At 40.5% G+C, this 288,358-nt stretch overlaps 1 protein-coding gene across 1 annotated transcript; it reads right to left on the minus strand.

The window, feature by feature from the left end:
• Positions 1–4,456: 4,456 nt before the first annotated feature.
• Positions 4,457–162,496, minus strand: pcdh15b (protocadherin-related 15b). The gene is made up of 38 exons (XM_061231247.1): positions 162,408–162,496; positions 143,371–143,492; positions 132,529–132,543; positions 131,738–131,803; positions 115,112–115,272; positions 114,146–114,301; positions 108,728–108,847; positions 108,313–108,423; positions 104,248–104,418; positions 90,919–91,027; positions 90,221–90,333; positions 87,666–87,872; positions 83,048–83,182; positions 77,105–77,254; positions 76,019–76,212; positions 73,990–74,122; positions 73,442–73,521; positions 68,814–68,907; positions 64,051–64,179; positions 59,391–59,696; positions 57,587–57,811; positions 53,404–53,520; positions 44,860–45,000; positions 44,472–44,584; positions 31,837–31,946; positions 30,769–30,909; positions 29,037–29,164; positions 24,401–24,619; positions 23,508–23,596; positions 21,151–21,327; positions 19,326–19,544; positions 17,650–17,658; positions 17,144–17,254; positions 10,105–10,126; positions 9,598–9,636; positions 9,378–9,451; positions 7,149–7,272; positions 4,457–6,692 (listed from the first exon to the last, which is right to left on the minus strand). Exons 2-38 carry the CDS (start codon positions 143,462–143,464, stop codon positions 4,791–4,793), a joined length of 6,504 nt encoding a protein of 2,167 aa, XP_061087231.1. The 5' UTR covers positions 143,465–143,492; positions 162,408–162,496; the 3' UTR covers positions 4,457–4,790.
• Between the last annotated feature and the right edge of the window lie 125,862 nt (positions 162,497–288,358).

The raw sequence follows: 288,358 nt of genomic DNA on the forward strand, positions 1-288,358 counted from the left end.
CAGAGAAATGAAGAACTGAAATTAAATTGGTGTTGACTGTCTTTACAAAAGGGAATATGAACGAAGTTCAGAATTTTTTAAGATTCAATTAAGATTCTATAATTTATTTAATAAGATTCAATTAACAAATGTGCATTAAGCATATGGTATGTGAATAGAATAGTCCAGGGTAAGCATGACAAAGCAAAGATTTCACAGGTGAAAATACCTGTGATTGAGGCAGCCTTGTTGCAATCCCATCATGCTCGTCTCACTTTCACTTCCCTTTTGGAGGTTCAATTGGCACAACACGTTTTTTTAAATGGGCTGGGCCATTCAAGACCAAAAGCTCTGTGTGTTTTGAGGAAGCTTGATTCACAAGTGAACAGAGAACACCTGAGAACAGAGAGGATATGGAATCAGCTTGGAGGAGTTTCAACAGGAGTATATGAGGTTATTCACCAAGTGCCAACCAAGTGCCTAAGTGCATGACTGGGACCCATAAGGTTGGTGGCTCAAGCCCCGGTGTAGCCACAATAAGATCAGCACAGCGGCCTTTGAGCAAGGACCTCAACCCCACATTGCTCCATGGGGGATTGTCCCCTGCTTAGTCTAATCAATTGTAGGTCGCTTTTGACAAAAGCGTCAGCTAAATAACATATTAAGTTATAAGCTGTTAGTCTATGATCAAGCTACAGGATGTAAGAGCAATAGTCTGGCAGTCAGAGGGTTGCTGGTTCAATCTCGCTCTGGGAGGGTTGAAGTGTCCCTGAGCAAGACAAATTGCTCCTGATGAGCTGGTTGGTGCCTTGCATGGTGTGTGTGAATGGGTGAATGAGAAGCATCAATTGAACAGCACTTTGGATAGAGGTGCTATATAAATGCAGACATTTACCATCTACTGTTTTACTCGCTCAAATCCTGCATGCACAGCAGCAGAATTGAATGATTTTATGCCATGATGGAATACAGAGAGAAGGACAATAAAAGGCACAGGATATTCACCCTCTTATCGCGCAGCACCGACTCCTCTTGTTGACTCTTCTTATTGCCTGCAGTCTGTCTGCACCAGCTGTGTAAGCGACGGAACCTTCCGGCACACTGGCTGCGCAGCTCAGCTCAACTCGTGGACTGCGAAGTACACGTTTCAGAAGGCACCGAACCTGCCTCATGATCACAAATTGGTCAATAAACAAGACCGTAAATATGATAACAAGTGACATCAATACCTTTGCAAAAATATAAATGGATCAAGGTTTCTGCCAGCGAAAGCACAAAGAATTAATATAGGAAAACACTGCACCGTCAAGTCTTTGTTTAAACAAGCTGATGTCTGTTGGAACAAGGTGATCCAATTCATTCAGCACACACATATATCATCGCAGAATGCAAAGATAGAAGCATTCATATTCATATTGGGAAGGCACAGAGATATGGCGGGGATAATGTGACATACTGTAAGATGTTAAAATAAACAGCTGTCATTGGCAGGGGTTTCTCAGCCGTGAACGAAGAATAAAGAGCGCTGTTTTGAGACACATTAATCATAGGTGTGCCTAACAACAGAATTAATAGCAGTTACAAAATCACTGAGTACATTTACACCAAAAATGCTTAAACCTACAGGTGATGATGTCAATACAGAGCACCCGAAGAACATTAATAGGAGAATCCTAATGCACTTTCCAGGGGCAAATAATTCTATATAGTTTTAAACACATTTTTAAAAAGCAACCTGCATTCTCTGAAAAAGCACATGAAGGAAAATGAAAGAGATAAACAAAAACTAAACCTACACCATTCTTGCATAAAATTGTTGAAACAGTTTCTGATTACAACCTAGCTTTTTAGACAAAGCTTCCCTCAGTGCACAACACTTGAGCACTCTCTGATCTGAGAGAGAGTAATGAGGCTGACAGTATCCTCTAGATGGCACGGCTAATAAAGCTTTGCGAATCAATTTGAGCATTGGAATTGCAATAATTCGCTGATTTAGTTGAATCAGCAGGGCTTCTGTCTGATAAATTCATCTTCAAGAAACAAATTAATGACATTCAAAACAACTGCAGTCTGTAGCTTAGACAGGCCAGACTTGAAGGCAGGGACACACTATATGAGATAAAAACAATAGACACAGATTCAATAAGAAATATTTGATGATGCACAAATACATGCAAGGTATAATAACATAGAAGAATAACATATAATACCCTTATAAATTATACTCTAATTTCTTTTATGGGCTTTGCACTTCATCCAACGTGCACAAAATCACTTCAAGTAGGACAGCACCTGGGCATCACTTGAATACATAGATAAGAGACAAAAGCATGACACATAGGCCATTTCAGAGACTGGTTCTTTCATAGAGCCTTTCATCACACACACCTGTAGGATAACACTCATCCTTAAAACCCGACCAACAGCACCACAGCTGTACATATAGGAAAGCTCCCAAAGTGATGCTCACAATAGCACTTCATGACTTCTCCACTTACCGGCAACCTGTGGGTCAGCCTTTGAAATCAGGAGGGCACGGCAGTGAGTTCTCTGCGAGTACTCTTACTCCTACAAAAAGGAGCAAAAAACTAAAAGCTCAGCAGGTAGACATCCTTTTCCTCCACACAGACTTCCGCAAAAAATGTAATGCTGTTTCACACAGATTCTCATAATGAAACCCCTTATGCACATGTTATATAGCTAGTTATTTTAGCTAGAGGGTGAGCAGTCCCTTAGGCACTTTTATATTCATAAGGCCCAAACTTTGATCACCCCTGTGGCTCTTTTGCTATAGTGCAGCTTCCAGTATAATTAATAATATTCCAGCTCAATCCATGTCAAAGAATGAACACGCTTTAGAGACATATAGTTGCAGCCCTTCATAGGAATTGTTTTAACCTAAATCAATGTGAAAGGGGGGAGGGAGGGTCGGTACCACAGAGATGCTTGACATATGAGTTTATTTCGGTGCCAAATATTTGGTTTTCTTTTCTGGTTGAAATGGAGGTGTATGATCAATCAAACATTATTGTTATAATAACAGAGGATATACAATGCATTTTTATATGCTTAAAATATCACACTGTAATTACAAATATCAATTAAAAACAGACCATAGCCAAAATATTGACAAACATGGCAACGATGTATGCAGCAAATGTGACAGCATTTGAAAACCTTCTGAGTTTTGGTGATTCATATAAAAAATATGGTGATCTTCAACATTGTGTTTCAATTTCTGTAGTGTAAATTAGATAAATAAGTGGCCCTAATAGACAAGCATAATTCTGTCAGGAGTTGCCTGCATCCATGTCACACAATGAAGAGGGCTTCAAAAAGGATTTGTGAAGAGGTTGTTTAACTTTACTTTTTGCATTAGACCAGTCTCTCAGGCTTTTACACTCTCAACTGTAAATATCAGCTAAAAAGCTCTTAAATCCTTTGTCAAATTCAGTATTTAGAAGTTGGAGAATACCAAAAGGTATTCTAGTTCATAGTTATGATGCTGTAGATCAAATGGTTTAACAATCACAACATTTTAAGATACCTCATCTCATTAATGCAATCTCATCAAACAACGGTAATTGACAAATAATAATACTGAATGTAAGTGCAATTTCATAAGTTTTCTTACACAGTGAATTGTGTAATTCCCATGTACAACATAGGTGCACAATAATAACATTATACTCTTCAATAAAGACAATAAAAAGTACATTGTAAAACAGAGAAGAGGCTGGAAAAGTCACAGTTTTGTCATTGGTATGTGCAGGTTGTTCCATGGTCCCATCCATAGCTCTTCCTCATCAGACTGCGCGTGGTCGCTGGGAGACTCTAAAGGCTCCTTGACGTCCTCGTTGTCGACCGTGGACTCCTGTTCGTCCCCGCCGCACGTCCCGCCGTCCCTCGTCATGGCAATGTTGGATTTGGACGTGAGGCTGCCCTGGCCTGTGGCGCTGGATGCCAGGGACCCGCTGGAGGGCCTGGTGTTGAGGTTCTCGTCGGCGGCGGAGGAGACGCCCGCGGCGACGGGGCTGTTGAGGGGGAGCCTCTCCTCGTGAGTCACCGCCAGTTTGTCCAGCTTTTTGAAGTGTTTCCCCAGGCGGGCCGGGGAGTTCACTTTAATGTTGTTGGGGTGCCCCGCTCGCCTGGTCCGGATGATGGACCCGTTCTGGGCCAGGTAGACGCTCCCGTTGATGTTGCTGTGGCTGTTGATATGAGACAGGCGGTTCCTCTGAGACTCCGGGGCACTGTCCTCCCCCGTCGAGCTGGTCTCGTACTCCCGATCCACCACCAGCTTGATCCGTTTCTTTCTTCCAAACTGTAAAACACAAAAAAAGGAAGAGGACTGGCTAGTGAAGAGTACCACAGTAAGTTCAGAAAAAGACCGACCGATACCTTCTAAAAGCATCACATGCAGTACAACAGGATGCTGCAACACAGATAATCTTTATATCAGATCTGATAAAAGCACCATTTCAATTCCACTGCATCAACTGATTGCCTGTTGAGAATTTCAGATTATCACACATAGAGAAGGACACAGCACTCGAAAGGGTATCAGTTCCACTCTTCAAATAACAAAACAGCACTACAGGTCCACACAGGGCAGCCAGAAAAAGGGCAAGGCAAGGTTGTGGATGTTTGCACAATTCCGAGCAGGTCTGAAGGGAGAGATGGAGATAAAGAAATTAGACTGAGGAGAAGGTGCGCACAGTCCACGTGAGGTACTCATATTCTGCAAGAATATGACAAAGGAAAGGGAAAGGGATGCGCTAAGCTTACTCAGTGACTCAGTGACTCTGCCAATTTCATTTAAATGTCCCAGCTCCTGTGGCCTCTGAATCCGTGGTCTCGTTTTCGGACTCCTCCTCCTCGGTGGTCCCGTCCAATGACGACTGGCTGCCAGGATCCAAGGATGCCCTGGCAGCTGACGAGCGGCGGCTACGAGAAACAACGTTGGCAGAGGACAGAGAACGGGATCCGGAGATAGCGGAACGACCCGACCGGGAAGTTCGCGGCCTGGAAGAAGCGCTGTGGCCGGTAGTACCAGACATGGATTTTCTTGAATTGGCCCGTCCACTGACCGTGCTCCCTGATTTACGGGCCAGGGACGCTACCTTGGATGCACCGGGGTCTTCATCCTCTTCTGATATTGGTGACAGTTCATTGCCCTCCTCTGAGTTCTCGTTCACATTGCTTCTGGTCTTCGTCCTGACCGTTGTCTCACTGTGGGACCCCACACTTGTGTTGTTATCGGACTGACTGCTCTGTTTCAAACTGGACCTCTTGGATGTGGGCCCTTCACTCATGCCTTCTTCTGAGTCCTCTGACTGTGGGCTCTCTGTTCTTTGCTCTTCTTCTCCAGAAACGGACTGTTCTTCCTCACTTTCCTCTTCAATCGTGTCTTCTGGTCCTCCATGGAAATATGACTTCCTTGATCTGGAGCTCCCTCTTGTGGATCTTGGGCTCCTGGAGCTTCTGTCAGTGACCTCCTTGTTAACCTCGGATTCAGAGGAGAGTTTACCACTGCCCTGGCTGTACGCCAAAGCTCCTCTGCTCTTTGCGCCACTGGTTCTCCCACTTCCTGACCTGCTTGAAGACCTTGTGCTACTCCCTCTCTTGGAGGCATGGGCAGAGGATATCTGTGATGTCCGTGACTTCTCATCCCCTGATGATACACTATTTTCGGCATTATTATCATTATCGTCAGACTCCTGGCCCGTTTCAGATTCCTTTTCTGTTTCAGACTCTTTCTCGGCCTCTGACTCCTTTTCTGTGACTGATTCTTTCTCGGTCACAGATTCCCTTCCTGAGTCTGATTCTTTCTCTGTCTCTGACTCTTTTTCTGTGACTGATTCTCTTTCTGTCTCTGATTCTCTCTCAGTCTCTGACTCTTTTTCTGTGGCTGAATACTCTTTGTCTGTGTCAGACTTTGACTTGCTCTCATCTGAATCTACCGGGCCTTCGTTATCTGAATCCACAGTGCTCTCGTTGGGGTAATTTGGGTGCATGTCCAGTTTAACATAGCTTTTGCCTTCAGTGTAAGGGGCGATGCTGCTTTTTGACAATGAGTCCTCCTCCCCCATAGAGGGCCCTGTGCTGCCGGCCTCAGATTCACTCTCGCCCATGTCACTGATAGAGACTTTGGGTCTTCTCACATCCCTGTCAGAGTCACCAGCAGCCTGGGAAGAGGCCTCTTCTGTCTCACTCTTGCTGCTGCTGCTCTGGGACACTCTCCGTGAGTGCAGCTTCTGAGAGATGTTAATGCGGTTCAACGCCTTCCCAAGTCGCTTCTTTGCCGACGACTTGGCGTCAGACTTGAAATAACTGCCGCTGATGACCATCCCTCCATCCAGGCTGTCCAGGCGCCGTGTGGAAGCCAGCTTGTTGTAGTCCCTGCCATCGTTTTTCTCCTTGGAGAACATCATGGGGAATATTCTGGACTTTTTCCACGGAACGAGACGTGAGGCGGGGATGGGGGTGGAGGCATCATCCTGCTCAGCGGTGCCCCTGCTGGCCACTAAGAACTTGCTGAGTTTCATGATCAGCTTCGTCCTCTTAGCCGCCTTTGAGCCCCCGGACTCTGGGCCCTTGTCCGTGGGCTCGGCCTGATCGACTGGATCGGCTGGAGGCGGGACCCCAAAAGCCTCTTTCTGAGGTCTCCCAGGCAGACCTTGGCCACGCTTTGGCTGCCTGCCTCGCGTGGAAACCTGTTCCCCAACACGACAGCTCTCTGTCAAAGCATGTCAGCTACTAGTGGAATTACAACCATTTAAACAATTCATGATTGAATTTAGCCTTTAAGAGAAAACTGAAAACCAAAACTTTCTGATGAATGTACACTAAGGACATACCTTACTATAAGCATGAAAATGAAAAGCTATGTGGACAAAGATGGCCACTCTTCAGGATGAAAAATGCCTATCATCAATAAAAATGCATCTATGTATTTGATATCCCAGACAAGAATGAAATATTGTATATATTATAAACTTTCTTAGTTCCTAGTATTTTCTTTCTGAGATAGGAAAATAAAACATTCAGCCCATAAACTGTTCCACATACACAGTAAATTATAGTAATAATAAATAAAATGAATGGGTATAATCATAATGAATAATGGGCAGTGTTGTAAAATGGAGCACTTGAGTGAAACCTACCTCTGCCTCTGACCCATGTGGGCTGTAGTAGAAGCTTCCATCATCATCCACAATGACCTCTCCATACTCGTCATACAGACCTGACGGAGAGATCAGCTTCCTGCGACTGCCATACTGTGGAAGCTCATAGCTGGGGAAAAAAGACATGTAATGCAGTCATTAAAAGACAGGTAGACCCTGGTGTAAAATCCAGCTATGCTACATCCGCTTGAAATGACCAGCTACCAGCTGTTTCAAAACATAACAGCAGCTTGAGCTGGACAAAAAATGTTGAGTATGGATCTGGTCTGAACCAGTCAGCCAGCTACCAGCTGTTTCAAGACATGGCTTGAGCTGTTTCTTTCAGCAGAGAACACACAAACAGACACGCACAAGCACAAAAACACACAGGCACACACATACATATAAGCTTCAAGATGGTGTCCTTTTATCAGATTCTATGCGGTAGTTAGTCAATCACTGTAAGCATCTGATGGGACTTGGAACACTTGTGGCTACTAAAATTGCCTATTATTGGTGAAGTCTGTAAAGCACCTGATTCACTACAGTGGAACTCCTCTTTGTATGATTTTGCATTCAGTATTAGCCAGGGTGATGTCACACATCGCTACAGTGAATCCTGATCGGCAGGTGCAGGATGTGATAGACATTACACTAAGTCTGTCGAAGGACTATGACACCTACTTGGGACGTCACTCCCTGTAGCACACAATGGAGCCTGGATTAAGAGATTTAACTGCTAATAAACAGTGAGCGGCTGTTTAAATAGGAACAGACAGTAGTAAAGCAGGGTCAATCTGACACCATTCAGTATAGTGATTTCTACCCTCTGGCCTCCAGTGCATTACTCAGCAAGAGACTGGCTGTCCTGATATTGTGTGGTGCTCAACACAAACAGTCATTTATTGACTGTTTTTGTGGTGTGGGAGAAAATCTATACTTTTCCACCCAATTAAATGATGTTTGCAATGTCAGCTTGATTAAGCAAGTCTAATTCAGCACGTAGTGTGCGTGCTTGTAATACATTTTTTTTGTATATACACTCACAAGCACTTTATTTTTTATACTACAACTGCTGTAGCCCATCCACGTAGAGCTATGATGCTTTGTGTGTTCAGAGATGCTCTTCTGCATTCCACTGTTGTAATGTGTGGTTAGTTGAGTTACTGCCACCTTCCTGTAAGCTTTGACCAGTCTGGCCCTTCTCCTCTGATGTCTCTCATTAAGGCGTTTCTGTCTGCAGAACTGCTGCTCACTGGATTTTCTTTAGTTTTTTGCACGATTCTTTGAAAACTCTAGAGACTAGTGTGCATGAAAATCCCAGGAGATCAGCAGTTTCTGAGATACTCAAACCACCCTGTCTGCCGCCAACAATCATTCCACAGTCAAAGTCACTTAGTATCTACATGATTGTATGCATTGCACTGTTGCCACACAATCAGCTGATTAGATAATCACATGAATAAGTAGGTGTAATAAAGTAAAAATGTTCCTAATAAAGTGTTTGGTGTGTATATCTGTAATAGCTGTAATGTAACTTGTATATACAGCACAGGAGTTTATTGACAAGTATTCTGAGACACACCAGTGAGGATGTGTTTGGAGATCCTCATTAAAAAGCTGAAAAGATGTCAGGTAGAGTGATGTATGGCGAAGAATACTCTGTACATCTGCTTCTGGACAGCCACCGGAGTGAGAGCAGTCTTTCAATCTATCGGCCTGTCTCCCAGCCCCAGAATTAAGCCCTCAGAGCTGGATTGAGCGCTCAGCATTCCATTAGCATCTGTACATTGGTGTTTCATCAGGGCCATATGGGCAATTCTCATCGTGTTCTGCCTGGTGAGTCATCAGCCTTGCCATAACTGCCCGAACGAACTAGCCCGACTCAGTTCCCCTCTCTGGTGTCCTAATCAAAGATGAATAATTTATCCCATCCAAAAAAAACAAAAAAAGACTACAAACTTCCAGTTCTAGTGTGTGTGTGTGTGGGTGTGTGTATGTGCATACACACAAGTCTGGGCTCATGTATAAACTAATAACCACCCATCAATGGTTAATATTGGGCCAATTTATGAATACCGCATGTGATTAAATATGGAAAATATAGCTCAGAAGTCTTGTTTTACAGGAGTTTTTTTGGGCGTTTGGGGAGGGACATGGGATGGATGCTCTCCACTTGTGAGGTGAAGCTTGTCAGGCCAATGTGAGGATCTGATCTGAAGAGCGTAGGCTCACCCGTGGTCATAATTATAGTAATCTTGAGTGTAGTACTCCTGCCCTGGGTCGATGCCAGACTCCATGGAGAGCTCCTGTGGTTACAGCACAGTCATTACTCAAAGACAACACAGCGAGAGAAACAGAAAAACAAGCCGCTAAAGTCTCCCTCCCACCCCCCACAGAGCCTCAAGCTGCATTACAGAGAAATATCTCCACCCTATCAGAAACATGATGGTACCTCTGGTCTTAGAAGAGATGGCCTTAGCAATTGCTGTTGCTGGAAGACAAGATGAAAGAGGAAGAGAAGCATAAAGAAGACAGGGGAGAAAAAGGAAACTGTAGAGATATCAGACAAGCCCAGATGGGGGGGGGGAGCTGCCGAGGGCTAAAAGGTCAAAGTTCAAAGGTCAGGCTGGAGGAAGAATTCAATAGAGGACCAGTACAGAGATTGACAGCACCCGCCAGCACCAGCACCAACACATTAAATTATAGGGCTAGACCCGCTCAGACAAGGACGGAAAACTTTCTACTTTCAACTTTTTAAATCAAGTTTTAAATGTCTGTACAAGGTGTCTGTACTTTTGGATGTTCAAAATGATTCTCCAGAAATCAGTATTTTCTGTGCATCTATGAGGTGATATATACAGATACAAAAACAACCTACTGAAGCCATATAAAGCAGGCTATTGTCTGAAGTAGGGACCCATCCAAAAGTAATGTTTTTCAAATGAATAAAAGTGCATACCTCTTGATGTCCATATCCTCGCCTGTGAGGAAATAAAATAGCAGAAATCAAGGGTAAGATTGCAGCAAGATAAATGTGAGTGCTTCAAAATGAAACATTGTTTTTCCAGCAGAATCTCAGATTATGTGCTTATATCAAACATAGACATTGCCTTTTTTTCAATTGTAAATGTATGACCTGATTTACATTGTTGCTCCTCGAGAGCCAATATGCGAACCGTATTATTTAGAGAGCTTTTCAATTATCGCTGCTTATTCAGCGAGATATCACAGAAAGGCAGAGAGAAGCAACAGGAAAAAGGCTAGGGAATCGCAAAAGGCTTCATAACCTGTGTGAAAAAACTGATATTGTGACATATTGGCTTTCTACTTACCATATGGGCCAAGTGTTTTTGCAACTGAAAAGATTGGAAATTGGATGTGCTCAGAAAATGAATTTATAGCTCGTAGACCCCTGACGATGGAGAATGTGGGCTAATGCTTCTGATGCAACCGCAGGTCGAAATTTCTCACCGATAATGTGTGAAATTCGGATTCCTGACAGTCTAAACTAGCACGCTTAGTGGCATTCCCAGGAGAACTGAGCTAGACCTGGCTTACTTTACCGCTCCTGCTAATTCGCGAGATGGTTCATTTTTATTCTGAATGGAGGCGGGTGGGGGTGGGAATAGTCCGTTAACAGTGCCAAGCTGTGACCCCCTTTGGAATGCAGTCTTAGCTTGCTGGCATTTGAAAGCGGTGGACAAGTAGTTTTGAGATTCAAATTACATTAAAAAACAATAGGCAGAGATGAGCATCTCGTTCAGTGTCTGATTACAAAAACTGCATTAGCATCATGAAATTAGAATTCATCCCTGGCTGATGATTATCGGGAGAAAATGACTGCAATTGTTCAGTGACGCGGAAGTAATAATGAATTCAAATGAAGATTTATGGCTAAACAACGGTTTGTGGTTTTCAGAGACCGTCTTTTTTGGGAGTTTGGGTTTCATTGCCTCCTTCCTGGTGTGTGGCAGTTAATCTTTTGACGGGGGGGGGGGGGGGTTTGACGTGACGCGGGTACCTGTTCTCTGGAGATGAAGCGTGATAGATATCGTGTTGAATTAGGTCAGACTACGCAATCTAGGAAGCGAAAGACAGATGGGCTTCCACAGTGCTGTGCTAAGGAAGTCAACTGTTACTAATAATGTGTGCGCTACCAAGCTGCGCCAATGCTGCGGAGCACACGTGACAGAGAGGGGCGCCGCGGCTAATCGCGGTTTTAATCACACCGTCGTATCGTTTGTTGTGCCGGGGGTTAGCGGCCCAGGAGGGGGAGAGTTATGTTCTCTGTCTGAGGCACTGGTGAGCGGTGAAGCTGTAACCACACAATGGCCTGCTAGTATCGCTTGTGTCTGAGCTGGAGGAAAGCCAGCCAACGCAGGACCTTCTCTAGTGAGAGGTCCAGCCGTGAGATCATTTCGACAAGCAAGAAAACATAAAATATGAAGAGGAATAATAAAAAAAAAAACACATTAATATCCTCTGCGCACCATAACCCATCTGGCAGTTAAAAACAGTGTAACGCAGCAGAGATCACTGCAGTCGGCTCCCTAATACACTTGATAAGCAACACTCCAAGGTCCTTGATTTTGTTTGCTCGCTCCTTTGTTTACACTACAAGGTTTCTTTACATTTCAAGATAAATTGGGGCCGCTTCGTTTGTTTTATCGCCCTCGTGCTGGCACAGAATTACAGGCGTTTTTCTTTTCTGAATTAGTGGGAGGGCAAGGGAAGGGAAAATATGCGTTTCCCCTCTGAAAAAACGTGGAGATGAAATTGGCTTCATGGTCTCCCTGCAGGGCGAATGAACAGAATGTCTGACTGGTGCCAGCCCTGCTCACGGTGAACATGGGCTACAGTGCCTCAGAAGTGAGACGAGGGAACTGAAACAGAACGATGGTGAAAGGGAGATGAGTGGATAGTGTCGAGAGGGAACGTTGCTTCCTCTACAGACACCATATGACTGGATGCCTGGAGAGAAAAAACACTGAGGGTCGACAACAGAAATTTGCGGATTTTTGGAACCAATTTGGAATCACAGCCTGATCCATCTGCTATTCCTTTGAAGAGGCTCGAAATGACAATCGCAAAAAAAAAACAATGATGGAGTGGGCACATCTTAATGGAAATTGGTGATTATCACATGCAGTGATGGTATATTCTCAGCCATCAATTTTCCGCAGTATGATTAAAGTTGGGATTACCGAGGGATGCTCGCTGAATTAAACACACCGGAGAGAGAGGAGAAGCAGGAGTCAAAACGGCTACAAGATTGATCTTTTAACTAATCCAAAGTTCCCTGTCTGACAACTCACTTTCCATATCCTGTTATGGAACATGTTCATTTTGCTTGTACTGGAAACAATGTCAAGTGGAGGCATTCACATTCTATATGACACCACGGCAGAGACAATAGCCACGATTCAATCACTTCAAGTCACCTACAGTCTGCTAAAGTTACACATATTTTTTATTCACAGACACAGCCCATGTTTTGTAAGACAATGCTAATGTCAATTTTTGATTTAATATAGGCCAAACATCTCCCTTTCTGGAGCAGTGCACTCAGGATTGTAACTATAGAGTCAATATTGGGGGTGTCAAAGTGCGCAGACCCCAAGAATTGCAAGGCTCTAGGGGTGTATGGGGGCATGCCCTACTGTTAGAAATGTTTTAAAAGAACAGGTGTGAAATGATCATTTCTGGTGAATTCTAAGGGGAATATGGGCCTGCTGCAGTTTAGGCTGGGTATATGTGATTGGTAGAAGCTGTGCCATTCCTATCCCCTAAATTATGCCCTTGACTACCACATATAAACATTATTGCTTAATATGCATTCATCTTCAGACCTATATCAAGCATGGAGCTGTATATATAATGAAGGCATGGGCTGCAAGAGAGAAAGAAAAACAGAGAAACAGGCATGCAGTGTGCTGGTGAGATCTTTATATAACATGTCTATTCAGTGAGTGCAACAACGTTGTATAACCACAGAACACCTTTATAAGATAATTTTGAAGTGCCACTTCAGCTGAACAATATCTTGTTGGATGACTTTTACTTTCACAGTTGAAACTACTTCCAAGCAACAAATGTTTCACTTTTTATCTTCAAATTGCTTGTGAATAGCGTGACCTTATCAGTCCTTTTCCACATTGTGTCCACATTACCTAAAATAGTTATAACCTAAAATATGCAGTGCGTAAATCCAAATCACTGACTTAAAAAACATACAAAAACATTTGTGTATCTTAAAAACAAAACATTTTCTTTTGTTTTTCATAATGATATAAAACCTAGAAATCTTAAAAACACAATAGGTAGTTTTGAAAGACTTATATAACCGGTAGGAAATGAATGAAATAGGAGAAATGCGAAAAACAGAAAGTAAAAGGTGATAAAAGTACAAATGAACAGATACGGGGAGTTACAGGGCAGTGGACTGGGAAGGAAAGCGCTTTTCCAGTTCTTCCACGATGGGGTTCAAGTTGAGCTTGGGCACAGCTGCCTGCTCCTCCGGGGGGCCTGCCACCTCGGGGGGTCCAGGGGGTTCGGGGGGGTCGGGGGGCTCGGTTTGACTCGACGACGGCTCTGACTCCACAGACACTTGTGGCTTTGGCGCCTTCCGCTTTTTGTCTATTTGACTGTACATGTTGGCCACGGACTTCTCTATCTCCGCTATGTTCTGGATGTTCTTCAGGATTCCCTTCAGCTCCCGCTTCGGGGCCTCGGGTTGGGCGGGGAGGGGCGGGGGAGGGGCGCGTAAGGACACTGGGCGGAGGGACGACGCCGGGGGCAGGGAGGGCAGGACGAAGGTGGAGGCGGGGGACACGCGGGAGGGCGACACGGAGGCAGACGGTGAGCAGGGGGGCGGGAGCGGAGGCGGGGGAGGTGGGGCCGGGCGGCGGAGAGGCGGGGAGGAGTGAGCGATCGGGGGAGAGGTTGGAGGAGGTACAGAGAGAGTGCTTGGGGGAGGGGGTGTGGGAGAGGTCGGGGGCGGAGGGGCGGGAGAGGTCGGGGGAGGGGGTGGTGGAGGAGACCCAGGAGGGGCTGGAGGAGGGGGCAGGGGAGGGGGGACGTCAGGAGGGTCAGGGATGACTTCCAGTTGGACCTTGATGGTGTCGGCGGGCAGGTAGGAGAACTTGCGCAGGACGGGCGGGGTGGGCTTGCGGCTGGGCGGCGGGGTGCCATCACTCTCCGTGATGATGATGCAGGGCGGCGCATCTCTGCCCGCCGCCGACCCAGAATAAAATGGCGGCTGGAGGCTTTCCAGGGTGGAGAGCAAGAAGTCGGCGGGCAGCGAGCATCTGGACTCGCAGCTCGGGTGTGGCTTGGTCTCCAGCAGGGCCTGCTGCTCGAACTGCCGAGCCTGCTCCCTCACCGTAAGCTTGGTCTCCGGCCCTCGGGGGCCCGGGAGCTGGAAGGCCTCCAGGTGCCCCTCCGTCTTCTCCTTCACCTCCGTCTTCACCAGCTCCATCTCCCACTGCACCGGGTCCATGACTACCTGCCGCCGCAGCGAGTCGTACATCTGGGCCTTGTGCAGCCTGGAAGGCAGCGTCCACGCGTTGCCCTGGGGAAACCAATCCCTCACGTCCTTCCCCCCGGAGGACTGCAGCCCCAGTAGCTCCCTCCTCCGCTCCGATGCGCCCTCGGGCTCCGGGCTGCTGATGGTGCCGTCTTCGTACAGCGGGTTTTTGGTGGTCAGCGGGTTCTCGTCGGACAGGAAGGTGACGTTGCTGGCCGACTTGGGCAGGTTGTTGAGCAGCGTGCCGTTGGCCGAGGACTGCTTGTGAGCCGCGATGGCGCGTGAGGCGAACGTGCTGATGAGACGTTGGCGATCGCCTTCCTCTAGCACGCACCGTTTAGCCCTGCTCGTTCGAGAATGGTGAGAGAAGAAAAAGAAACTTGAAAGAAAAGAAGGTAATGAAGAAGATGTTGATGAGAACCAAACTAATGAAAGGGATATAGGGATATAGCCTCAAAGCAAAAATAAATAAATAAACAAAGTCGCTGTTTCATTACCCTCCACACTCATACTATTGCACGGCAGATCCAATATGCATGAGGAAATACTGTTGGATAAACGTAACCTAACTCTGTGCTCTGTTATTATTCAGAATTAAAGCTAGACTTCATTATCATAAATTAACTTTATTATTATCAATGTTCCAAGAGTAGTCGCGTTTAATATTTAACTACAGAACACAATCAATGTGCTTGAAAGTTCTGCATAAGTGATGCCCTTTGAAAAGGATAAATTATAAACAGCTTGTACATGCTCTAATGGAATCCTTTCACTATTGGAGTTTTTACTGGAAATAAAAGCGTAATTTTCACTTTTGTGGGCCAATGCCTCTTTGCATTGTTATGAGAGTGGACAGCATGCTAAAGAGACAGAGGGCACTCTAACAGCTTAATATACTAAGGGATTCCAAGGGAGGGAGACTTCTACGTTCTGTTTAAGTTACGGCTAACATTCACCCTATTGTCTCTGAGCAATTTAATCAGTATAGCAAAAAAGGGGTACAGATGAACTACTAGCCAGGAGCTCTGTGGCAAAAGAGAAATAACTACAGCCCGTTGTCCATGGATTAGGGAATGCCAGGGCACTCAACAAGTCATTGAAAAACAATATGACATCACCTGATTTTCAGGAAATATTTTGAATCACCATTACTGTATGTCACTGCAAGATGATGTGTGTTGGCTAAACACTTTTCCCCTTTTTTCGGATACACTATAGAGTGCAACTTTTCTTACCAATTGTTTGAACTACATGAATTAGCTACTCAACATTTACTAGATACTACAGTGTACTGGCTTAAGCTAGAAAAAAAAACATTTAAAAAAACAGACACAGAAGAACAGTATTACAAAGCCACTACTCCATACAGTATCTACAAGCCTTGGGTCCAGCCAATGAAAGAGCTACAGTACTTACTTAAGTCTGAATCCACAGAAGAGATATGAGCGGACAAAGATAAGAGACAGGATGAATACTAAAATGATACCATTGACAGTAAGAGTAACTGAGGATGAGGAATCCAAAGCTTTATCTGAAGAAAATGTTTTTACTAAAAACAAATGAAACTGTTCCTCTTTGTTTGACTCTTAACTTCTGAAAGGAATATTAAGACAATGACACCTGTCACCTCAGACAAACCCAAGGTAAAGGGTAACCTTTGAAGACTGTGCTGTCTTATGTCATAAGATACACTGTGCTGATGACTGCCTACAATATTCAGCTTAGACCATGGAGTGTGAAAACAGGGGGGTGTTATTATTTGGATAGGATTTGCACCTAAAATATGGAAACGGTGTTCACGACATATGATTGAAATTAGGCTAAACATTTGGCAAAATAATGACTGGGGCTTGGCTTTCATTTGATAAGATGGACCATATTCCATGGGGTAAGAATATTTAAACAAGAGGATGAGGGCTGTTTTGGAATAAACTTCTAAATAATGTACTGTACCAACCTTGAGAAACACACCCTTCACACAGCACAGTGAAACAAATCCAAATAGCTTTGTACAATTGCTCTTGACGTCCTGTTGCAGGTCCACTTAACTGCTTATCAATACATTTAATTATGTTTCATCACAGTCACCTTAAATTAGCCACTGCATTCATTTCAATTACTTAAACCCACATTAATTTCCCCTATTGTTTTACAAATGGCGGCTGGCCTTTTCATTTCATATTTAGGATCGATTTTACTTCAAAATAAAATGCTTTAACATAAATAGCACTAAATCTTGGCAATGCAAAACTACTGAAGTGTGCAGAACCGATAAAGGATGAACTCAACTTTCTCCACAAGACATTAGACTGAAGAGGGACACGTCTTGTTAACCTTTACGATCAACTTAAAATGTCTTCCTTTATTACCTTCTTGAATAAAGGTTCACTGACCTTTAGGTGGAGCGCGGTAATGAACTGTGTATGCAGTAAGTTTACAAAAAAACACAAAATGAAATTAAAAAAGTACTTACATGGAGCTGTCTCCAAGTTCTTCGTAGAGGTTGTTGGCACCACCCCCGGCGGTTTTGCCAGCTGGCAATGCCATTTGGATCCTGGCGGTTTTGGCGCATTCGGCCTGTCGCCTTGAGCCAAGTTGAAAAAGAAGTCAAGAGGTCGTCTAAAGTTACAGCACCAGTCAGCCTAAAGAACACACTGCCACATTATCCACGCAAACACCAATATATGACTCACACACTGTGTACACACTGATCACAGGAACACCAGTTTACCACCACATATTTGCTTGTCACTTTTAACATTAAAGTTCAAAGACAGATTACGTCCATCTTTATAAAAATGATGTATTGTCATGATATGGGCAGGGGGATAATAAGGTTATTTATGCAATTTAAGGTTTTTACACATAACTGAACTTACTCTGTTTTAACTGAACAAAATCACTGAGACTAAACATCATGCAGGATGAATACACAAACATGATAATAATCCCATGAAATATGTAAATAACAGCACTTACTCTTTGAACCTGGAGAGGATAAAAGCGAGAAATTAGAAAAAAGCAAAACAAGAAAAAGTCAGTAAAAGTCAGAAATATTAGAATGGTCCATACAATATTAATATGACATGCTGAAAGTTCTTGGCTCAAGGGAAATATTCTCCCACTGACAAAATATTGCTTTTTAATGATTTGCTGTCTTTAAAGTTATTTTTCTAAAACACACTGCTCCAGGTGAGACATCCTCCATTATTCATACAATTCCTTTTAACTTTCTCTGATAACAAGGGAAATGTTCAAATAAAACTTCCGCTCAAATACGTGCAGAATACACTTGAGAGAATATGTCAGGTCTCAATTGAAAATTCACTTAAAATAGTGATTGAAAAAAGTTTGCAATCCAGGATGTTTTTGAGTTGTTTGCATGCTATCAGACATGCCTCCGACAGGCTTTTTAAAAATGTTGCATCATTTACACCAATACACTGTACACTTTAGATAATTGCCACTGATAAGTGTGTTTGTAAAGTCTAGTAATTCTGACAGTGAAATAGCTCCAGAGCAGAAACCGTATTTTTTGATTCGGTTTAATACATATATTTGAGAGGGGGTCGTGGAGTCTTCTCCCACAATTCAAATTGCCTAATTATTAAGAGAAGCCTATTCCATTACTGCAAAGCCCTCTGTAAACTCAGGCCGGCTGCACACTAGCAGACACATCCTATGAAGGGTGTGCAGTCATCCCGCACTCAACCAGCCGAGTGGAAGGGATGGAGACCTGCACAATTAATGCAACTAGGGCAGGCGGATTGACCGAAGGACTCGCTACTAAGCCGCGAGGTAGCAGACACCGAGCCAACTTAAATCCTCCGTCTCTGATGCTGTGACCAGTTACACGGCACTCTGTGTTGCCTCTAGACACACACTGCACTGGCGGGGAGCTGCACTGAAAACAAATGACTCAACAGGATACGACACCTGGGAGAGCTGTTATTAATTTAATTCATTCTTCATTTGCTGATACCATGACTTAAAAGTCCAATGCAGGGTGTATCCCAGTGCACAAGAGCAAGTAGAAGAAGACCTTCAATGGGATGCACAACGTCAGCGAATTTATAGAATTAATTTTCTTATGGGGCTCCCCTTTTACTTAAACCATAATTTACTTTTTCCTTGTTTTGAGACTTTATTCTGGATAAAAACAGTGAAGTAAACGCTGAGAAAATGCATTGAAAATTAATGCTATAAATTCTTGTTTTAAGAGAAATATTTGTTTAAATGAGCAGTAAGTTGTTTTTGCAGTACTGGGCTGATCCTGCTCTGGGACTCATAGTCGCCGGTTACTCGCTCCAGCATCCCCCGGCACCATTTTAGCATTTATCGCTGGCATCTTTGCAGCCGTTCCCCAAAAGCAAACACTCAACCCTGCCATATTCTGCTTTGTTAGACATTTCAGCGCCTGAAAATCTCCCCCAACTGCTACTATCAGGACCGAATGTTTGTCACAAACGGTAATTAATCTGCTTTCACGGAGCCCGGATAGAAGATTAACCTGGATGAGAAAGCACTTTCCACAGCAAATTAGGTAGAGGCCCATCTCAAAATGGCTGCCGTTCCGCGATTCTCTGATGCCTTTGGGATTCGGGTAACAGACTGCGCCTGTGACCCCGCGACCCACGCGAAAGCTGTTTACTCACTGTTTGTACGTCACCATGACGATGAGGATGGCGGGAATGCAGCAGACGATGATGATGATGGCCAGGGCCAGCAGCGCCCCCTCTGTGTAGCCCATGGCCTGCGCAGCCTTCTTCACGCTGGCCAGGATGTCCGGCGTGCGGATCTCCAGGATGCGTCCGCCGGGGCCCAGGTGGGGCTGGAACTCCTTGTTTATGTCCAGGAGCTTCCCGTCCAGAAACCTGTACGAAGAGCGACCGCAGACAGCCTCACGCACAGCGATACTCATCGCGGCCATAAATCCTAAATCCTCTGACATATACATAAACACCTACACACTAAAATACCTATGGCAGCGCTCTCCAACCTGATCCCACTGGGCCCCAGTGTCTGCTGCTCTTTGTTTACACCGGTAACAAGTTCACACCCAAGACACATTCATTGTGTATTAAGCTGATTTAATAGTTCAATAAAAGTACCAAGTAACAATAAAAGCCAAGAGACCCTGTGGCTCTTCAGGACCAAGGTTGAGATCTCCTGGCTCCTGTGGCGATACCATGCCAGAAAATACATGTTGGAAATAAGTTTCTGTTTAACAAGGACATAATAAACAACCGACAAAGGCCTCCAGTGTACTTGGGCTGGAGATAGGTTTCTTAATAATATCAAAGCATTTCTTCAGAAAAGCATATTTGTTTTCCAACTGTTATTTGGGTGTTCTACCACCTTTAATATGTGCTGGCAGAATTTTTTTCCATTTTCAAAACATTTTTATGTTAGCTATATTTACTATCGCTCAGTTTTTTCTCAAAATGTGGGCTTGAGGGCTTTTTTCACTGCCTTACACATTAACTGAATACAATGAATGAGAAGAATGCCATTCATCCTTACTATTTTGACATAGCTCACAAACTATCTGTGGGTTGTATTTCACCCTGTTCATTGTAAGGCTCTTCATTAAAATTCTAAAAGGCTTATTGTTTTTTGTTTCAGTTTCATAAATTGCAGGTTCTGAAACCAGGGACACGGTGCCCTTTGCTGAGGAAAAACCATGTCAAAAATGGACTTGGTGACAGGCAGTCAGGCAGGCATTCAACTGACTTTCAGTCAGAAGTGCAGGAACAATCATGCAGGACTATCATGAGTGGTGTGAATGAGTCAGTACGTTTCTCCTTTAGAACTGTAGGATCGAGGATGTAGGATTTATTTGTTCTTTATTAAAGATGAGATCTGTGAACTTGCTCTTATAATTACACTCCTTTCTTCAAAAGCTGTCACGTGTGATAAGACTAACGTACACCGCTCTCTAGTAAAATCCCTCCTTCTTTAAAACACGACATCTTGCGCTACACGCTACTCACAGCCAAGGACAGAACAATATTGTCGGAAGATTAACATTTTGCCCTCAAAGCATTTCCCCCTTCTCATTTGTTAAGAGGGAATTCAAATGGTCGCCTGCACGGAGCAACGGCGATGTGTTGTGAGGGAGAATGAAAGCGACAATATTGTTTCTGTGATAAAGGAGCCTGGTATCTGGTGGGGACACCGCAGTCCCCAGAAGGGCTGAGGCTGTTTTCACGGCGACAGCGCCGGTGGTGTGATGTAGCGCTATGCTGATGGATTCTGGGGCCTCGGCTGAACAGCAGACCACAGGTACCTGCTGAGGGAGTGTGGGGAAACTGTATTTAAGGAGAGCCAGAACAGGGAGTGGTGAAGAGAGAATGTGCTCTTTATAAAAGAGCTCCCACTAAGGTGTAGGGTCCCTGCAGAAAGGGATTGATCGATGGCTTTTTGGATAGATTGATGTGGATAGGTTTTTGGAAAGCGGGAGATCTGTGTTTCACTCACTTGAAGAGCTCCTGTCGCGATATAGCCCGGTTGGTCATGGGGTCGATGGCGTATACCATGAGGTCGGACTTGGAGTAGTCCTCCTGCTCGTACCCTTCCCCATACCTCCGCGGGCCGATGGACTCAACCACAATTTTGGCCCCGGCGATCTGGTCCTGAACGTATCGCTCCAGAATCCTGTATTTTTAAAGGACAAGGCAATTAAAAGGGAGATCAGAATACGTTAAACTTTAAATGTTTGGCATTTATATAGCACCTTTATCCAAAGTGCTGTACAATTGATGCTTCTCATTCAGCCATTCATACACACACTCACACACCGACAGCGATTGGCTGCCATGCAAGGCGCCGACCAGCTCATCAGGAGCATTTGGGGGTTAGGTGTCTTGCTCAGGGACACTTTGACACAGCCCGGGCGGGGATCGAACCAGCAACCCTCCGATTGCCAGACGACTGTTCTTACTGCCTGAGCCATGTCACCCCTTTACTTGTCGAGAGCTGAAAATTATATGGTTCTAATTGATCAAAATGAGTTAGTGGCATGCATATATTGTTTATAGGGCACTATACAAAAATACTGTTTGAAAAAATATAAATATAAAAGGTTGTATTGCTTGCAACCCATTCACTTGGAATCACTGAAGCTCAATATCTTAAAACTACTCAGAACACAGATAGAACATTCTAATTCTCAGCTCACGTTGGGTAACTGCTGAAATATATTGCCTCAGATATTTGATCTTTCAATCAGAAAACTTCACATTAAAAACTTTGTGCAAGGAAACCCGGCCTTGTGTTTCACACTCAATAACATAACTCTCTATGACTGCAGAGCGGACACAATAAACAACTAATGCATCAAGTGATTCCAGACAGGAAGCAGAGGGCAAGGTTTAGGAGCACTGCTCATCCTGTTGCACAGAGCAGATGAATCAACCGTCTGTATCCTTGTACGTTCTCTGAGGATTGTGATCAGGCACTTTGGAAACGCCACACAGCGCAAATTGAGAGGGTAATAGCATACCATACCCTTGTACCCTTGAACAAATGTCTTTTATCTCTTGCTCGCTCTGAAAATATTTATTTCATAATGCCCAGTCCAAAGTACTGTTATGATAAGCAGTCCTCTTTGCAACTGCAGCCAGAGTTTATTTCACAGAGCTGTAAATTATGACCAGGGCTTGTTCATTGTAGCCAGATGCGGCCTTCTCATGCCCTAAGAAGGTCTTTTAGATGAAAAAGATGTATAATACTGTTCTGGCCATTCTCAGTACACAAGAGGATTGCTCTTGACCTTTTACAGTAACCGCCAATAGTATCACAAGGGATGGCAAAAAAATATCAAAAGGAAGCACCTAATTTCTCGACAGTATTGCTTTGTGTGACTAAATGAGGATGGAAAAATGATGCTGCGACACAAAATGTTAGAACGAAGTGTCTACAGCCGTGTCATTTGGAAAGCAAATGTCTTTGCCTCTGAGCTGACGGCGGCCGCACCCCGAGTTTTCATCTGTGAGCGGGTGGCCATTTCTGAGCCAATTACCCACAGGCCCGCTGGAGAATTCTCCCTGTCTGGGCTGGGCAGGGGGGGGAGATGTGGAGAGCAGATTGATTTGTCCCCCCTCGGGGGGCTGAAAGGCCCAGATGGGCCCGGCTCCTTGCAGCTGAGGCGCCCGAACGCTACGGGCGCTAATCTGCGAGTCGCCAGAAACCACCGCTTTGGCGCGTGCCTCGTGTCCGATGTCAGGCCTCGTCCGGGCCAACGAGGCCGATGACTGACAGGTTATTATGACCGCCGAACGGTCATCCGCCGTGTGGCCTGAGGACTGGAGTCGCCAACTCCTGGGTGACCTCACGGCTGTGTCAGCGCCGCTAACTGACAGGAAACAACTAAGTCCTGCTAAGACCAGCTCCGCCTGTGTGTGTGTATACGTGGAATAGGAAGCGGTTATTTTTACTGCACAACAAAGGGAAAACAGTACAAGGCTGTCACGACGTGACATCTATGACAGTGTTTATAAGGTCAACCATGCATCAACTTCACAGAAATTGAACACGGGGAGGGGCAGCGTTTCCTTGGCCCGTTTGTCAGGAGAAGCAATCAAACAGGGAGACGCCGTTTTATCTTCGAGAGACGCTGATGAAACCAAACAGTATGCTAATTCGTCCGCTGCCATCCAATCCGTCTCCGCGCGGTTTACGGGGCGGAGGTTAAGTGCGCCCGCTTGTTTTCTGACATGAAAGCATTTCGCGAGAGAAAAGACGAACCGGCGTTTAGAAACGAAGACGCAAAACAAAATAAAACAAAACAACAACCAATTCCCATGCACGCTGGCCCATTTCTGGAGGCGTCTTACCCGATGAGTCGGTCCTTGTTCTGCTCCACGTCCGTGGGCGGCACGTTGGACACCACCACCTGCATGTCGAGCTGATTGACCACGGAGACCTGGGCCAAAAACGGGGGAACAGTGAGTTTTACGGCTCGCGGGCACCGGCGGGTAATTGCGAGTGCCGCGTTTTTTTGTATGCAAGCCATGCGTTCGTTTGATTGCTTCTGATTTCAGCGGTGCTAAGCCACTTGGGAAATCTCGCCGTGTTTAGCACTCCTTTGTGCCGCCCTAATGAAACGAAGCTTCCTCTTAGGTGTTAACTGACAAATGAACCACAGCGTGGATTCACTTTTACAGATTCAATCTCGGGTCTCGTATGTCATTAAAAACGTTATTAAAACAGGCCGCACGGTGCAAAATCAATTCCCAACATCTGTCTTCAGCAAGATGACCAGAGACAACCAGTAACACACTGCAAGATAAACCAGCAACAGGCTGCTAAGTATGTAAAACACACATGTCTAAGGAAATTACACCGTAACACAGAAACATGGGGAAAAGCCATGTTAATGTAGGGGAAAATTGCATATTTCATCTCTCCAATGTACCCCCTGGATACAGAATCAAGTATCTTAAATTGAACCAATTTCTCAATGGCCCACCACTTCCTAACCCACCCACTGTGACTTTGAATTGATCGTACATTGCTGGACTGTGAACAGATTAGGTTCTGGCACTTGACTGCAATAGAGACTCAGAAATTGGGCTGCAGTGAGTTAAAAACTGAAAATTGAAACCAGCAGGAGTGCTGGGTAACCGTTGCCCTGGGCAGTGAGCATTCAACCATAAACCAGAAGGCAGAAACATACAAAAAGAGCACAATTAAATACACTTGAATCTCCTTTTAAAGTGATACTCACCACTACCTGTGCTTTGCTGCTCAAACCCTTCCCATAGTTATCCGTCGCAACCACGTCGAATTTGAAGTAGGACCGGCGCATGTTTCTGTACATGATGGCGGTTTTAATGACGCCCGTGTACGGCTCCACCACGAAGCCGTCTTTTTTATTTCGGGCCGTAGGTGGAATGTTCAGCCTGTACTGCATTGAACTGTAATTCCCTGTGTCCTTGTCCAAAGCCTGTGAGAAAGAGAAAATGTAATTAAACATCAGACACACACAGATATTCATCAGCTGGCCCAATGAAGCCCCCGCCGTCACCCACTGGAGGCGCAGTTCCTCAGCTGCCCAAGAGGGGGAGACTTTGAGCTTTGGAGTGCGGCGAGGACACGCTTTAACATCGCTCAGTTCAGCTGGCTTCAACATTCACCGCGTTCCTCCGCAGTGACATTGATTTATAATACCTTTTAGGTCTGAGAGAATGTAAAGGCAGGGAGACAGCACTGGGCCCTACCCTGGCACTGTCATTAACACAAATGAGATATTTCCAATATGCTAAGGAACTGCTCCGCTCAATATTACACCACATATATTAAGATCGAGTAAAGGTCTCAGCCTTGGTATTTGTAATCTTTATCGGACTTCAAATAAATGGAGACAGTGAGTGTGTGTGAGAGACTGTGGATGCAAACTTGAAAGGGAACATTACTATGAAACGCATACGTTCTGACATCTTGGAGCATTATAGGTGGGGTGGGCAGACCGACAACTGGGCTCCCTGTCTGAAAATATGACATGCCTTAGATTTCTATTGCAGTGCAGGTTTAGGATTTACACTCAGTGATCACTTTATTAGGAACCTGTACAGCAGCTTGTCAATGCCAATATTTAATCAGCCAATCATGTGGCAGCAACTATATGCATAAAAGCATGCAGATGTGGTCAAGAAGTTCAGGTGTTTTTTAAACCAAATGTCAGAATGGCGAAGAAATGTGATCAAAGTGACTTTGACCATGGAATGATTGTTGGTGCCAGACAGGGTGCTTTGAGTATCTCAGAAACTACGGATCTCCTGGGATTTTCATGCACCAAAGTTTGCAGAGAGAGGTGTGAAAAACCAAAAAACAACCAGTGAGCAAAAATGTGTTGTTAATGAGAGGGGTCAGAGGAGAAGGGCCAAACTGGTCAAAACTGACACTGATAACTACAAATAACCACCTATTACAACAGTGGTATGCAGAAGAACATCTCTGAACACAAAACCTTTAAGTGGAAGACTTAATAACTCAAACAAAACATCCATGAAATTCCTTTTTTTTTTTTTATGCTGCAAGTGCCTGTTCATTTAAATGTGCAACCGATAACACAATTAATCATGCGATCAGTGAGACTCAATGTCTCATGTGATACAACTCAAATTATTCTTATGATGCTTTTTTTTATTCTACAGGAAGGACTGAAGACACAAGATCTATACATCCAGCTCAATACTGTAGAAGTTCAATTCTCTTATTTCTCTTCAAAACTATTTAAAGAGGGATTTAAAAGTAGATTAGTCTAATCTTCGACCTGCTGAGAGGCTTTTCTTAAACCCATATTAAGATCTGCGATGCATATCCATTAATTCAGCGGCTAGGAAGCCCAGGGAATGCGCAGAAAACCAAACGGCACACTAGCACGAACAAAACCTGAAAAGATTAGGCGGAAACAGTGGGGACAGAGATGTTCGACATCTTACTGCAGCTGGGTTCGGATCCCACCTGGCGATTCCGTCTTCTCACAGATTGGGGGATTACCTCTTTATCAGCCCTGGCTAAATAAAAAGGCCAAACAAGCCTGGAGTGGTTTCCATAAGACTGACCAAATAAAACAGTGGAGCATCCACACTGTGTGTGAATCTCAATGTGTCAGCTGAGTACCCAGTGAGCCAAACAAGGGAACTCTTAACATGCAACAGCTAGGCTAACCACTGCGTGCTTTGCCCTGGTGTGGGTGTGCAACTCACAGGACAGATGAAAAAGATTGGAAAAGTGATTGGAAAAGTACTGGTACCTCTGCGCTTCTGCTGCAGCTCTGGCCCAGTTTTTAGGTCAGTGCTAAACTATCTGTATTTTTTATTGTTTTGTTTAAATGTTTACTGTATTTTGTACTTGTGTACGTTTCTTTTATGTCTTTTTAGGGTTTAGCCAAAGGCAAACCTCCACTGTGTGGACAATAAAGTTTAGTGTTCGTATTCGTATTCATAAAAGTGATTGTAATCAAAGGAGCAAACGTGGAGTAAATATGTATTAGATCTTTTGTGTCCTGCTTTCCTAGTCAGCATTGTGGCTTTGGCATCAGAAGAGCATTTGTTTCTCAGTGGGACATGCTAGTCTCCACAGCAAGACACCCAGCAGGCAGCTCAGAGGCAAGCCTGGTCACAGGTCCCCTACCCAGGGCCTCTCTGAGGGGCTCTGGGAACAGTACCAGCTCCGCGGAGTCTGAGAGACTCCTGCCGCATGTGGGTGCGTGCCTTCACTCTGAATCTGAAGGGATTACGATGCGAGGGGTGACAACACAACACGCTCGCCTGCGTGCACAGCGCAGTGTAAAGCACTGCCTCTCCCTCAACACTGGAGCAGACTGAACGGCTTGTCACACCGCTGCTGGAGAGTCCTCGTGCCCAAGACGCACTGCACTACCAGCATCACATTTCTGGATGCAAGAAAATGCAGATCCGTGGGTCTCGGACAGACAGAATTACCGTGCCCAGGTGCGGGGATGCGTGAGGAGGTGGCTAGAAGGCTGCTCCAGGTTGGCTGAGCCCAGCTCCTTGGACTGAGATTAAGCGGGATGGGCCCGATATCGTCGCATGGTGCCCATTAAAGGCTCTAGTGTACTGGGTGTTCAGTGTCCTACAGTCCAACACTTACTGACTTCACTACTGACAACCTTGCCCGACAACTCAGTGGCTTTGCTGACAACCTTGAAGCAACTGGGTCATTTTATTTCAATCACAATCAATGCAAGCCTTCACAGAGTTTCACAAGCTCAGAAGAAATGTAAGCACTGCCGCAATCACGTGTCCAACGATGTGTGTGGTGAGCTTCAAAAAGGTACCCACACAGAAATAAGTGTGATTCAGTGATCATGACGAAATGAAGCGAATCAAATTAGTTTTACTGATAATTTGTGATACATTAGCCCGACTGCCCTTTTACAATGATAACACAGGTTCAGCTTACACTTTCCATATCTGAAGTGGAAACTATTTCCCAATACGGAAATGAGAGCTGACTTATTCAATTATTTTATAGCTTTAAAAGATTAAACATAAAACAAATTTCGACATCATCACCACAAACATATTCAGTGAGATCATACAGAATGGGTTACAGGTAGCCGAGATGTTGCTATTATAACCAAATTTTGGCCTTTAGGATGTGCCCTGGTTAAACGGATGTCTTTTTGGTTTGATATACATATATATATATATATATATATATATATATATATATATATATATATATATATATATATATATATATATATTCTTTAGATTTGACTTTTCAACAAATGTGGAATACACATTCACACTGCATCATCCTCTGCCAATGGAGAATAGTGCAGACTAGCGTCCACTATAATTCATGCCTGCTAGCTGCCTGCTGTCTTCTTTCCTCTGCTATCTCAGCAGCACAGCCATTGGACATCACTTTGTGAGCAGCTGCTACAGGCCCTCCCTTATTGGCCAAAGCCGTAGCCCAATTGCGCGTTTTCCAAAGGAGCTACCGGCCGCAGAGCTGGCAAGGCCAAGATTCTATTCAGGACAATGGCGCTCGCTGCGACATCCGGGGCTAGCACGTTAGCTGGACAGCATCGAAGAGCCCCGTATATTGTCGTTTCCATGAAAACACCTCAGTAATCGTCCGCACGCCAACCGGGGCCGTGCGATGGCGCCGTTTCACCGACAGAACGATGACCAAATGCAATTGTTCGATTCTTGTGAAGCGAAAGGCGCCCAACCTAGTTGGCACCATGGTCGGTCGTTCGATATAATTGCTCAGCTGCCACTAAGTGGAGGGCTGTATTCAGCGTGCAGCTCTTATTATAATTGGCCTCACTGTTTCCATGTTGATGATCAGGGCTGAAACATTTCACTGGCCACTGACACATACAGCTGTTTCATAAGCCCGGAGCAGAAATACAATGCCCCCCATAATCTTTGGGACAAATCATTTATGTACTTGCCACTGTACTCCACAATTAAAAAATATCACATGTGGTTACAGATTATAGATGATATATTGTGGTTATAAAATTTAAATACAGAGTCCCTCCATTTCAGGGCACCATAATGTTTGGGACACAGCAATGTTGTGTAGCTGAAAGTAGTCATGTTATTATTTTGTTGCATTTGTTTTGTTGTTTGCATGCCATGACTTCCTGTCTGTGACCTATCAACATTATCAGGGACTGGATATCTTATTTTCAGGTTGTTCTACAAGTCTCAAATTGTGGAGTACAGAGGCAAATAAATAAATGATGGGTCTTTGTCCCAAACATTCAGCCCAGCCCAAACCTTCAGCCTAAACCACATACGAAGAGACAGCAGACATGTTAAGACTACCATTTGGAAATGTTATGTAACTTAAGTTCATGCGAGCTGTTCTCTTACTTGGACCTGGAGCACAGAGGTGAACGTCTTGGAGTCTTCCGTCACCCCTCCCAGGTAGAGCTTTTTGGTGAAAACAGGCGGGTGATCATTTTCATCCTGAACATCAATAAACACTTTGGCTGTGTTGGCTGTGAAAAAAAGAAACGAACAAAGGCCAGTGATCTCTCCCCTGCATTCCAAATCAACTGCGCATCAAGCATTGGCAGTACATTTTCATCAATCAATAACCGCGTCCGATTTCACCGCAACACGCTAGCGTGCGGATACACGTTACGCAGCAGCAAAGTAAATCAACTAGTTTCCACTGCGAGGGGCACATGATGTCATTTACATAATGCGGCACTGCACTGCAGTTCATGGAAAGGACTACTTGTTCACTTGTTCAACCTACACTTTGTTTCTCAGTTACCCAACGTAAAATCTAAAATGGACAGGGCTAAAACGGTCCTGAGTAACAGGAAACAGGCCTAATGGTATACATAGATATTCAGTATATCATTCATCCTGCCCCAGGGGAGACCAGAGTCACATCACCCCTCCTTGGACTCCATGTCTTCCCCCGTCTCTGCAGCCCTTATAGGATGCAGTTTGCCAGATGGAATAATAACCCCCATCAGGGATACCTGCTGTATTTTAACATTGCTCCATATCGCTGATGGTGGGCTAATCAGTTCTGCAAAGCGTTCACGTTGTTCTAACGACGAGCACTTTAGACACCCACACAATGCAGCGGATAGCCCCTGATCCACTTGACGGCAGAACAGCCACAATTACCGCCCCACCTCTCCCAGTCAAACGGATTACGCAACACACCAAGCTATGGTGCACTCCCACCAATAAGAATCACTCAATTTCCCAACCAATCCCATTTGGGTGTAATGAGCTCTAATTGATTGCATTTGACAGTGGTCTGCAGAGCTGTTAAATGCCTCTGTAGTCCCCCTGATATTTTCTAGAATAATCTGTCAAAATGAGATGGCACAACAACAGCCATCTCTCTAGTCATTTGCAGGCAAGATTCTACATGGAAGCCAACTGCTTATAATATGCAGGCCACCTATTGTTCGTTATTAAATAATAAAGATGCAGAGAGAGAAAATCTATTAACACGTGGGCTTTAATTTTCCAATTAATGTGCGTAATATGCAGTCGTGCTGGGGGGAAAAAAGTTGCTTTAAATTGATTCACCCCATTAATAATTCATATTCAAGTAAAGATAAGCTGAATACGGCTAATTGACCAATGCCTACTGCAATAGAGGCATAATCTACAACACAGGACTTGGCATTTCCCAACTTCAAAAACATTTAATGCCGCTCAGTATGGTGCCCACGACCAATGTCTGCTAATCAGCCAAAGAAATAAAATAAAAGGATTAGAATTTTAAAAGCTGATGATGGAAAGCAATTTACTTTGCTGGTTAGTCCTTGATATGCATTATATCATCAGGGCGACAGAAAAAGGTAATTGCACACAAGTAAATAAATATAGAAATGCAAATGAAAGCAAAATTAAAAGAGCATCAAAAGCCTGCATGAAAGTACGCACCTCTTGGCCACATCAATACCCTGCATAAAAATAAACACCTCTCGGCCAGTAATTATTCCATGTCAAAACAAATAATAAATAAATAAATAAAAATAAACAAAACAACCTGGAGCCAATTATGTCTTGAATTATAACAATCATCGTGGCAGTTGAGGCGCACGTAACGGCCTGGCTGCTGTCTTACTTTTGGCGGTCACGCGTAGGTTGGATGCGACCACGCTCATGGAGTCTGCTTGCACACGGAGGACGTAGCCGCTGACGGACTCGTAGTCTAACAAGCTGGCCGTGGAGATGACCCCGGTGATGTTGTTCATGGAAAATACTCCTGAGAAGGAAGACAAGAGACAAGCCAACAGAAGATAAAGCGTCTTCGCGGCTCTGTTTTTTCGACTCAGTTGCTGTATGGATGAAATAAAACCTCATCATTTTGTGAAAGGGGGAAATCAACAGAATTCACACGCTGCTGGCACCAGGTCAAGCGGACATTTGTTAATTTCAAGACTCCCAAGAAAAAGGAGTTCCAACTTTCATGGACTAGCAGAATGTCAATGAACAGTACGCTCTAGATTGCTGGAGCCAAACTTTGGAGGACACTTTTATTATCTTGCAAAGTCCCTTCATTGAATTTAAAAAGGGAATTAAACAAACTCCACTCCACTCCTTCCGGGCGAGTAAGTGTTCCAAGCGTCCTTTAATTTAGATTTTAATATCGAGTTGAGGCAAACTTCGAGGCAATTTAATCTGTTCACACCCCAGGAGGCAGGGGAACAGGTCGCCGCGACTGTATGAAATGAGTCGTCATCTTATTATCCGTTACCGCTTTTAATGTGCTGATGACAAAGGCAATGAAATGCGAAGCCGCCGTAGACCGAGGCTGTTCAAAAGCAACTGAAGGTTACTGCGAACAGCACGCCGCAGTACTGTACACCCCAGAATGTAGTCTCAAACCACTTTATTTAAAAAAGTATTTAAAAAAGCTCTATTGACATCGATGTCCCAGCCAACAACACAGGAAATTCATTTCTGGACATGAACCACATGCTGATTCAAACTGTGGTTAAGTCTCAAATGAAAACCAATGAATAAATAAAAACCAATAAAGTGAAATGGACTGATGCACTTTACAGCGCTGGAGACTGGCAAATGTGATAACGCTGGAGACAAACAGCGCAAAAAAAAATCATAATACTTCTGAGGTAAATTTGCTTGATGATTTGGTACAGTATAAGCAGTGAGGGCTCTACCTACTTACCATTTCCGTTTCCTTCCACAATGGAGTACACTATAGTCTGGTTGACAGCAGCGGCCATTACGGCTCCAATGACCTTTCCCACTTTAGCATTCTCACTCACAGGGGCAAACCTGCAAACACGCAAGGACACTCAATTAGAATGCTATTAGAACATTCAGTATACAGTACAGCGTGGATGCTACCAAATGACAGTCCTACAATTACAATCTACTCACAGGCTAAAGCTCATGGACCACATCCCATATTTATGGCTAAATTATTTATTTTGTCAGCAATGGAGAGTTTAGTCAATGCACAATTCTGTCAATATGCATCAAAGAAGCCAGGGCGCAACAATGTGGAAAAACCTGACGAAAATGTATTGTTGTTGTGAAAATTCTTTACATGGCATATTTCTGTCATTGGCAGGCAGGCATTGTCTATGTCTATAAACCATTGTCATATACACATAAACCCATTTTTTGCTCTGAATGTCACTAAATGAATTTACATGTGGGGAATTCACCCATTCATTTAAGTCGTCCTTGTCAAATAAGGAATTCAATATAAAACCAACTGTCCTTGTTGTTATCTGAACTATGTACTCACCTCGATCTTTTATTAATTTGTTACATAAAAATGACTGGCTTTGTATATTTAATAATAATAAAAAAATGACTAATCTTTGGCCCTGGCAACTTAATGTGCTTTGAGTCTGCACAGTATAACTATAAAAACACTACAAAAGTCACACTACTTTTGAGTCCTTGCACTTATGAGCTCTCTACTCTTCCTTGCCTGGTATTTGTCATCTCCTCCCATGGTGTCCATACCATTTCTACACCGACCACACTCAGCTTTTCTCCTCTGTCCCTCCATCTTACACACAGGTCTCACTTTGTGTCTCAGCTAGTCAGAAGGACACCTTGCCGGATGGAGGACCATCACTGCTGGACCTGGCTTGCAATAGTCACTAAGTGACTATATTAAGTGACTCAGCTGGTAAGCATTCGGGCGCAAAATAAGTAAGTAAAAAAAAAAGGGTCTAAAAATACCTAATAAAGTGCTCAGTGACTATACATTCCCTCAAGATTATTAGCACCGCTAGCCTCTCCTTTAATCTCGGTGCTCCATCACTGTTGGACCTGGCTTGCAATATTCACTAAGTAACTATATTAAGTGACTCAGCTGGTCAGCATTCGGGCGCAAAATAAGTAAGTAAAAAAAAAAAAAAGGGTCTAAAATACCTAATAAAGTGCTCAGCGACTATACATTCCCTCAAAATGATTAGCACTGCTAGCCTCTCCTTTAATCTTGGTGCTCCAGGAGAGCTCACTCAGAGCTCTACTACAACAATTCCCTTCTTGCAGGTCTCCCTGGTTGTACACCTTTGCAAATAATATCAAATAATACAGAACACAGCCACCTTTGTCCTCCTCCTAACCACAATTCACTGGCTACCTGCATCAAGTTTTAAGTCCTTGGTATTAACCTATAGGGCAGAGAATGGAGTTCTCAATACCTAAACCAAACCCCAGCCAGATCTCCCCTGCCTACATGCTCACTTCTCCCAGTCTGTCTCCACACATCTCAAAGTGGCCAGGACAGTAGAATCACCATTTCTCTTCTAAAAGTAACACAGACTGAAGGCCCAATCTCTTCAGACTGCATCACTACCCCATAGCACTCCCCCCTGCTGTGCTGATTTACTGTAGGCTATGGTGTTATTACAATTTTAGATTTGCGCGAGGTCTCATATTCCGCTTCTCAGGGATTGTTATGGATGTAGTCTGCATGTATTTATTACTTGTTCTTGGTCAGCAGAGCACTATTGCTTTAAGTAATGTTGCATCTTCGCTGGTCTGCGAATGTTGTTAACCAAGTCTGGCACTATGGCTGATTTTAATGGGGTGAATGCACTCCTGTTTCCCCAGTACTGTAAGTCTCTCCATATAAGGGTGTCTGGTAAATGAATGTAATGTAATTTAATGTAGGAATTACCCATGGTGTCAGCATTCCGCCAAGCCTCAGCCTTCCACACGACGCCCTTCTCCGAATGCTCAAATTTGTTTCAAGCAGTTAAGTACACTTTGAAGCGTTCAGCCTTGTGCTTGTATCCTGCTGTTCAGCACACTCAGTCTGTATGTCTAGTCTCTGATAATTCAGCTGCTAACATGGATATGAGCACAACCTCCAACTGGGTAGGACTAAAACATCAGCACATTGGCACCTTCCCTCATGCGCAGAGAAAGGCTGACTCAGCAAAACTCCGTCATGCCTTTTTATTACGGTGGAAGACTCATAAATAATCAATGAGGGGTGAAAACGCATGCTATTTCATGTGATATAGAAAATCAACACAATCCAATGGCACTTTTGGCAGAGCAAATAAAGGATAAATGCCAAATGGCTTGATTACACCAACTGATATTTGGCACTCAAATATTTTGTGTCAATTAAATTCTGTGGAACTATTAATTTAGCAACTAATTGCTCTGTGTTCCCTTTTAACACATTACAAATTAACAGGATGAGATAACTGACACCAATTCACGAATGGCACCTTGATATGATAGAAATGCACATAAGGGACTGAAACATGAGCAATCATACACCAAACATTGTCAAAGCCCAAACAGATCAACAACAGTGATGTTTAGAAGTTGGACTGTAGAATCACAAAAATAGGGAAAGAGTTGACGCTATTCCTAATTCGGCATTTATATTTTGTGCTTTTAAAGGTTATTAAACAATACAGGTACAACAAGCATAAAAGCATTAATGCACACACACAAACCTACACATGCACAAACCTGAGTGCACACTGCACACACACCACACAGACCAGTAGATGTTCTTCAGTAAGAGTTGGAGTACTGCAGGGCACGGATGTTGTAAAATCAATTCATTAAACCAGTCTCTAATAAATTTCCCCATACCTAAAGATGAAAGATTCAACAGCCTCGACAACCTTTCCAACCATAAGACTGATCTACAGCCTGTAAAACTTTCTCCTGACCCTGCTTGCTATCAGCCTTGACTGAAATTACTCTACCTGTACCTTCCAAGGCAAATACTACACACAGAAAAAGAACAGAATGGCAAAAGGTGCATTTTTCTTGTTCACTCTTTTCACACAGCCCCAACAAACAAAAACACATTTGGCTGTTAAAACCTCCATAAGTAAAATATAGGTTTGGACAGTGTACACAGTGCTAATTGGAAAGGCTTAACTGCAACACCAAGGGGCTAATTCACATGTTAATTTTCAGATGCAGACATTGCATCAAGGAGAGGGGCTCATTATTATTCCATAGCAAACCAAAACAACGCAACACACCCACCCTCTCCCTACACTCTCTCAATCCAAAAAAGGTGGAAATACCAACAGGAGGCGGTAACCGCATGAATAAACTGCTGAGCTAGAGGGAGGCTTGTAAATGTATAAACACTGGAACAATCAGGGCTCAATGAGGAGCTAAATCTGGCCCCTTAATCGAAATAGAAAAAATGACTTAATTAAATACGTCATTTTATGCCCCAACTGAATACCACTGCTTGAATGTGCCTGAGGACATGTTTCAGGGGAACTTCACACTAAGATCAATTTCTGATGATAAATTGGTCTCTCCACCCATAGTATGGTAAAAACACCCACAACAGTTACAACATACTAATTTTCGTGATATCCATCTTTCATCCTAGAAATCTGCCTGGAGGATATGTTTAGCATCCATGGGGCGGTCACACTCTGTGCAAGTGCCAGTAACTTTCCACGAGGCGATGTGCATTTCTTAAAGCATGCAATGAGAGGGGAATTAAAACTGTAGTCTTCAAACAAACAAAGTCCCTCTGAAAGGGAGCGATAACACAGCAAGCCTGCTTCAGCTAACATTACCGCAACACCCCGGACAGCAGCTACTGTGGAGTCAGAAGACGCACTCATGTGCCTGCTGATCTGAAGAAACAGCCATTCCCAAATACATAATTCATAAACAAACAAATACAATTAACTCTTCCCACCGCAGAGCATTTGCATATTATTCTGAGCAATGTACAGATTGTCATAGAGTGACAGAGAAACGTGTATATTGCTATCCCTGTGTGTACATAAGATTCATGTTGGTGCATGCGTGTGTCCCTGTGTGAGTGTGAGTGTGTGTGTGTGTGTGTGTGTGTGTGTGTGTGAGAAAGAGAGAGAGAGCCACACAAGTCAGAGTATTGCCTGGGGAAGCCAAACCTGATGACAGGAGACATGATGACCAGGGAAAGCACATCTGGACATGCTCATTAGGATGGGGATCACAGAGTGCTGGTGAAGTGAGTACTCTCAGGTTTCGGGCGAAAGCTGCTGTCCCATTTCCCAAAAAGCACACACACTCAGCACCTCACTTCACCTCGACACTTTCACTAGAGCTTTCACTAGATACATTTACTGTTTCATAAATTAATTTCATAAATTAATCAAGTTTCATTTGAATGAATTTTGTTGAATTTTATGATAAGTGCTTTTTTTCCCAGACAATCTCATCCTTTGTAAGAAAGTAATTCTATATATTCAGAATACAGTGTTCAGGTACACGTACACGGCTATTCCATATCAAAACCAGTATGCTTAAATTATTTGTTATAGTAGGCATGGTATAGTTATCTAAACAAGTCTTTCTGCATCAGTTTTCATATTCCCAAGCGGAATAAGTTAATTCTGACAGCTTGGCTGCCGCTCACTGGGAGAGAATCTCATTAAGACTTACGGAACTTCATGTGAGGGAATGTCTTCCTAACCACGGGCATCCCATTGCATCATGGGAACGAGAGTCTCACGAGAATACACAGAGAGAGTTATATTGGGAAGGTGCTGCACAACAATAGTCTTATCAAATCTCTTCCTGCTGTACATCATCATTTTTCAATACAAACAAAACGCCTTTTAAAACAAGGTTCCACCACAACCAAATTCCAACCCTAAACGTACTGTAGTGGCACGTGGCAGTCAGTTGCTGAGCATTTCCTGTATGCAGCATAGTCTGCATAGGATATGGCCTTTCACCCCATTTTATGACAGGTTTTCACATTTCATTTGTGTATTTCTTACACAGGTGGCTCCCGCGGAATACTAACAGCTTGTGAACCGAACATCAAGGACATGTCTTCAGCCACCTGCTTTCATTATATTTTCACAAGACCTGTTCAGTCTGCTGAGAAATGTCTACTCAAATATTTGTTCATGCAAATCAAAATACTTTTCAGCTAGTACTGGGCTGTTTAGGGGCTACATTATTCATTTTTTGCTTTGCATACACCAAGTATAACACAGCACAGTAATATTATGAAGATTATAGCTGTCAGGGCTACTGCTTGGGAGACAAAATAAGACAAAATCTAACAAGAAAACCAAATAAGCCCCATTTAACAGTGTAAGCCCACTTCATTCTCATTTGTTTTTGCAATGAGCTCAATAGCTTCTCCAAAATGTAGGGTTTAAAAAAAAAAAGGGCTTCCCAATACACTTGAAAACAATAATATGGAACTGTTCAACTGTTTTAAAGAATGTTTTATTGATCTTGGCTTTTCAATTTGACGCTTTGTCAGATTTACTGATTTACAAAACTGGCTAGAACATAAAGGTAGTTTCCAGGGATGGTAGTTTCCAAGAAAAAAGATAAAAAACTAAAACATAAACAACAATGAAAACAAAAGGCACCAAATTGTGTGAGTTGTTGAACAACTTGTATACTGTGTGTGGAATCATGTTGACTAAGAAAGCATATTTAATTAGATTTTTGGATTTCACTGTGAGCTGAATGAGACAGTACACTTTCCCTCATTAACCGGACTGTCACGCTAACTCCTGGTCTGGACCACAGGAGAGTCGTAGCACCTGTGCGAGCAAAGCTGTTTGGAGGACAAACTCGGCATAGACATCGAATGATCCAAGCCCTGCGTACGGACGCACGCTGGCGAGTCTACCTTGCTCAGCGTCTTGGCGATGACACACGGCTCTCCGGTGAAGCTCCGTCACAATCAAGACGCCGTGTTTTCATGAAACCGGCGACATGTCACGGAAGAACCTTAACTACTGCCAGCCTCGCACGGCACAGCATTGGTTTATACTTCCCTGCTACTAAATAAAGCCAAGCATGCAAATAAAGCATGCAGAGCCCATTTAAAGGATATCAGCTTCTTTTCAGTTCGTTTCTTTTCTGCCTAATGGTTGTACAGACATGATTGGTTCCTTTGGATGGCATTATATGAAATTTGCTCACAGTGTTGGTATGCAAGATCTGCTGCAACGGAAGCCCTCAGTAGCTCATTCACCCCCATAATCCCCCCCTGACATTTCCCAATCAGAGCCTCCTGCCAAAGAAAGGGTGAGCTGTGTTTGTACAGATAACACACTGAATACTCATTCCTTCCTGTCCTCTCACCACACTTTAATAGCCGCTCCAGACAAGCAGACGGTTAAGTGTGAGACTAATGAGGTCCGCAGAGTAATGCCGCTATCGCGGCTATACCACAATTTAAATTCCATTATTTCCACTGTGGTCACATGAATCTGCCGTGCCAGGTATGCCATGTTCTAATAGCGCTCGTGAAATTAATACTCTCTGAAGGCTAGCTTAACAATACTAGCACCGTAATAATGTTAACCACTGATTTTCTGGTTTGTTTGAATCATGTGTTTCATATGTGCACGCATGCGCTCATGCATACACACACACACACATACACACAAACACACACTCAGTGTGCATACATATTGTGTGTATATACGTAGGTGAGTAGATGTACATACAATTACCAAAGTGCAAGAGTAAATGCTAATCATGGATGTGCAAATCCAAAAAACTAGATTTTCAGACCTACACTTTCCAACCACACTTATTTACAATGACTGAAGTAGGCTACAGTTGCACTGAATGATTCTTTTAACAGCTACAAATCTTTATTTAATGGATTGCTAGTTAAAATAATAGACAAAGTTAAACAGTTAGCATTTTTTTTCTGTGACTTTATATGTCATTTATATGTATTTTTGTTGAGCAAAAAGACAGGAAACTGTATTGGAGTTGGATCCATATCGTGTATACATTGGCAGGAGTATTCACGATGCTCCCAGAAGACTGCTGTGCATCACCCTGCATAAATAGGCTGTCACAAAGAATAAAATAAAAAATACATTTAAATAAAATAAAACATGTAAAATAAATAAACAAAAAAGATCAACTTATATATTAAGAAAGATATACAATCACAGGTGGATATTTTTATTTTTATTAATTTTGCTGGACGATTAGACACTGACCTTTTCATTTCTATTTGGGATTAGTATTGTTGGCAGCTAGCTGTCACTCCCAAACATAAGGTAAGGGTCAAACTGCAGTCTAAACTCTAGTAGAATATATCAATACCAAACACATGATGCATCATTTATGATGTTTATGGTTAAGGCAAACACTGCTCTAACTATGACAGGCTATGAATGAGCAATTGTACTGTACTTCTGACAAATTATTTTGGCCACCTCCGCTCCCTCAAGCTTAGGGAATGTCAGTGCCATTGGAAAAATGGAAATGTGACGGCAAGTTCAAAAACAACCGCACATTCCCAAAAGTTCAAACCGCGGGACCGATATAGCCTTGTGTCAGCTACGTTGAGGCGGGTGGCACTGCTTCATAACAGGAAACGCACAGGCACACAATCTATGATGGCTGGAATCATTAGCAAGGACCGAATAAGCTGATTCACATGAAACAAATAATGAAATAAATCATATCTTCTGATCTTAATTGTTTACTCGCCGCCGTTAATGTCATTCATTAACAAGACAGTTGGCTGTGTGTCTGGGTGTCAGCGCACTCCTTCCTGAAATACATGGCCTGTTCATCACTCCACAATGTTATGCTAATGGTGTGCTTGTTTGCCTGACCCTGCGCTGGTAACACGGCACACAGGCTGTCAATGGCTGCATACTAATGCCGCAGGTGTTCTCCGCTGGTAAGGCTAGCCCAGTCCCCTAATTACACCACAGAACGGAGGTGGGGCACGGTCTACGCTAACAGTTCCATCGTTCAGGTAACGAATCACCTCTCTTAAAACGCACAGAACCATGAAGGCTGACACTTAGAATTATCCTCCTCTGTCTCTTCACACACACACACACTGACAGTGCGATAATGTAGGGAGGAGCTGAACAGCAACAAAACAGTCTAAATAAAGTCACACGCTCAAGTCACCCGAGATCTTTCCTGAATGCGTTTCTGTGTGACGTCTTTTTTTTCCAGCACCCCGCCTTATAATTTCAGCACAATGCCTTTATAACCGCTGCAGAGGAAAAGGGCTAACGGCATTCTGCTTCTGAAAAGCAGCCCCGTCGAACAGCGCTGGAAATAGTACAGAGCGTTATTTGCGCCTGCTAATGATAATGGCATCCCAGAACGATGTTTGCACCCTGGCAAAGAGATGAATTATGGTGCAGAGAATTGACCTGCGGTGCCACCCGAGGTGGCTTCAGTCTTATTCATTTATTGTGGAATACTAACAAGCTGAGAGCAGCACTTTCCCCCTCTCAGACACAATGCATCAAGTATTAGCAAAGGAAACAACCGCAGCTGAGCCCACTGGTGTATTTAAGTGACATCCTTCCTGATATTTCACCACCGCCGCTATTGATGATATGAATAAGATGGCAATGGTGATGGCGATGATGATGATGATGATGATGATTATTACAGTCATCAGGATCATTAGAAAGGTTCTCTACGTGCGGCATGGTTTGTGGTAAATGCGCTCAGCGTGAGCGGTTTGCAAAACCAAAATGCTTTGGTGTGTGAAGCCCGTTTCAAATCACGGGCACTGTGGAGTTTCAATGTGCAGCCCAAAACATCCCAGACCCAAAGCCAAAGTGGACATGTTCCCTACAGACTACCCCATCTCCTTTCAACGGATAGGATCCTCTCACATGTACTGCTGTACCAGGAAGAATAACAAAAATGCAGATGAACCCTGCTACAAACATCTAGAGGCGAGCAGAAAAATAAATAAATAAAATGGCGGTTGCGAATGCTGTGATTGTAAAAAATGACAATCTCAGACGCAGCGAGGAGCAATGATGGCAGTGATCTGGGGAAACTCGCTGTAGCTTCATTAAGTGTTTTTATGAGATAAGCAGCAGGAGAAATGCACCGGATGCATGTTTGGGAGACGTGACTGGCAGGAGTCTTTGAAAGCATTCTGATATATTTATGATATATGATATATTTACATGTCACACATAGTACTGTCCTAAATCTTAGACACCATACATTTCTTAAATATAAATGTGGTCATTATTTTAGTCTATAAGTTTGAAAACCTCTTTTTTTGGTTTTCTGCTTTGTGTGTAGAAAAGAGTGAATCTAAGATTTCCAAACATTGATTTTCCAAAAAAAACAAACAGATAAATGTTTGTATTTTGTGAAATAAAGCAACATATTCAGTAATGGACCACTTTTCAGACAAAATTACCTGGAGAACCAGAAGCAAGCGAGACAGCTTAAGTCACAGAAGAAGAACTGTAGTCCAATATGTTTGGAATAAGACAATTTTCTTATAAAACTGCAGAACAGCGTACCTAAGAGAATTGATCCAGTTTTAAAGTGGACGAGTGGTCACAAGGAATGTTGATTTGTTTTGTTTTTAACAGTTTAACAGTTTTTTGTTATATTTAAACTTTTAATTTCATAATTTTTAAAGCAAACTTTAAGTTTTTCTTACATGAGCTGATTACTTTTGCACAGTACTGTATATAAGTAGCATCTCATATAAAACTTGCCCTCCTCAAACAGACGGAGCAAAACAACCCGTTTCATTCCTCTAACCACAGATGGCAAGTGAACACCTGGCTAATGCTTCCTTTGGAAATATCCCAGGATCAGGCCATCACCTGATATGCCGCAGAATTCTATTGGCATTGCTATTCCTGCCCTGTCAGAGTGAAGCTGTCAGCTGTGACCTTCTAGGACCTGTGCTCCCGGTATTAATTCAAACCCTAATCCCAGACCTTTCATCTACCATGCTTCTGTGTGTACTGCATTGATCAAACAACACATTAAGCCTGCTGAGTTTGTACCTCACATAACGCTCCTACTTCTGTATCTGGATCATGATACACACACTCCGGTCGCTATTTTTTCCTCTGTTCCTAGAGATGCCTGGCACAGCTGACAAATATCAAGCAATGGCCATCACAGTTCTTTAAAAATGTACTTTCAGAGTTCACACTGAGGATGTATACTCTTTCCTGTCACTAGGAAAACAATTTTAGTGGTAAAAGCAAGGTTTGCGACAAATAAAATGATTTCATGTTAGTTTACACAGTTAATTACAATAACTTATAGCCGGAAAGCTCATTACATATTTGCTTGATACATCATATTTCACCAAAAAAAGAACAAACCAAAAAAACCGTTATGGCGCATGTTGTCTTTTTAAACTTTTTAAACTACTATGACTGTGACTTCTTTTTTTGGACAAACCCCTACAGCTAAAAAACTTGGGGAAAAAAAGCTAGTGATCTGGGGTGAGAGAAGTGAAAAATGCTTCAGTAGCACAACCCCTCTATCTGATAGAGGGCTGGATGAGAAATCCTTTATATTCCGGAAGATAAAACACTGTTTTCCTTGATCTGGGGGTTTGGGATATCAATTGTTTATGCTGCTTTTAAGAAGCAGCATGCATATTGAAAATATCTAATAGTGTTCGTGCACTGAATTTTTCATTGTGGTGTCAATTAGAAACACAATAGGAAACTTATGAAAGTCACCACCAATGTTCCCATCACATCCTTCTGCATAATTTAGCAAAACATTAAAACTTAGGACATACCTGGGGTTTATTAGGCTACTATGACCACATGTACCCCCAACAATACTACCCATTTGTCTGTGGTCCAGGATATTAACCCTTGTGTTGTCTTAAGGGTCAAAAATGACACGCCACTATGTTTAACAGCAGACAGCTTGTTTCTTCATGCAAAATAGATTTGAAAAATAGAAATTCTTTCAGCTGCTTTATTCCAGGGGTTTAGTAAAGGCGGGTCATTTTTTTACTCTTAGGACAAGGGGAGTATACAGAACGTTAAGACTACAAAAGGGTTAAAATGAAGGCTTGTTCAGCTTTAAATAAATTTTGTTGACAGAGCATGGTGGCATACTTCACTGCACACTCAAATATAAATTTGCAATTATGCCACTATGGACCACAGATATGAAAACAGTTTGGATGAATTTCTGACCACGTTCTCTCTGATACTGATGCTCATTCAGTTGTAATTGTGACGGTTAATTAGAAAAGCAGATGGCAGCCCCAGTATTTTTGTGCAGTACAACAGTTGAATTTATATATAAGACCTCACTTGTCATTGTGCTATTCATATGACCATGACAAAAAAGTCAATGCTTTGGTGGTACGGTTGCAGAAATCATTCAGAAACTACCTTTGTAATAAATAAATAAATGTTTCAGACTCTTGAGGATTTAGTGAGAACAACATGTATTAAAGATCCCACCAGCATCTTTAATAAATCATTGGTTTTGTTTATACAATCATTGCTGATTATCATGAATTGCTACTAAATGATAAAGAATTTTTGGGTAAAGGTGATAAATTATTAAATCGTATTACATTATTAACCATAATCAACATCAGCTGAACATGCCACAGACACCATACAAGTTAATTTAATTTAATGCATCCAACTTAGACTCATAAAAACACATTTTGTTAAGAACCCAAAAATGAATTCAGAGAAAGCAAACCCTGCTGTTAGAGAAACCAATGTTGTGGTGTACTGCACATTTGCATCACATAGCTTTGGGCTATGATCCATATTTACAGTTTTCTACAATAGATGAAAGCAAAATAACTTTAATATTGACTCTACTGTATATCTTCCCAAATTAATATTTATTCACATTTTCCTCTTCGTTTTAGCGAACAGTTACAGAAGTGTTGAGAGATGAGATGAACAAAAGTCAGGAAAGAAATGCGACAGCCCATGCAAAGAGCAAAACAGTTGTATCGAACTCTTTCACCCCAGACTAACTGTTAAACAGCATATTTATTCCTTTTAGATTAAAACCTTCTTTCTAAACCACAAATCCACCGACGCTAGCTGAACAGACACAGCACATACCCGATACAATAATCCGCCTGAGTATCTGTGCAACTACAATGTGTTTGTAACAGCCACAATGTTTATTCATGGCCATACTAATAAACATTCAATATGCAATGCATAAAAATGAGCTCTTTCTGGATACTATAATAATACATATATTTCACATGGAAAAATTTATATTTAAATGCATACATTGCAATGTCTGAAGAGGCAATAATTTGTATATTTGCCTATAATACTGTTGCAATATCAATTTGTTTGGCGTGAAACATTCACAGCATAATAATAGTATGCGTGTTAAACTTTGAGACACTCTCCTTTTCTGTAAGTGAAAGAACATTTTATAAACAAAAATATAAATCAAATAATCAGTTGAAGCAAATATTTGTAGTTGCGTCTGGACCTCAAATACATCTGCTAGTATAAGCATGTCTGTTTTTACACTGCTCTCTGCTTGATTGATTTCACCGGATATAAAATATGAAAAAAGCTCTACCTGTATTCTTCTTGGATGAAGACGGGGATTACTGAAGGCTGAAGAACAGTTATCTCCACCAGGGTCCTGTTGAGCTTCACTGGGTCGCCGTCGTCATACGCGACGACAACAAGCTACAGCAGGAGAGAAGCATAGTACATAGTACATGCATCATGCATGGCTGAAGCCTGACACTCGACACGAGACTCGCTCACACACCAGAGGACAGGAGCAGAAGGGAAACGCATCCCCTTGTTTCACGCTCGCCTCAGTAAACATCTGATTGTCACATTTGTGCGCGCATCCTCGATTCATCCTTGTCTAAAGCTGCCAGGTCTCATCTACACACAGCATTCACCTGTATTTCTCTGTGACTGTGGCAGTCGGATTGTATAAATGTCACGCTCACCCTGAACGTTGTGCTGGGCTCCTCGTTGAGATTGACCCTGGCGATGATATTTCCGGAGTCTTCTTCCACCTCGAAAATGCTGTTGCTGTAGGGAAACTGGTCCGGGTCCACCCTGTACCGAACGCGACTGGCTGCAGTATCCTGAGAAGCAGAGCAAAGACTCAACCATTGTGCACATACTGTAGCATCTGAAAGCATACCTTAACTTCACATTACATCTGAAATATGCTGCGCGGACTACAGCATGTGGTCATGTCAGAGTACAGAAGCACAGAACTAATGAAAAAAATAAATAACCTTTTCACCAACTAAAAATACAAATGCCTAAATGCCCTTTTTGTCCACAAAGGCTCAAGGTTTGAGTAGGAGGTAATTAGCACTTGGCACAGCAGGGCAATGGGCTTGAAAGACTTGTTTAGTTGGTTTACTTTCCCGGTGGGTTCCAGTGAATAGACATGTCGGTAGATTTTCTTTTTCAAAAATCAAGTGCGTTTCAGCAGCTGTACACATCAAAGAAAAAAAGACAACCTTGAGGTTGTGGCCCTACTGGGTTTGCACTAATGCACTTGGGCAAACTGGAATGACAAATGGGACCTAGGGGCTGGGGGGTCCCTGGGGGCCTGAGCTCAAACAAATCCATCTTCCAACAGTATAAACGCTACCGCGAAAGGCCCAGTCCCCAGGGGGGCTTAGAAAACCCAATCGATTAACTGTATTTCGATCAATAAACCCTGTACATTCACCGCCATTGCTGAAGCGGTGAAGTGCTTTCCTGACCACTCCAAACGCAATTCGTCTCCCAAAAGATATTAGGGGAGAGAATTCAAAGGAAACACGGCTGTGTTATACGTGCACTCCATAAACATGCTTGTTGATCGTGTTTTATGTCTCTCTATTTTTCCCCCTCCTGTGAAACCGGCACATTCTCAGAAGGCACCTTTTTTGCTTCAGCAGTTTTGAACAATGCACTATGCTGGTATGCTCAGTTTATAGCTTGGCAGGCTGGCCGACTGAAATAAACTGAAATATACATAATACACTTTATAGTGCTCTATGGGAAGATAAGTGAGTATTTGATTAGTAAAAAAAAATAGTAATTTAACATGTACTGACAGTTTTCACATCTTCAAAAAAGCCATAAAGTGTTAGAATCTAGAACTGTTTGGAGATCACATGCAAAATAACCTAGTTGTCAAACCCCTTAAGTATCTCCCCAGTTTCTTAACACAAGCTTGAAAATAAAATAGTTACTATTCCTGAACCCTTTTGACTACAGGCGTAACACAGGTCTCTTCTGAAAGGTAACCCTTGGGGTTTTTTTTGTTGTAAAGCAGGGGTCACCAACCCTGTTCCTGGAGATCTATCATCCTATAGTTTTCACTCCAACCCTAATATGGCTCACCTGATTCTATTAATTAGCAGCTTGATGAGTTCTGTAGCTGTTGAATGAAGTGTGCCATGTAATAGTTGGAGTGAAAACCTTCAGGATGGTAGATCTCCAGGAACAGGGCTGGTAATCCATATTGTCTCAAGATGTCTTATTTTTGCCACTGCGTAGCATTCTAAGTGGGCTACCTGAAAAGAATATGGTTTGTTTACCTAGGTGAAAAATGCATGCTGTTTTATGCAAGCCTATCAAACTATACACTGATGAAACGCAATTTCATTAGCTAAAATGCTACTCAGTTGCCTCTGTAATACCATACCATACAGAGACACGGAGAGGGTCTTTGTCTATATGGAGGGACCGCTTTACCAGTTCTGGTCAGAGAACCTTGTAGTGGGTTATTGGGTTCAAGAGAGCCTATACAATGTAGATAATAGTCCTATGTACAAGAATTTTGTACAAGTACGCAACAGCAAAATGGTCAAAAATGATAATCCCTATGGATTTTATTAGAAATTCTAATAAAACAGAAACAACATTCTTTCAACGTTTCTTCTAGTTGGCACGTTCTTGGAATTAGAGAGCGAGAATGAGAATGAGAAAAAGAAAGAGAATTAAATAAACCCATTCCGGCCCATATATGGGGTTAAATTAACCAAAATCCAAGGTTTCTCGGTTAAATTTTCCCAGAGCCATCCTTGGTGACTTCAAAAGCAGGTGACATGAATATTTAACTGTAACACTTAATTGAACCCATAATTATTTTATCTGGGGACCTCACGTTTTTTTAAAACCTGTCTTTAATATTACTTTTATTCAGGATGAAGATAAATAGGTAATGAATAAAACTGAAGTTGACAGGCTTCGGGAGATATTGGATGCTGCCACAGGCAGCGGACAGATGCTATGAGTACATTAGGGTTATACAGGATCCTTGGAAAAACATGAACAGACTATGAAACAACCAGGTCAATGCACCACTGAAAAACTGATGATACACTCACAAAATACTGTTAAATAAATTAAAGATACTGCATTACAAATAAACCTCTGAGCATATCCTTGATCCCCCTATGTATTTAAATGGCTATTTTACAATTTCACATTTCATAAAGGATTACAGGCGTAATATGTAATAATAGAATATGATACCAGTGTTGCATTGACTGCACTTGTGAGTATTTTTTATTTATCAAAACTGCTGACACAGCACATAAGTGTGGATGAAGCAGCAAAAAACCTGCCTAATCTTATACAGTAACAACAGCTCCCTATGACATCAGTTGTAAGTGCTATTCTAATGAGAATGAGCATTCTTGTTCTGCCATCAAACAAAAGTGAACAGACTGAATGCACTGCTTAATAAACCACAACTGACAACACTGTCTGAGATGTATTTTGCACTGCAGTTCTTTTTATCTGTGCCATTGTACTGCAGAGGTTTGGTTTACAGCATCAAAGCTGAAAATAAATCTAAAATTCAATGACAAATTTATATTCAAGCACAACATGCCTTAATGTGTAGACTGCTAGGAGGGATAATTATTAAACAATAAGGTAATTCATGTTCAAGAAGACATCAACATGCAACCCTGAAGATAAGTACAGGAAACCATAAAAGTGTTCTCCAAGATATGCCGCTTTTCAACTTGCGTAGGCACCATATTTGACCTGCTCTATCAAAACTCAGTCGTATTGAAAATGAAAACAGCCAAAAATGAACAATTTTACATAAACGATTTATGCAAAATTCGCCTTGTTATGATAGAGCGGGTCACATATGTTTGTATGCGCATAGAAAGGAAAATTACAGAACATTTTCTATTGACATTTTAGTTCATTATCACATTGTGATTAGTCTGCTATATCAATGGCAGTCATCGATAGCCAGGGAGTGCTAATGTGGGAATCTTTATTTTATCTAGGAGCGGGATACTAATCTCTTCACTGCGGGTCCTGCACAGACCCACGTGCTGTGTAGTAGTGGTGGAGCCTCTTCTTTATGTCACGCCCAGGTCCTGAGAGGGGAGCCTCGGATTGGACAAAGAGCAGACAGCTCCGAGAAACACAGACTGCTACGACCCACTGCTTCACCATCTGGTGTAGAAAGGGTGACGGACGCCCACTGAGGTTATTAAAATGCTCTGTGACAAAGCGTCTCGCCCAGTTGAGATCAGACCCATTACAGAAACAAGGGAGTGTACTCACAGTCACGTCAAAAATGCGACTTTGTCCTGCTTACTGTACATTCGCTTAGAAAAATGTATCAATTAATTGACGAATAAATCCAAATTGTAAATTAATTATTTCAAATACTCATCCATCCATTATCTCAACCCGCTTATCCTGAACAGGGTTGCAGGGGGGCTGGAACCTATCCCAGCATACATTGGGTGAAAGGCAGGAATACACCCGGGGCGACATGGCTCAGGCCCCTGCCCGGGCTGTGTCGAAGTGTCCCTGAGCAAGACACCTAACCCCCAAATGCTCCTGACGAGCTGGTCGGGGCCTTGCATGGCAGCCAATCGCCGTGGGTGTTTGAGTGTGTGTATGAATGGGTGAATGGAGAAGCATCAATTGTACAGCGCTTTGGATAAAGGTGCTATATAAATGCCTGCCATTTACCATTTACACCCTGGACAGGTCACCAGTCCATCGCAGGGCACACACACCATTCACTCACACATTCATACCCACGGGCAATTTAGACTCTCCAATCAGTCTTACCTGCATGTCGTTGGACTGTGGGAGGCAACCGGAGTACCTGGAGGAAACCCATGCGAACACAGGGAGAACATGCAAACTCCACACAGAGAGGCCCCGGCCGACCGGGATTCAAACCCCGGACCTCATTGCTGTGAGGCGGCAGTGCTACCCACTGCACCATCCTATATACAAAAATAATATAACGTTTACCATTAACAACTATACATAACAACTGTAAGTACATCTGAATGCTGAGAGGGGGAGTATGAAACAAAAAACATAGAATAAAAGTAATGTGTTATTTGAGGACACCATACATAAAAATAACTAGAGGATAAAATATATTTCATTTCTACTGAATTATCATATTTCCTGGCAACATGGGAATTTAGTTTTCTCTAAATGCTAAATTTGATGAAGGTTGATCACCTCAGGATAAAAGCTGTTTGAATGATCTCAAAACATTGTCAACTGCTGCTCAATGGTATTTTGTTTCATTATAGCTTAATCATAGTTGTTTTTTTAAAGCGAGTACAGTCTGATATACCAAAGAACTTTTGAGCACAGACCGGACCAAGGGCTATGATATGCTCTTTAGGCTCAACATGATAAACTGAAAGAAACAACACATATCCAAGCCTAAAATGAGCAACAAAGCAAAATAAACAATCAACACCCTCTGTACAGCTAGCTTCAGCACACACTAGCAATATGATTGGCAAATTGAAAGAAGTATCTAATATTCCGGGTTCATTTTCTCTTGTACATTGCAACCATTCAAGCAATCATTCTTCCGATATCTAGCACTGTGTTAAGCCTTGTCCTGAACACCTCTAAGGGGCCCTGCTTCTGCTGAGTCATGGTTAGTTGGTCCAAGTTTTAATAGCTCTGAGCAAAAATACTTCAAAAGCTCCATCAAGTGTATGACATCCGGTACTGCATCAGAACTCAACCTGAAAGAGCCCCTGTAATTCATCATATTACTCCCTTTAAAAATGCAGACGCCTCAATGAAAACCAACGGTGCTAACTTATGCTGAGATTGAATACCTGTTTTTTTTTTAAATACAACATTTGCATTCCACTTACATGCACACTCAGTGAGAGCTTTATTAGGTATTTATTAGACTTACTTTCAGACTTCTGCTCCTGTAGCCTATCCAATTAGAGGTTTGACATGTTATGTGTTCAGCGATGCTCTTCTGCATACCACTGCTGTAATGCGTGGTTATTTGCGTTACTGTCACCTTCCTGTCAGCTTCAACTGTTGCTCAATGGATGTTGTTTTTCGCACAATTCTCTGCAAACTCTAGAGACTGTTTTGAGTGAAAATCACAGGAGATCAGCAGTTTCTGAGATACTCAAACCACCCTGTCTGGCACCAAAAATCTCACGGTCAAACTCACTTAGATCAAATTTCTTCCCCATTCTAACACTTAGTCTGAACAACAGTTGAACCTCTTGACCACATCTGCATGCTTTAATGCATTTAGTTGCTGCCACATGATTGGCCGATTAAATATTTGCATTAACAAGCTGGTGTACAGGTCTACCTAATAAATTGCTCACTGACTGTATATGCCCCTTTTAAAAACTGACTAAATCCTATTAACATTTTAATGTTAATGCATCCTCCCCCACAAGTTGTCCTGCACAGCCAGTATGGCAGCCAGTGCAGAGCATTCTGCTATTTGAAACCCAGCAACTGAGATCTATAGATGTGTGCCAGAGACCCTCTGCTGGGACCAAAGACCCACTATGCACTTATTGAATGCAAGTAAAACAGGGTTGAAAAGTGCAATCTCTGCACAAATGTCATTTTTATGCATATGCCTCAAAACCTCCAGATACTGGTCTTACCAGCTGTGTCCATTCTATGACCTCAAAAAGTTTGACATCCGGGACCAATCCTGCCCTTCTCTCGAATTTTAAAAGAGTTTCTGGGTCTTTCTTGTTACATTAATACGTGTATAATCGTTTTTTTACTATACCATATAACCCAGCTTAAACTCTTGCTATAAATTGTAACTGCCCACATATAAAATTATTTGGTGATAAAATGTTTCACTTGTTAAGGTATCTGCACAATCTGTTAATTCTTTTAAGAGATTTCCAAACTTTTTAAAAAATATTGCTGTTTTTTTACATTCAATTTTGTACATGACCCCTTAAGTATTTTTGTATATAACCCCATAATGTATTCAAATTCACACTCATGCCTGTGGCCCTATAGGGGCTTGAAGTAAATCTGGCTGGCTGTACAGGAAACACAAGCTGACGTAAAGCAAACCCCAATACCAAACTGGTGCGAGACAAATGTAGCCACTGGACCACTGCCACAGCAAGGGGTCAGTGGATCAGGCAGCATTAATCGATCAGGCAGGAACAACAGAGCACAGCACCAGCTGAGGCAGAGATACATTGAATGGAAGTGCCCATAGGTGATGGGCATTCCAGCAGAAACAAAATGACAGGTCTCCAACAAGAGTGGAAAAAGTGGCACTTGATCTGTGAGCAAATACATACCTGTGCTCCAGCTACAGGTCTTCTAGTGGCCCATTATTTACGTTCTTTCTACAGTATGTTCAAATACAGAAAGTGTTTTAAACTTTAAAATAGCTGCCTGTACACTGTACAATAACTAACACAGTGCACGCAAGTGCAGTGTTAAATGTGACAGGTGTTAATATCAATCGACCGCATTATACACACTAAAATCGTTTCTTCACGCATGACTAATGACCCACTTAGACCCGGCCCGTGACCTACAATTCGGGAATGAGTGGGAGTCAGGCTGCCTGTGTCAGTGGGGAGGGAGAGCTGCTACCAGGAGCCTGGATGTGGGAGCGCGAATCTGGCACGGGACCCAGGGGGGAAGGTGCTTTAGTGCTCGAGACGGGCCTCACGCCAAGTGGCTGTGACTGACTGACTCATCTGGCTGCTCAGCTTGAGGAGTTGCCACTCTTGTCATCTCAGAAGTGCTTTACATATACAATCCGAAGCAGGGGAGGGATGCATCGCCACGGCTCGCTAAGTCTCTCTCGTGTGAAGAGGGACATCTGAGTTTCTCAGCTGGCCTGACAAACGGGTGAGTCAATGTGACCCCCCAGAGAACTGACCTCGTCTTGTTTTCTTGCTCCTGTATCCCTCTGCGCACTGTAAACTTGGTAGGTGCAAAACAAAAACAAGACTATAGCAATAACAATAAAAACATACTGTAACTATACAGTATAGGGATAGCAGCCGCGAATGGGTCTACTGAGCTGTTCAAATGACCTTGGCAGGTTGAATAACCATGCAACAAAAAAAGGAAAAAGAACACATAGGCAACAAAAGATACGAGAATTCTGTCTCAAGGACCCCTCAAAATGCTTAAAGTGCGTATAAAAACTGCTATTGATTTCAGTGGTGGGTTTATGACGGAAAGAAAACTAACGCCTTGGAACGTAACAAGCTTGTTCTCAATCCTTATTTATGTGTTATTCCATTGCGGTGATAGGCTTATTTTGTGCCATCACCCATTGGCAAAGGGCAAATGTTAAACTCCTTATATCTATATAGTAACGCCTCATAAATCTAACAATGTATTTTCATGCTCCGTGATTTCTAACTGGTAATAGTGAAATTATTTCAGCAGGCCAGAGGGTAGCCAATACCCTGTATCCTGTGAGTGTGCCTGAGTATGCAGTTAGCAGATTGCTTTTACAGCTGCAGAACTGCCCAGCCATGTCAATCAAAGTAATGTTATATTACATAGAGGAATCAGACAACCACAGGGAGAAACCCCTGATACAAACCGCTTTAATTACACACTGCATCCTGCCAATGGGAGAACATATTTTCTGGGACCGGGCCAAGTGTTTTCAGCTGCAGCAGTCATAGTAACAAAATATGAATAATTTTTCGCAAGTTTCTTTGCAAAATTAGCCTTTTGCGTGGCAATCTGTCATCACTGTTCCATATCTGTTCCAAAGCAGAATTAAACAGGCACTTCAAATAAACTAGATTTATACAGGTTCTGGGGGGATTTATTTTTCTGTCAAATTTCAGAATTATGTCAGAAATTAGATTCAAACTCTGAGTAGATAAAAAAGAGTCCGCCAATAAAAAAGGCACATAAAATACAAGACTTTGAAGCGAGCTCATCACTCAATTAAAATGAGTGTAAATTCGTCCCGATAATTTCAGTCACGGTGACTTTAAACGGCAGAGGTAAAGGCAAACAACTAAACTATGGGAAAATTTCATCTGAAAGCTCAAAGTGTGCTGCAGCATTGGAGAGGTTAACGTGACACAAACTGTCAGAGCTTCAAAAGGCCTGTTGAAGAAAGGCCGGTAAGGGCTTGATTTTGCTCCCCGCTCATGCGAAACGCACAGCAGTCCCGTGACGCGGACTAAAGGCCCGGCCCGGCTCCCGCTTCGACCGACGGCGGGACGCTCATTCATGCTCACCGCGGGGTCCTGGTCCTCGGCGAACACCGTGGCGATGACCGTTCCCTTGACCGCATCGGGCGCCACCATTCCCCGGTACATGGCCTGACTGAACGCCGGGGAGTAATCGTTCATATCCTGAAAACAATCAACACAGAAACGCACAAATATCATCAGCAGAAACCAGAACTGGATTAGTGACACATTCAACAGAGCAGCTTAGCAACGGTCCCCGCTACTCCTGTTCTATTACGCGATGCATTTACAAGTGTCAGCCTGTAGTCCTGAAGATCCCATTAACACAGAGGGAAAGCACTAAACTAAAATGGCATATATTCAATAACGCATTATTGCGGAGCATTAATAATGTAACGCGGGGGTATGTGTTTTGGGACCGTGGGAAGTTCTGTAATGTAAGAGGCATCGCGTCGGCTGATTTTACCTACAGTGTGTGCCAAAATCATAAGTGCCCATGGGGAATTATTAAGAGCCTTTTTTATGCTTGGGAAATTCATTTAATTTCTTTCTTTCTTTCTTTCTTAGAGATTCACTTTACTCGGGAGGAGTCCAAGAAGACTAAAGCCTGGGATGGCAATGCAGCCATTCATCTCCAGGACAGAACTCCATTTGCATGCGTTCAATAGATCCTCTCTCCCAGAGTCCAAGGAGAGGGCAGCACAGCTCAGGTGTCCAAATCATCTAACCAGCCTCTCTGCCACCGCTCCAAGTTTCCCCCAACATGTCCTTGGACGGGCCCAAGCAAATAAAGGTTTTCACTGCTCCGAGACACATAGAAAACAGCAGCGTTTAAGAATGCCCTTCACACAGTGTCAGGGTGTAATGTTCAAGGGAATCATTACCAGCTGGAAATGAGAAAGTAATACATACACTCACACAGGCACACACAGGCGCACACACACACGCAGACACACACACACACACACAGGCACACCCACACACACACACGGGCACACACACACACGCAGACACACAGGCACACATATACACACACATACACACACACACACACACACACACATACACACGTGACTCTCCAAGCTGCAGTTCCACATCACTTGAATAAGGCCCATGGGGCAGATATAACCTCACCCCTCTGATAACACATTCTCCCCATCTGCCGCCTCGGACAATCCTCTTTCCGCCCAGGACAGTGCGGCCCGCTTTCTCCCGCTGCTAATTAATAATTAGGGGCGTCACAAATGGACCCAGTTCTTTGTGGCCATTAAGTCCCTGTCAGATGCTCGATACACCTCATTTGAAAATTTTCTCTCTTTAAGCTGAAATTACCATGCAGGCACTGATTACCCGGAGGCACTGGTCCCTAATGAGATTCCCTTCAAGACCTCGCTGCCACAAGGAAGCTTAGGCAATCCACTTCGCTGGAGCAGGAAGATGGTATTGAGCAGCTGGTATTGGCTCTTGTCTCCGAGCGTTTCGGTTCAAGGTTGAATTGCACAGCCACAGCCCTGAGGAGATGCAGCATGTCACAGAGCCATACGTCACCGGCAATTATGGGATGCAATCAGCCGGCAGTGCCTCCTTACACTGGAAACAGTTGCGGTTTAAAAAGATTAAAAGCTCCAGGAACTGGACATCTTGTTGCCCTTTTACCATGATAAAGAGATTGGCTTTGCAAATCTATAGTTACAATATAGAACGGTAGAGGTTTTTTTTTTAAGCGTGGACCCAATTCCAATTTGCTTGGAGTGCCAGAAAGAGACTAGAATCTTTTGGTCCATTCACTCTTGGCACTGAAAGATACCACGGCTTCCATTCAACCAAAACACAATGGACTCGGTTCTGAAAGGAATAGGTCAATTTAATTGTTACATGCCATTTTTCATTAATGTCAACAGCCACCTCTCATTTCAAACCACACAATGCAGTGTAATAGGTGTTCCAAAGTTTGACTACAATGGAACCTTTATGACTGCTGTGACTGCCATTGTATTTCCTTATGTGACCACCAGTGCATGGCAGAAATCGCAGAGGGAATTGGGCAGTTTTGTGCAAATGGGAGAAAAAATTGTGTGGAAACTGTGAAGGTGGTGAAAAAACGCTAACTGACCACTGAAAGTAAGATTGACATAGTTCGACTGACTATGGAATGTGTGGAAGAATTAAACATAATGTAATGCACTTCAGTTGGCTAATGCTATTTAATGAGAACATCAGTTGATGCAGTCATTTCGCAATTACGTTAATCAAGCTGTACCCTGTTACCTCACTATCTGAATTTTTTCCCACTGGGTAACATTTTATAGGGATCATATTTAAGTACATCTTCTTTTGCGTACATCCTCACCTGTCTACACACCAACAATAATGCAATACCTTTGTTTTAATAATGAGTCTTTGCTTTAATGATAAACTCCTGGTGGACACAAGTGTAACTTTTTGAAACGTCTTAACAGGAAAGGGAAAGAATGTGTTTGAATTTAATTTAAGCTCTGTGGATACGTGTAAACAAGATTTAATACCAAAAACCTCTGCAAAACAAATAAATAAATAAATATAAACTGAAACTGTCAAGGTTATTGAGTGACTCTTAAGAAAGAGCAATAAAGGAAAAAGAAATTGAACCGGCAACATTAGCATGAGTTCCTGTTGGGTTTATCAAGCGATAACATGAATAAATTGCTAGTCTCCTATCAAAACAAGTCTCTGAACACCTAAAAAATTACAACAAAGGATGTCCTTATCTGAGGAAAATACAAATGTAATTTTCTTGACTGACAGTGAACAAGCTCAATGTCACTGGAAAACATACCTTTTTAACAATGCAAAAAGTTTGCTTATGACTGGCGGATAGAAACGGACTGAAGCTATTGTGGAGAATTTCAGCTCGGCTTTAAGGCCAAACTAACCACTGAAGTACGCATGGACTCAAACCTAAGCTCAATAGCAGCAGGTGCAGTCCTCAGCTATATTATTAGCAATGACCAGGATGAGTCACTAGGACATAAAGGGCCGTATCCTGCAAGGGTCACAGTGGGTATACGCTAGGCAGGTTTATATGAGTTGCCACCTGTTCAAGGTATAGGCAACTATAGCAGTGACTGTTTACAGCTGCAGTGCCTGGTTACTGCTACCAAGAGTTCATTAGAATGAAACAGACAGATGCCCAAAGGCTGTCACCAGTGAGAAATATGTCACTCCTCCTATCTGTGCTAGCTCTCTTCTGTAGTACCAGGTGCCCTGGTTGTAAAGGGCCACTGGTCAGCAGGTTCAGTGTATCGCCGAATGACACAATGGCACGCACACCAAAGGGAAAATCCATCCATCCATCCATCCATTATCTTAACCCGCTTATCCTGAACGGGGTCGCAGGGGGGCTGGAGCCTATCCCAGCATACATTGGGCGAAAGGCAGGAATACACCCTGGACAGGTCGCCAGTCCATCGCAGGGCACACACACCATTCACTCACACATTCATACCTACGGGCAATTTAGACTCTCCAATCAGCCTAACCTGCATGTCTTTGGACTGTGGGAGGAAACCGGAGTACCTGGAGGAAACCCACGCAAACACGGGGAGAACATGCAAACTCCGCACAGAGAGGCCCCGGCCGATGGGGATTCGAACCCAGGACCTCCTTGCTGTGAGGCGGCAGTGCTACCCACTGCACCATCCGTGCCGCCCCAAAGGGAAAATGTGGAGGATAAAAGGAATAAAACTATTAAAAATGAAAAATTTTATTTAATCTGTTGGCACTGACTATTGTGTAAAATTACTGTACATAATTGGTAATGCTTTGCTCTATGCTTTGAGGCCGTTTTCATTAACCGCAGCTGATTCTCTGCTTCCTGCTGCAGGCAAATTTTCATTCAGCTGACGCCCGACGGTTATTCTCCTGAAACGCTATAAATCACACATCCGCAATCCTGACAAAATAGAGTCCTCACAGACCTAATGATCATTCACACGTAAAATATCCCTGCCTTACTGTAGTACTGTACTGTATCAATCAGCCGGCGTGTCCGCCTTTTGTGCGCGCTGATGAATGTGGAAATAGTGGAGGGCCAATTTATCTTGGACGGTGTCATCGCGTGAAAGCGGCTCTGTGGCTTTCAGCAAAGTGGCCTTCTGAGGGGCTACTTTTCAGCAGGTATAAGTAGAAGTGTGCGAACATCAGGGGAAGAGGGGGGAGAGGGGGAGCAGAGGAGAGGATGTGTTCTTACTGTGACTTTTACGGTGACAGTAGCCATCCCCGGTGGCATGCTCCCTCCACTGTCTAAGGCCTCCACTACAAAGGTGTAAGTGGCCTCTGAAGTGGAGAGGCTTTCGAAATCCAGGGTCTGTAACACCGACAGCTGCCCGGTAACCGGATTAACGGAGAACAGCTTGCTGGCCTCCTCTGTCCTTATCCGGTAGGTGATGTTGGAGTTGAGGTCCGCATCTTTGGCCTGGGGCAATAAAAGTCCGTTGCAGAAACTCAATGGGCCAGTTTGGCAGACACAGAATAAGCCTAGTCCTAAACTTCTGATTTGAATGGAGACCCTGCTGTAAAATCCAGCTATGCCAGCTTGACCAGCTTGAAAATTGAGCTGGTCAAGCTGGTCATAAGCTGGTCTAGCTGGGTATGGGCTGGCCAACCAGATAGTGCTCGAAGCTTGTTTGTTTCAAAACAAAGCTTGAGTTGTTCAAACCATGTCAAGCTGGGAGTTGGTCTGAACTGGTCAACCAGCAATCTTGAGCTGGTCTTCTTAGCAGGCATTCTTCATACACAATTTAAACCAGGGATAAGCTTAATCTGTGTCTGTGAAACCGGCCGAACACATTAACATTTGTACAAGTGCATAAACTCAGGGCAGTAAATTAAGAAAGCTCCGGAAAATAATTAACACGTGAGGCAGATCTGTTAGCGTAAAGAAGATAAAACAATGTTCATAAAACACTGGGCATGCTAGCAGTTACTTCTCCATTTATCTCAAATGGACTTAATCTAAAAGCTCAATCTATTCTATTACACTTCTCATGTCCTGATATTCAACAGTAGGAATAATATGCACAGTCACTTACAACACGCTGCACTGTTACCCTCTGGAATCAGTGATGTCTTATTGACAATGGAAAGAAAAGTGAACCGTGCCAGGTTATCTAGGCGTTTGAAAGCCTGGGAAGTAGCAGCCATTCATGTGGAGTGCTCAGGGGAACTGCTTTACACACTGATAAAAAAAAAAAAACCTTTAGTGCCTTCATTTTGCCAGAATCACAGGCCATCGCAGGGGCTTTTCCCGCCAGTGCCGGGAGGGACTGGGGAACAGCGCGATGATGGGTCTGTCACTGAAGACAGATCAGCCATCAGGCTGTCAGAGGCTGGTGTCACTCAATCACTCACTCTGGATATGATGTTAATAATAGCCTTTCTGTGCTTCAGCTGCATAATCGTGCGTGTCGTCTCATTTGCTTCGCTTAAAGCAAGCGTTTGCTTCACTTGAAATAATATTGAACGTCTCAAAAAATGTACAGCGCCAAATGTATGAGCTAAGTCAACTGTCCCTGAAAGATGTACAGTACCTGGATGCACTGACACACACACACACACGTGGACTCAACAGAAAATGACCACACATGCAATGACATATACTGTACTTCACATGTCAAAAATGTAATAAACAATATAAAAAATAACCTGTTCTGAAACAGAAAAATACATTTCTCTCCAGATACCTGAAATATTTCGACTACCTCCATTGTACAGTAAGTGTCATGCTGTACAGGTATATGGTTTTCCTGTGAAAGATGCTAGTGTTGCATCTGTGGCACACACAGACTGCTCATGCTGGCAGGGCTGGCCATCTGTCATCTTTGCTTGTATCCCACATCGTCCGTCTCCCTCACACTACCCCACCTCCGGGGCGGTAATGGCCTAACGCCCTGGTGCGCTCTGAGGCTAGGCTAATGCTAACGCTAGCGTCTGGAGGCTGCAGACGCGCCGCTCGGTGTGGGTGTGCGGTGGGAGGGGGGGTCCGGGAGGCTCACGCTCAGCTGAAGGACCACCGTGCCCGGGGGGCTGTTCTCCGGCAGGCTGGCGGCGTAGGAGGCCTGGGAGAAGACGGGGCTGTTGTCGTCGACGTCCAGCACCTGGACGGAGAGCGTGACGGTGGTGCGGCGGGGGTCTACCGCTCCGTCCGAGGCCTCTACGATCACGCGGTACTCGCTGCGGGCCTCGCGGTCCAGCGGCACGGCCGTGAAGACGCTGCCGTTAGCGTTTATCCGGAACAGACCCGCGTGGCTCACCAGCCTGTACCGGACCTGCCCGTTCACCCCAGCATCCGGATCGGAGGCCTGGAGGTCACAAGGATAACACACAAACCCCAAAGCCTCTTACACAAGAGAAAATCCCACACAGCCTGTATACCGGGGTACTAAAATCTGCCTCTCAAGGCCAGGAGTACTGTACTGCCCTTTTTATTTCTACCCAGTGGTTAATTGATCGATTAATGCCACTAATTGGCTACTGACTGGCCAGAGGCCAGGGGCTCATTCCAATGGCTTATTTTTTCTTTTCTTTGCTATTTTTTCAACTACATTGGGAGAGGCTTGGAAAAGTGTCAAGAAAAGAAATGAAGACGGGGAAATCGTGACATGAATTAGGCTAATGGAACATCCTTGTTCCTTCAAACGTCAGTTTGAAGCCATGTCAGTTAAAGACTTCGCAGAAGGAGAGAGGTGCATCCACAGGTTGATCATTTACACATCAGGCTTTCAAAAAAAATATCCGTCTGGATATTGAAAATAACGTTTTCTTGCTCAAAGGAAAGATTGGGAGTACCTAACTTCTATTTCTAACTCCTAGAAGGAACATTTAACAGGTTGGAATGTCCTTAAAGACGGCAGACCTCGATATATTTCCGGGTCATGAGCAAGAAAAAGAAAAAAAAGAGGAGAAAATAAGCGATTGAAATGAGGCACTGGGGTCTCAGGTTTAAATCAGTCCTGATTAGAGGGGGAGAATGAAAACCAGCTGCACTGCTGGCCTCAAGGGCCAGCCTTGAGCATCCCCGATGTATACCCTTCATCAGACAGGCATGCAATATAATCATTTAACATTCTATTAGCCAATTAATGAAATCTGTCCAAAATGTACGTTCTGCAATAAAGCAAATTCTGAGTTACTGCCATATCATATTTAAGCATGTCATTTTGTGCTAATTCCCCTCTTGTGCTAGAACAGCATTTTCATCTAAACATACCCTGGATCAAATGCTCTGAAACGTGATTGTATTTCAACCTTACAGCAACAAAATACAGGAATACCATACTCCATACACCATACTACTATTACAGTATGTACAGTAGAAATGATTTCCCAGGACTCTTAACCCTTTCAGTCCCTAGCCCAATATGAAGTGGCTCCACCAGAATCGCAAGGGGTTTTGGCTTTGGTTGAAAAAAGTTTTCACAGGGTTTTAATAGGGGCTTAAAACAATAGTATAGCAGTCATTTTGATTGTTTAGGGTATGATACAGTATGGCACTCTTGGGATTTCATGGTAGTTACACTAGAGTGGTATGCTTGGGACTGAAAGGGTTAAGTAAACCGTCTAACGTAGTAATTTGCTTAGCAAAAACATACAGTAAAAATATCAAAACCAGTAAGCAGTATGGACATTTGAAACCCAGCCGATAAGAAAACATGGATTTTAAGGGTTTTATGAACCCTTGAGGGCCGGGTAGAGTTGCTTAATAAATTTTAATTCCCTGCTGAATATGACAGCTCATTATAATTTGGCCGAGAGCTTGCAAGTAGTCCTAATAGTTTCTGAAAAGCAGTCATATCTTCCCTTTTCCTTTTAATTACTGACAAGGAAGGAGGGAGTGAGCCCCCACGCTCTGAGTCTGGGGTGGGTTTCAGCTGGCATGGGGCCGCGTCACACCACAGTCCTCCTCTCCCTGGGGTTACGGCACGGTGCAGAGAGCGTTTGATTGGGGTGAACCGACCCTGCGGCACTCCAGGTAAAGCCAGTCCAGCTTTCACGGGCTTAAATGCTAGCATTCATTGTTTGATGGAGGAATTAAATCTGCTGACCGGACCAAAGATGACCGGCTAATGAGCTTGCTGACTCTCGCTTTGATTAAAATCAATTCCAAAACCAGCAGCTGACCACGTTCGGAGCAATTACAAATCGGAGCAAGCAACTCTTACACAAACGGACGTTTAAGGCGGAATACAAATGCGAGCGTGGGGGAGGATGAACTTTTTTTGAACATGCTAATAAAAATGATGAAACTTTGGGTAAAGGGTAGGACATAGGATTTATACTGAAAGAATACATTATGTCTATCAAAAATCTGTATCTTGGGCACAGTACAGTGTATTGTAGTGTACAATTAGTCATAAAATGAATGCCAGTAGTCTAGAGACACAATGTTAATGGCTTTCATTTTCCTTTTATGTTTGTTATCTTCCTTTAATATCTTTCTTCACCTTTATTAGCACCTTGGAGTGGTGCAGCAAATTAGCACCAAAGTCACATCATTTTTCTTCTTTTACGTCTGTGAACATGTTTATGAATTCTCTGTGTCTGTACTTGATATCTACTTAAATTTTATTTCAGGTTATTACAAAAACAACAACTAGACCTGTACTAATAGAAAGAAATACTATAAAATCGAACATAGCAGAAGATGAACAGTCATACTATTGCCTGTGAATACACACACGGTCAAATGTATTTAGGTAAGCTTCATTTTTTAACAAATGTGGACAAAACTTGTTGTTGGCATTTCTTTTACTTTGCCCACACTAAGAACAGACAGCAAAAAGTGAACATGGTAATTTAGCTTGCCTTGCAGGCATTCCTTTTATCAAGCACTTAAAAAGGTCATTGTAATGAAAGCATTTATCTACTTGGAGATCAATTTAAAGTTAATTAAAAAGGTTTATAAGAAAACAGCACAAGCAGCTGTGTAACACAATAGTGTCAGTAAACACTTGAAATCGGTGAGGCATAATTACTCTTCTCTGGAAGGTTCTGTAAGGGCAGTCTGAAAGCTGCGATTTCTCCCGCCTTCTCGCCTGGGCCATCTTGTAAATATAGTAATGTGCTTTTCTGAGTTGATAAACAAAAAGGAGCACCTGTCCCTGCACAAAGTGCCAGGCGGAGACGGGGCTGCCGATTCCGCTATCAAGGAGATAATGAAAGCAAACAGAGCGGCCTTCGCCATCTTTCCCAATTAGCGGGAATATCTCGCACAACTTTTACGGCTTTAACTGAAGTGAACTGAAACGCATCCGCCGTTGAGCCACAACTTTGCATCACCGCGATTGCAGCTGTGTTGACAGAGAGCAGACAGGTACGATATTTCATTTGAGGGGAAAAAAACTAAGCAAACACAAACAACAACAAACAGAGGATGCGCTTAGCATCTCTTCAGAAAAAGCAGAACAAACAACTCGCCTGACAAAAAGGTCTCAACTTTTCACAGCAGATGGTCTGCTGCTGCGATTAGTCATTGACATCATTTGGGACGTACAGTATGTCGTGTACCTGCAAATGACACGCGCGTTTCGGGGCATCGGGCCAAATTCCCGAGTAAACAAACGAGGGCTGACGAGCCGGTCCGTTTACTGCTGGCAGCGAGGCGATATGTCAGGAGCTCCTGCGCCACGCAGACGCTCTGCGGCCGTCCCGCACGGACGGGGCTCCCGTTCGCGACGCGCCGCCGTTCAGCGGCTGTTGGACTTGGCCCGCGTTCAGTATTCACGAGCGGAGGACGTGTGACAGGCCTGAGTGAGCGTCGGATTGGAGGAGAGACAGGAAGGCGAGCGCGATGCCGTGTGAGGACCATCATCAATCAGCGTGCGCCCCCGTCAATGCCATCCGCCGTTTTTCATGAGGACGCGGCGCAGGTTAACGTCGACTGAGCGATGCAAGTCAAATCAGGAAAAAAAACAAACGGGGCCCGCAGAATGTACAAACAGACGCTCTCCGAAGATGTCTTATCACATTAGTCTCTGATTATTTTTCAAACAAACCGGAGCTCTATTAATCTTAACCAGTAATTAAACCTCCTTCGGGCTTAACAGAGCTGAACAATGCAGCTCATTATGGGATGTCCCTGAAGGAGACAAATTATTTAAATGACTTTTATTTAATTGGAAAATTCCACACACACTAAAAATGGGTATCGGGCAGGGAGGTTGCTAGGAGATATTGGGCAGCCTTTTTGGCGTTGGGCTTTTGGCAGCTGGTCATTATGGGCCAGAGCCGTGATCCAGAGGTCGTGTGGATACCGAGGTCCTTGGCACCACGCCCCTGTCCACAAGGACACCAAAACCAATAAGCCAAACGCCAGCCACTGGAATAGAATTACTAGAACTACAGTTACTTTACATAGCGACAAATCAGAATGTTCCCACTCAGTCAGACATCTATGGAGCGACACTTGCCTGTAGCGTGGTGGTTAAGGTAAATGACTGGGACACGCAAGGTCAGTGGTTTTAATCCCGGTGTAGCCACAATAAGATCCGCACAGCCGTTGGGCCCTTGAGCAAGGCCCTTAACCGTGCATTGCTCCAGGGGAGGATTGTCTCCTGCTTAGTCTAATCAACTGTACGTCGCTCTGGATAAGAGCGCCTGCCAAATGCCAATAATGTAATGCAATGTAATGTAATAAATGGGAATGGATGGACATACCTTTACTTGACCAACAAACAAATTGGCCTGCTCTTCCTGGACAGTGAAGTTTTTGGGCAGAAGCGTGTCGAAAACCGGATCGTTGTCATTGACGTCAGTGACCACTATCGTCACCGTGGCTGTGGAAATCTGTAATCAAAAAAGCAAACAAGCTATTTTGTAAAGTAAGTATTATTTTAACAGCAGAAGGCATATGTCATGTGCTTTCCATTGGGCATGCATATTCCATAAATAGATGTATAAACTGAGCACTGCATTGTGACAAGCCAAACACAAACAAGCAAATAATACATTTTCAAATTAGGCAAATTCATAAATCAACATCAACATGTCAAAATGAAAACTGATTAAATATATTTTCTGCCAATTTGCAGAGCCAGTACTACCTCCTGTCAACAAATATACTTTACTGATGAATTTACATAGCTCTTGTAAAATGATGTTGTGTTTGGATTCATAGTCAGATAACAAATAATCAAATACAAATTTTGCTAATATCCATAACTCAATTTGCATTGTGGTGAGTGCAATGGCAACAAAACCAGAACCAACAGAATGAATTCAGGCTAAAGGTGATTTCAGTCAACATGTCTCCACACCTCACATTTCCTGTGAGAATTAAACAATGTAGAAATGAAACACTTCATCGTAATTTATTGTGGAGCAACACTGAACCTTGTGTGCCGAACATCATATTCTTTATACAAAGAGAGGCAATTAAGTGGCACTTTTAAACAACTGAACTTTATAATAGATAATACGAGCACATAATAAATTACATTCTACATTTCTGAACTTTTATAATCACTCAAGCTATTATTTTTTGTGTACAGCACACGATTGTTGACAAATGTCCCCAAGAACAACAGCAAGCAGTAAAAAAGCAAGGAATAACAATGTTTATTAAACTAATTTCACTACTACTGCATCACTCAACAGGGAATATGAATAGGAACATGGGTGGCTGAGCAGTGAAATTTTAACCCTTCAATGCCTCGGTGACCTGAGTCTGAACTTGACATGACATTACATCAGTCACTACACTGGGTGTTGAAAAGCAATATACTGCTACAATACTGAACTCAAATCTGAAAGCCTGAGGGCAAAGACCATCTTAACCTTTTATCATAAGTCATGAAGGCAAGCTAAGGATTTACAATCCACCATAAATAATGGCCCCCTGGCCTCGCTAGGTAAAATAAAATCCTGAAAGTGACGATAAGAAACGAAGTTGAACCTATTACGCGTTTTGGAGAAGAGGAGCACAGAGCCACTGATGCCCCTCCCGTATTAGTGACATCAAGGGCACGTCAAAACCAAACCCATCAAACCCCAGCCTTTGTGTTCAAAATGTATTTTACCATGTCATAGACATGACAAAAACAGCCCCGAACGATGTCACTGCACTTAATGGGTTTCATTCGATTACTGTTACAAGGCACACGGTTTTCTAACCCCTCCACGCTCCACATTCTAACAGCTTAGGTAGTTTGAACGGCTTGCTGGTAGAAAACCAATCGCAAACGACCTAGCACATCCGCAGCTTTTAATCAATGCAGCAGGGGCTCAATGAGTGATATTTTAAGCAATTTGCCTTATAGGAGGTGGCTGTCAGCAAAGATTTCAACCTACACATTTAATCTGCAGCTGAACATGGGCAAGGGAGATTTACTCGCCCGGTATCACAAATATGATGGATTCATTCTAGACTCATCCTTTGAAGCCAATTAGGTTCTTTCTAGCCTGGTGGTATCAAAGCAGAACATTGCATTAGGTCCGTAGCCATCGTTCTCTCGCTGATGAATGGCTTTCTGTGATTTATCTTAAAGAATAACCCCGCTATGGTGTCCTCCCTCCCCTCTGCCATGAAATTATAAAGCAGGGCAAAGATATCTTTGAAAGGTAATTACATCCAGGCATAAAAAATCTCTTGATAAGAAGGCACTTCCAGAGCAACAAACATCAATGATAAACGTGAAATGGCAAGCAAACTACTGTAGAATGGCCAAAGCAAGATTGAAGGTTACATTGGAAGTTTTTTTCGTTTTGTTTGCTAGCATTAGCATTGTCAAATATGCAAGTGTTCTCTTAAAATGTGTAGACAACCCTCGCAAATATCTCTAAGACTTTTGAATTGCCACAGCCTTACTAAAGAGGCAGAACGGATTTAACATTTCTGCCAAAGACAGATGAAATGTACAGTACCCGCCAGCGCAAGAAAAAGAACAAGAAAAAAAAAAAAAACTATGATCACAAAATCATAGCTCTGATTGAAACTGAAGTGGCATTAGTTGGAAAAAGGACAGCATCTTTAAAAAGAGTACTAAAGGTAGCATTGAGAGCTGGTACGTTGCCTAGTCCACACTGCCAGAGATCTCCACTGTCAGTCATTTTCTTACATTTCTCGCTCTGCGCATAATGGTTTCAAAGACCATAAAAAACACCAAAAGGTTTTCAGAATGGAACAAAGTGTGCTGTACCCCACAGTGCTAGTATACAACAGTAGGTGAAAGAAAATCATTTTAAAACGCCATAAATACCAACCAATTTACACAAAAATGACTGAAGAAAACAAAATGATATTTTTGCCACTGGTTCCCTCAGGGCAGGGCAGAGCCAAACTGGAGTTTCTTCAATAAAGCATTATTGATAGGTTAAGACCAACACTGTCCGCTAATCCCTAGTAGATACTACTGCGATGTATTGACAAAGGCTACACTAGCTCACAGTCTGCGGCGCTTTGTCGATAACGACGAGGGAAAATGTTTGTGTTTCAGCCTCAGCCATCTTCAAACTTATTGTATTTCTGAACATGTTCTGAATGTTATTCCCCCGGAATAACATTCAAGTTAATGTCAAAGGAGTGGATCTAAAGCACAATACTTTGCAATGAATGCACATTAAATTAATAAAAAATTGTGCACAATCTCAAATGGGAAATAAAAGGCACTAACAGCGTGTGATTGGGGAAATAGTTTGTACTGTAACAATGTATTATTATTTGCTATGTAATGGCATAAAATAAAGATGATTCACCCTAATAAGGTTGACCAGTCAGATCACCTTCATACAGCTGTGTTCATGCCATGACTGCACACTGCCCTCTCTGTCTGGTGGAAGACAGAGTTACAGCTCTGTCTGCTTTCCATAATCCCAATACATACTGTAGAGCAGCGAGACTCAACCCCAGGTCCTGCGGGCTGCAGTGCATACAGGTATTCGCTCCTACCATGAGCTACACCATCTGATTTAACAAATTAGCTTATTATCTGAACCAAGCAGGTAGAATAATAAGTGAAATCAGGTGGTGTAGCGCACGGTAGGAGTGAATATCTGCAGACACTCCGGGCCGCAGGACGTGGAGCGGAGTAACGCTGCAGTAGATCCTCGCTCAGACGTCACTCAGGTCAGGAGGTCAACAACCCCATCGACCCGATTCCGTTCTACTCGTTCCCATACTGCACCCAGCTCAACTGGACTTTTCGGTTCGTCAGGTTTCTAAACTGGCCAATGACCAACTGATTTTGAAAGGTCAGCGCATTTCAAAGGTCTTCTCCCCTGTATGCTCTTGACTGGGATTGAGAAATGGTTTGGTTTGGTTTGGATTGAGCCCACGGACAAAGAGGGGGGGCTATGGTGGCAGACTGTTAGCTGGGAGTGGGGGGATTTAAGTACGCATTGTTCTCTGGTGTTTCACTTTCCTTTCCTAAGACAATCTCGCAGGATTTCTGCATTAAAGGGGGAAAGGATTTATTACGAAAGTGGGAAAAACGCCAATTAAACTGCCAATTACAGTGGCTTCTGATTAAATCGGGAGGGATATTCAGTCATCAGCGCTTGGCAGGAGACAGAGATTTGTATTCATTTTCCACAAAGGTCACATTGTTCCCAAGTTAAACCTGCATTAAAATGCTGCAGCTGCCATAACTGACTCTAATGTGACACAAATCTGCCTGTGACACTTCTGTCATTGAGCTAGAGGTGAAAAGGAAAGGCAGGATTTCAGAACCATTAGTGACTACTTAGTTGTGTGTTTACTCTGATTAAAGAAGTTTTATGAAATACTGCTGGAATAGGTGAATTTAAAATATATGCTCCAGGTGCACCAAGTAAATGCATTGTCACAGTTACTGTACAGTATAATTACTCTCATAAATCTTTCCTTACTGAAATTACAGTTGCTGGGCTAAAAACCACTTATTTGTAAATACTGTAATTAGAAGGATATAACAGTGTTGTAATAGTATAAATGACAAACAAAACAATCGTTAAAGTTCCTCAAACATTCAAGGGGGTGCATGTTAATCTGCTGGTGAATCTGTGAAGCAAGAACCATTAAAGCCATCCATCTACAAGGAAGGGGAAGTATATAAATCTGTAGAACTTGCACTGGCATGAACTCCTTCATCATTTCACTCCGTCAGTCTTAAAGGAACCGCTTTTCTGGCTGATCTCTACGCAAACTCTCCCCACACGGAGTAACCATAAAACAAGTTCACACGCCAGAGAGCCGCAATGGCCGCCCAATTCATTTATCTTTATTCTCTAAAATAATTACTTCATTGCCGATGGGGCATGCTCTGTACTATTGCCCATCCTTCTCCATTTAGATTAATGCCAGTTGCTATCTGGGTCTGGACCGGAGCCCACACTTCTACACAGGACCCAGTGGGCCACAGGGACACGTGGAACGTTTGTGATGTTGTTTTCAACCTGTTCCTCAGGTAGCGAGGGTGTGTGATCACAGTGTGCGCTGTTCGTACCCCCTCTGGGCGCCCGTCGCCGGCGGTGATGATGAGGACGTACTGATCGGTGGTCTCTCTGTCCAGTGCCTTCCTCAACACCAGTAGCCCTGAACTGTGAGGAGAAGAGACATACGTGAGTTTAGACCTTACAGAAAACTGTAAATGTGCCACAAAGGGCAAGTGCGATCGTCTGGCAGTCGGTTGCCAGTTCGCCAGTTCGATCCACCACCTTAGGTGTCGAAGTAAGACACCTAACCCACCGATTGCCAGATTGGTACCTTGCATAGTAGCCTATTGCTGTTGGTGTGTGAATGTGTATGGTATGTGAATGTATGAATGAAGTTTTGGATAAAAGCGCTATATGAATGCAGGCCATTTGTAGAGTTTAGATTTATTTTCGTCTTACTGTAAAATTATAAATCTAAATGAGTGAACAAATATCACATGAAAGCTTGTATTTGACACAATGGCTTCCAGACCATTAGAATGAACTAGACTGAATCACACTGAAATAATGATTAACAGAAGAACATGTCATATTGCATTGATGGAATTGAGGATTTTCCAGTCACATAAAACATAGTATTTTTATACAAAATGCTCTTGGCAAGGCATGAAATGAAATAGACAGGCACTCGTTTAACGGTAGACGTGTTAACTGTCATTGTTAGTGTGGTTCAGACTGATACGTGTACTGTGGAATTTATTTAAGCTCTTGGAGAAGCAAATCCAATTTAAAAAGAAAGAAAGGGAGGGGGATGGGGAGGGGCACAGCGTAGTGATATGTGCATGCTCCACCCACACCTCCCTCCTCCCTGGGCAGATTATGTGTGGCTGCGTTCTCCATCGCAGCATTCATAATGCAAAGGGACTTGGAGTGGATTGGCGGATTGGCGGATATGCCAATATGAGACGACTTTCATAGAACTTTGATTCAATGTTTAAATGCGGGAAGATTCACTTCAGTCAAATTTACATTAGTTTGGTGTCCTCCTCAGCGTTCACAGTGCTGTTTCTAACTCAGGTTGCATGTATACAAATTTTTCTTATTCCTTTCAACAACAATTTGTCCTCCAGAGTTTGCGCTGCATTGTACAAAGATTTAGGGGGGAAATGCCTAGAGGCTTTCAGTAATAGGAAGCAACTCATTCTTTCATATTTTCATTTTTAAGTATATACCTTTTGCATAGAAATCTTAACAGCTTCCAGTTAGAAATATCCTTTTATTTCTGGTAAGCCTATTGCTTAGCCTATGTCTCTGACTATTTTTTTATTATTATTTCTCAGCCTCATAATGGCTTCCTTGACTTTCATTGGCACAACTCTGGTCCATACATTGACAAAAACCAAAATCAAATCAAAAGCCCTTTTATACCTGCACTAAGGAAGTGCTTGAATACACCTGACTAATAAAAAACGCCTGTGAAGCCGTTTGTACCAAATATTACAATATTGCCAGATTATTAAATATTACATAACCCTGAAATGGGGGACTATGTTTAAAAAGTGCGGCAATTTTCTACATGGTGAAATCCAAAATGTTTATTTGAATAAAATCCGAAAATCTGCACTTTAACCGCATGTGAACTGTTGATTACAAATCTAAAATTGTGGAGTAAAGGGCCAAATCAAGAAAGAATAATGTCTTTGTCCCAAGACTCACTGTAAATATGAGAGGACTGTGGATCTGTGCAAAGTCTTTAACTGAGAATTCTTCCATGAAATGATGGTAGAAATGCCATATATTGTTTCATGCTGAACTTAACCATCAATTACCCAGCACTGGAGAAGCATTCATTCATATCTGTACAATAAACAGAAGGAGCTTGTTCTGGCCTGGTACTCATTGCTTGAAAGAACAGGTAATTGCCTCATGTATATTTATAAAGCATTGTCGGCTAAGAACAAAAAAAAATTAAAACAATCCAGTTACATTGCAAAAACACCAATAACAGAAAATGAAAGACAATCATTAGTAGCAGCTGTACAAAATCAGGCTTTAAGGTTAAAAAATGGAAATATTTTCTTTAAGGATGAGTAACTATCAAATGACTAAATGCTGAGAACCATTTTCCGCCAGAACAAGCCAGAACAAAGCAGTGGTGACTCAACCAACTGAAATCCATTTTTCATCCTCAGCATTCCTTGGACAGAAATGACAGATCATTGTTTGATGTCAACCACTTACAGCAGTGTGCACCCCTGGTCAAATGTGGGCACCCCTGGTCAAAAAACCTTTAAACAATTAATATCTAAGTGAACATAAGCAAACCTGACCTCTAAATGGTACATTGAACATGACACATTTCTTCACATTTTAAGGCAAGATTACTTTTTATTTGCATTTTTTAATGTTTCAAAATAATAATAATAATAATAAAAAAAAACACCTGTGCAAATGTTTGGGAACCCTGTCGGTTAGTACTTTGTAATTCCTTCTCAGGAGCTTGTAACCACTTCCTGTCGAGTCTTTCAATTCTCACTTTTAGAATATTCCTCCATTCTACCTGGCAGAACACCTCAAGCTCAGAAATATTATTCGGCCTCCTTGCATGCACGGCATGTTTGAGATCTGTGGTGGCCATTCCAAAACCTTCATCCGTCTTCCCTGGCAGTACTTCATGGTTGATTTTGTGGTATGCTTTGGATCATTGTCTTGCTGGAATACCCAACCTCTCTTCAACTTCAATGTCTGGACTGACCTTTGAAAATTAGCCTTCAGAATTTCTTGACATTTGGTGGAATCCATTCTTCCTTCCATTAGCAGAATATTTCCTGTGCCCCCAGCTGCCACACAACCCCAAACATAACGGATCCACCTCTATGCAAGGTATTCCTCTCTACAAAGGCTTTTTTTCTCCAAGCATATCTTCTTTGGTGGTTCAATTTTAGTTTCATCAAAGCTTTTGCAGCCTCTAGATGACCAATCTACACTGGTTTCAATATATATTTTTAATGTTGTTTTCCAGTGTATACTTTTATGACATCCCCTCAGTTCAGGAGTGGCCATTTTCCCATTTTACCGAAGAAGTTGAAAAGATCAAACCCTTATTTCTGTGTCTGTTTTTCAATGAAATCAATACTCAACAGTGAATGAAATGGTTGGCACTGCAAAACCCAAAGGAAAGGTACTGTATTCTACAAAGGTATCTTTGGAAAACCTTTAGCTTGAGAGTACCATTCCATTGGTATTACAAAGAACCTTTATATTTGTTGTCTTTGGAGTAGAACGACTGAGGTAGCATTAGCCATTTGCAGAAAGCATAATAACATAAGTACACCAAGGCAGAAGAACTGATGTACAGTGCCAAACATGTACATTTTTATATTAATTTTTTTTTAAACTACCTTTACTAAGAATTAAATGTATGTCTGTTAACCTGGACGTTACAGTTGGGAATTCAATTCCTCATGGTGAGAGAGCATATACATTTTCACAGCAAAACAAAATCAATTCGTCTAAATAACGGTTTGACAAAAACATGGACACTCGCTGAAGAAGATGGGCCTCAATCAATCAGGGAATATAGGTTGAAAAGAAGATTCTCATTCTCCCAATACAATCCTCAGCCAAGTGCTTCAGTTGTATTTGCTTGTTTATTGAAGAAACACTAAGAGCCCGAAACTTATTCAGATTTTATATTGTTTTCAGTCCCAGTGGTTGTAATTGTTAATCTTTCTTTTCAGATGTTGGAAGAATCCTGCAGAAAGCAAAGGTATCTCTTCCAGTGTCTATAAAATGAGAGCCAGTTAATCTGTGGAGGCTGGTGGGTTTACAAGTCAACACTTTCAGTCTACTCTTCCCAATATCTCTCCTCTATAGTCTTCCACAGTGGGAACCAATGCCACTACATTATTTCTCTTCTTCTACTAAGTGTTTGTTGTAGGTGATATTTCGAACAATGACCCAAACATATTTACCAACCCTAGACCCCCTTAAGCTTCCCAAAACAAACAAAAAGAAAACAACAAAATCAAATTAATTCTACTTTTCAAATGAGTAAATGATACTTGGTTTGTATTCATCCCTTTATTGCTCATTAATAATTTATTTAATCTGCAAAACATCTCCTGAAGCATCTGAGGGCACAGCTGGGAAGGAACACAATGTGTCATAGCAAATTCAGCTTCGCAGAGATTTGGGGAAAAGCATTTGCTAGCCTCACTTTCACCACATATTTCCAAAAACTGACCATGATACAGTACCGTAAGTAGAAAGAAAGAGATTCTTTAACTGTTGGTTGGGAATGAGAGTGGAACACACACTGCCTCAACCTTCACATCACTCAAATAAAACTCAACACAACTCAATGTCAAGTCCATATTCAAACATACTTCATGTTACATTTGAATAAGGGGTAGGTCAGAGTAAATGCATTTTCTCATTAAGTTACTCATGGGCTCTGAGAGTTTTAGAATCCCTGCTCCTGTACATAATCATACCTGGAAATAATTTTTAAATGTTGAAGAAGATACCATTCACAACATTTGAAAAGTTGTAAAAATTAAAAAGCAAAATAGTAGAAAAAGTTCAAGACTTTTACAGATGGAGCTCATGGATACATTGATATGTTCTTGCACAATATACGGCATTCTTCAGAAATCCCAAGCCAAGTAATTTATTAATTCAAAAAGACTGAACTTACCTCTCTGAGAGGTTGAAGTTGTTTTCTGAATCACCGCTTTGGATGTGGTACGTGATTGGATCCTTTTCCCGGTCCATTGCCTGAAAGGAAAAAAAACAAGATACATCTATATAATAATCTTACAAAGGTACAGACACAATATCGACAGATGCAAAAACTGCCACTAGACAACACAGTCTGAACTATAATGGACATCCAGCATTCACAATGAAGAGAGAAACCGGATCTGTTTGCAACAAAAAGCTATGACTGCAGCTGCAATTACTTTAATCTTTAAATTGCTACTTCTCTGAACCCTTGCAAATGCAGTGAACAGAAGCTCTGTAACCAGTTCTCAGCACAACGAGCACGTTTCAATGCGAGACACCTCAGTCAGGCTGGCGTCCATCATTCACCTTGTTTGTTCAGAAAAGTTTCTCTTTACGCTGTACTGTATTGTATAAACTGAGTCCATGATGATATTGCACTGAATCCGTACGTTCTTCCAGAGGGGTTTGATGGGCGTGTGGTTAGTCAGGGCGTCGGCAGGCCCATGGCCGCTGGCTCACCTGCAGGTTGAGCAGGACGGCCCCGGTCCTCATGGCTTCGCTGACCTCCAGGTTGTATGTGAAGAAGGGAAAGCGAGGGGGGCTCTGGTTGTTGGGAGGGAGGACCTCTATGTACACGGTGGTGATGGAGCTCCTGAGACACAAAATGGCGGGGGTCAGCAAGGGTTACTGACGTAATGCTGTACCAAAATAATAGCACATTTAAGGTACAGGCCTGGATTCACTCAACACTTCGTCTTAACTTCACATGGTTCGGAGGGGGCAGTTTAAATTTGCCGATGGCTTAACTTGGCAAAAACTGTGTGTGTGAAGGTGTGAAGAAGGGTGTATGAATGACATCAGGACACATTGGCAGATCCAGGCCACAGTTCATAATTCTGGAATGATGATAAAGCAAAAACAGAGATGCGAGATGTGAAAGCTAGTTTAGTCTTATAGCGTGAAGGAAAATGTCAGTCTAGTGTGCTGACATTGTTTATATTCAGCTGCATGAATTAAGAATTAGGAAAAGGTTTGATAATCAAGTTCAAGTTTTGATCAGCTTTATTGCAGAAAGAGTGAACAAAAAACATGGCTTTAAATGATTTCCAGGTAAAAAAGCAGTTTGTGAGCGGAGAATTCAAATTCCAAGAGTGAAACAGATTAAAAGTCAACTATTATTGCTTAGTGCAAGTGCATACATGAAAAAATGTAATACAAAATTCTTCAGAACAGATTCAGGGAAACTTTTTTGATCGAAACACAGTAATGGGAATGTTGAAGTCTCACTGTTTTAGATGTACCGCAGTGACACGGCAGCAGAATGCATTCTCATGAAATATCTATTTACGCTCCTTTATTTGGATGGGCACACTGATTTATACTCTCCAGTGGTGTGCTATAAACCCAATTCAAGGCTAGCCCTCTCTTGTAAAAAAGCGAAATGAACCCACCCTGTTCTTTCCATCTTAAATCCCCAAATACAATGCACCTGGTGCTTTGCTGTTTTTTTAACCCCCCCCCCCTCTTTCTGTAGCGCTGTGTGAGTGTGTGCTCCTCCTACACCTTTTTGTGAACCAGTGACTGTTTTCGCACCCTCTGAAAAACACAGCCTACTACAGAAGAGCCGGCTATTTCACAGAGCACGGCTCACACAGTGCTACAGAAAGAGGTGCGAGCGAGAGGTACAGATGAGAGGCAGGTGTAAGAGCAGATGACTGGTAAAATGTGGGCAGCTGCTGAGTGGCTACTTCGTGGTCATGTGGTGGAAACCTGAGACCCGGCCAAATTAAACCAGCTCTACAACAGCGGCACAGGCAATGGTACTCATATAGTTGGGCCTGCAGGTGGGTCAGACCTACCTAGGTTGGCATTTTGGTGGTGGTTCAACCAAGAAAAATGGTCAGGCCAGGATAGTATTTAGGTGGCTGTGGCCCACCCATGCCTATGATAAAGGTTTACACTTTATATGTAGATTTTATTGCTTCATTCAGCCCTGCCATGCTGCAAAACAGACCCTCTTGTCATTACCAAATCAATATGTTCCTTCTCGAGCACTGTTGTGCCACCTAGAATAGCCTGAAGAATTTTCTGCTGTACTGTAGCGGTACTGAGGAGTTCAATAGATGCAGAAGCACACGCTCAGCACCAGCGTGAAATAAACACAATAAACTTTCTGGACATGCAAAATCTGTTTCTATCATATGTTGTTTGGGTTTTATTGATCCTGCAAGCACAACGCGTAGCAGAGGGTACAAAGGCGGCATGATTAAACAGCTCGGGAGGAGGCATGTGCAATTATTCTGTAAACCTCACATTCCCACCTGCTGAGATGCCAGAAGGAAGGTGGTGTAGATAATATTAGTATCAGCACGGCGTTCAGAGCTGAGGCGAATCTGTCACCCTCCGAGCTCTCATCGATTCGGAGGCAGAAACACACACTGGTGGCGAGGGGGCCCACAATCGAGTGAATGTGACCGCCCCAGCAGGGTTCCCAAACCCCATCAGCCACCCCCCACTCCGGCCCACACCCGGCCCGTAATTCAGTTACCTTCTCTGTGACTCGTGGGCGTTATCCTCGGCCTTGACCGTCAGGGCGTATGAGCGTCCCACGACCAGGTCCACCCCGGGCGCCACGGCGATCAGACCGCTGCGCTTATCGATGGTGAAGTCTCCCTGATCGCCGGCCAAGATCTCGTAGCTTATCATCCCGTTGGGGCCCTCATCCGCATCCTGGGCCATCAGCTAAAAGCGAAAAAGCGGTGAGCTTTCATTCTTTTCCACGTCTTCGCTGCTGTTGATACAGTCTGCAATGCAGCACATTTCAGTACGATTGCCTGCGTTTGTATGCTATGTTGGCAAAGTGGATTTGGGCCATAGCTCAGTGTTCACATCTTCACACGGTCCAAAAGTGACACACAAGTTAAATTATGCAATACAAACCCATATACTCTAAGTATGTTGGAATAAGTATTAGGACTCTTATTAGTATAAAAAGGATTTTGAATCTATAAATTAGTTTAAATAGCTGAATATTTTAAGAGGGCTAAACTGTACAGCACCTTCGGGAATAGCTTTCCAGCGCTCTTATCAGGGAGTGCATATCTCCACTAATCTTCACTCCAACATCCTTTTAGGATCTCTTGGGCTGATTAGAAATACCGTGCTCGAATATCCACCTTATTAATATCAAGTGGCCTCCAGGAGAAAGCCTAAAATAATTTCTAAAGACATATCGCTAGTCAAGTGAAATACTCTTCAAACCAGAAAAGCACTTATTAAGCGGCATAATTTTATTTTAGAGAGAGATAGAAAGCGAGTGAGACAGAGAGAGCGAGCGAGGGAGATGGAGTGAGATAGAGCATGGGAGAGAGAGCGAGAACCCGCTGACCTTCTGTTTGTGCTTTTACCCCAGAATACTGTATCTAAGCAACTGATTCTGATCATGAGCTGAACACAAATGAGCAATTACCCAACGTCTTCCAATCCCAAATTACCACAGAGAAAGACGGCTGAGAACGAACCCACAGAGGACTGTTGCACTTATTAGTGATACGCCATTAATAAAGGTGAAACCTAATGCTGTTACTCTAAGTAAGTGGACTGTTTGCAAAAACAGTAAGTAGATATTGATTACCCGTAACACTGTTTCCCCCGGTTGCATGTCTGTGTAAACATCGACACTGTAGGAGATGTTGGGGAAGGTTGGAGTGTTATCGTTGGCATCGATCACCGAAATATTAACAGTCACCGGCACACTCTCCTGGACCCCGTCAGAGGCAATCATCTACAAGGAAAAAATAGACAAACATAAAAACTGAAAAACAGAACAATGATTGCAAATAAGCCAAAAGAAATCTAAGCCAGGCCTTGAAATTCCACCATCTACGCTAAGAAAAGAAAAACCTGATAGTCTTTCTATACAGTAGGAATATGAAACATTAAAGTTTTTTTTCTGTAAAATATTGATATTGACACACTTGGACTAAAGCCAATATTCCCATGCATGAATTCTCTGGAGAATCCCCCAGAGATTCCCCTTTCCTGAAAATCAAAGCCCTATTTTCTTCAGTAGAATGGGCGGCAATAAAAAAAAGGCATTCCTATTCATCAATTCGCTGCCCAGGGACTGGTATGACATCACTTTCAAGATCAGAGCGGCCAATCAGAGATGCAAATGCCACTTCCTCCCACTCTCATTATTGGTCAGGTGGAGGGTGAGGGAAAGGGGCCACGGTCGTGGGAAATCTTGTTCCAAACGTGCCAGAGACATGACAGAGAAGCAAAAGGCCAACAGGCTTAAGCCAGCCAATAACAGGGGATGGTATCCAGATCTTTGGGGACACATAAAGGAGCACAGGACAAGTGGTTTGAGATGAACGAGGGACTTTTGAGTTTTCATGTCCCCATGAAACTGATCTTGTAAAAATGCTGATCTTGAAACAGTTCCAAGGAGCTAACAAATCTCACAGCTGCCGACTCTGGTAATTCGCACCCCCCCCCGGATGAGGATTAGCCTGACCGTGTTACTGCCATTCACTCACACCCCTCCCCTGCTGGGGATTAACCTGACCGTGACACTGTGGTCCACTTTTAGCCCTGGCTTTCCAATAACTTTGGTTTCAACTCACTCGTCTTTACATTTCTTACTAATTTTTCATTTTTTCAAGTTCCATTCATTTTTCCATTCTCTCCACAAACTGGAACCTCAGATTTTGCCCATGGCACCACCACACCCCCTGTCCCAGGTTCAAGGAGAACTACAGGTAAAGCGTGGGCACTTCCTATACAGTACCCTCGCCTGTGGTAAAAGTCTATTTCACAACACAGAGCTCACTCAGCATTGCAGAAGAGAGCTATCATTGATGTGAAGAGTTGGATGTCTCGCTGGTAGCTGCCCACCAACGCAAAAACATTATGTTTTAGAGGCAATTACGTTTTGCTGCACAAGAATCAGCACAAGTGTAAAACCCCCTACAGCACTGATATCTTTCAAGTCCGACTGTTAAAATGAAATTCATAGACAAAGGATATAGCAAAGAGATAGCAAAGAAGCAGTATCTGTTATCCTCTGGATTAAACATAATGGCTTATATGAATTAATATTGACTTCAGAAGAACAAGGAACTGACACTCAAGTCGAAGTGTGAGTAGAAATAATGTAATTGTTGCTGCATAAAAATTAATGTGTGTGTGAGATAAAGAAAGGAAATTGAAAAGGGCTCACAGGTGCACACAGAAACCAAGAGCAAGCCAGAATCGAAGCATCCCTTTAGTACTTTTGTTGGTCCCTGTTGCTTAGGAACACTACACTTGAAAGCCTCGACAGCAGATGTGGCTAAGAGTCGGTTCTGCTTTTCTGTATTTGAAAGGCAAGTTTTTCTATCCTGAAAATAGGTGAGCAGCCTCTGTCTGCCTCCATGTGTGAACTGAACGCTTGAATTAATCTGTTGAAGAGCTGAAGGACTGTGTCGAAAGAAAACCTTTCAAAGAAATACAAATTCTAACATTCTCTACATTAATTTTTACTGGGTGATGCCATAGTAAATTATTGGAATCCAAAGATAATAATTAAAGGTTAAGTTAGTCATGAGTTAAAGATGCCTGCTGGTCTTGTTGTTTTCACGCCGTTTGAGGAAGGCTGAAACATGTCAGTTCTCACAAAACAATCAAAAATACCCAACTGAGAGTGCTTTCCTTCTTTTTAGATTACATGGTTTCACTTTCCTTGTGTTTTGCACAGTGAATATTCCTGGTCTTTAACATGTAAGCTACAGTATATAAAACTTTTGTAGTCACACAATAACAGGATATTCATACAGAATATTTAATTTGCAGAAATTCCAATTATAGTACTACTGTAGCTCTTTGGTTAATTTCAAAGTGATGCACAAAATGCAACACCAAAGGAACTGACAGCTGAAAAGTCCTTAATTTAGGCTAAATAGGGTAACAGAGAAGACTAAAGTAAACAATTTTACTGTGACAAGACAGAGAATTTAAATTGGAGGAAACATCTACTGTATCCAAAACTATTTTTGTTACACTTTTTACCGATGAGAAAAGAACAAGTCATTATAACAATACAAATGATTACCTTACATTGTTATAATCACACATTATGATAAATTATCAGAATTAAATGATTATCAACTGGCTTATCTATCAGCGGTACTTATTTTAGGCAGTCGGAGACCACTGCTATTAGAAATGTGCCTGTAATTATACACAATGGTAAGGATTTGGTCTCTGGGGCTTTGGCTGGCATGTATACCATGTCTCAGTGCTTTAATCAATCTTTGGCTGTGAGTACAAGAGGCAGAAGAGAGTTGGAGTGATCTGAATGCTAACTCTCCTGGACTGGCTCCCCAGAGCCGGGCTGGAAGGAGCAGACTCCTATTTGCATGCAGTGAGGTATGAAGAAGCCGGCATTCTCATGCAATAATTGCATGGTTGATGTGTTAGAATAATGAAATTCGCCAATTTTCAATTACATCAAATTAAAAAAAGAAAACAGATATATAAAAAAAATACACCAGTATGCACAGTAATGAATTATTCTGACGTGGCTAATGTGTTGATGTAGAGAAATTTATATCCATTAAAGTGTGAGCATGACCAACTTTAATCTTCTGATCCCAAAATAAAAATATCATTGCCTGCAGATTCACCTTAGCAATCATATAAACTGTACTTTAAAACAGAAGACTGAATCTGAAAGCTGACATTTAAATAGCATCTGTTAAGCTATTTGACAAAGATTTTGGTTTCAAAATAAGAAGGTGTAGGTACAGTAAGGACAGAACAAACAGAGCTCTAAAACTGGGTTCAGTTCTGAAGAATTTTGGTTTCTTATGAGGTACTTCTGGATTTAAAAGCTTGACACGAAAAGTGATAGCACTGAGGGAAAGGCTTATCTTCACACTCAGAAAAGGGAGAACTAATTGACATTTCTCCTTATAAACCAGTCCATTAATCTATAGAAAGCTGCAATGTCTGGGCCATGGTGCAATACACCCGCACATACACGCACACACACATGCATGCACACACACATATACACACACACACACGCACACACACAAACAACAGAATAGGATTAAGTCTAGTACAACATTCTACTAAGCTGACATGTGCTCCTAATGACAGGTTCTTCAAATTAAAGTTTTGTGTGTCCGCATTCAACTCATGAGCATTTTGTTCCTGTTGGCAATACACGTGGAGTTTAGGTATGAGAAACAAAAAGAACATTGTCTCACCGTAAATACAACTGAAGGTCACCCAAATGACAAAAAATGCCATGGTGGAAAATAGAAATTCCTTCTATGGCCATTCAGAGCATGGATTTTAAGAAAGGCGGATTACAAAGATTGGGTTTTACTCTGCGCATACTCTGTGCATTGCTTCATTTAATGAATCCTGTCAACTTTATTGTGCATGATGAGCTAAATATTTACTGCATGCTATGAAAGATGCATGCACAAGAGTCTGCAGAAACGGTTAATGAGATAGGCTACAGTATCACATTACATTACGAATCTCCCATTTATCTTTTTCCACAATTTAATTTTTCAATGAGTGCTCTTACACTGATTGCTTTTTCCTATACAAACAATCAATACAAAACACAGGCCTTTTTACTTTCCTTATACTGTATATTGCGGTACAGTATGTGCACAGAGGCACAGGTATGCGCGCACACACACACACACACACACACAAACACATGCACGCACAAAAGCAGAAGCCTTCGCTCCTAGGAATACTCAAATGAGGAAAAAATAAAAATAAAATTCAATGTAATTCAAACGGAAGGCCAATTTGGCAGATAATGCCACAGAATTCTCCACATCTACTGCTATGAAAACAATGCTGACCCAATGGTACATGTTGAGGTATGAAAGTGAAATAGAGATATGTACTGTCCACAAAATTATATCTACAGTATGAAAAGCATGAATTTTAATCTGTTATGGTGTTTGTAGGGTACTTATGTGTACAGTTTGACATTCGAGAAATGACATCCAGAGTATGAGAGAGTTATTAATAGGGAGGTAAAGCGGATTGAAACTTCCGGTATACTGCTCCCTATTAAATAGAGTGAGGAAAGCTACATATTGGCAAAGTACGTAGCGCTGAATATCAAAGTATGTTTTTCATGGCTTAACCACACTTAACCGCTATATACTGAATACGATGGGATTTCAGTTCGAAAAAAGTCATGTTCTACGTCGCCAAGATCAGCCATAATGCTTTCCCTTTCATAGTTACGAACTAGCATGATTCTGACTTATAAACTTGATTACAAATAGGATACATTTGTTTAATCAGTGGCCTAATGATGGCAACCGGCAACCAATGTCAAGCACAGTGGGGAAAAAACCCCATGGGCGCAAATGTGTTGGTACGTCCTGTGAGACTGACCATCCCAAGATAAAGAACATCATCTTTGTTGTTGCATTTGGTACACAAATCTGACTGCACGCTCATAACTACGGAATTTTTTAAAAACCAATGAAAAGCTGCATAGCTGTAATTTGCAGATGATCTGGAGCCTTGTAATTTTGTGTTTGTAGAACGATTTAATGCTTAATTTCCTTATATGAAGTTGTTGTTGTTGCCGTCTATTATGAAGTCCACTAAATGGTAAATGGTTGGCATTTATATAGCGCCTTTATCCAAAGCACTGTACAATTGATGCTTCTCATTCACCCATTCATGCACACACTCACACACCGACGGCGATTGGCTGCCATGCAAGGTGCCGACCAGCTCATCAGGAGCATTTGGGGGTTGGGTGTCTTGCTCAGGGACACTTCGACACAGCCCGGGCGGGGGATCAAACCGGCAACCCTCCGACTGCCAGACGACTGCTCTTACTGCCTGAGCCATGTCGCCCTACTAGCATAGCACTTAGCAGGATATTGGAAATGCCATTCAGGGGGACTTCCTCTTTACCTCCCTGTTTTTTGATCACTGAAAGGCAGTGGGCACTGTGGATAACTGAGTTGTGGCTGTGAGTGCATCAATTTGCGGTTTGTTTGCAATGATGATTCCACTGCTTGGAAATTGAGCAAAAAATGAAAGCATACTCTTTCAAGAAACCATCTCCGTTTGAAAGGGTTTTATCCCTAAACAATAAAACAGACTCCTTTTGAGTAGCCACACATTCAAAAGAAGTTTTCCACCTTACTTCTGGCATCTTTTAGTGGAAAATGTTGGATTTTTATTAACATGGGTTTACAGTATTTCTACATTTGCTGTAATGCACTGGGTGGTCACACAACTGGTTTGAACATACTGGAGAGTGGGTGTGTTTGGTTATAAGCTTACAGGAAGCCGTTTGGAACGCAAAATTGAAGTCATACTGTAAGAAGCTCAATGTACGGCATCATATGCTGGAGGTTCTGGGCCTAATCGGAGATGGATATCTACAATGGGCAAACTGGATTGCAGGTCCAGTACAGTGGATGCCCGTACTCTTGTGGCGCTGTTAGGAGAGCTGGGGCTGAGAGCAGGCACGGTGGAGGAGGGAACGGCGTGTTTGGCTGTGAAAAGCAGACGGAGCGGAAGGCCTTACCGTGAAGGTGTACGTCTGCTGCTCTTCACGGTCCACCGGTTTCAGCAGGGTCAGATAACGCGCTATACCCAGCGGCGTCACGGAGAAGATGGTGTTGTAGCTGTCCAAGGATATTTCCACCATGGGGTCTTTTGTCTTCAAAACAGGATTTAAATTGAATCAGAACAGATTCTCATTCTCAGGCAATAGCAGGCAAAGGGGGACATGCTAATGATACAAAGGGGGACTGCAGTAATCCTTGAAAAACAAAAAAGAAAGAATGATTTTTTTTTCATAAATTAGAAAATAAGTTTTAGTCTTTATAGAACAGCAGGTGGAATGATGGAGTGATGACATCGGTTTAAAGTGAATGGAGGACAGAGTCTCTCCTTGCAAGGTCCCTAGCTTATTGCCATCGGCCAGTTAAAGAAATGTCCTCTCAAATGGATAGAATAGGCCATATTGGAAAAGGGAAATTGCTGATCAGAGAAGAAGCTTACAGTTGGATTAATGTAGGAGGGCAGGCAGTTTCAAATCGGAAATAATGGCAGTGCTCCTCTGCACTCAGAGCGCAAACCTCTCCTAGAGTATCAGCAGACAAGCTTCAAATTAGTCCTTTCAAACAAATTTGTTGTGTGGCTTTCACTGACAGAAATACTCCTAAATTGGCTACATACATTTAGATTTCAGTGAGCCATGCCAAACAAACCTATACTTCTTCCATACATATTGATTTCTAAGGATTAAAATCTGTACTGAAGACTACTGGGGACATACTGTAAACAACATGTGCTACCCGATGAAAGATATTCATAGCTTTGGGTTTGTCTTTTCTATTTATAAAGTGGTGCTGCATGGCATTTTTACAAACATCTACATTCGAATAGAAGATGATGGGTTACAACTACATGGTTGGACAAAGGAAGGGCACATTTAAAACTATTGGGTAGATGTGGAATATACTGTATTGTATGCTGTATTGACGAAGCAAAGTTAATAACCATTCTCTGGCATTGTGTGTGTGAAACAACAAGCCATACATTCAAAACAATGGGTGGTTTATAATATAATTAAGCATAATGATCTGTGCCAAGGCTTGTGTGACAGCCTGCTGTCTGTGTTTGCGCTGGAAGATAATCGTTGCAATAAGCCTAAGAATAGGGGTGTAAAACTCCAGTGCTTGGTTTTTCAGATTTTCTTTCGATCAGCACACAATTTAGGACTTGGAAACAAGGTGTGCAGACTCATTAGCCGGTCTATGAGTTAAACAAAAGAATTATGTAGCCAGCAGACACAGCGGCCCTCCAGGATTCGAGTGAGTCATCCCTGCCTTAGAGAATATTACAATATTAGAACCTTACAATCACGGATATGCACTTTTTGAGGGAAATTTGCCCAAAAGAAAAAGGGAAAGAAAAAATTAAATGAAATATAATTGCTGCAGCCACATGGGCACTTTTGCAGTTTCAGGGCAGGGGCGGATGTGCTACAGAATGAGCCTGCTTATATTATATATATATATATATATATATGATACACTAGGTAACTACACATATTTCACAAAAAAAATTATAACAGCAATCATATGGACAAAAATTATAATGAACAACAGTAAATAAGGAAAAAAACTGTTATACCCGAGATTGTTATTTTAAGAAGAGGTCAGTAAGCTCAGTAAGATCACATGGCAATAGTTCACATTTAAAGTACATTTGAATTGCACTATGTCTCATAGATTGGCTGTTTTTAACGGACCAATCATTATATTAAGTCAGAGTCAATTTCTGAAAATAAGACCTAACACATACAAAAAAGATTAAACGTTTTTAGTCCTCAGTGTTGAAATAATATGTGACCCATTGGTGAAGCAATATTTGTTTGGGAGTATTGTATATCACAATTGAATAACATTTCTCAATCCTTTCTAAACAGTAACAAAAAGCATAACGCTGTCCGTTACAAATGTCTGCTTTGGGAATTCTCTGAGTATTGTACGTGTTCACCGCTGATAGAAACACATTCCTGCCAAGTACATTCGAAGATTTTTAGTTGTTTTTTTACCCCTGCACTCGGTATTCGACACAAGATGAACATCGCTAGAGTAACATTTATATGAATTCAGCTGATATGAATTCAAACCTTATCCTAACCTGTTGCAGTATTATTACCAGGGAGCTCTTTTCAAGATGGCTTTCATTGCCTTCATGCAATATCCGGCTGAGCATAATATTCAGGCTATTGTTCAGGCTGTCATAATATTCATAAAACACCCTGCTTCTTCTACACAATTTAAACCAGCTACAGGGAAGCCCAACTGAAATAAAGTGAAAATAAACGACTGTGACAGACACACGTTTTTAAAAATTATAAAACGGACAAAGCAATACCGAAAGCAAAAATTCCCACTCCATGTCTCAGGCCACTACATTTCAATTCAATTTATTTAATCCAGGAGTGACACAAACAGTTTTCTGCTGTGAAGGGTATGAACAAATGTAGAGTGGTACTTTTAAATTTTTTCTAATAAGTTATCCTTATTTCTGACATAACCGCAGGCACTGTTATTTATAACCGGTCAGCAATATTACTAAGTAATCATTATACACAAAAAAGGTCATTTTTGACAGCTTTGAAGTAACTGCATCCACAGTAAAAGGAGCACACTTCAGAACAACCACACAACCCTGAAAGACATCTGCAGTCTGGTTCACAATGACTGAATTATGGAAAAACTAATGGCCCGGCAAATACAGTTGAGTGGCTGGTGACAGCACCTGCATAAAGGCTTAGACTCCATTTTCAAGAAAAACACTGTCACATTTCCATATCGGTATGTGGCAAAAACAAACCATTTGTAGCATGTAAAATCAAATGAGCTTGTTAAATGGCTGACTCTAATGCAGTTTCTGGGAGCAAGTGAGTCATTTATTGCATGCAGCAGGGCTTTTCAACCTTTTCTGATCCAGGGACCCCCAACCCAGGCTCAAAGGCATCCAGGGGACCCACCATCATAAGCTGAAAGGCGTAATATTTTTAAAAAGTTTTATATTTTGAAATATTTTCCTACATCTACACATAGTCATTGCATATCAAATCTGGTTGGGGACCCCCGACAGTAGCTTCAAGAATGCCCAGGTTCTGCAAACCCTTTAAGAAAACCCAGGACCCACAGTAGGAACTATTTTCAACAGCATAATCTTTCACTGATTACAACTGGTACCGTGCGGATGCCTGGCATTACATTTCACATGACAGTTATTTAGCACATGCACTGTAATTGGTAAGATCTAATGGAATGGTAACCGTAGTGCGCCAGACTGAATTTAATGCACTCTTCCTCTGGCAGGATAAGGCTAACTATGTACTACCACCACAATAGAGGCCTGGTCATAGTCGGCCAATGACATCGATGACATCAATGGGGTTTGATCCCATGACTGCACAGTAGGTCACCACTATGCTTGCGATGAGTGTGTCTATTAACTGAGCTAGTTAGTATCCTAATAGTAAAATTCATTCAAAAGTATTGAAAGGAAATGAGAGAGTGGGCAAAGCATTAAGTCCTTCCTTAATCACAAATATGTGAGAAGCTAAAAGGCTTATGTTTTGCCATAAGGAAATACTATAAACAGCTTTATGGTATGTGAATTTGAATATCAAAAACGTTTTGTATGCTTGTATTCCTGCCCCCTACAGTCTGAACTTCATATTTGTTCCTGGTGGCATTCTTGCCGCAGAAGCAAAACGTCAAAGGAAACACAAAACCATTGTATAACAGCTTCAGGGTATGTGAATTAGTATATCGAAAACGTTTTGTATAACTGTCATTTCTTTAAGCTATCTGCGTTGACATTTCACTCAAGAGTATGCTGAACCTTCAGTTTCACCGGTTTTGTCATAAATTGTCATTGCACAATATTTCCATTTGATTTTAACCTGAATTTAATGACAAATGTCATGTAAGGATGGAATAAAATGAATGCTAATATTAAAATGGCAATGTACAGCTAAACACTGTTCACTTTTTACTTAGTTTGAGCAACCTTTCAATATGTCATGACTCAATATGACTTTCCAGGTTTATGCTGTCTGTCAGTAATTCATAAATATTACATTTAAAATCAGTAACATTACACATTACTGAAAAAGACGCAAACACAGCAATACAATGCAAACACAAATCACGTAGATTTTCATGCACTGCATGAAAACATTAAAACATGCAACACAGAAAAAGAAAAAATATTGAATGGTATGAGATTAAAGTAAACAGCACACACCATAGCAACATATAAAATCACACAAAAGATCACACCTCTAAGTACTAACAGAGTACCTAATACCTACAGGTGTGGCATTGGGTGAAAGCTAAAACAGAGACAAAACATGTAGAATGACTGAAGGACAACGCTCAAACCTATATATATATACCTATATAAGTGATCATGTTACAACATGCTTCATATACAACCGTGTACTAGCATTAGCAAATACCTCATTCAAACCTAGCAATGATTTTGAACTCAAATTGCACATTTTTGTTAAAAAAATGTGAAAACCACCTAAGAAATAGCAACATTCTGCGTCTCTCTAGAGTAATGACCAATACTGAAGCCCAAAACCATTCTGTCGTTCCTACCTCCTCAATGTCATTATCCAAAGCGATGATGCTGAGGGGCGCTGTGAGATTGGGATTGCTGGAGATAGTCGTCCCCACTGGTGCGGACTCCATGATGAATCCGTCATACGAGGACACGTTGAAATACGGGGCCTGGTTATTCTCGTCGAGGACCTCGATGTGCAAACTCGCGAATGCTGGCAGGGGGTGTCCGTTGTCCTGCTCTGCCTAAAAGCGACAGATTACATTTCATAAACATTAACAACATGCAACTTGTGAATTTCCCCCAAACCCACAGGTGTGTGTTAAAGGAGTGCCGAGCGTAGTGGAGCTCTCATTTCCCTCTGATACTGATGCAGTTAATGTGTGAGCAGCATATTGCAATAGCTGAATAACAGAGAACAACAGTCATTATTTTACTGGAGCTAGTAATCAGAGCAGGGGTAGAACTGACCCAGAATTTGCATGGAAGTTAAACACTAGCATAGCATCAGTGTCTAAGATAGGTTCCAGGAACTACACAATCCATAAAAGAAAAGATAGATCACAAAGACATTTAAATAGTCAAATGAGTCCAAGCATTCAGCAGTAGCACTTAAACTACCGAATGGTGTTACTTTTTGTTTTAATTAGCAAACAATAGGGCATTTATCCAGAAGACAATCAGTTTAATTAAAGCCAAAATCTAATCATAGGCACACTTCTGCAGTAACTGATAAGGCATTGTATAGTTTTTTTTCAAGCTGGATGGTTAAGATATGGGAATGATATTGTATAAATCAGTGTATGATAATGACTTTCTCACAGTCCTTCAGGAAGCCTTTTCTTTAGCATAGTGCCAATGCAACACACAGTGTGAAGCAATTATATAATGTCAAACTGTTATACATGTCTTAAGAACTAATTACAGTCACTGAACAAATTCGACATGCCAGCCATACCTCAACCAGTTGCTAGCATGCAATTATCAAAGCTTTGGCTCAAATGCATTGACACAATAAAAACTAAAATAATAAAAACACACGGCAGGTTCAAATAAACACAATGCATTTAAAAATGAAGAGCGAACACGACAGCACAAGCCATCCACTGCCAGAAAGTGATTGTGTCCCCAACTGTACACCCCTAGCCTGCCTGTGGCTACACAGACATCACACCCAACAGATGGTAGCCCCCTGACCTCTGTTTACACATGCTGGAATATCTCAGAGAACCCTCCAGCAGTTGTCCAGTCCTTTCTCACCACCAGGCTAGGGCTGGGGTGTGTTATGAGTACATCGTTCCAGTACAATCCAGGCTTTTACATTTCGAGGAGTAAAAAAAAACTGACTGTCGGAGATAGGTAAATTGAACGTTAAGCATACAATTCCGCACTCATTTGCAATGGCCTTCTACAGCAACTGGTATGTGATCTTAGTGGTGTCAATGGCTTGATGTCCTGTCTTACTTGTAGCAATAAGGATCACATCTCAGTGAGGGGGAATTACACAAATTCGCAAACTCATTGTCACAGGCAATGCCACTGCACAAAGTGTTTTTCAAAATGTACACCTTTAATTTATCTGCTTGGGGACAGACTAATTGATGGATGAGAGATTGACAAGGGAAGAGAACATGACATTTTGACTGTTCGGCAAAAGGATGAAAGGAAGATGATCAACAAATGAAGGAAGCTCAATCCCATTTTCAAAGCATTAACTTCAAAAAACCACAACAGGATATGGCAGGTAGAAGAAAGAAAGAACATTTACCGCAACACCGCTAATGGCTTGGCACTTGGAAACTGTTACATGGAGCGAGAGAGTGGCAAAAGGGGTTATTTCGTCTCTTAATGTACCTAGCGGCTGGTGAGAAAAGTGTGCTCTTTCAGCGCTAGACGAGTCATAGTTTAACTGTCACTTTCCATTCGCCCTCTCCGCCAAGTCTGTCATTACAGAGAGACGGGTCCCATTCCCAGCGCCGAGGGGGGCAGGATCTGGCAGGAGCACGAGCGCCACCCTCACCTTCTTCCGCTCTCCCTTTTGTGGGCTCACCGTCACGCGTCCGTACGGATCAGCGCCTTCCCCGCCCGGTTCCTGATACAGAGTTTAAGTTCAGTGTGATGCCACTCGGCCTCCTCCACGCCGGATCGCTTTCCAATAGAAATATCAGACGGCCGCTTCGCTTTGGCGCTCCGTGAATCCCGCTATCGCATCACGTAGCGCGGGGGCATAATCTCCCCCTCATTGCACCCCGCCTCTCGTTCCTCCATGCCAGTCATATGAAACCCACAGGAGCACGCTCAGCCAGATAAGGCAGTTATATCACACGGGGCTGATTTCTATACTTTCCCGCTCGGTGCGAGAATCCTCCCGGCACGCGGGATGTTCTTTACGGATCATCTTTCTCCCGAGTTCAGCGAAACAACCTTTCCGACGCTACGCGTGACTCATCTTAATGAAGCACCAGAGTCAGGGCAATCCCAGCCCTGTTACATGATTAATGGGAAAATTCTTTGGAAGAATTGAAAAAGAAAAAAAATGTCAACAGTCTTGTGGTGCTGCGTGTCCCTGACCCATTTAAATGACTATTATTACCTTGATTACCAAGTCAAATTTGTGGTACAGGTCCCTGCTGATTGGCTTGAGGAGGTGGAGCTCGGCCGTGGTTTGATTCAGTGAGAAGTACTCTGCGTACGTCTCCGGTTTACCTACAAAACATAAAGAGACATTGAAGAAAAAATGTTAAGGGTGCGTAGGAGTGTCGAGTACGTCATTGTATTCACCTTCAGCTAAGCTTAGTTATGACATGACACATTACATTAATATCCATTTACAAAGTGTTCTGCACTGATTCTTACTAAGGTACAACTTAGCTTCAAATTCCAAATTCTATAAAATTGTACGCGTGTACATTCATAATTTCATTAACCTGCTGCCGAATATCAGATGCTTGAAATTGAGTTTCCGGAAAGAACGAAACGTAAGCAATTGCAGAAACATCAGCGATGTCGGGCCGTCGTAATCCCCGCGGCTTGTTTGACATCTGCGAGTGGGCAGGGAAGTTTCAAATCAGCGCGCCCTCCCCCAGCGAGGCCCCCTCGCTCCGGGGCCCCCGTCTCCGGGCCCCGACAGGTGGCCGCACTCTGTCGGAAAGCGTAAATGCATTCCGCCGAGGCTGAGCGGGGCTGCCACTCTCGCGCTGCCTTCACACTAAATCGTTCCTGTAAGGAGCTGGGGCAGGGCTCGCGAGCGGTGACTGATTACAGATGACAGCGCGTTTGACAGGCACCTACCAACGAGGATGGAGTAAAGAATGCCCGGCCGGTCCGAGGGAGGCTGGATATTTCGGTCTTGATCAACCGCTTGAATGGGCGGAGTGACGTTAACGGGGTTCACTCTACTCTGAAATAAAAGAGGATGTTTTTCCTTTTAGAGCATTGAAAAGATACAGTCATGGAACACATGTTTGCAGTGACGGCCGTTTTCATTGTACCCCCCGAAATAATCAAAAACACAGCATGTGAAACACGATATGAATTTCAGCATTCTGGACTCATGACAATTTTAATTCAGGATGCTTTTTACTTGAGATGGACCATGGGAGAAGGAGCACAGACAGGGTATCGGGTGAGTTCTACACTGTTCTGCATTTTTGGGGCACAACTAGCTAATTGCAAGTACCTGGCTTCTAAATAAGGTATCTCATATCTCATTCTAGCTCACCTGAAAATTGAATGACACTGTTAAATGGTAATCAACTGTAAAAGTTTAATGATGGTGCTTTTCTCAGTTAATCGAAGACTGCATGTATGGTGGGCTGTACAGATAAACAACATTTAGAAATCTAGTTGAGAAGCATGCAAATATGAAAAACATTTTTACGAACTTATCAATACAGCAGTGTACAGTATGGATGCAGCACACACATTCACATCTTTTTGCAATTTGTATTATGGCAGAGTGCTTTTGGCAGTTAAAAAATTTCTCAGTTGTGAAACCCTAGGCGTGTATTGTGAGTCCCTGGTGTAATGACCAGCTGTTTCAAAAAATAGCTTGAGCTGGTCAAACCACGTTGAGTATGCAGCTGGTCTGAACAGGTCAACCGGCTACCAGCTGTTTCAAAACTTTCAAAAGAGCAGTTTTTTTCAGCAGGGGTAAACACTTGGATGTGCTTTGTGACATTCACACGGACAAGGCCACACAGGAGTTAGGCAGGACTCGTATTCTCACCTGAGATCCTGGCCCGGGTGACTGGCGAAGTGGAGCTCTGCCTCCCTGCACACTGAATAATGCTAAGTCTGCACGTCTATTCCCATGGCCACGGATGGTGGCAGATCACCCTGATCCTACATTTAATTACATTTTCCTGTTGCAAGAACCGTCTATGAATACCAACACAGAAGAGCCCTCTTAAAGGAGAACCCCGGTCAAACAATTTGAATTTGATATGTCTTACGGTTATGTACCAAAGGCTTGCATGCAGGATAGAGGTTTCTCGGCTATGACCTCCCCCTGGGGGGTGATAGAGATCAGCCTCAGAGCTGCTCAGAGCACATAAACAGACTGAGTGGGGAAATGAAAAGTTATCTAAATACATTTTTCAGAATTCAAAATGACCATTGACCATTAACATTCGCATGACAAGCTGCTGGTGAGGAAATCACTCAACACACCAAAACGGCTAGCAAAACAAACAATAAACATAATTTTTCTTTGGATAGTTTTGGATTCATTGTCATTGTTCCCATGGAACAAATACTGACAAATCGTGCTAAAGAATGCACTCAACAAACATAGTTGACAACAAACAACAGTGTGTCGCATGTGATTACTTCATTGTGTAGAAACAAATGGAAGCATGCTTTTAAGCAAATCATTCTCCATGAAAAGGACTTGTAAGATTCACCAGTATTATATTTTATTTGTCTGACCTTTCACTCAGTTTATAGGGAATGTTACCGTATGGAAAATAGTAACAGAAAATGCACCTTTTAATTACAATCAAGTTAATCCGAGAGTGATGTTAGTCACATTAAAGTGGCCCTTCAAAAAGCTACGCAGCTGATCTGAAATGTGCATTATAGAGTGAAAAAACATTTATAACAAAAAGACGTCTTAGTATATTTGCTATTTTACTTCAGTAAAAGCCAGAATAATCTGCAAAAGAGTGTAACGGACATGCACGTCAGCAGTAATTAAAGGTTAACAGCATTGCTACTTTCCGCCTTGCATTCACACTGCTAATAATCTTCACTCATATCCAGCCCCCTTGGTCAAGATTTATTCTCCCTGACTTGCAGAGTAATCCTCATCCCCAGCAATTACAATGGCTGTGTCAGCTGTAAATCAAATCCCCCTGCCCCCCCCCCCCCCCCCCCCCCCCCCAAATCTTCACAGCAAAGATTAGCTGGAAGAACCCATTCATCTGTAGGGATTTTACAACAGCGTGGTCATGAAAAACCATAAAGGCTCATACTACAATACACCTATTAATATGGTAAAAAGTGTGTGTATGTATATATATATACTGAAATATATATTAATTCATATATATATATATACACACACTTTATATATTGATATATTGTGAAAATGAATATATATATATATATATATATATATATATATATATATATATATATATTCATTTTCACAATATATCAGTCTGCCAAAGATAAAAAAAAAAAACTCATTTACAAATTAACTCATTTACACAGATCAGGAACATTATTGTGTTTTCTAAGAGCTGAACACTTAACACGTAACTAACAGTCATAATTTGTTTATTTGAATTGTCTGTTTAATTCCTGGAAATACAAAAAACACATCAAACTGAGAAGTCAGACTCTGCATGAATATTTTCTTAATTCCAACATTAAAATATTTTCCTGAAAGTGAACTGCAGTAGATGTTTAATTTGTGCCACCTGTACTCTCTAAGTTGGTAAAAGATATAGCTTTGTAGCAATGTCCAGAAATGATTTTGCTTTGGGCAGAGAAAAACTATTTTCCAGCATTCCACTAGAAATCAGTCTTTGATTTCTAATTACTAAATAATTCATACCTAAAGCGCAACATGATGAAATACTTATGCACTCATAAGGAATGGTTGCAAACTGGCTTCCAAAAGTTGGAATTACTGAAGATGAAATCACAAGAATATTAAGATAGCTGCCACTGCAACCTCTGCCATTCAGTCACCATAAAACACCGGATAGGAAGGAAAATATTGCCAATTAAAAAAAATGCCTGAAAATTGGAAATTGTAGTTTGGAAAGGTATTGTGCCACCATTAACAAAAGCCAATTCAGCAATAACAGCCTGTGACCAACCGAATAATTCTGGCATGCCAACTTGTTTTGTCTAATACGTGGTGGGGTTAAATGAATAATTATGCTCTTGGAGTGTTGGAACATAACACCAGACACAGCATTATAAGTTTAAAAGCGTTTTCAGTTCTGCTGATATACAGCCACATTATTTCCATACTGTGTTTTAAAAAATGAGATGGATGGCACTCCTCTATCATGTAAAGACAGCCAGTGGGCTGTATAATAAGATGCAATGTTGCTGCCTCAGAGCCAGATGATGAGTAATATGAATAAATATGTGTACTTTCCTGTAAAATATGTTATTATGCTCACGCGTGCACATGCATGACTTCATGCTATACAACCCATAAAGAACAGTGCAGACATCTGCCTCCTTTTCTCTTTACACTTACTACACTCTGTATTCCCAAAGCACCTATAAACTATGTTGAAAATTAATGAATAATGAATCATCCATGTTCCTAGGTAAGGAGGCTTCTTCCACCAGATTCATGATATCACATCATCTAGCTGCAAACATCCGTTGCCACCTTGAGGAAATGGTAAAATAGACCACAGAAAAAATATGGACTAGGAATCGCATGGGGAGACAATAGATAAAGAAAAAACTTGACTTTGGGTCGCTGGAACACCTACTGTATACTGGAGCCAATAACGCTGGTACTCGTGGGCAATGTCTCTCAACAGAATCAGGAAATGAGCTTCAAAAACAAAGCTCGGTTTTGGCAGCTTGGGTAAAACCTAGTGGTCACAGGCAGTAAATTCAGTTGAAACCAGTCCGTATCTTGCAGAGTAGCCACCTAGCTTAGCTACCTTGTAATAGCAGGCCTCCCCATTGCACGCTCTATTTCCTGATTCGATCAAATTGGCCCATCCTCTCACCATTATTATGCACTGTAATCCTCAGTAGAGTCATGATATCCTTCTTCTGCATCATAACATCTGTATTCCATCTCATGGGTCTCAGTAATTTTCTCTAAGTGTTCTTGCTAGCTAGCTTATGTTTGAAAATGAACCCTGGTCTTGTCCAGCAAAGCGGTTAACTAGTTTTTCACCTGCCTGGGTCTCCTCAACGTCAGCTAGAATCTTTAATTTACATCTGCAGTTCCGCTGACTAACTCCTAGGTAAATGAAAGTCCCAGGACTCCAATTTTTGGGCTGCTCCCATGTTTGGCAGTGAAGTTTACACAGACATTTAACAGTGTGGAAACATGGCAATAATTACCCTGTGGCACTGCTAAATGCCAATCCCTCCTCTAAGGAACAGTAGCTCAATCCCTTGTTTGTTGTACCCGTTCTCACCCATCTGTTGAAATGTATACACACACAAATCTGCATCATACACTAGAACTTTGTGATAATGGAAGGACATTTTTTTTTGGGAAAAATAAATTTAAGAAGGCAGAAGTGTAGTCTTTCCCCCTATTAAAGATATTTATATTTATTTAGCTGTGTGTTGGTCCATTAGTTTAATAGCTGGAAATTTACAGTGACTTTAGAATTGTGCTTACTGACATCACAATATACAATGCTTCATGATGATGACAGCTCTATGACCAGTCTACCAGCTGAGGGTACCAGGAGAAGTGGTTGACCATTCAATCAAACCTGCCACCCTCTCTCATAGTGTACCGTATCTCAGGATTTCACTGGGTTTTTGGCCGCATGCTTAGCCCCAATCTGTGCAACTCTGTAGTTTCTCCTGCCAGGACGTGTGAGGACAGCTTGTGATGGGTGTTATTCCTACGTGGACCATCCTCCCGTTTGGCATGCCAAACCCGCTTATGGGGCACCAGACCAGATTAATCTTGCTGGACCTGAAACCCCCTGCCCCCACTCTTTAGCTTTCTCAACCCGAGTCTCTATCCCCCCTATTCCGTGAGCTGGTGCAAGGGTTGATTATGGGGCTGATTTTGGAGGTGCAGGGGGATGTTTGGCTAAATATTGCAGACCTGCTGTGTGACCAGTTCTGGAAGACATCTGACTTGTTCATAATTGTAGGCTGCAGGGGCACCCATTCCCAATTTCGATAAGGTGAAGTCACAGGCAGTTTCCTTGTTTCGCCTTCAAAGCATGATAATATACCTCTCTCGCTCTCTCGCTCCCTCACACACACACAATTTCTCCCTCTATTCCTCTCTCTCTGTCGCTCTGTCTCTCTCTCTCTCATTAATGTCCTCTTTGAGACTGTGGATGGTAGTTTTTTTAGCTGCAGCATCTGCATCTATCCTCATGTGTGTTATTCTCCAGGGTGTTCCTGACCCAAAGTATGATTAGTTTGTTTGCACCTAATTGCAGCATCTGTTGCAATCAGAGCATGTCTTTTGGGGAGCTAGAACATTCCATGAGAATAGATAGTTGGCTACTGGCGTATTTTGTGCAGGCTTAATAAAATAAGGTTAAGACAGTCTCTGACTTATAAACTCATTGGCACACTGAATGTAAGCAATCCCATTATGCTATTGTTAATTTACTTCCTCTTTGGTACCAATGTGTGTATACGGCTGCAGTCCAGATATCTTGGATACCTGTAATTATGACCTTCTCACAAGGAAATGGCCTGTTAACTTGGAATTCGGAAAAGTTGGGTATCAATTCACCGGGTTTATGAGTACGAGAAATCTGACATCATTAAAAATGTTGGTAGCAACAGTTAACTCCTAAATAAGTTGCTATATCAAATTTACTGTTCTCAACAAACATTTTATCTTCCAAAGTACCTGCCAGCCACCATGTTACTAACGGTTAGTAAGAAGTAGCCACTGTAATGCTCTGAGTTTGTAACTCTAAGCTCCAGATGTGTGAACATAATTCTACGGAATATAGCAAATGACACAGTCTTCCTAAGCCCTGTTTTATTAACCCTGATACTGTTTCCAGAGTGTTTCTTTTTGCTGTGGTTTATCTCTAGATAATGGCAGTAGCTACTGCTGTTTGTATAGTGAAAGGTAGTCACCAGTCCTTCTTGTTGTTCTGAGTCAGTGCGTTTGCAGAAACTAAGGAAGATTTATGTGTGCACTATCCTTTATAGGACACATGATATACAGTTGCATATGTGCAGACAGAGGTACCTCAGGCGGCCCTATAGACTAAATTCACATCCTGACTGCTACTCATTGCACTTTATCATACAAGCCAGAGACTGCCATTCACTCAGAAAAGGTTACTTAGTTAACCTTCTGTTTTTTTGCTATGACTAATAACGGAGCATGATAATAAAAAAACTATGCCCCTGAATTCCAATTAGTCTGAAAGTGCATGTCAAGAAATAATGATTTATCATGTGTCCTTTGTACTTTGGGTCTATTATTTTCAACCTGAGAGGTCTTCACTTTTGTTGTAACTTTGCCTGAAAGCTCTTAGATGTGTACGAAAGCACAGCAGTAACCTGAAAGCCGTGAGCACTTTCAGTTTTTGAAAGCATTTTCCTATCTGACCCAAAAAATGCAACACACTAAACACGGATTGGCTAAATCTTACACTGAATAAGCAAATGAATCAGTCCCAGTCACAGAAGTAATTAATGAAACAGAGAATTAGTTGCAGTACTATAAAACAGGGCCAAAGGGTTTTAACAGAGCGGTGTACAGCATATAGAATGCGGCACTACAGAAAAAGGACTGCAGTTGTTGAAAGGCAAGAGATATAGCAGTGCAGTAGCAAGACTGTCCACATAGCACCTATAACCTTCGCCGCTGAGCTCACAGCACCACTCGGCTGTCCTGACAGGTGACAGGTGTGCTTGTCAGATCCCCTCTGTACAGACCACTCTGCCAACAACACGATCCCTGGCATCAGGACATTCACATAACCACGGCAATTCCGCAACTCCGGCACTGAGGTCACGCGACACCATTTCACTTAAGTCCTCGTTTACTAGAGGCCATTGTTTACTTCGAATAGCTTGCCATGTTTTTCTCCCTGACAGTGAAAGTCACAGGGACTAAATCACCTTCGTATTAAAGAGGTATAACTTCTGCACTTGTCTATCAAATTACTGAGGGCTGTCAGCTGGCTTATAAAGCTAAAACACTGGAGCATGGATTCAATCAAGGTTTGTCCTTAACTTTGACATGCAAATAAATTAGTTTTCTTTTTTTTTTTTCTTCCTTCACACAGTTTAGAAAGTTTAGTTCAGAAATCACCTCTACGTTTACATGTGCAAATGCTGGTGAGGTGTGCCCAGTCCTGGCTAACGTTACAGTCAGTGAGCACAAAGGGTGTCAGCCCGTATCAGCTGCACATGAAGGCCACTCCCCAGGCTCAATGACCACAGCACCGAGCTGAAGGACTAAAGAGTAAAATGGAGTGCTGTAACTGCCTGCAGAAAAGTACTTTGGAGGAGAGGTCATGCTTGCTTTTGAAATTGGCAGGGGATGTTGCATTGATGAACCTGTGAGAATGATTATGCATTTCAAGTGGTTATCTAAAAGGGCTTAGAAAACTGCTTTATATGCATCATTAAAACTTGTAAGGATACTCTACACTGTAAAGTGCATCCTTTTTTATGGTAGGTAGGCCTGTGTTCTTATGAGGCTACTCATCTGAGCATGTTGAGTATGTTCACCCCCCTAATCCTTTCCCACCCACCACTCAATACACCAACCCTAATGTTAAAGAAGAAAACAGCTTTACTTCCACCACAGAAATGATAAAGCATCAAATGAGTTGTTGCAATACTTACTGTTAACTCTAAAACAATCACTGCCAGTAGTATCACTTTGGAAACACTCTCACCAGTCTCAAAATATGCTGTTCTATAATCCCTTTGGAAGGCGACAGCGAAATCTCTCAGATTGCTGCTCAGATTTCTTCACTTGATTACATGTTTGGGTCCTCTGGCGATCACCCAAACAGCCATATTGCATTTGGTAAGTGGCGAAAGAAAGCATCAGATGACAAAACGGCACACAACCTCCAACACTTCAGAATCTCAAGAGCAAGTACTACAAACCTGGGACTGAGTATCTAAGCAACGGGCCTTTCTGATAACGGTTGGTCCAAAAAAGCAACTGTACTCTACCATAGATGTAATACAACCACGTTCATAGCCTTTCAGTTTATTGTGGAGAAAACACCTGCCTTTCTAAAGATATTGCTCTAGATAAGTGAGCCATGAGCAGGCCTGTGATACCGTCCTCCACCCTAGCTGGACATCTAATCAACGTCGGACCAGGAGGTTGATATCCATTAGTATAATTAGTGACGCCTATTATAGGAAGAAAAGTGGTCGAGTCATGACTTGATGTCGGTCAGCCGAGACGCATTGTTTGGGGGGGGGATGTGCCATTCAACCATCGTGCTTTGTCCTTAAATTCATTTAGTAGTATTCCAATCCATTCAATCCACTGAGCTCATTGTAATGTGTGTTGAACTGAAAATATTTCATATTTACCACTTCACATCCTGCACTCTTTGTTAAAGGCAAAGGCCAATATACACTAAGTGTGCAATTTATTAGGTAGATCCGTACACCGACTTATTCATGCGGTCTAATCTAATCAGCCAAACGTGTGGCAACAGTGCAATGCATAAAATCATGCAAATACAGGTCAGGAGCTTCTGTTAAGGTGCAAAAACACCTTGTTTTATCTGATGATAACATTAGGAATAGTAAGATGTTATATGCACTGAATGCACAGTGTACATTATTAGGTATTTATTTGACTTCTTTTTTATACTTAAGACTTATGTTACTGTTGCGCAGGAAAATCCTAGGAGATGAACATTACCTGCCCCTGCATCTGATTGTACGCACTGCTGCTATGTAATTATTGGCTGATCAGATAATCACATGAATAAGTAGGTGTACAGGTGTTCCTAATAAAGTGCTCAGTGAGAGTAGGCGTGTGTCTGTGCGAATATGTCTGCGTGTATGTGTCTGTGTGTGCATGTGTGTGTGTGTTTGAGAGAGAGACAGAGATAGATACTTGGGGAATATTAGAGATAATACAGTACATTCATAAATGAGAGAGAGGCCATTTGAGTGACTACCAGACAAGATGCGGCAAAATTATTCCTGTAAGAGCCTTGTGAGTGATGGAACCCTTGGCATGCATTCCCGCTTTTTAGAGGTTTGATAAGAGCTAATGTCACTTCTGAATACCGGATCATAGTCTTTCACTCTCTCAACCATAATAAAGTGTGCCCTTGAATGGATATGTTGACAACAAACTCAAACCCTCTCGAAAATTGAAGCAAACACCATCTACCATGTTATATTTCCAGGGGTCAGCTGTGAGTATTTTTTAATGTAGTCTTAGGGAATTAGAAGTAAAATGGAGCTTCAGTAATCATATTACTGCTTATTACCCTTTTCAGTATTAGATATGATTTAGCATTATTTATCAGCAAGTGTCATGAGCCCACCACATAATTCACCAAATAAAATGAAAATGGTTGTTGAAGAAATTGCATTGATATCTCTCATATAATTGCCCACTTCAGGTATAATTACTCTCTCAAAGTCCTCTGGTACTGCTTCCACATGATTGCATTTATGCAGGTAGCAGAGTATCCAGCCCCCTTAAATCTGTTACACCCTAATAACACAACCCAACATCACCAGGTTAATACAACTGACCTCTGCATTTGTTAATAAACACCCCCAAACAACCAGTCCAATCCATATTCCACCCACCCAGTGCAAGCTTTTGAGGTCATGATAACTGTGTGACCAAGTTGCAGCTGAAATGTCTCTTTAAAAGTATTTTATTTATTTATACGGCACTGCGGGGAAATCCTTCTCATAAGTAGATGAGAAAAAGAAAAAAATAATGTATTTGGAACCAGTTATTTTCTATCGGTTTCCTCCCACAGTACAAAGACATACAAGCTACGCTAATTGGTGACTAAATTGCCCATATGTAAGAATGCGTGGGTCAATGTTGTGTGGGCCCTGTCCAGTGTGTATTTCTACCCCTGAGGTACTGCATGCTGGACGAAGCCCCAGCTCCCTTGTAAAACTGACCAGGAATAAGTTTTGAAAATTGATGGATGGACAGAACCTGTTACTGCAGTATGTCACAGAATCTGAAGCCATCCCTCACTCACTCATTGGCAGAGTGCTGACATGTCATCCTCTACAATAGAGGCATCGGAAACAAATCACTCACCTGACTCACAGGTGGTCTACAATGTCCTACACGTCCGACAAGGCGACAAGTCGTAAAGACAAGACAACTGACCAAAACACCTAGGTACAGAATATCAACGAAATATTTAGGAAAAACAACACTATTTACAAGGTTAAAATACTACAGGAGTGTTAACGATTGTAGATTTTCAAGACCGTAGATCATTTGAAGCAGCACAGCACAAAAGTGACAACAGTATATGCACACTTTCTCAAGATACAGTACCAGCTCGTATTTTCACTATAATGGAGTAAACGCCACCTGTATCTCTGTCTCCTTTTTGCCTTGCGGGGAAAGTGTCTATAAGTAATCTGGCTGGGCTCTGCTACCAAAGTCACATTACTCAGTACAGTTCACCAGTCCATTTCACAGGATAGATTACCAAGATCAGTGCAGCACCCACCGTATCGATCCCTCTTTTGCCCACAAGCAAAACTTGGGAATTTGAGACATTCTCAAATGAAACTTGGATTAAGAACGAAAAGCACACTGTTGTAGGGGGTTTGTTGGAGTCATTTGGTGTCAGTGGGTGATACAAAAATGGTACTTAGCCTTTTACAGTAACAGAAACAAGAGGGCAAAGGAAAAGCGTGCTTCAGTAGATCAAACAATTGTGATGGACTGATTTCTCTGCAGCAGAATGTAAGCCTGGCCTGGAATGCCAGTGCATTTTTGACACAGGTGATAAAATGTGGCTGTGAGCTGCCCAGCATAGCTCAGATAACCAGACTCAAGTTGTTCTCTACAGACCTGCACAAACGATCGTCTACACAGGGAAGATGAAGGACCGCCAAAAGAGATGTCTTCTTGTTGCAGTTGCACACCGAGGACTGGGGTTTGATACCTGGTCCTGCCAAAAAGCCAAGTTTGGCCGGCTCTCGTGGAGCGGCATAATTGGCTCGCTGCTCCAGGGGATGGACTTGGCAGGGTTAGTAGGGATCATCACATACAGCGCCCCGGAGCGCCTCGGAGTAACGGTCTAATTGAGACGAGGCGGCTTGGAGAAGGCGTGTCGCTCTCAGGGTCGCAAGATCTAATTGGGCCGCCGAGGGACGGGATGGTAAGGTGGTGTATCCCCAGCTAGTACCATTAGATAGGGTATAATTGGCTACCAAATTGGGAGAAAAAGAAAAAAAATTGAAAAAATCTTTTAAATTTAGAAGACATCTTCTAGGTAAACCCAGACTGTCTCATGAGGTCAGTCTGGTATAAAAATCACTGGATGAGTAAATGTACAATAACAGACCAGAGAAGCAGGGAGAACAAAGTTCTGTTTCATTTCCATTTTTCTGACTAAACTTGTTACATATAAATCTTATCATCATCATACTAAACATCTGTGACTTGCTCTCCCCACTTTCAGGTACTGGTGCCCCACTGTGTAAAACAAATCTCCTGAAAATTCTGCATCTCATAAGATTAGCGTATGCAGACTTCTTGCGTCACTTACTGCTGCACAGAGAATAGAAAGGGAAGAACAATTCACTGTAAGAGTCAGCCTGAATCAGAGAGAGTGAATTTACTCTGTCAAATACGAAACAATGACTAAAGCCTTGGGGAGTCTGAAGCATTAGACAGAAGAAGCGCATCAGCAGCATGCTTTAAATAACAGAAAAAAAGTCATGGCAAGGCAAGCTGCTTGATTAAATAATTCAGTATCTCACTTTCACAATTTTGCTGTTTATTAGTCTGCCTTTATTTATTAATTTTTCCCAGTGGTCTGTTGGAGCACATTGTTTTTTGCCCTTAATTGAGTTCTTCTAAATTTGAAAGTGCTCGGCTCTACTTCAAAAAGCTTCTGTTTTCTTTATTATTATGCCAAATCACCTCTGAAGGAATCATGGCAAAATATCAGTGAGCAGAAAGCATTAATATTGCATAAGCCAAAACAATGCAACATAGTACAGGTTCTGTGCAACTCTGTCAAATACTCAATGCCAATTCCTCCTCGCTCCTGGTGAAAAGTCTTCCAGTTCCTAAACTGTCCACACAGCCTCCAAAAGATTTTCACTTTTTCTTACAGTACAATCTTGATTGTTAGCAAATCTATAGTTCTGTATGTCATAGCCACCACTGTGTTCCACAACAAACGCCGCTCGACTGATAAACAGCAACTACACGACCCCCACACCGCTGAATACCCATGAAAAGACAGGAACGTCAGCCTCGATGCTGAATTTCCCTAACACAGACCTCACCGGCATTCTCAGGCTGAAAAATATAAATAAATAAATAGTGCGACTCATTATTTAATGAAATATTCATGCAGCTCCAGTGACATGTGCAGCTCAGGAGATTAGGAATGCAAACAGCGAAGCCCAGAGCAAGCTGACTGGGTGTGAACCTCCACTCTGTAGCGAGTTGACTGGGCGAGTCTTCACTCTGGAGCAAGCTCACTGGGTGTAAGTCAGGTTGTGTGTGTGTGTGTGTGTGTGTGTGTGACTGGGTCTTAATTCTGGGAAGCATGGTGCCAATAGTTGTGTGTTTTCTTTTTAACCCTTTGAGACCGCCTGGGTCGTCACCGGGCAAAAAAGCACTCCTCCCGATATATAAAATATTTACAGGTCTCTGAGGGTTAAACAGTAAGCCAGTGAAGCACCAACAAGGAAATAGTGATGAAAGAGCCTTAAAACCTGGGCAGATGGGCCATGGATGGGGAACTGTCACTCACCTTTATCAAAGTAACCAAGCACAGTATCTACACCATAAATACACTACTCTTATCATCTCTTATACTCTTCCCATTCAATTCTCTGTCATGTCTGAACTCACCCACCATGCGTAATTAGTTTCCCAACCTCCAGTGTTGCTTTAAATATGAAGTCCTGGCAAATTCAAAATAAACCCTGCTGACAGCTTACGCCAGGTTTTGAAACAGCTGATAGCTGGCTGACCAGTTCAGACCAACTCCCATTTTGACATGGTTTAGCTGGTTGACTCAAACTCAGACCAGCTCGCAGCTTGATGGTTTGACCAGCTACCAGCTCAGAAAAGCGCCCAGCACTAGCTGGATGACCAGCTCATACCCAGCTAGACCAGCGTTGCCATGCTGGTTGACCTGCTCATATCCAGCTAGACCAGCTTCATGACCAGCTTGGTCATGACAATTTTCCGGATCCGTTGCCATCTGTTGCCATTCCGTGTGGAAGACTTACAGGGTCGGTGAACTCCAGGATCACAGCCTTGTAGGTAAGCGGGTTGCAGTCTTGGGTGTGGCCCACCGGCGTGCAGGGCAGAAACATCGGCCCCAGGTCATCCCCGTCCAGCACGTCCACCGTTAGCGTGGTGGTGGCGGTCAGACGGTCGTTAGGATAAGGGGCCCGGTCCTGGAGGTCGAAACATCGACCCAGTAAGCATTTAATGTCATTCGTGGCTGTGATAGGAGTGTGAATCAATGTCTCTCTCTCTCACGCACACACACACACACACACACATTCCCTACACTATATTGTGGTTATGGTTTGCAGTAGGGATTTTGTTTAAATCTACAGCAAGTAAAAACTATATACATGTATTTAATACGGAAATGTGGGTACTTAGTTTCGATATCAGTCTTGCAATAAAAATAATAAAAATCAATCAATTGCTGTAAATGTACTGCTTAATCTCATTAAATTAATTTTAGTGCCATTGCTTATGCTACTTGCTATGCTACTCATTGTAAACACAGTACTTACAGCAAAATACACTCACTGAGCACTTTATTAGGAACAGTACACTAATACTGGGTAGGGCCTTCCTTTGCTCTCAAAACCTCAATTCTTCGTGGCATGGATTCCACAAGATGTTGAAAACATTCCTTTGAGATTCAGTTCCATGTTGACATGATTGCATCACATACTTTCTGCAGAATTGTCAGCTGCACATTCATGCTGTGAATCACTTCTACCACATCCCAAAGGTGTTCTATTGGATTTAGATCTGGTGACTGGGAAGACCACTGAAGAACATTGAACTCATGAAACCAGTTTGAGATTACTTTTGCTTTGTGACATGGTGCATTAACATGCTGGAAGTAGCCATTAGCAGATGGGTACATTGTGGCCATGAAGGGATGCACATGATCAGCAAATATTGAAATAGGCTGTGGCATTCAAGCAATGATTGACTGGTATTAATAGGCCCAAAGTGTGCAAAGAAAACATTCCCCACACCATTACATCACTGCCACCAGACTGGACTGTTGACATAAGGCACCCTACCAGACCCTACCATCTGTATGCCTCAGCAGAAATCATGATTCATCAGACCAGGCTAGGTTTTTCCAGTCTTCAGTTGTCAAGTTTTGGTGAGCCTATGCCCACTGCTCAGCCTTTGCTTCTTCGGTGACAGAATTGGAACCTGATGTGGTCTTTTGTTGTTGTAGCCCATCCTCCTCAAGGTTTCACGTGCATTCTGAGATGTTTTTCTGCTCACCACAATAGTACAGAGTGGTTATCTGAGTTACCATAGCCTTTCTGCCTGCTCGAACCAGTCTGGCCATTCTCAGTTGACCTCGCTCCTCAAGAAGTCGTTTCTATCCGCAGAACTGCCGCTCACTAGATGTTTTTTGTTTATCGCACTATTCTAGAGTCTACAACTAGACTGTTGTGCGTGAAAATTTCAGGAGATGAGCAGTTACAGGAATACTCAAACCAGCCCATCTGGTACTAATAATCATTGCATGGTTTTTCCCCATTCTGATGGTTGATCCGTATCTGCATTTTATGCATTGCTGCTACACGATTGGCTGATTAATAATCGCATGAATAAGTAGGTGTACAGATGTTCTTAACAAAGTGCTCAGTGAATGTATATAACACATTCCTTACATACTCAGTTGCAGTATATTTACCATTTCTACAATGTACCATTTGAGGCACTCAAATATAGCTTTTTTGCTATATTGTAACCATGAATACCTGTACAGCAATCCTTTTCCTACACTTGAAGCCAATACTCCCCTGAGATGTCTTTTCATCAGTCAAGAACTGAACTGTAGACAGTCCATTTTGAAGAAGCAAGACAGTAACAGTAATTGAACCTTGTCATGAACAGTATACAGCAGGTCTCGTGAAAAACACTACCTCCACCCAAAGACATCCAGTGAAGAAATGACGGCTGCCTCCAGCCACTTTCTTTAGGAAATGCTGCCTTTACAACCACTGTCTGGCTGAGCTGGGATATATGTTACCTCTCCATTTCAGCTTCAATCATTTCACTATCAAGAAAACCACATTTTTCTTGCTGATTCATACTCTCAGCGCTTGCTGGCAGGGGGAAATATCAAACCATGTCATTCAATACTTTGGTAACGGTTTTATTGAGAATACTTTACTAAAATGTAATAATAATAATATTAATAATAATAATACAACATTAACAACAATACTACTACTACTAATAAGCATAATAATAATAATAATAATAATAATTTAAAATATATATTTGGGCCATCAACTACAAGTGATAGATAACACCCACCTGAGAGAGGCATAACTTCCATTTTATGCAAGGCCATAAAATCCCAGCACATACCTTATATGACTGGACAGCCAGAGAGAGCCAGATTGGTGATTTCAACAGACACTACTGTTGTTATGATTAGGGACCATGGGATCTTACCACACTGAAACTAATCCAAAGCAAGGCATCATCAAAACTACAGGCTAGGCTTTTGATGACTGCTTGACAATTGTAAGTTGGTACAGAACGGAGAGTGCCCCAGTACTAAAAAGAAACGACAACAGACAGGGCCAGCAGTAGACTGGTTTTCCCTTAGATATTCCATTAGAGGATGAACTGACGTAATTTGGTGGGAGGTCAGGACGAGGGTGTTTTGGTTGCGAGACGGAGCATTTTCAATCGAATTAACAACTAAAAGAAAAGCACCTCACAAGAATAATCAATAGCATGTTGGCCAGTTGAGAATGTTTGTACATGCCTGCAATTTAATAAAGGGTGTCAATATGCCCAAAGCACTGCTAATGAAGTTCATAGCTATAAAAAAAATAGATTTTCTCAAAATTTGTGTTTTCAGCAATACGTGGATTAATGCTACAGTGCAGGCCGTAAGTATTTGGACAGTGACAGTGTCATCATTTGTCGCATTGGCTCTGTACTCTGCACAATTTACAATGTAACAATGAATACGAGGTTAAAATGCAGACTGTCGGCTTTAATGTAACAACATTTTACGTAGATATTCAGTGACCCATGGGAGAATTACAGAATATACATTCTTCCCAGTAAATTGTTTCTCTCTCTCTGAGAATCTAATGTTAATCTTCTGTCAATATTCCTTCAAAATAGTTTAGTGTGGACTTTAACAATTAGGAAATCATTGCTTGTTTTCCTTGCAACGTTGGTAATATTACCATGAATTAAAGATTGTAACTGAGGGCAAACGATTTTGTGGCAAGATTTAATCAGGTTCTCAGTCGGGTCTTTGCCTCTGCACAAATAATGACATGAGCCAATATTGCTATTCATAATGTAGTAGACTTGATCAAATATTTAAGTGTTCAGGTAGCTGTTGTTTACTTTTATTCATAACACAAATCTAAGAGGCAGAAGTTCATTAATAACCCCAATGCATCAGAGTGGCTTTCTTTCACAGATGATTAGTACTGCACACAAAATATGAAGGCGCTTCCTCTGAAGAAAAAAAAAAAAAAAGAATTTCTTGCAGGCATATTAAATATTTGTAATACTGCAAATAATGAAGGACTTTACTCCATATTGTTTTTGGCGTACTAAAAGCCTTTACTCCGAAATGACCATACTGGAGTACAACATTTTATTTCATCACTCTTTCGGCGTCATTAAAACATTATTATTATAATTATTATTAGTAGTAGTAGTATTAGTAGCAGAAGCAGTAGTAGCAGTAGCAGAATCAGCAGTGGCAGCAGCAGTAACATCTGCAGTAGTAGTAGTGGTAGTAGTAGTCGTCGTAATGTTTTCATAGGAACTATTGAGCATAATTACCCCTTTCAAGCAAGCTAAAAGCCAAATGAACACGACTTAATCACTTCCCCTGTTTTTCCATCTCTCAGAGGGAAAAGGGAGAAGAAGCAACATTACACTCATCTCTTAACAAAAAAAAAGTACACATTTTAACAAAACATTGTGCCGCAGTACGAGAATAACTTGCTAACAACTAAAGTCACTGTTATTCACAAAACAGGCAGTATTAAACTCTTCATCACTGATGGATGACTAGACAACGGTGGACTTACATTGGCCTGAATAATGACCAGGTATCGCGTGGTTTCCTCATAGTTGAGCCTCTCTCGGAGCACGACAGACCCGGCGAGGGTGAGAGGGATGCTGAAGGTTCTGTTTGATGTCTGCGGGAGAGAACTCCGGGTTAAAAGGCTCCGGCACAAACCCGAGCTACCTCAACCGTAAAGATAAACAGCCAGGTGCAGTAACTATTCCAGTCCTCTCGCAGTCACAGGCAAACACGTTCAAGCTTTTCATCCTGCCCGCTGACATTTCTGATACCCCAGACACTTAAAATACATTCTCATCCTTATGATCCGGCTGAATGGTTACCTAGTTATTCTACAGCCCTTTTGACCAACGCACTGCACTTCTGTTAATGCTACCATCTTGGGATGAAGAAGAACTCCATACCAAAACGGCACATACCGGGTCATTGGGGTTGAACTGAATGATGTACTCGATTTGTCCGTTGGGCCCGTCGTCGATGTCTGTGGCGCCGTTGTTTCCAGCGAAGCCGGTGAAGATGGTCGTGCCAACAGGGGTCAGCTTTGAGAGGGAACAGGTAAAGTACAGAAACTCTATTATGGACTAAGGCGCCCTATAGAAAACACATAGAAAGGCCTAGTAATCACAATGCATTTAAACGGTCATGTGACTTTAAAAATGGTCATTTGATCAAATACAACACTGGCGTGGCATCCGTCTGTTAAGGGAGATGTGACGCACAGGTCACATCCGTCTGTAAAGGGAGATGTAACACGCAGGGCCCATCCGTCTGTAAAGGGAGATGTAACACGCAGGGCCCAATCGCCCGGAAGGGGTTAAAGTGAACTTTAAAAACTTTGGACAAGATTACCTTTCATATTGATACACACTCTTAGGAAATGCAGTAAACAGATGGAATGGAAGTGCAGCTCAGACAGCATGAAAGAGAAGCATTCATACAACTGTACTTTTTTTTTTTTGGCTTGAGCTGAGCTGTAGCCGATTGGCCTGGCAGAGTTTGACTCATACACTCTATTGCCACGCTGCTACACACAGTTGTTCATCACCTTCTTTGATACGGACAGTTGGACACCACCAAAGCACTCATTCCACCTATCATACTTGAGCCCCAGATGCAGAAATAGAAAGAAATAGCTCTGAGCTGAGAGAGAGAGCTTGGCAACACCGGGGAACTCAATTACATTTCACTCCCTTAGATGGTTCCCTGGATGGTATTCTGAAAGGCTTTCCAAGAACACAAAACACAAGAAATTTCTAGAACAAGAGGAATCAGTTTGCCAAATGATTCTTTATACATTTATCACTATTGCTAATCATGCAGTGGCTTAGCTTCAATTACTATGGCGTGAAAATTTTGTGAAATAAATTGTTTAATTTTCATTTTACACTGTACTTATATTTTAGATTAAATCTGTTTAAATTGAACCTAGGACAGTCCTGAGAAAAACTGAGAAAACGGGAGCCTGGTTTGTCTAATGTTTGTCACATATTGGTAATATGGTGGGCAGCCTCTATGACGGCAGGCCAACTGTAAATGGTGGTTATGATATAATTAGCCATACATGGTAAACAAAATTCAGTCTGGTCATGTCACACTGATGCCAGTTTGTTGCTTTCCTGCAGGTCCCCCCAGGTGACACAATCAAAAACATAACCCGTGTTTGTTTCACAGGTACATTTAAGAAACATACTTGGAGAACATAATTGGAAATTAAAATGACAACATCATAACAGACTTGGCTAAATGAAGCTAATTATCATAATTAGCAGACATTTGAAGGGCTTCAAGAACATGTACATCAGAAAAAATAACCTCTCAGACTGAGCTATTACAGCAGACTGTAAAATTAGAAAATTACTCATTGTAGCCAATGGCAAAAAAACATACTTAACTTGTATTTATTTTCACCAGTCAAAGGAAATAATAGTTTAGCAACACATTATTGCCTTTTTTTCAAACACATTAGTCCTTTCATGTAAATTAGAAATAAATATCTAGGAGGGTGACTGGAAGTAAAGCAAACTTTGATCAAACACAGAGAAGGATAAAAAGGCTCTTTATGTTCGCATTTCCCGCTAAAGAGGGTTCAATGAATTATGTGCGATTTTTCTTTCTTGTTCACACAACAAGAGCTGTTAAGCCATTTCTAATTGATTTTAAGCCATGCTATTTTAATAAAATAGTAATTATGGGAGTAATATGCATTTAAGCAAAAGTGAGATTGCTAAGCATTTGAACTATACTTCCTCCATGTACGCCTAATGTAAAGCAGAGGCACCATAACAAAGTGTATCACAATGATCTGCACAACGTGAGAGGGAACGCCTGCTGTTTCCCATTATTCTCCTGTAACCTTTTCTGTGCTTGCATTGCTGAGCTCCAGGATTCTGATGGTATCACTTCCCCATGATCCTACACCTAGGATCGCAGCCAGAATGCACACACACGTACGTACACACGCACATGCACATACACACACGTGTACGCACACACACACACACACACACACACACACACCATTCAAATGTTTCAGCATATGTTAAAACGTCTCATAAGACAAGCGATTACCAGCCACAATGTGTTTATCAGCGTCCAACAGTTGAGAGAAGCACCAGAATCATGATTAAATATTGTCTCTCAATTTAATCAACCATCCAGTGGCTGCTGTCTGTGGCCTCTTCAAAACACCTATCCTAAATTACGGAAATGAACGACCAGAAAGGGGGAATCCATCACAGGGTGAGAGAGAAGACAAGGGGGGAGGGGGAGAGAGTGAGCGAGGGGAAGAGGGAGGGGGAGAGAGCAGGGGGAGAGGAAGAGGGATTGGAATAAATATAGGTATATTGCAGTTCACAGCGTTACATCTTACTCTATGTGTCCTCACACGTTTCTCCTTCCGCTGCTCTGCGGATGCTGCTTTGCATTTTCTCAGCGTGCGTGATGGGCTACCGCTACAATCACCTCGTGAGATCGGCGCACCCGTAAAGAGAATTCATTACGCTAACGGACACAAGACGACAGCGGGCTTGAGGGGACCAGCGTGTGCCGCGCTCGTCGACAAACCCAACGCCGCCGTTCATTACCCGCCTTGTGCGTGTTCCCGGTAACTCCGTTGGCAAAATGTCATGGAATTTATGGGGGTTTTCAGAAGTGCTGCTGCATTCTGCTTTACAGCTTTCCATCATACTCCACTATCGACGCTTCCCAGCTGAATTAACTATCAGAATGTCAAGGAACCGCAAGGGAGGAATATAAGAGCAACAGGCTGTGACAATGTTTTTCAAAAACCCTTAACAATATGTAACAGAGCCATGCGGTGCACACCACATTAGGGCTTTCTGTCAGAGGAACCGCCTTTATTAAGCCTAAATGTGAATAAATAACAGTATGTCATATGAACAAACACTGAAATACAATGATAAGCAACTACTATTAAACTGAGAGTTGTTCATTTGTCTCTCTGATCTTATATACAGGGTAGTCCACTTACAAAGTGGAGAATGAAACAGGAAAGTCCCAGACCTTTCCTCCTGCAAAGAAAGATGAGCACAATGTCCCATTCACGGCATTTCCTCAATAGCAATGCATCAGTCTAAAGCAGGTTCCAACCGGAAGGAATCCATATATTTATGAGGCCTTTATACACTGAACCAGGCCCCAAGGGGCTAAGCAATCACGATACTGTACGACAAGCGAACATACGTCTTTTCAAGCAGGAGAAACTTTATTTCCCACAGCCAACGCAAAGAAAGAAACTGAGGGAAAATGTTAATGTGCAAGCCATCTCACATGCCCCAGCATGGTTTTACACAGCCTGTGTGAAACTGCCTCTCATCTTTTCTGATCGTCACCAATCCGGCAATGCCACAGAGAACAGCAGATGAAACTTCAGCGATACTGTGTGAAGTTGCGTGTGCTCAAGTCTCAATATTGGTATTTACATAAATGGAATGGACTGCATTTATATAGCGCTTTTATCCAAAGCGATTTACAATGAATGCCTCTCATTCACCCATTCACACATACACACACACCAAAGGTGATAGGATGCCATGCAAGGCACCGACCTTCTCGTTGGGAGCAATTGGGGTTAGGTGTCTTGCTCAGGGGCACACACCTAGGGCAGAGGATCGAACTGGCAACTTTCCGACTGCCAGACGACCACTTCATCCTCCCCCAACTATCATACAGCTATGCAACTGCTTCTCTTAAACTGTCTAAATGCTAGAGATGACTGAGCCGTTAATGTTGAAGAAGCCTTTAGGGCTGGTGACACCAGGTTGTGGAACAGCAGCAAAGACTGAAGATACTGTTCTGCATGCTCAAGACTCAATATGAGCCTTATAGTACAGCACATACAGCTATGCATGTGTAAAGCAGAATGTTTCTCTTAAACTGTCCAGACGATCTATATGACTGAGCCTTTAATGTAGGAGAAGCCAAGAGATTCCTCTTACTGCTACTACCAGTGCCTTGCTCCAGGCCTTCTACAAAGGCGCTTTTGTTGTAACCAATAAACCCTTGTTTGCACTAGCAGTAAATTTATGCTCTATAATCTCTTAGTAAAGCCTGATTTATCTGGAACTGTGCAGGACTTGACAGGTTGCCCAAGTGACTGCATTACACTGGAAATAACTCCTAATCTGTGTATCAACTGAACATTTAACTTATAAAAAATCACAATTTCAGTACTACCCCGGACAGTGGCACAGACTTTAGTTCAGACACTACTTCTAGCTGTCTGATTCTCGGAAAGGGCTATGACCTAATGAGAGAAATCTTGCAGACAACACCCGTGGGAACAGATTTCAATTAAGGAAAAGCCACAAAATCACTATGTATCTATTCCACTCTCGGTATGGGAGCTAGTCACCAGCACGCGCTGCCCAATGCCTACGGACGATCTATTTGGAAAACTGCACACACACAGACAGATAGGTCACTAAGGTGTGTGGTGGATAATTGCATTACGGTCACACACCGTGTCAACTCCACTGCCTTCCAGCAACGCCCAAAAGTTTCATTACCCTAAGTTGCACCTAACCAGAGTTAAAAGATTTTAAAAGATTCACAAAATATAATTAATCGAGCAATACTACTACTATTACTACTACTACTACTACTACTACTACTACTACCACTACTACACTACTACTAGTGCTACTACTACTACAACTAACAACTACAATTAATACAACTACTACTACTACTAATAATAATAATAATAATAATAATAATAATAATAATAATAATTTTAACTTGAAGCCACGCATTTATTATTTCGCTGTTCACTGTGAATTGGTCAATGATTTGGTCAAGAGAGGGTGTTTTGGACCTTGAGGTAGGCAGTATCTAGCAAAGTACAGGTTTTGTCAAGAGACCCATCACAATTACAATGTCAATTGGACACTGAAAAGAATCATTATCGCAAGTTTCAGGACCTGACCACAATGTTAGAAATATTTGAAAAGAACGATCAACCATCTCTGCTGGGATTCTACCAAATAACACATCTCAACCAGACCACAAGCCTAGGGGGCCCACTTCAATTACGGTAAAGAAAAAGCACAAAATCAAACACTGGTGTGATTTGACATCACAGCACCATGAAAATGTAAACAAGCATAATAATGTTAGAGAAATTCAAAACGTTCAAAACCTCCTACAACCGGAGCAGAAATTCCCCAAGTGAATAGTTATTTATTTACATTACAGTGAGTAATATTAATGCGAAACTCTGGAGGTGAGGTAAACGTTTTCCGGAGAGTTAATCACATCAGACGTCTGGGGAAGGCTGATTGGTCCTGCTGTGTGCCACTAGGTTGGGAATTACTCACCTCATTTACGGCTACATAGTAGCGCGGCTGCTGGAAACGAGGGGTGTTGTCGTTACGATCCCTCACGACGATCCGCACCTCGTGCAGGATGACCGTGCCGACCAGCTCGTTGGTGCACTGCACCTGCACCACGATGGAAAGGGTGTAGGACGGAGGCTGAAAGGAAGCAGAGGGAATTGTGTTAGGATTTCAAAGGCGCGTATTCCCAGATGGAGCGCTTTCAGGCAGGCGGCCCTTTTTCCGGAATGTTGACGGACGCGATCTCCTCGCCCACGCTCAGACATATGCGGCATTGTTGCGGCCTCAATTTTACTTTTCTTTTCTTGTTTCATGTTGATATCTCAGGCAACAACCTGATTAGTTGGCACGTCTAAGGGAATCCTTTGCCAGCAACACATCAGGCAAGGACAACACAACATCAATCTATGTGCAGAAAAACAGAAAATGACATTTCTTCGAGTAGTGCATGAAAAACTGTTGGCAATAGGTGATTTTTTTGGACATCATGAATAAATACATCATGTTGTCATTACGTTCAGGTGCCTGACTTGACTGGAACATTTTATTATACCTTGATATATTTCCATTTTGTGAAAGAAAACAGTTCTGAGAATCCTTAGGCAGCAAATCAGGTGATGATTATTGTTGACTATAATAATTGTTGTTATTATTGATTATTCATTTCTATGGCAACATTATGACATTTCCCTGTTTCAGGTAAAATACATGTATAATTGTATCCCAAACACATGCTGAAGCATTGCGAAGTCTTTGGATATCCATGCCCATAGGAAGGCTGTAATCTTGATGGAAATAGCAGGACATGATATAACCCCTCAGTGGAGATACACTCACTGAGTTCTGTAGACTTTATAGCCTAGTTAACAATGATAAATAATAGCCCATCATGATGAATAAATAACTTGGGAATGACTTGGATAAAAGTATTAAACCTTGCATACTTACATCTCTGTCAAGAACTCGACCAGTGCTGTTCAGGTATAATCGCTGTGCCACCGGGTCCAAGATAACCCAACGATCGTAGTTGTCACGCAAGGACAAGGAAATGGTCCGGTCTGGGTCTTGAGATCTTCCATTTATTTGCATATTCTCAACCAGGACTGTCCCTGTGAGAGAATCAAATATGCATTAATCACAGAGAAGGACACTTCATTTCCCGAAGAATACTAAGCAGGACATAATTGGGCCCATTAGTGCTGTAATCAAGCAGTTCTCATTCAGTATTTCTATGTGCTGTAAATGGCCGAAAATGGCACATTCTGTTCACATCTAACATACAGTAGTAACAAGAATACTTAAAATATCAAATCAAAATATCAACCAAACAATGAGTTCATGTAAATTTGGCTACAATTTCAGAGGCTTTCAGTTGGTTCATAATGCTAATGGCCTACAACGAGCCAAAAGTCGAAGCTGTTGGGTCAAAAATCGAATGGCAAAGTCAAAGTGATGACTGAACTGCCAGCGCTTGGATGGCTTTCTTTCCGTCCACTGATACGAAAGTGTTCCTTTGGCATTTTATCTTCCTTTCTGCCAGCGCTTGTCCCCCCTAAACCCCCGCGCCCACTGCAGGACCTGTTCACATCGGTTCCAGGGCCGATCTGCCAACTTCAAGCCCTATTAATTGGCAGTCTCCTCAATGCCTTCCTCGGGTCCCGCAAGGGCTGAGAAGCGTTGAGCTAGGCCGAGGCACTTTGAAACCAATTCACAGAGGATTACATCACAGGGCTGGCGCGCACTACCCCACAACACTTTCTATGCAACCGGGCGCCATCAAATGAAATGTATCAAACGAGAGAGGTACTGTCTGGAGTGAGTAGCGGTGGAAGGTTGCTTACAACACATGCCCGCAGACAGCTCGTCTCCTTTTAGATTATGTGGAGTTGCGGACGGGAGAGGGGAAGGTGAGTATTTCGAGTTGTGTGACGACCGGTCTCTTCGGACAAACGCCGCACGTAAGGTTTGATGATGTGGTGGCCTGCCCTAATGCCTGCGGACAGGTCAGCTTTGACACGCACCTTCTGGAGGTGCTCGGCGCAGTACGCAAAGCGTGACGTGTAGTTCTCGGCACATTTTCTATTATGTATGAGGCATGACAGGTTTTTGCTTTTGCTCAGTTGTGCTGTTCTGCACCATATTGCTCAGCAATTAATTTCTGCGGGGTGCATTAGACTGCTCTGATGTTTCAGCACAGATCGTGAGGGAGAGACGGATGTGAGCAGGCTATGATTACCTGCACTGCCAGTGCATAAGAAAGTGTTTGATGATGCCAAGCGTCTGAAGAGCCCAGAGGCTGGCCTGCTAACAAAATTAGATCTTATGCATATGTATTTATGGGATATTTACACTACAACCTCATTTCTGGGCTGGCAATGTGGCATAGTGGTGAAGGGAACTCAGCTTGAAGAGGGAAATCCACTTTTTTACCCTTGAGCAAGGTACTAACCTGAATTGCTTACAACTTGTACACGTGATAAGGAAAGCTATGAATGTTGCCCTGGATAGGGAAAAAAAAACTGTTAATGTCATTTCCAATCGATTCTGCTGGAAGTGGTGTGCCACCACCCACCCTTGCATGCGTGTGTGTACGTGCGTGTGAATCTGTGTCCTGTCTGTACTCTGCCGGTCATTGTGGATACTTGTCGTGCATTTTAATTTCAGATCCTTTAGAGGACGGCATTGTTACTGACCTTGTCAACAATAGTAAATACTTTTTTTAAAGTCATTATAGGGGGAATAGATCTCAACATTATTACATTTCTGCTAGACTATAATACTGGTTTATAAAAAAAATTGCTATCCTGCACTCTTTGCTTTAAAGATTAAAAAGGTTTTTTTTGCAAAGGAGATTTACCTCTTGTTTAATGTGTGGGTCTGGAGGGACTAAGCACACAAATAATGCCAGCTAAGCCAACTGCCTAAAACCATACTGCTGATGTGTAGCAGATTTGCTAATGGTTAATGTGCATTTTATTTCCAAGCATTGTGTGGTTCTGTGCTGCTGCCATGGTTACGTTATATACTGCAGTGACAAAAATGGAGTCAGCAGTAGAGTAGCCCTATATATACAGTATGCAGTGCAGTCCTGTTGTATATGGACAGTGGTACAATTTCTGTTATTTTGGATCATACTCCAGCACATTGGATTTGACATTAAACAATTAACATGAGGTTAAAATGCAGACCGTCATTTTGAAGGTATTTAGAACCATATTGGGTGATCCATGTAGAAATGACATACCTTTTTATACATAGCCACTCCATTTTAGGGGACCTAAATTAATTTGACAATTGGCTTCTCAGCTCGTTCTGATTAGTCATGTGTATTCAATCGCTTTCATAGCACAGGTATGTGAAGGCTTTCAGTATCTAGTCTTGACGCCCCAATGACAGTCAAGGAAGCCATTATGAGGCTGAGAAATAAAAATAAAACTGAGATATAGGCCAAACAATATGCTTACCAAAACAAATTGTTTGAAAATCATGAAGAAGAAAGAGAGCACTGGTGATTTCAGTAATCGCAAAGGACACGGTAAGCCGAGGAAGACTCAATAGCTGATGCACAAAGCATTGAAGCAAAACGCCCAAACACCTGTCCAACTGATTAGAAACACTCTTCAGGGGGCAATTGTGGAAGTATCAGTGACTATTGTCCACAGAAGACTTCCCAAACAAAACCACAGAGCCTACACTGCAAGATGCCAGTAGTTAGCTGCAAAAACAGGATGGCCAGGTTACAGCTTGCTAAGAAGTACCTAAAAGAGCCTGAGTTCTGGAAAAGGTCTTATGGACAGACCAGAGCAAGATTGACTTGTATCAGAGTGATGGCAAGAACAAAGTGTTAAAAGGAACTGCCCAAGAATCAAAACCAATGGGGGATTTGCAGCATGAATGTGCAGCTGACAAATCTGCAGCAACTGTGTGGCAATGGTTTTGTCCCGCCTAGACTACTGCAATTCTCTCTTGGCTGGCCTTCCGGCTTCTGCCATCAGACCCCTCCAACTTATCCAGAATGCAGCACCTCACCTTCCCAGAAACTCTTCGTTCAGCCACCGCAGGATACCTGACGTCTCCCCCTCTCCACACTTCCACCTCCCAGTCAGGACTACTGTCTGTTCTGGCTCCACTGTGGCGGAACGACCTCCCCATGGAGGTCAGAACAGCAGAGACCACCTTCAAGCACAGACTGAAGACACACCTCTTCCAGCTGCACCTCTCCCTACCTCTCTGTAATCTCTAATTGATTGGTAGTTATTCTTTTTCAGTTCTCAATAGTGTCATTAGTTGTAATAACTTTCGTTTGGCTATGTAAGGCTATGTTTAGCAGTTTATTGTTCCGACGTAAGTGTCAATCATTCTATCGCATTGCATTTCATAAACATGGTTTTAGATATAATCTACGGTCAAATTAATCAAATAGGCCCAAGTCCTTATCTTTGTTGTAGCCTTAGCACTTGAAATTGCACTTCCCTCTAGGGCCTTTCAGCGCACTTGTCCTTGGTTATGGGTATGAACTTTGCACTTTGTTTTTACGTCACTCTGGATAAGAGTGTCTGCCAAATGGCAATAATGTAATGTCAAAAATGTAATCATGACAACATGAACCAGAATCTCTTATTAATATTTCCAGCACCTTGTCAAATCCAAACCACAAAGAATTCAGGTTGTTCTGGGGCAAAGGGAGGTCCTACCCAGTCCTGCCGTGCTTAGTCTAATCAACCGTAAGTCACTTTTCATAAAAGCATCAGATAACTAACTGCAATATATACAAACTTCCACCATTCAAGAAATTGTATTGCATCAACCTGGTTGTACAATAGCACTGAACTTAACTCAAACAAAGATAATCAGCAGGCAGTATTTTGGTGGTAATGTTCCCATAAACACAGCTAAGCCTTATCACAGTCAATATGCTATGCTGAGATTAAACTATATTTCACCTACAGAGTGGAAATGTTCACACTGTTCAGTTCAGTATTTCACACTCACACTCAAAATGTCTACAGAACTTTGGGTGGTGGTTTACCACACTTTCCACAATGTAATTACTTAAGCCTACGGCTACAGTTTGACATAAGACCAAAACACATTTATTTGCCTTCAATCAAACCATTCCAATGATCTTTATAAAACACAGCCTGTGCCAGCATATCAATTTATTTATTTATTATTTATTTATCTATTAATTCATTCATCATCTTGTTTGTAGTCTACTTGACAGAGCACGGTGGAAGGTAAACCATTTTAAATGAGAATTGCGACATTTGTTTAACCTGAAAAACATTAAGTATGAGGATGCAATTATAGGCCCATTTCTCATTGTAAATGTGTATGAAAGCACTTGCACTTAGCTTATAAAAAAGTTAAAAATGAGTTAAAACATGAACATATACTGCAAATATTAATTGTTGGCGTTCATACAGCAGATTTCATGTGATCTTTTTGTAAAGCAGGTCTGCCAAGCATGCCTTTTTTGTTGCTGATTTAGCACTGGGTTGTATGCCTGAAAGCCAGCTGGAGTATTGGATTTATTTATTTATTATTATAATGAATGGATTTATAGAGTAAAATGAGCTGGCTCCCAAGCAGAAATAGTCATCGCAGCTAACAACTGTTCATCTTTCCATTATGGTGATTTTCTGTTTTTAAAGTTTTTAGCTTTTAGATAATCTACAGAGAGCATAATGTTACACTGGCTGCCTGGTTAAGCTAAACTTGCTGGACCTTGAGGAAAGCTCAGGGAGAGGTGGAGAAAGTCCTGCTTCAAAGCTCTTGAAGCAAATTATACCTCTAGCATACATTTGTCACATTCATTATTGACCACGGTTTCAGTCATTTTTATTCTCACCCTTCTTTCCTTACTAGAGAAAAAGACTGTCTCACTATCTCCTCTTCTGCTCTCAGCAGAGGGGGGTTGGGGATTAGCTTTATTGCCCTTCTGGAATGCAATACCAGATACCATCTCCAAAACAGAGTGAGAAAGATGGGGAACAAAACAATCCTCGCACAACTGAGTAGGCCCATAAACTCCCCTGTACAACACCAGAGCTGGCCAAATGTGGAACGGACTTCCCGTTAGTCCTGAGCCAATAAGCAGTGATGACTCCGTTCACTCCCAAGCTCAGTCGGGAAGATTCAGTGTAATCCTGAGATAAACCAGCCACTGCAAACAATAAACCTAAACGCCAAGGAGAAAGCAGGAAGAGATAAACAATCCCTGGTGTCCCTCCCACAGCTGAAAGGCATCATCTAGACATCGGCAGCCATTCCGCACCAAACAAAGTATGTCACCCCAGTCCTGAACCACGTGGACCATCAACAACCTACCACCATTTTGGCTAGTAGCATGCAATTGACCCAGGTCTGGTGGATATGGACACCTTGGTGTCCAGATTCAATTCCAGGTTTTGATGCTCGTTATAAATCAGAAATGAACAGCATGAACATGTAGCCCAGCTAATGTTCTCAAATGATAGGGTTTGTGATGAATGTTCAAGCTTCCAGGAAGCACAGCCAGAGAACAGGAAACTTACAGTGGTGTCTCGTGACAGAATAACTGTCTCTTTCCTGCATGTCGAATATGTTGGTTTTTCAGTTTCGGCCTCGATTGACGTTCTGTGGTATTTGAGCTAAGTATCAATGGCAGTCGGTGTGAGGTAGGACTGAGTGGCCCTGGCCGAAAGCACTTGTGCTAATTGGCCACCACCTGTGTCTAATCAGCCACTGATTGCTACTGCAGAGGTATCAAGAGGGTCAAGGGTTGTACACTCCAAAAGCCAACAGGGGATTTGTGCAGTTATAAGGGCACCCACAGAGCTAAATCAGATGCTGACTGAACAAATGAATTGAGTTGAGGTTACCTCTAGATTATGACGCTTTTCCCCAGTTCGGTTTTGAGCTCTCTCAACCTTTGACTTTTTCCCCCCCTCATGGTGCTAGCTCCACAAGAAGGAACATGAAAATAATATCAGAAAGACCATTAATCTTTATTCCACGTCAGTGGGCCCTCAGGAGATATCAGTGTATATCCTGGCTCCCCGCATGTGCTGACACAGGGTGAATGCGGATGAAGGGAGTGGGGCTGATCTCCCTCCCAGGGAGCTATGGCTCAGCTTGCACCTTGCAGGTGCTCCGCCAGCTTGGAGGCAGCTGGTATCTATGGCACCAGCTGCCAAGGGAGCTACCGGAGCCTGTCCAAACACAAGCTAAACGCGCACTTACACACGCTTTTAAGAGGGGGCGGCTTTCCATGCTCACTCTGCTGCAAAGGCGCAGGTCAGAAGTATTTTAATTACCTGTCAATATGACACAGGGAACTATCTGGCTATAAACAGCCAACACAAATTTTAATTGGCAGAGGTAATGATAAGACACAATTATGAAAAAGTGTCTAGTGCACAACTGTGTTCAGCATAATGTAACACAGAAAAAAAGTTGGCACAAAGAAAGTGTCCTGAATCTGTCTTGGATAGAAATTATGTCCAAAGTAAAGGTCTTTTCTTGATAATATCTAATATGTTGTTAAGTTATCATGTTTTAATTAAATATCTGGCAAGACCTAGATAATTAAACAATTAAATCAATGTCATCACATAAAGAGGCCGTCCTATCCCTGTTTAACATGAGTAATATTATTAACTTTAACAATTACGGCATTCTTGGTAGAAACATTGAGGAGAATAAAATGGGTAAAATGCTGAAATACAGAGGAAGAACGTACTGTACAACAAACAACACAGGTAGCATTAGCCATGTTAGCTTCAAACAGCTCACAATATCCTCGCCACTATCACCACCCCTCCCAGCGCCCATATAACTTTTTGTTATAAAAATATGTTTTTGTTTTTTCCAAGTGGCATGTATAGAAAACAAAAAATGTGTGCTTTGAATAACATTCACAGGAAAATTCACTGTATTTTTAAGACATCATGTTTGTACACATTATAATGAAAGTCTGAAGTAATGGTTAATAAATTTGGCTTGAAAAAGGTTCTTGGTCTGAATTCAAGGTAGAGCGCTGCCTGTGTGCCCTCAAGCAAAACATTTAATCTGAACCACTTTGGAAAATATCCAGGGGAACAAATCAATAACATATAAACTATGCGAGTCCTCTGGGATACACAGATTAAATACATTGCAAATGATACAATCTACAAAATATATACATGAGTAAAATAAAACGGATAACCAGTGTTTTATAATGGGTCATTTTAAACAGGTCACAGTGACGATTCCAATGCAAGCACCTTGCTGTGCGTCTTGCAACCCCGTGATTTGGCACCACAGTCAGCAACTGGGGAGAATCAAATCACAAAATTTCAGGCAGTAGTGAAAACCATGAGCTGATTTAAAATGACTTAGAGCTCATAGCTGCAAGGATAAAAGTTGGCAGTCATGGTCACCAGTAGTTTATTTAGCATGCCAGGGGACACAAACAGTTTTAAAATGCTTATAAGATTGCACGCTAGCGATTAGACTGGTGGCCAGGATTTTTGGGGTTTATTTTTTTGACCTGTCTCATAGCTGCCACTGTGAAGGACTTTGAAAGCAGCAGACTTCTTCCATCTTCACAGCTTCCTAAAAGCTCCACACTGAAAACCAGTGTTTAGTTTTGTTCTTATTGCAAATCCCGAACCAAGGAAGGTCAATTTATTTCTTCTTCAGCAAGGATTTTTCTTCTTTAACTTTTTTCTTCTGTTCTTTATCCAGGTAGGTCAACTGAGAACTCAATTCTCTTTTGCAGAGACAACCACTGGTATCAAAGAGGACTGCAATGGAGTGTAGCCACTCAGCTGTAGGGGGGATATGGTGGTCAGATTAGAGATCCCGTTTGTATGGCATTCTGGACAGGACACTGAGCATAAAACCACTACGCTTTCAACTAAGTGCCATGGGACATTTAATGAGGCATAGTGAGTCGAGAACTTTTTTTAAAATCTCAACTGAAGGACAGAAACTTCTATGGCAGAGAACCCTCATTACTGTGCTAAGTTACTGGATATCTGTTTGGCCCCGAGGGAAGAGTATCCCCTGATAACCCTCCGATACCTCTTCCAGCAGTAGCTTAGTTCTCTGGGGAGGTCATCCATCCAAATACTAACCAAGCCCAGTCCTGCTGAGCTTCAGCAGGTAGCCTTGAGGATGCTACAGGTTATATGACTGCAGACTTTGTTCAACATTGCAGACAAGGATGTCAAACATTTTTATCCACACCACCAAGAGGAGAATATAAACTTTCACCAACCTTAGATCAAGGCATGCAGCGACAATTAGAACGACCTAAATCCACAGCCTAAAAGGCGCATAATGCCTGACTTGCATAGCCTGACATCAGGGCAATTGTAATAGTTGGATTATTTCACATTGTTTTGTCTTCAATAAATGATTTGTAGGTGGCAGGTGCACATGTGAATTTATTTCATATAGTGTAGCATATGTGGAGGATGCAATTATTATAAATCAGCATCCTCAAAGGACTATAAATGTTGATATAAAATGGAAATGTTTTAAACATACATAATTGTGAATTAATGATCGCCTTCTGTGGTCCTCTAAAGCTCTATTGAAATAGCTTGTGTTTTTATTTCTTTCTAATGACAATATACTATACACATTAACACAACATCCCATTTTATTAAAAATACAGTTTTTCCATTCTTCTTTTCAAGTAAATACCGCATAGCAACATGTTTATTATTCACATGTGCTTCGGGTATTTTGACAAGGGAATTAGAATTATGACTACTACTCATACTTATCTTCCATTTTCCAGGTCTCAGAAGTTCAAGATTTCAACCAGAGTAAGATTATTGAAAAAAAAAAAAAGGTTTGAAGACTCCAGCTTGTACGGAGACATTAACGCCGCTTTTCATCGTCTGAGCAGACTACCTGACTGACTGTCGATACGGATTCTGATCAGCGGTAACACTCGCGTACTGGGGATGATGTCACAACTCATCCCAAAGACTTTGGCAGCTGACACTGAGCCAAATCAATCCGGAGTACATGCATTGTATAATGGCGTTCCGAGGGTCATGCAAGTACAGCGGATCGCTAAGCACCGTATATACTGTAGAAAATGCTGTCTGCTTCTCACCAATACTGCATACAAACTATGTTTAAATGCACAAGAGCAACTATGGATGCAGCTATGTTTATCCCTGAGAGCGCATTTTAAGTCAGGACACGTCAGTTTCAGCCATGGCCAGGTTTTGTGAGTCAGTAAACGGCCTGTTAATCCCGGGTAAATTAGAAAATGTGTTCGCCATTGCTTCTGGAGTAGACAGAGGCTGGATGGAGGGCTGGGGAGGCAGATTCGCACACTCGTGCATTAGCGCGAATGCCCAGGGGCAATAGACGTGCCAGGGCTGTGTGTCTGCACCAAAGCCTTCAGACCCTCACATACACTCAGTGAGCATTTTATTTGGTAGACCTGTACACCAGCTTGTTAATGCAAATATTTAATCAGCCAATCATGTGGCAACAACTAAATGCATAAAAGCATGCAGACGTGGTCAAGAGGTTCAGCTGTTTTTCAGATCAAATGTCAGAATGGGGAAGAAATGTGATCTAAGTGACTTTGACCATGGAATGATTGTTGGTGGCAGACTGGGTGGTTTGAGAATCTCAGAAACTGCTTATCTCCTGGGATTTTCACACACAACAGTCTCTAGAGCAGAGGTTACCAACCCTGGTCCTGTAGAGCTACTGGGTCAGGTGGTTTTTGTTTTCACCTTAAAATCAGCACCCAGGTAAACAGGTGATGTGAGTTAGCTGTGTAATCATCTGCTCTAATTGATTAATTAAGTGCAGAGTAACAGTGAAAACCAGCAGACCCAGTAGCTCTCCAGGACCATGGTTGGTGACCTCTGCTCTAGAGTTTGCAGAGAATGGTGTGAAAAACAAAAAACATCCAGTGGCAGCAGTTCTGAGGTCAGAGGAGAAGGGCCAGAAAGGAGGGTGACAGTAATGCAAATACCCACATATTACAACTGTGGTATGCAGAAGAGTATCTCTGAGTACACAGCACGTCAAACCTCTAAGTGGATAGGCTACAGCAGCAGAAGACCCATAATTGAAAAAAATAAGTCAATACATACCTAATAAAGTGCTCACTGAGTGTATAGCAACAGCATAATGCAGATACACAGCAGACGCAAGAGACTAATCCACCACTTTCACACATTTTTGAGTTATACATTTACATTTATAATTACTTATGCATATAGACCTCAGAGTTCATTAAGCTTTGGGAATATCATGAGCAGCGGCACGGGTGGTGCAGTGGGTAGCACTGCCGCCTCACAGCAAGGAGGGCCTGGGTTTGAATCCCCGTCGGCTGGGGCCTCTCTGTGCGGAGTTTGCATGTTCTCCCCGTGTTTGCATGGGTTTCCTCCGGGTACTCCGGTTTCCTCCCACAGTCCAAAGACATGCAGGTCAGGCTGACTGGAGAGTCTAAATTGCCCGTAGGTATGAGTGTGTGAGTGTGTGAGTGTGTGAGTGTGTGAGTGAATGGTGTATGTGCCCTGTGATGGACTGGCGACCTGTCCAGGGTGTTTTCCTGCCTTTCGCCCAATGTATGCTGGGATAGGCTCCAGCCCCCCTGCGACCCTGTTCAGGATAAGCGGGTTAGGAGAATGAATGAATGAATGGATAAATGAATACCATGAGCAAGTGCTTAGAGGGACAGGAACAGATCAAGAAATGATCTGTTTTGCGGTCTAGTTATTTCTAAGCACTGCTGACTGATGAAAAAGTAAGAGTATTTACTGAGTACTGAGTTACTGAGCATGACATTGCCTCTGACCTAGGCCGAGGCAGCAGTCTGACCAACATTCATGCACAACAGCATTTAATATCCCATTTAACCTGCCCCCCCAAACCTTTGAAAATCAGATTTATCAAATCTGTCTATAGGAAGGGGAAATACAGCAGGCAAAAAATGTCAGTGTGTGTATTGCAAACAGGTTAAAAATTCACGGGGGTTTCAACCAATGCTTGTGCATTCTGTGGAACCCATGCACAGTTGAGGTGTTACAGAAGACATGCTAATACATGAACCTTTTCTAGGTTATCCAATGCTAAGATGCTTCTTACACCGCAGTACTTTACAGATTAGTCTGGCTGGTCCATCCTCAATTTCCAAGCTACAGGACAGGAGAGCTTGTCAATATAGTTATGAAGCTGCTTAGATTGGTGAGGGTATACAGAGCTGAGAAATAAAAACAGAACTAGCGGTAGAACAGTGTACTAGAGATTAAATGGTGTGGTGAAAGAACACTGGTGAACTTTCGAGACCATAAGCTTGGGGTTATCCACCTCACGTGATAACTGTCCGAATAATTTTCCACGCTCTTGGGACTGAAGCATCCTCCCCCACTGCGATACCTCTGCCCTCCTGCACCTGTCTAGAACCTTCCCTTCACATCTGGCCTTCCCTCGTGTTCGATCAATACCCGGTGGCCTTTTTTTGGCGTTGTCACGATAGATCACCGTTCAACGCTCCGGTCTCTCATTAGCCCACGCCCACATCTCCGCCACTGCCGTCTTCACCTTTGTCTCAAGTGACACTGCGGTTGTTCAAGGGGACCTTCAAAGTGGCCTGGTGTCATCTATCAGTGCCCCCACCCCCACCCCCACCGTCATCCTCCTCCACACTACAGCCATTTAGTTCCGCCTTCAGCTGTAGCTCTCCATAAGCGTAGAAGGATATGTAACTAAGGCCTGACAGCTAATCTATAGCCCGGTCCAGCCTGTGACCTCCAACCCTGCCTCATCCCCTCCGTCAGCGCGCTGGGGTAATGGGTAGAAGGCTTTTGTCCACGTCACGGCACTCGCCACCGTCGCTCACATACACAGGAGCTCGAAGGAAGATAATAAGACGTTAATAGCGATTACCACTGTATGACCGGGAGCATGCCGTGTTTTAAAGCAAGGCCACAGCTCCCAGGAGGAGAGGGGGCGGTTTAAATGCACATAGCAGGGCTCCGTTATCCAACGGCACTTCAGTTTATGTGCTTTGGCAATACACAGGATTGTCCTCTTTTAAAGTAAGCTTTCAGGTCCATAACTTTATTAATTTATTGTGAAACTAATGCCTGGATGAGTGGAGTCATGTTTAAAGCTTCAACTGAAACACATCGTGAAATTGCTGAGACAAGATAAATACTGAGGAAATGGTCCCCAACACTGACTTGATTTATTTTCATTATAGTGAAAAGAACACACACATAATTCACTGTATGTCACCATAATTCTCTATATAATTAAGTATATTTGCAGCTTCAAGAGAATGTATAGGGTATGTGCTCATCACTGGGTGCATGTGTGTCAGCATGTGTGTTTATTATACAGTAGATCTGCAGACTGCTTTCTGCTACACGTACACACACAGACACAAGTACATTCACGCATGCACACACACACACACACACACACACACGGTCATACCTTTGATGAATTGAAGTACAAAATTATGTGAGATAACAGGCAACTTTGCATGCTTGCAAATAAATAAAACTGTTACATGTGATATCATCAACACTGCACAGAGCATATTCTTGTTCAGAGCATATAAGATGTTTCTTTTTTCTTGAAAATCCCCCCAAAACACAATATTACAGCACTAGAGCTGCAACCCACAATTTGGAGCTAACCGGGCTGACTGTGGATGGACATCCACAGGTGACACCCCTCCATCTTGGGACGGAAGATTCCTGTCATTAAGGTATACATTAGCAATTCCTCTAGTAGATCAGCCATTACAGCCATTGTGCACTCAAAACGTGTTGAAAGTTATACTGGTCAGTTAAAACTGATTGTGTTTCAGTTTTCATGGGGAAAGTTCACTCACAGCAAGCAGACTGCAACATATTCCCCTGTCTTCATAAATTAGAGCCCTTGGTCTTCATTTGCGTGACAACTCAATGATGCAGAGAGAATGAGAATTTAACTCCATTTCGCTTGTGCTATACAACATGTCATGGATCAAACAAAAGAGAAAGAGAGCAGCTTTTCCTTAGCAAAAAAGAAATCAGAGGTAGAAATAATTATAAACAAGAAGTTAAGTTGAGGTGAAATCTAGTCATGCAATTTTCCCACCAGTTGCTACTTATGTAGATGAGAGACCCTGCTGTTCTTTGCCAAAAGCATGTTGTAAGCAATAAAATAAAAGCAGTTTCCCCCCACTGTGGCGACAGAGAGAAAGTCAGGACAGATATTAAAATAAGCTTATCTCCAGACAAACAGGAGATAATGGGCCATTTCTCTCTTGGACAAATCAGGCAACTGCCTGCACTGTGATGAACAAGTGTGGGAAGAAAGGCCTTCATTCTCCAAGGCCTCAGAGGAGGACAAACACAGCGGCCTGTTAACACATAAGGGCAAACCCAGAAGGTCTCTCTCTCAGAAACCAGAATGCTATAAGGCTCATTTTGCTTTGCAAAATCTTAGTGCTATTTCCAAATTTCCAAACAACCAAGAAACTCTAATTCTGTCCAAATATCCCATGCTGTAAAACACAGCTCAAGCTATGTTAACCAGCTAGACTAGCTCCATACTCAACATGGTTTGACCAGCTTAAGCTATGTTTTGAAACAGTTGGTATACGGTATTTCATGCTGGTCATAGCTGGATTGTACACCAGGGCCTACATTGGTCACTGTTAATGTGCACCGTATCCATATCAGCCCCAATCAAGCATTTAAATGATGCCACAAAATGGAGGTTTCAGTTGTAATTTAACATTTAGGCCGAGTCAAGGTAGCACGACTACTTATGGCGGATTAAACCCAAGTTGTCCCAGCGGGACTTCCAGGGTCATTCCAGTCTCTTCACAGACAATAAGCAAAGATATTACCTTTTAAAAGGTGACACCCCCATGTGTCTCTCCCAGCAACCTCCCCCCAAGTCCTTCTTTATCAGAGCAAAATATCCCCAGCCATACACAGCTCCCTACAAACTCCCTTACAGTGGAGTTACTAATACTGACTCCGTATTCATGTCTGCCTTACTCTTACACAATAAAGCCAGTCATTTATTCAGAAATCTACCCTGCTGAACTGAAAGCCACAAAAGAACTATAATGCAATGAATAAAAAATTAAACTCTGAATTACCAAACTGTCACACAGAGATAATCTCAAGTGAGACTCTGGCAACTCACGCCCCAGTTTGGAAATCAGTGATGTAGATAATTGTCCTTTCATTGTGACTACGAGACAGAATCATTTAATTCAATTCAGTCCATTATATAAATGTCAAATTCTGTTGCAAGTAAGCTTCCATATGCGCAAACTGAGATTTTGCACTCCCACCAGGCGGAAAAAACCATGCAAAAATATGTCCAGTGTAGTTTCAGCCTAAACGAATGTTCTCTGAGGAAAAAGATATTTTAAGAAGCAGAATTGAAGTGGTTTCTGTGGTGGAAACAATCATAGCAGAGGGTGCAACTTTGAGTTGAACACTAGAGAGGTTCAGTCGAATATCCCCCTTGGGGATCCCTGGGATCCCCCCTCAATACATACCGTTTATATTGTTTTGCATGAACGGTATTAATTGGCTCTTTCTATAGCAAAGCACACTGATCTAGGCCTATATATCCCCAGCTTAAAAATCCCATTTAAACCTGAATTACTTTGAATAGCTGTTAAAACATAAATTGAGAACCACAACTCTTCTCTCAGTGCGTAATGCTACCAGACTTTCATGTATGGTAGCATTACACATAACATTACATATAACCATGGGCCAATAATTCGCATTACTGAGAGTGCACTGTTAACATTTCATTTTCATGCTGCATAACAGGATGGTCTCATATCAAAAAAATGGGCTCACTGCTCTATAATTCAAGAAAATGGGACTCTACTTTTTTCTATGTAGCTATGGAGTTTCCCTCGAGGTATTTTACTGGGTATTAAAAAAAAATTATCAAGCATATTTTGTCTCTTCACTAATGACCATTAAAATGGGAAGAATTTTGATGATGAGTGGTTAATTTGTTGACAATTTATGACAGCACATTTCTTCATCATAACATTTTATATTGGGGGATGAGGGGTTGGATTGCCTAGTTACGATTATCGAAGGGGTGGCAACCCAGTATATTGTAAAAAGCTGCCATATTGGACCTTCTGGCCCATTAGTATTCAAAAAAGGTAACTCATCATGCCCAAAACAGCTGTTTTATTTTTGATAAAGAAACCACATATTTCCCCAGCATCTGTACAATTTCTGCATGGAACCAAGGCACTGAGAAAGAAATAATAAGTGGCTTGCAGGAACGCAAAGTCCATTTTCTAAGCCCAGAAGAAGTACTTTAAACCAATACTCATTAAACTGCTTTAACCTGTCATACAATCACCTGCGGGACTACATCACAGCTAATGCTCCATTACAAATGCACATTGTCACAACTCACTTCCCACCAAGACAAGCAGACTGAAGTGATACAAACTCAACAAAGGGAATATTCAGACATTATGGAGGGAAAGCCCAGGGTGTCTCCGTTTCACACAGACAAACATGGCAACATATCCCTCCTCACACCTGTAAAGGAATTGCTGATGCTCAAATGCTGTCAAACCGCCTTGCAATTCTCCTTTTGAAGCAACAGAGGGAAGAGATCTATTTCATAATAGGGCACCTTGCTGTGAACCCATGCTGAACACCATCTGTTAGATTACCGGCTCCACCCCAGTTGAAGAGCTGGGGGAGATCAAGGAAAGGGAGAAAGATGCCAGTACAACAAGAAGACTTCTCATTAGTGTTCAAGTTGTGAATCCTACGTCCCCAGAGAGTAGATTTTAAGCGCCTGCAGACTCTAATACCTTTTGCTGCAATCTGAGGAATACAATTAGGCATTCAATTAGGATTTCACTGAGTGATGAGAACGGTCTGTGAGCCCACCAAAAGAACATTAGCGAGCTGCTATTCCTTAGTTTCATTACATCAAAACAGTGAGCTCTCTTTTGAGCTTGAGTGATTAGTTAATCACTGAATGCCTTATATCAGTGAACACGGCCTACACTGCTGACTCAACCTGCGGCTTAATGAGCACTTTGGGGTGTGGCCCATCTTGCATGCAGCAAAAGCTGAACTTGCTCAAGAAATGGTTGCTTGAGACTGGTCATTTTAGAAAGAAATATGTGAAAAGATCATTTGGGCCAATTATGCCACTCCCACATATGCCGGCCAAATTTAGCAGGACCGGGCCAGGAACCCCGGTCCTCAGTGTGCAACTGCATCAAACTGATGCCTTCATCAAGGTCCCATGCTTTAGCTGTGATTGATTGATTTTTTTATGTATACTTATAATGACCTATCAAGTATTAATTGAACCTCCCGGGGTAAAAACTAAGGAAATTGATCAGAAAAATTGATCAACAATGTTTTAAGTGAAACGTTTGCATTTGCTGAAAGCCTCAAAAGACAGGAAATTAAATAGATCAGCCCTAACGCTATCATCAGCCAGCTGTACATAATATAACTAATGCGGCAGTTTGGTTTACTTAGCTTTACAATAAATATTTAAATTCAGGTCGATTAGAAGCACTGGAAATCCAATACATACCATTTGGACTTTCCTCGTCAATCGCTACTATGGTGGCAGGTGGACCTGTCCGGGAAAGCTTGCACTCTGGAAACCAAGGACAAAGGGAAAACTGAGAACATTTCATTGAATTTGAACCAAAAGCATACACTAACAACTAATGGCACAGTGGAACACTGTTCATGCTGGCTTTTGTTCCACTAACACTCTGTATTAACAAGGTTGATTACAGTTGCTGATTTGACATAAAATTACAATTACTTGCTGTGGGTCCTTGGGGACTGAAGTGCGTTGTAGACGAAGTCATGATTTTTTGTCATTTCCACTGTGCTCCTCTTTGCCCCTTTCGGCAATGCCATAAAGCAGATTAGTAATCCACCTAATCGATTAAGACTAATTCGCTATCCACTTAACGGGTTTGGGATCTATGATTTCAAGTCAATAAAAATGCATTAAAAAAGCAGATGGAACCAAAGCCAGTGTACTCAGTGTACTCCCTGGCCCTGAGCTAAGTATAGACTGTACATACTGCTTCATTTGCTCTACACCACTTCATATTCAACTTATTTCAAGCAACACTACTAGACACAGTACACGTACCACCAAGTGACCATCAGATGCATGGCTTTAGACACAAGCACCATGGAGACAACTAAAGCAGTGCACAGATAGTAGCAACGGTAGCTGCCACACACGATGATAAGGTGCTCGGGAGCGGGGGCAGAGACGGCAGGGGCAGCAGGGGTTGTGGAACGCTGTGGCCAGTTCACATGACAAGAGGGTGCTGGAGAGGAAAATATTGATGGTCTTACCCTCGTAATGCCAGTCTGCGGCCAAGAATTAGTGTCATCAGCACAGTGGAGAACAGAGTGATGAAAGAAAAGAAAAGCATGAAATAGTTTTACCCTCCAAGGTTTAGGTAAAATAAAAGAGCCACAGAGAAATGCACAAGTCTTCAGAATTAGAAAAGAAAAACACATTTTGTTTGTTTTAGAGGTTACAAGTATAAGGTATCAGTCCCATTGCATTTCCAACAAATTCATATTTATATGATACTTAGAAATTCATACTGTAAATCATGGTATGTCTGAAAACTCTAGATAGAGATTTAGATACAGTATTACCCAAATGTTTAACCTGCTATAAATGTAAAATAACTGTAAAATAACATTGCAATATTGGATATGCAATTCCTTATACCATATGTATACCTTACGAATATTGTTACCAAAAAACAAGCTAAGCTTAAAATGAAATACAGACTCAACTGATGTTATGTGCTACCATCTGTGTTAGCAGTGTGCATGCCTTTAAAACCAGTTGCCAAAATCTGATGATACATCAGGTGGCATTCCATTGGCTTTGTTCATTTGTGAAGCATGTACCTTTCATAAAGTTAAATCTATTTCAGTTGCCCATGGGAAAGTAGAGTTTAGTTATGCAACTACCGTGTGAATTTTGCAGCTTCAGTATGTCACAGGAAAGGTTTTTAAAAAGTACAGGGGGCGGGTGATTTAAATACATTGAGCTGTGCACAGTTCTGTTCACATCTCCACATTGTACACCACCTAGTAGGGGAAATCCTGGATTAGATTAATTCAAACTACATTCAGTCGAGCTGTGTGTGGCGGCCTTTAGGTACATGAGATAAATACTTTACAGAAGTGATGCGCATAATGGCTTCATCTGCAGTCAGGGAGTGAATGGAAACACCAGCAAAAAGAGCTCTCAAACTAAATACATCAGTAAAACAATGGTGTGTTGTCGGCGCATAGGAAAAAATTAAGTTCAGCACTCAGTGAGGAATCAAATTAATAGTCTGGATAAATCAGGTTTTGCTGAACTCAAAATATACTCTGAGATATGAATCACAGAAATTATTGATTTTCAGCCTGAGTGAAATTGAGGGGGTTTTATGTTGTGTTTTAACCTCAAAAATACTTTCATTCCCAGCCAAGCAACTAATGCAGTTAAACAAAATGTATTGGGGTTGGTAGGGTTCACATGGATGGGATATTGCAGCATAGTAACTGTTTTAACCCATCTCCTGGCAACCAGGAAAGCTGATGCACCGAAGTCAATAGAGAGAGGACTATTCATTACCAGTGAACACTCTTTTTCAGTCCACTGATCCAACTCCAGCGCTTTGGACATAAAACCCTTTACAGAAAATGAATGGGTGCTTATTGAAGGGAAGACGACATAGAATAAATCACACAAAACCATCACTATGACTATACGACTCGCGCAGCAGCATAGATCAGGATTGAGAAAACGAGCCCCCTCTCGCAGCGCGACACCATCTGAAATTAAAACAAGAATATGCACTTTCACGCGTCATGGCCGTCCGCAGGAGCATGGCTGCCCATATCCCACACATCTGCGGCAAAGTTTTGTTAGAATTCAGCCATCTTCAACAGAAATGCTCTCCTGGTCCAGAATTTCATTTCCGGTTTCCAAACCAGAGGCATGCCTAGTTTCTCTGACTCAGGCCCCGGCAGTTTAAGGTGGATTACAACATCATGTTGTGTCTGGCACATGAATAAACAAGATGCCTAACAACGAATGAATTTGCATTGATTATCCACCGCAGCCCCTCTGCAATCTGCTGCCCATGAATGAGTAATTACCGACAGAGGTGTCATGTTACATGACACCAGACACACTGACACCCAAAACCTCCAACTGCCTGGGTTTCCAGAAGATTGTGTTTTGTCTTCTCTGCAGTGTCTCCCTAGTAACAGTTGCCAAGTGGCAACAAACAGATACTGAAACTATCAAATATGCATGTGGGTGAGTTCTTCACGCTACTAAATGTTTTGAATGAAATGTTAAAACAAACAAAAACAAACAAACAAGGTCGTTTCTGGGTCAGGCCTACTTACAGGTATAGGCCCTTTTTATTATCATCACCATCATTGGTGAAACAGAGAAATTGTAATTACATTGTGGGTCAGGGGAGGGGGTTGTAGATATTAATATTTCTAATATATATATATAATATATAATATATGACAAATTGTATATGTACTGACCACAAATAATAAATCAAACACCGAAAGACCTAGTAGTCACATAATCAATCAAACCCATTTTCTTCAACCATACCCCTCTATCATATACCATTTTCTAGGCATTTGTTACTGAGGTACATGTATACCAGAATGGAAACTGAGCCAAGATAGAAACATGTGGACAACAAACTGGGGTGAAATTAATTTCAATCCTCCAACTACAAAAAAAAGTTGCACATCAGCGTTCCTCTTGTGTGCTGAGGGCCCATGAGGGGATAATCGCATATGACTGCTCTGTGCTTTTTGGAAAGCTGTATACGTTGGGTTTGCAGTGCAGTTGCTGTTGCATTCTCCCCTGTCAAATTGTTCTTGAAGATATTCTGAATAGGCATGTCTGTGAAATAAACAGATGCAAAGCAATTGTGCTAACACAATGTCATCCTGTGTGAAGAACCCATTAATAATGGAGCATTACTAGGTTTCAGCAATACCCTTAGGCACACATGGTGAGGGCATATTAAAGACTCATTCTCTCACGCCATCTCTCTCTCTCTCCCTTCCTACAGTATGTATGTGTCGGTGCGTTTGTATGTGTGTGTGTGTATCTGTTTATGCGTGTACATGTGTGTGTGCGTGTATGTCTGTGCATGTGTATGTGTGCGTATGTCTTGTCATTTTCTTCACTTCACTTACAGTAGAAACCTGTTCTCATTAGCGTTGTGCAGAGTCGTACATGTAGATGGAAGACAAAACTATTCCTGGAAGTGGCAAGTCACCTGCGATGCGGCTAAATGGCTGTGAAACGCAGCGAGAAAGTTAGTGTGCGCGCATTATTCAAAGCTACTCATCCGTTTACGCATCAGACAATCCATCTGCTCACCTGCCAGACTTCAGACAGCGCTGGAAATCTGAGGGTACAGGGAGGATCGCGAGAGCAGATGAGTCCCCCCACTGCAGACGCCAATCCATCAGGAAGCGTACAAGAAGCGCGACGTGGGGAAAAACAGCCCATCCCTCAGGCCAGCGGCCCATCAGAAATGCAGCCTTGACTGTCCAGTGTGTCCACAATTCAAATCACACCATATTGGTGGTAGAGAGTGGGATGGGTTTCTGAATGCACATTTCAATGCATTACATTTGACTAAAAGGGAGAAGTCAAGGTCTTTTGATAGTGATGCATGTTGATTGAGTGCTACAGAGTACAATGCAAACTTTTACAAGTTTCAAACCGATAGCTTTAGACCAATTTTATATAAAGCTATTATTTTGAAATGAAGATTAATACAAACTGTGAAAGGGGAAATAAGTAGTGCGGTGATGAAAATGATTGCTACTATTTTATTCATCAGTAGTAGCAGTTTATATGATGTTAAATGTAACTATGACTTCATCTCTCTCCAGAAAAACAAGTACTGTCCCGGGGAACAGAATGACCCTCAAAGACATACATGTTGTTATAAAATGATTACCAAGAAAATTGACCATCATTTATACTTCACCAACTGTATAATTTAGTAGTCAGAAAACCTCCCTATTAGCTCTCAACCGCACCGGCAGTGTCTCTGCTGTCATCTGTTTGATACCCGAACGGACCAAGATAATAGAGAGAATGGTAAAAGAGGAAGAGAGCAGCAGAGCGGATGTCTGATGTCCTGAAACAATCACTCTGCAGTCTTCTGCATTGGATAACCTGACAGAGAGATCCCCAGACTGGAGTAATGCCACAGAGTAATCGCCTCAGAAATCAATACACAACAGTAAGCCTGGTGGAACGCCCAAAGCCAAAGCCTGAGAAACAGATGTTACTCTACCGGACCGGGACAGCATTGGAAGCGAACGCCGATGTTCATTTTCATATCCGGCCGAATAGGGTGAATAGTAGCAACCACAACGTCTGACTCACGAGGTGTTTGATTTCGGGGAAACCGTGGTCTCCGATTATGGGAAAACTGGATGCGCTGTGGTGCCATCGCCCGTACATGACTAACCCTAATGCCATGTCAGGATTACAGTATCTCTACACAAAGGTCCCCAGCAGAGCTTTGTCCAAAGTAACCCCTCCCCTGCTGAGCTCAGGTAAAACCCTGAGTACCAAAATCTGTGTAAAACTGCGTTCATCCCCAGAATTCCCAGCTCCCCTTTCTGCTTCTTACCATCTCTCGCTGCTTTTGTTTGGGTCTTACAGTTGTAGACATTTCTACAACTCCTCACTGGATTTCTGCTGCCACTAATAAACACCTCTGTAGCCTTTCTGTCAACGGTCTAACAGTCTAATCCCCAAGGCATTTGCAGGCCTTAATCTTACCCTGATAATACGGTCAGGCTATTAGGAATATTTTACAGGAAACACTACATACTCAAGTGTCCTTTTTTCAATCTATAAATTGGCTCACATTTCTGTTTTTTTTTTTTCAGCCAACAAAGACAGGAGTGAAATGACTTTGTGAGCTTTGCAAGGAACCAGATTAATTCCCGCACCAGGATGTAAACATCTATACAACATCTTGCTGATTACATTTCATTACCCAAGCCAACTGCGCTGCTTAATTGTAGTCTTTCAAAGTCTGAAAGTATACTGCTGTTGTGCTCTATTAATCCCAGGCAACAAGGGCACAATAAAGACTTCTACCTGCATTCTACCTAAAATGTGTGCACGTGTGTGTGTGTGTTTGAGAGTGTGTGTGTGTGTGTGTGTGTGTGAGTGCATGCGAGTGTGTTAAATATAGACATTACAATCTGTGAAAAACAACCACGGTATACTGGACACTGAATAGTTTCTAGGACTATTTCATTTTATATACTTTATTGTATTTTATGACTTTGTAGTTTGCAATGAAATTTTTTTTTCTATAGTCAAGGAATTGATGCTGTGACGTGCAGTGCTTCGATTGGTATACTGTCAATGTTATGACAGTACAGACAGTTAATAAATGTTAATAAATCAAAAGGAGCTGAAGTCATCTATTGGCGGGGCCTTTTCTTCTTTATAACAAATGTATTCTCATTTTTCCAAGTTAAAAAAAAAGTTTCGCTTTATTTGTTTCCATAAAACAAAGCAAAGCATTGTTAAACTGCTTAATCACACAGTAAAGTTACGCTGCACTTATGAAAGAGTGGACTGATGTACAGTACTGTGCAAAAACCTTAGGCACCTGTATAACATTCTGTACAGAAAAGATTCTTTCAAAAATAATTCAATGAAAGGTCCTAAATAAAAGCACTATTTACATTACATTTTAGTAAAAAAAAACTGAAAAACTGTGACCACCCTTCGGCGTTAAAACGGCATCACTTCTCTGAGATAGCCAATGCTGTCCTGCCGTTCTATAAGAGAATCAGAAGGGAGGTTGTTGCAAGTATGTTGGAGAACTTGCCACAGTTCTTCTGTAGACTTTGGTTGGTTCCTTGCTTCTGATCTCAGACAGGCTTGATCAAGTTTTTATATAAAAAGTAGTCAATTGCTTACAGTAATATGTTACAAAAATGTCTCTGTAAAATTAAATCTTTTGGAAAAGGAATATTTGGAAATCTCAAATGTGTTATTTTATACTAACACACAAAAAAATTATCATATATATAATAAAGTCTAGGGTGCCTGACTTCTGCACAGTACTGTACATGGAATGTTCAACCAAGGCAGACTGCTGTAGTATATGAGGGCAACATAACAAAATACTTTTAAATCCCAAACGACTGTCCAAATATCCAGTGCATGCACTTCCCCTAAATGTGTAATACTTAAATCATTAACTCAATCAGCGATGTGAATACGTATCAAGTTTTCTTTTGAGCACATCTTAAAATTGACAGCTCCTCATACAATAAGCATCATATATCATTCCACGACGAAGGCATGAATGATGTGATATCTACCGCCTATACGTGGCACAATGAGTTGATCATCAAGGCCTTGGAAAGAATAACATAAATCACAGGCATGGTCAAAGATCTCCACCATACCTTATAGGGGGATGAGCCTGAAGGGAATTGGTGTGAATACCTGCTAACCTGCCTCACCATTTGTAGGATTGGATTTCCATGAATCACGTCCCCTGCTCTCCCCTAAGGGGCTTTTCCACACACACAACTCCACAGTGCCTGATTTGAGCCAGGCTCAAAATGTCTCCTCCGCAATGAAAGGCTGCACGCAGAGCACGAAGCACTGGGGCTGACACCAGGCTGTTCGGCGGTAATCAGAAATGTTGTGCCGCGGCCTTTTTAAGAGAGTTGCTTGAAAGATCAAAACTCTTATTTTGCTCTTCAGAAACACGTATTGAGTGGAAGGTAAGAGGTGCACAAGTCTCAATGAGGCAGTTGGAGAAGGGCCCGGTTGACTCTAGACATATCTGAACACCAACGGGTTACAGCAGCCAAAGCTGAATGAGATCGGGTAACCTGGCCTGTCAGTGAAGGGAAAATCAACCTTCAGAGGGTGAAAATTAGCCTCGGAGTAATCATTAAAGGTAGCAACCAGCATTTTTGGGTCTCAGACAAACTGATTACACCTGCTGCCTTATATCATTATAAATATCTACTGAAAATCCACAATTATCTCAGGCAAATGTGGATGACAAAACTGTGCTGCCAATCATGCAAACCAAAAAGTTAAAGGGAATAAAAGCAATGACCAAAACATGACACATGGATCTTTGTGATTTGAAATAGCTTTTCTTAAAAAGATTCCTTGTTGCCTAAATTGCCTGATGATGAATACATTTTGCATTTAATCAGGACTCATTATGTTAATCATAACAGCTGACAAATTGACACTGTTTAAATTGAATTAAAAGTTATGGAGACGGTACACTGCAGTATGGATTAATCACCATGTTGTTGGGTAACAGCGTGAAGCAACAGTGCTCAAAGACAACAACTAGGACATTTTTGACCATGAGTTGAATGTATGAATTGCATGTGTACAACCATGAGCAAGGTCCTGTATGTGAAAAAAAATTCATATACAACTGGGTTTGAAAGTGTGTCAGATGTAGAACTGTAGCACTGTGAGACATGACACTCACTGAGCATTATATGAGGTATTTTATTATGTGTACAGTATATTAGGACTTCTTATTGAAGTGTATTAAGTCTTCTCCTGCTGTAGCCTATCGACTTAAAGGTTTGACGTGTTGTGTGTGCACCAATGCTCTTCCGCATACCACTGTCGTAATGCATGATTCTTTGCGTGACTGTCATCTTCCTGTCAGCTTTGACCAGTCTGGCCCTTCTCTTCTGACGTCTCTCATTAACGTGTTTATACCCGCAGAACTGCTGCTCACTCAATGTTTTTTGTTTTTCACACCATTCTGAGTAAACTCTGTGTGAAAATCTCAGGAGATCAGCAGTTACAGAAATACTGAAACTAGCCCGTCTGGCACCAACCATTCTGATGGTTGATGTGAACATTAACTGAAGCTCCTGACCTGTATCTGTGATTTTATGCAATCTGCTGTCAAATGATTGGCTGATTAGATAATCGCATTAATAAGTAGGAGTACAGTGAAATTTAAAAACATTTGCACTGTCCTATCGCGAACACACAAACAGTCGTGAATGAAGGAACTGAAAACTGCGGGGGTATCCTCTAGGTCTTACTATGCTATGCTACACTGTAGTAATTCACATGTACAGCAGTTTTGACAGACAGTAGAAGTCCAATCAGCCAAAAAAGATGCTTCCATTATGGAAAGGAAGTACCCTACCGAGTGAAACCCTCCCTCAGTAACACCTGACAAAGGCTAACAGTACCTTGTGGCACCCAGCCACAGTCTGTACTGTCATTTGACACTACACCATGGTGTGCATACATACACTGCCAAAAGTCAGTGTCTCAGCTGGCTATGCCACCTGTCTCTCCTTGCTTTGTATATTCCTAAAAACCCACAACACTCCAGAATGAGAAGAAAGACCATCCCTTCTTGTTTTCACATTTGCTGTGTGAGATTTCTCACCAAGGACTCGGTAATTACAACAATGGGGCAAGAGTTAATGCAAAGCTGCCATGAAGATGAAAGAGAACCGTTTTTAAAAGAAGAAAGGGCAAAGTTGTACTGAATTCATGTTCCACACAGAAATGGTCTTTGGGTAATGTGTCTGGAAGAGCATAAATGGCACATTCAATTGGCCATTTGCCTTTGGGAGACAAAATGTATTACACCTAGCTTGTATTATTGACATTTTACTTTGCTTTCAACAGAAGAAAGGAAGAATTTATCTTTGAGTACTTACACACTGCCTTATATTTGCAACTAGAAAATATTCCATGATGAAAATAGATTTGTCTGTTTAAACTATTTTGCTCTAAGGTAGCTATCTTGCAACATTATAATTGTCCAAGGGGAAGGAATGTCATGCATATTATGACATTTATTTATCATTAAATAGTTAGAGTTAAGCAGACTATGCAGAATTATAGGCCTTGATGAGGCCCTTTGTTTAGATACAAAAAACATCTACGCCCCAATTCTCAACCCCGCCCGCTGACACCCCCAAGATGATTCTTTCCACACAAGCCATTTAGCCAACATTAGCTTTTTAACAAACGTTACTCGTGTTTGTTATTTAGCTAAATGTCATTAGTGGTGATACTAGCCAGTACTAACACAAGATTATTTCTGTTGTAGCTAGCCTGCCTGGAAGGAAGCAAAATTCTGTAACATAAGCATGCATACTCACAAACACATCAAATCATTGTTGCTTTTATTTTTATTAGACATCTGAATTTAGTCTTCTGAAAGCCCAGAAGTCAAGGCATGAGCATCCCGGCCCAGGAGAGGAAATAAGCCAGGAGAATCTCCCGAAAATATAAACAGTAGTACTGTCCAGTGGGACTGACTGAGCTATCATGGCCCGGCAGATGTACGAAACTGAATTTAGTTAGGTAACCACAGCTAATAACAGCAGCTACTACTGTAATGTTACTGAACGCTAGCCAACTACTTGCTTAATGGTTAGCCACCAACGCTAATCTCTCCCAAATCCAGTTTATCACTGTAGTAGCCAATCCATACACTCCTCTTGCCCTCCTTCTATTGGACCATAGAATGTATGAGTTCAGTGTATTGGACACATGCTTTTCAGAGACAGTACAAAAATAAAAAAGGCCCACACCCAGGAGTGGCCTAAGGAGATTAACAAATACAAGTAGGCAAGGGCAGAAGTGAACACAGACAGTCAGTGTATCATAGCAATAAACTATGAAAATATCTTAATCGTGGTTTTCCCTTTTCTTTTAAAGGATACATTAAGACAAGTTTCTAAAAGGATTTGGAAGGCACAGGCCTCAATAAATCAATAGTACTTTAACAATATTTAGGTTCATTATGCCTTGGGTCAGATGCAAAGACCCTTGACTTCTCTAAATTATAGTAACAGCTGCTTCAGTGTGTCAAATGTTCCTTGTAAATTCAATTTATACTCTTTGGGGAGTATTGGCTTGGCTACTTCAGAAATAAAAGAGGAACATGCTTGAACAAATCTTATGGAAGTGACTACTTTTGAACCTTTCCTACATTATAGGAATGTACTGTCATTTGACACTACACCATGATGTTCATACATACACTGCCAAAAGTCAGTAGCTATCATTGTCATACAAAAAATATTATTTAATTGCAGTGCCACCCATTTTAATACTGGCAGTCTGCTGTAGTATATATGTGAATGCCCTCAGACTACATGTAAATCTAAATGTCTAAATGCTAATATAAAATTAAATCAATATATTAACCAACAATATTGCACATATTTTATGAAATTCATAAACAACAAAAAAGTTGAACGAAGAGAATACTAATCATCATTGGCGGATGATCCAACAGCAGAGGTAATAAACCTGTGATTGCCATGATATGTGATTTACATAAATAGTCCATTAAACTGTTTGGGCTTTATAGGCCTTTAAAACAGATGTCAAAATGAAAACATTAACCTTTAAAAAGGGTTAAGCTTTTTCCATCAGAAGCATTTAGGTCAAATTCACCCTTTCGGATTTAACACAACAGGTACTACTTATACATTCTGTTCAGCTCATGAATCGCATTCTTGCAGCTGCGTTTTTCACATGGCTGTAAGCAGAAGGCACCAAGGTCGCCAGGCATCTCAGGACGGATTAGCAGCCTAACTCTTGAGGGGAAATACCATAAATCACTGACTTTAAGCAGATTGATTCAGTGTTAATATCCACACCTACTGCATGTAGTAATAGTACCACAACTACTACTACTACGGCAGTAGTTGGTTAGTTATTATGATCATTTCCCTTGATTACTCAGACAAAACACTGTCTATTCAGTTTTAGTTATTATAAATAGCTAAATACACAAATGTTTCAATACTGCCCATGTTAAAAAATGATTTCTTTCTAATTAATTCAATGGGGACCCGACTTGAAGTAACACATCCAGCAGGGTGCTGTTAACAGCCTAACACCATTAGCTATTACACACTCCACTGAATTAATTTAAAGACAAAGGGGGAATACTCCACCTCTGCTCCCCTGCCAAACTGGAGGCATTTTTATCACTGACAGTATATCCAGCTCCTCGCCACAGTGGTCACAATGGCAATTTCCTGTGACAGAGATCTTTGCCACATCACATTAGCTTTATCCAGGGCCACAAATGGTTAAAGGTGACCTACCTTCCGCATTATCTTGAGACCGGCTGTTGGAAACTAAAGAAAGGATCGCAGTCCCTATCCCCAGCCATTGGAGCAAACACGACCCCAGTCGCATTTTCTGTCAATCGCTACTGCAAGCCCACCTGGAAAAAGGGAAGGGTGAGAGAGAGAGATAGAGAGAGAGAGGGATGGAGGGAGAAAGAGAGAGAGAGAGAGAGAGAGAGAGAGAGAGAGAAACACAACAGAGAGAATGACATTTTGATTTACTGGCCAACGATAATAGATTTTTTCCAGTGTCCACTGATTTCATGAGGCTACATGGTTGATTCTCTCAATAGTGGGGCGTGCAGGTAATTCCCCAACCAGTATTATGAGAATGAAGAAATCTGTGTTTTAGAAGATATGCACAATAGATTCAATCCACTACTCTTGTCATGTTTTCATCTTTTGAATGTTCAGCAGAGCATATCAGGGTATATATTTGCTGTGCAATTAAATTATATAATACACTTAAGTAGATATGAACAAATTTGTGACTTGTGGTGTCATTACGTATGATCCAGATGGGTTTCAAGGGACATATTAAGAAAAAAGTGATAAGTATTAAAGCATCAAAAAATTAGAACTAAAGAACTAAAACTCAAAACCACTCTTGAAAAATGTGATGCAACATGAAGACCATACGATCTTAAATTGTGGTTATTTCTGGACACGTAAGCAGAATTCTTAAATCGTCAACAGTGCAATATCTATAATTATACCAATTTCAAGTACAAATTTGCTCATAATACACAACTCCTGAGTTAGGTTTGGTTTCATACACATAAGGAATCAGACTTGGTCTCGTGGGGATGCTTCAGCTGAGAATATTGATGAGAATATCTTGTACTTGTATTATTGTACTTTGATAATGAAGTCTTTGGACACCCAAGTTGTTTTCATGTACATGATTTTAATCTCTAAACATACATACATGCATATAATGTTCACATTTTTAAAATGAAAAATCTATGAAAATGTTTCTTTTTTTTTGTGCCAACGGAGGCCAGTCTGTTGTTTTTTTAACCAACCTTCTGCTCTCGTAGAGCACCAGAGGGGAAGAACCGCTGTTATTACACGTAGAGACTTTACTTTGAAGCAAATAGTATTTTTTCAGTGAAGAGTGAAATGTGAAATGCAGTAGGCTTTGATGTTTCTCCCATGAAACTGAGATATAACACATTCCTTTCCGATACCAGGTCCCTGACTGTGTGAGTGTGTGTGTGTGTGTGTGTGTGTGTGTGTGTGTGTGTGTGTGAAAAAGAGACAGAGAGAGAGAAAGAGAGTAAAAGAGAGTGAAAGAAAGTAAAAGAGTGTATGAGAGAAAGGGAGGGCCAGAAAAATAGAGCAGATTAAAAGTGAAAAAGTTTCAGTCTCACAGTATTTCCTTCATCAGATAAATAGTGCAAGTGTACTCAGTGTTCATCTGTATGTTAGTTATTTTTAGTGTGTGACGGCATTGTCTCAGAAGCACTTGGCTGCCGAAGGCCCAGTGTCTTCCAGAATCTACCCGCCACTAAAGCAGCAGCACACAGACCTACATGCTTGACCTCCCCCAAAGACCAGATTCATGGCTGACTGCTCAACAGAAACTGTGCTCCTCTCTGTCAGTGAGGTCCTGCACTCTGATCAGGCAGACTCCATTTCCTCAGCTCTGATTCCCCTTGACCTGTCTGCTACAGTCACCTGTCTTCCCTGTTTGCAGTGGAGACCTGTGGCACGACCCTTGCCTGGATTACATCTGACCTCAACACCAAATCCCTTGGGTCCTTCATTGCTGCAGCTCGCGGTGGATGAGCGGTGGGGGGGTAGCTACCAATCGTCTACCAGGAGGCTTCGGCACGTCAGCAAGAATGGCTGATCCCTGCTGCTGGTTTACAGCCTCCCAAAACACTTCCCCCACACCCATTTGCTGCCCTCCACTGCTCATGGGCTACCCGTCACTACACACATCAAATGTAGGGAAACCTAGGGAATTACACCACTTCCATCCCTTATCATTGCACTTTTTTCTATTTTTTTACATTAATTTACCTTCATTTATACCTTAATCTAGGACTTTTTAATTTGTATTTGTCTTGGTCTATCTACCTAATGGACATACACTCAGTGTCCACTTCATCACGTATTTATTGGACTTATTTTTTCCGAGTTATTAAGTCTTCTGCTGCTGTTGCCTATCCACTAGAGGTTTGACATGTTGTGTGTTCAGAGATGCTCTTCTGCATACCACTGTTGTAATGCGTGGTCACTGCAGCTCACTGGATGTTTTTGTTTTTCGCACAATTCTCTGCAAACTCGAGACTGCTGCATGTGAAAATCCCAGGAGATCAGCAGTTTCCGAGATACTCAAACCACCAAATCTACCTAATAAAGGGATCACGGAGTGTATGTTCATGGCATAACAACCGATCCTATATGAATTGTGCCTTATCTGGCGTGTTTGGTTTTTTGTTGTATGAGCTTGATATGCATGGTTTTGCACGTTGCTTTGGATAAAAGTGTCTGTTAAATGAAATGTAATGCAATGTAATGTAATGCCATGCTTGTATTGCAAGCCACTCTGTAAAACAGTGTCTCCTAAACACTACCGTAAACTGTCAAGTACCAGGAAAGTATGGTTCGGAAGTGGAACATCAAAACCTTCTCGGCCATCCATATCAAAGTCCACCAATGCAGCGTCTGACTGTCATGGGAGGACGGGAATTCACAGACTGACATTTAAAACCTGCTCATTAACACCCAGTTGTGGTACATGTGCTGGTTGAGTCATGTAATCCAAATGCCTCAACATGACAATGGCCAATGAAAGGACAGGCATCCGGGGGACAGCAGGGAGGACAGGAGGATTACATCAAGACCTCTCTGATACAGGGTGAGCCAACCCCGGTTTCTGAGCTCAGAGCAAGCCACAAAGAGGAAAGCAGAACGGTGTGTTCAGATGTAGCCTGCACCGCCCCTGTGCAGGCTAAATCTGCCCTTATTTTGGAGAAACATGGTGGTCCCACATCGGTCTGCACAGCTACACAATGAAACAAGCCAAAATAACAACTCTAGTGCTCAAGGAAGTATCCACTCCCGCAAGTGTACATACGCATCCTGAAACATTGGACCAACCGTCCATTTCTAAATGTGGCCATAACCCCTTACATAACTATGACTTGTTTGTTTCTAAACCTCTTCAAATCCCTGTTTTTCTGTAATCAGTCACCTTGCTAATAGTCTCCAAAACAAGAGATTAGCTGATTTACCACCCACTCAGCTACTTCAGAAAACTCAATACAGTCTGGAAAGTCCATGCTGTTATTGCAAATGACTCTAGGATCTGACGATTTCCAAGTAAAGCTCCTCTTTCGGAGGGTCCAGGACTAGGCTCCTTTTCCTTGGAGAAGATTTGGGAAGGGGGGAGGGGGGGCTGAGGAGGATGACTGGGGAGAGCCAGTTGGACTGTGTAATGAACTCCCTGCATCACCTCTGTCATGCTGCAGGCAAAGTGTGAGTCTGCTCAGACAGAACAGCCAGTCCGGTAAGTCAAACTGCGTTTGAAATGCCACGTGCAAAGCAGCAGAGAGCCCAATTACAAGGTACAGATTACAAATTATGTTGATGTGCACTGGTGCATATCACTTTTTCATAGTTGGCTATAAAAAGATGTTTTTCCTGGATTTTTTTTCATCTTTATAGCTCCTTTGTTCCTTAATGATATGCACATGCCACTTTGATTTGAATATTGATGATTTCACTGATAAATCTAGTTTGAGCATGTGCATTTTTATCATGACTGCGATTACTTCTGCTGCCAGTTCTGTGCCCAACACTTCAATGGGGACTTTACCTTAAAACCCAAAAAAAAACGTGATGGTAAATTGGTCTGTTCAGAAGGAATATGGACTACAACAGTAGCATTTACATTATAATGATTATTTTTCACTCTGATAAATCTGATCCAATTTGTTTCACCAGGGCAGTCAGGTAGTAGCTTTCTTTTTTTCGTTTTTAAGTTTAGACAAATGTCCTTACCCTACACCCACAGGAATGAGGAACCAAGTAACACTGTTGTGCTTGAGGAGCCAGCTTGTGTGCTACTAATGTGTGCCAGTGGCCATCGCCAGCAGTTCACACAGGGGATGTAATGCGAGGATTTGAAGAGGACATTAGTTCCTATCACCCTGAGTCTGATTACACTGACAAGAAACTGCAAAAGCAAGAAAATATGTAGCAGACCTGGCAGTGACAAATAATGGCTTTACACTACATCATGTCACTTTTCTAACAATTTGATAAAGTAACAATTTGATGAAGTTATGCAGTTAGCTAATTGCTAGGGTGTTTGACAGATGGCTTGATGGCCATGTTTAAACAGCAGTGAAAAAATGAAGATACCTGTAGTGCTTCAGATACCAATGGCAAGTACAGCAGCAGTCTACCAGCTAGCTTTTATTAATGCCCTTACATACTGTAAGCAATACCATATTTTCGCAAAATGTATCCGTTGAATCCTGGAAAGACTTTTGCCTTGGTCTCTTAGTGGATTTTTTAAGGTTTGTGAAATGTCTCTTGAATATCGAATATGCATGTTACCATGAGTTACTCATCGTAAAAAATCTTTAAGGAATATTAATAATGTGTAATCATTGCCATGCCATTGTTGATGTCAAACAAAGTCAAAGAAATGCTGCGATAAGATGGTTAGAAGCAAATTGTCTCTGCTTCATGGCCAATGACTATGTTTTGCAATATTGTCATGTCCAAGACATATTGAGAACATTGTATATCAGAAATATTTGGGGTTATTCATTAGCATGGGATTATTCTGCTCGCAGAATCTCTGTGGCAGTAATATTTCCTGATTCACAATGGTGGAATCATAAGGGTGACGATGTTAGTTTATTATTGCCTCTCGGTATCGTGCAAGCAGTGAAACCCAATACACACACACACACACACACACGCAGACACAGACACACAGACACACATACACACACACATTCACTATCTCTCTCTCACTCACACACACACTCCCAGTCTCCCTGTCACTCACACACACACACACACACACACACTATCTCTCTCTCTCACTCGAACACACACTCCCGGTCTCCCTGTCACACACACACACAGACACACACAGACACACAAACACACATACACACACACATTCACTATCTCTCGCTCTCACTCACACACACACTCCCAGTCTCCCTGTCACTCACACACACACACACACACACTATCTCTCTCTCTCACTCGAACACACACTCCCGGTCTCCCTGACACACACACACACACACACACGCACACACTCTCTCGCACACGCACTCACACACAAACACAGACACCCTATAATGCACATGCATGCATACAGACACAATATATTTTTATGCAAGATAACTCAGAAAAAAGATGAATCAGTGACAGAAGAAATGAATGAATCAGCCGGACCAAAAAATCAGGAACCAAGACCAAAGGGGAACCACATAAACTCCCCCAGGCACAGGAACGCAGCTGAACCACTAATCAGGAAAATCAAAGTTCAGACACATGACTGGTGATCATCACACCTCCACACAGTTGTACTAACCATTGATTCAGTCCATACTTACAATAAGAAAGAGACCCACAGCGCACCAGGCAGACTCCTGCTGGGTGAGTCTCCAGAGCCTCATTATCCTAGCACAGCTGTACGAATAAAAGATTTTGAACCTGCGCTGGTCTACAGTTTGATGTAATTCCTCCAGTCTGAGTTAGCCAACTATTCCACTGCATTTTAAAGCATTACGTTACATGTATTAATTTATTCTTTCAAAATATAAAATTGTACTAGTGCCCACATTCCCAACTAGGATTCTAAATTCAGGAGAATAATGACAGGAAATGAATAGCCCCCAAAGAATAATTTTTCTTTTAACAAATACATATTTCAGAATGGAAGCATCTTATTCACTACACCGTTCACTACCACCTTTATTTCACTGGACAAAACAAGGCACACAACAAGTCTTTGTTTTGACAGTAAGAGCTAGACTATCCATCCATATTGATTTCCTTCACATCAAACTGCATACCTTTTTGAGCACTGAACTGATCCCCCCTGATCATTTAGTGTTAATTTTAAAAACTCTCTGACCAAGGAATTTCTTCAGACACAAAGGCATTTTCATCTACAGATTGTCAGGACGGATTCCGTTTTTGCGTTCGCCAACTCAAAGAAAGTGTCTACAGTCAAAAGAGGCCCAATAGTTTCAAGAGTTGAAAGGAATGTCTTTCTCTGAACGACACACCTCTGTAGAATTAAAGGCCTCAATCTTCAAACACTTTGGGTCTGTGAATGAGACACCTGTGATATTTCGGTGTCACATCTATTCAGTTGTATTCTTTCACATCCTCAAGCAAGCACAAACCCAGGAGACAACGTTCCTTAAGAAAACACACTCCCTGCACCCAATACCAATCCAAGCAAACCGTGCCCAGCACTGCTATCGACTTCCAATAAGCTAATGGCTCAGGACACCGCTTTTCACTTCTACTTTAATCCCAGAAAGTAACAGAGACAACACCTGGTGCATTGTGTAGCAGCCAAGATGTCAGCATGCCACCCAAAGTAACAGTTCCAAAGAAAAGTTTTGGCACTTCCACAAATATTACTTGTTGTCATGTGAAGGAAAGCAAAGTGCTGTAGTTTAGCCATGTTTCCCCACTGTCCCTGCACAGCAAACTGCTCCTATTTCCCAGTACATTTTGAAACAGCATGCCACATAGCAGTAGAAATATGACACAATACAAATAGAAAATCATGTGTTGAAAAAAAAAAAGGATATCACATGCCCAGCACCAGAAATACTGTAGGCAAGTTAAATAGCATAACAGTTAGCGACTAGCAAAGCAGGGAAGAAAAATCGGCATAAATAATGAATTACTCACAGCTACAGTAATGGAAAATACATATTTCATGAATATACAGTACATTACTACTGACTAAACGTCACATACAGTACAGTCCATTCATCACAGCCCATGCCTTCTCACAGCATGTTAGCCAATAAAAAATGAACACATGACACCATTTTGATTAACCATTTACTCTCAACACATTTTGTGCAAGCACAAACACCACAGCCATGGTGGTGAACAGTGCATTCCCCCAGGGCTGGTCTGGCTAGGCTCTGGTCCTGAACTGGATGAGAAACCCAATGGGCCATATCAAATGTGTTAAAACACCTTAACCCTTTGAGTCATCATTACTGGTATGCAGTGGAAATATTAACGCAATAAAAAAAATCAACAACACCATGGTAGTGGAAAACACAGTGATTTATAATTGTTAATTGAAAATGTCAAAAACCTACATTGAATCACAATTTGATTTGTTGTTTCTGCCCAAAGAGCATTTGAAAGTGTTTCATGTGACAGTCCAATGCTATAGGCCAGAACAGAATTATGTCACAGGGCCTGCAAAGGTGTTTTAGTGAAACAATTCCAGAAACTTGTAGAAAATGAGATTTCATGCTTCCCTGACAGGGCAATAATGTGGTTTATTTTGCAATTCTGATCCAACAGAAAAATAATAAAAATATACAAAATAGAATTTTCATCACTTCAAAGGATTTATTTTATTTCATTTGGTGCCCGTTTTTCCGCAGCTGTACAATACCTCGTAAAATGCCTCGGGCGTGGTTACAACTCACCAATTCGAGGTTGATACAGTAGCTTTTTTATCTATTTTATGCATTTCTATTCCATGGCAAATGTAAAACCTGCAGAATCCCAAAGTCTGCTACTGCTGGAATCTAAACTGAAAAAGAAGCCCAGCTAAATTTAGTCTCTTGATTTGGAATTAAAAGTTTTGTTTTTAAATGTAGTTCCTAAGCTAAAAAATGAACTTCCTTTTACCACCAAGTGGCAAAAAGTGTTATGAAATTAATGTGAAGATTTGGAGCCCTTTTGAAGAGCTCTACAGGCTACTGTGTGGGTGAGTGGGTTGCAGACGTGTCTCAGCAATGGGTGTGCCAGTGCCAAGCGTTGTTGGCAGCCCCACATGATGTTGCACAATTCTCCAGAACATTTCCCAGGGAGGGAGGGACATAGTCAGCTCAGACTCATGATCCTCTCATCACTCTAAAGAGGTAACTCCAGTGAATGAGGCCAAACTGCACAGGAAGCGCACTCCTCAGACTCAAAGACTGCAAAGAAAGTTCAGCTGGTGGATCGCACAGCGACTGGAAGGCATCACTGGTTGATCACACTTTTGAAGAAAAGCTGTGCTTTTCTACACTCTTAGCGATTTTTCTGAGGATTATGCAGCAATGATATGAGTCGATGAATACAGATATTATACTTGTATAATAATAAAAATGATAATACGACATTATGAGAGGAAAGTGGAGTTTAAAAAGAACCAACCCATCATCAGTCACGATCAGTCAATATGTAAATTGACAGATGGTCCAATTTTGAATTTACATATGTAATAAGCGTGTTTTTATTACTTCAGCAATTTTTGCCCAACTATGTCCATTTTGAAAGCTGAACGTCTCAAAGGAAGAGATCATGCATCTCATGCAGAACATGGATCAAAGTTAACTTTCTGTCCACATAGCAACGCAGACACAGGCACAAATGATGAAGTTCAACATTAAAAGTAACCGCAGTTAAAAACCTGATAATTTATCGCATTAACGCGGAGAGAGGAGGTCGGGAGGAAGGGAAGGGTCCTTCATTCCTGGGTTGTGACATGTTCTCCCAGGAGTTCAGCACTCCAGATGGTGCTCTATTTACAGCACTGTGACAGGGATGGGCAGCGGAGAGGCACAAGGAGTATTCTGACCTTGTCTAAAGCTGAGGGCTGTTTGCAAGCACTGCTCCGGTCTACACAAACCCACAATTTACAATCTGGGTCCATAGACAAAAGAGTAAAAGAGATGTATGCCCAAGCAATATGCGCACCCAATGCTTTTGACGGTGATCAGAGCACTTTCCATCTCCACTTGGAGTGTCTGGGGATGCATCATGCCTGTCGAGTTTTGGGGGGGCTAAACGACATGCTGGATTTAATCAAATTCACAGATTCTCCAGGTGAATGCTCACAGGAGAAGCAGAAATCCTTCTAGCTTTCAATAGCAATTCAGTAGAAAGGTGTAGTATAATAATGAACCTTCAATTTAATATATCTGAATTTTTTTTTTTTCTTCCCTGCCCTGAATTTTGGTTGTCTGTCTATGACAAGTTAGTAAGAAATACCAAAATCTATGAAAACCCAGATTTTACATAGTGTTTACTAATGTGTTTTTTAAATGTTCATGATTCTGACCTTTAACTGAACTGATATCCAATGTAATTGAACAAAATTCTAAAGTTACATTTCAGTTTTCATCAATAAATATCCCCCCACCCCTGCACATGAGGAGAATCAATTGAAGCCCAGAAATTATTATATTTAACTGTATATTATTTACAATGCAAATGTACAAAATCTACCACCGCATTCCCATGAGGAAAAATGCATTGCTGGAATGTGGATTGTGCATCCACATACACTTTTGAAAAAGCTTGAAGAAAAAAAAAAAAGAAGTTTGGCACAATCCAATTCAGATCCACCTTAATCACAAGTCCAATAACATCACCACTGCCCAAACGTTTGCTTTTCATTATAGCACATTTCCTCCCTTCCCATCCCCTGCCGTGTACCTGCTGTCATTGTAACAAGACACTCCTGAATAGCTGGAACTTCATCACATGCAGTGAAAACCATTCATACATTCACTGTTCAACTCTTTCATTATCTAGCCTGGAGTAAAGCTGATGTCAAATACACTTGCCAGTGAAATGTAGGTCTCAGTACCCAGTGCTGGAAGTAATCAGCCAAGAGAGGGCATGTTTTGTTCTGACTGGAATCAAGCCATTATTAGAGCCAATGGACTAGACATTGGTGGTATTTATTCACTCCAGTGGACACCTCTCAGATAGCTCGTAGCTTCTGTCTGCCAACTGACTCAGTTCATTCCTTACAGGTCCTGTCAAATTGACAAAACAATTATGAGGGAAAAATATTTTTAGTCTGGATTTATTCAGTATTCAAAATGCATGAGCCTATGAGTGCCTGACTCATTGCATGACCAACAGTACAGTAAATAAGGGGAACACATTAATATTATTATATTCATTATCCAGATTACCAAAAATATGAGTGCTTTTATGCTTATTACAATGATGATGAAGAATAAATGTTGTCTCTAATTTTTTTATTGAATATTTTCAAAACATAATTGAATTGAATTCATTCTCCAGTGTCCGGCCCTTAAAAGGTAGTCCACAGGAAGCATGTCCTTCCCACAGAAACACTCGACTGACTAAACAAAACAAAAGGTTGCACAATATAATCTAACTGCTAACACTGATATTATTAGAAAATATGTTGCAAACTAGATGGCTCAGTGTACTTCATCTGTAATTGCAACCAATTTCTTTTTTTTTTTTCAAGTTTTTTTTCAGTTTTCTTTTTTTAAAACAATACATTTTTCTACTCAGTACACAGAAGTGGAACATGATTAAATTGTCAGTGGAAAGTTTATTGGAACATTTATTGATCTTAACAGGTGCAAAAATCAACAACTGCTAATCAAGCACTCTGTTCTCTTTTTGAGTACTTTATTAGCAATCGTTACTTTTGCGGCCGCTAACAAAATCAACAAATGTTCACTTGTTCCAAATCTAACATTGCTCCTTTCAATTATTTTCTCTTTTTTGCACTACTTAGGATCCAACCAAGAAGTGTGATGCTAAGGTTCTATCCATCCATTATCTGAACCCGCTTATCCTGATCAGGGTCGCAGGGGGGCTGGAGCCTATCCCAGCATACATTGGCAGGAATACTCCCTGGACAGGTCGCCAGTCTATCGCAGGGCACACACACCATTCACTCACACAGTCATACCTACGGGCAATTTAGACTCTCCAATCAGCCTAACGTGCATGTCTTTGGACTGTGGGAGGAAACCGGAGTACCCGGAGGAAACCCACGCAGACACGGGGAGAACATGCAAACTCCGCACAGAGAGGCCCTGGCCGACGGGGATTCGAACCCAGGACCTCCTTGCTGTGAGGCGGCAGTGCTACCCACTGCACCATCCGTGCCGCCACATGCTAAGGTTGATTGCTGCAATTGGTAACTCTCTTCTTTTCAACACACAATCTGGACCTCTGTTCCATATACTGTATCTACAGTCCTTTTCAACAGGGGCCAGTTGTTCAACCCAGCTCACACTAAGCTTGTGAGTCCTGAAGTCAAGACGGCAAGCTAGAGCAAGCAGATTTTATTTTTCAGGTAAATACCTCCAATGCCGGAATTTCCTTCAATTTATTTCAGTAGTTTCAAATATTTAAAGAGGTAACATACCCTGACATTAATTACACAAACATATGCATTTATTTTGCACACAACTTTACCAGCTACATAGGCATGCAAGTACACTAATTTATTGGTAAAAAGCAAAAAGTGAGGGGAAGAAATTTGGGGTCATATCTTTGTTTCTCTACTGGCTGGCAGATTAAGATAATTCTTTGGAACTTGCCAATGGTGGAAAAGTATTGGATGGCCCCTGTGAATGAGCATCATTCTTCACCATATATTGCTATTAAAGAATTGCTCTTTAGCTTCCAAGAATTGCAGAACCAATAGTGTGGGGGAAACTACTCTGAAAGTGTAGTTGTATAAACTACCAATTCAGTGTTTCCCGCAGAGGTTTATAGTTAAAATGGGCCGCCTTAACTAATGTTGGATTAAAACATTTAAATGGATTTATTATTATCATTATCAAATTGGACCAACATCGAGGTGACAGTGAATGAATAATCGTAACTCCGCAAAATATCAGCATAACCTCTGTAATATTTTGGTAGTTATTAAGATAGCTTTGTCATGCTATTGCGAAACCATGCACGTCCTTTTCTCAACATTTAGCAGTAGACTAGCGGCTAATTAGAGTAGGCAAATTCAACGAACAAGCAGACCAGGTTCCCCATCTTCCATCACATTACATTATTATCTTCCACAGCCCCCCCCCCCCGGGTGCCAGCAGTCCATCTTACCCCCCGGCTCAGCCAGCCACCACCTTCACTGAAGACATTCCTGCGGGAAACACTGCAATTACTTTGTAGATTAAATGCAGCAATGTTACCCTAAATGGAAATGTAGCTTGCAAAATTACCATTACACAAAATATATCATTATATATTATACATATATATACATTATTACAATATTATCATTATAATCTCCGGTCAAGATTAGAAGGAAAATAGAGAGAGGAGGCAGTGTTGGGCCAAAGGGGTTTGGAAAAAATATATTTTAGGGCCAAAAGTAGTTGGTACTTCCTGTCGTTAACTACACCACAAAAGGACAAGAGTAATAACTACTACAACCATTGCACATATTTCAATGAAGTTGAACTGGCAGCATGTGGATGCAAAATGTAAACAACTAGTTTAACAACATGTAGTTTCAGTAAACTACTCCCCAACACTGGGAACAAACTGCTATCATTACACACATTCAAGTTCATTCAAGTTGGCTGACATCAGCTTTTTCCACAGACATTTCTTCCTTTTTGAAGTCAAAAAGGAAATTAGAAATCCAGTCACGATTTCTAAATTCCTAAAAATGCCCGGTTAGGTTTTTCTCACTGCATAGATGGTATAAACTAGCCTAATTCTGTATTCATAATGCCCACCTGTCCTGTTTTTTTTTTTAACCCAATAATTCACCCTATTGTTGGCAATCTTATTTCAAATAACATTTTTAAAGGCAAAGTTCTTCCGTGATATACAAAAAAGTAAAAAACAAGAGTGATCTTACAACTCCCCCCACACACAAAACCTGAAATTTCACTAAACAGAACTGAATTTACAAGCGTCAATAAATGTAAATGAACACCAACACAGAGCCACTGTTGCAGTATTTCAGCTCAGATCTGTAAATAAGCCAAAAAGGGCCATAGGGGTGATAAACAGGTGGGAGTAATTATACAAACAATGAAGGCATCTGAAGAAAACATTAGAAGTTTTGAACATAAAAACTTCTCAAAAAATGAAAACTTTGAATAAACACAAACAACCCAGCAAGAACTGCACTGCAGCCTGTAGGGGAGGAATATCAGATTCACCCTGGGTGAGTAGGCGTTTGATCCCCACCCTGGCACTTTTTCAGCTGTGGTCCCGTCTCACCCTCCCTTCCACCTGTCTGAATGCAGCAAAAAATGTCCTGCTCCTTTTTAATAAAATAAATAACCCTTAGTTTATTACACTTACAATTAATTGCTAACCCCTGTAAGTTTAATATGCATATGGACACATGCTTGAATTTCATACAGCTTTACGTGGCATTTCCAATGCTACTAGCGCACATAATATAGCACCACTGGCAGGTGCTATACGGTGTAATATTAATGTAATATAATGCATGGCAAGCACATGTGCACACAGGCAAACCTGACAGACATCAATAGCCAGTAGACGATGAATACAAGGCAGCTTGTGAATCAAACAATCCTCATCTTTTATGGTCTTTAACATAAATGTCATCATATTTCTCAACTAACTTGCACAATGTAGGAGTGACTTTTTATCTTAACTGTCAACTTTGCAACAAAAAAGGTAATGGCTAATGCTAATTTCTAAATGCTTCTGGGTAGATGGAACTACTGTTTGCCTGCACATGCTGAAGTACTGGATCAATGAAGCTATGTGCATCTCAGGCTGGTATCTAGTCCTGCACTGTGACAGAGCCAGGATGCCTGAACAGTGGTGTCTAATTAGATAATGTTGCAAATGACCAGTCTACAGCTCATTCATCGTGAAGTAACCATTCTTCTGGTACAATTCCTATTCTGGAGAGGTCCAGTCTTACTTCATACGAATGGTAGCTTTAAGGGGCATGTCACATCTTTGGGAGAAACTCAGTCAACTGTAACTCCAGCAACCCTTGCCAACCACATCCCCAGTGGGATGGAGCTAGTCGTATTCCACCTTCGGAGATACCTGGTCACAAAAGACCCCAAGCACAAATTCACTCCAAACGGCAGATCCCAGCCCATGTGCATGTTTACAAGCTTGGCCCCTCGGGAATCTGAATCAATTTAGCTTGAGTGATTCCCTGAGTCCTCTCCAACCCACTACCTTGCCTGAAGGTTAGTGTACTCTGAACTGAACCTACATTCTGTACCTTACCATAAGCACAGCAGTGTATGTTGGAAACATTTTCAGACCATCTATGTTGTGGTAAATTCCACCACCATACTATTCTTTTGACTTTCATTTGCCTTTCTGCTTAAGGTAGAGTAAACCAAACCATACAGTGATGCTATCTGGAAGGACTAATAGCCTTGTTGTATGAGCTATGAACTCAGATACTTCACAATTTGAATTCGCAGGCATGTACTGCAGGCCCAGTTTTACCTGCCCACAGCCATGCTTAAGTCACTCAAAGCTGACCAAACATTACAGCCTCTAGCCTATAAATCTTATGAAGGGTATCCTGGAGAGACCAAGAACTCCCACAATTCTCATTAAATATAATCTTCCTCAAGACCTCACTGTTTTATTGTCAAATCTCTCTAAGGCACAGACAATAAAGTCAGGAATTAATGAAATGAGAAAAGTGAATACATTCCTTAAATCTCAATACCTCTGATTGACTCTGATTAACTCTGATGGATGATATTATGAAATAATAACAATAATAATAATAATAATAATAATAATAATAATTATTATTATTATTATAGATATTTTTGCCCATATACTGTAGGCCAATACAAATAGCCAGTTCAACAGGCATATGCAAATGCAGCCAAGTTACGACATTGATGAAATAAGTAGATGAGATGACATCAACTCATGAATAAAAAATGCAATATATTTTAAGTGTATAAGAACAAAAATGGCTGGAGTTTTTCCCTGAATTATGATAGCATGCCTTCCATGATCTTTAAAGTAATTGCAGGATAATTGTTTTTAATGTATACAGCATGTACCAGTGAGATGCAGGATAATACCCATTATGCTGTATTTGTTTCACAATGTCTTTGAAAATGAATAACTACACAGTATATTGACTGTTATATGACTGTACATTGACTGATTATATAATTCCTTTGTATAAAAACTAAATAGAAATTACTTTCAGAAAAACAATCAAGTACAGTATGTGCTTGGCTGTAAAGCAGGTATCTTTATCATCGCTGTGGACAAAAATTAGGCTACTGCAACCTCAATATAAAATGATAAAATATAAAAAAGACTTTCATGAAAAATGTCAGATCTGTGTATATTTTGAAATGGAGAACATTCTGGAAAAATCAGTGGATTGATTGTTCTTGCTTGTAGCAGATGAGACTTATTATAATCAGCTGCCTTTGCCATGGTTACCTGAGCTGTTACCACAGTTTGGGGTTCCAGAGACGGCCCTGTACCATAGTAATTTGGACCTGCTGAGGACAGCTCCGACTTCCCCATCTCAAGTGAATTACCCCCCCACCGCCAGCCCCAGCCACAGCCGTATGTTCCTGGTCTGCCATCCACCTCTGCTGGTCACAGCTGTTTCCAGGTGACAGAGAGGGATTAGAAGGACAAACATCTTTGAACGGCTGATTAAAGAAAACCTGATTCGATAAGGATACTCCCGCTAAATAAGCATTTACTATCCTGGACTGAGTGTGAGATAAATCCAATTACCCAGTGGCTTAAATGAGACATCTCATGATGACAAAACAATGACGGTAAATCACGCCATCAACACGGTGTACACAGGCCCAACTGAATCCCACCATTACAGATCCTACAGTGCTGCAATAATGGACACAAGGTTTCTCCCTTGTGTAAAGAGGAACTAATTCATCTCTCAGGTTGTCCATCCTGCTCATGGCATTATGGAATTTCTTATTGATGTAAGAAAAAAACCCATTCTCTATATGACTGAGAAAGTTAGCTCAGTTCATAAAAATCTCTCTAAAGTAGGTGTAATCACTTTCACATATATAGACGCTATGAGAAAAACATTCTATCCAATTAGTCATGTTTCAGAAAAGACATAAGTTAACAAGGTGAGTTACTAATGGATTAATATGAAAGCTAATTTAGAATACAAGAATATGTACTATGGTTAGAATATAAATAGATTTTTTTAAACTGCAGTGAATACATCTAGAGATACATATCTTACATTGTAATTATTGTATGTACAGTATATATGATTTCACTGCAACAGTTAACAAACAGAAAATGAAATAATGTATTATCACTCATAATGCACTTGGCCCTGAACTCTCATGTATAGAGAAAATACCATATAAGTAAATATAAGTATATAAATATAAGTAATTTAGACAAAGCACAGTCTCTCTCTCTTGATTAAAAACTTTTTTGTGAGCAATTGAAAATGAACTGTTTCAATTGATCATCCAATGTGGTCTGTCTGTATGATACTGATTTCTAAGGGTCTACATTCATGACCTGAAAGGCTGAGGCAAGATACAAAATGATTTAAAAACATATTCAAAAGCATATTCACACAGCTTTGGGTAGTCATGGGGAGATTTCAAAACAATGTAAAATAAATATCTATCTATTAGTTTGTCAGAGTCCACATTGTTCCAGGAAACTGATTTGACTTTAACACACAAAGTGCTTACATCTAAAATCTAAAAAGACTGAAAGCGCACCAATTTTACTACACTGACAACATTTAAAGCATGCCTTTACAGTCCTGCATCTGTTAACCTTACTGCATTTTTCCAGTGTATTGCCATTTTTACAAGGAAAAGAAAGGAATTTCATCACTAGAAAGCAACAGTCAGCAGAAGAATATAATGATTATAATTTCAGACAGAACTATACTGGACTTCAGACAATAGCCAGGGAAGAATTAGCATTTGCTTTTTGAGTGTAAAGGTGTTTCCCAAATACAGCGCATTCTACTCCTTTCCTTCATTCTCCAAAGATTACTCCAGCATCAATTCTCTCCTGGTTCAAGATTATATCACGAAGCCACCAGGACCCTAGAAGTGTAGTCTGACCTGCCAATTAATATACAGTTCTCTGCTTGGATTGTCTGTTTTATCAGCGTGTCTAATACCCTATAATCTGTTTAACAACTATGACCCTTCCTCCTATAGATTCCCCATTAGTTTCCCATTACCATTTAGCCCAGCTTCAACTACTGACACAGGGCTGGCTGGCCAGTGATGGGGTCCCTTTCTAAGCTGGATTCCTCCTGAGATCTCTTCAAACCAGCCAGTTTTTTATTCATCTATTTTTTGACACTCTTCATGTTTTCTTTATTTCCCATTGGTGAGATTTTTAGCCTCAGTTACTGGTTTCGTGGGATTCAGGCCAGGTCTTTTCCTATCTTTCCAGTTTCCCCCATTTTCCCATAAAGTGTCCCTGTAAAAAGCATCAGACATGACATTGAATTGATAGGAACTGAACTGGATAGGGTGTCAATGAAATCACTCTATGGTACTGCATAAATGTGTGCCAAAGCAATACTTTACTATGCTTGTAACTTTAAATAAATGAGTAACATCTAGAATAAGTTTTTTATGTGTACAACAATATAGTCAACAACTTTTAACACCTTGAATCTCTAATGCTGTTTTAAGGTCGGACATTACCAAGTTTTAATTTGACAGACAGGTTTAGGCATCAGTTGTAACACCAATTTAAAAAGGAGACACTTAACTTTGATTAAATCCAAATTAATACTGTTTTCAGAACAGTAAGGTGCTCATCTGAAACACAGTCACATTTAATTTCGGCCATATATTTTTAATGACTGATGAATGACTAACCGAATTAAGATAAGCATAATAGTCTTAAAGTAAGCTTCTTTAACATGCGTCACATCAAAACCTGCATAGCTCAATCAGTTAATAGTGGGACTATATTATATAATAAAATGTCTACAGATTTTGTAGAAAATAAGCATGTACTACATGCAACTGGGGGAATACATGGGCAAAATCTTCAAAGCTGAAATGGCCATGTAGCTACCATTTATAAACTGCCTGGATAGAAAATACCAGAGAATGTTTTCATTGAATAACGATAGCTTACTACTGCATACGACGACGTAGAAATAAAACAGGCGTTATAATGTAGCCTACCATACGACTATAGTTTGTAGGATATAAATAATTATAAGAAACTACATCGGTGTTTGCAAGAACGAACTATATTCAAGTGTTTTCATGCTTTGTTAGTAAACACCATGTAGCCTACTGTACATAAATGTAGCACCTTGCCACAGTTGGACTGAATCCAAAAAATACGGTCAGCGTAGAGGCGTTTGCGAAGGTAGGTCAGTGGCAAGAGTATTGGGAATTATATTAACAAACGTAAGAAGAACTTCGCCACCACGTTACCGCTACACATAACCTTTCCCGGAGTGCACGTAGCGGTATAAAAAGCACCCAATTACTTTACCAACTTAGGCAACAGATTGTTGAGTATATTCAAGGTAATTGGATAAACCATTGGGTAATCCTGTCTGGAGTATGCGGAGATGCGTTGCATTCTCTACCAAAGAGAAGAGTACAATTTCGGGAAATAATTATATGGGTCCAAATTGCACATATCGCATCAAAATCATGAGAATATTGAGAATTCAAGCTGCACATGTGTGTTGGGGCTTGAGTATCGCATTGCTAGTCCTAAGGTAGCCTATAGGCTATCATTAACTCGTTAAATGAAGCAAGTGCATGCATGAGACATAACACTTGCAACATAAAAGCACGAGGAAATACAACATTAGAATAAATAATCACAAACGCGATTAAAGGTTCTCATTTGATCCAACATATATGAGTGCACATTAGCCGCAATAGCCTATCCGGTAATTAATGAAAAGCAATATTTTTTTTCAGGTAATCTAAACACTTAACAATTTCAGGCACCGCGTTTCTAAAATACAAACTACAAGTTCATTAACAAGACATTTCGCACGTACATACAAGAGAAATAAGTCTTACCATATTCGCTCCAAAGCCATGTAAATCCTCACCAGATAGTCTCAGACACAAACTGCTTGTAAGTATGAAACGCATCACCTAGATAGAATCTGTACACCAGGAGCTCTGCTGCCCTCTGTCTTCGGCGTCTTATTTCAGACTGGCTTGGGAAGTCAGTACAAGGAAGTGGTTTTCCCTCTGCAGCTGAATTCAGACAGCAACTGAAAGGCCTGCACTCATCTTACACATATCTCGCCTCAATTAACGCAGAACTGTACTCAAATAAAAGCGCCTTTTGCATTCCTCTGTATGTCTTTCTTTCTCAAAAACCAAAAGGAAAAAACGCATCCAAGTATCGTTTGGTAGGAAGGCAGCTAATGTAATGGCTGTAGGCAGTGAGAGAGCCTGGGTAAATCTTTGTGTGTGTGTATATATATATATATATATATATATATATAAATTCTGAATCAAGGCGATCTATGAGGAATAGCGTATAGTGCCGCGTGGGGAAAGGCTTGGTATTCTAATGACTTCGCAAATCCACACACGCCTGTGCATATGCCATTCAAATTTTCTTGCACCAGGACATTTCAAATACTGGTGATAAGCAATAACCTTGAACTTTATTCATAATAAATCAAATAATGTAATAGCCACGGTAAGCATGCAATTTAGTGGGATCACTTCCTTTGTTAGTCCACATCAATTTGATAGTAAAAGGGAAAACCTGCTGCTCCAAGTCCAGACTTATCCTGCTGGTCAGCATTACAGCAGGGAGTGCTATCAGTCCATATGTTCACTGAATAGGATTAATTTAAACCCTGTTAAGCCTCTGTATTCGGAAACTCCAGCAATTGGCCATCAAACACAATGATGCCTCCTGTTTCAATCCAGAAACAGAACACACACTGAAACACTAGTTTAATTCAGGGATTGAAAATGAATGTTTTTAATCCATTGCCAAAAATAAATCCACCCACAAAAATCCCCCAAAAAGTACTGTACTGCAGCAAGTTGCACACTGGCCTTGATTCTGGTCAACACAGTGAACATTTGGGAAAATACTTTTAAGATGGCGTGTCTTTGTATTTTAAAAAATGAGCATGTGATGGAACAGAACGTTACTGACCCCCACAGTTCCAGCATTCTTCTCTGACAAGGCTCATATTTGTTGAATGCAATTAGGCCTAATCAGTTATTCATGTTCTCCTGAGATTTTAGTTATCATTGGTTTGTTGAAAAGTTCTTATAAACCGAATGTACTGGAATGTCACCTTCTTGGCAGAAATATGCAAATATTTCAAGTTAAAAGGGTTATGAACCGATTCCAACCAAAGTCCCTTTAAGAGCTTTGCAACAAGAAAAATCTGAGATGGCAGAAGTAAATTCCGTCACTTTAGTCGAGTGAAAAAGCAAGGGCAAAATCTTTACTTAAGACCACGTCACAGTTCACGCCTGTGAGTGCAGTCACTCGTAAGGACTGTAGTCCTAATGCTGGAAGAGATTAGGAGCAGCTTTCTATTTACAGACAGGTAAAAGCAACTATTTTAGGATCATGAGGTTCTCCTTTTCAAGTTCACCAGCAGAACAAATGTACTTCCTATAAAAAAAATGTCTATTACGTGCATTCAATTTCTAACATGAAAAAAAATGTTTTAAATTATTTCAGCTTGGTTGCAGTCTGGCATGATTCTCATTTTTAATCATGAAAAAGTAAGTAACATGAGTATCATAAAACAGTGATACTGCCTATGCAATCAGGGAAAGTAGCCTGATATTGCTATACTGCTCCCACAGAGATAACATGCTGTAAAACTATGAGTAGTCACACATTTGACTTGCATTCAAAGAATGCTCATATGCTGCTTTAACCTGGTTCTGAAACGCTGTGCATATGGTGCTTCTGTTATTACCACTCGTGGTTACCAACATAAGTGGTTATGTACTGTATCTACAGTGGGCTCCAATAGTCTGAGACCACATGTGAAAATGCATTACAAACTTTGAGTTTGAGTGGATTACATTGAATCTTATTCCACCTTTTGCTTTTATCTGGCATCAACTCCACAAATTTGTGAAAAACCTGATGATCCATGTTATCCCAGCATTATTTGAAAATGTTCCAAAGAGCATCTTGTGATGCTACTGAATGCTTGCTTTTTGTCAGTCTTCAAGTGCCCCCATAAATATTCAATGGGGTTGAGGTATGGTGATTGTGGATTGTGCTCCTTGCTCTTCTTTGGTCTTCAAGTCGTTCTTGTAAATGCTTTCATGTAACATTTCAAAAAACATTTCCAGGATTACATGAAAATTACATCCCAGATTTTCAATGTGGTCTCAGACTTTTGGACCTTTGTGTTTCAGATACTGTATGCAAGCTGACTTAGTACAGAGCTCTAAAATAAACACATTCAAAATACAAGAAGCAAACATTCAGGTGAGTACACGGAATAGCGCAATCCACAAGAGTCTAAGTGTCCGTGGGCAACACAGACCAGGATTGCTTACCGTAGTTAGTTTGCAAGATTTTCATTGCTACATATGCTGTATGGCACCAAAGAAAGTGACTTTGCCAGCCTGCTAGCTATTTATGGAAAAGGGAGAACAAACAAAGGGATTGCTGTTTTTCACAAGCCTGTGAAACTACAGTACATGGAGTGGACAAATAACCCCTTCAATATTCTCAATATTTGTGTAAGTAGTTTTGTAAAGTTTTGGATGTCTATCCCTTTTTAGGGGGTAGAATTAATACAAAGGAGTAAAAATTATAAGGTTATTGCGCAAACCTTGATTGGGAGAAATCAGGTTACATTATATAATACTGGCATTTGGCTGACGCTCTTATCCAGAGCGACGTACAGTTGATTAGACTAAGCAGGAGACAGTCCTCCCCTGGAGCAATGCAGGGTGAAGGGTCTTGCTCAAGGGCCAAATGGCTGCGCGGATCTTATTGTGGCTACATCGGGATTAGAACCACGACTTTGCGTGTCCCAGTCATTTACCTTAACCACTACACTACAGGTTCAGTATGTTTTTCTGAAATGAATCTTTGCATGGACAGATAATTGGTAAGATGTTCACTCAATACAGAATCAGGAAAATTACAAAAATATTCAACTTGCTCTGTAAAATGCTGCATACCGTTTGGAAATTTGCAACATTTCTGAGAAATGCCTCTTGAACGCTATTTGAGATGATGAGATGGTTGCTGAAGTGATATCTGGCAGCGGGAGAGAAATCTGTTTGGAATAATGTCATATTGTTTCAATTGTCTCCTTTTCCTGACAGGCTGGGCTAAAATAAGTTACTGTTTTTACAAGTGCACAAGTACAATTATTACTGCCTGCTTTTCTGATAGAATGTATACAAATCAAATTCATCGTTGAAGACATTACAAGATCATTTACAATGGTTCAGATGCATTGACAGCAGTACATAGTAGCCTATATACTGTAATGAAACGGTTAAATAGCCATCCATATGGTGGGTTGTAATGCATTAGTCACTGGCCCATCTGTAATTTCCTTTAACTTGATGGCTAAATATTCTGCGTTCTGGGTCATGTTGACTTTGTTGTTTGCTGTTATATAATTCGTAGATGTGTAAATTATTTTGCTTCATCATTTCATCTAGCAACCAAATGGAGTGCTGAACCTATACACTGTTAAATTATTTATAAACTTGAAGCAGTATCACACTGAACATTGGAGGAAAGGAAACCCTGAGGAAACCATAACATTTTTAAACGTGTGAGACTTTAAGGCGAGATAACAGCAGATACATACGTTTCTGAAGAAGCAACCTCACTAAATCATTTTGGATCGTTACTCTTTTATATTACCTCGAAATTAATTTATACAAAAGCTTTCCAATAGGAGTGTGATATGCTCTAAGCTGTAATAACTCTGAACCCTTCGAGTCTACAGTATATTAGTACAGGTCCTTAGAATTAGAATAACAATGTAATTGTTTTACTGCAACTGGGTGTGAAGATATTTACAAGAAGAATGTGTAGGTGATTCAATTAATGTGCAGTGGCTGTACTAAACAATAACACATTTATTGCGGCGTTAAAATATAAAATTACGTTGTTTTGTGTGTGCTTCATTTCAAGATTAAATCAATATAAAAAAACACAAGTAACACAAGAGAAGCCTTGGATTTGTTATTGAATTGTAACAGCTTTGATGTAATCACTACTCTAAAATGGCTGTGCTCAAACACAATGTCAAATTAGTTCGCTTTTGGAAGGTCACATCTGCAGCATCATGGACAAACAGAAGACAGTAAAATAAGTTAAACACCCCTTCAGTGGGGATGGGCATGGACCTCTTTGTACATGCACATTGCATACTGTAGGTACATTGCAGTGTATTATGGCAAATGAGCTTTCAAGTAATGGTTTTGGGGCAGAGATGCCATTTCAGGTATGGCATCCGTGCAATTTGTGTTTGCCTTTCCTTGCAATTTGTGTGATTGTGTCTTCGGATAAATGATAAATGATTATTTTCCTTTGATTGTTTTCAATGAATGGAAGGGATGCGGTGTGTTCCCCTCCAACAGTAGTTACCCTTTCTGGCCTTCTAATCAAGCTTGCAAATAGATATGTCTCTTAAGAGTTGTTCGTTCATTAATTTCCCATTTATCACTCATCTGGGTAGGAATTGCACAGTAATGGAACCCAAATTGGCCATTTTTAATCAGTGCCCATTGGTAACCTTAACGACCAACATGAATGATACAACATGGGCAGCAATGCTCCAGACAAATCTGCCAAGTTAGTTCTTAGATTAAATAGCACGCGACTAATTGTTGGACTATTCTACAACAACCTCTTATCAAAGTAAGCTTCTGACAGATCATTGTTCATGTTTTGTGTCATGGCAGGGTGGGGGTGAGGGAGAGTTGGCAGTTGCAGGTGGAGTGATTCCAAAGGCCCTGACTGACAAAAGGTTGTGCTGTAATTGTGTAGTGATAGGGCGGCCTGGTGTGGTGGGGTCCAATGTGAGATTTTATCACTGGACCAGAAGAAATCCCTGGAGGCATCCATTTGGATGGATGGGGCGACATGGCTCAGGCAGTAAGAGCAGTCGTCTGGCAGTCGGAGGGTTGCCGGTTCGATCCCCCCCCTGGGCTGTGTCGAAGTGTCCCTGAGCAAGACACCCAACCCCCAAATGCTCCTGACGAGCTGCTCGGGACCTTGCATGGCAGCCAATCGCCATCGGTGTGTGAGTGTGTGTATGAATGGGTGAATGGAGAGCATCAATTGTACAGCGCTTTGGATAAAGGCGCTATATAAATGCCTGGCATTTACCATTTACCATTTTGTTCAAGCCAATGCAAGCCAACGCTAGTAGTTCACACAGGGCCAATTTCATCATAACCACAATGGCTAAGGAAATTGTGTGGACTATGGGCCAACATTGTAATAGACTAACATCAGTTGAGTAGCAAACTCTCTACTTTGGTCGAGAGTATAACTATTTTCACAAGAAAAAAGAAAGAAAGAATTGGCTTCTCATGCTCACCATCACCTTACACTGCACCCCACATTGAATCATATAGGTCATGATAACTAATTGACTAGATACATGGCAATGCATTGTCTTTACAAAAATAAACAAAGAAATAAGGAAACAAAATACATGAACAAAAACTAAACCGAACAAACAAAACACATTAAGTAGACAGATAGATAAATAAATCAAGATAAATAATCTTTTGCATTAGATCAGTCTTCAAGGCCAAGACCGAGGTAGATTCAAAATAAAAATCCCCAGTGTCAGCGGAGTTGTTTTTGATAAATATCATACTCCATGTCACCATGATAATCTCTGTCAATAACACATTTCTTATGTGGATTTCATGGCTTATAGAAAGAAGAACAGGGCTTAAGGACCGTCAAGATTGGCCAGTCAGGTGTGATTGGAAAAGTTACGAGGGGATAAAATTCAATCGTTCCACTTTGTTCACATATTAACTAGTTCTTCATTCTTCATGTCTTGCAGTTCTAAGCAGTATTTTTAATCCACACTGAGAGAAACTTGTTTGAAGTTTGGATCAGAGTTGGTGTATTTCTGTAAGAGTGGGAATCTGTCCTTTTCAGCCACGTCCACAAAACTGGCACAAATCATTGTAAAAGGGAATAATTTATATTGCCATCACCTTATTACTGACGTTACTGACATACCTTTCAAAAACACCATAAATATCCATTTTGCAGCATATGCTTATTTACTGCAATGACTGGCAGTAATTATTTAATTATCCTGAATAAATGATTTACACGACACATCTGTTTTTGATAAACTGTGCGCCTTTGTTTTTTTCTCCCTACTGACCTGATTTAGTCATTTCAGCATGAAAGTGTGCTCATTTGCATTTGTAGACTCATAGGAGAAATGACTAATTTTATCGCGGGGACAGTTTCATAGACATAATACGCCTAGTGCAAGACTAAATTCAATGTTGAACGGAGATTCTACACTCAATCCAGTCCAGGACTACGCTTAATCTGTGACTATGAAACCGGCCCTAAAAGTTTTAAAAGAAAAGGCTGAATTGGGCTACCGATCAACAAAGCCCTTTTCATACACATTTTACTTTGGGGTTAACTTTCCACTGCAAATATTATAACTGATATATAATCAAGTATAACTGATCTTGATCTCGCTGTAGCATGTTCTGTAATTGTGTAATTGTGATAAGAACACAGCTATGAAGCCTGTCCATGCAGCTTCTATTCAAAGCCAACTGAGGTAAGTGATTGCAGTGATTGCGAGTGTTGCATCAAGGACAAATGTACACCAAATGCCATGGAAGATCTCATGTTAGCCACCACAATGACCAGAATCATTGAGAACGGATAGCTTCCCTGGGTCATATCTTTGACATCTTGCCCAGTATTCAATCACAGCTGCCCCTCTACTACTCAACAAAGCAAAGTTCATTTTCCCTTCAGTCTGGGAGGATTTTGTTTTCTCTTTGAATTGCACTTTCACAGGACTGGGTAGTTTTGATTGAATCCAGGAATAGGCTTTCAAGAGGGTGTGTGCACACTTACATGCACCCCTGACACACACACACACATACATGGGAATGCACAGACTTTCAGCACCAGGTTCATATAAGGCAAAAAGAAATGTAATGAATATATCTGAAAATCTTATTTGAATTCCAAATTTATCTCAATGGCAATTTCTCACGAGTATTAGCTTTTACTATTTCCCGTTTCTGTATGTACACCCCCTGCACCCCAAGAGATAGTGTAATAGAACACAGCACACAGACAAGCAATAAAGATTTGACAGACTAGAAGAAAAATCAGCCAGTAGATGTGGTCTTTTCTTGTGGTTATTTAAATTATACAGCCCTCAATAACTTCTTGCATTGCTCTGTCCTGGGTGTTGTCACAGCACTACTGAATACATTATTTGGGAAGAATTATAATAAGGTACACGTGTAGGTCATTTGTACTAGCTTTAAAAAAAACAAAACAAGTAAATACATGTATCCCGCAGAATTAAATACTCCTGAACAAATGCATATACAATATACACATATGCATTACAGTATGTATAACCTGTCAAATACATGTATTTTTAATCATTTCAGTCATCATATTTAACAATACAAGTTCAGAAATAAATATGCCGAAATAACAATACACAATTAATGTGATATATGGATGCATTGCACAAAGGCACACGGTTTCTTTTTTTCTTCAAATTAGAATCACAAAGGGAATTTTCTTAAACATCTTTCATTATTCAAAGTCAAGCAATACATATCCATCTTTGCTTTTGTCAAATTAAGAGAAGAAGACAAAAGAGGTTTTCTATTCAACAAGGGATCTGGCCTTTTATTCAGAAACCGGGTTTTAGATTTCCCATTCAACAGAAACAATACAGATGTAATTTAGTTTGATGAGACAAATGGCACATATTAAGCATATTAGATATATTATAAAAAGTAAGCTAACCGTAGAATACCATTTACATAGAGACGGATGGAATAATAAATTGAGTTTGGAGTCCTGGTTTGGTTAACTGTGTAATCCAACTGGGGATTTATCATGTACAGGGCGCACTCTAAAACACCCAGCTAAGGCTATTAAAAAACATGCATTACAACATAATTTGCATAGCTACATGTTATCCTTGATATAAACCATTTTGAACATACACTCACTTTTACAGGAACACCTGTAGACCTATTTATTCACGTGGTTATCTTCAGTTAATGTTCACATCAACCATCAGAATGGGAAAGAAATGTGATCTAAGTGACTTTGGCCATGGAATGATTGTTGGTGCCAGACAGGGTGGTTTGAGTATCTCAGAAACTGATGATCTCCTGGAATTTTCACGCACACTAGTCTCTAGAGTTTTCAAAGAATGGTGCAAAAAAACTAAACAAAATCCAGTGAGCGGCAGTTCTGTGGGCAGAAACGCCTTGTTAATGAGAGAGGTCAGAGGCGAATGGCCAGACTACTCAAAGCTGACAGTAAGGTGACAGTAGCACAAAATAACCACACATTACAATAGTGGTATGCAGAAGAGTATCTCTGACCACCCAAAGCACCAACCTATAAGTGGCTGGGCTACAGCAGCAGAAGACTTATTAAGTATAAAAAATAAGTCTAATACCTAATACAGTGCTCACTGAGTGTACATATGTTATTCTGGATATTCTGATGTCTGCCCAGGCAAGAAACATTAAAAGTCTACATGGAATTATGTAAATGAGTCCGCAAGGTTATTTACTTATAAAAATGTGATTATTTAAGAATGACAAAATGGAAGTGCTACAGGGCTGTCGTCTCCCCACTGTGTGAATATAATGATCAGTAGATGATTAGGAAAGGAACCATTCTTCAGTAATATATTTGAATGAATGGACACTGCAGAGACTTTTCTTGAAACATCATTTTCCTATCATTATCACTATCAGTAATATTATAATCCAGAGACATTCATGGCCATTTCTAAGGCATGAAACGGCACCCCGCTGGGTTCAAACCGTTTAGTAATTGACATAACGAACGGCAATTAAAATATGGAAATACTAAAGACTTTCACCCGGGAATAAATTAGCCTACATTCTCTAACACAGTCCTTAATAGTTTTAATTGTTTATATATCAATGTGTGAATATCGAGTTAAGTAATTATTGATATGATTTTTTTTTATTCACTGTTGGAAAAGTGTGTCCCTGCATATAAATATCTAGGGATCTTGCTAGACGATAAACTGTCATTTAAAATTCCTGGAGCTGAAGAAAATTAAATTTAAGCTAAATGGAATGCAAAATTTTAATTTATAGGGTTCTTCTCTAGAAACAGGGCATGCTTCACACCAGTTCAAACCAAATTGTTCAGTCAACCTGTATACCCACTGTGGATTATGGTGATGTTTTATACATATATGCAGCTTCTTCTACATGAAATCCTCCAAACAATGAGTTTTTGACACATCATTGCAAACTATACAAGCAGGTTGGCTGGCCATCCCTTACAGTGAGAAGCAAAAACCATTATTTTTTATTCATCTATAGAGTTCTAATGGGTAAACAACCAATCTATGTCACTTGACTTTATTCATTGTGGTTATTCCGATTATTCATTTTTATTGAAGACATCTGGATACGCAACAAGATCACAAGAGTGGCAAAAGCTCAGAATACCGGCAGTTTCTTCTGAGCTAGGTAAATCAGCCTTAGTCTTTTTTGCACCTTTTAGTTGGAATTCCTGAAGTGAATTTTAGTTGGAATGGTTTGGTTTCAATTGATATTATTAAATCTCTAATATCAAACTGCCACACACTTAAAAGTGTTATAATCATGTAACGGGTTTGTGGAAATGTTATTCTTTGTGATCTGTCCATTTTTGTCCTTTCATAAGCAATTGTGATCCTTAAAACGTCTTGTATAGTGTGCAGTGTGCACATTTGCATTTCTTGTTTTTATTGCATTGCATTGCACGGGGCACCAGTGTCAAAGAGAACTATTGCCCTCTATCTTATTTCCACGTTAAAATAAAGGTTACCAACTGACTAGCTTAAAAGATCATGCAAATTGTGAGAAAACATTTTAATATATGAGTAATTTGTATTGAATTAGTATATACTGAAATATTACTTAGAAAGAAATATCAGCAAAAGAAAATGGATATGTTGAATCAATAACTAAGCTTCTTAAATGTTCCCAAGAAATCTTAAAGTAGCTGCTCATGGTTTTGGGTTCATGGTTTCTGATAGATTCTCCCTGCTCCTCAAATCAATGGAAATAATGGACTGGTCTTAACTGTTCACTCTGTGATGTGAAAACTAGGAACATCTTCAATGAGTCCTTATGGTACCCTATTGCAACCCCTTGAAATCACATTTTTCCCACTCAGGTTACAGTTTTAATTAATTTATAGAACCTTTAGTGAAATTAATGCACTTGGTATTTTGTGAATTACATAGTTCATGGAAATTCTTCCCTCTTTTTATAGGCCAAAGACATGAAAAGGATGTTGCCATGGAGAGAAATCTGCGTTGGTCTGTCTCAAAATTCAGTGGGTCTAGATATTCATTTCAGAAAATAATTAGCACATGCTGGCTGCTCAATAGAAATTCTGTGTCTTATTATTAGGGCAAGAATTAGATCAATTTTGAATGTTCCCAATGTGATGGGAGGAGTATTATTAAATTGAGATTTTTTTCCCCTAATAGAATAGGCATTCATTTTGAGCTACATACAGGTAATGAACAGAAACTGACATTGTTAAGATGTCAACCGTTACTTAATGCACTTGGCAGATCTTCACCACGTGAAAGCATTTCATTCTGACAGAAGGATGTCTTCCAAGGTAACAATGAAGCTGTCCACAGAGTATTCACCCAGTGGCTTGAGACATGTAGCATAACACTGATGTTATACATGTGTCAAGGCCTTCTCAGACACCACATCTGAACCCAAAGAATAATATGGGTGGAGTTATGTTCGTCCTACAGACTTCAAAAAGGGGGCATCCATATTTCCATGATTCACTGGCTTAAGAAAAACATCACTAGGAATGTGTCTATTACTGGAACTTACAGAAATAACACTTCAACTGCAGAAAATAGTGCTAGTTCGCATCAGTCAAAGGTTTCTGAACATTTACTATCCATGCTTTTGTCTGGTGGCCCTGATGCTGAATTCAGGGATTTACACACAAAAGACACAAAAGACAAGTATTGGGACACAAAAGCAGGGATGCTCATAGTTATCTGCTTACAGTGACTCCTTGCTTATAGTGACTCCTTCATGATATATCTCACATACCACTGCTAAATGATATGTTAAGCACTTAATTATAACTTTTATCTGAATACAATCAAAAGTAAATATAAATTGATATGTAATGGAGCCATGTGTCATGTGGAGTGTCAAGGTTATTGTTGATAGACGGCTTGTGTCTGCTGTGATTACACTTATTTTCTCTGAAAATATTGTTTAGAATTGTAATTCTCAATTAGTAGTTGATGGCCAATGCTATTTCTGATGTAAATGCTCTAAGTCAAGCTCCTTTTCAATACACATACACTGAAATTCAAATTCCCTAATTCTAAATTTGTTTAGATTACTTAGAATTTTATTATACATGATCCACAGTACTGCAGATGAAGCTTTAGAGGGGCAGTTCACCCAAAAATGAAATTCAAACTGAAGTTGCATGTTCAGAGATGCTCTTCTGCATACCACTGTTGTAATGTGTGGTTATTTGCGTTACTGTCACCTTCCTGTCAGCTTCGACCAGTCTGGCCCTTCTCCTCTGACCTCTCTCATTAACAAGGCGTTTTTGCCCACAGAACTTCTGCTCACTGGATGTTTTTTGTTTTTCACGCCATTCCCTACAAACTGTAGAGACTGTTGTGTGTGGAAATTTCAGAAAACTTGAGTGGCAGAAATGGCTTTCCAAGATGATATCAGTTTTGTAAGTAACCAGATATCATTTCCAGATACAAACAAAACTGCACTGGCAGTGAGGTACGTGCTGGTAGGGTGTGCTGGCAGAAACAAATAAACACTAAGTCTTCAGACATCATTTTCAGTGCTACATCTATGGGGAACACTCACCTTTACCGAGAACACCCCCAAATTTCCCAAATAGATAGAAAGGAGATCGACCAATTCGTCGTAGGTTTTGCTAAGGTTTTGGCAATACAAAGGAGATGAAAATAAAAATGAGTCACTTAGCCAGCAAGCTTGGCAGCAGGATAGGTCAAAAGAGTTATGGGACTCTAACATCACAGTTTACCAACATATTACTCAGTCTATATCAGCCAATGACACATTTTACCAGCTTATTAGTTTGCTCTGGCTTGTAGGCTTTGAAATCAGAGTGCTGGAAGGCTATTGATTTTTCCCCCTTTTCCATCGCTGTCTAATTTTCTTCCTCATATAATTCACAGCTGGTTTGCCTACCTAATTTAATTAAGAACATTAATGAAACATAGTTCACACAGGTATAAGTGAACAGGGCTTTTGGATAGAGTTATCCAGCTAAAACACTGGCTTTCAATGCAGTCCTGAATATGCCGATGGCAGCTGTTGCTGGAAGTCATCTCAGGTGACATACTTGGCCACAGTAGTGAAAAGGTGCACAGTAAAATGTTCAGTTTAAATCATCTTTTACGGAGTACATATGGTCCCTATTGGATTGAATTGACACGGGACCTTTTATTGTGTGCATGGGAAGGTTGTCAATGAGGCAAACAGAGACTGTGATCTGCTGCTGTTGATATACAGAACAATCCTCCAGCAATGGCTGCACAGCGCAGAGAATTGCTGAGAGTGTGTTCCAGTGGATTTGCGTACCAGTCCCAAATTCACAGTGGATGCTATAATGATTGTGACTTGTCACTTGGGGGCGGCCAGTAGCGGTGAGGTGAATGACTGGGACAAGCAAGGTTGGTGGTTCTAATCCCGGTGCAGGCACAATAAGAGCAAGGCCCTTAACCCTGCATTGCTCCAGGGGAAGATTGTCTCCTGCTTAGTCTAATCAACTGTAAATGGTAAATGGTTGGCATTGTACAATTGATGCTTCTCATTCACCCATTCATACACACACTCACACACTCACGCCGATTGGCTGCCATGCAAGGCACCGAGCAGCTCGTCATGAGCATTCAGGGGTTAGGTGTCTTGCTCAGGGACACTTCGACACAGCCGGGTGGGGGATCGAACAACGGCAACCCACCGACTGCCAGACGACTGCTCTTACTGCCTGAGCCATGTCGCCCCATGTCAACAGTCAACACATACAGTTGGATATTCCAAAACCAGTCATAAATTAGTAATAGGGCATAAAAATGTTGTTTATGTTGTTGTAATATAAGTCATAGTTATTTTCAGTGTTGCTAGGCCATGGCTAATCATTTGCAATAATGAAAAGGCTACTTTTTTGCATGTGTTCTAACACTTGCGTCAGTAGTGGTCCGTTTGTAAATTACTTTCCCTGTGGATCTGCAATTTGCAGCTCCTGAAATGGTCTCCAATTTAATCATTCATTTCACATTTGCAACATTTATATTCAGGGACTATGCTGTATATACAGTATGTGTAGAAAAAAGGGCATGCTTCCTTCTACAAAATACACCTCACAGTAGTTATCCACTTATCCAATTATTTGGCTTGAGAATTTTGGTTGCATAGTTTCTTCTATTTGCTCCATTTTTAAGCTCTCCAGAGAGATGAAAATCTAGTGGTGGCAATGCCTTCATGTGCTGTCCTGCCTCCCATTGTGAGAGAACCAGTGCCTGAGAGACCCTGATGGATGAACCAGAGCTCCAGAAGGTTCCTCTCCAGATAGAGACATTAGCATATCTATGAATCATTCAAAATCCAGCCCCAATATGTTAATACACATGGGCCCAAGGTGTTAAAAACAGAAATAGATTTTGAGGTCAGTTCCGAGCAATGACAATGAAAACAATAAATATAGCGCACGGCAAAGCCATCGCAACATAGCTAAAATTACAGACTCAGCTTTCATTAAGATGCACGGAAAGAAAAAACACAATCACATTAAGGTATGAGCATGAGGAACATGGAGCTGCTTTGGAGAAATTTCTAAGGGAATTGAACCTTGAAAAGAAAGTCATGGCAGGTGTATTCCTTGACCTAAGCTGCACCTGAGATTTCTTCCAGGGGTTGGGGGGAGGGTGGCGTGTATAATCAGAGTGATGGGGCTGACAGCGGAATCACAATGAAGCGCCCTTGACCTCTCGTCCCAGCGTGATCGCGCCCCCTTGCTGCTCTCAGTCACAACGCATCGCCTCACCTCACAGTCCGCTACACGCCTTTTTCGGAGACAAAACTACACGTTTCCTTTGCGTTTTGAATAAAGGAAACGTGCCCTCTTTCTCCCTGACAGAGGGTACAATTTCTGAGCGTGGACCATAGCACCAGCAGCTCGGTCTAGTCTTTTGAGTCTTTTAGATTTTTGGCCCTTTGTGATGGTGCTAATTGTGCATCCTCTTGTGGCACTGAGGGGCCCCAGGCTAGCGTCATCGCTGGCTGAACACATAGACAATCTGTTTTAAAATGTCAAACAGCACCATTATGTGCAAGGCATGAATTATTGCTTCAGAATTCACAACACACTTAATCTCTTTTGGGGCAAATCTGTTTTCACTTTGTTTTCCAGAGGGATAAATAGCACTGTTCCAGCAGTCTATTACATAAAGACAGTATCTCTGTTAACAAAAAGAGACACAAAGAAAGAAAACTATTTTCTATAATGATGAAACTTCATTGAAATTATTTCAATATATCACATGAAATGTAACATTCCATATCAGCTTACTTTAATGTAAATTTCTTCAAAAAGTAACATTATCATTAATCAGTCTTAACGAATGCAATGGCTGTGTTTGTCATAAGGCCTGTAGCTTTTATCATGACTGCTAGCGGACTTAAAATCTACTGTAAAAAATACTCATTAAACTCACAACTCTTTCCTTAGCTCTTTCCTTGTGTGTGTGTGTGTGTGTGTGTGTGTGTGTGTGTGGTAAAGTAAACTCAAGAAAATAAAGTAGCCTTTAAGTAAGTTACAATGGGGCATCTTCCCACAACTGCAACTGCAAGTCTTCTTGCTGGTGAATGCCAAGCTATTTACTCTGAAAAAGTTATATGGGTGTGTGTAAGAAAGTGTGTGTGAGTTGTGGGGTTGGGGAAATGTTGTGCAGATAGTAGTAAAATAATTAAACTTTTGTTGTCATACATATTAAACAGCTATGCCGAACAGAGATGGATGATCCTTGGTCAAGCGTATCTCTATTAAATTCATCTAGCTTGCAAGACATTCTAGGAACCCCATTTGTCTTCTTTAATTAATAGTTTGTCCACTGCAGTGCCCTCTCTGTTGCAATACAGCAGTGGCAGTCATTCTGAAATCTTGCACATCTCACTATTGGATCACATCTCTGGAGAGGTCATTAGAAAAGAAGTGCGCTTTCTTTATCACCCAACTCCTTAAAAAACTAGAAACTTCAAGTTCTCAGCACAAAAAGCTGGCAACCAGAACCTAAAACAGTGCACACACTGTGCACACAGTGCGATGCTGCAGTCACTACAAACGCGAGAATAAATGTGCTAAAAGTTTTTAAAACTCACTACTGTAGTGAGTGAGGTCATCCTGTGAAGTGTGGGGGGGGGTGACCACTCCAATTTTGCTAAAACTTTGTGTACATGTTCTTTACATATTCAATAGAGCACATGCAAACTATTAGCCTCAATGGATCTGTCCTTCTGAGGCACTCTGACACAATTTCTACCTCTTTTCATTTTCTGATTTTCATAATACAGCTCAGACAAAAAGTTATAGTGATATAAAAATTCTAAATCCTGCCACTTCAATATTTGATGGTTTACTACATCAGTACCACTTCAGGTTCTAAACTTCTAAGAATAGTAGACATTTAGGTTAAGAACAGCCACAAGCAAATTGAAGTCAAATAGATGAAGTCAAAAATGTAGCATGTACCATTTTTGAATTACATAACTTTTAGTCTGAGCAGTATTATGAAAATCGGAGTTTATAATCTGAAAGTAGGCAGAAAATTGTCAAACTACACATTGCAGGCTTTCCCTGCTTTACTGCCAAAGATATGACTTAATATAAAGGCCCATAATGTCAAATATGGGGTAGTAATACAAAAAAGATTTTTATTCAAAACCTAAAAAAAGGAAAAATAAATGATTACTTGTGATCATCAAAAACAAGATAATTAATGAATACCTTGAATATCAAATGAGTAAATGAATTAATTAAAAGGCGTTAACAAAGAGAGCCTCAGCTATGCATCAAATTCCATAGAAAATTAATACAGTTCCATATGGACCCATGTCATGCGTTCTAGGGGTATTCAATATATTGTGAATTCTAGGGTTAAGTAAGACAGTCTACATATTTGGTTTTAAAAACAACAGCCCTTTGAAAACTGTCAAGATTTTCACTGAATTTATTCAGCCCAAGAAATGTTTTTATGTCTCCGCAGAACCGTGTGTGGTCCGGGAGTCGACTACTGGGAGCGGTTTCTACAGAATCTATCTCACCTAGCAGACCGGCTCATGCTGATGTGTTTTCATATGGACACAGCTGGATTTAAGAGGGAGTAGCCTGATCACAGACTTCTGGACTGGCATTGTTGTAACTACTGTGTGGTTAAAGAGGAGAGGGCTGGGACTGCATGTGAAGGAAAGGCACTGAAAGGCATCAGCAGGGACAGGCTCCTCTGTTGTTCCCCATTGATCTCATCATGTTGAACATGGGCCTGTGTACTGCTCCAGTCTGTTGTTAGCGGCCGAAGCGTCGCTAGCACCCAGCATGACCACGTTAGACAAGCCAGCCAAAGAAGCCAGTCAGTGTTAACCGTGCTATTGTCCCCAATCTGTAAAGGTGTTCTACTTTGTACCGTACTTGTGTTGTCTCGGTACTACAATGCAAAATAAATAAATTTCCATTGACTCAAGAATTTTGTGAAATCCCAGGGCAAAGTTTAATGTAAAAAATGTCCTGTGCACACTCAGAAGAGCTGAAACTCTTCTCCTTGCCCCGGAGACTGTCCACTTCCACTCCACTCCACCTGGGCTCCCTCTCAGGGGACTGTGAAAGAAGCTGCATTCCAAGCCCCTGTGACTTCCAGTAATCTATTTCTTCTTCAGTACATGTACACACACATCCTAGTCTTTGCCTTAGGAGCAGCACACGGCTGCATACCCTGAACTGGCAGGAGTGGCTTAATAGATATACAGGGGCAGTCTTAATGAACATGAGCGGACACAGATGTCACTGTGGATGCGACATCTCTAAAACCTTAAATCCAAATCAGCCAGACAAAAGGAGCTACTGCAATTGTGTTGTACTAGTGCCACCGGTGAACATCGTGAATGCAGGGGTGCAGTCTATAACTTTGTAACCCAGAGAAAAGACAAAACTGGAAATATTTTTCCCCTTCCCTTAAAACCACCATTTACCAACAGGAAACACAATAGGAGAGATCAAAAGTGAAAGAAAAGAAAAACATTAGCACTGCAGGAGAGCAAATACTTATTTTTTCCAATGTCACTTCATTCTAAAGCAGGAGCAAACAACAGGGTTTTGCCAATTTCTGCTCTTATTTAATTAGCTCAATCATATCTTGACCTGATATTCATACAAGCACCAGCTACACCCACAGACTGAAAGTATGGGTATAGATTTTACTGTGCTCAAGCAGCCTAGTTTATAGAGCTGTCAGGAAACTACAACCAAGGTAATTGGTTGGAACAAAAACCAGCACGCACACTGGCCCTCCAGTATTGAAGTTGTGCACTCCTGTTCTAAATGGTGCAATCTAGTTGGATGCACAATCTGGCATGAAAGCAATTTCATGCTCTTGTTTCCCTGAAATTTTATTTTGTGATTGTACTCTCATGCTATTGAATATTCACCAAATCTCTCTGTACATCATAATGACATACAGTAAAGGCATATCATAGTGCACACTACATTGGTCAGAGTATGCAAGGTATAGAAACTGAATCGTAAAACCCAGTATGGCATTTCATTATCACGTACCATGTACGAACCTACATGACAGTGTTTATTCGAAGGATAGAAAAATACTTTTTGCAGTAGGTCCATGTGGCAGTGCTCGCTCAGTCTGGGAGAGGAATTCAGGGTAATGTGGGGACATGTCCACCGGTTAAGAGGCACCTGGGTTGCATTACCCAATCAGCCTAAGGTTTTATAAGTGGGCTTCTTTTCTTTTGCTACTTACAGCAGGGGGAGTGGAAGTGATGTTGAAAAACATTTACAGTGCAAAAATGAATACTATTAATAATTACTGAGAAAAATAAACTAAGACTTCAAAATTTAAGAAATTAACACATCAAAGAAAGAATACAAATAATAAGTATTAATACAACCTTCTCTCTCACATGTCTAAGAAGTAGAATCCTTTTCACCAGAAGGTGCCTGAGATTCCGGATTGTACCCACAGGCAAGTGGAAGAAAGTAAAAATGAAAAGCCTCAAAACGGCATTCGTTTGGCTTTGCTTTATTTGTACTTTGTTGTTTTAGTTTATTATTATTTTTTAGCCAGGATCCCACAAGGGTAAATGGTGATTTTTTCTAAATGCGTCTGCACATATCTTTTAATTGCATTAATAAATACCAATTCAAACTGGGTTTACCAAATCTCTATGTGCATCTATTGTGCCCCTCCTAGCAGCGTGCCGCTGTGTGTCACAGCGTGTTGCAGCATACTGCAGAACCACAGAACTAAACAGGCTTGAGTAAATTGCATTTGTAGTTGTACAGAAGAATCAGACTTCTTTTGTAAAGAAATATCAAAGAAAACAAAAACACTCACACAAAAACATTTACACTCCATAGCTACTGGCTGAAAGGTTTTCTCTCACTCCTTAACAATTTAAATTAGCTTTATTGTTTTCTGTTTTTACTTATTTTCACATCTGATACTTTTTAGTTATTCATACAAATACATTGTTCTTCAGAGGCATTTTCTGTAATAACCCAAATAAAAGCTCAAAAAAGCCCACAGTATAACTTGTGATGTGAATACTAATGGATGTATTGTTAAGGTTAACCATCGTTTTCATTTGCAAAACAATACTGCCCTGTATAGAATTCAATAAAGAACCTAGCATATCACTTGGGAACACATGAACACATGTTGAACTTTACTTGAGATTTCTGAGCATGGTTGATATCAGTCAAGTTGTTGTTCTCTGTACTGTATTTGCCCAGGTTTGAGCATTAGGTTGTTTTAGAATACAATTGGCCCCACATACATCACATATACTATAGAATGCTCAATTGTCTCTTTGGTCAATCTCCTGGCGTCTGTATAAGGCAATAATAATAAAAGCAAAAATCCATTGCATCTTCCATTCTTTATTTTTCTGGTATTCTCTATTTTAGGTAGATCCGTATATCTTCATTATAAATAATTAGGTAAAATTATGTTTTTTTTTTTTTTTATGACTCAGAAACATTTACATAATCATAATCATAACATAAAAATAACCTAAATTACCATTTAAGTCTGAAATGACAAATGAGTGACAAATTACCAAATGTAAAGTGTAGATCATTTGAGTGAATATGCTGTAGGACACTGTTGACTTGCTGTTAATCATCTCCTCAAATAAAGTAGGATTTAGAACTACAGTTTAGATGATAATCAGTAAATTGTTACTGATTAGCAAAATGTGGAGAACCTTACTGATAATGAATCAAGATGTTGCTGTTTATAGTATACCCAAAAGAAATCATTCAGCACGCTGCATTCATTAAACAAATTAATTATCTATTAAACAAATACATACAGCTACCGAGGGAGTTATGTGGCCTTGACTTGAATTAAAACTGAAAATCTTCTCCCTCGCTTAACTAATGTTTAATGAATAATGCAGTTACGCCAAATGTAATACCCAGACTTATTTGGGGTTGTTCAATAGACATTGCAACTGACTGTAACATTATACAATTCATTATTTGTTTTTGAGAACAGAAATATAATGGAAAAATTAAAATTAAACTGGGAAGCATGGATTACAAGTATGTTGTTTGCTAAAGAAACACTTTAAATTATACGACGCAATTGATGTATTGATTATCTAATAATGTAGCTATACAGTTAGCCACCCATGCTGCACGTTACTGCTATTATTGCAGTTACTCCATGAAATAGATTTATATTAAATTTTACAGTACATTTTGCTTTGGGAAAGTATGAAACACAATATAAAATAAATAAATAATCCACTAGGCTACAGGCTGTCCACATGTTTGGAACATACTACATGACAAGAACAGATGAGAATTGAACACCTATCAAGCTATCAGAAAAACATTGCTATTAATGCTGATTCACTGAGAGAATGTAGAATAATAATTATAGTCTGAAAAAATGATATGCTAATTGGACTGTGACATTTCAATCATATCATGCATGTTCATGAGGGACAGATTTAGCATCTACTGTATATAGCAAACTAACCAATTAAGAAATAAACAAAAAAACATGCTGCACAAATAATAATAATAATAATAATAATAATAATAATAATAATAATAATAATAATAATAAATGCACAATACTATTGCCGCAAGTGTATATGTTGTTTGGAAAAACCCAATACAGTCAATGGTTGATATCTACAAAACTTTGAACTCTAACTATATCAACATAATTCAGTCAAGAAATAATATTAAAATCCAATCTCACATGTCATTATCCTGGTGGGGAGTGCCATTACCCACTGCAGGGTAAACTATTCATGCATGTAGGTCAGGAATGAAGAGCACAATACATTACGTGCAGAGCGGAAAGTGGTTTCAGCATGGTGAATCCTATCACAGAGGTCTAGCTAAGCGATACACACTGGGAGAGCAATGATAATTAGCTCTGAGTGTTCATACAAAGAAAACAAAGCAGTCTTTCATTTGGAACTTATGTGGGGTGGCTCAGTGAATGGCACTGTCGCCTCGCTGCAAGAAGGTACCGAGTTTAAATCCCAGCCGAGGCCTTTATGTGTGGGGTTTGCACATTCTCCCTGTGTCTGTGTGGCTTTCCTCTGGGTACGCCGATTTCCTCCCACAGTCCGAAGTCATGCCGGTTAGGCTAATTGGAGAATCTACTCCCAGTGAGCATTTTATTAGGCATATACAGGTGCATTAGGTAACGCATTTCTGCCCACAGAACTGCTGCTCACTGGGTATTTTTTTTGGTTTTTGCACCATTCTCTGCAAACTCTAGAGACTGTTGTGTGTGAAAATCCCAGGAGATTATCAGTTTCTGGGACACTCAAACCACCCTGTCTGGCACCAACAATCATTCCATGGTCAAAGTCACTTCAATCAGATTTCTTCCCCATTCTAACATTTGGTCTGACAAACAGCTGAATCTTTTGACAACCATTAACAAGCGTGTGTACAGGTCTACCTAATGAAGTGGTTACTGTATGTATATTGCCCTTGGGAGTGTGAATGTGTGAGACGGATTGGTGACTTGTATAGAGGTTGTATTCCTGCCTCTTGCCCAATGCATGCTGGGATAGGCTTGGAATGATACACTCAAAACACACAACATAAAATACAGAAAACATCAAATTGTAAGACATCAAATTGTTTATTAGACTTATGTTTTTGAATTGGTATTCTGCTGCTGTAGCCCATCCACTTCAAGAGTCGACGTGTAGTGTGTACAAAGATGCACTTCTACATGCTACTGTTGTAATGCATGGTAATTTGAGGTACTGCTGCCTTCCTGCCAGCTTGAGCCAGTCTGACCATTCTCCGCTGATGTCTCTCATTAACTAGGCATGTTTGCTCGTGCATGCTTTTATGCATTGAGGAAAGATGTAAACTTGTCAATATCAAATTAAATTTCAGCACCCCCTTCAAGGCATTAAGAAGCCATTTGCTACGGCATTTTTGTTTATCCATCCATCCATCCATCCATTATCTGAACCCGCTTATCCTGATCAGGGTCGCAGGGGAGCTGGAGCCTATCCCAGCATACATTGGGCGAAAGGCAGGAATACACCCTGGACAGGTCGCCAGTCCATCGCAGGGCGTTGATGTTGTTTATGTTGAAAGCCATTCATATACATATAAGAGTTAAATTGCTGTCTTCACTGATTATTTTAAAGGTCACATTATCATAGTGTTATTGAAAGATATATACTTTAGTACCTTTTGAAATTAACATAAAACAGGCTGGCAGCTATTGGCTAAAGCTCTCCTATGGTTCAGGGTAAATGTCTGCTTAGAGAAGATAATGAAGACTTATAGGGTATTTGAACCCGAAACCCCGAATTGCCTTATTTTTAATTACCTGTCAGAGATTCTGGCAGCTGTAACCATAACAAATGTCATTGATCTGCCAAGTGCTTCAAAGAAAGACAATCTGGCTGGGTCATCTGGATATTAAAGACAAGAAGTCTTTTAATGGCTTCAACTACCCTAAAAATCACTCCAAAATAAGGATCATTCTGCACAATATGTTTAACAATTACCATTGCTTAAATGTAATTGAATAATTACTATTAATATTAATCTCACTGAATAACTTCATGTGTTGACTTTGTACCCATGGGGAATGCCTTCGTCAACTTCTTCAGTATCTGGTTGCTACTAATTATGGTTCGTTTTTATTTTGGTTTTTTTAAAGGTAAACATGGTGGGTATAAACCACCACAATAATTTAATCACAAAAGGCAGGCCCCCTAAGAAGAAGAATACAATGGTAGATTCCACAAGAGAGAATAACCTATAATGAAGTGAGGCATATACAGTGTATTGTGTTTTTTCATGTTTTAACATTTTGTAAACATGTTTAAATGCAGGTTATGACGAGAAAACATGACTTATTTTTGGCTAAGTATGCGTTATCCAATTCTCCAGAGAACTGCTCAATGATGGAGAGGATCCCAGTAGTGGGACTGACCTATTGTACAATTATGAATGTGCAGTCCAAATGTATAGTTTCAGTAAAACTATCCATACTGTGTAAGCCTTGAGCATGGCAGTGTGGCCTTTGAAGTCTGCAGGGATCACGTTTGATTGTACCATTGATCAAGATGCCACTCTTCGATATATATAAAGAAATATTGAAATCAATAAATGCACTTTAATATATTTTTAAAATGTAGATTTAAACACACTTGTCTGCTCTGAAAGGGTATCAAAGAGGATGTAAACTACGCAAGTACATAATGTGTCAGATTACAGACACATTATCAATTAGTGCAGTTAGTATTGTCAGAGATTTCTTGGAAGTCTGACCAACTCAGATGCGGATGAACAACATGGTGCAAGTTTATCTTAGAGGTCTTGCTCTTGTAATGATGATTAAATTTAAATGATTAAATAGAGAAAATAATAATCCTGGAAGGTTTTTGGATAATAAATTGTACACAAGAAGACTTTTGAAAGAGAACTGCTGTTTCTACTGTTAACTGTACTGCTTATAAAACGGAACTGTGTCAATGTATAATTCCCCCATTAGAATGACTAAGCATTGTCAACTTTTAGGTTAGGTTAGGTTACCGATTAGCAACTGCTTAATGCAATGGAAGGTGTAAAGCTTGTATTAGCAGCTTTGAATTTTAGATGGTTCTAAAATATATGACATTTTAAAAATTGTGTTTGAAGTGATATATTTGTAGGCTCTGCAATATTTTGAATGAACACATGAATGACACATTTTCTATCTGGAAGCTCCATGATTTTTGATCCATTTAACAGAGAAATACAAATCCCATTTGGCTTTTACCACAAATGAGGTCATCTCCACCAAGCCAAGGGTTAAATTATCCTAGCTTCCCTGGCAATGGCTAATCCTATTGATCCATTTTCATTTCAGCCCGGGCATATCCATCTCCCTGGGGAATCCACTTGAATGCTGCGTGGATCATTATGATGATTTTGCACTACTGTAATGTGAGGAAGGTGGAAATCTGAGATCAATATGAACCTTCATGGCTGGAGTCACGCACTCTACCTCATCACAGGGATGACTTCTGAGTGAGCCATTGTGCAGGGTGACAGTCAGCTGGGTCAGGGCAGGGCTGGATGCAGATGAGTCTTTCTCTGCACTCTACACTAATACAACTATTCTGGCAAGTGTAGCATCACATACAGACCCAGAACAGTATTTAACAAAAGTTGTAAAAAGGGGCTATTTTAAGGATAAAAACCCCCCTTGCTAGTACAGCCATACTGTTGCATATTTGCATTCCTGCTTTTTGTAATGTACACAATGGGAGGAATGGATTGTGTGGTGAAGCAAATGCAGTGGTATTAGAAGATATGAGACTGAAATCCCTTCCCTAGAAATCTTGATGCGACTATATTTCAGAATCTTAATGGGGGACAATTATGAGAATAGATTCATTTTGCAGTGGCAATTGAAACAATCATAGCTATAGAAATAATACAGTATGTTTACATTGGACTATAACGTTCAGAAGTGTTGCAGAGTGCTTGCCTTGTGTTTTCAAACTGCCTCTCTGTCCTCAAAATGGAGCTCTTAAATGTGTTTACTATACACATATTGAAAATAACCGACACTTTTAAATCACCTTCCCAGAAAGCAACATAAAGGTAATTTACATCATAGACATAGAAATAAAACATCACACATAAACAAACACACATGATATGGCAGTTATCATTTTGCGCAGTTGGTCCCGCTAATATTTCTATGGTGAGACCATGTACTGTACACAAAAGGGTTCTGAAAGGGTTCCTTGGCTTGATTCCATAGATTAACTCTCCTTTGTTCTTTATGGAACCGTCTACCAAAAGGTGTGAAGTATGAAAACTCCAAGATAAAGACCAATTAGCATGACAAAGAAACCTTGAACTAGATAGGGATCTACTATGGAATCACATGGTTCCTTTTGGAACCATGTCTTTCAGAGAGTATATGTATAAGTAGATGTAAGTATAAGTATATGCATGCTATATGAGGAGCCTGATCAACCACAAGATAATGTCATCATGGAAGATGCCTCGCTAACAGCAATTAAGCGAATGGTAGAATAGCGGAATTTTGCCCGGCAAATCACAAAATAAGGTTACGCCTTTCAAAGTATCCATTCCATATTTAGATATCCAGAGGAGTATAACATATACGTGCAGTGTGTATGGACATCAGGTTTTATGAAATGGCCTGATTGTTGGTTGAACAAAAGACAAAATAATTGCAATGGACTTTTACCAGGCACTCAAGGAATTGTTTTTTTAATACTGCTTTGAGGTAATGCTATACCTCTCAGTAACCAAAAAGATGAGAAAAATATATAATTGCAAACTTTCGGGTTAACATTATCTTAACCATTTTAAAACCAATGAACATAAAGCCCAAGGTTTACTGAGAGAAGAAGAGAGTCTCAATATCTGTTAGAGACAGACTAGAGTCCCAGTCTTTTGTTGAAGCACCTTGAGGCAGGAGCTTCGATGTCTGACAATCAATGCACTGAAAAAGACACAGGGCTTCTATATGAGGCCACTTTAAAGGGTATGATCTCTCCATAGTCTGAAGATCAAATAAACTGAACTCTGTCTGTGCTTCACAATGTATTTTTCCCCTTGGTTAAATTTCATTCTGTTGGCTAACAGAAACTACAACACCACAAAATTATATGAATAGAGACTATGCTTAATGACAGATTTGTCAGGTTTTAACTTCTTCCTCACAACTGCAATTTGATTAGATCAATAAATAAAATTAACTTGTGAAACTACTGTTGTTACAGTGAAAATGCAAAGTTTACTTGCAATTCAAAGTTAAGGACATTGATTGAATATAGACCATGAGTCTTTCAGGGTGCATATACAGAAGTTGAAAAGAGCATGTGTTTTTGCATGTGCAGGAACCAGATACAGTACGGCCAGAATTTCAACTCATATGGGTGTTGGACAGATCAAGGCTGCTTGCCTTTTTTCTCTGGTATACTGCATTAATATTCAGGAGACCTGAAGTTGTGGAACAACGTTTCGTCCGCTCTGCACTGCTCTGGTCCACATCCAATACAAAATGGAAACAGGAAAGCACTCCCACAATAAAATGACAAAAAAGATCTTATTGCAAGGCATTCCTTGAATGTGTGTGTATAAAGGTATCCAGAGAACACCTAGAATAGGATTTGTCATGACACATTTTCATTTGAAAGCGATGATAAAAAGTCAAATAGACAATAGAATCTGTACAATTCTGAAATCCACTAACTGGTTAGATGAATCTTGGCATTTAACCAAATCTGCAACATTAGCTGCATTTGCCAGTAGACACGATAGCTCACAGTAGAACTGAGATTGCAGGCTTTTTAATAACATGTGAGAAATAGAGAGCAGGGAGTTTGGGGTGTGTGTGTGTAGTGTGTGTGTGTGTGGGGGGGGGGGGGGGGGGGCGGTCCACAGGCATTTGGCTCATAAGTGATTAATGAAATTGTGGAAGGATGGTTAAGGAAAAGTATTAACATTATTTCCAGGACAGTAGAACCATACAATAAATTGGATTCAGTCAATATTTTCCGATCACTTTGATGTCAAAGACATTCTGAATAACGCTACACTGGAAGATTAAATTTGACCTTTCCCCAACATATCCCTATATGCCATGATGCTTCTGATTGTTGGAGTAATATGAAATAATTTTGCTTCAGAAGACAGTTTTGATATTGTTATCCTGAATCCAAATATATACATCATCTACAATTCTGTGTTTAATGATGGAAATTGTGTATTCCCTCATTTCCCAATATAGAATGGCAAATAGCGTTTGTACGCCCATCCTATCCACAGTGAATTTGACGAGACAGGACCAGCAAGACTACCGGCTGCGTTTTTTGACTCTGCAGCGCTCCTGCTGAGCTGCACATTCATTGAACTGGAGGACAACTGTTCATGCTCAACTGGTGCAGGCATTGTACAGATGCCCAAATGCCCGAGAATCAAAAAGCGCAATGAAACAAGCTCAACTCTGCTGCCTGAAATCTTCTTCCCAAGGGCAACACTATTGTCTCCCCTGCATCTACCAGCTGAACACCTCATTACCCCAAGACTAGTGCTTATGCTCTAAGATCCCCCACCCACGGGGCCCCTGTATTGTTTTGCAATAATGTACAAAGTGCTGAGATGAATAAAGCCATTTCCAAATGCATTGCATCAACTGCATATGCACTGTAGTCTTGATATTTGCATAGGGAAAACTACATTCCGATTTCAAGACGTTCCAAAAAGTACAAAGCTAGAACACATTAAATCAGAATTTTATAACTGAGGACAGACCTTTTTTTATATAAGCTGCTGTTTTTAGTATTCATTAGTGCACTGGAATAAATCAGAGCTGTTGCGTTTCTCTGTTCATGATACAATGCCTGCATCAAAAAAAAAATATTAAAGTGCATATTGTTTTCATGAAAACACCTAGTGACTTTGGGAGAAATTGCTGGTTTTCATGTATAAATAATTCTGCAGCATCTCACATTGTTGGAGCTGTCAGGGCAATGTTGGTCAGATTACAAAAATGAAGAGAAAGCATGCTTGGGTCTTGGGTATGGAAGAAATGGACTGTATTATGATACTGACTTCACTAATGAGCACTTGATTAAATTTCAGAGGATTTGCCCATTAAAGGAGCACTGTTACTCTTGTTTCACAGGCTGGAGATTCAAGCCAAACACATCAAGTGGTGTTACTGGTTGTGTTTGTCCTTAGAAGTTTTGCCCCATATTTAGGAAACGACTACACAGACAGTGATTTTAAAAAGGCCTAAACACAGAATTTAAACATTTTTGGAACATCAATGTCAACTGATAACATAAGAATGAACATTTACTGTAACACAAAACATTGATCAATATTGAACACAAATCAAATAAAACAGCATTCAAACAACACTATTAGTCCTACTATTTTACAGTTGTTACTATGATTAATATACTGTTCACTCACCGGTCACTTTATAACAGAAGGTACCTATGTAATATCAGGTAGGACACCCCATTTCCCTCCAGAACAGCCTGAATTCTCTACAGCATGGATTCAACAAGGTGCTGGAAACAGTCACTGGGGGTTTTGGGCCATACTGACACTATAGCATCACACAGTTCCTGCAGTTTTTTGGCCACATGCTCTCCTGTTAAAACTCATCCCAAAGGTGCTCTATTGGACTGTGATCTGGGAAATGTGCAGACCAGTGGACATCAAGTCACTGTGATGTTCATGTAACCAGCTTGAGATGATGAGTGTACTTTGTGACATGGGACATTACCCTGCTGGAAATCCATTTTAGAAAGGATAGATCGTGGCCATAAAAGGTTCAATAATTTGGCATGATGCTCAATTGGTATTACGGGGCCTAATGTCTGCCTCAAAAGCATTCCCTATCATCATACCACCATAACCAGCCAGCACTGATACAAGGCAGGATTCACACTGTTTACGGCAAATTCTGACCCAACCATGTGCATGTTGGTCTTCAATGGTCCAGTTTTGGTGATCATACTGTATGCCCAATGTAGCGTCATGTTGCTGTTCTTACTGTAGCTGACAGGAGTGGAAACTGGCATGGCCTCCTGCTGCTATAGCCCATCCACTTGAAGTTTCAATGGGTTGTGCATTTAGAGATGACCTGCTGCACAGCGCCGTTGTACAGAGCTGTTATTTGGCCTTTCAGTTAGCTTGAGCAAGTCGGTCCATTCTCACCTGAACCCCTCTATGTTTTCGGCCACAGAACTACAGCACAGTGATTGTTTTTTTTGGTTATCGCACCATTCTCTATAAACTCAAGAGGCTGTAGTGTGTAAAAATCACAAGATGGCAGCTGTTTCTGAAATTCAAGAACCAACCATGGTCATTTGAGGTATATTTGAGGTCTCAAATACAGAACTAATATTTACTATTTAATTTAATTCAAAGGCAGTGACTTGTTATCAAGACATGGAAAATGTGTGGAATGTTTCAAAATAAAGTCAATTATGTCCCTTTCTGCAGTGGTATGTATCCAATTATCCGCTGCATTGGAAGAAATGAAACCCATGCAACTTTATCAACTATCAGCAATAATTTCTTCAGCCATGCCTTGCATTTCTGAAGCATACTATAGTGGCACAATGAACTGAATGCATATCCATACCACCAAAATAGCTAGAACTGCACATTCTGACTGGATTGACGTGGCCACAGTCAGCTGGCTAGGGGTGTTTATTGTATGAGAACAGGTAACTGGTGACTTTTGTGAGTGCAAAATCCGGGAGGAGGCAATTGTATTTGATGAAGAGTGACTGCTGTCAGCTGTATAATTTCCAGCTCAGCTTTTGAAACTATAGATGGAATAGACTCAAAAGAAGAAGAACACACCACTTAGATGGAGTACAGCTCTGAGTGCCTGGGCCTCACAGAACTGTTGCCAAGTGCCAAGTGATCATAATTGTAAGAGGCAAACCTAACAGAGAAAAACAAACATTTTGAGTTACAGTTCCTCGTAAGATATCCAAACGATAAAATAAAAAGTGAATGTTAATTACCGCGGTATTTACTTATGTGCCGCTGACCTTATCGTTTCTGATTCTTTCTTGATTTATCCTGGAATTCATAAATAAATTAAACTAAACTGAATCTGGAAACTAAACTGTTTTTGCAAGTTGATACCTGGATAAATGCACTGTCAGAATGATTTTAACAAGAATTCTGTATTCTGTGTTGGCACTTAAATTAAAACTTATATTCCAATGTGCTCAGACTGTAGATCTTCATGGTTCCCACATTTTCAGTTAATTATTCCCTCCTACGATGTAAGAGGGGGATTCAATTGCCTGTCTTACAATGCTTCTGAGAATATTACAACCACAACCCAAATGGTTACAATTCTTCATATCCTCCCCTTCCATAAAATATAGACTAAAGTGGTAAAAAAAAAATGCTAATCAAAATGTGCAAAAGGCTACTGCAGGGTTGCAGTGATGACTGTGTTCAAAGACTACCACGCCTCCTTAAGCCCCTGGAGTGCAGACTGCAGTTAATCTGTGTTGTCAGGACCTTAGCTTGGCACTTCTCCCAGATGGCTATTTCAAATCCCAACCTGAAATGCTGCACATTGCAATGCAGCTTCCTTGCTGCTAATGTATGTTCTTTACACTCACCTTCAGTTTACATGGAATTATTCAAAGGCTTTTCTGTATGTAGCCTGAAGTCATTTAGGTGGAACCAATTTGAACCCTTGCCCTCCTAAGAGTGATAGGCTTTACCAAAGGAGAGGATAGAACAGCAATGAACCCCTCTACATCACTTCATTACGATATCCTATTATAGCATCCAGATAACTTCTAAATCTTAGATAACTGAAGGCTACAGCAAAGAATTCAAGCCATTATAATACTGTTCTTTTGATAGAGCATAATAAAATGAGAAAGGATCACCATTAACTTTACAGGCTGACTAGTTTTCCCCGAATCCAGAATGATTTTTTTGTCCTTTCAGAGCGTGAAAGCTTTAATTTTCTCTGAACTGTATCAGCACGGTCCATGGCACAGATTATCAGCATAAAGGAAAGTCTTTATTTATGGAGAACACATAGCCCCATGTTACATTCATATAAAATCAAGAGGTATTAGAAATATTCATTTCACAATGACCCCCCACCACTAATTCTTCAAGTGACTTGTTCCAAGACAATAGTTGTCCTGAATGTAATGGAATGCACTGGTGAGTTAATGGGGTACGACCATGCAAATTTAAGTGACACTATCCGCAGAACAAACCACAGGTTTTGGGTAAGGGGATGAGTTAATATGGAGTTATTTGGTGTACATTCCTCCCAGAGCTCTCTAAGAGTTTTTGAGAGCTCTTTTTGTGAGCAAAGTAAGACTCAGCAAGGAGCCTCCTCTGCTATTCAAAGGGAAGCCATGGATTTCAAGCAAGTATTTTAATTGCATGTCATCCATTAACTTCAAAGCACCATGGACATGAGTCCCCAGACTTCTCTGGGATTTCTACTCAAACTCTGGCCTGATGCACTCATTAAGGGCTGGCTTCTTATCCAGTTCCTTCACATTTTCTCCAAGGGTGGATTAATGGAAAATTTGGAATTAAGTACCTATGACAGGTTTTTTGGATGTTGCAAGTCTCCAAGCTAAAGTGATTATACCATGACTCTTAAGGAGGAAACAACTGATTCAGAGAGGAATTGAGAACATCGCCACAGCACGTTTAGATTTGAAAAAGCACAAAATGTCACATATTCCCATCTATTTTATTTCTAGGCTGTTTGATCTGTAATCCTTTTATATTTGATTAAATACGGAGCTCCAGGTCTCTATGTTGAACAGTGCTTATGTTACTAGCTTGTAGTAGGCTACGGTCAATGTTTATGTTTACATCCGTCCGTTGTCACGACAACCAAGCCTGCTGTGAGCAGCGCAGGCTCAAACCACAGGTACGTGTGTCCAGGGGCCCGGACCATCGTGGTCCAGCCATGCCCTTTCACCTGACGGCCTACTGTAACATCAGGACTCAATCAAACAGCGCTCTCTCACACTGCAGCACCTGAGCAGGTTTAGACTTGGTTAGTACTCAGAAGGGAAATCTGTGAAAACGATATTGCTGCTGAAAGAGGTGGTGGTGGGTCAGTAGGGAGAGCTCTTCCTTCAAGCACAAGCAGATATCCAGTGATGCGGCCCTAGAGCTCTAGAAGGTACCGTCCTTCAATGAGACATTACACGAAGGTCCTGACTCACTGCGGTCATTAAAGAACTGGCAGTCGGAGGGTGGCCGGTCCAAACCCACCTAGGGTGTGTCGAAGTGTCCCTGAGCATGACGCTTAACTCCCAATTGCTCCTGACGGGCTGGTTGGTGCCTTGCATGGCCGCCAATCGCCGTTAGTGTGTGAGTGTGTTTGAATGGGTGAATGCAAAGCATCAATTTCAGTGCTTTGGATAAAGGTGCTATATAAATGCAGACCATGAAAACTGCTCTCTATGTCTGCCTGATCACTCTCTACATCTGATTAGATACACAATCCCCTGCATGCCCAATTCAAGTTGTCACTGCAAAAGAGACTAATTCAGTTAATGGATAATCCGCATAATTAACTATGGAAATTACACATTCATAGTGAAGTTCTACAGTAGGACACATTTTTATCTAGACTAAAATGAGTGCCTTCCCAGCAGACATACCATGCTTCCACCCAATATCAGAAGCAAAGTGGGGCTGGGTGGGCATGGTTGAAAGTATTTGGTTGAAAAGCATGGGAAGATCATGGTTCAACTGGAAGTGGTGTTGCTGGGCCAGTAAGGCGCTGTGTTCTTTCCAAACAGGAAACCACTAGCCCAGTGAAGTGGGAAAGATAGAGTGGGACACTGTGTTTTTTAAAAGACATGGTATGCCAAAGTTTCAGATAGTCTTCTATCCATCCATCCATCCATTATCTGAACCCGCTTATCCTGAACATGGTCGCAGGGGGGCTGGAGCCTATCCCAGCATACATTGGGCGAAAGGCAGGAATACACCCTGGACAGGTCGCCAGTCCATCACAGGGCAAATACACCATTCACTCACACACTCATACCTACGGCCAATTTCCAATCAGCCTAACATGCATGTCTTTGGACTGTGGGAGGAAACCAGAGTACCCGGAGGAAACCCACGCAGACACGGGGAGAACATGCAAACTCTGCACAGAGAGGCCCCGGCCGACGGGGATTCGAACCCAGGACCTCCTTGCTGTGAGGCGGCAGTGCTACCCACTGCACCATCCGTGCCGCCTACATTTCCAATCTAGTCCCTGTCAATATGGCCATTTCAGAGAATCCCTCATTTAACTGGTTAAATATTTAACCCCTCCCTCTCCATAAGATCCACCCAACACCACCACCATTACCACTATCCACTACTACTGGTGCTGTGTTATCTTGGTTAACACAAAATAATGATGGATCAAGGATGATATCTAGAATCTAACTCATATGCTTGATATTTTCATTAGCCAAACAATTGAGTCAATGTCAGAAAGTATTTTGCCAGACTACAATGCTGTTCACACTATGAAAAAATCCACCAGTCACTGTCAGCTGTGCTACAGCATCACTGTCACTAACACGGGCTAAATTGCAGTGCCAGGCTGGAAAACAGTCAGCAACCATTACCCTAGCAGCTTGCTCCTTCAAGATTACAATATGGCTGACTGCTACATTGTATGTGTGTCAAGATATGTCATCTGTGATCTGGAAAGATTATAACATAACATCCTTCACACTGTTGCCAGAGATATGAATATTAAAGCAAAATGATATTCAGCAAAAGTCATCCAGTATTACCTAAGCAGTAATAAGAGACAGTGAAACAGAACTAAGAAACAGTGAAACCGAACTAAGAAACAGTGAAACAGAACTAAGAAACAGTGAAGGCTTCAGTAAGACATCAGGACACACATGAAGTTGTGGAAATAAAGGTCCATTTGCAAAATATGATATTTTGGTAAGCTGAGCCATTTTCAATGTAAAGGCTCGTTGAGAGTTAAGCCATTATACAGTATATACAGTACATACTGTATATATGTAGAAAAAAACATTCTGAATAGAATATAAAAATGATTGCATCATACACTGTAGTTTGTATCACTTTCTTGACCAAGAACTGGTTAAAGTCAATGGCTCTGCTTTCATTAATATTCCCAAAGAATTTTAATTGCTGTCCGTTTTTTTCTTATTTTTTAGCATTTCTTTTGCAATTTTTGCATTCTCATTTTCACCACCTATATGGGGTTCCATACAAAACTACACACACGGACTGTGCATTAATTAACAACTGTAATGCCTTTGAACAGCTGTTGTGCAAACATTTTAACCAATTGTAATCTGTATCTGCCACTGAAGAGGAAAAGAAAATGCATCTTCAGACCTGGGCCTGTACCGGGACAAGTCCCACGGTTGTCACACAGAGAAACATCACCTGTAAGAGCAGTTAATGGAAGCCATCTTTTTCTGTCTTGGCAGCAGAAAAACACATACACTGCAGAAATCCATTACTGTAAGTCAACCCTCAATTCAGCTGAGTGCGGAACATTGTTTTGAAAGGACAATGAAGACAATATTTACAAACACAATACTTGGGATTCTGAAACACAGCAATGTCCTTTCTAAATCATTCAAACTGCGCTCCACTTAACTTCTCATTTTTCAGTGCTTCAGTTGCAAAGTCTGTTAATTCTACTGTACCTGAATCAAACTGTGAACAAACACTTATAGAGCATTTTAATTTTCATATTCTGTCAGGGTTATGGGTGGCACATCTATCAAAACAAGTGAATTGAGTACATAGAATAAAGATAGCTCACTATTCTATATTCTTAGTTAAACAGAATTTGAATAGCTATAACAAAATATATAAAAACAACAGTGGAGCATGATATATGCAGGTCATTAGAAAATATTAACTAGATATAACAAACTTTTTTTCCAATTTACAACTGATTGGAGGCCGACACAGATCAAACTAATGTATGTGTAAATGTCAATAATTGCACCTAGCGTTATCACAACAGCGTTATCATATTTTTAAAACAGTGAACCAACCGCAAGTGGACACAGCAGAAGAAGCAGAGGCTTTGGCACAATGCCTGGTATCACTTTCTTTCTTCTGAAGATCAATATTTTTGATCCTGCATCACTAAGAATCAAAGTACATGAGGGTACCATTAAAAACAGCTTCTGAGGAACCAGCAGAACTTCAAAACTTATTTTTATGAAAGGCAAACATGTTCCATGTTCTGAATGGTGAAACAATCACATTAAGAAATAAAAAGAATAATAATAATAACAATAATAATAATAAATAAAATAGGAATTATGAGAAGAATTGTAATAAACTAGTTATTTAAATCTTGTTTTTTCAAATTACACAATAGTTCCCTATACACTCCATAAAGAAAAACCCTGTAGAGAGTGACTACTGTAAAATGCAATTCCACTGCATAGCTAGTCCTCGTAGCTCAGCCTTCTACCTCCATCAGTTAACAAGCAGGCCACCATAGCACAGGACTGCTTTATCAGGCAGGTAATCAGTGTCACTGCAAGGCATGGGGAAAGATGGGCCCTGTCTTATCTTAGGTACATGGGTAACAAGCCCCAAAGTCAACAGAGAAAATCCAGCACTACCGGCACCGGCAACATCGGCTTTGGCGCAAGCGGGGAGTGCCTCGGCTGAAAGGCTCATAATGCAATGCAAATCACAGACTATCAGTAGCCTCTGTGGACACACTCACAAGTAGCCAACCTGGCCGGGGGAAATTTCATTTCATTCCACCCTCAGCATCCCATCCCCATTTGGTGTTTGGTACAATGAAAAATAATCTACGCAAAGACAAAAGGCAGACGCACAATGGAACAGCCACAAACCTTTGTGTCACCATGGCTGGAATTTGTATTCATATACAAACGGTTTCGGTAGGCGTGTCATGCATGTTTTGTGAACATGAAAGTCATACGGTACATCAATATGCCTAAGCATGGGCTGCCTTAGCACAGTTGGGCTGATGTATGTTTAAGGGGCCACCAAGTGCCTGCTATTAGCACACATTATGCTATGGTATATAATCGGATATAGTGCTGCCTTGGGAGAGAGGGTGTCAGGGTTGTCTTATCAAGGGGGACTTGATAGGCACCATTAAAATGTGCATGTGGACTGTACTCACAAACTCACTGCAGCTGAGTTGCTTGACTGGCTCATCCAAATTCATAGACACTGCAGTGACAGAATCAGCTAACGACAAGGAATGTGCATTTCGAGTCAAACATTTCAAATCTATTTTGAAAAAAGGAGGGAAACTGGCAAGAAGATCAGATTTAAAATAAATTAACTAGGTGAAAAAGGAAACCATGTTCACAGTAATATGTCCTAGATTGTCCCACCATAATATGTAGGGCAGTGCATGAGTATATGGACAATGACACAATATTTGCCTTTTGGATTTAAAATAAAACAATGAATATGAGGTTAAAGTACAGACCACCAGCCCTTTTATATATAGTCCTCACATTTTAGGGAACTATGTAGTATTTCCAAATACAGTACTTACACAATGCACTGCATTTGACAGATATGTGATAGGTTCCACCACTGTACTGTAAAATTGACAATTGTAAACAGTCTTCTTTTCAGCTACATTTCTTTCACAGTTTCAGACACATAGGAAGTGTACATGGAATTAAAAACCACATACCATTTCATACACAATTGTGAATTGTGAATTTATTGTAAAGTATCTACAACCAGTATGCAGAACATCACAATGAGTTACACAAAATAACTTTTTAGAAGATTTAGAAGACACCACGGCAAACTCCAGCAATGACTCCAACTGCATTCAATTAATGCAGCCATTATGGCTAACAAAAGAGAAATGATCCAATTTCAAGCGAGACAAAGACCCAGAGCAATATCTCGCTCTTATCTTGTTCTTTTAATGGGAGACCATCTGTAACCAACCAAAACAAAAAAGTACAAGCACGTGTATTTGTACAAAAAACATTTTAATGAAGATAAACAGATCTTCAAAAGGTTAAAATCATGACAGGGGCATCTCATTAGTTTTAGATAGTTTCTTTACTTTCATCACATTGCAGAGGTTCACTGATGTGAAGCCCTTATTTAAAAGTATGGCTGAATATTCACAGTATGGGAACGCAGCACCAATGACTGCCTCCCTGATGCAATAGACAATGGTGATGTTTGCAAGAAGGATCAAACTGCATATTTTTGTCCGAAAACCCATAAGAACAGTGGACAGCACACAGTACAGCGAGAGAAAGGGGGAAACACAGGCTGAAGGAGATGGATGCAAAAAGAAATTAAAGGGAGGCACGTACTGCCCAGTATGTACAACCCTGAGAGTCTGAATGGAAAATCATTTTCAATTTTCTTTAGAAGCTACCTTCTGTGCTCCTATCCACACTGAACCAAGGTCAGATCCTCACGTATTGCAGAAAATGCAAAACCAGGAGAGCGCAGGCCCTTAATGAAATATCTCAGAAGTACCTTCAACAGGCATGGCGACAGTGGGAAACCAATCAAAGTTACAGTGTGACACACTCTCAGTTTCCCAGATCGCCACACTGCCGTGTCAACAGGATCACAGCGAAAAATAACCGCTAGTTCCACTTATTCCAAAAATCCAACTGTGCTACTCAACTCGTATAAAAAAAGCTAAATATGTGAGTCATAAATTAGGTCAAGAGCATCACTATATCAAACTAGGAACAACTTTGAGTACTTAATGCCAGACTGAATGAATGCGTTATGCATGATACGTATAATACACCAAACCACTTGCCTACTGCAAGTGCATACATGTACATTCATTATATACATTTCGGAAATTTACAGAACAGTGCATGGCCACTGAGTAATAAGGGATAGTTAGCTAACCTGCATGGGTAAATCAACTGTGGAGTCTCATCTCACATTGCAATGATGCAAATGCTAGAAAAAATTGTATGTTGGCGTTGTACGTTACTCATTAAAAAATATTTATGACATCTATATCTGTTGGTTGATTTAGTTTATTCAAGTAAGAGCAGAATCTTATTCCTCCTGCAGTTTTTCAATCTTGGGCAGAATGTAGGCCATGGCACCATATTGGCCAAACAATTTACTTCTGTATTTTTTGTATTTTCTAGGCCTGAACCACAAAAAAGCAAGCATATGAGGTACAGTAAGGACTCCCCAATTGAGAGAAAACCACTCAGAAATTGGCAAGAAAAAAAAACATTCTAAAAGGGATGAAATCTCCAGAGGAACCCAGCTACAGAGGGGGATCCCATCCTCCGCTGGTCAGCCTGTTGTAAAGTAAGGGTAGAATGGATCGGACCAAATTTACTGAGGCATCTATTACAGTAAATAATCCAATGGGCTGAGCTGGTTACAGTCTAAGGTGTTAAACATAGTCGCCTGACACCAACTAGTATGCATTCTCAGGTGTACAGATTACCTCATGAAAGTAGCCCTATCTCTGTATTTCTCTGGCTTGAGCATGAGGACATTATCAGTTATTAGTACAGGCAGAGGCAGATACCTGCAGGTTAGGTTAACTACTTGGAAACAAGAGTGCAAATTCAGAGGGTTTGTTGAGCTGCCAATATCTAATAGTGTCTTATTCAAAAATGTAATGACTTCAGTCAGCCTGCTATGAAAATACTTGATTCAATAAAGGGGAAATAAATCTCACCATAGATGTCTGAGAGTGTACGATGCCTTGGAGATTCCCCTGATATTGTACACTCAACACACGCCCCATCTCTATTCTATAAAACACAATGTTATCATATTACAGTAAACAATAATGGCAGTTGACAGGATACCACCATGATTTTCTTGCCACCCCTAGAATGGTTTTACTGATGACAGCAAATTGATTTTTATATTGTTAAATGTGTTATCAATTTGATACAGCTTTCGTACGCAATATTTATCTTGTTGGCCATGTAAAAATGCAGTGCCGTTAAAAGTAATAAAGAGATAAAATATTTATATTTGGCATGGCTACACGATACCCTGCGTAGACAAGCTGAATTGCCACTCAGTGAAGTACATTTCCCACACTGCCTTTATTCCATTACGTTCAATGTGAGGTGGATGGGAATGAACTCCATGGCACTCATTCAATTCTGCTTAGGAAGCAAAATAAAAATGTCTTCAATGCAAAATGAAAAATATTCAAGCAATGAACTTGTCAAAAAAAGGTGACCACATTTCGATAGAACAAGTCTGAGCTGACAAGTATTAAAAGCCTTATTCCAAAATCTATACAATACAAACTTGGTGGGGTGGGGATACATCTGAGGAATCCGTTTACTTGTTTCTGTTCCGTAATATATTCCTATATGATTTAAAGAGAGAGATTATAAGTAATGAAATATGAAACGTCTCTCATTGTATAGAAATGCAATTACATATTCTGGCAAGATGTGTGGTGAAGTCTGTACAGTAGATCGGCCAACTCTCGAGCCATATACACAAGTGTGGGTTGGATCCCCGCCATGGCATCTTCCCATCCCTCTCTGTTACCCTGTCTGGTTTCTCCCTGTCTGAATAAAGTAAATAATAATAATAATAATAATAATAGCCTTAGTTTTTTTCAGGTTTTATGCTTTAAAATGGCACACATGAAGCATGTTGGGATTAGGTTTGCAAAATTTTGGATATATCCAGGAGTGAATACGTGCACATATGGGAATAAAGCACAAAAAATAAAGTTTCAGATCATTCTGATAAAGCAATGACACGGCAATTTACAGTGCACCTATGTATATATTACAAAGTATTCAATGGGTAGAATAAATATTGTGTATGTACTATATTTAAGCAGTAACACACAACAGGCAGTAGTATATAGGAATTATCACAGTTAAGGGGCGTTGGTCGGCCCGACGCACAGTGGAGTCTATTCCTTTCATGAAACTGCCTGTGTTGATTCAGTCCATTTGAGCAAATACAAAACAATAGTGTACGTAACAAAACCAGAAACATTACAAAACTGTTGTTTTTTTTTATTGCATTGAAACGTATTCCATTACAGTTGAGAGCATTTCCACAGAATGATAAATTGGCATTACAATTGCCCACATACCCTTCAACGGTGCTTTCAAGTGGCCATTAATCAGTCTAGTGCCATTCAGTAGCATATTTTGCTTCTAACTTTGAGTCCACTTGAAAGAAAAATAGTAGTGCTCTGAATCCAGCTTGTTTTTATATTAAAATAAAAATCCTCCCTCCTGCAGAAAGGCAGTGTATTTAGTACAAAATTAGTCTGCAATACATTACCATAGAATTACAAATGTTTATGAAATGCCAAAATATGAACACAATATTGTTGAAATGAGAACATAACCATCCTATCCATTGTCCATTCTACTGAGGACCTCCCTGGGGCTTCTTCATGGATGCCCGGGGTCCCTGGACCCCTGTCTGGGAACTATGTGTACAATGGCCAAATGCCACCCCCTGACTGGAGTGACATAGGGTGTACTGTGTAGCATGCAGAGCACAAACACAAAAATTGTTTCCCCCTTCCTGATGCCTATTACCCACTTTTTTCCACACTGAATGGTTTCAGATCAACGTAATATTAGATAAAGGGAACCAAAGTAAACACAAAACACATTTCTTTCATTAGTATTTAATTAATTATATGAAAAAAGTATCAAGCACCCATGTCACCCTTATGAAAACGCAATTGCTCCCTTAAACTCATTAACTGGTTTCACCAGCTTTAGCAGCAATAATTGCAACCAAACACTTCTTACAATTTGTTATCGGTATTTCACGTCAATGCATAGACAGATGACCATTCTCCTAAATAATTTTGTGGCACAGACCAGAATTCATGGTTCTTTCAAAAATGGCAAGTTGTCCAGGTCTCAAGGCAGCAAAGTATACCCACACCATCACAATACATCCACATTTTACTTTTAGTATGATGTTCTGTGAAATGCTCACATGTATGTGCACCAGGCACCAAAAACTGCCAGGCATAATGGGACCATTCAAAAAGTCCACATGCCCATAGAACATTATCCCAAAAGGCTTGGGGATCATCTGGTGGTGTTTTGTCATTTTCAGATGAGGACTGATATTTATCTTGGTTAGCAATGGTTTCCACCTTGCTACTCTCTCGTAGCCCAGTCTCTTACCGTAGAGTCATGGACACTGATATTAGCTGAGGTTAGAGAGCACTGCAGGTCTTTGGACGTTCTTCTAGGATTATTTTTGACTTCACGGATTAGTTGTCTCTGTACCCTAGGAGGAATTTTGGCAGGCTGGCTACTCCTGGGAATACTTACCACTGTTCCAACTGTTCTCCATTTTGTTTTGTGTTTACTAGGTTCCCTTTGTCAAATAATACATTTTGTCTAAAGATTTGAAACCATTCAGTGCAACCGTTATGCGATAATAGAGGATATCAGGAAGGGGGCAAATACTTTTTCAAGGCGCTGTATAGTCCCCCATCAGCAGGCTCCTGCACTGTTCCATCTTCTGTTATCGATTCATCCGGCAGCCCGGCGGAATCGTGTGAAAACCGTCTCAGGGTTTTTAGTATGATATATTGTGTTTGATTGACCCACCAACCCTTGTATCAAGGAAAAGATTGCTTCATATCAAGATGCATTTTCCTATGAATCTCCCTTCAATTCTGCTAACATCTGCACTTGATGTGCTGAGACGACAGAGAGATATTGCCCATATCACAGGACTAAATAAATTACAGTTTGTATGGACAGGCTGATTTTTTATGCAACAACATTCTAAAAGCCACCCATACCTGACAACTGATTGAAAAAACCCCCAAAAAAACAGCACATCTACACACATGAGCGTGTACAAGTACAGTGCTTATTCCTTTGCAAAATGTGTTAATTGTGCTGAAGCTGACCTCATTCACACATGAAGCTGTGTTTGCTTCAGGTAGGCCAAACCAAGACGAATGTGCGGGACATGCAAATTTAATGAACATTTCACAAAAATTATTAAAAATAACTTTTTTGCATTTGGCTTTTTCACAAAGACACATAGAAATCCCAGACCCCATTATATTCTGTCAAAAAGGCAACGCAGTAAAAGTCCATTAAAATGACCACCCTTGAAGGACATTTTAAAATTGTGCACATATAGAGCTACCCTTAGCAATCAAAATTCAGTTTGAATTAAGACATTTGAACAGAGCTGCAGGAAGAACAGAAACATCTGATGGTACCATCACATCAATGATGGCCACCTATGGGCTTTGTATGCAGCATGCACACAATTCATGCTACTTGGGGTGTTTTTTTAAGGATTTATTCTGGTGAGGTGGCATGGGTGGGCCTCACAATAGTCTTATTGAATTCACAGCAGCATTTTTGCAAGGCTCACAGCACACATTAGTTATGTTCACAGTTTTACAATGTCCGCAACACAGTTTCGCAGCACCTATGACTCACAGTTCAAAACATTTCATGCATTCAAAATGGCTTAGAGTATGGCCATTGCAATACTGGACAGAAAACCAAAACAATGTAATAGTTGTTAGCATGGGCTCCATAAAAATACATTTTACAGCCCAACCCAATCAATATTTTTGAAATATACTGCCTTTGAAGTGGAAACATACAATGCTTATGATCTAGCTGAAGGTGGTGGCAGTATTTGATTATGCCCTCAATTTACTTTATCTTCTGCTATACCAAGCACCACCAAGACTGTGTCAGAAAAAATACAAGTCAAATAAATACAGCAAGCAATCTGTAGTCTTTACAGATTGCCTTTTCATTCATCAATGATTTTTTCATACACTGACAATAATGTACAGTTGACGCTTTTCACTTCATTTCTTAGTCAAAACTAATGCCACACTGTCACTTGTCCACACTGAGATCATTCATAGTCCATTCATGCATGAGACTCACACAAGATTAATGTCTTCCCACAAATGTCAGAATCTTCCTCAAATGAAATACCGTTCCCACAGCTGCAATACCTACGCAGACCTGTACTGTCCACAAATGTAGCAGTACAGTACAACGCCATTGCCATTTGTGCTTTTCTGATCCATAATGAATTTGAATCTGGCAACACTCCCTGTTCAAGACGCAAACTTACATAAGTATACACATCAATCCCTTAAATATAGTATTATTCCTTAAACACTGTAGATATTAGCCTCTCAATCAATCAACTATTTTAACTAGAAGTCTCCGTTGACAGTTTTCTTTTTAGTCTCAAAGAGTTTTTGTTGGAAAGGATTCATCTTCAATCAAATTTAAATTCAATTGAAGGACATGGAATCCCTCACCTCTGCTCCTTAAGGTGCTTGACTTAAAATAACTTCCTCCTAAAGCTTTAGGCGTAGGGAACCCTGCTCTTTACTATCCATAATCAGAAAGAGCATTACAATGTCTGATGCTGTGCCTGGCTCTTAAGCCTTTGTATGGTGAAAGACCTACAAGTCATTTTGCATTAGAAGGATGGGAAAACAATGATTAATTATTATCTAGAGTACAGCTAATGAAGCCTGATAAAACTGATAAAATCAGTATGCTCCCCAAGGGATTATATTATACTGTAGGTACATAGATACCTCTTTAGCATTTTTTTTTCTGTCGAAAACTTTGACTTAACATCAACTCTCCACCTTCGTGTTGAAACTCAGTTTCACCTCACTTCCTGGGGGACATTCAATGTAACCAGTCTGATCCTTGGCTTTAAAATAGAGTGACAAATTTAAGCAAAAATTACTTTTAAAATTTCTTTCTACTTTATGCTGTTGCACACCATCACCAGTTGCTGACGTTTCCAAAAATATTTCACTGGGGAAGATAAATATTTGGCCGCATGCATATGTGTTATAACTCATATTCATAGTGGTAGTAGCTAAATCTAAGTATGTCTTCATTCATTTTCCTAGGCTTTAAACTAACACTTAACAGTTAGGTCATGCTTGGCAATTTGGCATGGTTTCAACAACATCTCATAGAGATCACAGGCAAAACTTGCAATGAACTCCAGGAGCTTGAGGCAAAGGAAAAATGGAAATTAGATGTGTACAACTTTTAAATATAAAAAACAGAAACATGCTGACACTCAGGGTGGTAGACTGGCATGGCACACTTGCACACTTACAGTATAGTTATTGATTTTCACATCACAAGCTAGCAGGAATATATCGTTGACATACTGCATGTACTACTATACTGGAACTGTGTTCTTCCCAACAATGTCCCCAGGAGTAATTTTCAACTTTCAGGAACACAATCTTACAGCATAAAGCAGGGCATTATACAGAGCATTTATATTATTGTATGCTATATTTTCTCATTTTTGCTTTCAGAACAAAGCTACCATGGCATTGCATGCCTCCCACATAACATTGGCAAAACAAAGACATGCCTATTACATAACTTGCTTGCATTCCGAGATGCCTCACTGTAGACTGTACTCAGGTGTAGCATACACTGCCAAGTACTGAATTTTTTCACAGACAGAAACGGTTTTGGTTTCTTCATGTTTTGCTAAAGATTTTGAGTCGGCTTCCTATCATGTATTCATCAAATACGATTCCAAAGAGCCACAAATGACAAGAGACAGCCAATGGAGCCACAGCAGGATAAGGATCCCAATACCTTCCGGAGGCCTTGATCTGAAAGCATTTCAGTTTGAATTTGAAAATACCAGATTAATACCAAGTAAAAAAGATTACAACAGCAACTCTTTTTTAATTTAATTACATGACACATTTCCATCCACTTTATTTTAGGCACTCTAACTAAAGTAGAGTGGTTTCATTAAATATAATATAATCCAACACAGACATCCAACATACTGTATTTGAAGCATAATGCTCTTGCATAAAATGGCTGATTTTGAAACTCAATCTGTTCTTTTCATGTTAGCTTTATCCACTGCCATTATGTTTATGATGATTTTTCAATCCAGTACAGTAGGATTTTAGACAAGCTAGACACCTTCACCCAATTCCTTAGACTAAATCTATCATATCTAATATATGCCCATCTGGATTGCACAATTACAATATATTCATCTGAAGAATTATTTTTGAGTGTTAAAATGGGTTTTACAGTAGAATGAATAGCTCTGCAGTCCATCATAACCATCAAAATATAAAAAAAATAATTAAAAAAATAATAAAAATAATAAAAATAATAAATGTATATTCAAATAAAGATATTAAAAGCAGCTTGAAACAACTAGGTCTAATAGGACATGTGATACAGGAAAACAGCTGTAACAGTGCTTTTCACAATATCCTCCATAACATGATATCAGTTCTTAAAAGCTGGACATAATATTTATGTGCACTCATGAATTTACAGGCAATAAAGGCACTATGAAATAAAAGCCACAAGGAGTGTTTCTGAACATGCCTATGGCTGAGGTGCACACTGAATGCACTGATGAAATGACGGTATTTGATTAACATGCAGGAAACCTGAGGCCCGTCCATTCTGGCTGATGGACGGATGCACTCATACACTCACACAGAGAAGCTGAGGACCACAGAGGATGACAGATGCACTGCATGAATTTTAAAAGCCACAGTTCAGTCCAGAGCAATATCATTTTCTAAATAATTTCTTAAGCAATGCTTCAGTACCTCAATGCGTACTGTAGATGCCATTCAAACTGAATGCAAATGGGCTCATCGGCTAGAATCCACCGTGATGAAGATGCTCTTTGTGCCACGGCAGAATGTTCTTCATTCAAACGCCTACTTAATCCCCCACAGCATCCCGAGGTTAAAAGGATTTCGCTCCTTAACCTAAGGTCAGCTCTGATTGCCGCAGCCCAAGGATTGCTAAAAGTAGATCACTGTGACAAAGACTGCTCACACATATTACTGCAGGTTCCTGGCAGGTGAGCTGTACTCAAAAGACACCCAACAAGCAACACCCCACATTCTTTCCCAAAGCAGAAGTGATTTGAGATGAAAGAATGCTTTTTTTCCCCATAATTACATTTCTCATAATGGATTTAACATAATTTACTTCCACATCGCACATGCAAAATGAAGCAATTAGTCTTTATTCCTGAGCATCCAGTTTGTATACCTTATTCTCCTTCACCGAAGAAAAAAACATTAATAGATTTTGGTTATATTTTACATTGCAGCAGTTAACTGTTGTGTTTCTCCCTCAAGTAAAGCACAGCCTTGGAAGATTCAGACAGTATTCCCCATTGTTAGTACATGAGTGCAATTTTTTGGTTGGTTCCACAGTTGAGATAGACAAGCATAGATCTATGTTTGATCTTTGATTCTAAACGCAGACCTCTATGATTCTAACCGTTGACCTCTATGATTCTAAGCATAGATCTCTATGATTCTTAGCCTAGATCTCTATGATTCTACGCATAGACCTCAATGATTCCAAGAGTTGACCCATGATTCTAAGTGTAGACCTCTATGATTCTAAGCCTAGATCTCTATGGCTCCAAGCATAGGCCTTTAGGATTCCAAACATGTCAGGCTTTCATCTTGTTTTCCAGCCAGAAGATAAAATATTCTCATTCATTAAGTCAACGAAAAGCCAAACAAGCAGTTTCCACTTACTGTAAAGTCAAAAATAACTTTATCAGAATCAATGCTCACATCCATACACCATCAGTAGGGACTGGGCCAACTGATCAAGTCAACTTTACAACAAATATGGAGGATTACATATTATATTATTTTAGGTACTGCATCATAAATGCTTTCCCTATCAGAAAATATTGGCTTAATTTCCTAAGAGATATATTGCTAATACTCTACTTCCCTACATTATAATGGCCAACCTCTCATCATCACTAATAGTTGTACCTGTAAATCTTCAATGGGGAAGCATCTGAACTGATCTTTGGAGTTAAAATAAACAGATTACAGTGGAAGGGCATGGAAGTGGATCAATGACCTAGATCATCTCAGATTCAATGGTAAACAAGTGAGCATGAACAATACATACATTAGGTCATGGAAGATGATTGACTTGAAGGATGATTTAATCGCAGTGGTCACATTTGAACAAGGCACAAATAAAGTAGCAGGTAAGTTGTATGTAATCCTTGATTACAGTTATCAAACATATGTACTGTCTGCATTGCAGAAATCGTCCAGAGCAGTTCACATTAATAATACTGCAAATAATTAAAAAATGTCTAAGAAGTTAGAGTAATCATGGCTTAATGATTAATGAAGACAGAGCAATAGCAAGAGTAATCACTTACAGTGACAGTAATAATATAATAATAGATGTGATCAATCTACGTTTGATTCGAGACAAAGATAATTCCTAATGGAATAAACAGGGCTAAATGAACAAGCCTTACCACTGGCATTCACTTGCTTGTTGGTCTGTCATTGAACTGTGTTGCAAATATTACCAATCTTTTGTACACAGTCATCTGAGAAACCTAGCTGCGCTTAGCTGGAAAATGTACAAAAGGTCTCCCAGACATCTCATTCAGCTGAACCACAATGCAATGCATTCAAATGGACCATTTTGCTCAGGCGTCAAAGCAACGTGAGTTATAAAAACATTTTTGGCACAATCATTACATTACATTACATTACATTATTGGCATTTGGCAGACGCTCTTATCCAGAGCGACGTACAACAAAGTGCATACCCATAACCAGGGATAAGTTCGCTGAAAGACACTAGAGGGAAGTTTTGAACAAAGAAACAAACAACAGAGCAAAAGTGACAGAAGTTCACTATCCAAACACTGCTTACCTAGCTAACTAAAAATACCGATACACAAAGCAAGTCACAGAGACAACAATTAAGGTTCACAGGGAGGTAGGGAGGGATGGGGAGAGGTGCTGCTTGAAGAGGTGTGTCTTCAGCTTGCGCTTGAAGGTGGGGAGAGATTCTTCAGTTCTGACCTCAACAGGGAGTTCGTTCCACCACCGTGGAGCCAGAACAGACAGTAGTCGTGAGCGTGAGGTGGCGGTTCGGAGAGGGGGAGGTGCCAAGCGGCCTGTGGAGGCTGAACGGAGAGGTCTGGCAGGGGTGTAGGGTCTGATGATTGTTTGTAGATAAGCTGGGGAAGACGCCTTAACTGCTTGGAAGGCTAGCACCAATGTTTTGAATTTGATGCGAGCCATGACAGGCAGCCAGTGGAGGGAAGTAAGCAGGGGGGTGACGTGTGAGTATTTGGGAAGGTTGAAGACCAGACGAGCTGCTGCATTCTGGATAAGTTGGAGGGGTCTGATGGCGGACGCTGGGAGGCCAGCCAAGAGGGAATTGCAGTAGTCCAGGCGGGATAGAACCATCGCTTGGACCAGGAGCTCGGTTGAGTAGGGGGTGAGAAAAGGGCGGATTCTCCGTATGTTGTATAGGAAGAACCTGCAAGACCTGGTCACTGCCACAATGTTATCGGAAAGGGACAGTCTGCTGTCCATCACCACGCCGAGGTTTCTTGCACTGGGTGATGGCGTGAGTGTGGGATCCCCGAGGGGAATGGAGAGATCCAGATGAGGAGAGGTATTAGCAGGGATGAGTATCATTTCAGTCTTGCCTGGGTTGAGCTTTAGATGGTGGTTGTCCATCCAGCTCTGGATGTCCCTCAGGCAAGCAGAGATACGGGCTGAAACCTGCGTATCAGACGGCGGGAACGAGACGAAGAGTTGGGTATCGTCCGCGTAGCAGTGGTAGGATAGCCCATATGCAGTGATCACAGGGCCACGGGAGCGAGTGTAAAGAGAAAAAAGAAACGGGCCTAGGACTGAGCCCTGGGGAACTCCTGTGGCGAGGGGCCGAGGTGTCGATACCGAACCGGCCCAGGCAACCTGGAAGGAGCGACCAGAGAGGTATGACTCAATCCAGTCCAGGGCTGTGCCACAGATGCCCGTTGCTGACAGGGCAGACAGGAGGGTGGAGTGATCCACAGTGTCAAAGGCAGCAGAGAATCAAGCCATACAGAACATTAATACAGCTAATAGCAAGATATTTATACTGGAATGCAAAATATCAACTTCTATAATGCATAATGAAAACCACACTACATTCTGAAATGGGTAGCTGAACTGTGTAACCACTCTTATCAGGCTCAACATGGTTGGTTTCCCAGTATTGCCATGTCCTACACAGTTACTTTTTTCTATGAAACATGCCCTTTGAGTTCCTTGAAACTAAGAACACCTGCATGTTATATAGTAATTCAAAGCAAATAAAAGCTTTTTCCAGTGACACATCTATAAAGGAATAGGAAAGAGGCAACCTATCTTCCAAGTTAAGATTTCCAGACTCCTATTAACGATGTAATACTGTTCTGACTTCATTCTCTGTAATTTCTCGTCATCGTAGAACAATGGCCGATGTTAAATACACTCAAACAGAGTGCGATATGGACAATAGCTACTCTAAATAGATTGTAAAACTACTCTGCCGGTTTATTTATACTCTATGCTATATTTGCTGTGGATGACAGAAAAATAGAAAAAGTCATTTATCTGGATGTATGCGACACACTTGTGTTCAATACTGCTACAACTTTTGTAATGTAAAGTGAAGCAATGCTGACGGATAACCTGCAGACAATAGGTACTATTCTATGTACTATTTCAGTTGCATCATTTCAAGGAAATCCTTACTGTGGGGATCCACAGGGACTCGTCGCTTCCCTAAGATGATGAAATGCTTCTCCGATTCTTAGGACTAGAAATTGTCTCTTGTATAGGACTTTTCAAATATTTCATCTCAGCACAAATTTTATTTCGCACACATAATCAGAACTGAATTGGGAAGCGTTGAAGAAAGCCGCGCAGCTCCAGCCACGCATCCCCGTTCAATAGTAAGTACAATGATACCCTGCTGCGCATCGCAGCAATAGCCTGCCTCTAATGCATGTAGTATCTCAGGTAGTCTTTCATCATGCGTATTTGTCATGATGTTGATATTGAAATAACATACACATATTACAAATCTCAACAAGTTTAATTTTGCAATATTCGAAAATATATTCCATGCGATGCTCAATATAAGATCAAACGTTATCATTCGCGAAAGTACTTTAAATGTTGAAATTCCAGGATTAAAGAGCTATACATTCAGCGTAAAATCATCGTATCCAGTCGAACTCAATGGATAGTTATTCGAAACAATTCGTTTACATCTAAATATTTCAGAACAAACCCATATTTGCTTACCTTGCAATAGACTTCTGAAATGTGGATTTCAGTTTCTTCCGAATAGCATGAAGTACAGTTTTTATTTTGTTGTTTTCAAGGAAAAGAAATGAAGACAGACTTGATGTACAATCCTTCACTTCAATCTCTTAGACGTCATCCTCTTAATCATAACAGTAGAACCGGTTGGAGTCGAATGCGTGCTCATCCAGTTCTAATCTTGCCAGTGTCGGTTCGTACAAACCCATCGATATGATTCTCTCAAAATCTCAGAAGCACTAGTAAAGTTTTTTATCTACGATTCATGGTCAATACGGAACAATGCCACTCCTGGTTCAGGACTCTGAGAAAGCGGTTAAATGTGGCATTTGTTGAGGACGTTCAGCAGATGTACCCCTAGTTTATTATTCCTGACAAGTAAGAAAGGCGACTTACAATACGCGTTTTATGGAAAAAGCCATGCACGAGAGGAGAGGAAGACCAAGAGCGAATACCTTAACCCTTGAAAGACTTAGCTTGAACTCCAGCGCCACCTTCAGTGGCATTTATTCGGCACTGTTCCATAATTCATTGTCGAAAAAAAAATGTTCAGAGGGTTCGTGCTTATATTAATTACCTGAAGTTACTATTAAACGAACTGTAGAAGTTTATGTTAAAGGATCATGGTCAGTCTGTCTGCATTGCCAAGATATGTAGGCTAGCACGTGTCTTTCGTATTCAAATGAAAAAAAAAAAATCAGGATATCGAATGGATTTTTATCGATAAATGTCTACTGGTGCAAAACTGTTTCCCGAAATACATTCCAGCCCAATGTCTTCGCGTCATAAACAGTCTAGGCTATTGCCACGCAGCTGGCAAGTTATCGGCTATCAACCGTTTTAACTTTGACTCCATTCGAGGCTGACAATTAGAACAACAAAGACTTGATTTCAAATAATTTATTTATTGAGTCGGGTACAAATTATTTTCTGATATTAGGCCATGCCTACGTAAAAACACAATTTATAATCTAACGATGCGATTTCAGTGGCCTCGTATCCATTCACCTTGGAACACAATTCAGAAAACAGCAGGGTTAATTATTCCGCTCAACTTGAGTATTCGGCTATTAAATTGAATCCCTGCGTGCTGTTGGAGCCTGACAAAACGGCGTAACATCCCATTTGCTATCCCCGCTTTTGTTGTCAGCAGTGCGCAAGGTAAACTTATTTCTGAGCCGTCCCATCTGTCGCGTATTAGCGGGGCACGTAGTCAGGTGACAACGGAGACATGCGCCGCAACAGAGCTCGGGTGCGCAGATCAAATAGAAGGTGCAAGGTGCCTGTGTAGAACAGTGAAGTGGGAAGTCGTTGTGACTTTTAATCAGGTAACATCTTTTTGGTAATTCTCTTCAGGAGCACTTTTTATGTTTCATTAATATAAATTAAAAAATAGGGTCCAATTCAAGGAGTAAACTAATTTCCCTGCTCATGTTGCAGTTTCATTTAATCGTATAGTAGCCTATTCCATGGTTTCAGCCAATATAATTCCAAGGTAAGTGAAATTTAAAATGGAGGATTTACAAGGAACCATCCATCCATCCATTATCAAAACCCGCTTATCCTGATCAGGGTCGCAGGGCACACACACCATTCACTCACACACTCATACCTACGGGCAATTTAGACTCTCCAATCAGCCTAACGTGCATGTCTTTGGACTGTGGGAGGAAACCGGAGTACCCGGAGGAAACCCACGCAGACACGGGGAGAACATGCAAACTCCGCACAGAGAGGACCTCCTTGCTGTGAGGTGGCAGTGCTACCCACTGCACCATCCGTGCCGCCCCATTTACAAGGAACCAATGAGCTTAATTGACAAATGTTAATGGTGAAGAATGGAAAATATCGTCATACGTCTGCCTCTACAAAACTGCTACACATAAGCTTTGTATATATATTGTATATAGCTCTGGATGAGAGCATCTGCCAAATGCCAATAATGTAATGTAATGTAATAAATAAATAAATAAATAATAAACACGTTTCCACGGTTTACCCCCAATAAACTTAATTCAAGTGACACATTCATAGATACGAGGGCAAAACAATAAAATGAATAGAATTCTATCCTTTCAGAATATTATTTCAGAATGTTTTGTGTACTTTCCACATTGTCACCTAAAGCGGTTTTAATTGCAAAACAAGTTTCTTGTCACACAGAACTAGCTTTCATTCCATTTGATTGAGATATGGAAGTTCACATAATTATTATTAAAAATGATTCCGCCCCAAGACATAACCGCATAAAATGTCTTCAGTGTCAGGGTTTATTAAAAAAAAAAAAATCAATTGTTAAAATTGCTCCTTATTTCATTACAGGTTGTGAATATGAATATATGAGTTCAATAATTCTGTCATGAAAAGCTTCCATTAACTCACTGACAACTGAAGGGGCATACAAAGCACACAGAATGAATTAATATATTGGTATGCCTGACTTACCATTAACTGTCCAGTGTCATTTTAATTCACTGGAGCAAAAACACACTCATTATGGCTCCTTGGTTACTACGGCACATTGTTTAGTTTTTCCATGCTTCATAAAATGCTTTACAATTTACCATGAAAACACAATAAATATACTGAAAAAAGAACAACGCTGAATAGTGACTTCAGACAACGTCATAGGCTTCTAAGTCACTCTCAACAAATGTCATCTAAACAAGCCAGCGAAAGCATGTCTGTCTTCACGTCTTGCAATATGTTTGCCAGGTTATACACTCACGTTCAACTCTACTCTAACCTCTCTCATTAACCAGCCATTTTCGCCCACAGATACTGCTGCTCAATGGATGTTTCTTTTGTTTTTCACACCAACTGTAGAGACTGTAGAGAACTCTGTAAACTGTAGAGAAAATCCCAGGAGATCAACCGTTTCGAAGAGATTGAAACACCACCTCGTCTGGCACCAGGTTCCATAGCAGAACATCCAATATGATTTCATTTTTTGCCCGATAGCAGTGGCCAGCAAATCGTGTTCGTCTTTCGATTAGGCACTCACTCAATTCTGGAATATTGCCACAGATCTGTCGTAGGGTTGGGTGATTCTTCTATGTCAGGTTGAACAGGTTGAACAAACATCAGACCAACATGGGGAAGAAATGTGATCTAAGTTATCTTTTTCTCTGGAATGTTTGTCGGTGGCGGCACGGATGGTGCAGTGGGTAGCACTGCCGCCTCACAGTAAGGAGGTCCTGGGTTCGAATCCCCGTCGGCCGGGGCCTCTCTGTGCGGAGTTTGCATGTTCTCCCCGTGCCTGCGTGGATTTCCTCCGGGTACTCTGGTTTCCTCCCACAGTCCAAAGACATGCAGGTTAGGCTGATTGCCTATAGGTATGAGTGTGTGAATGAATAGTGTGTGTGCCCCGTGATGGACTGGCGACCTGTCCAGGGTGTATTCCTGCCTTTCGCCCAATGTATGCTGGGATAGGCTCCAGCCCCCCTGCGACCCTGTTCAGGATAAGCGGGTTAAGATAATGGATGGATGGATGGATGGATGTTTGTTGGTGCCATCATTAAGGGCGAGCGGTAAAATATCTCTTAGATCACATTTCTTCCCCGTGTTGGTCTGATGTTTGTTCAACCTCTGGACTGTGTCTGCACATGTTTATGCATTGAGTTGCTGCCATGAATGGCTGATTAGATTTGCATTAACTAGCTGGTGTGCCTACTATAATAAAGTGGTCATAGAAAATATGTGAATAATGCTAAGGGATAAACAGCTTTCCACCCTAGCAGTGTGTATTCTGGCAAACAACATGGTTGCCAATGATATGGAGGAGGGAACAGTGAGAACCTCTTTGCAAAGTTTGAATGTATTGTATGGAAAAATAAAAGCAGCATTTTTCTTTGTGGAAAAAAAAAATCTTAGACTGCCATTTTTACGCTAAGCATAGCAGAATGTTTTGATCTTCAGAAGCTTCCCTTCTTATTCAGCTTACCACTCAAAATGCTGAAAACCAAGCCCCTCTGTAGAACCAAGTAAAATATTCACCCATACTTTTTAATTAGTAATGACTTCATCTAAATACATTAGACATCCAGTTGCAATGAAGGCCTATGTACATCAATCTAAGCATGTAAATTGCTGCATTATAGATGGTTGTGTGCACCAACACACAATTTCCGAGCCTGCTGTCCTATTTAAATTTACATGATGTCCTCTAGCTTAATGCACTGTGGAGATTCAGTTCATGACCAAGTTACAGTTTCTTGGTGAGAAAATTAGCATATGTAGCATGAAGTGATTATTAATGCAGATTCTAAGACTAGGAAGTTATGCTGTTTTCCTTTTGCCATGATCCTGGTGAAAGGACCTTTATTCAAGCTTTTCTTTGAAGAAGATTTCAGAAACAGAAATTTATAGATTCTCATTTTGGCCGATGGAAATTGTTCTACATGAATGCATTTATGTGCTCTACAAACATCATTTACATGTGCAGTTTCTGCTCTGGCTTGACCCAACACTTTCTCAGTCCTTACTCACCTTATCTGTCTTATTTGTAACAGAATATTTAACTTGTACTCTTATCATTAAAGCTACATACTGTATTCTCAGTTCCTATGCAAATTGCAGTGGCAAAGATGAGGAATACTTTATCTTTTCTCTGACTTCAGTGCTGAAAATAATGAGAGTCGTGGCTTGTCACTCTGTTATGCTGAACATGTGAAGGTCCTTGAAGCATTAGTATCTATCCAAAGCTCTTAGTAAAGGGCTGTCTTTGCAAATCAACTTAAAGTACTGAATTTTGTTGTAGGGTGGAACCCCGAGTTTTGATTAAGTAGTTCACTGGTTCTTAAACTTTTTAATACCAATTAAATTTGTACTAAATGATACATTTCGTACCTTTCAGGGACCTGTCAAATACACATACTAGCTTAGCCTTGTGCACTCATTCTGAGACTCACCCATCTGAGTTCCTGAATGCAGAAAATATTGATTTAAAACTGATTGTCGTAGATGAGTAGGGAGACAGCTCAGCTTGACTTATTTAGCTGAAAGTCTAAAATGTAGTATTGACCGCAGCACTGGGTGTTCATTTCCAGGTCCCTGTTTTAGGATGAACTGTTTCTAAGTGATCAACCTGGTCTCACAACCCATTCGCAGCTATGCTACGAAATTCCATTCCCTTAAAATTCTTTAAATCGCTAAAAATAACCCTCTGTATTCTGATTAATAATGCATTTATCTTGTGAGCTAGCCATCAGCGCGTTTTCGGTTCTTTTGAAAAGTGTAACACGAGAGAACCACGCAGATCTGTCTATTTTAAGGAGAAATGCAGTCTCCAGACATCTTTGAGGGACTTTTCCCAGAATCCAAAATAAAGGAATGAACTCAAAGAAACCCGGCCCAGCCCTGTGAGACAAAAAAAATTTTTTTTTTCATTTATTTCTGATTTTTTTCATTTTTCTCCCAATTTGGTAGCCTATCTAATCCAATTAGTGTCAGCTGAGGGATACACCGCCCACACCCCGTCCCTCGGTGGCCCGAAGGGATCTGGCGATCAGAGAACAACACGCCTTCTTCAAGCCATCTCGTCTCATGCTTGTGACTATGATTCCGAGGCACCCGGGGTGCTGTTGTGCACGGCGATCCGCTAACCCTACTAAGTCCCTCCGTCTGGAGCAGCGAGCCAATTATGCCACTCCACAAGAGCCAGCCAAGCTTCGAACCCCGGTCCTCGGTGTGCAACTGCAACAAACTGCAACCGCAAGTCCGTTGCATCTTAACCTGTTGCACCACTGCGGCTCCTGCAGCCCTGTGAGACTTGGTATTGTTAATTAAACAGAACGTTGTTAAATATATAGCATGCTCAAATTGCATAAATGAAAAATATGGTTACCATATGTGTGTTTTCACTTCGTTATAGTTTGATATACTACATGTTGAATATTGAATATAGGTTCAGTTATCATTCAAAAGTGCAGAAAAATCCAATAAATCAAAAAATTAGGAAATGGTGGAACAATAACAAAAAAAGGCAATATAAACAAGAAAACATGGTTTCAAATAATTTCAGACCATATCAATCATACCATATCATTTCAGTGATATTTGAAGTACCATAGGGTGCCCATCTCTTACAAGCTGATACAAAAGAAAAACATATATGTTCAGATGAGTTAAAATGAAGTTGACGGAACCCTGTGTGGTAAGAAAAGTGATTCTTCCTGAAATGTTGAGAATGTCTGCATTTTATTTCAGATGGCTTGGAAGAACTGCTTCATAATCCCATCCCATTTGCAGTTGACATTGAGACTGTCTCTCTGGGTGATCACAGCTCTCCCTGTCTCTCTTCCTCCCGTTCCCCTCCCCCCTGCCTCAGCCACAGGCTGCCTCCCAAAGTGTTCTGCCTCCTGCTGTACATGTGCTGTTGCCCAGTGTCATATTTGTTTAGCATGCATTGAATTTACGCATTGAATCCTTTACCCTTTCCCATTTGAAAACTCTCGTGAGGATCCTGCCTTTAAAAAATAGCCATCTGTCAGGCAACTCAAATACCCTTTTTAGTGCCCAAACAGAAAGCTTTTTTTCTTCCTGAAGACAGACAAGGTGTCACTTAAAATGTTACAGCTGCCTTGGGGAAGCTGCCTTGTTTAGATGCATTTTCTTTCAAATACAGCTGAGCAAGCCAAAGCAGGAACAAATGTTGACTAAAACAGCATTATCAGTTTTGGGTCGGCATTTTCTTCTAAATAACTGTGTAAACTATGGAATGAGAATTTTGTGAAATAGCATTAACATGGGGGATCTAATATTCATACAATTTATTATTTATTTTTCATTAATTGTTTTAAAGACATATTTAAAATGCATAAAATAACATAAGATGTACTATTCCAAGAAGAATGTTTGTGTTTTTGTTAGGGACTGCATCAACCATGAAATTATCTTTTCACTTTTTACAGATGCCATGGGAACAGTTGGGCAGAGGATTCCAAGAAGGCTTCCAGTGAACCTTATCTTAGAGGCTGTAGTTTCAATCACCAGCTGTGGCTGCAGAAGCCACCGGAACAGGACGATGAGAGACTGCAGCCAATAAAGGATACGTTTGGTGACAAATGATGGATGGGAGAGATATGAAGGTTATACTGTTTGAAGAGGAACGGAGGCCTCTCTTTTCTGTTGGAGAAAACATACCAGGCCTACCAGGAGAATAAGTGGCAGGAGTTACAGTAGTTAGTCATTTTCTCTTTGATTTGGCATGCATTTATTTGGCTGATGTCATTCATCATTGTGTGGTGCATACTGACATATATGTATACTGTGCACTGAAAATAAAACTGACATATATGCAAAATAACTGCACAGTACATTTGTTTAGGTTTGGTTCTACCCAGAAATCACATTGGAAAGAAAATGCATAAATGTCTACAAATAAATGTTGTTATTTTGCCATGGGCTTGCCCTTCAGAGCTGGTAAATGTAAGGTTGAATTGAGATTCAATCGTACCTCTTAAAGTTAGGACAACCGCTCATGTTGTAATCTGTCATTAGACATTGAACACAATGCATCGTCAGATATCTTTCCTGAGGTCTAGTGAAAGCAGTGATGGGGATAGAAGTCAAAAGCTTTAAAAAAGTTTTGAAAGTATTACCATCAGGATAAAAATGTACACACAATATGTACTTGCAAGCTTTCCACCTTTAGACATTTGTTCAGATGTTACTGTAATTGTTTTAAATTTTAAGTATTGATGCTAATGTGACTGACCAAGATTCTCAGGTGAAGAATGACAACAGATAAAAGGGGCAACTACAGAGTAACAGAGGTGGGGAAAGTGGCCTTGTGTCATACTGGTAATATCGCAGTCCCTCTTTTTATAGATTTCATCTTGTAGCAGGAACACTATTTCAGTGAAGCTACGCTGAAGAACCAGAACCAGTGGACCTGTGGATTCCAGTGTGATTATTTCAATTGCTGATTTCTATTTCTTTACTGTACTGAAGTACACTCTTTCTCTCTTTATATCTAGCTATCTCCACTGTGTTGGTAATTAGTGGGTGCAGCTTGGAATTTTGTCTGAGTAAGAGCTTAAATTAGCTTAAAATGTTTTCACATTTTAATGCATTCATTAATGCATTCATAATCACTCCTGATTTTCAGAGCGGATTATAACGGTTATGATTCATTTTTATGATTCAAAATGTAAAGACTGCAAAATAACAGTAAGTGGGTTCCTAGGCGCAAAGATTGTTATTGCTGTTAGCTGATTATCTTTGTCATCTGAACCCAAGCATTTTTACTTTCCAATGGTCATCTATGACAGTCAGTTTAGAATGACCCAGTAGGTAGTAGTGAGGGGCATTGATGCTTTGTTGGGTATTCCTGTTCTTGTAACTCTGGTAACTTGTAGCAGATATTCTGCCTCTCTACTAGCGAAGCAGGTGGGGTTGAATGGTAGATCCAGTGGACAAAGCAAAATGTGATTTAATATAGAACTGTTTACCACAATATCCAAAAAGCCTCATTTTCCAAATCCAGATGGGTTCTTACTTGAATAAGTCAATGATTACAGATGTATTTTTCTTTCCAAAAGCAGAACATAATAATTGGCTCGGTCCATGGAGCAGAGAACTGTTATACACCGCTTACCATTGATCAAGCGGAAAAGAAAAAAAGATATGCTTTCAGAAAGAAAGGCAGCTGCGATGTGTATAGCTTTACAACATTGCATGCCACTACTGTAGGTGTTTGCTGGCAGGCACAAACATGAAAAAGACACAGAAAGCTGTTGCTCCTTGCCATGAATTATGAGCCTTTTAGCTCATCTTTACTAAGGGTGCCAAGAATTCCAGAGGGCAGTGTACATCCTCTCCACAACGTTTTGCTCTTGTTATGCATTACCTGCAGCATTTACTATCTGCACAGTTACCTATTTTCTACTTGGCTATGGAAGCAGAATTGAATTACTCAATTTAACTTTATCCAGAGGCAAATCATAATAGACGTGTTGTAAAAAAATGCTTATATCATCCTGCAGATTTCTTCTGAATAAAGGACTGTACATTGCATTGGTGTTCCTTATAGCAATAGCTACATGCAGAGAGCACCTCTGTGAAGATCAGTTTCTACAGTGTACCTTAGTTTATATTGTCCGCACACTATACTCTGAGTCATTCATGATTTCATTTATTTAATGAAGAATAAACATGCAGCAAATTTTAAGATTATGCAGATCAGTGTCATATTTTACTGCACCTTTTTACCCGGGAAGTTGGATATCAGTGGTGGGAAGCTAACCACATTTGTTATTTGTACTTTGTGATATATTGTAAACAGCTCCATGGAGTGCTACTGTTAGTCATGTATGCTACAGTAACAAGCACTCATGTCTTACATGAATATTTAGACTGCAGAGCCAAAAAATCAGCAGTAAGTAGCCTAATGCCATTACTATTGCAAACTATGATATTTCATTTTAAAATGTGCATTTTTATGCTGTGAGAAGTTATTATGAGAACCCAATAGAAATATATTATGCCCTGCCATGGTGATATGAAAATGCTTTTGATTGGTTATTAGGAAGAACTGTTTTTAATTCAGCTGAGTGACCAAAACTGAATGAGCTTTTCAAATCGGAACCGATTGTTTTCATTATTTATTTTTTAGATAATATGTGTATGTAGGTAGGCCTATTTATTGAAGGTGAAAAATTGTTAGCATTTGGTGTGTCAGCCTTTTGCCATGGACACTGCCTTCGCTCTGCTTGGAATTGATTCTACCACCTGATGCAATGCCTTATCTTCCATTTCACCTAGTACTTTCTCAACACTTCCCATAGATGATGTCTTGTGTTTACTTCAGGTTTGGCATTTTCCTTTTCTACTGCTTCCACAGCTGTTCGACTGGGTTCAGGTCCGGTGACTGTGGTGAGAATGTCATCCTAATAACTTCTCAGTCATGTATTCTTGAATAAGGATTGTATTTGTGGTATCATAATTGCATGACAGGGCGGCACGGATGGTGCAGTGGGTAGCACTGCCGCCTCACAGCAAGGAGGTCCTGGGTTCGAATCCCTGTCGGCCCGGGCCTCTCTGTGTGGAGTTTGCATGTTCTCCCCGTGCCGGCGTGGGTTTCCTCCGGGTTCCTCCGGGTTCCTCCCACAGTCCAAAGACATGCAAGTTAGGCTGATTGGAGAGTCTAAATTGCCCATAGGTATGAGTGTGTGAGTGAATGGTGTGTGTGCCCTGTGATGGACTGGCGACCTGTCCAGGGTGTATTCCTGCCTTTCGCCCAATGTATGCTGGGATAGGCTCCAGCCCCCCTGCGACCCTGTTCAGGATAAGCGGGTTAAGATAATGGATGGATGGATAATTGCATGACTCAATAATTCATGAAAACAACCAGGACTTGGTACTGTAGTGTCCTCCTTTTTGCCCCCATTGTAAATGCTGCAAAAACCACAAAACTATCGGCTGATCACTGACTAAAAAATAAGTTAGCAGGCTTTAACCCTTCATTGAGCGGCATGGCTCAGGCAGTAAGAGCAGTCGTCTGGCAGTCGGAGGGTTGCCGGTTTGATCCCCTGCCTGGGCTGTGTCGAAGTGTCCCTGAGCAAGACACCTAACCCCCAATTGCTCCTGACGAGCTGGTCGGGGCCTTGCATGGCAGCCAATCGCTGTCGGTGTGTGAGTGTGTATATTAATGGGTGAATGGAGAAGCATCAATTATACAGCGCTTTGGATAAAGGCGATATATAAATGCCTGCCATTTACCATTTACCATTTACCATTGAGGTCCTAAACCTGAATATATTCAGTATACTTCCAACCATATGACTGGATTGTACATCAAACATACCACTAAAAGCATTGGGGGCAGCCTACTAACACTCTGCCAGACTATAATACATTAAATAATTCCTATAAAGTATATATTATTTGGAGTGGCATCAGATGTTAATAAGAGTATTTGTATTCAACTGGATGAGTGAACCTGGCATTTAATAAGCATTAATTTGAAAGAAACAGGCTTCCTAAAGTTGACAGGTGGTGGCCATTGAGCATGTGCCAAATGAGCTGGCTTCCCTCCTTCTATGGTGGACACTGCCATGGCCCAGTTCTGCGAGTGACCTGGGAGATGTCGAGCTTACACAGGTAAATTAAAGGGATAGTTCAGAGAGTTTTTGCATGCAATGAAGGATATTTTGATAGTTAGAGAAGTTTCTGAGAACCTTGAATGCGAAGTACCATCCAATGAATTTGGAGGCATTTGATTGAACTTGTGCACAAAATATGCCTGTGTACACTTCAGAATTTTGCTGCCATCATCAGCAGTTACATTATCAATGAAGGCAAGTGAGCCAGCACATGTGGCAGCCATACATGCCCAAACTATAACACTCCCACCACCATGCTTCACAGATGAGGGGTGCATTGGTTCTTGGGTAGTTTCTTGGGCCTCCACTCTTTGCTCTTGCCATCACACTAATACAATTCACTCTTGGTCTCATCTGTCCAAAGGAAATCCAAAGCCTAGAATCAAGACTCGAAAGCTTTCTTCCACCTGCACAAGGAAGTGGTTGAATACCCATAATTGGAAAAAGCTGAGAAGTGACTTTTTGTCCCCTAACATTTGGGGAGTATGCATAAAAAGGAAATGTAAATCTGATACGGATGTTAACACCCTCAAATTAAAGGTGACAGTCTGCACTTTGACCTCACATCTGTTGTTTAATGTAAACTCCAATGTGCTGGAGCACAGAGCCAAAAGAACAGATATTGTTCCACTGTCCAAAAACTTACGGACTGCACTGTATGTATGTGCACATTTGATTCATGATGCATATTCACAATTATAGGTGCTCCCTTCCTTCTGCAGAAGTTCTTCACTCCCGAGGCCAGTGAGATCTGTTTTAGATGCAGGGAGGAGCAGATGGACAAGCTCCTGGCCAGAAGAGTGGTGGGCGGTCATGCTCTATGATTTATACAGCAGCTCCAGGTAGCAGAAAGCTGTGTAGAGTTGGGGAGATAAATATACGACTAAGTAATGCAATATCATGCAGATACAGGTCAGGAGCTTCAGGTAATGTTCACATGAACGATCAGGTCGGTGACATGATTGTCGGTGCCACACAGAATTTCTGTAGTTGCAGATAACCTTGGATTTTCACACACAACAGTCTCAAGAGTTTCCAGAGAAATCCAGTGAGCAGCAGTTCTGCAGACAGAAATGCCTTGTTAATGAGAGAGGTCAGCAGAAGTCTAATCAACAAGTCTAATAAATACCTAATTAAGTGCAAATTAAGATCTGCACAGCCGTTGGGCCCTTGAGCAAGGCCCTTAACCCTGTATTGCTCCAGGGGAGGATTGTCTTCTGCTTAGTCTAATCAACTGTACGTCGCTCTGGATAAGAGCGTCTGCCAAATGCCAATAATGTAATGTAATGTAAATTTACAACTAAGTAATTAACCAACATGATTCTTAACAAATGGGTTTCTCTGTGTGGAACAAAAAAAAAAGATTAAGCCATTCACTTTATGAAAAGCATTCCCATCCCTACCCAATTTCCGTAAAGTATATTCTGCTCAAACAAAATTATTCCATACCATTTGAAAGTGCCAGTCAGCATTAAGGGGTGTGATTATCCTGGGAAAATGTCAAAACTGCTGGAATGGCATGAAGAGATGATTGAGATGATTCGTCTGTCTATTTCTTGATTACGTTTACTCTGGAGAAGACTTCTAAATGAGAATATATTCCCAAGCAATCATGTGCATGGGCAAAATACTCAGCTATAAAATTCTGAAGAAGTAACACTCCAAATTATCTAGAAATAACAGATGACAGCAAAACAGCTTCTACTATTGCTAATTTAAGCCATCCAAGGGGGTCCCCAATTCAATGTGGTTAAATTACACTTGTGTTTTCTTACTGTAAATTGACAATGATTATTTGACCAGTGGATTGCATGAGTTTTAAATGGATTTTGGTCTCTGAATGAGCAACAGTAAGAAGGCAATCAAATGCATTGATTTTCCCTCTGTAAACATTTGATACCATGACCTATACAGACTGGAAAACACCAGGATTTGTTCATTTGGGTTTTTAAACCTTGTTTCTGGATTATGGAGTATTCACTCACCAAGCACTTTATTAGGAACATTTTTACTTTATCACACCTACTTATTCAAGCGATTATCTAATCAGCCAATCGTGTGGCAGCAGTGCAATGTATACAATCATGTAAATACAGGTCAGGAGCTTCAGTTAATGTTCACATCAACCATAAAAATGGGGAATAAATGTGATCTAAGCGACTTTGACCGTGGAATGATTGTTGGCGGCAGACAGGGTCTCAGAAACTGAATCTCCTGGGATTTTCATGCACACTAGCCTCTAGAGTTTGCAAAGAATGAAAAACAAAACAAAAAATCCAGTGAGCAGCTTCCTGACAGGGAGGTGACAGTAACGCAAATAACCACACATTATGACAGTGGTATGCAGAAGAGCATCTCTGAACACACAATGCATCATAAATCGAAGTGGATAGGCTACAGCAGTAGAAGTAATACAAATAAAATGCTCACTGACTGTATATTGATATGCCAAAACCATCACCTAATAGTATATTTATTTGATATTGGTAGTAGCATTTGCTCTCATAATATTGATTTCAAATTATATGAGGATGAAGGATTCCTTTCAGTGACTGGTTTCTGTGCAACTGAATCAATATGTGATTAGTTCAATCCTGCCTTTCATAAATGGACAAAAACACAGAATAATACTGTAATTTATTTATAATGTATAGGAGACATCTACCTACAGTATACATTGAAAGCAGGACAGAATGACCAGGTTTTTAAATGTCAATCAATTAATGTGTTCTACATCTCTACCTTGTTTCTGTTCCATAGAATAATAAATAATAATAAAGCCAATCTCTCTAGTTCAATAGTACCTATAATGTGTAATAAATGGTCCTCATAGAATTATTGCACCTGCTCTCCAAAGCATTATACATAAAAGGTGGTTTTCTGGACTGTACTTATGTGTACCCCATTGCATTCTGCAATGGATAATCAACAAAAAATACTGTATATCAATGGGGTCTGTAATGGAATAATTTTCACGAGTATGAGATCTTATAAACGTAAGTGTTTCTTCTTGTACTGAATGTTCATTCTAATTTGCTTCATAACAGAAGGCTTTATACGTCAAATGTAATATTACCCACGTGGAACAGCATACAAGAAGTATAATGAGCTGGCCTGCAGCACATCAATCTTTTGCTGTTTTTCTCCAGCAGAGAATAAAATATATAAAATGCCTCTTGTTTGTCCTGTTATTTTGTGATGAAAGAATGATTTCCAAGGCACAGCAATGGCTGTCAACAGCTTCAGTAGCAGAATGTCTGTAAATTACCAACCTTCACTCTTAACATAGCCCCTTTGGGTGTGGGATTTTTTTATTTTTTTATCAATGTTTACTTATTTATTTGTTTGTTTGCTTTACTCCAGCAACAATGAGAAGCCCCATGTGTCTACAGTCAAAATTGAGAAAATGTTGGAAAACAGGTTCTAAGTATGAATATTCTCATCTCAACCATTAATCAGAGTGGCTCTTGTTCCATGTCCACCCACTCCTCTTACTGTGTGTATTGCAGATAAATCACAAGCAACAATCCTGTGCTGTTTGCTGGATGCCCTGATCTGCACATTCAAAAATAACAGACTAAAGGATACATGTGAAGAGGCTATGTGAGATTGCAGCTAGTTTTGCCCTTTTACCCTCTTCAGTTATTATGCATTCTTTCATTCGGTGAAGTAATGTTGATTTCATGACTGTATGCCCGCCTGAATAAACAGACAATCCATTTTATACCAAAATGACCCTCATTCTTTACATCTCAGGTAGATATCTATAGGCTTTCATACATAATCAAAGACACACTACTAAATTAGCATTATGTAAATCCCGATGTCATACTTCCTCAGTAACTACTCAGTGCTACTGTCTATTATGCACATTTCACTGTAAAAAATATCATACGCAGGCAGCACAAACTTGCTTTAGCTGAATTAAGGGTTCTCAAGTTGGTATATGAAAACATTTGATGCAGTCTTTTCATGAGAAAATTTTAATCAGTCAAAAGCTGGCTTCATTTAAATTCCATTCATTAGAACAAACATTTCCATTGTATTTTAACCACAGAACTACAACAAGTAGACTTGTAACACAGAATAACTTAAATAAATATTTTTTTATTTAGCTGACACATTTATCCAAAGTGCCTTACAGTTGATTTGACTAATCAAGGGACAATCCTCCCTGGAGCAATGCGGGGTTAAGGGCCTTGCTCAAGGACCCAGCAGCTGTGTGCATCTTATTGTGGCTACACTGGGGCTTGAACCACCAACCTTCCGGGTCTCAGTCATGTACCTTAGCCGCAAGGCTACTGGGGCCCAACTTCCTTCAGTTACATAACACAATGCAGTTCCTCTCCCCCTTCTTTGAAATACAGTATGTAATTATACAGAATACAATTTTAATGCAAGCATTTCTGATAAGTTATATTTTTCATAAGTGGCCCGGAAAGTGGTCTAATGCACTTAAATGTATAAGTAATTCACAATAACTGTGTTGCAAAGTGCATTTAAAATGTGTACTCCTTTTGTTCTCTGATACTTTCTGTATGAAATGCCAAAGTAGCACTTACACAACCACTAAATTGCTCTGACTGTAAAATAATAGAAATCTCCTTCATTAATTTGCTCGAGAGACACTCTTACCTAGGGCAACATGCAGTGCATGTGCTGGACTGCACATTGTCTATGTTTTACACAATACATTTTATAGTTGGCTGGTTATGCAACTGAGTATACTAGAACACAGCCATGGTGCCCTGCTTGGGAATCAAACCTTCACTTATACATAGGTCTTTCCCCATCACTATAACATTACTGAGTAGTCTATAAAGAGAAAAGAGAAAGACCTGCTTATTCCCATTCCTCCACACCCAACATCTTATAAGGGCAGCAAAGGTCCAACATGTACAGTATGGGAGAACTATTTATGTTGGAGAGATTTTCTCTTTAAAAAAACATAACCCAAAATGCCATCTAAAGACCAACTATAACTGGTCTCTTTGCTGGGTGACTTTGTTGCAGCTTTACTCACAACAGTGTCTATACAGGACTATGAAATATATAACACATACAGCACTGTATATCCTTTCAGAGCAACATCATAATTTAATTTAAGCAGAATGTGCGTATGTATCTCAAGGGTGCCTTGGAGTTGTTTTATGTCAGTGCAGAAGAAGTAGGTAGCTCCTGCTGCTTAGGTAATACATGCAGCCCAGCTGAACACTATGGAATTATAACTAACAGGGTGTGTTTAGGTTCAGGTAATGGGAAAGATACTGTTGCACACCTGGTCACTTTCAGTGCCATCCAGAATTTCTGTAGTTGCAGATAACCTCGGATTTTCACACACAACAGTCTCAAGAGTTTCCAGAGAAGTCCAGTGAGCAGCAGTTCTGCAGACAGAAACGTCTTGTTAGTCACTACATTCTGTGTTAAGCAATATATAACTTACACATTATATAATTGACACATTATATTAAGCGAGCCAGCCAGTGGATGGATGGTTTTCTTCCCACTAGGGACTTTTTACCTCACCTTCTTTTTAGGGTTCAGGCCTAGTCTTTGCAAAATGAATTGAATTGAATTGAACCATAATGCTAATCCAAGTCTGAAGCAACTATATATATGATGAATCCTCTGGGAAGAAATTGATAGCTTGTTTTCCAGTACTGATTTTGGATTATACTATACTGAAACTCTGTTCCACTAGATTTATTATTGACAAAAGGTAATGAATGTAGCTGAATATAATTTTTGTTTTTTGTGTCTGTTATACATTATACATTTAAAATAATTCATAATTTATTATATGCAAATATTTGCCTCTTAGGGGAAAAAGATGCTCTGAACTGTGCGATTAATTTAGTATAATTATTTTGTCCCTTAAACAAAATACATTCAAAAAGAGTTTAGTAGGCAATTTAAGCGTATATCTACCCTTGGCAGGGTGTGAAATGATCATCGATGCTTGAGATCACTTTCAAAAGCTATCAGCATTTAATGCACATTAGATATAATGACTATAATTGCATAAAGATAGAGGACAGGTTTTCGTAAAAGAAAAAAGAGTACTAAATTCAGCACATTCATATTAATGGTAATTAGCTCAAGGCTTTTTATCTCCATTGCACATAAGCACATAAAAGCTAAGTGACCGATGTTGACACAGAGTTAAATTGACCTCATCACCCGGTGTGCCTCAGAGCATGCCAGCGTCCGATGACCCGTGGAGTGGCATTTAATAACACAAAAGTCCATTCCAAATATTTTTTGTGACACTAATTGATACTTCAGGTGATGTTTAGAAGGTCCCGGGGACTTTCAGATGAGAACATATGATATAGCCCTTTTGTGTGCTTGTGTTATTTCACACTGAGCTCTTCATAGCTTGAAGGATCCAGCTAATTATGACTGTGAATGAATACCAACGCTAATTTTATTTTAATGTGGAGATCCTCACCATTTTTCAGTCAGTCCATTGTAAGCAGAATTATATCTGCATTTTACTTCTCCATTTTTTCACTGATTCATTGATACTACCTAACACAAGCTGAAAGGACTGCACAATGTAATGTTACACTGCTTCATAGAGAGCTAATATTCTTAGTAGAATATGCAATAAAATGAAGTTTTCAATGATTACTAAGTAATTCATTTTTAATACTAAGTAATAAGTAATTCATTTTTAATGCAGGAGTCCTTGTAACGTCAACTTCCTCATTGCTTCAAAACAATGGGTTGGCATTTAATTTCTGCTTTCACAACATTTATTCAGCAAATGAAAGGGAATGGAGTATTGCATCATGCTTGTCTAGCTAATGCATTATTTTGTTCTCAATGAAAAAAGACACCAACTGTGTGCTTGATTAATTTATCTTCATTCTCCATTTAATATACTGTAAGCTGTTTCAGAGAGTCAGGTGACTCCAGATTTAGAAGAATCCTTTCAATTAATTCAGTATTTACTTCAGACGGAAAGTTAAGCTGCTCATCACAATACAGCTTTCATGAAGTTTGTCGTTTGAAGTCGTGAGGTGAGAATTAGAAGGTTCTTGAGCTTCGAAGATTCCAAAGTGAATGGGCTCCAAGCAGATACAACTTCTAAATCTTGCATTGTTTTATAATTTTAAACAATATTTTACTATAGAACTTTTATCACATTTATTTAGTGCCCTATAAACAACAAATATATGTCACGAACAAATTTTTGTCAAAAATGTCAGTTACAACCTCATTCTCAGCTCACAAAGTCATATCCGGTGTTTCTTTTTCTATTCATAACTGGTTTATAATTGGTTACTAAATACAAGGTTAAACAAAGTGTCTGGTATATAAGTCAATAAAGTGAATCCAGGTGGATTTCAATGGATACAAACTAGCCTTACAGGACCTTCACAAGATAATGTAGTAAGGAAAATGACATGAATACCACTGAGATAATAAAACAAATCGTAAAGCCTCCAAGGAAACACTTTCAGTAATACATTTGAGATGAAATAAGTGAACTGCAATAACTGCCTTTATTTCAATGTATTTCGGTATAACACTAATGTTATGAAGCTAAAATCATCTTCTTCCCAGAAGAGAAAAATGTTTTTTTGGTCAGAACCATTGACAGTGCTCCAATGAGTTATGAGGGCCCTTGTGTCCATGGGAAGACTGCTGTCCATCAGCTGACCACTGGAATATGCTGCTTTCTTTCAGAAATTTCTGGAATTCCATGTGTGTGTGTGCTTGCATGTGTATGTGTACAAGCAAGCACATACACTCAGTGAGCACTTCTGCTGCTGTAGCCTATCCACTTAGATGTTTGACATGTTGTGTCTTCGGCATACCGCTGTTGTAATGTGTGGGTATTTGTATTACTGTCTCCTTTCCGTCAGCTTTTACCAGTTTTGTCATTCTCCTCTGATCTCTCTCATTAACAAGGCATTTTTGCTGGATTTTGCTCAGAATTGCTGCTCACTGGATGTTTTTCGCACCATTCTCTGCAAACTCTAGAGACTGTTGTACGTGAAAATCCCAGGAGATCAGCAGTTTCTGAAATACTCACACCACCCCGTCTTGCACCAATAATCATTCCACTGTCAAAGTCACTTAGATCACATTTCGGCATTCTGTCATTTGGTCTGAAAAACAGCTGAACGTCTTGACCACATCGGCATGCTTTTATGCATTTAGTTGCTGCAACATGATTAGCTGATTAAATATTTGCATTAACAAGCTGGTGTATAGGTCTACCTAATAAAGCAGTCACTGGGTGCATACTGTAGATGGATTTTTCAATTTCATTATTTCTGAGTTCTGACACAAATTTGCATTCAATGAAGGTATGCCTGAGGCTTATGATTTAGCTCACAATTTCTCTAATCAGGTTAGGCTAGCAATCCCTTCATGATCTGAATTCCCCCTACTCACAGCTGTGTCAATAACAAAGAGAATGCAGCAAATATGAATATAAGGTGTGCCTACTTGCATCCTGAGATAAGACAGCAAAGCACAGCATTCCCCATCCTATTGTTATTTGCACAAATGTTATCAATCCTTCATTCATTCACTCTGGAACAGGAATCATTTCCCTCATATTACTTCACGTAGTTGCTCTAATTTATGAGTCACACCCTCTACACTGCTGGTATTATCGCCTCACTATTTAACTCCTGACATTTTAAGACTTGAAATATACACCGGGGCAATTTGTTTTGGTCACCTCTATATCAGATTTGTTCCCCCAGAGAGGATTTATTTTTGTATGTTTGTTGTGCACACAAGGTCAAGACAATCTTGGAATCACTGATGTCTCTATTTGAACTCCCACCACAACAGAGAAGTTGGGAACTCTTAATTTGTTATCCTCTTTTCAAACAGCTAAGGGCAAGAAGTTTTCACTAAATGCATTTTAGATACAACCTACCGGCGGACTTTAATAAAAGTCATTTCTGACCATCATTCAAAAACATCATAAAACTATGTTTGAAAATTCTAAACAAATATTGGCCCCATTTGATGATACTCATCAAATAAAATGAATTGAGATTTGTAAAGACCGCTATTCTAACAGCATAGACACTGGTACAAGCAGTATTGTCCTGGTAATAGTGCTATAATGAGCTGAAGGTGTGGATTGGTCAGTCATGGCCACTCCCGCATTACTATTAAGATCAATTTATACCCTGGAGAAGGACCAACTCTGAGGTGTATCTGTCTATTATACACTTACTGCATTAGTACTGTATTAAGTGGCATAGACAAATGACATATATACATTTCATCATATGAATTCCTAAGTATGGATGAAGGTTGTTCGTCGATGACACATTCACAATGGATTCTGCTGTAAAATGATACAGGGCCCTGACTGCCATTAATGTCATTCCACATCACCTGCTGATCAACTCCAGTCACATCCCCTCATCTCCTGCTGATCAACTCCAGTCACATCCCCTCATCACCAGCTGATCAACTCCAGTCACATCCCCTCATCACCAGCTGGTCAACTCCAGTCACATCCCCTCATCACCTGCTGATCAACTCCAGTCACATCCCCTCATCACCAGCTGATCAACTCCAGTCACATCCCCTCATCACCAGCTGATCAACTCCAGTCACATCCCCGCATCACCAGCTGATCAACTCCAGTCACATCCCCTCATCACCAGCTGATCAACTCCAGTCACATCCCCGCATCACCAGCTGATCAACTCCAGTCACATCCCCTCATCACCAGGGAAAGCATGGAGGAGAATAACAATCACATTTAAGAATAACAACTTTAGTGTTGCCATGCAGACATGATAATAAATGAGACATTACATTAATTGCGCATAAAAATAAATGTATGCATGTATTTTCAAGGAGTTCACTTATTCTATCAACGAAAGTAAAACCAGATCAAAAGATTATTCAATTAATGGTATGTGTGTGCCTCTTGAAATGCAAGAAAATGGAGCACATTCTGGAATATCGCATTTCACGTGTCCTTTTCTTGACACACGCTTGAAATTGACATACCCAAAATGGTTGCTATTCTTGTTCCCTTTTGACTGCAGGCATAATACTGGACTATTCTGAGATGTAACCCTTTGGGGGTTGTTTTGCAGGAGTCAGAATTACTCTAAATATTACTAAAACAAAGTTACAGAAGCTCAAACACAGTGAATGTTTTTTTCTCACTAAAAAGATTTTCAATGACGACAGCATTGTGCATTGTTTTTATTCAGCTATGTCTAGGCAGATTTCTAAAAAGGCCCTCAATTGTTGAATCGATGGTGTTTTTACTGTGTTCTTCAGAAATATTCTATTTAGATGTAGGCATCCAAAATATTTTTATTTTTTGTAAAACGTCAAAGTTTTTTGGCTAGAAATCTTGAAAACAAATCTTTTGCTGAAGCGCCACAGTTTCAGCGTGCAAATTTAAAATGCTATGGTTTCGTGACACAGGCGTAACATTGCTGTGTTATTTTATACAAGCCTACCAAAGTATAAACCGTTGGAAATGTAATGTAATTAGCTAAAATGATTTTTAGTCGTCACTTCAATAACATGTCTGTAGTTGGTTCTTTGATGCGCTGAAGTTATACTGAGGTGGGGGTAACGCATTTTCTCTGCAACTTAGCGATACTGGTCAAAGACCCTCGGGCTCATCATGTTCTAGAAAGCCTATGGAAAATGTAGATAATAACATTCCTATGTACAAGTACTTTTGTAGAAGTACACAACGGCGAAACGAACAACAATTATAATTCCTCCAGAGAAATTCGAAGTAAACAATAGACATTTTATCAACGTTTCTCCGTGTCTCGTTGTTAGAAAGAGAAACTCTTATGCATTTGGTTCGCTGGACCCTTGTCGTGAAAAGGACACTGACATTATTTATTTTATTATGTAGATTCCCAAAGTGCAAATAAGGTGAGGTCCCCCCAAGCTTGTTTCACCACCCACATGTTATAAAATAAGCAACTGTTGTCGCTAAAGCAATGGCATCTTAGGTTATACAGATTGAAAGCGTTAAAACTCACGGTTCTAACAGTATAAAAAAGGGAATGAATGCAAAAAAAACCTTAAGGGGTCCATTTACATTTGCAAAGACTATAAAGAATTAATTGTTAAGCTGGGACTTTTCAGATAACACTTTGGATTGTTTTACAGTAGTATAGATCCCAAGGATACTATGTAAGCTGTTTGCATTCTACTGGAAAACTTGTTCTTTTTAAATAGTAATTTAAAAAGACAAATATCACAAGGTGTAAGTGACTCAACTCTAAGGGCAAACTGCAAGCTGTGTAATGCAGGTGGCATGGAGCTGGGATTATAACGAAAGAGGTTGTAAGTTGAAATCTCAGGTGGGGGCCTAACCCTTGAGAAAGGCACTCAATCCAAATTGCTTCAGTTGAGTATCCAACTGTGTAAAATGAGATTTAGAAAATGTACACCTTCTAAATAATTGGAACAGTGATTCTGAAATGGAAATAATATCATTTACATAAAATGAGGGAATTGGGAAAGAGGCCCATTCATTCATTTTATGAGGTGAAAACAGTTCCAGCCCCTCCAGTACAGTTGAAAGGTACCTTTAAATTCGACGTTGCATTTCTAGCAGATAACCATGTTGCTGAGTTCTTCGATTTTTAAATGCAGTGCATGCAGGGATGTGTCAACGCAAGGAATACGCAGTGAAAGCTCAATCAGTCACCAAGCCGAAAAGCTGTAAATCTTCGGAAAAGTGTCAGCGTCAAAAGTTCTGCAGTGGCAATGTTTGCTTATTTATAACACCTGGAAAGAACTTAGACACACAAAACTATTCTTCTCTGTTCCATTTTTTTTGTATCAACGAAACATCAACTTTTGGCTGGTTTTGAAAACTCCTGGAGTGTAATGATTGTTTTATTCCAATGAAGACAATTGTGTTGAAGCATTTCGAATAGAAGCAGGTCCTCTTCAGAGAAAGAATTATGACTCAAGCAATTATAGAAGACAATAGAAAAATTACAGCCATCATACCCTGCAGGCCAGCACTGTTTATTATGTTGCTGAAAATTTGTAACATGAGTGAGTGAATAAATAAATAAATAAATAAATATTGACATTTATTTATGTATGAATTCACTGGTCCCTGTCCCAGCTATTTTATGTGAACATAGAAACATAAACAGTCGGTCACAGGTCGCTTTGAGCCTGTTTACTGTATCTTTGATTGTGCCAATTTGGAAGAATGCCTTAACTACCCACATTGCTTTGCTGCTGTACTGTATACCTGCTGCTGACACAAAATTACATTTCAGCTTAAAAGAACAGGAGCGATCAGGTGATTTCACGAACAGAATGTGCAACTGTGCGACTATTTACACTGCAATGCTCTGCAAAACATAATATTATTTTATAGCAAAACAAACGGTGCAAGAAGTTAAGATATTGGTTGAAATTTAAATACAGTACACTGTTGGCCTGCTGGCAAAATAATAATCAATCTTGTCTTCACTAATGAAAAAGCAGCAATTATCCCAAGACGTTGGTGCTGTTTTTGTCAGCGTATATAATACAAAAACATATCCTAAAAGAACCCGCTGATGTCAGGGGAGATTATGAGCAACGCGTGCAGTGCAAGACCAGGAATTTACACTTGAGGCCTGCGTGTCTTTTCTTCTTTCATACAAGTTGAACAGGTCAGTCGCAGAAGAAGAGACTGGCGACACAACTTTGAAAAGAAAAGATGAGATTCCTCCGTTGTCCTGCATATGTATGAGACCTTCCCTTGTTATTGGACATATGGTAATGTTGCAGTGCCTCAACCTTAAGATCACCTCTAGTCCCACGGGCACTGGTGTACCCTGAAGAGTCTAAAGGAGTGTTTGTGCAGTTTTTTCTGTGCACTGTATTGTGGGCTAAAGCAAGCACATTGTTGTTTATCCCTAAAACATCCAAAGGTGACATAATGATACTGAAATTCTAACACATTATTTTGGTTATTTTGGTTTGTGTCATTGGTCAATATATATACTATATAGTACAAAATAGGCAAACCAACACATTATCAGATCTTTATTCTGATAGTATTGCTTCAACTATGATAAAAACATGAATTTGTTCTTTGGGCATACAAACAGTGGCTATCTCCACTGTGGGCACTCAGACTATGCTTTTCTTTTGTAACAGCAATATCAATATTGATAGTTCACTACAGGCTTTCAATTCATCCAAGAAATGAAGTGTATAAAAACTAAATAGATAACAAAGAATAGATATCATGTATAAAATCCAATATTCTAACCTTTTTTTGAACTAAATTATGCATAGCCAAGATCCTTATCTGTGGAAAATTTGAAACAGTGTGGTTTTTCATATGCTAATTTGTCAGCATTTTCTCACAGCACAGAAAGGAAATTCTTCATTTGCTTGAAGAAGTTTCTCAGCTTGTCCATAAAGAGAATGAATTCAACAACTGTTCGTCATGCTCCTTTTTCTGATACAAGAAAGAATTGGATGTCATTTCAGCCTATGACGGAAATATTCAGTAACTTTTCAACAAATAGATTTACATACATTTACACGCATGACTAGAGTATATTAGTGCAGTCACAGTCTTTAAAAAAAAAAAAAAAAAAATGTTAACAACTATGTTAAGATTGAGTGTTTTGCTGTCTTTAAATTAGTCAAATCAAATTCACAAAGAAGGAAACACAATGCTTCTCTGAAATAGTGTTTGTGTGGGATGCTTCCCTGCCTTCTATCATACACAGGCAGCTATATTTAGTAGTTGTTATACACTATTTTCATGAAATATATTTATTCTTTCTTTCAGAAGCGGCTAGACACAGGTGCTGTCACCATAATCCTTCTTCTATTACCAGAAAGCGGTTGGATTTCCATGACTCATAAAAGTCTCGAGTGTCTTTTATTCTCATTTCTGTCATTCCAGAGTAAATCCAGCCATAACGTCAGTTAAGACTACAGTAAGAGAAACAAACTCACAAAAAAATAAGAGCACCTACAGTATGTCATATTTAATATAAAGGGTGCTTCCAATGGGTGCATCGTTTCTGGGTGTCCTTTTCTGGATGTCTGAAATTTCATTGTTTCTTAAAATTTCATTGTTTCTTAAAATTGCATCAGTGCTCATTGGTATTACCCTTGAAGGGTTTAACCCCTCAAAGTGGTTTCATCCTATTAAATGTTGAAAGCACGTCCTGAACAGTTTTGCTCAATTCCTGCTGTGCCACTTCCATTTAATTATTGCTTGGCCGTAGTCATGAACCCAAGTCGTATGCATTTATCGCACAGGGGTTCTAAAGTCTCCATGCACTGAATAAATTCTGTTGTCAGACTGTCTCAGTGAGTACAGACACAAGCAATGAGGCCTATTAATCGTGAGTTTGAGATGCAACTACATATATCATCAACTGACTAAGAGTTGACAGCAAGGTTCCAAGTTAGCTTTGGCTTCTCACGTTCCTGCTACACGAGTCACTCCCAGCAACATGCCAGACCCAGCTGTCATCAGCTATCACCAGCCGAGAACACACATCTCAAAACAGGCCCTAGCGCTCGTGTGTCCCTCAGTGTAGCCTTTACTGTGCAAAATCATCGCTTTCCTGTTTGTGAGGGAAATCAAGCTATTCTACATTCGGCAAGCTTTTGCTGAAGACTCAGTGGTGACTCAAGATATACAATTGCTTATCCAAAATTGGGGATAATCAGTTAGTCTAATAGATTATTCAATTTGATCAATGGGTTTATGTGTTCTTTTATGCAGCTTATAACTGTACAACCATATTGAACATTAGAGTCGTAATTAAATACACATACACTGATAATACAAACTCCTCTGATGTTTAATGTCTTAGTACACACACCAAAAAAGTTTAATAATAAACATTCCTGTTTATTTTTTTCTTCTTGTTGTTTTGTTTGTGTTACATTTTGCATGGTCTTAATTATGGAACCGGAAGGAAAGCATGTTACTGCAACTGGAATTGAAACAACCAGAGCATCACATTGCAAGGAACTTATCTCACCTGATAAGAGAGAATGGCTAATTTTACAGTTTTACTTAATCAATTTCACAGCCCAGACATTAAGTCAAACAGTTTCCAGTACAACCAGACCTTTCATCATGCAAAGTAAAATACTATAGCTCCATTCAGCACATACGAGCTTACCTTTTGGTCGGAGCTCAGCACCATACTTTTTCAATTTCCATATTAGCTGTCAGTGCGCCCAACTTTTCCTATAATTTGAAAGAAAAAGTGAAATCTGTGTGGTTAAGCCCTTGGTTCTTATCCTCTTTATTTTTTCATCCTCTCCACCTCAGCAGCCCATGATTAAGACAATACATAGCCTTGAGCCTGAGAGCAAAAAAACAATGTTATGGACTTATCAGTAGTTTTCTCACAGTGGTATTTTTTCAAAGGTCTGGTACTGATGTGATTTGACTGTGGATTGAGGTTCCATGAGCATTCAGATCCTGTGGGCAGGAGGGCAGAATTCATAGTTCTCTTGAACAAAGAACTGTGGTATGACTTTACCCAAAATATAGTAATGCACAACAAAGAAAGTAACCATTGCCTTCGGCAGTACATATATAACAGAATCTATTTCTAGCCTGTCTCACTATGGCTGTCAGCCATATCTAAATGCCATATTTAATTGTTACCCATACACCAAAACACACATACATGCACACACACACACTTTGATGTCTGACATCTTTTATATTGAACCAACAAACTGTATCAATGTTGCATAGATTTGCAGCAAGCAGTAAGACAATATTTGCCAGTTCTTTATTGTAAATTTTTGCCTGTATTTGCAATCCAATTATTGCAGCTCTCTGCATTTGCACATACCAGTGAAGTTAGGATCTCTAATCACTGGAGGCTCAAATGTTCCTTTTCCCTCCAACTGCCATAGGACAGCTTTCCTGCTTTCCCTTTTGCAAGAGTTATCTGCATTTTATTTCCTAGTGCAATGCGCTATTATCTGGGTTTATTGACCTGAAACAAGTTGCTGCTGCTTCTATGTTTGATTTATTGGCAGTTCTACAAACCTAACAAAGGCACTGGGAAAGCATACACGCAACGGTGACGCAAAGACACCGACTCTTTATGATACCAACAACAGCTTTGTTGTAGTAACATACCCGTAGGCAAAACATTTTTTTGAGTACTAGAATACTTCTCAGTCAATTTTTTTTCAACAGTTGAAGCAAATAATAAGAAAAATGTACTAATATATTTTACATTTGCAAAACAGTGCAGAGTATGGATTTAAGAACCAGAGTACATACAGTATATACAAACAACAAACATACATAAATCAACAAAATTACATGAGGCTCTACCTCATACACAGTAGGTCTCGTGATGTCACGAGCATACATTTTTATGTCAGGTTGTAAATAAGTGTTGTCCCTAAATCTCCAGTTTATTTCAACCATCTTTTTTTGTAATAATCATCCAAATCCCAGTTGCAGAGTACCCTGGAGGAATTAGCCTGCTCTAGACTCCTTAGGATTTAATAATGCTCAGTAACTATGCAGTAAAGATAATCATAAATTAGCCAATGAAACAGATTGAAATGATGACTCTCTTTATATTAGCAGGAAATCTCACAGAAGAACTTAAATTAAATTATGTGTATTTCAAGGAGAGGAGGACAGGCTAGGTGATGAAGGAGTTGTTTGAAACAAAATGCAATTGTCATTCACTGTAACTGTATTGTATTGCTAGCTATATTATTCATTTGCTATGTAAATATTATTTAAAAATGACAGATTTCACAATTACAATTGTGGATGCCAGGTGTCATCCCTTCCTGTTACTATGGTGAGATGTGATGTGAAGGGTATGACAGGGTCTTTGATACGGTCCACCATTAAAGTTCACAAGTGACAGTTTTGTGTAAAAGCCAACCTTTACAGTCCATCTTTCCTCTAAGTGGAATTTGATATATCATTTTATGGGGGATTGGGGGTCATCAATTAGAAAATCTGTGGAAGTGAAGAAAGCAACCTGGTGCCTAGCCATTCATGTGGCTATGTATTCATAACATAGCTATGTATTAATCACATTTAAAATTAATGTGACTGATTAACCTATGGCTTTCCGGCCACAGAGATTGTCCTCCTGATTTCATACATTTAGTAAATTATCAATATTCACATGGAACAGCCTTCCTGAGGCAATAAATCCAGTTTTCAATCCCCTTACTAAGTGTAGTCCTGTGACAACTTGACAGACAGAAAAGTGCCAAGGTATTATTCCAGCCCATTTTCCGGCCATATTATCAACTGTTTTTCAGCACATATCACAAAACAGACCATTTCTGTCTTTGGCAGAAAAGTCCACTCTGATGTGTGTCAATTTCTTGTGTTACATCCATTTTGAAGCTCTTTATTTGGCAAGCTGCCTAAAACAGCATGAAGAAATGTCAGAATACTTTACTTGAGTGGTATGTCATAAAGACTACTAATGCAGTCAGAAGCATAAAAACACCAGTCATAACATTGTCATGAGGTATAGAGGAAAGATTGAAAAACAGATTCAAAATCATTTATTCAGATTAGCCACTGCATTATTTACGACAGCGTTACGGCATTGGTCATAACAATGCTGTCATGCGCTGTCATGACAGATAGTTATGCTAGGCTTGTTACAGTGTTATTGTGTGGAATATACTGTACATTGAATCAAATACTTAGACTATGGACTGCACTGTATAAGTTACAGGCTTTCAGCAAAACTGTATTTACAGACATTTAGAATTAAATAATGTTTTGGCTAACATTCTGTCCAAATGATTTATCCTTAGTTTGGTAACAAAGTAGGTCAAGCTTTACTCAATTTAATTATTCTACCTATCAGATAGTACACCTGAAATCTCCTGCATCCCAACAAGACAACATTTCACACCGAAGCTTTTTTCCCTCCACTTCCTGGAAGATGTCATCATATACTGGTGGGCGTGTACTGTATGTCAATCAGATGTCAATTTTCCATTGCCCTCCAATGAGTATCCATTCATCCATCAGTGCACATTCCTCCCCCTCCTCATTTTATGTCAGTCAAATCAACGCCCCGCCCAAAAATCCCACCCGAAGAACACGCATTTCACTAACATATATCACATTGTCAGCTAGTGTTGCTCTAACCTACGTTTCAGCTTGTCTTTAAAGATGAGTTTGGGAAGAGTGAATTTTCACATCATAAATTAAGTAATTTGGTAAGACAAATCTTAATCTAGGCCTATATGGTATCCATCAATTTTGGTATTCTGGCAGCTATCTCTCTTTTTTCCCCCAAGTTAAATGTATGGCATTATTCAAAGGCTATGCAATTGTCTGGGAATGATTATTAAAGAGGTTTCACAATGTTAAAGGCATTGTATCTGCTTCCTGAAGGCCCCAGAAGCACATTATCTGAAATAGGAGAATCAGCTGTACTGGTTTATTACAGTGTACAGTATAAGGGTGCTAGTCCAGCTGGGAAGTATGCAGTGTATTGTGTACTGCCACCCAGAAAATGCAGAAAAACCTGTTTCTCTGATAGGATGAGAGTGTACTGTTTAAACCAACTAATTTTCCTGTTTTCACCAAGTGCAGAAGATAACAGAAGAATAACATATTGTCTATGTCAATGGGAATGAGTAAGAATACAGCTATGTGTAAATAGGGTAATTGACAGCTTTGTTTAGCACTTATTTTGATATTTGGTAGATAAACATTTATTTAAGGGCAGTTATTTTATCATGCATAATACATGAGACAATATCAAATCCAATCTTGGGGAAAAATTGCATTATATCTGAGGCATGAATAATAATGCGATGCAGTATGATAATATGACTCAGCTTAACAATGGATCACAGTGACTGATCGGGTTACAGGAAATGGTTACGGTTAGAGGCAATTTTGGGAATCATAAAGACAAGGAACTGATAACTGTGCAGGCTATTATAAAGTATAAAGGTAAACTGAAGACAATAAACAGAGCATGAAAATCAGAACAAATTGGAGATTATGGGAAAAGCTGAGGTAGTACAAACAACATACCACATCAACACATACCTTATCGTATAAAAATAAGCTCATTTAAGATTTGTTGCACCCTTAAAGGCAGTCCATCTTCCCATGCTGGTGATACAGTATGCACAGATAGAGTTAACCTCAAGCCAAACACTTGACTTCCTTACTCAGAATGAAAGACACAAAGCACAGCATATTGAATGTGGACTTTAGACACATTATAAATAGTGTATCTTTGAACATATGCCCATTTTCCTTCCTTGAAAAAATCGTATTTTATGATTTCTACATCTAGAAAAGCTGTCTTATTCAGCAAAGGATAACTTGCAGTTTATTCCATCCAGCAACTGTTTTGTGTTACATACCAAATGTTTTCCCTCCAATACATAAAACTCATCCCATGGGAAATAAAAATGAGCAGGGGAAAGGCAAACCTTCAGTGTTTTTTAGGCTTCTAACCACTTCCACGGTGATGGGATACAGGAAATGAGATGGGTTTTTTTTCTGTTTTTGCTATTTGGGAAACTCCAATTACGGCTCTCTTAATCTCAAGGCTTGCTACTTCTCTCTTTATATAAAATGCAACAGATCATTTTCTGACTCATGAAAGATTCAAGAAAGTATAAAATAAATTATGTATTTACATGCATAATCTAAGGCGTCAGCAGATGATTAATTATTTTAACACAGGCATGTTAAATTGTGTCCTTTCTATACAGAAGGTGAGTTTGTGGCGTGTTACATTAATTGATAACTGTATGATGATTACTTGAAGCATGCACTAATATTCACAAGGGCTGTGGTTATTTAAATCTGTGCAAAACAGCCAAAGCTCTTTAGGGTATGCCAACACAGGTATATATGTGTCTATATGTGTGTATTGGGGTCCTGCCCCTGTGCGTCACTATGGTTACCTCCTACACATCTATTATGTGAAACTGGTATGTGACAGCCAGATGCGCTAAAGTTATGAGCCAGACACTTGTCATCCTGTTTAAGCTTGAAAAGTATTTCTCATCTTGCTTGGTCTTACGTAAGCATGGAAATGGAGCTGATTAAATCAGCCCACATCCTTACAGAAAGATTGGGGACCATAACAAAGAATTTTATATATAGTGTTCAATCTGAAAGGCCAACATATTTTTTAATGTAGAAAAATGCAAATACAATATACTTAATCTAATTTAGTGAATACGGAAATTATGAAGTACATTGGACTTTATAAAAAGGATAATTTTTCCATAATTGCTCGTTAATAAATGTAGAATGGAGAAGAGCACCATAAAATGACAGCTGACAGAGCTAATATAGCTCAATTCATGATAGTTATGATTTTATTTAGAAAGGCCTTCCATTACCACTAAATACATTTTTCAGTGATGGGCAGGGGGACAGGGGGCGACTGACTTGTTTCAGCACCCATCTACAGTGCAGCACAGTAAAGATTCAGAATCAGCAGCTCACAAAATTCATACATTATGCAAGTGGGTACATGATACAAGTAGGAGACAATATAGAATAAAAGGTAACTCCCAAGCCAGTCTAAATCTGGTTACACAGTGCACACACTTGCGGGGGTGTACTGTGCACATCGTAAATATGCCACTACTACCTTGTGAAATGACAATCTCTTGTTTCACTATCCAGAGAGGAAAACAATTTGATGGTAGATTATGGTGATTTTCTCAGGACAATTTCGTTCAGGTGTTCAAAGCCTTGATTTTGGAGGGTTTATCATGGAGGAGACATCTGTCAATCCAGATTTAACTCCTGCAAAATAATATTATCCACCACAACTGCCTGACAGGAGTGTGCAGCAATTGTAGCAGTTGCCTTGTTGTCATGGAAAAAGTTAAATTAGCTTGCTTGTTCGGAAGGAATGAATCAAACAATCAAACAAATCATTTTCCAAATACCTGTGTTAGCCATGAAGCTAGTTGTCATAACTTATCATTAGGGCCTTTATGACAAAGGTTTAATGCGGATTGGGCTCCTGAACAGGAGACTTGGGTTTCAGAATAGAAATGCAACCCTATTAAGCTACAGGTTGACAGTAAATTATCATGAGGACCAGGCAACGGCTGAGATAGCCCCTGGCAAGATATCACAATCATCTTTACTGAACTCAAGAGGGATCTGCAGATAATAATCTGAGAGAGCAAAAGCGCTGGCACCAGACATTTCTTGAGAAGTCTTTCTGAACTTGTCAACACTTTTTTTCTACTTGCAAAGCTGGTGAGGACTACCCTCCCACAGGAATGGCCTTTTATTTCTGAGCACCGTGTACAAAATCATAACTGAATTTACCTTAATGCATTTGCTTTCCTTCAGCCTGGAATTTGGAATGGGACGTCTTATTCAACGGGGGCTGTGACAGTTGCATATACTATTCTCAATGCACACATTTTTTACTATTCTATTAACATGGGGTGGTCTTTGGGATTTTTTGCTCCTTCGATGTGTACTTTTATGTACTTTTATTTGAGAGGTGTGAGAGGTGTGCCAGCAACTCACAGGGCTTCCGACTCCTCACATAGGGACTGATTCAATTCTTAAATTTGAATTTAATATGGTGACGGGAATTCAAATGAATTGGAATGAAAGCTAATGATAGTTCCATTCAATAAAATGTAATGAAATTCCAATGTGTGATTTATTTCATTTTTTAATTTAACCCCTTAAGGGTTTTTTTTTGTATTCATTCCTTTTTTCAGGGTGCACTTTGGTAACAGGATATACCGTTTGAAAGCGATAAAATTCATGTGTCCTATCTGTACAGCTTATTTTAAGATGCCATTGTTTTAGTGACAACAGTTGCTTATTTTGTAACATGTGGGTGGTCAAACAAGTGTGGGGGGACCTCACCTTCTCTGCATTTTAAGGTAATGTCACTGTCCTTTTCAACAGCTTATTTTGATATAATTGCCAGAATGTTTCAATGACTATGTCAAAAACATAAAATAAACGTGCATCATTGGAATGCAATGTGCGTAGTCAATTCAGTTTTGTTAAATATTCAAAAAATATTCTTTTTAAAAATGTACTCTGGTGACATGATGTTTCTTGATGCTGGCACAGGAATACATCGAATGATGAATGAGGCCTTCAGGTTTTACTTACAGTATGAGCAATGGTTTTTAATTCTACTTCCTGTAATTCAAATTATTATTTAAAATTCTAAGATTCAATGGTGGCAAGTCTCAGTTCAGAGTTGCTTCATATCATGTCCTGTCATTGTTAAAAGAATACATTATATCCAGTCATTCCCTTGTGCAAAAAGCCAGTTGAATCCAATGGGGGGGAATATGGAAATCAGATAACTCACCATAAAAAAAGTAATAATAAGTAAAAAAAAGTAATAATAAGTAAATTAAGTAATAATCAAAATTTCAGAATAAAGAACAGTTTTACATCACTGCTATGTACAACTATCTACTGGCTATTGTAAGCCCCAGGAGCCTCAGATTATCATTATGTGCTAACACCCGAATGAGAAATAAATGCCAATTATACTAGCCTAATTGGAAATGTCTTTAAATGGCTGCTTAGAACACTATTTTAGTGATCCTTGAACTCCACTTTTCACGATGAACTGCAATTCATTGTGATAAATATGATTGATTATGGCTGAGCCGCATCTTCATTTGTCATGTTTTGCCCCGTGGGAATAAACGTGATGAACAGCACAGAGCACCACTGATGTTCTAATTAGAGCCCCTGGAATCCATCAAAACGAACACCTTCACAGTCATTTCTTATAATATTAAATGTGATAATTGACGCTATTCTATGCAACCCAGAATTCTTCCCTTTATGTTAATGTTGTAGCCATGATTAAACCATAGACCCCAGTATAGAGAGGCAAGGTTTCAATCTTAAACTCTGTAATGGAATTAATAGTCTCATCCTCTGGTGTCTTTAAGTGAGATGCAGAGCCTGAGAAGAAAGCAGAATTGGCTTCTGATATCGTCATTGTATTGTCATTGCTTAAACAATGCCTGTAGTTTCTCAGAAAACACAAGATTTTAGTTCAAATAGGGTTATGAATGTGTCTCGCTCTTTGTAATGAATCATTCAAATGATTAATTACAAGTGTTTTATTCATAAACAAGGATACAACAGAGTTGGTTATTTGTCACACGGAGATGAATGAATTGAGGATTTTAATGATTGAGTTTTTCTTAAATTAAAATATTGTATATGTCCATGTCACCAAGGGCTGACTAAGGTGGGGTGTTCTGACTGATTGTGTCTGTGGGAAATGTCTGTATTTTCACCAAAATTGTCACTATTCATCTTGAGTTGAACTACTGGTCTCTTTATCAAATGTGCATATATTGTACAATGTTTTCTTCCCACTAATGAAATATCTGTGACCCCAGGTTCAAAATGAAATTGTAATTAAGCGGCAAGTAGACCATGAAACGCAAGTATGAGGATGCAACTGGTGAAATTAAAAATATGTCAGTTAACATTAACAAAAACATTTCAGACAACACACAGAACACCCAGGTATTCAGGATTCTAATGATAATGCTCAAGACATCCTAACATGCACTCACAATATTTACAGAACTACAGTATGTAATTGCAAGAAGAGACAGGCGGGTATATGGATATTTATGTATGCCCTCCTTGGAGGGATGCAACTTTGAGACCATGCCCTCAAAATGTCATCTCTGTGGCAGAGTCAGTTGACTTTTCCTTATCACAATAGAATGCTATTAATGCTATTGAGCTATTAACCCCTTGTTTTCCGAATTGCATTATTATGCATTTGGTTTGCTGGACCCATGCCGTGAAAAGGACACAGACATTACCTTATTTTGTGTAGCATATCGGATTTCCAAAATACAGAGAAGACAAGGTCCACCCACACTTGCTTTGCCACCCACATGTTACAAACTAAGGAACTGTTCATGAGTTTTAACACTTTCAAACAGTCTATCATGTATATCCTGTTACCATAGTGATTGAAAATTGCACTGTTAAAAGCAGAAACTGAGACTTAAGGGGTTGATAGTCCATGGTATAGTATATGTCCCATGAGAATATTTTCTTCATGTATGCTTTATGAGGACGATTCTTCATTTTAATGCCGGTGTATGTTTTCAACAAACCAGAAATATAAGTTGTGGGATGTGGGGAAAGAATCAAACACAAGGTAGTATGAAGGGTTAAAAGGCCTACTATGTGTCCATTTTATAAATAAATCAACAATAATCTTATTGAAATCATAGAAATTAGGTGGCAGTTTTGGATGAGAACCATACAATTTGAGACAATGTGCATTTGAGTGTGGAAGCTGTGTGAAAACTGCTGAAAGACCAGTCAGAATTACGTATCTTTGTGGCAAGCGGAAGATTATACATGTGTGGTGACAGAAAAACATCCACAAACATAAATTAGTGTCTAGAGTGAGAAGAAGTTTTGCAACAATAGTGTATTTATTCAAATGCATGGGGATGTCAGAACTGGAGAATAAGAAACAAGACAATTCCATTTTCATTTTTATTCAATGGAGAGACTCTGGGGGAATCTCTGCCTTGGTTTGTTTGTATCTATTGTCTTTGACAATCTGAACTTTTGAACTTTGAACACTTTGAGCGACCAATTATATGCAAGGAATGAAATAAATAATGGTGTAAGTGTACAGTATCTGAATCAATCATGACTCCTCCCTCAAAGACAAAGTAGAAAGCAAATGATGACTGAGTTGGAGAGGCTAATTGTTGCTGTCCCACAGCAACATATTGTTTACGCCCTGCGTCCAGTGGACATTCGACTGTCAACAGCCAAAACTGTTGAAGAAGTTGTCCAGTACACAGCAACACCAAGGGCTGGCCTCCAACCCAGCTGAGTCCTGATGCTGAAGCAATAGCACATTACACGCGACATACTCTTTCTCCCTGGCACCACGCACATGCTCACAATGAGCACGCTCCGAAAGAGGCAAAGAGAATACTTACTGGACGTGAGACAGAATCTGAGTCTCGCACTTCACAACACAGCAATGTTCCCCAGCTGCCTGAAGGAAAGGCCCTTGGCAGAGTGAATATTCTGGAACATATTGCAAATACATGGACATACTTAAAAAGTATTTTGCAATATTTGAAAGTGGTAATGCGTTGCAATATCATTTCGGATCTTGCTAATGTGGTTTCTTTTTCACAGATTGCAATATTTTTAATTTGTTGGTTGCATAGTGTAATGTTCTGACAGAACATTATATAGAATTTCCAGAATAAGAATCTAACCTGAAATCACAATGAAAACTTGGAGGCAAATAGGGGCATTTTTCCTTTAACACATTTTCAAAGCGTGAAACTACCAATGCATGCCAGGTAACAGCTGTTTATAGCTATGAGTGGCCCTGCTACCACCCAGTAACCTCTCACCCCATAGTGGTATGGGTGCTAGCAGCCCCAACTCATCACATATCCACAATTCATTAAAATAAATCAGATGAAACAACTCTGAGGGCAAAATTAGCCCTCAGAGGTTCCTCTGAGGCTAACAAGACCATCTGTTCCCTTATCTCTTCTCCCTTTAGCTCAGCACAATAAAACAAAAGGACTCCCCATCCCCCAATGGCTTATTAAACCATTACACTACATAATATTTTTTATTTTTTTAAGTTTCCATATATATCCGTTCGGCTTTCAAGACAGCGCCTGGAATTGCTGAATACATTGATCAGAAAAAAAACTTTTCAAAAGGTCCATATGTAATGTACTTACATTGCATTCACTTCCGTTATATCCAACGCTTGCGTATTTATATTGTCCATACAAAAAATGCTTTTGCAGATGAAAATAGCGCCGTTTGTTTGCAAGCTGCAAAATCCAACGCCATTTTGAAAGCAATCCCACACGTCTTTACAAAAAAACCCCCCAAAAAAACCGTGGTCACAGGCTCTCTAACTCAAGGGATTTCCTCCTCAGTAAGCTGAGACCAATCTTCTGTGTTCTCTCCATTGTAAGCCAAATCCTGATACTAACCCGTTTCCGGTATGTTCCTTGCCTTTTATCTGGCCCACTTCCCCTGTGACTGGGCCTAAGGAGATGCTGAGAAGCATCCAACATTAACGCTGAGGCGCTAACGGACTGGCCGAATGTGGCCTCCTGCTTTCGCAAAGATGGATTTCAGCATCTTAGAAAATTCTTGTGGTAATACTGCCAGGGTTTGAGAATCAATTCCTAATGACTGAAAGCACCACTCTGTGGCTACTTTGAGTGCCATAGGGAGCCTCCTGGTCTGCCCAGTTCAATAGAAGCGCAGACAAAAGGGTTGATTCCTCCACAGAAAATCAGCACCACAGAAAATCTGAGAAGCTGCCCAGAGCTTTTTGTCTGGAGGCTTTAATTGAGATGCTTTGTTATGTCAATACCTGCCACAAAATTTGGATTAATCATGTTGACTGAACATTTAAAATGCTGATTTTTCTGGCAGTCTCAGAGACCTGCCCTCGCTCTGATTACACTCCAGAAAGAATATGTTTGAGGCTGATTAATTTATCATTTAAATTAGGATACTCAAATGCTTCTGCATTGATCAGTATGTTCGACACTGTTAAATGGCCAGTTTATGCAATAGGTGTAGTTACAGGATAACATATGATACGGTGTGCTATTTCCTATCTTTACTTAAACTTAAACTTTTTGAAAGGTTCTGTGTTACCAAAGCAAAGAAGCTGAATTTAAGTACCGCTGTGAATTCTTAAAACTTTGTTCATGCTACACACCCTTCACAAAAGCATTGTCTACACAAATATTATTTGCGAGTGTTTTTTTTTTTCATAAACATCTTGAGGAGTGTCACACACCATGTGACCCTGGAACTACACCTTTTTAGACTCACGAGTTCACCATCATTTGCCGCATGGAGAAAGAGAGAACACAAACACAAAATACATAATAAAAAGTATTCGCCCTTCCCCCTCACAAGTTCCAGGCAAAAATAATACATTGACAGAATAAAAAAAAATAAAAAAAACACAGAAAGTAAAACTGCGACAGCTTTTCAGCTTGGTGCTTGGAGCTGGCCACTTTCAGCCGGCCAGCTTTGCTGCTTTTCAGCTGCATCTTCCCTTTCATGCACCATCCAAAATAAAATAAAAACCCACAAAACTGGCACTCTGGACTAATCTCCCGGGCTGCATCCGTGTACTGTCTTACTATTTAGGATGCCAAAATAGAATTATTACTGTATGCCTGAAACCATAGGTGTATAAAATAGTGTGCCCAAACTACCCAGATGCCACACTACATTTGGTGAAATATCAAAGTATGTAAACACTGGACACTATGCTAAAATCAATGGATATATTTACACTCAGTGAGCATGTTGATATGACACTGTTCTCTGATATTTATTTGCTAACTCAATCAGGGGAGTCAGTGATACTATCCATAAGCTCTGTATTTACTGACTGTTCTACAGTCGCTAAGCCACAGACATCCCATAATTCATGCTACAGCTCTACTGTGCCATGTGCTGAAATACCAAATTTCTAACTTTACAGTCAATGTTTATAACCCAAACATTTCAAATATACCCTTATTAATTAAGCACATACATACAATAATTTTAATTAGGAAATAATTTTACCAGCCAAAGAAATATGTGGGTATACATGACTTTATATATTCTTATAAATATTCCTTTATCGAGTTGACAAAGTCAAGAAATTATGGAAGGATCAAATATATTAAGATATGAATAAAAGTATATGTCTGGGTTCAGATATGACCCCAGTTGGTGGCTTGAGGGTTAAGGAACATTACTCCTGAAGCATAAGCACACCTTCAGTGTGCTCACCTGCAAATTTGTAACTGGTTTATAAAAAGGCTGAAAAGCACTACATGAGAAGAGGCATATATATCACTGCTGACAGTTGAGAGCTTATGGGCACCTAGCGTGTTATTGTGAAGTGCTAATGTAGTGCTAACCAGAGCTGTGCTGACTGACATAAATCTATCATACCCTTGCAAGTGCAAAGTCAATTGTTCTGTCAGTCGAGAGTCCTTCCCTGGCTTACAATATAACCTGTACTTGAACCTTCAGTCTTTTTATACTGAGTTACTAGGGGTAACATGGATGTTTAAGAAATAAATGAAAATATATCTTACACATACAATTTTATTAGTTTGCTTGAGCGGTGAACAAAAACACAGACATACTCACACACAGACTATATCTTTTCAAATATATTTTCATAAAACTAGCATTTTTTTGGCCCCCTATATGTCAGACAGGGGCCAACCGCAACGATATTGTCAGAAGTATTTAGTTACCTGCGAGCAAGGTAACAAAATAAGAGGCAAGATATATTTAAGCCATGTACTGTTTTTGCAAACATATTTGTAATACAGCCACAATGTCTTCCTGACTATTGACCATTGCTGGAAAAGAAAGAAAGGTTCTTCAGGTATTTTCCCTCAGTCAGTGCACTGGATAGTCTACAGTACATGTAGATACCTCCAAGTTTTTCTGGGCTATTTTATATGAAGCTATCAGTATAACCAATACCTTTTCACATAATTACAAGTTGAACTGCTTTACTGACTTAGAAGATTTAAGTTTAACCACACAACAGGTTGGAAGAGTCAATTGCAATAATCACCACAGTCAACATTAATAGCCTCTGCACTCTGAGTCAATACAAGTGTTGAAAAATAAATTAGCAGTTGATCTGAAAATCAAATAGCTTAGCGCTGGGGAGAAATCCAAGTTGGGCAAAGATAAACATGGTTCTGCTCCTGGGGGAGACAAGCTTCAAGCACAGCATAACAGGTTAAGGGTGATCATTTCAGGGCAGGGTAATAAAGGGAGGTTGAAAATCAAATCCTGGCTATGTTTTCAGTTGTTTTCTTTGTACCTTTTTTTGTTTCGTATCCTTTGTTTATTGCAAAATACATAACCATTCCAGGGATATTGAAACTGATTTTCATGTATTCAAGCTTGGACCTGATTATAATGGTTGAAATGCCTGATATTAAAACATTTTGTGTCATATACAAGAAATATATAAAAATTATTCTCTTTTATATGTACACAAAAATAAGTACAGTATGACTGTAATAATTGTATGATTGATACATTAACACATCAGGTTTTTGATTATTTAAAAAAATGTAATATTAAGAATTGGAGCACGTTGTGTGCCTATATTGAATAATGCCCCAACTATAATTTCAAAAATAAATCTTCCACAGAGTATTTCCTATGGTGAAGTGCCACTGAGTTTCTGCTTCAGGAAAAAAAAAAAGTGCATCAAAGTATTTCCTTACGAACCAGTAACTTTCCTACCAGCATTAAACTGACCTCCCACAAGTTACCAAAATAGGATTTAATAAAAAAAATATGCCATACAATACTTTCCCAAGCATTCCCAGGGTAGAATTGAATTATATTTATGAGAATACACACAGATGCAAAACTATGAGTGATAAAGCATCTGAGATTTTAGAATATTAAAAAGTTGGCCAAAAATATGCAAGCTAATGGCACCCTGTCTGCATCACTGAAGCAAGAGTGACCCTATGTCAAGGGACCATGAGCACCACCCACGCAAACGGGAGGGGTAAACAGTGCTGCCCTCACTCTGAATTACCCCACGACAGTAACATCAGAGATGAGCAGCAGGTCATATAATCTATATAAAGCTGATTAATAGCGGTGGCGAGAGAGCGCAGACCTTGTCTATAATAAAATACCCTTCTCATCTCTGTGACCTCCCCTGGGGCTCTGCGTGATCCTGACGTAAGGCTTATTTCGCTGGAAAGACCCAGACTGATCAATGCTCTCCCTCCGCCAAGCGGCCTGACAGCGCTCCAGTCAATGTCACTGTGGCAGACGGAGACATTTGGAAAAGCAGATAAGCCCAATAAGCGAACGATATTATTAGGTCAAGGCTATGCAAGCACTGAAAGCAATGGAGGGGAAATATTACTAAGTTAAACTTCAGTACCTTATATGACTTCAAGGACTGTCTGGATAAATTACAACTAGAACAGAGCAATGTGAAAGACTGGAGTCATTCAATATTCTGTTTAGAGAAAATGCTGTAAGAAAATGTAAAAAAAAAAATAGCACCAAAAATTCTATTGTGGTGTAAAAGAAATTGGGCCGTCGGGTAGCTCACTCAGCGAAAGCGCCTCTCGCAGTGCATGAGTGAGCACCGAGGCTGGGCCAGGGCAGACTTACTGGCAGCCCTGCAGGGCTTTCCATCACCCCAGGGACATATGGGAGCCTTTCAGCTGATGGGGAGAGCGCTGTTCAATGCTCGAGCGACCCAGGTTCCTGTGGCTTGCTCTCTGCGCGGGTGTATGATTGGGTCTCCTCCTCGGGTGTGAAAACAAGCACCTAGCTGACGTGACATTTTTTTTAGAGACCCGCAAGTTCTATTCATTCTCCCAAGCCAGCAGCAAGGGGCATATGTGAGCATGCTTACACATAATTTGCGAATTTGACATTCCAAATTTGGGTAGGATTAGAGATGCTACATTTTAAATAAGCTTGTTCTCTTAAACACAGCGAAGAGGAGTACTCCACCTTGAAGAACTGATAAAGTAAGAATTAGGAAAATGGGTACATAGCATATCAGTCTGGATTGAACCTAAGGTAAAGAACCTTACCAGGTGATCATAAAAGCCTAAAATCTAAATTAAATCTGTAACTGTCCATTGAAAAACCACTACTCCCTAAGAACTGAAATAAATTAATATTTTAACAATACCGTGAAAACTCCCAGAGTTGTTTGGATGTTTTGGAGGTCATTAAACTGGTAGTTCGGTTGGCGAAGCTGACGGGCAGGCATCAGTGTTTCATGCTGGTTGTGACCCACTGAAGCCCACGCTGCTTTATTTAATGCTACCCCTGAGGAGGACAGTGACACTTCACACCACATCGTTTCCAGCCTGGCAGACACAGCTGGTCACCTCACACCACCTGTCCTCTAGCTCACAGAGAAAATGTGCGTTCTCTAGCTCAGCTTGAACAACTGAAAATGATTTTGCGAATAATCAGATGTGTATACTTGAGACAGCTTTGGAGCAGTGTTTAAATCTGGTGTCAGATTTGGTGCCATCGTTGAGAATAATGTGCCCTGTTGGGAATTATTTCTTAAAGGTCTATGATCATGGAAATGTTTAACCAAACACAGTTTCATCTCACAAGAAACTTTGAGAAGTATAAACTTTCCAAGATGGACCATTTTTTGAAATAATTTTCTATTTTGTGAAAAGTTTTCTCCATGGTATTTAAAACCTATTGCCCCACTCCATGTTCCTCAGTGGGACATAGCAGTGGTATTGAATGCCTTTTACATTCTGGTTTGAAGCGCTGGAGAATGTAGATAGGAGGGTTTTGTCTATAAAGGTATTGTGTTGCTTACTGTGCTAGTCTACCCTTTTCAGGACCTGACAGAGTTGTGCTGGGACGATCCGGCATGTACCCCAAAGGTTATCACCACGTCCTTTTGCTCACTTATATCGGAGCTGAAGGCATTTAAGCCCCTTCCTCATGATGACAATAAGGAAGAGACTGTGTTTCATAAACTCTGCCCACTGCGCACTCTCTCCATATGTTTGGCATTCATTGCCTATTCGATCAGATCAGCTGCGTGTGTGTAATGGCGCTGCAGCCAGAGAGAGAACTGTTATGTCAGAAAGCTTTTCCCACTGGCTCAGTGCAGCGATTAACTTGGCATATGAGGGTATGGGCTCTACCTGAACTTGGCAGGATATCAGGCACGTTTTCAGCGGGTAAGTGTACCGGACACGCGCCTTTGTACGGTCATATCTGGACACTGTCGGTCACATATGCAGTTTTGAGCTCAGCATCTTGCCAGAGGTAAACATTTTTTATATGCACATTGCCTCTAAGCTGTTGCTAGAAGCCTGCTTAAATTGACTAACTCCCGGCTTGGGGATTCAGGGCTGCTTTAAGTTAACTGAGCTCTTGGGGTAGTTGTGACTTCGTTTGTCCTGTCACCCTTTTTCACATTTTGAAAAGGCTGACTATTGAGGCCCCCTTGATTGGCCGTAAATTGTACGGACTGCTGTTCTGCATCAGGGTGCTCTTGAGGACAGGGTGTGGGGGATTGGGTTCCCATATGCTGCTTAAAGTGAAGCTAATGCAGAAATAGAACTCCAGGGTGCAAGTACCCATTGTTCCATGAGTGACTAGCGAGCTGTACGTTTCTGCAGACCCTGTATTTCTGGCTGGGATGACACTTAAATAGCCACCGTATGCAAATTCGGTAGCAAAGCACATCTTCGCCCTGTCCGGCCATCAAGCATCACGATGCCATTGTGTAGATCTTTTTTAGTCTCGAGATGAAATCCAATTCCCGTATGCAGCTTAAAGCTTGCTAATAATTCACAGTACAATGGGTACTTACACTTACACTCTATCTCTCTCTCTCTCTCCCTCTCAAAAAACTCAGTTTGAGTTGTGCTATGATATGGACACAGTTGTAAATATCCCACCTTCCACTCTCTCCATACCATTTACCTAAGCTATTCAAATGGGCCACTCAGTGCTGTGATGTACTGCTTTAAGAGGGCTTTGCATCAAGGAGATACAAAGGGGAGGAGAGGGTAAATTGGGACACGGTAGTCTGCATAAATAAACAGAAACTTTCCATATAAAGGGAAAATAACAATTGATGCACCAGCTTCTAAACATCTAATACTATGTGCCATGAGACAATAAGTGTGCAGGCCCACAGATTCAAAATGGAGTCTGCAGGTGCACTGTCCTTCACTGTGTGAAATAAATACTTGGACAGTTGGGTGAGTTGCTTGTTTGACAACTGTGTAAATGAATGCCTAAGGCAACATTATTGGAACAGGGGGAAACACAGCCTGTGTCTCTTTGCAAAGCTCACCATCCATAAAATACATTTACATTCTTAGCCATGCTCTGAACATCAAAGGCCAGCCTGAGGCACAAAACCACAGGAGTGTTATTTAAGGGGGCAACAGGGAGGACGGCATGACAGACCCCCTCTGAGGGACACACTCAGGTGTCTGTTGTCAGTCAGAGGTACACTTATTCCATGCTATCCCTTTTTAGAATTGAGGCCCTCTCCCAGCACGAAACTGCACTATCCTGTTAAATCACATTTGTGTGCCATTCAAAATCACAGTTAGCCCTGAATGTAGTTGGCAGCTAATGAAGCGACACAGTAATCATGCAAGATGCCTTTTTCCAGGCCTTCGGGAATAAGATATTTTGAATCCACTGTAATAACTGAAAACTTTAAAGCAGATTATATACATTAGACCGGCTCACATCAATGAATGAATGAACAACTTTACGGTGTCAACATTTGGAATTAAATCTTGACCAAACTATTGCTACTGTAACTGCAACCAGGAATCTCAGAAGGTAACACACAGTCAGTTGTTAATCATGGTCATAACATTATGGTTACAGAACTGGCCTCGCAATGCAAAAAATGAGGGTCCAAATTCCATGTGGTTCATCACTGGCAAGGCCCCAGTAAATGTTTAGCTGCATAAATTGATCATTTGTAATAAAATAATTTTTCTTGCTATTTTACAGGTAGATATTCCATTGAGTAACGCCAATTTGTCGGCTCATTTGTATAGCAACAAGGGTGCATCTGGAATCTAAAAAGCCCTGTCACTGAAATCCACCAACCACCTGGACTAACAGATTCCCTTTTTTAGGATCTTGTGTGATCAGCCTCACTGACGAGAAATAATCATATGATACAGTATAAAATGTTTGGATTAATGATTTTTAAATGAGTAGCTATGCACAAGCATTGGTATCAAACTTAGGAGTTTAAATCCCCAATAACATTCTTTTTTGGAGCATGCACTTACATGAAAAATGTATTACCTTGTTGTATTTACACTGTTGTCTAACCAGTGCATTTAATTGTCTGTTGATTCATTATTATCCAAAATGAATGCTGATCCATACCTCACTTCCTTGTGGCGCTGTTGAGGTTGGAATGCAGGTCCATTCTGTGGCATTCATGCCTCCAGTGTAGTCCTTTGTAGAGTCTTGATAATCTAGACAAACATTTTTTTACAATTTATTCCCCTAAATCTGACAGAACATTTCATTATTGTACTAATTTTAAGCAAACACTGGAGAAAGTGAATATCTTACCATGATGGTCAATTAATCTGACTCTATTTTGCCGATTGAGTAATTACAACGTTCTATTAAATAATCTTATACTGCAATATCAAAACATTTTTATTAAGTTATTCCATTCCACTTTCTCATACATTTCTAAGGTGGAGATTTCTTCCTGTTTAGATTTCCACATTTTCACAACGGTTGGGAAATATTTTATTTCTGCCTTTCTCTTGGCAGACAACAAACACATTTCACAGCAATTTTTCAATACCCATTCTGCAAAGTTTGAAAGTCCTACAACTAAGATCTACAGCACATAAAAAAAATGTGTTTAAGCTTACTTGGTAGTTCTTTTTATGCCTCCTAGGAAACATATTATTTAACCCACATGGGCGAATGCGACCTGCACCTTATATCTCCCTGAACAGACGAAAGCGACCTGCACGTTACGTCTCCCTTAACAGATGGATGTGACCTGCACGTTACATCTCCCTTAACAGACGGATGTGACCTGCGCGTTACATCTCCCTTAACAGACGGATGTGACCAGCGTGTTACATCTCCCTTAACAGACAGATGCGACCAGCGCGTTATATCTCCCTTAAGAGACGGATGTGACCAGCGTGTTACATCTCCCTTAACAGACGGATACGACCTGCACATTACATCTCCCTTAACAGACGGATGCGACCTGCGCGTTACATCTCCCTTAACAGACGGATGTGACCTGCGCGTTACATCTCCCTTAACAGTCGGATGTGACCAGTGTGTTACATCTCCCTTAACAGACGGATGTGACCAGCGCGTTACATCTCCCTTAACAGACGGATGCGACCTGCACATTACATTTCCCTTTACAGATGGATGTGACCTGCGCGTTACGTCTCCCTTAACAGACGGATGTGACCTGTGTGTTACATCTCCCTTAACAGATGGATGTGACCTGTGTGTTACATCTCCCTTAACAGACGGATGTGACCTGCGCGTTACATCTCCCTTAACAGGCGGATGTGACCTGCATGTTACATCTCCCTTGACAAACAGATGCAATGCCAGCTTTGTACTTGATCATATGACCGTTTTTCAAACATTACCCATGAAATGCATTGTGATCCCAAGGCCTTCTATGGGTTTTCGATAGGATGCCTTGGTCCATAATGGGTTAAGGATCTACCACATCTGCCTCTGAAATAAAATGACTCAATGCTATTCATACACACACTTGAGCAAAACTACAGATGGTATAAATCCACCGTAGCTTTAACTGAGGAATTTAATGAACAGTAACCTGCAGGTCAAGAAAACATGTTGACAATGGTATCCTGAAATACTTTGATATATCAGAAATGTAAAAAGAATTCCCCAGATAGCTTTAACTAAGCTCCTGTTTCTATTTGAGGCATAAAAGGTTAATATTCTACAGGGCCTTACATATTAATTTTCTGTTGATGTGCAGCAAACTTGGATGCAGAGAAACAAGATTTATCATTATAATTAGCACCAATAGGGTTATTATTAATTTGATTAGTTTTGTTATTATGTCTTAAGGTAATAAAATTTGTTGATTAAATATGCAACTGCAGATTGAGAAGCCCCTGTCTGCTGTACAGCTGTCACGCATCACTGGGCAGCTCCATGGCTGAGACCTAGCATCTTCCTGTCTTTTCATCAGTCACAGGCGTTTATCATCCAGACTGACTGACACAGATCGCATTACCGGATACAATGCATTTAAACAGCTAGATATTTCAGCAGTTCGGTACCTCGCTCAAAGGCTGTGTTCGAAACCGCACACTTAACATACTACCCGTACAACATTTTAATGGAAATTTAGTACGAGTCGTCTGCCAGAATGTGGTTTCCAAGGCAGCCTCAGTCTTCAAGCAACTGGAGGGGCTGCAAACAATATGGCGTAATGCTGTACTTTGGAGAGACTCAATCCCTCATCTACAGGAGAAGAAAAGCCACCTGCAGGTATCCGTGCTTCAAGAGCACCTGCGGGTGGTCGCTCGTTAGACGGGTTTAAAGGGCTTTCTCAGCTTTCCCCACTAGCAGTTCTGTGTGTGTTTTTTTGGCTTGCTTGGAATCCCTGCAGGTTGCTTGCTTAGATCTTTAAGCTTTCTTTGGCACAGCCTGGTAGTGAATCACTTCTTTTCCTGTAAAAATGAATACAAATACAGAAGCTTACATCTAGTTTTACAAAGCTTATTTTTTTCCCCACTTCATGCAGTCTGGGTATGATCCTCCACTAACCTAGCCATAATAAAGAACTTATATCGAGGTTATTTCAGGTTCTGGTTATATTTTGAAGTATCACTCTCAACATCAGCATTTTCAGTTACCATTATGTAAAAAATGAATCTATTTGGCAGATACCATCTATTGAAAAACGTAAAGCTGGATCATGCCATCCTCTGCAGTAATGGTAAAAGTTTTTTCTCTTTCTTTTTTATAGAAAATAACCTGCATGCATTATTCTTCATGTCCACAATGCAAGTCCATCTATTCAAGCACCAAGGACCTTGATTATTAATCATTACGTTAAATCGGCAAGCACAGCAGTACCTCTCCATTTGACTCAGGCATGCCTCTGAAGGACAAAAAGCTTTCAGCTCATTACATCCCATGGGCTTCATCCAGAGGAACATTTCTTTCTTCTGACAGGATTGTCACAATGTATTCGAATCAGTAAATCTAAATTCCAAAACTGCATAAAAACCCTGACCTGGACTTTTCCTTAACAGTCTGCTGTTGAAAATCTCATGAATAAAATCAAACAATAAATTAATTCTCTACTTTGAATTGTGCTAGAATTTAGTTCTCAACTGCTTTCCTTATGAACCCACCTTTGTGTGCCAAAATGTGGGTGCCACTGTTCAAAAAGCCTTTTACAATTAATATCTAAGAGAACAGAAATGGTACAAAGTTAAACATGACACATTTCTTCAAATTTTAAAGCAAGATTACTTTTAATTAAAAAAATTTACAGTTTCAAAATAATAATAAAAAAGTAAAAAGGCCCTGTGCAAAAGTTTATGAACCCTGAACTTTGTAACAGCTCCTCAGACAAAGATAACAGTTTGCAAACGCTTCCTGTAACCAGCTAAGAGTCTTTCAATTCTCGCCTTTTTGGTGGTGGCCAAAAAGCTCCATTTTGGTTTTGTCAGCCCAAAGCACATTGTTCCAAAAGGCGTCAGGCATCTCAATGTTTTCTTTTGCATACTTCAGATACTTAATTTTTTGTTGAGGTCGTTCATTCTGGCAAGGTCTTTGTTGTCGAAAGTAAGTTGCATTGTTGTCCTGTGAACAGCTATGTATGTTTTTGCAGCTATTTTGCAGACATGTGTGGGTTCTTCTGAGCATTTCTCACAAGGTCTAGAGCCATTTTATCTGAAATATTTATTGGTCTTCCAGACCTTGCTTGGACTTCAACTGTTCCATTTATCTTACATTTTCTAATAATGTTGAAGTGTTGAGAGAGTTTTGTAGCCTTATTTTTCTTGGTGGAAATTAACCATTTTCATTCCAATATCCTTGACAACTGTTTATAGGAACTCAACCAAGTTGGATACTTTAGAAGGCATGGAGTTACTTCAGAATAAAAAGTTCAGCCCTGGAATTATACTCACCTCAATGAAGCCCTAAATAGTCAATCACCTTGGTCTGGGCTTCTTAAAAAGTAACAAAGGATAATCCAAACTTTTGCAAAGGGCCCTTTTCCATTTTTATATGATTTCTAAGAAGTAAAAAATGAAAAGAAAAAGCAATCTTGCTTCAAAATTTGCAGAAAGGTCATTCATTGTAACAGATTTCAACCAGGGGTGCCCAGATATTTGCACTCCACTGTATTTTATATTTTGGGTATTGTAGAGGTCCTTGGACTGCACCATTGCCTAAAAAGTTTTGCTCGTATGGAGGAAATAATGGTGCTTTTTACTTTTTGGTTATGGTAAGTTGTTAAAAGTATAAAAGCGTATATTTTATCTGTGCAATATTGATCTATGACATAAATCTGTGACATTAATTTTGCTCTGGTAAAACAGAATATATTTGTATGACATTTCTTCACAATGGCGAAAATAATGACACCCTCTTTAAAAATTGACTAATTTCTTAAAGTGGCACTGACTTTCCTCATCAAAACAATACCACACAATGACTGTCAAATTTTTAAGATGAAGGAATTTCCTTCGATATGAGCCTAATCATGAACTAAATTTTGAAGTTCACGACTGTAAGTATAAATGATGGAAGTCGTGTACTGAATGCATGCGTCCGTTTCATCTTGATTTATTCAGAGCGACAGACAAATCCACAGATCGAGTTCATACAGATATTAACTTTGAAACGTGATTTGCAGCTCTTAATATCAAAGATTTCTAAGAGGAAATACATCCTCATATTTGTAAGTTGAGAGGATAGTGGAGATCTGAGGCAGTCTTTTAGCACCCTGCTGTGACTCAAAGATCGCTGGATTCAAAAACATTTCCACACCATTGAGCCTGCAACAAGCTCAAATTAAAGGAGGGGAACATGAAAACATATGACTCACATTGCATAGCCTCAAGGTGTTCTGTTCTGTGCCAACAGAATTAGCAGTCCCAATATTTGTTGAGTGTGTACTGGAGTCATATTTTTGTTCATGAATAACTCATACATGATTAATTGCAGTAGACTGTATAAACTGCGCTCTGATCTTGGATATCAATTTCCTCATGAAAAACAACAAACAAAATATGACGATTTAAAGGACAGACTACATGTTTCCTAGCAGACTTTTACCAGGTGTATATATTGTATTTCATTAAACTGCAGAGTCAGCATACTGTTAATATGGACCCTTTGAGAAAACATCAAACGAATAATGAAATATATCCATTCATAATACAGAGTGATATCAGTTCATAAATTCTCTCCTACTCACAAAAATGTACATTCAGAAGACCCCATTTCCCAGAGTTCCCATTTCCCTGTGCAATTATAGCACATAGTACTACAGTGTGACGAACAAACGGATGAACGAACAAACAACCTGACGGAGATAGATCCATATCCCGCCCCCTGTCATTGGGGGCGAGACAAACAGGGAATGTAGATCTTTCATATGGTACCACATATATAGTGAACAAAGCCCAAACATCATACTCAATGTACACATTCATGCTCACAGGAGTAAGATAAATCTTTTAGAAATCCTGTAATGCCTACAAAAGGCCTTGGGCTATTAAATATTAGCAGTCCTGGGAATTTGTGTTTAAATGAAGATGACTTAAGCCTGATACAGGGTTTTTACAATCACTCTTTGTACAGGTTTCTTATCATGAACTACCCTCCTAAGCAAAGCTATGTAAGTGAAAATTTTAAACTGAGAACACTGTTGATAGACATTCAAAATAATTATCCAGAAAGAAAATAATAAATATATCACCGTAGTTAACTAAATTGCCCAGCTTAAAAGCACCAGCTTAATGACAAAAATCTAATTTCTTTCCACTTTAAATTCACATTAATACAAAAAAAAAAAACCTTTTACACAGCAATGAAACATCATAGCCCTGAAAATCACTCTAGAGCAATATTGACCAAGGTGCTCAGAATGTCTTCAAAGACCATGGAAATACAATTCTCATGAGCTTAAATAATTATAGTACGATACAAATAGAGTAGCTAATAACAGTAAATAAGTTGAAAAACAAGAATGCTGAAGCATACAGCCATGTTATAACACTTTGTACCTGATTAGGATAAGATATTATATGGTATGATTATCTGCCAAAGAGGCTTGCATTATATCAGCACAATAGCTACTTGCTAAGTGCGTAGCATGCCAAATGTTCCAAAGTGAGGAACCGGCATATCACTATCAACTGTCATTAGTTTGAGAAGTAGCATACCCACAGCACTGGTTTCTGTTATAAGCTAGCATTGAGCACATTATCGTGAATAGTTATATTTAAGTCCATACAAGATCACATACAGTATAGCTAGCCATCTAACCATAGACACTATGCAATTTAAAGCAACGAACCATCTTTGTTTTAATGGTCTGCTACCTGGCATGGCTCCAAAGTGAGTTTGCTTGGTATTAGCCAATAACTCACACAGGCAGCTAGCTAGCTACCTGATTTTCATGATTCTTGTAAAAAAAAAAAAAAACTGAATACAGAGCCATCACACATCTAACTTATACTGTACATAACATCACCTTCAAACAAAAAGCCCCACCCACAGGGACTGTGGGCAAGCTAGGTGATGCATAACCTCTTGTAGCCAAGGCCATATACTGAAGAGATACTCCTCCTCCTATTAACTGAACTGTTAATTTGATAATAGTTTTAGGGCATTGTTTCTGAAAAATAATAATTGATAATATGATTATTTCAGAATATAATAGGCTGATTATATTGAGCAGAAGTTTTGTTCACCCTGTAAAACATGTCTCTTTTATCTTCAAAGCACAAATTGTATTCTGTTTTTTTATTAACTTAAGCTGACATAAATTTTCTAAAGATAGAGACTGTGCTGCAACAGTTTCTCTGTATTGGCTACTGTAGAATTAACCTGGATGCAATGCTACAGAGTCAAGAGAAGACGTTGGTATCAGCAAGAAGAGTCCGATAGGTTCTGAAGTTCTGTACTTTCTTGCAAACCCGTGGTGGATCGAATTGCCTTCCAGCTTTATGGAGCAGTGAAGCAGTGTGATCAATGGGTGGCCATTTTCTGGGAAAGAACTCATTTCAAGAAAGTTCAGTTCATCATGGAAGTTTGCCAAGAGGCTTTGTGAATGTTAGCGAGCAGGAATATTGCGGTTAGACTGTTTACTGAAAATAACAGTATAATACAAAATGAAAACGAAACGGAACCTCCAGACAAAAAGGACAAAAAGGGCTCAGAGATGATTAAGCCGGTGAAAACAGCCACCAACACAATCAATGGACTGAGGGCAGTAAGAAAGCGAGTAGCTAGAGAGTTGAGAGTACAGCAAGAATAGCAATACTGCCCTGGGTAATCCGTATTTCAGAGACTGGAAAGAGATGAAGAGCAGGAAGGCATAGGCACTGATTAAACTACCCGTCATAGTGGCCGTTTGGCAGTTCCAGAGACACTCTGTAAGGGTGAGACTATCAGAGGGAGAAACTGGTGGCCTCACTGAACTGGACAGATTACAACAACAACGTAATATAGTGACGATAGGCGGGTATGTATGTATATTGGTAACTTATTTGGAATACAGTGGTGCCATAAAATGTGGCAGTATGGGGGAAATGCCTACATGTCCTGATTTGTGAGCTCAAAGGGATTACTGTAAGGTAATGACACAACAAGGATTGTATTAAATATGTATGTTGAATATCAGGGATCTCAGACTCCAGTCCTGAGGGCCACAGTGCTTGATGATTTATAGTGTGTTTGCGCTGTCTAATGGGTCCACACACCTTATTTCCTAGGTTTGTAGGTATGCATGTTAGCCACCAATAAAATATAAAATGGAAAGCAAAAGAGATGTTGTACAAATATATTGTAAAGCATTATTGATAATATTATGGCCAATGTCTAATCCAACCTGTCTTTTTATATTCCAGTCAGATTGTTTCCTAGGTCATAGAAATGCACACAGGACTTGTGAAAGTGATAAATCAGAAACGTGTTTCCACTGGTCTAGCCTATAATCCAGCATTTGACAGTACTGATCATCCAGCACTCATAAATCAGAGTCTAATTGGCTGAGTGGGAGATGCATGATCATGAATCAGATCATACCTAGCAAAGGGTTTTAAATATGTGCAGTTAAAGTGGTCTCCACTGATCTTTAGAGTGATGTATGGACTTCCTCAAGGTTCTCATCTGCTTTTCAGCTTTTACTGTTGACGATACACCTCAGAGAGATTACCTGAACCCATGGTGTCAGTTTCCACTGTCATGCAGAAGATTCTTGATCATCATACTGCAGGAAGTATGTAGCATTATTTGATAAAATGACAGCAAAAAAAAGGTTTCTGCCTCTCTCTTTCTCTAAACTATTGTAAGAAAATGAATGATTAATTTAATTATGGAAACACTACTTCTACTTCTGCTCTTAACCAAGAAGTGCACTAGAGCTTAAATTACTCAGGTCCTTTGAGTTTTAATATGGTAATATTCAATTTCTTCATTACTATGCATGTTTTTGGGCAATGGGCCTCAATAAAGAATATTTTCATATTCTTATCTTAATTTTCTCTTACTTAATTTTCACACAATGGGAGTGTGCCACATCAGAATTCAATTGTGAATAATCGACGCCTCCACAATGCCCCCCAAGTCCCCTTTGTCCGGAAGTGTCATTCATAAAAATGGCATCGTAGAGTAAGAGCTTGGAGTCCTGCTTTCTGAGATCAATAAAGAAAGCATATCATTTTTTGCAATGTCAAAAGTGGAATAAAGGGACCAGCAAAAGGAAAAAATGACTAATGATGTTGCAGTGTCACCAGCGGCTCATACAGTGAAATTAAGAAGAATGATTTGACATGAAAATGTCTTAGAAAAAATGTCTTGCCACAGCAAAGCGGTTAATGATTGCAATGGGAGGGGGCCAATGAGGAGACTCCATCATGGGCAACAGAATCTGTGCCGATGTTGCACTTCGATCACATTTTCCCCCCAATCTGACATTTGGTTTGAAAAACAGCTGAATGTCTTGGTTTTATGTATTTAGTTGCTGCCAAATTGGCTGATAAAATATTTGCATTAACAAGCAGGTGTACAGGTCTACCTAATAACGTTTTCAGTGAGTGTACAAAGCCTCAAAATCAACTCTTCTGAATGAATAAGAAATAACTGAACAGCAAGACTCCCACTCTCTATATATCCCTTTCTATTCTATATCTTGCAATATCCCCTTCTGTAGTGAAATATATGTATGTATGCAGGAAAATATCATATATACACTCACCAAGCACTTATGTTAGGTATTTATTAGACTTATTTTTTAGACTTCTACTGCTGTAGCCTATCCACTTACAGTTATGATGCGTTGTGTGTTAAGAGATGCTCTTCTGCATACCACTGGTGGGGTTTTGTTTTTTGTTTTTTTACACCATTCATTGCATACTCTAGATACTAGTGTGCGTGAAAGTCCCAGGAGATCAGCAGTTCCTGAGAACCACCGTGTCTGCCGCCAATAAGCATTCCACGCTCCCCATTCTGATGGTTGATGTGAACATTAACTGAAGCTCCTGACTTGTATCTACATTATTGTATGCTTTGCACTGCTGCCACACCATTGGCTGATTAGATTATTACACCTACTTATTCATGTAATTAAGTAAAGATTGTCCTAATAAAGTGCTCGGTCAGTGTATATGTTTCAGTACATTTTGTGGACTGGGGTCACAAGGCTTTACATAAGAATGTAAAAATACTTGTGTGAACATGTTGCTGAGCTGTGTTGTTGTTTATTCAGGAGACACCATTGTGGATATTTAAATCTCTTTTGCTGTTGCCTTGGGAGGAGTACATGTATTACTATTGGAGGGCGATGTAAGACATACTGACTGCAATACACTTTAATGATTGCACTTTTCATACTATCAGTTGCCTTCCTCTGGTGGTGGTGCCATAATGTTTACAACCCCCCACAACAACATACATGGGGCACCGTCCGTTCTCTGAACATGAGACTCCTGTTCTCTTGTTGTCTTGAATCAACCTAACCCCCCCCTCACATTTCTCTGAGGTCTCAGTCACTGAAATGCATCAAGCATGGGATGTTTCATGACAAAGCAGCTTCAGATTACATTCATGTTTAGTATCATTTTGCTTGTCCTGGATGGTTACCAAGTCCTTGGTATACTGCTGTGGAAGTCAGACTATTGCACCAGTCGCAATGGTCTGACTTCCACAGCAGTATACCAAGGACTTGGTAACCATCCAGGAACCTAGGGAAAACCGTGGAAACCTGCCCTCATGAAGCCAACTGTCTCTACCTGCCTGGCAAAATAAATTGTTAAACCTTGATCTGTGCGGTTTCACTTACTGAACACTCTCTGTTATACAGGTAATGGGTAGATACAACCCCTCGAGCTGGTCTAGGGAGGATGTACATTTATGCTTAATGGATCACAGAGTATAGCAAACGTTGACCTTTGTCGTTAAATCAATCTCCTCTGCTTGGCAGTTCATTCATGTCTAGAGCAGGAATAGTTAATGTTGGCCTTCTTGGGTCCCTGAGCCACTATTGGATATACCCAGAGAAGTAGCTATTATCTGAAATGATGCAGATATCTACCCAGCTTGTGAGTCATGTACATAATGGCAGAGGTGACATGCGGTGGGATCAGCAGATAACTGTTATGGCACAGGATTCCTTAGTAAAGTTTCAATCATAAATACTCAACTAAAATTCTATATGGAGTCAGATTAAATAAAGGTTAATATATAGGCACTATTGTGGAGATTCTTGGTCAGCTCGTACCAGAGTGGTACTACTGTCTTTGTAACTTGGTTAATTTATTTATTATCTAGTCTCTGCACCTAGCGATCATAATTATTTAACCATACATTCACGCAGCTACAAGCACGCAGATACCTTCACCCTACCTAAATTCCGCCCTTGGGTTAGTGCAGGGCTTACAGATTTATTGCTGAAAGATATCTTACAGAGTACTTTACCCACTCAGATATCCAATCAGTCTTTTCCTTTATTAGAACAAGGTAAAATCTTTTGTTTTCCTTCAATGGATTCAAACTGCCATTTATTTCAGCTGAGAATGCTAAATTTGTATGCCTATAAGCCAGAGAGATACCATACTGTATAAACATACGTACGATAGGATAGTTGTAAAATATGACGCTTACGACTATGCTTAGATTCCCATTTGTGTTCAGGGAAAGGGCTGAACTGACGATTCTAGCATGGCCTCCAGCTGCACATCATCTGTGAAATGGGATAGCATTTGAAATGAATTGAGGTCCCCTCCTTCAAACACAGCTCATTGCTCCTGCCATCACTCCAGTAATCCATATCACGGCTCTGCTTTTCATGCTATATATCAGGGGTCCGCAACCCCGGACCCAGAGAGCCACAGGGCCTGCTGGTTTCTGTTTTCAACCTAAAATCGGCAGCCAGTTCAGATTCAAGAAACCAGATGTGGTGAGTTACTTCGCAATCAATTGTTTTAAATGATCAGTTAAGATACGAGTACCTACCTCCCCAGGACCAGGTTTGCAAACACACAAAATACATGCGTGTACTGAAGTTGTTTCTATGAAACACACTCTCTGAAGTGCTCTGTGAGGACTTCTTTGTCAAATGCAACATTTGGTAGATTCATTTATCTTTAAAGTAAAGGTCAGTGCTCCAAATCTTATCGTCAGCAAGATCACCTCAGCTTCAAAGCCCCCAAATGATCATGAAGCAGCTCTGAGGCTTAAGTGAGCTGTACTTCCCCCGGCAGCTTTCCCACAAAGTAATGAAGGAAAATTGATTTCCAAAGCCAGTGTACCTGCTTGGGTGACATTCATGAGAGTCTTTGGCCATCAGGGCCTTCTGACCTTAAGGCTCTTTTCATACCTATAGAAAGCCTGTTACTCTCCATAGTTTAAGGAGTAGCAGCACAATGTGAGGGAGGCTTAAGCATTACAGCTATACTACCATGGCTTTGTACTCCTGGGTGCTGTGAAGCAGATATGAAAAATACAACAAGAGGGGTATACAGTGGGAAGACATTGACAGCTCCCTGCACAGGCAGGGCCGTGCTTGGGACAGCTCAAAGACCCCTTTGTGGCTGCAGAAACAGACGTACCTACGTTGGAGTGAAACATCAACAAGCGCAAAGCAAGCTTCCGACAGAGCTTCCTCATCCAGTGCAGAAAGCCCGGCCCAAGCGTGTCACATTGTACCAGCTCTAACGTCTGCACAGCATTCTGCATTTTTTACATTCGCAACACACATTAAATAAACGTACGTTCAGTAAAAAGAGTCACCTTAAAAATCGGGAATGAGGACGCTGTAATCCATCCAGGGCTATACCTCCTGATATAAGTTTCCCTGTTCTCCGAGAGGAAGAGATCTGGGACACCAGGTCCTCCTTGTGCTGTTATTCTTTTGAGCTAGGATTTGTATAACTCTATCTACCTATACATCAAATCTTTTTTTCTTTTTTTTTTGTGCTGCTGCTTGCAATTTTCAATCTTATTCCATATTCTCTGCTGTGGCGTTGTTTCTTTGTGGAAGGTAAAGTACATTCATAACTCGTATTAACAGGATCCATTTACTTCATGGGTATAATTGGCAGGCCCATTGAGAGATGACAAACGCAACAGGGTTCTCTGGATATTAAAGTGGTAATAAATAGAAATTGTTGGCATGTAAGGAAAATTATGGCTTCAGTGAATGGAACAGGTTTTACAGTTGGGATTCATCAACAGTCAGTGTGTGCGTGCATGTGTTTGTGTGTGTGCATTTGAATGGGGGGGGGGGGCAGTTGGTTTGTGAGTGCGACTGTGTATAACATGAGAATCCTTCATAAACCATAATTTCCCTGCAAACATCTGAACATGAGAAAATATTCTGAACACGGTTGATAAATCAGGCTTCTGCTTGCAAATTAGACCGAGCACTTAGATTGCCTTTTGGCAACAAAAAAAAGATATCATTTTCTTTTCTTTTTTCCAATATTGGTATCTGTGGCTCAGCGGTAGTTTCTGTTATAATCCACACCCCCTACCATTCCAAAATACGTGATCTTTTAAAAAACCAAGCTGCATGGGAACCTGAAAGGTAATGAAACAGTCAGCGTACTTTTGCTTCACAGAAAGATGAAAGGACGTTGATTGAGGCATAGAACTTCAGTTGTCATTGGCAAATTTGATGGATCAGTGAAAAATATGACAAAAAAGCAATGCACTTGTAATAATATTCTGCGAGAATTTCCAGGGAATACAGATACACGTGTAAACTTTAATGCTTGGCCTTTTGCGATGACGTGTGTATAGCAATAAGAGCACCAGGACAGGTCCAGTATACGCATAGACGTATCCCTTGCACTGGTGCTGGAGTAAGAGGTGACATGCACAGGCTCGGAGGGCATTTGTGGTCTACAGGCTTCACCCAAGTCATCCAGTTGTGTCTGCGGCTCAGTTGCCAGCCTCATGCCCGTGTTAGCTCAGAAGATTAACGTCAAGTATATATATTAAAAAAGGCTACAGATCAATCAGAATTTCTGACAAAAGTCAAAACACCCTTTCTCTCACAAAGGCTGTGCCAAAGTCTGAACTCTAAAGACAAGTGCCCCACATTCTTCCACCACATTATTTAAGAGATATCAGAGAATGCCTGAGGTATCAACAGCCTAATTTTCCTCCAGGTTCAAAGCCGGATTTCTATCTGCGGCTGCCTGGTGTGATGTGTTTGAGGTGGTGACACTGCTTTGCGCGGGCAGCTGGTAGGGAACGGCAGACAGAAAGTCAAAGCAGGTAAAAAACTGTGCACAGGAGGGGTGGAAAGTGAACAGCAAAAAATATTCCTCTCAGGCAGGAAAATTATTGCCAAACTAAGGAATAAGAGAAAGCGGCTTGGGCTGGGGAAGGATGATTTAAGGAAAACAGTGACAGGTCTGCCCACCTTAGCACTTTATTTCAGGCCAGAAACATCCTGCCAGTACTGAGGGACAAAATTTATTTTCGAGCAAGCTAATAAATATACAATACCATCCAAACAACTGTCTCGTTAAAACTATAAGTAAAACTGTGGACAAACGGGAGACAAAAAAGTATTCACTATTCCTTATGTAATTCGTAGATGCAAATATGTTTTCAAACACATATGATTCATTTGAAATGTTACTCATCCCAGCCAGAAAAGCCAGACACAGCTGGAGTCCTTGGAAAACTCTCTCCCACAGTGCTCTCTGTACTATTCTGACTTGTTAATGCATGCAGGCATGCAGGGATGACTCACCTGTCCCAGAATGCACTGCTGCCCGTAGTGGAAGTGTACAATGGTAAGAGAACGAGGCCGGTAACTCCAAAATTACAGCTTTGATTCTCAGGTGGGGTACTGCTGTTGTGCCCCTTGTAGTGCAATACTTGGCCTCAATTTCTTCATTAACATGTTTCTGACATATACAGTGTATATCGACAGTGGTCAGAAAGTTGGAAAGAACAATATGAAATCATCTCGTACTGCCAGAAGAACTTGTGTCTGCTGTAGCATAGGATCTAGCAGTGTGTGGAATTCTGCAGGGTGGATGCTGCCCCATCCATAAACCTGTAGGCTTCTCTAAGAGCGTGTTCATCCAACCGTATCACATTTCTGCCCTGCACCGCAAACATACGTGCCGTACGTGTGTGTATATCACACGCAGCAACCACTTTATTAGGTGCGCATATCTAGATCCCCTTTTGCAGCCAGCCCAGCCTAAATGGTGCTGGAAACATTCCTTGGGGATTTTGCTCCATGCATCATGCAGTTTTTCAGCCACTCAATCATACTGCGAACCTCCCATTCTGCCTCATCCCAAAGGAGCCCTATTGGATTGAGATCTGCAGACTGTGTGCTGCCTAATGGAGTAAATTGAAATCAGGCTAATGAAACCATCTTGAGATGATTTGTGCTTTTTCACATTCAGCGTTATGCTTAGTTACTGTATGCTGTGGCATTCAAATGACGCTCAGTTGATATTAAGGGGCCGTATGTGAGGAAAGAAAAGATTCGCCACACCATTACACCACCACCAGCAGCCTGCACCCCTGACAGAAAACAGGATGGAACCATGGATTCATGCTGTCTATTCCAAAAACTGACCCTGTCCTGGCCCTGCGTATCACAGCAGAAATCAAAATTTGTCAGACCAGGTAACATTTTTCCAATCTTTAATCATCTTCTGCTGCCGTAGACCATCCGCTTCAAGGTCTGATGTATTGCGCATTGAGAGATGCCCTCCTGCATACCCCTGTTGTAAACAGCTGGCATTTCTGCACTTGTGGCTCACTTTCTGTTAGTTTGAACGAGTCTGCCCACTCTCCTCCGACCCCTCTCATTAATTAACAATGTGTTTTCTCCCACAGAACTGCTGCTCCCTGGATGTTTTTTGTTTACCGCACCATTTCCTGTAAAGTCGAGAAGCAGCAATGCAAGAAAATGCTGAGAGAGCAGCTGTTTCTCAGTCGCTTGAACCATCACGTCTTGCATTAGCAATCACACCACGGTCAATATAGCTCAGATCACACGTCTCGCCCATTCTAAGGTTTGGTGGAACAAAACATGGACCACTTCACCATGTCTGAATACATTATGTATTGAGTTGTGCGCGTGATTCACTGTTTGGAGATGCAGGCTATTTGGAGGAGCAGGTGCATCTAATGTGGCCACTTAGTGTATATAATAACTAGCGATTTGAGAAAATGGCCTTGATTATAGATGTTTTCTTTCAATACAAAGAAAAGGGCCATGTTAAACAATGAACAGCTATCTTAATTCATTAAACAGACACACTCAGAAGCCTTGCTTCTTCCAGTAGGCTGAGTAAGATATGAATTTCCTTTTGCCTTTCAAAATAGCCTGATGTAAATGGTGATGAATGAAAGCTTTGGAAGCATACAAAACATTATTAATCCAGCAAAGTAGTGTATAAAAGGATCATCCGTTCAAAGGCAGCCGGAATATTCTAGGAGCTCTAATGCCATTTTAATGAGCTGTTTGTGTTCATTCTTAACCTTTGCCATGTAAAGAGAAGGACACTGTGTTATTCAGCAGTTTTATTGTACTGCTTGAAGAAGCGATATCATTGCTTTTCATGTTTTAATGCATAATTAATTAATCTAGGGGGCAAATGCCTTTTGACAGTTGGCAGAAGGTGACATTTTTTTCCCCAAGAGCAGCTAGGAGGTTTTTGCTGATACAAATGTATTGGTCTTAGAGGTAGTAAAAATACATTTTGATAACTGAACAAGAAAAGTCAAAGTCTTACATCTTAGTCATAAGAGTAATATTGTGGAGCCCCTAAATTCATAGGTGATTTTTTTCTCCAACTATATTTTGATTTATAATGCGTCCAAAAGATCATTTCAAGCTATCCCATGAGCATTAAATAGTATTTATGAGCTATGTTTAGAGCTCAAGATAACTTGACCAGTGACTAGGTACCTAGGTACAGTACCTTGTACAGTTGATTTTGAAGAGGGAACATGGCTAAGGCTTGCTTATGCGGCACTAGTCTAATCGGCTTTTCCTCCCTGTCTACTTCATACCAGGCCTCCTCAGCTAACATCAAGGCATGCTGAGTTAAACAAAGTCAAACAATAAGAGGAGGAAAGAGAGAAGGAGCTTTCTCTCATGTGCGAGGACTAGCATCTGCTCAGTTCACAAGTTCAATGCATTTCAATGTAATCTATTTAACCGCAAATTGAAACATGCTACCCAGCTCTAATAGGCTACAGGAGATGAGAAAGCTGAACAGGTTTAACATTTTCAGTCGTACTATTTCGCTGGCTGCTAAAGATGTAGCCAAGAGGCAAACTTCTTCAAGTCATTAACCCCCCCCCAAATTCATCAGATATTAAGATGGACATTTAAATACATTTTAATGGGTGACAGATATATACTTAGCAAGCTATCCTTGCCCAAACAACCATCACCAAGTTAAATGGACTTTCCATGTTACAGTTGCCTCCAAAATAATCTGAATAAAATAGCTACCTAAAGTAGCTGGAAAATGAGCAATCTATTTATATCTAATATCTAATCTAACATCTATTTACAACCTCATTAGTTAATGCAGCTAATTAGACATTTTTTATACAATAGCATTAGATATAACTGTTTATCGTTCATTATACAATTAATTGACTCCAGATGATAATTGAATGAAATCAATCTTGTGCGGAGCAGAACTCATTTTGAATACTAAAAGCATATGCAGATCAGTATTCAGTTTTAATGCTCTGATTGTCATTACAAAATGACATGCAGTGTTGCCATGCAGTGTAAGCTGCAGCTTCAGAATTATCGCTAGAAATGTTGCTTGATGACGTTAATGCAAAATTAGGTTGTTTAAGTTGCTTTGACTACAAGTGTCTGCTAAATGGCATACTTGTCAACTGTGAATTGTAATTACCATGTTTGCGCAGTGTGCTTATTACATTCACTTTGCTCAGGAGATGGAGCTGAATATAATTCAGGCTTCTTTAGGGAAACCATTCACAGACAAATGCAAACAAGATGGACACGGTATGTAGCACTCTGTAATATATGTGTTGTAGCTCGCTGCCAAAGATGCTGTTTTTACTACAGAGATTTTTAATGAATAGATCAGTGTGGATGAAAATTTTTAGCTGTGGCTGCATTTCTCACTGAGAAATCATATTCCAGGACCAGCTGTAACCCCCTCCCCCTACTTCTCTCCTGAGAAGGGGTAGGGGGTAAACTGGCTGCCTGGCAATAGCTGATCACTAGGCAGCTGGAGCCCACAGCTCTCTCTCTCTACTCTCTGTTCATTTACAGCGCCAATAATGGCTAACCCTCAAAAAATCTCAATTGTTACAATGTCTCTGACAGTACAGTCCAGAGAAGTTCACAGATTTTGTGCTAGTCACTTTCAAGGATCTCTAGGGGGATAGGAAAATACACTAAATCTAGCAACACATCTCCAAGTTGACAAATCTGATGATATACATTTCTTAATCAAGCAAGTTGGCATGTCAATGCAAAAGCTCTTGACTTTACCTTGAAAGATATTTCACGCAGTCAATTCTATGCGTCCCTTGCCTTCATCTTCCGTAATTTGTTGCAGAGCCTTTGCCTATGATGTCCATGACATGTTTACTGACCAGAGCATTTTAAATATATATTGTGGAACCATTTATCAGTAGGTTTTCTGACTGTCTGTTTGTCTGACTCTCCTGATATAGATGTATTGGATAAGCTGAGTATGGCATTGCATCTCTCTCATGACACAATTATTGGCTGCTCATTAATTTAGATTGGATGAGGGAAATGGTACATTTCATGGCTATTCACCTGCTGCCCTAGAGCAACCAGCTTAATACATTGCTATCAAAGTAATAAAATTGCAACAAAAATCCTTGGAAAAGACATTCAGACCATATCAGTTTTATAGAAAGAGAGGATATTAAAAACCAGGACAAACCTTTGCAGTGATCTCATCCAATAAGAAAGGAAAAGTAACCTTACTTCTTATATTGGTAAATAAAAATATTTATCTTAATGTGCATAAGTGACAATTAGTAAAACAGAATCAGATGAAAATGTACATTCACTCTAATATTGAGCTTACAGTTTCAAGGATAAGGAGGAAATCTTGTGATTGAAACTCTCACAGCAAACTGTTCAGTATTAAGTTAACTGTGGTGGAATATTTGTTATTCTGACTGAATACAGTTTATCCATTTGGGACTCATATAAAATGTTAATAAACAATAAACCTGTTTTCATCAACGTGGGTAGAGCAGTGAAATGGGGGGGGGGGGGGGGGGGTCATCAATAAAACGATTTTGTGCATCCGAGTAGTGGCCACATGTTTTGATTTTTGCAGGTCATCTTTGGGTAAAGCCCTCTGCAGTTTCAGAAGAGCTGCAATGCAGAAAATGCCCTTCCTCTTCTGTTTTATGTGTCCATAAGCAGACAGGCAAGTCTTTATTTGTGTTTCTTTATGTCGCATACTTTGAGCACATCGTTTTCAGTACTTGCTGCTAATGTACACTGCACATATTTTTCGTTCATTGATTATGTGTGTTTATTGGGTGTATCTTGTACAGTATGCATACTGTATGTGACAAGCCATGCACATATATCAGACATGAAGAAACTGCCATTTCATTATGGACTTCATGATATTAACCAGAAAGAAAGCTAATCTGGTCATAATGAATCCAAACTTCCACTATACCCGGAGCTAATTATTCCACTCAAAACAACGCCCTTTTTGACTGTGTTTCAGGTACGATTTACAGTCATCGGTCTCAAAATTGTCTTAATTCGCCATGCTGACAGTTAATGCTAAAGTTTGGCAGTGGCACCTTGACTGTGGCAATAAGGCCTTGCCACTATCTTGGACAGATTTCTGATGTGTTAAAAATATTCTGTCCTCAATGCTGCAAAAATGGTAAAATGTGAGATTGCACAAGTCGGTCACTCTCTGACTGCTCCCAATAACCTATAGAAAGCAAGGGCAAACGACAAACTGATTAAACAACCATGACAAAGAGGGAGGTGAGCTATACCTGACAGCATATGGAGCCATTTCATGGAGGTATAAGTCACTGAGCCACAGCAGGGGCGTGAGTGACAGTAGTGCTGAGTCATGTCAAGAGCATACAATGGAAGAGAGAAACTGCTGCTGCTCGTCTGGGGCCCGGTACTGTGAGGGCACAATGACACATGCTAATTGCTGTAAGGTTCAATGAAAAATATGGTGCTTTGTCAATTATTGTACATTTGGATGCGGTAAAGGTTTTGTATTCAAAATAGGCAATTGAATATAAATGTGAATTTGTCATAAAAATTCGCATTTGTATTCAAATTAGTTTTTAAAAGGTAGAGGTATTTTTCATGAATATTAACACAACCTTTATTTGATTGTCAAATAAACAAATAAACCAAAGAACCTGTGTGTGTGTGTGTGTGTGTGTGTGTGTGTGTGTGTGTGTGTGTGTGTAAGAGAGTGTGTGGTCGATTTAGAATAAATGTCAGAAGCAGTTCAAAGTAATCTGGTCTGGGTACCTTTTAAGGAAAGTGAGAATTCATTATGCTGGAAATAATTTTTCCCTGTGTGTCAAAATTTTTATCTGTACCAAAGGTTTATGATCAAAGACTTAAACGCTGAATGTTTAATTAACACTATACACAAGTGGGACAAATTGATAGTGAGTAGTCATTGGTTGCTTTGACTGTTGCGATATTATACTGTATTATACCTATTTGAAATTCATTCAGGGTGTATACTGTAAATAGTGAACTGATATTACAGTCTTCCTCTCCCATTACCTCTCTCAAGCTGCTGCAATTGGCTGATTCACACAGTAGCTGCTTTCACACAAAGAACATGAACCACATTATCTGTTCAAGCAGTCCAGTGTTCACGCTGCCAAGGGCTATCCAGAATTTGACCAGGTTGATAGCATTCAAACATGATGGTCCTTCCTAGTCATTAGCACCCCCAGCAACAAGTCCCTGGCAATGGGTTCCGCAAACAAGGATTTATAAAGGCATGTACTAGCATAGGCTCTGCATAAACTTAAAAAGTGAAAGTATCTTCCTTGAACCTGAGACTTCTACTCATCCTCTTTTAAATTTGAAGTTCTGTGACTAGCCCTGACCAGAACTGGAAATTACTGCTCATAGTACATAGCTTTTCCAGTCTTCAGAATATAAGAGTTGTATATTAACTGAGTAAGCTGTGATTAAAGGTGAAGATGCCTCCCATGGTCAGTTATTTTTTAACATCACTTTGCGCTCGGATTGAACACTTAACGTGTTGTCTTAGGGGTTAAAAATTACCCGCCACTATGTTTAACAGCAGAGAAAATCCCTTACATGATCTTTTTTCAACTTGAAATTTGATGACAAAGTTACATGAGTGTGATGAGTGACATCCATCCATCCATCATCTTATCCCGCTTATCCTGAACAGGGTCGCAGGGGGGGCTGGAATCTATCGGCAGCATACATTGGGCGACAGGCAGGAATACACCCATTCACCCACACACTCATACCCACGGGCAATTTAGACTCTCCAATCAGCCCAACGTACATGTCTTTGGACTGTGGGAGGAAACCAGAGTAGCCGGAGGAAACGCACACAGACACGGGGGAAAAAAAGGAAGCTCCACACAGAGAGGCCCCAGCCGACCGGGATTCAAACCCAGTGCTACCCACTGCACCATCCGTGCCACCCGTGATGAGTGACAGGTTGTTTCAAAATAGACTTGAATTAAGCTGCTTTATTTTATGGGTTTAGCGAAGGTAAAGTAATTTTTTTACCCTTAGGACAAGGGATGTATACAGAATGTTAAGACTACACAAGGGTTAATGGCATATTGAACGTGAATTTCAGCTATGGGTGATTTCAGGTCAGGGCTTCGGACAGGGAGCTCAGAGGAGAGCACTCACTCTGAAAATAACTCCATGTCCACCGTCAAAGCAGGGATCTCACAGCAGACATGCTTCACACAGGCCCAACAAAGGTTCAAAGGCCTGTCAAGAGCACTGTTATAGACACATTCCCCACTACTCGACATACTGATATGTTTTTGCAACGGTGGTATAAATCATGTATACTTTAACAGTGTGTATACAGTGTGTTTATAAAGTTTTTAAAATGTCCTGATAAAATGGCACGATGAGTGTCTCTACACAACACGCAGATTAAAGGAAGAATCAATTCTAAGCCATAAAACCGTGAAAAAGTTCAAAATAACCTTGAGCTGCATTAATGGTTCACAAGCAGATGCAGGTCAGTCAAATAATTTTCATTCGTATTTCACACTCATTTTTCAGATATTTAGTTTCAAAGTACTATAGATGGACATGCTATTCCATCTCTTGACTTCATAGGGGCTTAATGTATTTTTAAACAGCCAGCTGGTTGCTTGACATGTTTGACTTTATTTTTTAACCTTGCCTGCCCTCAGCCATAATGTCATAGCCCCATAACCACATTATGACAGCAGAAGTACTGAAAGGCTCTGTTACTGAATGCTGACCTCATTTTAGGAGGTTTTTGACACATTACGTGACAAGACTTGAACGTCCACAGCACTGGTACTGCATTGAGGATGAATAGAAAATTTCAGCGGTAATGACTCCACGTTTGAGATCTTTATGCCACTTACCCTTTATCTTTGATGTTTCCTATCCATGTACACTCAATGAGCACTTTATTAGGTAGACCTGTAGTTGTTTTTCAGACCAAATGTCAGAAAGGGGAAGAAGTGTGATCTAAGTGACCGTGCAAAGATTGTTGGTGCCAGACAGGGTGGTTTGAATATCTCTGCTGATCGCCTGGGATTTTCATGGACAACAGTCTCTAGAGTATGCAGAGAATGGTGTGAAAAACAAAAAACATCCAGTGAGCAGCAGTCCTGCAGAAAGAAATGCCTTGTTAATGAGAGAGGTCAGTGGAGAAGGGCCAGACTGGTCAAAGCTGAGAGAAAGGTGACAGTAACACAAATAACCACACATTACAGTGGTATGCAGAAGAGCAACTCTGAACACACAACGCGTTAAACCTCTAAGTGGATAGGCTACAGCAGCAGAAGACCAATAAGTCAAAATAAGTTTTTGTAGAGGGCACAGAGCCTTCTTTTATTTATTTATAAGGTCTTAGATGTAAATGAAAGCGGCCCTCTAATACATATTTATTTCATCATCAGGACAGGAAAGTGGTTGATTTACCTTCACATCCCAACAGCAAAATATGTCACTCACTCTGCCAGCAGTAGAACAGGTCAACCCTGAAGGATCTCATTTTGCAGCAGTAAATCTCAAAACCAACTTCAGGGGTTTCTCCCACTAAAATATTGAATGGTAGTAAGTGTGAACCCCCTGAATGGGGGAACCTGGTCAGCATCTGTATGTTTTGAGATACTATAGCTACATACAGTATCTGGTAAAAACACTGAAAATAATATTACAAACTAATGTGTTCTCAACAGGTGCTTATGTAACTGTCTATTGTGAAACAAGACAAATTACAAATTTACATAATGGATGACTATATTTTATTGTGCTGTATTCCATTCATTACAGTTGCTTCGGCCCATGTTCCACAACATTTTTTATGTTCTCATAACTGTAGGTGCATTTGTCAAAACATTTTATTCATGCTGCTCAACATTATGGTTCACCTCCTTGATGTACCAGGTCTTTTGTGGTGTCCTTTGTCAGAGCACAGCATGCTGTATTTGGTACTGTATAGGAGGCAAATGCACAGGTCACCTCCACCAGTGCCATTGCCATTGCATCCAGGCATTGGATAAACTTTGATTACAATATGGTGGAGATCCTCCACATCTGATTTCTGCTGGCCAGGTGGTACTATGCCAACATTAACCGGAAAGGTTGCTCCCCAAAGAAAATACAAAAAGTATAATTAGGTGAAACCTAAATAATAAATAAATAAATATATTTTAAAATAAACAAACAATTGTCTCTTTACAAAAGAAAAAAATGCATCATGACAATACTAAGTTATTATTTCTCTGCAGAGTATCTTGACTTAAGCACCCCGGTGGTGTCTGACTATACTACATTATCAGGCAAGCTGTCCCACGCTGTACTCTTCTTTCAGAATCTAATACACTTGTGACTGTACACCAATCATAGTTGCACTGTAGTCATGAAGAGAGGCGGTGAAGTGAAGTTTGGGAAATTGTTTCAGGAATTTCATCATCATTACCTCTCCCTCTGCTTTTTGGGAGCTGCTATAAATTTCCGGCTACCTGATCGAATTCTCTGGAGGTTTTCCAGAAAACACAACTGAATCCACATTTTTTCTGCTCCTTGTGCTAGCTCTCCTTTTATGTGACTTAGTACAACTATGATAAAATAAAAAATGACTGAGCATAGAACTGAGCGGAGAACGGATTTCATGGTTAGAATTGTTATGCCAGAAAAAGGCATGCAAAGCAGATTTTACTTTGTCTACTCAATTAGTGGAGCATCCATGGAGCTAACATTGTGGCCCTGTGGCACAAACACACACACAGACACGCACACACACATACATGCACACACATACACAGACACACACGCACACGCACACACACACACACACACACACACACACACAATCTTTATAGACTAAATTTTATGTGCCTTCACTATGTTTGTGTTTAAGACGACATTAAAATCAAACCTGTGTACATTTTGACAACAGGTTAATGTTACCATCAATCTGAAATACTATAGGTTAGATCTTTATTTTTGACAGGAGATAGATAGATATATAGATAGGTAGATGCTCTATGCTTTTTCCCCTAGGTTAGATTTATTTTAGATATAAAAAGAGTACAGGTGAGAGCATACTGTAGTTGTATCCGCAGAGTTCATTGTTCTGGAGTCAGAGAAGAAAGGTGTTGTCTTTGGTCTTCCCTTCCTGCTTACATACACTTCAAAGCCCAAAGTCATCTTCCACCAGATACACAGACCTCTTTTCTCCAACAAAAGGAAACAGTGAAGTGACAACAAGAGTCAACAGGGGATTGATGTTGTGGGCATCACTGGTGCTCATCAATGAACACCATACATTACTTTTCCAAGACACTTGATACAATGTCACAAATGCCTTACGCTGTCCTCGAAAAATGATCACGGATTTAAAGGTCAACATAAGGACAGAATTGTGTTTTGTTTCTCGGTAAAGATTATTTTTTCACGCAAGCCTGAATATTCTGCATATAAAAAGGATAATTGAAAAGTAAAGTAATTGTACCTGTCACCAGGAAACATGAATAAAAAAGAAGTTCCTTTGATATAAGACATAATTATTTCAACTAAAGCACTGAAGGGCATCATAGACCAATAAGAAGCTTCCCAGCTACTTGAGGCATATGAAATGCAACATTAATTACAGAGAGCCTTTTCTCAGTAGAAGCTCATTTTTATCTCAGTATTCACATGAGATTCAGGTCCCTTAAGGACTGAAACCCGATTCTGAAAAGGTAAACATCTGCATTTTCTGTATATTCATTCCAGTGCAAAGAAATATAAAGAATGGGGTAGTTTTACTTCAAAGCTCACAGTTTTCATAATCAAAAGGTGTGTCCCAGAAAACAAATGGAAAAAATCACTGATTGATTTATTTATTTATTCATTCTTTGTTGAATTATTTATTTATTAGAAAAGACATACACTCAGTGAGTACTTTATTTGGTATTTATTAGACTTATTTTTTTAGACTTCTGCTGCGGTAGCCTATCCACTTTGAAGTTTGACACGTTGCGTGTTCACAGATGCTCTTCTGCATACCGCTGTTGTAATGCGTGCTTATTTATCTGGCCCTTCTCCTCTGACCTCTCACATTTCTTCCCCATTCTGACATTTGGTCTAAATAACAGCTGAACCTCTTGACCTCACGCACTTTTATGCATTTAGCTGCTGCTACTTGATTGGCTGATTATATATTTGCCAGTGCATAGGTCAGGTCTACCTAATACATTGCTCACTGAGTATATGTCGATAGAATGAATTAATCTCCCCAGTTCCAGAACATTTTCCCGAAATGAATGCAACCTTCTTCCTTCCATTTTCCATAAGTGCATTATTTCAGTGGATAAAAGGAAAAGTACTCAGGCCTTGCTTTCCAGCACTTTTTAAATATGTTCTAGCCCATGGTTTTTTATTTTATTTTTTATATCCATGTGTGCCTTGGAACTTTTACTCATTATTTCAGTGTGTTGAAGAGAGGCACGTTTGAACCAGAATCCTCATACACACATTGTGATATTTTTTTAACACACACCTCCTACATCCTCGAAAAAGTCGGACACAGCTTTTTTTTCATTTTGTAATGAACAACTACGTGTTATTTATGTGAAACGAAAAGGCAGTTTGGCCTCATAAAATGTGTTTCATGTCCCCATGAAAATGATTTACACAATTCTTAACCATTGCTAGTGCTCTGCTTTGCTGCATTGTAAAAGATAAAGTGATTGCAGCATCATTTGGGGTAAATGATTAAAGTAATTATTGGTGGATACATTTTTATTTGAATGTGTGTATTTATATCGTTTCTCACTCACAATGGGGTAACAATACAGTTCCTGTCATGGCCTGCTCAGCAAATATGTAATGAAATAATGAGACCATAAAATCTTGAAAATTAGTGAGTATATGAACCAAGAGGAAGCTGAAGAATTTATCAGGGGCTTTACATGCAACCAAAGTAGCTGTAGCTTGTTTTTACTGAAAATGTTAGCTCAGGAGGTCAGTTTGAAGGTTTCTGGTTCGATCTTCCACCCTGGGCTTCCTGAACAAGACACCTAACCCCCAATTACTCCTAAAAGCTGGTTGGTGCCTTGCATGCCAGTCTATCACTGTGTTGTGTGAGTGGGTGAATGAGAGATGCTTTGGATGAAAGCGCTATATAAATGCAGTCCATTTACCATTTGAACAAGATATTTTTTGCTTTCTATTTTTATTTTAAACATTTTTGAGTGAATGAAATGATTACTTGCATGTAAATCATGGACAATCTGAAGACATTCAGGCCATTAACTAGTTATTAACCATATTAACCATATACTGTCTATTTCAGCATGCAGAAAACGATATATTGCTATATTTCTTAAAATACAATACTACTGTAAGATTGATATTTTCTACCATAAACCAACTTTTATTGAAAAATAATAATAATAATAATAAAAAAATGTGTCCACAGCTGCCCATAGAGCAACAGTATTTAATGTTTTCTATATATATATATTTTCTGGTCCGCATAAGATAATGTGAATCTGAATCATATGCTTTCTGAATTCCCCACAAAACTATATCATTATCATATCTTCAGGATACCAGAAACAGATAATACACTATTCTGTATGTAAAATTAGTTTAGTGCCCATATCTATAATGTAGCCTAGAGATGCTGAAATGTGGTATCTCAGAACTATGGGAAATCTGAATCCAAATTGGGAAAAAACCCACTGAAAATATAATATGTAGTGCAATCTAAATGGGAAATTAAAAACAAAACACAGTCTGGGATTTTGGCAGTCTGAAATCTGTGCTGCAGCCAGTAAATGCATACAGAAAGTAGGCTAAATTACACAACAGATCTGAGAAATACACTTCTGGTCCTGTCTGCTTTCCAGAGACAGGCGGTAAATGTATACAAACTGAAATATTCAGTTGAGCTTGCCACCCGGGGCATTGATCCCTCATAAACACAATGTTGTAATGGCAATATGGGAAAAGTGCTGCCTGTATGTATTTGATATTTGACTGTTGAAAACATGAAAAATAGTCATGTTTGGGAAAAAACATCAATTAAAGCATTGGAAATCATTATCATTAAGCTTTTGAAATGAGGTGGAGTATTGATACAACACAATTACTGGCAATTAGGGGGGGGGAGACAATAAGAACAGCGTGTGTACATCTAACACGTAACGTTGATTGGTTTTGATTAGCCAAAAAAGGATAGCCATATGCTGCCTGTTTAGTCTATATCTTGAACTGTCTGCCAAGGTTGTAGATGCGGTATATGGCTGTATTGTTTCTTTCAAATAGTTTCCTTTAAAATGCAAGCCGCACAATTTGCATTTCACTTTGTCACTCAGTTTCTCCACGAAGTTTCACGTGGAAACTTATTTGCACTAGATGTGCGCCACAAGTGGAATGTTCAAACTCACCCCTAATATAAACAAACGTTCCTACATCTTCTTGTTACTGTACCTTTGCTGACTTTTCTTTCCGGCCATAGTTGGGATAGGTAACTCCACTCTTAAAATATCCATTCATTCCGCTGTGTTAAGTGAGTGAAGAGATAAATGGCATTGATTCCATGAAGCAGATGGTATTGGCAGCTCATTTCTTTCCACAGTATTCCTAGCATCGCTAATAGAATCAATATGAAAACTATATGTAGCGCAACCGGGGCAATCTCAAAGTTACTACCATATCACAACCAAAACCACAATGCATTGCTCTTAAAGCCACAATACACATTTTCTAACATTCCGAGATGGAAATGCCTCAATGAAGGAAGTGCAGCCTATAAATGAGAGTTGTATTTAACATCGCTTCTGGTTTCATGGGAGAGCAGTTTTATCACCAATATAACGTTATATCTTTTCATTATTCATAAAAAAGGGAGAGGTTCCAGTTCCACTTCTGCGCTGACAGGTATGGGGGAACCCATATACCTACATATTCCCCTACAGGGTCCAGCTAAAGGCTCACTTGGTCTTGTTTACAAAGAAGTACAAATGTGCTGTGTGTCACTGTGGCATGGAAGGCTAATGTTAAAATTACAACCCATGCAAATGTAGGAAAGGACACAGGTTTTTTGTGATCTTAGTTCAACCACACCCTGTTTGAGACAAGATTTAGATCAGGAAAATCACGTTTCTCCACCTCACTGGTGGAGAAACTGAGATCCTGATTTCAAAGGTAACTAGAACTTACTGTAGTCTTACTGCGTTGAAATTTTTAGCAGGCCAAAACAGGTCATGCAGTGCTGACTTTGTACCGCTGTGGTTCATCGAAAGGATTATAGTTGGAGGGAATGTTCCTACTTCTATTCCCGATGGCTGGGAACCGACTTTAGCACAGGCCGCTGCCTCTTAATGATAGAGCTTAGATGTGAATTACACAGGGAATCAATGGACTCAGTGTGGGGAACCCCATTTAGCCTGACCCCTGCACCGGTAGAAAATGAAACTCAAATATTTACTGTTGGTCTTGCCTCCAGGCACCCAGGTCATGTGTGCTATCCCCTTGATTATGGAACGCCCTGTGTAAAATTGGCCATGTAGGCACTTTCTTTGAACCTGATCTGAAAATGACAGGAGAGAAAAAAAAAACGTTTCAGTCTTCTAGTTTTACAATTTTGCTGTCATTCAAACATGGGTTAGAGATGCAGCATGTACTCAGATTACAGTGTTCCTGTATTTATTGACAGCAATACTAACATTGAATTACAAATTGCTTGCTGGTTTTTCATTTAAATGAGTGTTCCCATTTTCCTTGAAATGTTCAACTATAGAGTTCTCCCTGAATTGTGAGGCATCATCAAGAGTGTTAATGTTTACAGTATGTATGTGTTGACATATATTTTTTCTTTATCTTTAGCGCAAACAAACAAAAAAGTATATTTTGCATGATAATATTATAATAGACAAACATTCATTCATTCATTCATTATCCTAACAGGGTCGCAGGGGGGCTGGGGCCAATCCCAGCATACTTTGGGTGAAAAGCAGGAATACATCCTGGACAGGTCGCCAGTCCATCGCAGGGCACATACACCATTCACTCACACACTCATACCTACGGGCAATTTAAACTCTCCAATCAGCCTAACCTGCATGTCTTTGGACTGTGGGAGGAAACCCACGCAAACACGGGGAGAACATGCAAACTCCGCACAGAGAGGCCCTGGCCGACAGGGATTCGAACCCAGGACCTCCTTGCTGTGAGGCGGCAGTGCTACCCACTGCACCATCTGTGCCGCCTAGACAAACATCCAAATTGCAATTACTTGAAATAGACTGGATTGAAATGTGGAATTGCTGCTTAGTTATGAATATCATACATGGAGCAACATTGTCTGGCAGTAGGAGGGTTGCCGGTTCAATCCCGGCAACCCTCCACAATGTCTGTCAAAGTGTCCCTGAGCAAGACACCTAACTTCCAATTGCTCCAAACGAGCTGGTTAGTGCCATGGATGGCAGTGAATTGCCGTTGGTGTGTGAGTGTGTGTGTGAATGGATGAATGAGAGGCATAAATTGTAAAGCGCTTTGGATAAAAGCGCTATATAAACGCAGTTCATTTAGCACATCACTTATTTTAGACAGAGGATGAAAATTATGCAGCCATGCCATGAAGCAATGACCTTTCTTGCAGTTTTAAGGAGAGTTTTAATATTTCCTTCAAATGCTGTCTCAGTTCTCCTCGGAGCATAAATGCCAGCTGAACTGCAGATACTCGGTCCAATTACACATCCAGAGAACCCTGCTGTGTCTCTGCTTTCATGGGGATTTGAGACCCTCTTCATCAACAAAGGCCGTCTTTTTTAATAATCTTTCAGCTTTGCTTGCGCTTAAACTTGCTACTGTATATCAACCAGAGCTCCATTAACACTTAACCTGTGGGCCAACATGCTAAAAGCGGTTGAACAGCTTTGTTAAACAAAAGGTAATGGCAACTCGCCAGATCTGTTGCTGTTTTTAAAAGTTAATTTCAGAAAAGGTGATAAACTTTGCTCATTAACACATCATTCATTTCAGCTACTTTGATTGCTTTGGTTATTGTGTTTCCATCGCTAGAGGATAAGACCTTGAGATCATTTTGAGTGAAGATTTTTATAGGCCTATAAAACATTTTTTTCCTTATTCTCTTATCTCTTCGACAGTTGGCCAGCATTTTGGTAAGCAGAGATTGTGAACAAACAGCTCAATTGTTTTATTTGTGACAAGCAAATTGGACAAAAACGGTGAAAATGAAAAGGAAACAAATGGATGCAAAATAGGCAGCAATTTTGTAAAGCCTTGAATATTCACCACATTTGTGTGGAGACAAAGTTTTCCATAATTTAATATAGAAAATTGGACTTATAGGTTGAAACATGACAGCATGAACAAATCCCACTAAAGTGCAGCCATCACAGAAGACAAAAAACATTGAAAATGCCATCTCTGAGCATTTGCAGTTGCTTTAAAAATATTAAATACATCATTATTTAATACACCAAGCAACATTAAGAGGTATGTCACAGAAGTAGTTTTTTTCTCATTGAGTGCTTCATAGGTTCCATTTTGGAACCACTGAGTTAGGCCTTACGATGACCTCAACTGTGGTTATACAGAGCTCAACATACACCACCTCCCCTGGGAAAACAAGTGCCTGGATACATCTTTAGTGGATCACCAGTGCAGCCAATTTAAAATATCACCAGCAGTTGGACATTCTACGGGATCTTTTACTGATAAAGGGCTCGTAGAAAAATGTTCTGAAAGAAAATACATGGCCTCCTTGAACAGTAATTCCCCCTGCTTGCATAATTTTCTACCCTCTCCTTTTTTCATTAGTGCTTTTAGCCGGCTGCAGAATAGCATGCTTCGGTCAGATTTATCACTACTTATGCCGGCCTGCCCAAATGAAAACAAGTTAAACACACTCGCTGAGTAGGGAAGAGCTGGAGAAATATGGGCTGGATCCTACAGCTTTGAGTCTTCTATTTCTCACCATGTCTCGTAGCACTTAGGTACAGCAAACTGAGGGTGCGGGGAGAGGGGAGGAAGAGGTGGGTGGGTAGATT

This window comes from Conger conger, chromosome 2, assembly GCF_963514075.1.
Source record: "Conger conger chromosome 2, fConCon1.1, whole genome shotgun sequence".
In the NCBI taxonomy this organism is placed as follows: domain Eukaryota; kingdom Metazoa; phylum Chordata; class Actinopteri; order Anguilliformes; family Congridae; genus Conger; species Conger conger.

Coding starts and splice junctions, on each gene's coding strand:
- pcdh15b (XM_061231247.1), bottom strand. CDS start 143,464: ATGCGACTGGGGTCGTGTTTGCTCCAATGGCTGGGGATAGGGACTGCG. Junction 90,334..90,918: donor TCTTTACTCCATCCTCGTTG/GTAGGTGCCTGT, acceptor TATGTTTTGTAG/GTAAACCGGAGACGTACGCA. Junction 6,693..7,148: donor ACAGCCCACATGGGTCAGAG/GCAGAGGTAGGT, acceptor GTTGGGGAACAG/GTTTCCACGCGAGGCAGGCA.